This window comes from Synchiropus splendidus, chromosome 18 (assembly GCF_027744825.2).
Source record: "Synchiropus splendidus isolate RoL2022-P1 chromosome 18, RoL_Sspl_1.0, whole genome shotgun sequence".
In the NCBI taxonomy this organism is placed as follows: Eukaryota; Metazoa; Chordata; class Actinopteri; order Syngnathiformes; family Callionymidae; genus Synchiropus; species Synchiropus splendidus.
Window position 1 is genome coordinate 15,422,264 of NC_071351.1, and position 269,462 is coordinate 15,691,725.

At 43.8% G+C, this 269,462-nt stretch overlaps 184 non-coding genes across 184 annotated transcripts; 61 read left to right on the top strand and 123 right to left on the bottom strand.

Annotated features, from left to right (window-relative positions):
• Positions 1-20,698: 20,698 nt before the first annotated feature.
• Positions 20,699-20,811, bottom strand: LOC128750245 (U5 spliceosomal RNA). The gene has a single exon (XR_008413051.1). It is a non-coding gene; the product is annotated as a U5 spliceosomal RNA (small nuclear RNA).
• A 276-nt stretch (positions 20,812-21,087) lies between these two features.
• On the bottom strand, positions 21,088-21,169 carry trnas-aga (transfer RNA serine (anticodon AGA)). Its single transcript has one exon. It is a non-coding gene; the product is annotated as a tRNA-Ser (tRNA).
• Positions 21,170-21,991: 822 nt separating this feature from the next.
• On the top strand, positions 21,992-22,130 carry LOC128750328 (U4 spliceosomal RNA). Its single transcript, XR_008413129.1, has one exon. It is a non-coding gene; the product is annotated as a U4 spliceosomal RNA (small nuclear RNA).
• Positions 22,131-23,528: 1,398 nt separating this feature from the next.
• On the bottom strand, positions 23,529-23,641 carry LOC128750246 (U5 spliceosomal RNA). The gene has a single exon (XR_008413052.1). It is a non-coding gene; the product is annotated as a U5 spliceosomal RNA (small nuclear RNA).
• Positions 23,642-23,917: 276 nt separating this feature from the next.
• On the bottom strand, positions 23,918-23,999 carry trnas-aga (transfer RNA serine (anticodon AGA)). The gene has a single exon. It is a non-coding gene; the product is annotated as a tRNA-Ser (tRNA).
• Positions 24,000-24,821: 822 nt separating this feature from the next.
• Positions 24,822-24,960, top strand: LOC128750361 (U4 spliceosomal RNA). The gene has a single exon (XR_008413162.1). It is a non-coding gene; the product is annotated as a U4 spliceosomal RNA (small nuclear RNA).
• A 1,401-nt stretch (positions 24,961-26,361) lies between these two features.
• On the bottom strand, positions 26,362-26,474 carry LOC128750248 (U5 spliceosomal RNA). The gene has a single exon (XR_008413053.1). It is a non-coding gene; the product is annotated as a U5 spliceosomal RNA (small nuclear RNA).
• A 276-nt stretch (positions 26,475-26,750) lies between these two features.
• On the bottom strand, positions 26,751-26,832 carry trnas-aga (transfer RNA serine (anticodon AGA)). Its single transcript has one exon. It is a non-coding gene; the product is annotated as a tRNA-Ser (tRNA).
• Positions 26,833-27,653: 821 nt separating this feature from the next.
• LOC128750237 (U4 spliceosomal RNA) lies at positions 27,654-27,792 on the top strand. The gene has a single exon (XR_008413043.1). It is a non-coding gene; the product is annotated as a U4 spliceosomal RNA (small nuclear RNA).
• Positions 27,793-29,193: 1,401 nt separating this feature from the next.
• On the bottom strand, positions 29,194-29,306 carry LOC128750250 (U5 spliceosomal RNA). The gene has a single exon (XR_008413055.1). It is a non-coding gene; the product is annotated as a U5 spliceosomal RNA (small nuclear RNA).
• A 276-nt stretch (positions 29,307-29,582) lies between these two features.
• trnas-aga (transfer RNA serine (anticodon AGA)) lies at positions 29,583-29,664 on the bottom strand. The gene has a single exon. It is a non-coding gene; the product is annotated as a tRNA-Ser (tRNA).
• Positions 29,665-30,485: 821 nt separating this feature from the next.
• LOC128750249 (U4 spliceosomal RNA) lies at positions 30,486-30,624 on the top strand. Its single transcript, XR_008413054.1, has one exon. It is a non-coding gene; the product is annotated as a U4 spliceosomal RNA (small nuclear RNA).
• Positions 30,625-32,027: 1,403 nt separating this feature from the next.
• LOC128750251 (U5 spliceosomal RNA) lies at positions 32,028-32,140 on the bottom strand. Its single transcript, XR_008413056.1, has one exon. It is a non-coding gene; the product is annotated as a U5 spliceosomal RNA (small nuclear RNA).
• Positions 32,141-32,416: 276 nt separating this feature from the next.
• Positions 32,417-32,497, bottom strand: trnas-aga (transfer RNA serine (anticodon AGA)). The gene has a single exon. It is a non-coding gene; the product is annotated as a tRNA-Ser (tRNA).
• An 821-nt stretch (positions 32,498-33,318) lies between these two features.
• Positions 33,319-33,457, top strand: LOC128750260 (U4 spliceosomal RNA). Its single transcript, XR_008413065.1, has one exon. It is a non-coding gene; the product is annotated as a U4 spliceosomal RNA (small nuclear RNA).
• A 1,403-nt stretch (positions 33,458-34,860) lies between these two features.
• LOC128750252 (U5 spliceosomal RNA) lies at positions 34,861-34,973 on the bottom strand. Its single transcript, XR_008413057.1, has one exon. It is a non-coding gene; the product is annotated as a U5 spliceosomal RNA (small nuclear RNA).
• A 276-nt stretch (positions 34,974-35,249) lies between these two features.
• On the bottom strand, positions 35,250-35,331 carry trnas-aga (transfer RNA serine (anticodon AGA)). Its single transcript has one exon. It is a non-coding gene; the product is annotated as a tRNA-Ser (tRNA).
• An 821-nt stretch (positions 35,332-36,152) lies between these two features.
• LOC128750272 (U4 spliceosomal RNA) lies at positions 36,153-36,291 on the top strand. The gene has a single exon (XR_008413076.1). It is a non-coding gene; the product is annotated as a U4 spliceosomal RNA (small nuclear RNA).
• A 1,403-nt stretch (positions 36,292-37,694) lies between these two features.
• Positions 37,695-37,807, bottom strand: LOC128750253 (U5 spliceosomal RNA). The gene has a single exon (XR_008413058.1). It is a non-coding gene; the product is annotated as a U5 spliceosomal RNA (small nuclear RNA).
• A 276-nt stretch (positions 37,808-38,083) lies between these two features.
• trnas-aga (transfer RNA serine (anticodon AGA)) lies at positions 38,084-38,164 on the bottom strand. The gene has a single exon. It is a non-coding gene; the product is annotated as a tRNA-Ser (tRNA).
• Positions 38,165-38,985: 821 nt separating this feature from the next.
• Positions 38,986-39,124, top strand: LOC128750232 (U4 spliceosomal RNA). The gene has a single exon (XR_008413038.1). It is a non-coding gene; the product is annotated as a U4 spliceosomal RNA (small nuclear RNA).
• A 1,401-nt stretch (positions 39,125-40,525) lies between these two features.
• Positions 40,526-40,638, bottom strand: LOC128750254 (U5 spliceosomal RNA). Its single transcript, XR_008413059.1, has one exon. It is a non-coding gene; the product is annotated as a U5 spliceosomal RNA (small nuclear RNA).
• Positions 40,639-40,914: 276 nt separating this feature from the next.
• On the bottom strand, positions 40,915-40,996 carry trnas-aga (transfer RNA serine (anticodon AGA)). The gene has a single exon. It is a non-coding gene; the product is annotated as a tRNA-Ser (tRNA).
• Positions 40,997-41,817: 821 nt separating this feature from the next.
• On the top strand, positions 41,818-41,956 carry LOC128750283 (U4 spliceosomal RNA). Its single transcript, XR_008413087.1, has one exon. It is a non-coding gene; the product is annotated as a U4 spliceosomal RNA (small nuclear RNA).
• A 1,403-nt stretch (positions 41,957-43,359) lies between these two features.
• Positions 43,360-43,472, bottom strand: LOC128750255 (U5 spliceosomal RNA). The gene has a single exon (XR_008413060.1). It is a non-coding gene; the product is annotated as a U5 spliceosomal RNA (small nuclear RNA).
• A 276-nt stretch (positions 43,473-43,748) lies between these two features.
• On the bottom strand, positions 43,749-43,829 carry trnas-aga (transfer RNA serine (anticodon AGA)). Its single transcript has one exon. It is a non-coding gene; the product is annotated as a tRNA-Ser (tRNA).
• Positions 43,830-44,650: 821 nt separating this feature from the next.
• On the top strand, positions 44,651-44,789 carry LOC128750236 (U4 spliceosomal RNA). Its single transcript, XR_008413042.1, has one exon. It is a non-coding gene; the product is annotated as a U4 spliceosomal RNA (small nuclear RNA).
• Positions 44,790-46,192: 1,403 nt separating this feature from the next.
• On the bottom strand, positions 46,193-46,305 carry LOC128750256 (U5 spliceosomal RNA). The gene has a single exon (XR_008413061.1). It is a non-coding gene; the product is annotated as a U5 spliceosomal RNA (small nuclear RNA).
• A 276-nt stretch (positions 46,306-46,581) lies between these two features.
• Positions 46,582-46,663, bottom strand: trnas-aga (transfer RNA serine (anticodon AGA)). Its single transcript has one exon. It is a non-coding gene; the product is annotated as a tRNA-Ser (tRNA).
• Positions 46,664-47,484: 821 nt separating this feature from the next.
• Positions 47,485-47,623, top strand: LOC128750295 (U4 spliceosomal RNA). Its single transcript, XR_008413098.1, has one exon. It is a non-coding gene; the product is annotated as a U4 spliceosomal RNA (small nuclear RNA).
• Positions 47,624-49,024: 1,401 nt separating this feature from the next.
• LOC128750257 (U5 spliceosomal RNA) lies at positions 49,025-49,137 on the bottom strand. Its single transcript, XR_008413062.1, has one exon. It is a non-coding gene; the product is annotated as a U5 spliceosomal RNA (small nuclear RNA).
• Positions 49,138-49,413: 276 nt separating this feature from the next.
• trnas-aga (transfer RNA serine (anticodon AGA)) lies at positions 49,414-49,495 on the bottom strand. Its single transcript has one exon. It is a non-coding gene; the product is annotated as a tRNA-Ser (tRNA).
• Positions 49,496-50,316: 821 nt separating this feature from the next.
• On the top strand, positions 50,317-50,455 carry LOC128750306 (U4 spliceosomal RNA). Its single transcript, XR_008413109.1, has one exon. It is a non-coding gene; the product is annotated as a U4 spliceosomal RNA (small nuclear RNA).
• Positions 50,456-51,856: 1,401 nt separating this feature from the next.
• On the bottom strand, positions 51,857-51,969 carry LOC128750258 (U5 spliceosomal RNA). The gene has a single exon (XR_008413063.1). It is a non-coding gene; the product is annotated as a U5 spliceosomal RNA (small nuclear RNA).
• Positions 51,970-52,245: 276 nt separating this feature from the next.
• On the bottom strand, positions 52,246-52,327 carry trnas-aga (transfer RNA serine (anticodon AGA)). The gene has a single exon. It is a non-coding gene; the product is annotated as a tRNA-Ser (tRNA).
• An 820-nt stretch (positions 52,328-53,147) lies between these two features.
• Positions 53,148-53,286, top strand: LOC128750318 (U4 spliceosomal RNA). The gene has a single exon (XR_008413120.1). It is a non-coding gene; the product is annotated as a U4 spliceosomal RNA (small nuclear RNA).
• Positions 53,287-54,687: 1,401 nt separating this feature from the next.
• LOC128750259 (U5 spliceosomal RNA) lies at positions 54,688-54,800 on the bottom strand. The gene has a single exon (XR_008413064.1). It is a non-coding gene; the product is annotated as a U5 spliceosomal RNA (small nuclear RNA).
• A 276-nt stretch (positions 54,801-55,076) lies between these two features.
• Positions 55,077-55,158, bottom strand: trnas-aga (transfer RNA serine (anticodon AGA)). Its single transcript has one exon. It is a non-coding gene; the product is annotated as a tRNA-Ser (tRNA).
• An 821-nt stretch (positions 55,159-55,979) lies between these two features.
• Positions 55,980-56,118, top strand: LOC128750325 (U4 spliceosomal RNA). Its single transcript, XR_008413127.1, has one exon. It is a non-coding gene; the product is annotated as a U4 spliceosomal RNA (small nuclear RNA).
• A 1,401-nt stretch (positions 56,119-57,519) lies between these two features.
• On the bottom strand, positions 57,520-57,632 carry LOC128750261 (U5 spliceosomal RNA). The gene has a single exon (XR_008413066.1). It is a non-coding gene; the product is annotated as a U5 spliceosomal RNA (small nuclear RNA).
• Positions 57,633-57,908: 276 nt separating this feature from the next.
• Positions 57,909-57,990, bottom strand: trnas-aga (transfer RNA serine (anticodon AGA)). The gene has a single exon. It is a non-coding gene; the product is annotated as a tRNA-Ser (tRNA).
• An 821-nt stretch (positions 57,991-58,811) lies between these two features.
• Positions 58,812-58,950, top strand: LOC128750327 (U4 spliceosomal RNA). Its single transcript, XR_008413128.1, has one exon. It is a non-coding gene; the product is annotated as a U4 spliceosomal RNA (small nuclear RNA).
• A 1,401-nt stretch (positions 58,951-60,351) lies between these two features.
• On the bottom strand, positions 60,352-60,464 carry LOC128750262 (U5 spliceosomal RNA). The gene has a single exon (XR_008413067.1). It is a non-coding gene; the product is annotated as a U5 spliceosomal RNA (small nuclear RNA).
• Positions 60,465-60,740: 276 nt separating this feature from the next.
• On the bottom strand, positions 60,741-60,822 carry trnas-aga (transfer RNA serine (anticodon AGA)). Its single transcript has one exon. It is a non-coding gene; the product is annotated as a tRNA-Ser (tRNA).
• Positions 60,823-61,643: 821 nt separating this feature from the next.
• Positions 61,644-61,782, top strand: LOC128750329 (U4 spliceosomal RNA). The gene has a single exon (XR_008413130.1). It is a non-coding gene; the product is annotated as a U4 spliceosomal RNA (small nuclear RNA).
• Positions 61,783-63,183: 1,401 nt separating this feature from the next.
• LOC128750264 (U5 spliceosomal RNA) lies at positions 63,184-63,296 on the bottom strand. Its single transcript, XR_008413068.1, has one exon. It is a non-coding gene; the product is annotated as a U5 spliceosomal RNA (small nuclear RNA).
• A 276-nt stretch (positions 63,297-63,572) lies between these two features.
• On the bottom strand, positions 63,573-63,654 carry trnas-aga (transfer RNA serine (anticodon AGA)). The gene has a single exon. It is a non-coding gene; the product is annotated as a tRNA-Ser (tRNA).
• Positions 63,655-64,476: 822 nt separating this feature from the next.
• Positions 64,477-64,615, top strand: LOC128750238 (U4 spliceosomal RNA). Its single transcript, XR_008413044.1, has one exon. It is a non-coding gene; the product is annotated as a U4 spliceosomal RNA (small nuclear RNA).
• A 1,401-nt stretch (positions 64,616-66,016) lies between these two features.
• LOC128750265 (U5 spliceosomal RNA) lies at positions 66,017-66,129 on the bottom strand. Its single transcript, XR_008413069.1, has one exon. It is a non-coding gene; the product is annotated as a U5 spliceosomal RNA (small nuclear RNA).
• Positions 66,130-66,405: 276 nt separating this feature from the next.
• On the bottom strand, positions 66,406-66,487 carry trnas-aga (transfer RNA serine (anticodon AGA)). The gene has a single exon. It is a non-coding gene; the product is annotated as a tRNA-Ser (tRNA).
• An 822-nt stretch (positions 66,488-67,309) lies between these two features.
• On the top strand, positions 67,310-67,448 carry LOC128750330 (U4 spliceosomal RNA). Its single transcript, XR_008413131.1, has one exon. It is a non-coding gene; the product is annotated as a U4 spliceosomal RNA (small nuclear RNA).
• Positions 67,449-68,849: 1,401 nt separating this feature from the next.
• Positions 68,850-68,963, bottom strand: LOC128750307 (U5 spliceosomal RNA). The gene has a single exon (XR_008413110.1). It is a non-coding gene; the product is annotated as a U5 spliceosomal RNA (small nuclear RNA).
• A 275-nt stretch (positions 68,964-69,238) lies between these two features.
• trnas-aga (transfer RNA serine (anticodon AGA)) lies at positions 69,239-69,320 on the bottom strand. The gene has a single exon. It is a non-coding gene; the product is annotated as a tRNA-Ser (tRNA).
• Positions 69,321-70,141: 821 nt separating this feature from the next.
• On the top strand, positions 70,142-70,280 carry LOC128750331 (U4 spliceosomal RNA). Its single transcript, XR_008413132.1, has one exon. It is a non-coding gene; the product is annotated as a U4 spliceosomal RNA (small nuclear RNA).
• A 1,401-nt stretch (positions 70,281-71,681) lies between these two features.
• LOC128750266 (U5 spliceosomal RNA) lies at positions 71,682-71,794 on the bottom strand. The gene has a single exon (XR_008413070.1). It is a non-coding gene; the product is annotated as a U5 spliceosomal RNA (small nuclear RNA).
• A 276-nt stretch (positions 71,795-72,070) lies between these two features.
• trnas-aga (transfer RNA serine (anticodon AGA)) lies at positions 72,071-72,152 on the bottom strand. Its single transcript has one exon. It is a non-coding gene; the product is annotated as a tRNA-Ser (tRNA).
• Positions 72,153-72,973: 821 nt separating this feature from the next.
• Positions 72,974-73,112, top strand: LOC128750332 (U4 spliceosomal RNA). The gene has a single exon (XR_008413133.1). It is a non-coding gene; the product is annotated as a U4 spliceosomal RNA (small nuclear RNA).
• A 1,401-nt stretch (positions 73,113-74,513) lies between these two features.
• LOC128750267 (U5 spliceosomal RNA) lies at positions 74,514-74,626 on the bottom strand. Its single transcript, XR_008413071.1, has one exon. It is a non-coding gene; the product is annotated as a U5 spliceosomal RNA (small nuclear RNA).
• A 276-nt stretch (positions 74,627-74,902) lies between these two features.
• Positions 74,903-74,984, bottom strand: trnas-aga (transfer RNA serine (anticodon AGA)). The gene has a single exon. It is a non-coding gene; the product is annotated as a tRNA-Ser (tRNA).
• Positions 74,985-75,805: 821 nt separating this feature from the next.
• On the top strand, positions 75,806-75,944 carry LOC128750333 (U4 spliceosomal RNA). The gene has a single exon (XR_008413134.1). It is a non-coding gene; the product is annotated as a U4 spliceosomal RNA (small nuclear RNA).
• A 1,401-nt stretch (positions 75,945-77,345) lies between these two features.
• Positions 77,346-77,458, bottom strand: LOC128750268 (U5 spliceosomal RNA). The gene has a single exon (XR_008413072.1). It is a non-coding gene; the product is annotated as a U5 spliceosomal RNA (small nuclear RNA).
• A 276-nt stretch (positions 77,459-77,734) lies between these two features.
• On the bottom strand, positions 77,735-77,816 carry trnas-aga (transfer RNA serine (anticodon AGA)). The gene has a single exon. It is a non-coding gene; the product is annotated as a tRNA-Ser (tRNA).
• Positions 77,817-78,638: 822 nt separating this feature from the next.
• LOC128750231 (U4 spliceosomal RNA) lies at positions 78,639-78,777 on the top strand. Its single transcript, XR_008413037.1, has one exon. It is a non-coding gene; the product is annotated as a U4 spliceosomal RNA (small nuclear RNA).
• Positions 78,778-80,178: 1,401 nt separating this feature from the next.
• On the bottom strand, positions 80,179-80,291 carry LOC128750269 (U5 spliceosomal RNA). Its single transcript, XR_008413073.1, has one exon. It is a non-coding gene; the product is annotated as a U5 spliceosomal RNA (small nuclear RNA).
• A 276-nt stretch (positions 80,292-80,567) lies between these two features.
• Positions 80,568-80,649, bottom strand: trnas-aga (transfer RNA serine (anticodon AGA)). The gene has a single exon. It is a non-coding gene; the product is annotated as a tRNA-Ser (tRNA).
• Positions 80,650-81,471: 822 nt separating this feature from the next.
• On the top strand, positions 81,472-81,610 carry LOC128750334 (U4 spliceosomal RNA). Its single transcript, XR_008413135.1, has one exon. It is a non-coding gene; the product is annotated as a U4 spliceosomal RNA (small nuclear RNA).
• Positions 81,611-83,011: 1,401 nt separating this feature from the next.
• On the bottom strand, positions 83,012-83,124 carry LOC128750270 (U5 spliceosomal RNA). Its single transcript, XR_008413074.1, has one exon. It is a non-coding gene; the product is annotated as a U5 spliceosomal RNA (small nuclear RNA).
• Positions 83,125-83,400: 276 nt separating this feature from the next.
• trnas-aga (transfer RNA serine (anticodon AGA)) lies at positions 83,401-83,482 on the bottom strand. The gene has a single exon. It is a non-coding gene; the product is annotated as a tRNA-Ser (tRNA).
• Positions 83,483-84,303: 821 nt separating this feature from the next.
• On the top strand, positions 84,304-84,442 carry LOC128750335 (U4 spliceosomal RNA). Its single transcript, XR_008413136.1, has one exon. It is a non-coding gene; the product is annotated as a U4 spliceosomal RNA (small nuclear RNA).
• Positions 84,443-85,843: 1,401 nt separating this feature from the next.
• On the bottom strand, positions 85,844-85,956 carry LOC128750271 (U5 spliceosomal RNA). Its single transcript, XR_008413075.1, has one exon. It is a non-coding gene; the product is annotated as a U5 spliceosomal RNA (small nuclear RNA).
• A 276-nt stretch (positions 85,957-86,232) lies between these two features.
• Positions 86,233-86,314, bottom strand: trnas-aga (transfer RNA serine (anticodon AGA)). The gene has a single exon. It is a non-coding gene; the product is annotated as a tRNA-Ser (tRNA).
• An 822-nt stretch (positions 86,315-87,136) lies between these two features.
• LOC128750339 (U4 spliceosomal RNA) lies at positions 87,137-87,275 on the top strand. The gene has a single exon (XR_008413140.1). It is a non-coding gene; the product is annotated as a U4 spliceosomal RNA (small nuclear RNA).
• Positions 87,276-88,678: 1,403 nt separating this feature from the next.
• LOC128750273 (U5 spliceosomal RNA) lies at positions 88,679-88,791 on the bottom strand. Its single transcript, XR_008413077.1, has one exon. It is a non-coding gene; the product is annotated as a U5 spliceosomal RNA (small nuclear RNA).
• A 276-nt stretch (positions 88,792-89,067) lies between these two features.
• trnas-aga (transfer RNA serine (anticodon AGA)) lies at positions 89,068-89,148 on the bottom strand. The gene has a single exon. It is a non-coding gene; the product is annotated as a tRNA-Ser (tRNA).
• An 821-nt stretch (positions 89,149-89,969) lies between these two features.
• Positions 89,970-90,108, top strand: LOC128750336 (U4 spliceosomal RNA). The gene has a single exon (XR_008413137.1). It is a non-coding gene; the product is annotated as a U4 spliceosomal RNA (small nuclear RNA).
• Positions 90,109-91,511: 1,403 nt separating this feature from the next.
• Positions 91,512-91,624, bottom strand: LOC128750274 (U5 spliceosomal RNA). Its single transcript, XR_008413078.1, has one exon. It is a non-coding gene; the product is annotated as a U5 spliceosomal RNA (small nuclear RNA).
• A 276-nt stretch (positions 91,625-91,900) lies between these two features.
• trnas-aga (transfer RNA serine (anticodon AGA)) lies at positions 91,901-91,982 on the bottom strand. Its single transcript has one exon. It is a non-coding gene; the product is annotated as a tRNA-Ser (tRNA).
• An 821-nt stretch (positions 91,983-92,803) lies between these two features.
• On the top strand, positions 92,804-92,942 carry LOC128750337 (U4 spliceosomal RNA). The gene has a single exon (XR_008413138.1). It is a non-coding gene; the product is annotated as a U4 spliceosomal RNA (small nuclear RNA).
• Positions 92,943-94,343: 1,401 nt separating this feature from the next.
• Positions 94,344-94,456, bottom strand: LOC128750275 (U5 spliceosomal RNA). The gene has a single exon (XR_008413079.1). It is a non-coding gene; the product is annotated as a U5 spliceosomal RNA (small nuclear RNA).
• A 276-nt stretch (positions 94,457-94,732) lies between these two features.
• On the bottom strand, positions 94,733-94,814 carry trnas-aga (transfer RNA serine (anticodon AGA)). The gene has a single exon. It is a non-coding gene; the product is annotated as a tRNA-Ser (tRNA).
• An 821-nt stretch (positions 94,815-95,635) lies between these two features.
• Positions 95,636-95,774, top strand: LOC128750338 (U4 spliceosomal RNA). The gene has a single exon (XR_008413139.1). It is a non-coding gene; the product is annotated as a U4 spliceosomal RNA (small nuclear RNA).
• Positions 95,775-97,175: 1,401 nt separating this feature from the next.
• On the bottom strand, positions 97,176-97,288 carry LOC128750276 (U5 spliceosomal RNA). Its single transcript, XR_008413080.1, has one exon. It is a non-coding gene; the product is annotated as a U5 spliceosomal RNA (small nuclear RNA).
• Positions 97,289-97,564: 276 nt separating this feature from the next.
• trnas-aga (transfer RNA serine (anticodon AGA)) lies at positions 97,565-97,646 on the bottom strand. The gene has a single exon. It is a non-coding gene; the product is annotated as a tRNA-Ser (tRNA).
• An 821-nt stretch (positions 97,647-98,467) lies between these two features.
• Positions 98,468-98,606, top strand: LOC128750340 (U4 spliceosomal RNA). The gene has a single exon (XR_008413141.1). It is a non-coding gene; the product is annotated as a U4 spliceosomal RNA (small nuclear RNA).
• A 1,401-nt stretch (positions 98,607-100,007) lies between these two features.
• LOC128750277 (U5 spliceosomal RNA) lies at positions 100,008-100,120 on the bottom strand. The gene has a single exon (XR_008413081.1). It is a non-coding gene; the product is annotated as a U5 spliceosomal RNA (small nuclear RNA).
• Positions 100,121-100,396: 276 nt separating this feature from the next.
• On the bottom strand, positions 100,397-100,478 carry trnas-aga (transfer RNA serine (anticodon AGA)). Its single transcript has one exon. It is a non-coding gene; the product is annotated as a tRNA-Ser (tRNA).
• An 821-nt stretch (positions 100,479-101,299) lies between these two features.
• LOC128750341 (U4 spliceosomal RNA) lies at positions 101,300-101,438 on the top strand. Its single transcript, XR_008413142.1, has one exon. It is a non-coding gene; the product is annotated as a U4 spliceosomal RNA (small nuclear RNA).
• A 1,401-nt stretch (positions 101,439-102,839) lies between these two features.
• On the bottom strand, positions 102,840-102,952 carry LOC128750278 (U5 spliceosomal RNA). The gene has a single exon (XR_008413082.1). It is a non-coding gene; the product is annotated as a U5 spliceosomal RNA (small nuclear RNA).
• A 276-nt stretch (positions 102,953-103,228) lies between these two features.
• On the bottom strand, positions 103,229-103,310 carry trnas-aga (transfer RNA serine (anticodon AGA)). Its single transcript has one exon. It is a non-coding gene; the product is annotated as a tRNA-Ser (tRNA).
• Positions 103,311-104,131: 821 nt separating this feature from the next.
• LOC128750342 (U4 spliceosomal RNA) lies at positions 104,132-104,270 on the top strand. The gene has a single exon (XR_008413143.1). It is a non-coding gene; the product is annotated as a U4 spliceosomal RNA (small nuclear RNA).
• A 1,401-nt stretch (positions 104,271-105,671) lies between these two features.
• Positions 105,672-105,784, bottom strand: LOC128750279 (U5 spliceosomal RNA). The gene has a single exon (XR_008413083.1). It is a non-coding gene; the product is annotated as a U5 spliceosomal RNA (small nuclear RNA).
• A 276-nt stretch (positions 105,785-106,060) lies between these two features.
• On the bottom strand, positions 106,061-106,142 carry trnas-aga (transfer RNA serine (anticodon AGA)). The gene has a single exon. It is a non-coding gene; the product is annotated as a tRNA-Ser (tRNA).
• Positions 106,143-106,964: 822 nt separating this feature from the next.
• LOC128750239 (U4 spliceosomal RNA) lies at positions 106,965-107,103 on the top strand. The gene has a single exon (XR_008413045.1). It is a non-coding gene; the product is annotated as a U4 spliceosomal RNA (small nuclear RNA).
• Positions 107,104-108,504: 1,401 nt separating this feature from the next.
• LOC128750280 (U5 spliceosomal RNA) lies at positions 108,505-108,617 on the bottom strand. The gene has a single exon (XR_008413084.1). It is a non-coding gene; the product is annotated as a U5 spliceosomal RNA (small nuclear RNA).
• Positions 108,618-108,893: 276 nt separating this feature from the next.
• Positions 108,894-108,975, bottom strand: trnas-aga (transfer RNA serine (anticodon AGA)). The gene has a single exon. It is a non-coding gene; the product is annotated as a tRNA-Ser (tRNA).
• An 822-nt stretch (positions 108,976-109,797) lies between these two features.
• Positions 109,798-109,936, top strand: LOC128750240 (U4 spliceosomal RNA). Its single transcript, XR_008413046.1, has one exon. It is a non-coding gene; the product is annotated as a U4 spliceosomal RNA (small nuclear RNA).
• A 1,401-nt stretch (positions 109,937-111,337) lies between these two features.
• Positions 111,338-111,451, bottom strand: LOC128750308 (U5 spliceosomal RNA). Its single transcript, XR_008413111.1, has one exon. It is a non-coding gene; the product is annotated as a U5 spliceosomal RNA (small nuclear RNA).
• A 275-nt stretch (positions 111,452-111,726) lies between these two features.
• trnas-aga (transfer RNA serine (anticodon AGA)) lies at positions 111,727-111,808 on the bottom strand. The gene has a single exon. It is a non-coding gene; the product is annotated as a tRNA-Ser (tRNA).
• Positions 111,809-112,629: 821 nt separating this feature from the next.
• LOC128750343 (U4 spliceosomal RNA) lies at positions 112,630-112,768 on the top strand. Its single transcript, XR_008413144.1, has one exon. It is a non-coding gene; the product is annotated as a U4 spliceosomal RNA (small nuclear RNA).
• Positions 112,769-114,169: 1,401 nt separating this feature from the next.
• Positions 114,170-114,284, bottom strand: LOC128750304 (U5 spliceosomal RNA). Its single transcript, XR_008413107.1, has one exon. It is a non-coding gene; the product is annotated as a U5 spliceosomal RNA (small nuclear RNA).
• A 275-nt stretch (positions 114,285-114,559) lies between these two features.
• On the bottom strand, positions 114,560-114,641 carry trnas-aga (transfer RNA serine (anticodon AGA)). Its single transcript has one exon. It is a non-coding gene; the product is annotated as a tRNA-Ser (tRNA).
• Positions 114,642-115,463: 822 nt separating this feature from the next.
• LOC128750241 (U4 spliceosomal RNA) lies at positions 115,464-115,602 on the top strand. Its single transcript, XR_008413047.1, has one exon. It is a non-coding gene; the product is annotated as a U4 spliceosomal RNA (small nuclear RNA).
• Positions 115,603-117,003: 1,401 nt separating this feature from the next.
• LOC128750281 (U5 spliceosomal RNA) lies at positions 117,004-117,116 on the bottom strand. Its single transcript, XR_008413085.1, has one exon. It is a non-coding gene; the product is annotated as a U5 spliceosomal RNA (small nuclear RNA).
• A 276-nt stretch (positions 117,117-117,392) lies between these two features.
• trnas-aga (transfer RNA serine (anticodon AGA)) lies at positions 117,393-117,474 on the bottom strand. Its single transcript has one exon. It is a non-coding gene; the product is annotated as a tRNA-Ser (tRNA).
• Positions 117,475-118,295: 821 nt separating this feature from the next.
• On the top strand, positions 118,296-118,434 carry LOC128750344 (U4 spliceosomal RNA). The gene has a single exon (XR_008413145.1). It is a non-coding gene; the product is annotated as a U4 spliceosomal RNA (small nuclear RNA).
• Positions 118,435-119,835: 1,401 nt separating this feature from the next.
• On the bottom strand, positions 119,836-119,949 carry LOC128750309 (U5 spliceosomal RNA). The gene has a single exon (XR_008413112.1). It is a non-coding gene; the product is annotated as a U5 spliceosomal RNA (small nuclear RNA).
• A 275-nt stretch (positions 119,950-120,224) lies between these two features.
• Positions 120,225-120,306, bottom strand: trnas-aga (transfer RNA serine (anticodon AGA)). Its single transcript has one exon. It is a non-coding gene; the product is annotated as a tRNA-Ser (tRNA).
• Positions 120,307-121,127: 821 nt separating this feature from the next.
• LOC128750345 (U4 spliceosomal RNA) lies at positions 121,128-121,266 on the top strand. The gene has a single exon (XR_008413146.1). It is a non-coding gene; the product is annotated as a U4 spliceosomal RNA (small nuclear RNA).
• A 1,401-nt stretch (positions 121,267-122,667) lies between these two features.
• On the bottom strand, positions 122,668-122,780 carry LOC128750282 (U5 spliceosomal RNA). Its single transcript, XR_008413086.1, has one exon. It is a non-coding gene; the product is annotated as a U5 spliceosomal RNA (small nuclear RNA).
• Positions 122,781-123,056: 276 nt separating this feature from the next.
• On the bottom strand, positions 123,057-123,138 carry trnas-aga (transfer RNA serine (anticodon AGA)). The gene has a single exon. It is a non-coding gene; the product is annotated as a tRNA-Ser (tRNA).
• Positions 123,139-123,960: 822 nt separating this feature from the next.
• Positions 123,961-124,099, top strand: LOC128750242 (U4 spliceosomal RNA). Its single transcript, XR_008413048.1, has one exon. It is a non-coding gene; the product is annotated as a U4 spliceosomal RNA (small nuclear RNA).
• A 1,401-nt stretch (positions 124,100-125,500) lies between these two features.
• LOC128750284 (U5 spliceosomal RNA) lies at positions 125,501-125,613 on the bottom strand. The gene has a single exon (XR_008413088.1). It is a non-coding gene; the product is annotated as a U5 spliceosomal RNA (small nuclear RNA).
• A 276-nt stretch (positions 125,614-125,889) lies between these two features.
• Positions 125,890-125,971, bottom strand: trnas-aga (transfer RNA serine (anticodon AGA)). Its single transcript has one exon. It is a non-coding gene; the product is annotated as a tRNA-Ser (tRNA).
• An 821-nt stretch (positions 125,972-126,792) lies between these two features.
• Positions 126,793-126,931, top strand: LOC128750346 (U4 spliceosomal RNA). Its single transcript, XR_008413147.1, has one exon. It is a non-coding gene; the product is annotated as a U4 spliceosomal RNA (small nuclear RNA).
• Positions 126,932-128,332: 1,401 nt separating this feature from the next.
• Positions 128,333-128,446, bottom strand: LOC128750310 (U5 spliceosomal RNA). The gene has a single exon (XR_008413113.1). It is a non-coding gene; the product is annotated as a U5 spliceosomal RNA (small nuclear RNA).
• Positions 128,447-129,624: 1,178 nt separating this feature from the next.
• LOC128750347 (U4 spliceosomal RNA) lies at positions 129,625-129,763 on the top strand. Its single transcript, XR_008413148.1, has one exon. It is a non-coding gene; the product is annotated as a U4 spliceosomal RNA (small nuclear RNA).
• A 1,401-nt stretch (positions 129,764-131,164) lies between these two features.
• On the bottom strand, positions 131,165-131,277 carry LOC128750285 (U5 spliceosomal RNA). The gene has a single exon (XR_008413089.1). It is a non-coding gene; the product is annotated as a U5 spliceosomal RNA (small nuclear RNA).
• Positions 131,278-131,553: 276 nt separating this feature from the next.
• On the bottom strand, positions 131,554-131,635 carry trnas-aga (transfer RNA serine (anticodon AGA)). The gene has a single exon. It is a non-coding gene; the product is annotated as a tRNA-Ser (tRNA).
• An 821-nt stretch (positions 131,636-132,456) lies between these two features.
• On the top strand, positions 132,457-132,595 carry LOC128750348 (U4 spliceosomal RNA). The gene has a single exon (XR_008413149.1). It is a non-coding gene; the product is annotated as a U4 spliceosomal RNA (small nuclear RNA).
• Positions 132,596-133,996: 1,401 nt separating this feature from the next.
• Positions 133,997-134,109, bottom strand: LOC128750286 (U5 spliceosomal RNA). The gene has a single exon (XR_008413090.1). It is a non-coding gene; the product is annotated as a U5 spliceosomal RNA (small nuclear RNA).
• Positions 134,110-134,385: 276 nt separating this feature from the next.
• trnas-aga (transfer RNA serine (anticodon AGA)) lies at positions 134,386-134,467 on the bottom strand. Its single transcript has one exon. It is a non-coding gene; the product is annotated as a tRNA-Ser (tRNA).
• Positions 134,468-135,288: 821 nt separating this feature from the next.
• On the top strand, positions 135,289-135,427 carry LOC128750349 (U4 spliceosomal RNA). The gene has a single exon (XR_008413150.1). It is a non-coding gene; the product is annotated as a U4 spliceosomal RNA (small nuclear RNA).
• A 1,401-nt stretch (positions 135,428-136,828) lies between these two features.
• LOC128750287 (U5 spliceosomal RNA) lies at positions 136,829-136,941 on the bottom strand. The gene has a single exon (XR_008413091.1). It is a non-coding gene; the product is annotated as a U5 spliceosomal RNA (small nuclear RNA).
• A 276-nt stretch (positions 136,942-137,217) lies between these two features.
• Positions 137,218-137,299, bottom strand: trnas-aga (transfer RNA serine (anticodon AGA)). Its single transcript has one exon. It is a non-coding gene; the product is annotated as a tRNA-Ser (tRNA).
• Positions 137,300-138,121: 822 nt separating this feature from the next.
• Positions 138,122-138,260, top strand: LOC128750243 (U4 spliceosomal RNA). Its single transcript, XR_008413049.1, has one exon. It is a non-coding gene; the product is annotated as a U4 spliceosomal RNA (small nuclear RNA).
• A 1,401-nt stretch (positions 138,261-139,661) lies between these two features.
• On the bottom strand, positions 139,662-139,774 carry LOC128750288 (U5 spliceosomal RNA). The gene has a single exon (XR_008413092.1). It is a non-coding gene; the product is annotated as a U5 spliceosomal RNA (small nuclear RNA).
• Positions 139,775-140,050: 276 nt separating this feature from the next.
• Positions 140,051-140,132, bottom strand: trnas-aga (transfer RNA serine (anticodon AGA)). The gene has a single exon. It is a non-coding gene; the product is annotated as a tRNA-Ser (tRNA).
• Positions 140,133-140,954: 822 nt separating this feature from the next.
• On the top strand, positions 140,955-141,093 carry LOC128750351 (U4 spliceosomal RNA). The gene has a single exon (XR_008413152.1). It is a non-coding gene; the product is annotated as a U4 spliceosomal RNA (small nuclear RNA).
• Positions 141,094-142,494: 1,401 nt separating this feature from the next.
• On the bottom strand, positions 142,495-142,606 carry LOC128750316 (U5 spliceosomal RNA). Its single transcript, XR_008413118.1, has one exon. It is a non-coding gene; the product is annotated as a U5 spliceosomal RNA (small nuclear RNA).
• A 277-nt stretch (positions 142,607-142,883) lies between these two features.
• On the bottom strand, positions 142,884-142,965 carry trnas-aga (transfer RNA serine (anticodon AGA)). Its single transcript has one exon. It is a non-coding gene; the product is annotated as a tRNA-Ser (tRNA).
• An 822-nt stretch (positions 142,966-143,787) lies between these two features.
• LOC128750352 (U4 spliceosomal RNA) lies at positions 143,788-143,926 on the top strand. The gene has a single exon (XR_008413153.1). It is a non-coding gene; the product is annotated as a U4 spliceosomal RNA (small nuclear RNA).
• Positions 143,927-145,327: 1,401 nt separating this feature from the next.
• Positions 145,328-145,440, bottom strand: LOC128750290 (U5 spliceosomal RNA). Its single transcript, XR_008413093.1, has one exon. It is a non-coding gene; the product is annotated as a U5 spliceosomal RNA (small nuclear RNA).
• Positions 145,441-145,716: 276 nt separating this feature from the next.
• On the bottom strand, positions 145,717-145,798 carry trnas-aga (transfer RNA serine (anticodon AGA)). The gene has a single exon. It is a non-coding gene; the product is annotated as a tRNA-Ser (tRNA).
• An 821-nt stretch (positions 145,799-146,619) lies between these two features.
• On the top strand, positions 146,620-146,758 carry LOC128750353 (U4 spliceosomal RNA). The gene has a single exon (XR_008413154.1). It is a non-coding gene; the product is annotated as a U4 spliceosomal RNA (small nuclear RNA).
• Positions 146,759-148,159: 1,401 nt separating this feature from the next.
• On the bottom strand, positions 148,160-148,272 carry LOC128750313 (U5 spliceosomal RNA). Its single transcript, XR_008413116.1, has one exon. It is a non-coding gene; the product is annotated as a U5 spliceosomal RNA (small nuclear RNA).
• Positions 148,273-148,548: 276 nt separating this feature from the next.
• trnas-aga (transfer RNA serine (anticodon AGA)) lies at positions 148,549-148,630 on the bottom strand. The gene has a single exon. It is a non-coding gene; the product is annotated as a tRNA-Ser (tRNA).
• Positions 148,631-149,451: 821 nt separating this feature from the next.
• Positions 149,452-149,591, top strand: LOC128750365 (U4 spliceosomal RNA). Its single transcript, XR_008413166.1, has one exon. It is a non-coding gene; the product is annotated as a U4 spliceosomal RNA (small nuclear RNA).
• A 1,400-nt stretch (positions 149,592-150,991) lies between these two features.
• On the bottom strand, positions 150,992-151,104 carry LOC128750291 (U5 spliceosomal RNA). Its single transcript, XR_008413094.1, has one exon. It is a non-coding gene; the product is annotated as a U5 spliceosomal RNA (small nuclear RNA).
• A 276-nt stretch (positions 151,105-151,380) lies between these two features.
• On the bottom strand, positions 151,381-151,462 carry trnas-aga (transfer RNA serine (anticodon AGA)). The gene has a single exon. It is a non-coding gene; the product is annotated as a tRNA-Ser (tRNA).
• Positions 151,463-152,284: 822 nt separating this feature from the next.
• On the top strand, positions 152,285-152,423 carry LOC128750366 (U4 spliceosomal RNA). The gene has a single exon (XR_008413167.1). It is a non-coding gene; the product is annotated as a U4 spliceosomal RNA (small nuclear RNA).
• A 1,401-nt stretch (positions 152,424-153,824) lies between these two features.
• On the bottom strand, positions 153,825-153,937 carry LOC128750292 (U5 spliceosomal RNA). The gene has a single exon (XR_008413095.1). It is a non-coding gene; the product is annotated as a U5 spliceosomal RNA (small nuclear RNA).
• Positions 153,938-154,213: 276 nt separating this feature from the next.
• On the bottom strand, positions 154,214-154,295 carry trnas-aga (transfer RNA serine (anticodon AGA)). The gene has a single exon. It is a non-coding gene; the product is annotated as a tRNA-Ser (tRNA).
• Positions 154,296-155,116: 821 nt separating this feature from the next.
• LOC128750354 (U4 spliceosomal RNA) lies at positions 155,117-155,255 on the top strand. Its single transcript, XR_008413155.1, has one exon. It is a non-coding gene; the product is annotated as a U4 spliceosomal RNA (small nuclear RNA).
• Positions 155,256-156,653: 1,398 nt separating this feature from the next.
• LOC128750293 (U5 spliceosomal RNA) lies at positions 156,654-156,766 on the bottom strand. Its single transcript, XR_008413096.1, has one exon. It is a non-coding gene; the product is annotated as a U5 spliceosomal RNA (small nuclear RNA).
• Positions 156,767-157,042: 276 nt separating this feature from the next.
• trnas-aga (transfer RNA serine (anticodon AGA)) lies at positions 157,043-157,124 on the bottom strand. The gene has a single exon. It is a non-coding gene; the product is annotated as a tRNA-Ser (tRNA).
• Positions 157,125-157,946: 822 nt separating this feature from the next.
• Positions 157,947-158,085, top strand: LOC128750355 (U4 spliceosomal RNA). The gene has a single exon (XR_008413156.1). It is a non-coding gene; the product is annotated as a U4 spliceosomal RNA (small nuclear RNA).
• A 1,401-nt stretch (positions 158,086-159,486) lies between these two features.
• On the bottom strand, positions 159,487-159,600 carry LOC128750311 (U5 spliceosomal RNA). Its single transcript, XR_008413114.1, has one exon. It is a non-coding gene; the product is annotated as a U5 spliceosomal RNA (small nuclear RNA).
• A 275-nt stretch (positions 159,601-159,875) lies between these two features.
• On the bottom strand, positions 159,876-159,957 carry trnas-aga (transfer RNA serine (anticodon AGA)). Its single transcript has one exon. It is a non-coding gene; the product is annotated as a tRNA-Ser (tRNA).
• An 822-nt stretch (positions 159,958-160,779) lies between these two features.
• Positions 160,780-160,918, top strand: LOC128750356 (U4 spliceosomal RNA). The gene has a single exon (XR_008413157.1). It is a non-coding gene; the product is annotated as a U4 spliceosomal RNA (small nuclear RNA).
• A 1,401-nt stretch (positions 160,919-162,319) lies between these two features.
• LOC128750294 (U5 spliceosomal RNA) lies at positions 162,320-162,432 on the bottom strand. The gene has a single exon (XR_008413097.1). It is a non-coding gene; the product is annotated as a U5 spliceosomal RNA (small nuclear RNA).
• Positions 162,433-162,708: 276 nt separating this feature from the next.
• trnas-aga (transfer RNA serine (anticodon AGA)) lies at positions 162,709-162,790 on the bottom strand. Its single transcript has one exon. It is a non-coding gene; the product is annotated as a tRNA-Ser (tRNA).
• An 822-nt stretch (positions 162,791-163,612) lies between these two features.
• On the top strand, positions 163,613-163,751 carry LOC128750233 (U4 spliceosomal RNA). Its single transcript, XR_008413039.1, has one exon. It is a non-coding gene; the product is annotated as a U4 spliceosomal RNA (small nuclear RNA).
• Positions 163,752-165,149: 1,398 nt separating this feature from the next.
• LOC128750303 (U5 spliceosomal RNA) lies at positions 165,150-165,262 on the bottom strand. Its single transcript, XR_008413106.1, has one exon. It is a non-coding gene; the product is annotated as a U5 spliceosomal RNA (small nuclear RNA).
• Positions 165,263-165,538: 276 nt separating this feature from the next.
• trnas-aga (transfer RNA serine (anticodon AGA)) lies at positions 165,539-165,620 on the bottom strand. The gene has a single exon. It is a non-coding gene; the product is annotated as a tRNA-Ser (tRNA).
• Positions 165,621-166,442: 822 nt separating this feature from the next.
• On the top strand, positions 166,443-166,581 carry LOC128750350 (U4 spliceosomal RNA). Its single transcript, XR_008413151.1, has one exon. It is a non-coding gene; the product is annotated as a U4 spliceosomal RNA (small nuclear RNA).
• A 1,390-nt stretch (positions 166,582-167,971) lies between these two features.
• Positions 167,972-168,084, bottom strand: LOC128750312 (U5 spliceosomal RNA). Its single transcript, XR_008413115.1, has one exon. It is a non-coding gene; the product is annotated as a U5 spliceosomal RNA (small nuclear RNA).
• Positions 168,085-168,360: 276 nt separating this feature from the next.
• Positions 168,361-168,442, bottom strand: trnas-aga (transfer RNA serine (anticodon AGA)). The gene has a single exon. It is a non-coding gene; the product is annotated as a tRNA-Ser (tRNA).
• An 821-nt stretch (positions 168,443-169,263) lies between these two features.
• Positions 169,264-169,402, top strand: LOC128750357 (U4 spliceosomal RNA). Its single transcript, XR_008413158.1, has one exon. It is a non-coding gene; the product is annotated as a U4 spliceosomal RNA (small nuclear RNA).
• Positions 169,403-170,803: 1,401 nt separating this feature from the next.
• Positions 170,804-170,917, bottom strand: LOC128750305 (U5 spliceosomal RNA). Its single transcript, XR_008413108.1, has one exon. It is a non-coding gene; the product is annotated as a U5 spliceosomal RNA (small nuclear RNA).
• Positions 170,918-171,192: 275 nt separating this feature from the next.
• Positions 171,193-171,274, bottom strand: trnas-aga (transfer RNA serine (anticodon AGA)). Its single transcript has one exon. It is a non-coding gene; the product is annotated as a tRNA-Ser (tRNA).
• Positions 171,275-172,095: 821 nt separating this feature from the next.
• Positions 172,096-172,234, top strand: LOC128750358 (U4 spliceosomal RNA). The gene has a single exon (XR_008413159.1). It is a non-coding gene; the product is annotated as a U4 spliceosomal RNA (small nuclear RNA).
• A 1,403-nt stretch (positions 172,235-173,637) lies between these two features.
• On the bottom strand, positions 173,638-173,750 carry LOC128750244 (U5 spliceosomal RNA). The gene has a single exon (XR_008413050.1). It is a non-coding gene; the product is annotated as a U5 spliceosomal RNA (small nuclear RNA).
• A 1,179-nt stretch (positions 173,751-174,929) lies between these two features.
• Positions 174,930-175,068, top strand: LOC128750359 (U4 spliceosomal RNA). The gene has a single exon (XR_008413160.1). It is a non-coding gene; the product is annotated as a U4 spliceosomal RNA (small nuclear RNA).
• Positions 175,069-176,469: 1,401 nt separating this feature from the next.
• Positions 176,470-176,582, bottom strand: LOC128750296 (U5 spliceosomal RNA). Its single transcript, XR_008413099.1, has one exon. It is a non-coding gene; the product is annotated as a U5 spliceosomal RNA (small nuclear RNA).
• Positions 176,583-176,858: 276 nt separating this feature from the next.
• Positions 176,859-176,940, bottom strand: trnas-aga (transfer RNA serine (anticodon AGA)). The gene has a single exon. It is a non-coding gene; the product is annotated as a tRNA-Ser (tRNA).
• Positions 176,941-177,761: 821 nt separating this feature from the next.
• LOC128750234 (U4 spliceosomal RNA) lies at positions 177,762-177,900 on the top strand. The gene has a single exon (XR_008413040.1). It is a non-coding gene; the product is annotated as a U4 spliceosomal RNA (small nuclear RNA).
• Positions 177,901-179,303: 1,403 nt separating this feature from the next.
• LOC128750297 (U5 spliceosomal RNA) lies at positions 179,304-179,416 on the bottom strand. Its single transcript, XR_008413100.1, has one exon. It is a non-coding gene; the product is annotated as a U5 spliceosomal RNA (small nuclear RNA).
• Positions 179,417-179,692: 276 nt separating this feature from the next.
• Positions 179,693-179,774, bottom strand: trnas-aga (transfer RNA serine (anticodon AGA)). The gene has a single exon. It is a non-coding gene; the product is annotated as a tRNA-Ser (tRNA).
• An 821-nt stretch (positions 179,775-180,595) lies between these two features.
• On the top strand, positions 180,596-180,734 carry LOC128750235 (U4 spliceosomal RNA). Its single transcript, XR_008413041.1, has one exon. It is a non-coding gene; the product is annotated as a U4 spliceosomal RNA (small nuclear RNA).
• A 1,403-nt stretch (positions 180,735-182,137) lies between these two features.
• LOC128750298 (U5 spliceosomal RNA) lies at positions 182,138-182,250 on the bottom strand. Its single transcript, XR_008413101.1, has one exon. It is a non-coding gene; the product is annotated as a U5 spliceosomal RNA (small nuclear RNA).
• Positions 182,251-182,526: 276 nt separating this feature from the next.
• trnas-aga (transfer RNA serine (anticodon AGA)) lies at positions 182,527-182,608 on the bottom strand. Its single transcript has one exon. It is a non-coding gene; the product is annotated as a tRNA-Ser (tRNA).
• Positions 182,609-183,429: 821 nt separating this feature from the next.
• LOC128750360 (U4 spliceosomal RNA) lies at positions 183,430-183,568 on the top strand. The gene has a single exon (XR_008413161.1). It is a non-coding gene; the product is annotated as a U4 spliceosomal RNA (small nuclear RNA).
• A 1,400-nt stretch (positions 183,569-184,968) lies between these two features.
• On the bottom strand, positions 184,969-185,081 carry LOC128750299 (U5 spliceosomal RNA). The gene has a single exon (XR_008413102.1). It is a non-coding gene; the product is annotated as a U5 spliceosomal RNA (small nuclear RNA).
• A 276-nt stretch (positions 185,082-185,357) lies between these two features.
• trnas-aga (transfer RNA serine (anticodon AGA)) lies at positions 185,358-185,439 on the bottom strand. The gene has a single exon. It is a non-coding gene; the product is annotated as a tRNA-Ser (tRNA).
• Positions 185,440-186,260: 821 nt separating this feature from the next.
• LOC128750362 (U4 spliceosomal RNA) lies at positions 186,261-186,399 on the top strand. The gene has a single exon (XR_008413163.1). It is a non-coding gene; the product is annotated as a U4 spliceosomal RNA (small nuclear RNA).
• Positions 186,400-187,797: 1,398 nt separating this feature from the next.
• On the bottom strand, positions 187,798-187,910 carry LOC128750300 (U5 spliceosomal RNA). The gene has a single exon (XR_008413103.1). It is a non-coding gene; the product is annotated as a U5 spliceosomal RNA (small nuclear RNA).
• Positions 187,911-188,186: 276 nt separating this feature from the next.
• trnas-aga (transfer RNA serine (anticodon AGA)) lies at positions 188,187-188,268 on the bottom strand. Its single transcript has one exon. It is a non-coding gene; the product is annotated as a tRNA-Ser (tRNA).
• Positions 188,269-189,090: 822 nt separating this feature from the next.
• LOC128750363 (U4 spliceosomal RNA) lies at positions 189,091-189,229 on the top strand. The gene has a single exon (XR_008413164.1). It is a non-coding gene; the product is annotated as a U4 spliceosomal RNA (small nuclear RNA).
• A 1,401-nt stretch (positions 189,230-190,630) lies between these two features.
• On the bottom strand, positions 190,631-190,743 carry LOC128750301 (U5 spliceosomal RNA). The gene has a single exon (XR_008413104.1). It is a non-coding gene; the product is annotated as a U5 spliceosomal RNA (small nuclear RNA).
• A 276-nt stretch (positions 190,744-191,019) lies between these two features.
• Positions 191,020-191,101, bottom strand: trnas-aga (transfer RNA serine (anticodon AGA)). Its single transcript has one exon. It is a non-coding gene; the product is annotated as a tRNA-Ser (tRNA).
• Positions 191,102-191,922: 821 nt separating this feature from the next.
• LOC128750364 (U4 spliceosomal RNA) lies at positions 191,923-192,061 on the top strand. The gene has a single exon (XR_008413165.1). It is a non-coding gene; the product is annotated as a U4 spliceosomal RNA (small nuclear RNA).
• A 1,407-nt stretch (positions 192,062-193,468) lies between these two features.
• Positions 193,469-193,581, bottom strand: LOC128750302 (U5 spliceosomal RNA). The gene has a single exon (XR_008413105.1). It is a non-coding gene; the product is annotated as a U5 spliceosomal RNA (small nuclear RNA).
• A 276-nt stretch (positions 193,582-193,857) lies between these two features.
• Positions 193,858-193,939, bottom strand: trnas-aga (transfer RNA serine (anticodon AGA)). The gene has a single exon. It is a non-coding gene; the product is annotated as a tRNA-Ser (tRNA).
• Positions 193,940-221,497: 27,558 nt separating this feature from the next.
• On the bottom strand, positions 221,498-221,611 carry LOC128750314 (U5 spliceosomal RNA). The gene has a single exon (XR_008413117.1). It is a non-coding gene; the product is annotated as a U5 spliceosomal RNA (small nuclear RNA).
• Between the last annotated feature and the right edge of the window lie 47,851 nt (positions 221,612-269,462).

Sequence of the window (269,462 nt, forward strand, 5' to 3'; positions counted from 1 at the left end):
AATCCACATTAAACAGAAGCCGAGACAGTTTGGGAAAGGAAGACATCAGTTTGGGCTATAGGACGAGCAGCATTTTGCTGTCATCATGCCTGCATCCTCCCATCTCCTCACTGTCAGACAGAGGACAGAGACCGGCTTTTGTAAACAGTTGATTCAATCTCTTCCCTTCAGCTGCCGTGGCAAGAGTGTTCCTCTCTGCTCCCTGGACTTTGCTCAGGAACCTCCAGCAGAGAATCCAAACCTTCTGGGTTAGGTTTACAAGATCATATCTCATTTTAGTGAAGTCTTTATTTAACCTGTTTTATGGCTTCAACGGGCAACCAATCAGACATGACCTCAGAGCAGTAAACGCAGAGTTTCTTCATTTTCGACCTCATGACTCCTCTCTGTCTCTGACTCATTCATATCTGGTGAGAAGAAAGGCTCACTTTATGTCATAATATCTTGATTAATGTATTCATAATGTCTTGATTTTCTTTCATTCTACACAGAAATCTTAACGCAAAGTGTCAGTGTGAAACAAACGAAACAAAACAAAAAAAATTCCCAAAGGAATAACAGGACTTAGGGGAAGGTATGGGGAACCCATACCTTGCACTCATCCTTGAGGAAGCTGTCCACACAGTCTTCAACAGGGAACCACTCAGGGGCAGGCACAAGTTAAGGGACCCCTTACCTGGACCCTGGAAGGTGATTCTACCCAGAATGCAGGCACTTAAACTCATAATGCTGATCCTCAACATTACTTTGTAACTATTTATGTCACCAGAACACAACATCTCTGTCACCACATTTGGGATTCACCCACACGTCACGCACGTCAGATGATAAATACATATTAAACTTCTCCATTTCAGAGGGAAGTCCAACATTCTCGCTTCTGCCTAAAAATGTCCGAGCTGGTGTTGCACAACAGGGTTGCTGATTATGGTAAGCACATATTAAAAAAATAAATGATACACGAGGAGTTTCGTCTGTAACAATAGAGTTATCTTGGTCATAATTGGGGACCGATTCTTGACAAAACACTATCCTCATGGGGACCTGATGCCTTTGGGGGGACCTTTTGCCTGTCCCCACGGGTCCAAACCTCAATTTGAGCATGAAAACTTCAAAATAAGGCGGTGATTATTATTGGGTTTCAGTTTGGTTCAGAGTCCTGGTTAAGGTGAGCCATGTGTTTTGGAGGGTTAAGCTAAGGGTGAGAGGCTTGGGAAAGCATGATGGGAATGAGAAACCTCACAATGTCTCCACAGGGATAGCAATACAAATGTGTGTGTGTGTGCTGCGTGCATGCGTGTGCGTGTGTCTTTGGCCGCTGCACCTTTTCCCTGCTGGTTCCAGATCAATCCAGAAAAATGAATGTAAATAGACGTGCTGAATAGGAGCTTGTGGAGACACACCCAAACTAACCGCTGATGTGATCGTGTTTGGACCGGTTCTACGCCTGAAAGGATCCAATGACATGATTTAATGCAGATCAACATTCATTACAAGTCTGTCGTGGAGTTATTAGAGAGTGTTGAACCTATCGACGCTATTCTGAGGGGTGTGATGTGAGGCCTTATTGCATGTGTCGACTTGCTATTGGGGACACTGGAAATGACACCTGCTGGTCTGAACAGTCTTTCGTAACTAGAAAGATTGACCAGTCTGCTTGTCTGTCACACCCACACACCTGTGAGCATTTCTTTAATTACCATACAAACTGGAGATGTGACAAAACAAATTTATGAGACAAATATATATATAGTGGATATCAATTTCAAAATGAGTAGATGGCACATCTAAGTTTAAGCTAAAGGCCCACTAGATTCTTTTTTAAACATTATTCAACAATCACAAACGTCATTGTACACTCAGTGTTTATTTTTGTTAACATTTATAACCATTCAAGACAATTAAACTAAAGTACTAAGTTAAAAATAACACTACCAAATTAAAACTTTTGTTCATTTTTAAACATAAATACGGAGCCTCCCAGGAGATATGGGAAAAAAAATCCCAACATCACGAGATAAAATCGTAGCGCACATTTCTGTGTACATAAACGGTACATTTTGGGGACCGTTGGAGAGGCTATGTTCACGTTCACGATGGAGGTCGATTTATATCCATTTTTGAAAAGTTGTGATGTTCCCGCAGCAGAAATATGGAGTATGCAGAGGGACAAGGTTAGTAATAGATTACATGAGCCAGTTGAAGTTCTTATGGACTCTTAAATATGGTGCTTTATGGTTTGCTAACATTTGCATTTTCTTAGACTGATAGACACCTTATACTCATTTAAATAAGAGTTAATACAAAATACTGTCTGTTTTAGGAATAAAATATACTGTTTCTGTTCCATATACTGTCTGAATTGTCGTATAAAATACAGACTTTTAGTACACTTGAATGAATAAATAAACGTTCATCAGTGAAGATTTTAGTGTGGGAGTGGGACAAAGTCTCTGCCAAAGTGACAAACAGTAACAGTGTTCCGAGTGATTCACATTTTCTCAACAAATACTTTTTCTGACATATACGTCTACAGATTGACAAGGCAGTGCCGTCATGACATATGAACAGATGAGAAGATACCTCACAACATATGGTGACAGGGTTGATGTTTTTTCTTTTTCTTTCATTCTGTTGGCGGACAAATGGCACCGGGGATCCTGAATCTGTTCTTCAGCGACTCAGTTAGATCAAGGAGATCCAACAAAAAGATTGCCAGGAAAGGAACATTGTGAGAGAAAAGACTCAACGTAAGATTGAAATTGGATGGCTTCATTTTACTCAGGATAACTACCAGCAATTGTGAGCCAGGTGGGGAGGAGGAACAAGACACATCACACTGGATAAAGAAGTCACTGCTGCACACATTTTAGAGATGGGGAAAGACTTTTTGTTCGAGATTAGTGATTTTAAATTAAATTTAATTGCCTTAAACTGCACTATTGGGGAGCTGTATGAGAGAACTAAATTAAAGATCCTGAGGTTTTACATTTGTACCAAGGAGAGAAGGACTGATGCGGCCGAATGTAGTTGAAGGAAGGAATGAAGGATCAAGCACTTAATCGTTGACATTTTGATTTAAAACCATTTAATTTCATGCTTATTCCATCCTTCAGACCCCTGAGGTGAATGACGTTGAAATGCAGCTCTTAGAGCAGTCATCAACATCAGATGATGGAATTCCACCACCCCCTGCCGAGTCAAATCACAATGAGGCTTTGGAAACTGTGCAGGTAGGTAGGTAAATCCTGAACTTGTTCTTAAACAGATGTTCTCAAACAGTGGATTTACTTTTAGAATCTTATCTGCAGTGGCACTACTGTCACCTGCTGGCTGAAGAAGGTCATTGCGCTCTGATGTGAACATTGTGATTTCATATTACTTGGCATAGTGATGTATTTGATCTACACACAGGATAGTGGCTTGGACACACTGGAAAGCCATTTGTCTTTGACCTCATCATCATCAGGCAACACTGTAAATCCAGGGGCTACATTAAATGTCATACATAAAAGTTCTTGACGACCTGTTGTCTGTAATTGGGGATGAAGGGATTCTTGATATTGGAACTTAAATGAAAATGCTGTGGATGCGTCAGGGGTTTCTCGGGACGTTTATACACAGCATTCTGGGAACAATTTCTTGTGCAGTGTGAGGGGGAAAAGGAGCGGATTCCAAGGCTGAGGCCAGATTTTGTTGTTGCTGAATGGCAAGCAGTTGGTAGGATATGGGCCAAAGGACTACTTGAACATGGAATTCTGCCAGTGAGACTTGCTGTGTCTTTCATTTTAGCTTGTGTCTTTGGAGTCAAACCTGACATTTTAATCGCATCATTTTTCAACTTCATTCTGCCGAATGAAAGATGTGCACTTGAGTCAGCTCTTCGAGGAGCTGAGATGGAGAGTGAATAGGAGGAGGACTTGGTGGATATTTTCACAAGAATGGGATCCCGTTCCCTTCCTTCAAGAGAAAACTTGAAGAAAACTTTTGAAACAATGGCTCATAAAGCCCTCTTTCAGGAACCAAAGTTTATTGTGGATCGCTTAACACAACCCTTGTCACGGGTAAAAGTATGTAAGTAAGTCGCAAGTATTAACAGCAAGTTGTATTTAGTCGGTAAGTAAGGTAGTTGGTAGTGGTCTGTTCATACGATTAATAGTTCACTTATCAATAATACGTCATCATCAAGTTAAAAAAAAACCAACAAACAAAGGCAATACATGATATGGGAATTTGCCATCATATATCTCATAATTGTATGTTACTGTGTTACTATGGTTTCTATGTTTTTTGATGTGCTGATGGAAAACCGAAGTCAATGTTGTTTTACTAAATGATGATTGGTTGCTTAGTTATGATAGTCAAAACAAACTGGTCTTTCACATCGTAACATTGAACGCTCACGCTTATTTGTGGTGAAGGAAATTGTTTGGTGGATTGTGAAGTCACAGCAAAATACAACAAATATGAATAAATCATTTTCAAATCAATCACACGTTTACTTATTTTCAGTCCTTTGTCACTTACATAGTTTCTTAATATATATGAATACATCTTTTTGGATTGGACCGGTAAACTATGTCTACAGGAGGTTTTGGTATGCCTGCTGTTAAGTGATAGTGGTTGAAGATGAATAGAGTAAAGTATCGTCACGATGCAGCAACCTCAAAGGCGTCAGTTGGTGTGGTCATATGGTTGTCAGCCATGTAGATGTTGCACAGGTCATACACATCTGGATCACACGGTATGGCCAATCGAAACACACATTCAGCTTCACACAGTGAGATGACCTCCTCCTCAACTAGGACGACAAAATCCTCTGTCTATCATGTGCCACGTCCCATATTTCAGCATTGCTCATCCTGATAAAAAAAAGAATCAATAATTTGTGCATGGAAAATAGAGTATTTGAAACAATAGCTACATTTTCTTTGAGTCTTGTCAATGAGCAATCCAACAGTTAAATGCATTTGCGAAAACAAAAAAACTCATTCATTCATTCATTCATTTATACTCATTCGATACACACAGAATCATAGCCAAAATTGAAGTGAACTATATAGGTGTGTTTTGAAGGATCTTCCCAGCAGGAACGAGGGTCAAGAGAGGGGGAGGAAGTGTTTTGCTTGCTAAAGTAACATAAATTTACATTTATGTCGAACCTAGAAGGATCGAGGATCTTGAAAACTATCTCATCTTCTGAGCTGGGTTTGTGGAGGGGAGTTCATTAAAAGATGTTTGAGCTCGGCATCTGGGGACCACTCCCTCTGTTGGTCTCTTACTTCAGTGTCCTGCACATAATGAAAGTTGAGTTAAATTACAACCCATAATGATTAATAGCAATAAGTAACAGTAATAATAATCTGTCAATACAGTTAATCAAACGCAAGTCATGTCACTATGACAGTGCTTCAATGACGTAGCACAAAAACACAACATAATAAAAAAATAGAATAATGCTAGAAAATGCAATTTCTACATACATCAGGACCAACAGTGGATGCGGAGGGCACAGTGGCAGGTGGAGGAGATGCAGCCACACCAGGTGAGGTAGGAGGAAGGTCCATCAAGAGAAGTTCCATCCTCCTCCTCCTCATCACCAACATCATGAGTGGATCCATCCTCCTCCTCACATTAATGACAGCATAGCGTGATTACATTATTGTACTAGCTATACAGAAAAATGAAAGACAGAAAGTGACATATGTTTTTTTTTAAATATTTAGCTAGTATTCAGAATGTCACCAATGAATTAATGTACACACCTACCTGCTACTTTGCTGCTGCTGGTGCATCTCCAGTCATGTTCGCTGAGGTCTCTCTTGGAGATGAAGGGCTCCAGAAGAGAGAGGACGGCAAAGAATGCTCACTTCACGGCACTAGATGCCGCTGACCGCTCAGCTCCTCGGTAACCACCCTACGCTCATATAAATAGACGTTTTCACTTTTCCAGAACGTCTCATCTGAATTAAATAAAATCATAAACAGTAATTATTCATCCTGTCGTCATACATATGTAGTTTCTATAGTCGCAGCAGTACATTTGCCTTGGTAGACATTGCGTTTAGGTAAATATAACTAAAGTAAACCTAAGTAAATAAAGGTCTCAACTCACCACGAACGGCACCTTTGTGGCAAACTTTCCCTCCGGACAAGATTCTTACTATTTATGTTGCAGTGGAAATATAAAAATGCACAATTTGTGTCACTCAAGACAGGATGGCAGAAAGTCTGCATGTAAACAATTGCACTCCCCCTGCACACGTCACTCGGGCTCTGGTCTGATTGGTCAACACAGCGCGAATGGCCGCGGTAGTTCAAAAAAGCGAACTACTGCGACTGTCGCGGTAGCCCAGTTGAGTCGTCTTGAGTAACCGGAATTGCTGTGAACGTACCTGAAGGAGGACAACAGAAGACGCACTCGGAGGTTGCTCACGAGGCCCAAGTAACAAAATGCACTTGCCGGAGGGTCTAAATCACATACACACAAGGAATAACTATAACGCGGAGAAAACATTGAGTCTAACCAAACACACTCACACGTGCAGCAGCAGCAAGAAGCAATCAATGGAAGCGGAGTAACAAGAGTAACTAGGGAAGCGGCTGAGAAAAGACATTAAGTACGCACGGAATTTAGAACTACAGGAGCACAAGAGAAGCGAGGATCGAAGGAGTTTACCGTGACGACATGAAGCAACCATCTGCCAACAAGAGCTGGGACAGAGGTGTTGAAATCCATGTGAGCTTGGTTCGCAAATGAATCCCATGTTGTACTATGCAGCGAGCACAATGAGGAACTGAAGACATCAACCTTCCTCTCATCTGCTTTCTCAACTACGTCCTCCAAGCCGTAGAGGGGGAATATTACCGAGTCACTTGCCCAGTGTAGTTTTCCCAGTTGAACATTGTAAAAAAAAGTCAGTTTTCCGTGGCACTGACGGATTTGGTCAGGTTCAATTAAAGTAGCGAATTTAGTTCCTATCCCTCATGAGTTCTGATGAATGGATCTTGCTATGAATGAAAACAAAGAGGGAATAGTCATTCAGTTCCTGTTCTGCCATGTGACCTTGTAGGACTTGCTCACTACCTTTGTGATCATGGGTCTTCTGCTGTATATACTTATATGTATAAGTGTAAGCAGTACAATATCATGCCTGGTTTAGAAACAAAAATGTTACTTAATACTATTGGTAGTCAGTTGAGTGATGTTAAGTCTTATGAAACATGTTTCTATTTTATTTTCAAATATTTCTAAAGGATAAAACAGAAAAAAAATACTTCCAGTTTTCAGAAATAGTTAAAATAAGTGACACAGCTATTCCTCCTCATGAGTCGTGCTGAATCTTTCTGTTTTTTCAAACAATGTGTGTTATTTGGAACAAATGATTTTTACTTTATCAGTTTTCAAGCTGTTCAGTGTTATTCCAACTGTCATGATACCAGACTCAGTTACACACACCAGCAACCACAGTGTCCTAGAAAATCGGAAATATTGAGGGGATGTTTCTGGTGAATCTTAATAAATATAATATAGTACAATAAAATAAATATAATACAATAAAATCTTCAAAAAGACAATCTGAAGACATCAAGGAAGACTGCAATTATCCGGATGCATGAACATTGAGTGAATTATTTCAGTTATTTTATTTTTATTTCTTTAATTATTTAAAAAGAAAAAGAATTATGGCAAATCTCATCTTAATGAAGGTGGATGCAGACTTTGTAATAACAATCATTGAGCCTCAGTTCAGCGACAAAGACACCAGCAAGCATGTTGTGGAGATGGAGATAATTAACTTCATGCAGAATTTTCTATATTAAAATGAAGGTATTTACCAATATCATGGAATGGCGACTGTAGCTGCCTCTGAGAGTTATTAGTCATACGTATCATTTCAAGACATGTTCTTGTCTTACAAACACACATCCTCAGGTAACCACCGTTCAGTTCTGTTCAGGTTTGCGGGGAGTGCAGGCACCTATCTCAGTGGTCAATGGGCGAGAGGCAGGGACACCCTGGACAGGTCACCAGTCCATCTCAGGGCACACACCCACATTTGTATCTCTACCCCACACCACACGTACACACAACTAGGGGTCATTTTAGAGTGTCCAATTGGCCTAGTGAGCATGTCTTTGAACTGTGAGAGGAAACCCACGCAGACACAGGTGCAATTTTATCACTCCTCCCACCCGCTGCTCTCAGGTTATGTCATGGTAAACTATAATCATTTGTAAAATTCGTCACTGTTATTTATTATTACTTATTTTAGTTTTTTTTTTTAATTTATATATAGTGTGTACGTATTTGTCATGTGTTAGTTTATTAGTTATTTTAGATAGTTTGTGACTTCACTTTTGACATAATGTAGATAATAGGATGCAAATGGGCATTGACAGCATGTCAACAGATGAGACTGAAATTGATATTCATTCAATTGAATGCCATGATAATTTTAGCTAGTTTTGATATGTTTCTGCATTACAGAGAAGGAAAGCCAGCATTCCATATCACCAGCAAAATTGCTGCAGTGGCTGACGGGCCAAGGGCATATCCCTCTTCTGCCATCAGAAAAGCAGGGTTTCTGCATTAAGGTCAAATTCAATCATGACTGCCATCAACAAAATCGCACTGTCTGCTACCCTGTTGTCAGTGCATGTTCAAGAACCATTGGTTTGCCTGTCAAGCACATGACATCATATGACCAGTTCAAAGCTGTCCTTTGAGAAGCCATTCATCTTGGACAAGAATTTCACGTTGGGTGACGGAAGTGGCTGTTTGGTTGATGGGGCTCCTCAACCTCATGTTGTTCCTGTTAAGACTTAAGTAATAGATATTTTGTACTATTGCATATTACTGTTGTCTGTTTTCTGACTCTCTTTAGGGCTCCTCTCAATTCCAGGTGCAGACTGGTAATTATGCACGTATGTGTTGAAAATCTGCTTATTTCAAACTTGTTTTAAAAAATGAAGCAACCAAACTGCATGTATAGTTCTACAGTGTGAAGTAATGCATCAAAATGACTTGTAATTTAATGGAAAATAGTGTGTGTGTGCGTGTGCTGGATATCAAGGCGGTGCTTCAGGTGACTTGAAACATGAAACTTAGTTGTTACATATAGTGTATTTTATTATTAAAGAACAAAAATACTTTCACGAAGAAAGGTTCTCCTCATAGTGTACTGTACTGCGGATCGCTAAATGTCTATACCAAAAGTCTCCGATGTGGCTCTTGGGTTGATGGGGTCCCTCATCCTGACCATGTTGTCCCCTGTCAGTGGGCATTCGATGGCAGGAACAATCACACCAGTTCTCCACCAATTGTCCTCAATGGGGAGACGGATGTTTTCACAATCAATGTTGGCGATGTCAATAATCTAAGGATGAATGAAAAATGTTTCAGAAAGAAGTAGAAGAAAACAGGTGGTCTGAGATCGATACAATTAAACCATAATACAAAACAAACAAAAATGAATACATAAAATTAACTAACACTGATGTTGCTCGGTTCTGGTACTGGATGTTGCCTATAACCCAGCTCCCACAGCTGGTTTGGAGACGTCTTTCAGTCCTCATGGGGTGGTTGTCCCAACCAGATCGAAAGGTGTCCAGGTCGTCTTGCAGACGTGGAAGGAAGACGCAATGGCAACCAAAGAGGTGTATTAGTAGAGGTGCACTTGCAACATTTAAAAAGCCCTCTTCTTCCAGGTAGTGAAGTGCCCCATAATAACTGCTTGTTACAGCAGTCCAAACATCTCTCCATAGTTGTTCAATCCTAAGGGGAAAAAACCTAACCAGTTAACCAAGGCCAAGAGAGAATTTTAAAACTTCACAAACTTTTGTGCATTTTTTTTTTCACCAAAAAATTTCACAAACTTTTGGTTGTGAACACTTTTGCCAGATATGAAGCTGCTCCTTCCAGTCCCACGGACTGTGAACAATAGGCGTGCAATATCTACATTCTCCACCCCATGGTCAGCACGCACCCTAAAACAGTTTAAAAAATAATAATATTGTGCAGAATTTAAAATTACATTTTTCCACAATCAACTATTAATATTGATCTGATCTCCTTGAAATCACTGAAAATAATTTAACACGTTGGAAGAATATAACATATAAGGCACTGGGTGAAGAAGAGGAAGGCAACGAAAGTGATTGTTAGATATTGTAGAATAGAACATAAAGAGAATTCTAATTTATGTACATGGATAAATTTGATGTAAGTCAGAAACCCCTGTGCTCCTTAGGCTTTCATTTTTCATTTGTACTATTACACTGAATTATTCCTGAACTTCATAGTTCGTCAGAGTCACAAATATGTTTCAAATATATCACTGACTTTAGTTAAATTTGCAAGCAATTCCACAATTCATTATACAAAGAAATTAACTTCCAATTTTTCTCCAAGTTAATAAATTACCTGAGAGGTAAGCCAAACAAACAACAGATTCCTGGAAAAAAGCAAGTGCAGTGACTGCCTTGTTGTTGGAGGCAGCACCAAGGTACATTATCTACAATACATACATATAAAAAAAAAAAAGCAAAAAAAAGTGAGTTCTAACCTTGTGGGAGAAGCCATCGATGCCTCCAAAATTAACAATATTGAAGCTGAAAACAGAAGATAATTTTAATTTTAAAGAAGTTTGCAATACAAGTATCATGGCTTGGGTATGTGAAGAAAAATAAAAATATAATAAACCTAAAATAATAAACCTATCAAATACAAAACAATTCACCTAGTCATTGGATTACTTACCAAATTAACTTATGGTTGGTATCAATATGCGATTCAGACACTGGGGACCAGGAACAGAGTAGGCCCGTCGAGCAACACATCCCAAGCTCATCATCCGTGATATGACGCCATTGGTGGCAACACGGTGCATCGAAGCTCTCACTCGACTGTACTGGTGCTATATTGTGCCCGAATTGAAAGATTGGCTTCAGCCATGCGACGGTGAACTGCAGAAGTTGTGCGATGCATGGGACAGAGTGATTCAGATCCAGCAGTTGACTGAGGTGATCAGATGATATTTCTATTCAGATTCAAGATTCAGATTCTTTTTCTTGTTCATGCCTTACTTCTTGATGCAGCTGTGATAATGACTCGAGAATTTCAGGATTTACAGGTAATTCTGCTGACAAAGCACTAAGGACCACAAGCTCTTGAGTGCAAAGTTCAAGAAATCAAGGTCCGGGGTATGCGTTCCAGACAGCCCATGATTAACTGGTTCCCTATCCTATCCATCTTAATCACTCCCAGAGAGAACCTCAGCATCTTCATCTCTGCTACCTCCAGCTCTGCCTAGTGTCTTTTCCACAGTGCCACTGTCTCCAAACCACACAACATTGCTGGCCTGACCACTGTTTTGTACACCTTCCCTTTCATCCTTGCCGACACCCTTTTGTCGCGCATCACACCTGACACTTTTCTCCAATTATTCCATCCTGCCTGCACACGCGTCACCTCTTTGTCACACTCTCCATCACTCTGGACAGTTGAGCCTAAGTACTTAAAATCCTCTATCCTCTTGTCTAACCTGATCTGTCAACCTGTCCATCACCATCGCAAAGAGGAAGTGGCTCAGAGCTGAGCCTTGGTGCAGACCCACCTCCACCTTGAACTCCTCTGTTGCACCTGCAGCACACCTCACCACTGTCTTACACCTGGCATACATGTCCTGCACCACTCAAACATACTTCTCTACCACTCCAGACTTCCTCATATAATACCACAACTCTTGTCTTGGCACTCTGTCGTATGCTTTCTCCAGGTCCACAAAGACACAATGGAGTTCCTTCTGACCTTCTCTGTACTTCTCCATGAACATCCTCAAAGCAAACACTGCGTCTGTGGTGCTCTTCTTTCGCATGAAGCCAAACTGTTGCTCACATATACTAGCTTCCGCCCTTAGTCTACTTTCCACTGCTCTTTCCCACAACTTCATCGTGTGGCTCATCAACTTTATCCCTCGATAGTTGCCACAACACTGGACATCTCCCTTGTTCTTGAAGATGGGCACCAGCACATTTCTCCTCCATTCCACAGGGACTGTCTTTTGCTGGGCCTCCCTGTACTCCTGCCTACTCTCTTCTGTTCTCTCAACGTACCATTTTTTTCGTAGCTAACCTCTTCCTTTGTATGCACTCTTGTACTTCTTTGTTCCACCACCAAGTCTCCTTATCCACTTTTCTTCCAGATGACACACCAAGAACTCTTCTACCTGTCTCCCAGATCACCTCAGCTGTAGTTTCCCAGTCATCTGGAAGTCCTTCTTGGGCACCCAAAGCCTGCTTCAATCCCTCCCTGAAGGCAACACAAGACTCTTCCTCTTTCACCCTCCACCACTTTGTTTTCTTCTCTGCCTTTGCCCTCTTCACCTTCCTCACCACCATGGTCATCCTGCACACCACCATCCTATGTTGTCTGGCCACACTCTCACCCACTACTACTTTACAATCACTAATCTCCTTCAAGTGACATTGTCTACACAAGATGTAATCCACCTGTGTGCTCCTACCTCCACTTCTGTAGGTCACACTATGCTCCTCTCTCTTCTGGAAGAAAGTATTGACCACAGCCATTTCCATCCTTTTTACTTACTTTAAGTCTACAACCATCTGACCTTCAGTGTTCCTATCCTGGATACCAAACTTTCCCATCACTTCCTCGTCACCTCTGTTTCCTGCACCAACATGTCCATTGAAGTCTTCCCCAATGACCACTCTCTCACCTCTGGGAATACTCTTCTGCAGTTCATCTAATTCACTCCAGAAGGTCTGCTTCTCCTCAAGATCACACCCCACCTGTGGGGCATTTCTAACTTGAGGCCTGATACTCATTTCACTTCTAGAACATTCCTGGCAAACTCCTCCTTCAAGATGACTCCCACTCCATTCCTCTTGCCATCTACACCATGATAAAACAGTTTAAACCCTGCTCCGAAGCTTCTAGCCTTGCTAACTTTCTACTTGGTCTCCTGAACACATAGAATATCCACCTTCCTCCTCTGCATCACGTCAGCCAACTCTTTAGCTTTCCCTGTCATTGTTCCCACACATTGTTCCCCCGTCTGTTCCACATCATATCTCTGGTCCGAAGTAGACGGCTCACCACACATGTATATAGACTGAGTTGTAAATATTGAACATATTTAATATTTACTATTGTAGGCCACGGCCATGTAATTCTCTCATGGGACAATGTCATTAAGAGTCCCAGAGTAGTTGAGAGAAAAACAGGCCCAATTGTGTGATGGGTGTGTTGGCCTCAGTGTTTCACATGGCCGAGATCAAAATTAAAGTGGTCACATACTCTTGTCTATTTATCGGTGATCTATGGAGACACGTTCATTCAACAAAGGGCGCTATGAGTCAACCTGAGGCACTTCAGTCTAGTCCACATTATGATTGGACACTAATAAAGCTATTTTGAGTCCAGTGTGACACACAATATGTTAACTAGGGCCCAGTGGCGTCACACACGGAACACAGCTGCGCAGACCAGTATTACACACAAGATCACTCTATGGATTGGAGACGAAATCCAGCGGTGAATAGAGCCTAAACCCTGCTCTCTCTTCTCGCAACAATTATACGTTTGTTGTGTGCATCGACGCTGTAAAGGCACCAGTGTAAGCCACTCGCTCGCCGCCACAGACCGTGCAAACATGTACTATGTGGGGAGGGTGGTTTTAAGGCGAAAGTGGCTTCGCTTTTTATTTGAGTAGAGAAACAGTGCAAAATATGCAAATCCTTTGCTGTGAGAACGCTAGGAATTTACCGGGTTTACCATGTTGACAACGGGGCGATTGTTTTCTGTGGTATATCGTGTACATTAAATTTCTGGAAATCCTATGAGTCAACGGAGGTGCGGTGTTTTCGAATCTAACCATTTCGCCACTCTGGGACCCTGGGAGTTTTGAAAGATCCCTGGGCAGAGCTGCGGCCAACCTTGCGATTGACCGGTGTATGGGCTTCCATCAGAATTATTGTCAGAAAACATTATTATTCATTGACCATCTAAAAAAGCATCTTAACGTACCCGTGGTCCGACAGGATGCTGTCCTCCAGATGCCACGATTGCAGTGTTGAACCACTAGTGACGTTGCATTCAATGTCGTTGGATGAAATTGGACATTTGAAATTTGATCACAGAATCGTACAGCGTCTTATTATATACTTCTTTTATATGGTGTTGCACCTTAAATAGCATGTAGATTCGAGCTGTGTGTTGTATCAGCACCTTTTCTCCCACATGCACAAGACAAAACCACATATTGATGTGTTTTTGCAGCATCACAATATCCGTGTTGCCTGTAAACATCACACCTCAATGTATGTAAAACTGTGTTTTTTGTATTAAATATAATTAAATAATATAAAATAAACCTTAATAACAGGGCATGAAAACTGTAGGTTAGCTATTGTAACCGTTGTTCTTCAAAGTGTGCTAAGCCCTATAGTCTGGCTTCGCTATTGGATATTCTCCCGGAACCCAGTTCCGGCACTGAATAAAAAAACATGAACTCGACACCCAATGGGGGCAGACTACCCCTCTATAAAGGGGGTGGGATAATAATGTCTCACCCTCCATTCGACTTGAATGGAGAAATGTACCCCCAGCTAGCCACCACGAGCTAGCCACTTGCGGTCAAAAACCCCACCTAGTGAGGACACCGCACCCGCGGAGGCGTGGGCCATAGCCACCCAAACTCCAAACACTGCAACACACTGGACCTAGGCGAAGGTGGGAGACCAGGGAATTAGTCATAAACTCCTACTCCGAGTCTTGTAACGGCTAATAACTGAAATTATTTCAGGAACTCGCGAGGATCCTGCAGGGCTTCCGTTATGCAACCTAACTCCGAGTGAGGAAAAAAGGGGAGAGAAAACGGAATTAGCTTGCAGAACACGCACTCTGAAGCCAGATGCCTGAATCTCCAACAGCATTCAGGGGTGACTGCAAGAAGCTTGGTTAACACTATATAAACCTCATACATGGACCTAAAAGGGAGGCCAACCCTTTGTAGAGTCCCAGGGTGGCTCCGGTAATGGAGAGGGATAGTGAACCAAACTTGGAAACAAATGCTGGCTCAAGATGACACCTGAACCTGATTCTACAACAGTGTCCTTAGCCTATAAGAAACAAACCCCAAAAAGGAGAATTAATTAACCACGTCCTGTCCATCATGAGTCCCACAAATGAAGGTGGCGGACGGGAAGCGAGCCTGGTTCACCTGCGAGAAAGATGAGCGAGGTCTCGCTGAACCACTAACCAGTTACCAATACAACACTGTAAGAGAGGTTCAAGTGGCTTAATATGATGGAAGGAGATGTCCAAAAGGGGAATTCTGGTCTTATCTTCCCAGACCAGGGGTTGTAAGACATTAGCTGTGGAAAAAAAAAACATATAGTGAGGGAACGATGGATATGATGCTGGAGTAAGATTGGATCTGTGATATCAGCATCCAGCTTCCTCGGAATTCGTAATAAGGTGAAGGATTATACCCAAAGAGCATGCACCTGATCAGACCTTGAGGTGCCTGGTCGGGGCACCACTGAGGATGGAATGGGCCATGGAATTTGCTGACGCCTCCACAAGATAAGCTCAGGCAAAGGTGGAGACCGAAGACCATGAAGCTGTGGTACATATCTCTTCCATTAGCACTCCACGCGGCAGGGCTGTGGAGGAAGTCATGCTACAGGAAGAGTGTGTCCGAGTGCCCTCCGGGGCAGGCTGTCCAGCTAACTCATAAGGCAGATGGCGGACAGAAAGGAAGATGCTGAGTAGAGAGCGCTACCACTGCTGGCAGCCGCCATAGCAGATATGGAAACTCTCTGACTGTCTAAAGCATTTCACCCTTTTTAAGTAGCAATCCAGTGCCCTCACTGGACACCGAGTGTGCAGGAGAGCCTGTGATGCATCCTCATGTGGAGGTGGCATGTAGGCTCTCACAAACTGATGCATCTGTAGGAGGAAGAGTTAACTTTGGGTTGGAAGGCTGGACTGGGACGGAGGGTGACTGCGGAGCCACCAATACCAAGACAAATACAGTCAGAGTTGACAGACAGGGCACGTAGGTCGCTGACTCTCTTAGCCGTTGTTACTGCCAGTAGTAACGATGTTTTAAATGACAGAACGTGCAGGGACGTCTGATCCAGAGGCTGGCTAGGTGCCCCAGTCAGGGCATCCAAAACTACCTGCAGCTCCCACTGAGGGTACAGCGTTCCTGACGGGGGACGGAGTCTGCAAGCTCCCTTCAGGAAGCGTGCCACTGGCAGGTTTCTGCAGATTGGCAGAGTCACAATGATCGCACTCTGAACCTGAGTTTTCAGTCTCTGAACCTGAGTAAGCAACACGCGAGTTTGCAGGAAAGCATATAGGAGGCCCGGGGGCCAGATCACACGGGCCAGAGAGTCGACCCCTAGTGGCGGGTTGTCGGACCTGCGGACAGAGAACGGAGGGGGCATTTGTGATACTGTAGCTCTGCAAAGAGATTGATCACCGTAGCCCTGAATCTCTGCCAGATCTGGTCTCTTCAGGAGTCTGTCACTACCCACTCATCCTGCTGAGCTCCTCTGGACAGGTGATCTGCCGATATGTTACAGACTCCAGCAATGTGGAGGGCTCTCAATGACGCCAGATGCTGGTCCGCCCAAGTCCACACTTTCACAGCTACCTGATAAAGCCGGGTGGATCTGACGCCACCCTGGCGGTTGATGTAGGCCACGGCTGTGGTGCTGTCGGATTTTACCAGAACATGGGTTTGACGCAGTGAGGGCGCAAAGTGGTCGTTCAAAACCAACAATGTCAGCTGTGTGGCGAAGGTGCGAGGCGCTAGAGAGCCGAAGGGTGGGCGTGTGTACTGATACACCTGACCCTCTAGCCCAAACCGGAGAAACTTCCGGTGACTCAGCCAAACCGGGTTGTGGAAGTAAGCATCTGCAAGATCAATGGAGGTCATCCACTCTCACACTCGGACGCACTCCAGGAGTCTCCTGGGAGTCAACATGCGGAACCGCTGTCTGATCATGAATTGGTTGAGGAGAATGAGGTCCAGAACAGGTCTCCACTCTCCTGTCTTCTTGGGTTCCAGAAAGTACCTGGAGTAAAACCCAGTTTAGGAGGATCGCTTTGGCATTAGCTCGATTACTTCCTTGGACAGGAGAGCACGGACCCCCTCCATCAGACATGACCGCTGGTTTTCTGACTTCACCCAGGTCCACGTGGTGTCGCAGAACCTGGAGGTTGACTGTGAAACTGAAGGGCGTGTCAATGACCGAGTATCTTCTCGATCCATATGGGCAGGTGCTTTAAATTCGGAAGATACTGTGTCAAGACAGGTACCCTGAGTGCAGGAGCGGAACCGCAATCCGGGGCGGGTCCAGGACGAAAGGGCCGTCGGTGCTCAGTGACCCCTCCTCTGGGGACCTCAAGTCCCGCTGGTTCTTCAAAAACAGACTCATTTTGTTTTTGCAGTGTACCTTGATCTGACACTGCAATTCTCCTAAGATGGAGACCCGAGGGACGGGCCCAATCATTCTCAGAAAGAGATGACTCGGTAGATGTCCTGCTTGCCTCTGAGGGGTTTGGAGGGCTGCAGAGAACAGAATCACAGAGAGACATCGCATCAGACATTGCGCGAGGGAGCTGAGAACAGAGCCGGTCTGGCACGCAAAGCCTACTGCGTGATCCCCTGAAGAGTTGGCTTTCATGGTCCTGTGGTGACCCCTGCTGGAAACTGGCAAGGCTGGGGAATAAGAAGAGTTAAGGGCAGAATTTAAAATCTCCTGACTTTGGCTGCAACCGGGACCTGTTGAGAGACGGGAAATAGTTATTTGATTATTTGCTTCTGATTGTGGTGAAGCTGAGGAAAAACAAAACTTCTTGGCTCCAGAAACTTTCCCAGGGACAGCTCTGGCGTCAGGGATAAGGAGGCAGAGAGACCGTTACTATACTTCTTGGTCCCCTGAGACCATGCCAAACAAAAACTAATTTTTGAAGCCAGACAGCTGCCACTCCAGTTTGCACTGACCGGAACCGGAAGAGAACTTGGAGGGTGATAAACCCTAATTTTGGGCAGAGAAGAAACAGACCCGATACCAAAGTAATGCATCTTATTTTTATTCAAGTTAGACTTTAGTTTAGATGCATAGTTTTAGATACAAAGTTTTCTTCCGACGCAGTTGGCGGGAGCAGAGGTGAGAGCAGCCGACTGGTCTCTCCGAGAGGAGCAGTGATGATCAGCCCGGCTATGATCCGGACGTCTGGGCTCACCCCGCCCCTCCGACCAGCGACGGCGTTCCCCTGGGCGCGGGCTATGTATGGAGGACTTATTCTGATGCTGGGCATGTGCAGCGTTGCGGAACCAACTCTTCCGGGTGGCATTGGTTAAGTTGGTTGGCGCCGGCGTAGACGGCATTCCACTGTGATGGTGGCACTGTCAGCGCCGGGTAGGATGGTCACTCCTCAGGGGGGAGGTCAAGCTCCCGGGGCGAGCACATCGCGCATGACGGCTGAGGGAGCGGGAACGCCGCTCCGCCAATCCAAACCCTCCACTTGGCAGTAAGCTCTGTATCTGACCACGTGCGGTCCTAGTGCCAGTGGAGTACCAGACCTGGGTTCCAGTTGTGGGCAGAAAACATGCGGTCGTGCTCTGTGTGTAGTCTCGCCATCCAACGCCAGCCGGCTGTTAGTGAAGTGTTCATGAGCTGGTGGTGGAGAGAGAGCTCAACTTCGATACCACGGGCGGTGGATGGCATGAGGCGCGGGAGAAGATCAAGCGGGAACCCGCCTGACTCCACCACCCGGAACTCAGCCAACTCTGGGAACAGAGTCTCCGGATCCACCTCATAGCAGCGCCTGGCTCTCGTCAAACTCATTCCATGGCTCGAAAGCAGAGAATGCGGAACGGTTCGGCTGCCTGTAGGCCAGTTGCAGCGCCCGATTTGTAGGAGGGAGAGCCTGACACATCTCACTATCTGTGGCGCAATGCTGCGGGCCCAAACAGCGGAAGCAGATCAGGTGGAGGATGATCAGGTATAGTACCCCCACAGTTCACGCAATCTCACCTGTCAACTTACATAGCTTAGGATGAGAGCTTTATGTTTGCAAAGATGCAGATGGTTTTGTACAACAGTACTGACTCTCTCGCAATGACTGCTGTCCTCAGTGCGTGAAGGAGAAAGGAGGCAGAGGCATTATTATGCCACTCCCTTTATAGGGGGGTAGTCTCCCCCTTTGGGTGGCGAGTTCATGATTTTTTCTTCAGTGCGAAGTCTCACTAGAGGGCGGAGCACACTGAAGGAGAACATCATTTTTGTTTTTCTGGGGGGGATTTTTTTTTATTGAATTCAATTTTTTTTTTTTAATATTCAAGTCCCACTGGTAGAGATATCCCTCCACACAAGATTGTGTCTGATTTTTTTTCATGTCACTGTTCTCGCACTATTGGACAAAAACCCTCTTAAAATAGAAATCAAAGGTTTCAGTCCATTGGGGATCGCACAAGCGCGCAGTACGATGAAAACACTGAGCACACATTTTTACATTATTTCAGGTCACCAACTCTACTTTGACGTCAAATGTGGTAGAGAACCTTGAAGTTATTCAGTGAACCAAAGTGGATCTTTATGAATGTAAAAAAAGAAAAGTACCCGGTTTGTCCTTTTCTCGTTACATGCTGCAGAGGACGACACCATGAGTTAAAGGTTTGTGTTGATGAAAGCCATTGGAGCTTTGCTCACTTCTTGGTGCTCCTTTTCCTCAAGGTGCTGTTTACTGTGTTCAGTGGATCCTGGTTTGTGGTTACCATTGGAGTTGGCTAATATGTTCCACCGTACATGGTACTGCAGTTGAGCGCTTTCCAGCTATTGCAAGTCTCCTCTTCTGACATACCATAATTTCTGTACTACTCAGTATTTTCAAATTGACAAATGACCGAAATCGTCTCTCGTCCAGATGTTATTGTGGCCGAGTGGTTAAGGCGATGGACTTGAAATCCATTGACTTGTACCGGCGTAATTTCAAGTCCAACCAACAACGTTGGTTTGTGTTTAGGATGCTTTGGCCATTTTGAGTCTGCAGAACTGTCACATGGCAATCGTGCTGTGTCTTGGGGCGGAACATGCTGAATGACGTGATGTTGTGTCCACCGGGAATCGGTCTGTAGAACCGTCACGTAGCATAGTGTGTGTGAGACTGCATTGGTCTTCAGCTGATTAGAGTTCTACCGGACTGTATGTCGTGACAGTCCATCAATTAAAGGCAGGGTCTGATCTTTCCACGCAGTTTCCTCAAAGTATTGAGTAAAACCCTTTGAAAGTAGAAATAAAACATTCCAGTCCGTACGGGCCGACAGCACTGTGAAATCACCAACCGATCGCCTGCCCCACTAACCGTGAGGTTTGTCACGCATACAAAGTGGATCTTTTTCCCAAGGTGGTCTCTAACCACCAGCCATTCCAACAACAGCCAAACGCGCTGACCAATTACGTCACAGAGACATGAGAATGAGGATCACAACAAAAAGAGAGACACTTTGAGAAGAGGAACACATGTTGTTCTGAAAAAAATTGAGTGATGGCTCAATTAAAGTAAGACAAACTGTGCTACTTCATGGATACACATAAACGATGCACTTGTGACCCAAAGTCGTTAACCAGTCAGGTTACATTGAACACTGCGAGAAGCCCTACAAGAGTAGAGCATCAAAAAATTAGTAAAAACTCATGTTGTTCCTCTCCACGGAAATCTTTAGTAAAAGGCGAAAGATTTATACGATCTGAAGAGAAACATGAGTGAACTACTGACACTGAACCAGAGAAGGAGCTGTATTCTTCCACATCAACCTTTAAGTCATGGTGGCGCCCTCTGCACGGTGCGTGTCTCACAACATCTGGAATGAAGATAAAGGAGCGAAGTCATCCGTCAAAAAGTACTACACAAGATAATGAGATGCAACTTAAACTCCATGAGCAGCTTGTCCACAACGCTCAAGCTGTTTGGGCTTCAAACATCAGGTAATTCTGGAAGCTGACTGCGACGCATAGGTCACAAGGCGAGAAATTCTCCATTCACGTTGTTGGTAGGACTCGAACCTACGCAGGGAAACCCCAATGGATTTCTAGTCCATCGCCTTAACCACTCGGCCACAACAACACCGGAAGCCAGCCACTTCATCATTCATTTTGTTATTGGTTGATTAGAAATCGGTTCGCATCATCTCTCCGTCTTCTTTCAAGCATCAATGATGATGGCTGCTTTTCAAGCAATTGACCTGGGTTCGATTCCCAGCCACTGCACGTACCCCATTCCATTCAATCGTGATTCACAGAACTGGTTTCTTCGGCCCAGTCACATATCCACTGAAGGCACGAGCGATGAAGGCCGTGGAACTGAAATCCATTGGGGATTTCCCCCGTAGCTTCGAGTCTTACCAACAACGCGAGGCGGAGATTGATTTTTATCCCATTGACACCTATGTGTTGGTCGTCCGCGTCCAGCCGAAATGGGACATTTCTGGTGTTGACAGTTGAGGCACAAATATTCTGCCATCCATGGTTTGATGGCAAAAACAATTGGCAAAGCCTGAGAACTGAACCCAGGTCAACTGCTTGGAAGGCAGCTACAGTTTACACAAGAACGGCATTGCACAGATTCCCGTCAAGGAACATTCACTTTCACATAGAGAACTCGACAATACCGGATTTACAAACATGCGGTGCGATGGTGTTTTTGGCTGACTCAGTAAGGCTCCTTAGCTTCTCTATTTCTTTTAGTCCATGTCAAATCAAGATTTGTTTCCACTCAGTTCCACTCTGTACATAAATGGCTGCATCGGTCATGTCTAAAATACAGCAGTGTGAGTGTTATGAATGCAGGTGGGAATACTTGAGCATCATTTGTGGTTGTGACTCTTTCGAACCATCACGTAATGTAACGTGTAATTACATGGGTCCTCATCTGAGCAACTCAAGCAGCAGCTTTGCGCAGTGGCAGTATCGTAGCCTATGAGGTTTATCCGAGGCGCGATTATTGCTAGTTGAAAACTTTACCCAATACCCCGCCTTGACAACTTGAAATACAGTTGTTACGGCAATTTTTGCTGTCTCTGTGGGGACATGTTTGCTGTTGATGTAACAAAATCCAAAAATTCCCGACTCCTCGGCAAAATAAGAACCTGCCGAGATACGTGATCGTAATCTAGCAAGACCATTTCCGACCGTCCAACGCTTCAAGATTGTGTCCGATTCTTTTTCATTGCGCTGTTTTCGCAGTATTGGACAAAAACCCTCTTGAAACAGAAATAAAAGGTTTCTGTCCACTGGGGATCGCACAAGCGCGCAGTACGATGAAAACACTGAGCACACATTTTTACATTATTTCAGGTCACCAACTCTACTTTGACGTCAAATGTGGTAGAGAACCTTGAAGTTCTTCAGTGAACCAAAGTGGATCTTTATGAATGTAAAAAAAGAAAAGTACCCGGTTTGTCCTTTTCTCGTCACATGCTGCAGAGGACGACACCATGAGTTAAAGGTTTGTGTTGATGAAAGCCATTGGGGCTTTGCTCAATTGTTGATGCTCCTTTTCTTCGAGGTGCTGTTTACTGTGTTCAGCGTATCCTGGTTTGTGGTTACCATTGGAGTCGGCTCATACGTTCCGCCGTACATGGTACTGTAGTTGAGCGCTTTCCAGCTATTGCAAGTCTACTCTTCTGACATACCGTAATTTCTGTACTACTCAGTATTTCCAAATTGACAAATGACTGAAAACGTCTCTCGTCCAGATGTTATTGTGGCCGAGTGGTTAAGGCGATGGACTTGAAATCCATTGACTTGTACCGGCGTAATTTCAAGTCCTACCAACAACGTTGGTTCGTGTTTCGGATGCTTTGGCTATTTTGAGTCTGCAGAACTGTCACATGGCAATCGTGCTGTGTCTTGGGGCGGAATATGCTGAATGACGTGACGTTGTGTCCACCGGGAATCGGTCTGTAGAACCGTCACGTAGCATAGTGTGTGTGAGACTTCATTGGTCTTCAGCTGATTAGAGTTCTACCGGACTGTATGTCGTGACAGTCCATCAATTAAAGGCAGGGTCTGATCTTTCCACGCAGTTTCCTCAAAGTATTGAGTAAAACCCTTTGAAAGTAGAAATAAAACATTCCAGTCCGTACGGGCCGACAGCACTGTGAAATCACCAACCGATCGCCTGCCCCACTAACCGTGAGGTTTGTCACGGATACAAAGTGGATCTTTTTCCCAAGGTGGTCTCTAACCACCAGCCATTCCAACAACAGCCAAACGCGCTGACCAATTACGTCACAGAGACATGAGAATGAGGATCACGACAAAAAGAGAGACACTTTGAGAAGAGGAACACATGTTCTGAAAAAAATTGAGTGATGGCTCAATTAAAGTAAGACAACAAACTGTGCTACTTCATGGATACACATAAACGATGCACTTGTGACCCAAAGTCGTTAACCAGTCAGGTTACATTGAACACTGCGAGAAGCCCTACAAGAGTAGAGCATCAAAAAATTAGTAAAAACTCATGTTGTTCCTCTCCACGGAAATCTTTAGTAAAAGGCGAAAGATTTATACGATCTGAAGAGAAACATGAGTGAACTACTGACACTGAACCAGAGAAGGAGCTGTATTCTTCCACATCAACCTTTAAGTCATGGTGGCGCCCTCTGCACGGTGCGTGTCTCACAACATCTGGAATGAAGATAAAGGAGCGAAGTCATCCGTCAAAAAGTACTACACAAGATAATGAGATGCAACTTAAACTCCATGAGCAGCTTGTCCACAACGCTCAAGCTGTTTGGGCTTCAAACATCAGGTAATTCTGGAAGCTGACTGCGACGCATAGGTCACAAGGCGAGAAATTCTCCATTCACGTTGTTGGTAGGACTCGAACCTACGCAGGGAAACCCCAATGGATTTCTAGTCCATCGCCTTAACCACTGGGCCACAACAACACCGGAAGCCAGCCACTTCATCATTCATTTTGTTATTGGTTGATTAGAAATCGGTTCGCATCATCTCTCCGTCTTCTTTCAAGCATCAATGATGATGGCTGCTTTTCAAGCAATTGACCTGGGTTCGATTCCCAGCCACTGCACGTACCCCATTCCATTCAATCGTGATTCACAGAACTGGTTTCTTCGGCCCAGTCACATATCCACTGAAGGCACGAGCGATGAAGGCCGTGGAACTGAAATCCATTGGGGATTTCCCCCGTAGCTTCGAGTCTTACCAACAACGCGAGGCGGAGATTGATTTCTATCCCATTGACACCTATGTGTTGGTCGTCCGCGTCCAGCCGAAATGGGACATTTCTGGTGTTCACAGTTGAGGCACAAATATTCTGCCATCCATGGTTTGATGGCAAAAACAATTGGCAAAGCCTGAGAACTGAACCCAGGTCAACTGCCTGGAAGGCAGCTACAGTTTACACAAGAACGGCATTGCACAGATTCCCGTCAAGGAACATTCACTTTCACATAGAGAACTCGACAATACCGGATTTACAAACATGCGGTGCGATGGTGTTTTTGGCTGACTCAGTAAGGCTCCTTAGCTTCTCTATTTCTTTTAGTCCATGTCAAATCAAGATTTGTTTCCACTCAGTTCCACTCTGTACATAAATGGCTGCATCGGTCATGTCTAAAATACAGCAGTGTGAGTGTTATGAATGCAGGTGGGAATACTTGAGCATCATTTGTGGTTGTGGCTCTGTGGAACCATCACGTAATGTAACGTGTAATTACATGGGTCCTCATCTGAGCAACTCAAGCAGCAGCTTTGCGCAGTGGCAGTATCGTAGCCTATGAGGTTTATCCGAGGCGCGATTATTGCTAGTTGAAAACTTTACCCAATACCCCGCCTTGACGACTTGAAATACAGTTGTTACGGCAATTTTTGCTGTCTCTGTGGGGACATGTTTGCTGTTGATGTAACAAAATCCAAAAATTCCCGACTCCTCTGCAAAATAAGAACCTGCCGAGATACGTGATCGTAATCTAGCAAGACCATTTTCGACCGTCCAACGCTTCAAGATTGTGTCCGATTCTTTTTCATTGCGCTGTTTTCGCAGTATTGGACAAAAACCCTCTTGAAACAGAAATAAAAGGTTTCAGTCCACTGGGGATCGCACAAGCGCGCAGTACGATGAAAACACTGAGCACACATTTTTACATTATTTCAGGTCACCAACTCTACTTTGACGTCAAATGTGGCAGAGAACCTTGAAGTTCTTCAGTGAACCAAAGTGGATCTTTATGAATGTAAAAAAAGAAAAGTACCCGGTTTGTCCTTTTCTCGTCACATGCTGCAGAGGATGACACCATGAGTTAAAGGTTTGTGTTGATGAAAGCCATTGGGGCTTTGCTCAATTGTTGATGCTCCTTTTCTTCGAGGTGCTGTTTACTGTGTTCAGCGTATCCTGGTTTGTGGTTACCATTGGAGTCGGCTCATACGTTCCGCCGTACATGGTACTGTAGTTGAGCGCTTTCCAGCTATTGCAAGTCTACTCTTCTGACATACCGTAATTTCTGTACTACTCAGTATTTCCAAATTGACAAATGACTGAAAACGTCTCTCGTCCAGATGTTATTGTGGCCGAGTGGTTAAGGCGATGGACTTGAAATCCATTGACTTGTACCGGCGTAATTTCAAGTCCTACCAACAACGTTGGTTCGTGTTTCGGATGCTTTGGCTATTTTGAGTCTGCAGAACTGTCACATGGCAATCGTGCTGTGTCTTGGGGCGGAATATGCTGAATGACGTGACGTTGTGTCCACCGGGAATCGGTCTGTAGAACCGTCACGTAGCATAGTGTGTGTGAGACTTCATTGGTCTTCAGCTGATTAGAGTTCTACCGGACTGTATGTCGTGACAGTCCATCAATTAAAGGCAGGGTCTGATCTTTCCACGCAGTTTCCTCAAAGTATTGAGTAAAACCCTTTGAAAGTAGAAATAAAACATTCCAGTCCGTACGGGCCGACAGCACTGTGAAATCACCAACCGATCGCCAGCCCCACTAACCGTGAGGTTTGTCACGGATACAAAGTGGATCTTTTTCCCAAGGTGGTCTCTAACCACCAGCTATTCCAACAACAGCCAAACGCGCTGACCAATTACGTCACAGAGACATGAGAATGAGGATCCCAACAAAAAGAGAGACACTTTGAGAAGAGGAACACATGTTGTTCTGAAAAAAATTGAGTGATGGCTCAATTAAAGTAAGACAACAAACTGTGCTACTTCATGGATACACATAAACGATGCACTTGTGACCCAAAGTCGTTAACCAGTCAGGTTACATTGAACACTGCGAGAAGCCCTACAAGAGTAGAGCATCAAAAAATTAGTAAAAACTCATGTTGTTCCTCTCCACGGAAATCTTTAGTAAAAGGCGAAAGATTTATACGATCTGAAGAGAAACATGAGTGAACTACTGACACTGAACCAGAGAAGGAGCTGTATTCTTCCACATCAACCTTTAAGTCATGGTGGCGCCCTCTGCACGGTGCGTGTCTCACAACATCTGGAATGAAGATAAAGGAGCGAAGTCATCCGTCAAAAAGTACTACACAAGATAATGAGATGCAACTTAAACTCCATGAGCAGCTTGTCCACAACGCTCAAGCTGTTTGGGCTTCAAACATCAGGTAATTCTGGAAGCTGACTGCGACGCATAGGTCACAAGGCGAGAAATTCTCCATTCACGTTGTTGGTAGGACTCGAACCTACGCAGGGAAACCCCAATGGATTTCTAGTCCATCGCCTTAACCACTCGGCCACAACAACACCGGAAGCCAGCCACTTCATCATTCATTTTGTTATTGGTTGATTAGAAATCGGTTCGCATCATCTCTCCGTCTTCTTTCAAGCATCAATGATGATGGCTGCTTTTCAAGCAATTGACCTGGGTTCGATTCCCAGCCACTGCACGTACCCCATTCCATTCAATCGTGATTCACAGAACTGGTTTCTTCGGCCCAGTCACATATCCACTGAAGGCACGAGCGATGAAGGCCGTGGAACTGAAATCCATTGGGGATTTCCCCCGTAGCTTCGAGTCTTACCAACAACGCGAGGCGGAGATTGATTTTTTCCCATTGACACCTATGTGTTGGTCGTCCGCGTCCAGCCGAAATGGGACATTTCTGGTGTTGACAGTTGAGGCACAAATATTCTGCCATCCATGGTTTGATGGCAAAAACAATTGGCAAAGCCTGAGAACTGAACCCAGGTCAACTGCTTGGAAGGCAGCTACAGTTTACACAAGAACGGCATTGCACAGATTCCCGTCAAGGAACATTCACTTTCACATAGAGAACTCGACAATACCGGATTTACAAACATGCGGTGTGATGGTGTTTTTGGCTGACTCAGTAAGGCTCCTTAGCTTCTCTATTTCTTTTAGTCCATGTCAAATCAAGATTTGTTTCCACTCAGTTCCACTCTGTACATAAATGGCTGCATCGGTCATGTCTAAAATACAGCAGTGTGAGTGTTATGAATGCAGGTGGGAATACTTGAGCATCATTTGTGGTTGTGGCTCTGTGGAACCATCACGTAATGTAACGTGTAATTACATGGGTCCTCATCTGAGCAACTCAAGCAGCAGCTTTGCGCAGTGGCAGTATCGTAGCCTATGAGGTTTATCCGAGGCGCGATTATTGCTAGTTGAAAACTTTACCCAATACCCCGCCTTGACGACTTGAAATACAGTTGTTACGGCAATTTTTGCTGTCTCTGTGGGGACATGTTTGCTGTTGATGTAACAAAATCCCAAAATTCCCGACTCCTCTGCAAAATAAGAACCTGCCGAGATACGTGATCGTAATCTAGCAAGACCATTTCCGACCGTCCAACGCTTCAAGATTGTGTCCCATTCTTTTTCATTGCGCTGTTTTCGCAGTATTGGACAAAAACCCTCTTGAAACAGAAATAAAAGGTTTCAGTCCACTGGGGATCGCACAAGCGCGCAGTACGATGAAAACACTGAGCACACATTTTTACATTATTTCAGGTCACCAACTCTACTTTGACGTCAAATGTGGCAGAGAACCTTGAAGTTCTTCAGTGAACCAAAGTGGATCTTTATGAATGTAAAAAAAGAAAAGTACCCGGTTTGTCCTTTTCTCGTCACATGCTGCAGAGGATGACACCATGAGTTAAAGGTTTGTGTTGATGAAAGCCATTGGGGCTTTGCTCAATTGTTGATGCTCCTTTTCTTCGAGGTGCTGTTTACTGTGTTCAGCGTGTCCTGGTTTGTGGTTACCATTGGAGTCGGCTCATACGTTCCGCCGTACATGGTACTGTAGTTGAGCGCTTTCCAGCTATTGCAAGTCTACTCTTCTGACATACCGTAATTTCTGTACTACTCAGTATTTCCAAATTGACAAATGACTGAAAACGTCTCTCGTCCAGATGTTATTGTGGCCGAGTGGTTAAGGCGATGGACTTGAAATCCATTGACTTGTACCGGCGTAATTTCAAGTCCTACCAACAACGTTGGTTCGTGTTTCGGATGCTTTGGCTATTTTGAGTCTGCAGAACTGTCACATGGCAATCGTGCTGTGTCTTGGGGCGGAATATGCTGAATGACGTGACGTTGTGTCCACCGGGAATCGGTCTGTAGAACCGTCACGTAGCATAGTGTGTGTGAGACTTCATTGGTCTTCAGCTGATTAGAGTTCTACCGGACTGTATGTCGTGACAGTCCATCAATTAAAGGCAGGGTCTGATCTTTCCACGCAGTTTCCTCAAAGTATTGAGTAAAACCCTTTGAAAGTAGAAATAAAACATTCCAGTCCGTACGGGCCGACAGCACTGTGAAATCACCAACCGATCGCCTGCCCCACTAACCGTGAGGTTTGTCACGGATACAAAGTGGATCTTTTTCCCAGGGTGGTCTCTAACCACCAGCCATTCCAACAACAGCCAAACGCGCTGACCAATTACATCACAGAGACATGAGAATGAGGATCACGACAAAAAGAGAGACACTTTGAGAAGAGGAACACATGTTGTTCTGAAAAAAATTGAGTGATGGCTCAATTAAAGTAAGACAACAAACTGTGCTACTTCATGGATACACATAAACGATGCACTTGTGACCCAAAGTCGTTAACCAGTCAGGTTACATTGAACACTGCGAGAAGCCCTACAAGAGTAGAGCATCAAAAAATTAGTAAAAACTCATGTTGTTCCTCTCCACGGAAATCTTTAGTAAAAGGCGAAAGATTTATACGATCTGAAGAGAAACATGAGTGAACTATTGACACTGAACCAGAGAAGGAGCTGTATTCTTCCACATCAACCTTTAAGTCATGGTGGCGCCCTCTGCACGGTGCGTGTCTCACAACATCTGGAATGAAGATAAAGGAGCGAAGTCATCCGTCAAAAAGTACTACACAAGATAATGAGATGCAACTTAAACTCCATGAGCAGCTTGTCCACAACGCTCAAGCTGTTTGGGCTTCAAACATCAGGTAATTCTGGAAGCTGACTGCGACGCATAGGTCACAAGGCGAGAAATTCTCCATTCACGTTGTTGGTAGGACTCGAACCTACGCAGGGAAACCCCAATGGATTTCTAGTCCATCGCCTTAACCACTCGGCCACAACAACACCGGAAGCCAGCCACTTCATCATTCATTTTGTTATTGGTTGATTAGAAATCGGTTCGCATCATCTCTCCGTCTTCTTTCAAGCATCAATGATGATGGCTGCTTTTCAAGCAATTGACCTGGGTTCGATTCCCAGCCACTGCACGTACCCCATTCCATTCAATCGTGATTCACAGAACTGGTTTCTTCGGCCCAGTCACATATCCACTGAAGGCACGAGCGATGAAGGCCGTGGAACTGAAATCCATTGGGGATTTCCCCCGTAGCTTCGAGTCTTACCAACAACGCGAGGCGGAGATTGATTTTTTCCCATTGACACCTATGTGTTGGTCGTCCGCGTCCAGCCGAAATGGGACATTTCTGGTGTTGACAGTTGAGGCACAAATATTCTGCCATCCATGGTTTGATGGCAAAAACAATTGGCAAAGCCTGAGAACTGAACCCAGGTCAACTGCTTGGAAGGCAGCTACAGTTTACACAAGAACGGCATTGCACAGATTCCCGTCAAGGAACATTCACTTTCACATAGAGAACTCGACAATACCGGATTTACAAACATGCGGTGTGATGGTGTTTTTGGCTGACTCAGTAAGGCTCCTTAGCTTCTCTATTTCTTTTAGTCCATGTCAAATCAAGATTTGTTTCCACTCAGTTCCACTCTGTACATAAATGGCTGCATCGGTCATGTCTAAAATACAGCAGTGTGAGTGTTATGAATGCAGGTGGGAATACTTGAGCATCATTTGTGGTTGTGGCTCTGTGGAACCATCACGTAATGTAACGTGTAATTACATGGGTCCTCATCTGAGCAACTCAAGCAGCAGCTTTGCGCAGTGGCAGTATCGTAGCCTATGAGGTTTATCCGAGGCGCGATTATTGCTAGTTGAAAACTTTACCCAATACCCCGCCTTGACGACTTGAAATACAGTTGTTACGGCAATTTTTGCTGTCTCTGTGGGGACATGTTTGCTGTTGATGTAACAAAATCCCAAAATTCCCGACTCCTCTGCAAAATAAGAACCTGCCGAGATACGTGATCGTAATCTAGCAAGACCATTTCCGACCGTCCAACGCTTCAAGATTGTGTCCCATTCTTTTTCATTGCGCTGTTTTCGCAGTATTGGACAAAAACCCTCTTGAAACAGAAATAAAAGGTTTCAGTCCACTGGGGATCGCACAAGCGCGCAGTACGATGAAAACACTGAGCACACATTTTTACATTATTTCAGGTCACCAACTCTACTTTGACGTCAAATGTGGTAGAGAACCTTGAAGTTCTTCAGTGAACCAAAGTGGATCTTTATGAATGTAAAAAATGAAAAGTACCCGGTTTGTCCTTTTCTCGTCACATGCTGCAGAGGACGACACCATGAGTTAAAGGTTTGTGTTGATGAAAGCCATTGGGGCTTTGCTCAATTGTTGATGCTCCTTTTCTTTGAGGTGCTGTTTGCTGTGTTCAGCGTATCCTGGTTTGTGGTTACCATTGGAGTCGGCTCATACGTTCCGCCGTACATGGTACTGTAGTTGAGCGCTTTCCAGCTATTGCAAGTCTACTCTTCTGACATACCGTAATTTCTGTACTACTCAGTATTTCCAAATTGACAAATGACTGAAAACGTTTCTCTCGTCCAGATGTTATTGTGGCCGAGTGGTTAAGGCGATGGACTTGAAATCCATTGACTTGTACCGGCGTAATTTCAAGTCCTACCAACAACGTTGGTTCGTGTTTCGGATCCTTTGGCTATTTTGAGTCTGCAGAACTGTCACATGGCAATCGTGCTGTGTCTTGGGGCGGAATATGCTGAATGACGTGACGTTGTGTCCACCGGGAATCGGTCTGTAGAACCGTCACGTAGCATAGTGTGTGTGAGACTTCATTGGTCTTCAGCTGATTAGAGTTCTACCGGACTGTATGTCGTGACAGTCCTTCAATTAAAGGCAGGGTCTGATCTTTCCACGCAGTTTCCTCAAAGTATTGAGTAAAACCCTTTGAAAGTAGAAATAAAACATTCCAGTCCGTACGGGCCGACAGCACTGTGAAATCACCAACCGATCGCCTGCCCCACTAACCGTGAGGTTTGTCACGGATACAAAGTGGATCTTTTTCCCAAGGTGGTCTCTAACCACCAGCCATTCCAACAACAGCCAAACGCGCTGACCAATTACGTCACAGAGACATGAGAATGAGGATCACGACAAAAAGAGAGACACTTTGAGAAGAGGAACACATGTTGTTCTGAAAAAAATTGAGTGATGGCTCAATTAAAGTAAGACAACAAACTGTGCTACTTCATGGATATACATAAACGATGCACTTGTGACCCAAAGTCGTTAACCAGTCAGGTTACATTGAACACTGCGAGAAGCCCTACAAGAGTAGAGCATCAAAAAATTAGTAAAAACTCATGTTGTTCCTCTCCACGGAAATCTTTAGTAAAAGGCGAAAGATTTATACGATCTGAAGAGAAACATGAGTGAACTACTGATACTGAACCAGAGAAGGAGCTGTATTCTTCCACATCAACCTTTAAGTCATGGTGGCGCCCTCTGCACGGTGCGTGTCTCACAACATCTGGAATGAAGATAAAGGAGCGAAGTCATCCGTCAAAAAGTACTACACAAGATAATGAGATGCAACTTAAACTCCATGAGCAGCTTGTCCACAACGCTCAAGCTGTTTGGGCTTCAAACATCAGGTAATTCTGGAAGCTGACTGCGACGCATAGGTCACAAGGCGAGAAATTCTCCATTCACGTTGTTGGTAGGACTCGAACCTACGCAGGGAAACCCAATGGATTTCTAGTCCATCGCCTTAACCACTCGGCCACAACAACACCGGAAGCCAGCCACTTCATCATTCATTTTGTTATTGGTTGATTAGAAATCGGTTCGCATCATCTCTCCGTCTTCTTTCAAGCATCAATGATGATGGCTGCTTTTCAAGCAATTGACCTGGGTTCGATTCCCAGCCACTGCACGTACCCCATTCCATTCAATCGTGATTCACAGAACTGGTTTCTTCGGCCCAGTCACATATCCACTGAAGGCACGAGCGATGAAGGCCGTGGAACTGAAATCCATTGGGGATTTCCCCCGTAGCTTCGAGTCTTACCAACAACGCGAGGCGGAGATTGATTTTTTCCCATTGACACCTATGTGTTGGTCGTCCGCGTCCAGCCGAAATGGGACATTTCTGGTGTTGACAGTTGAGGCACAAATATTCTGCCATCCATGGTTTGATGGCAAAAACAATTGGCAAAGCCTGAGAACTGAACCCAGGTCAACTGCTTGGAAGGCAGCTACAGTTTACACAAGAACGGCATTGCACAGATTCCCGTCAAGGAACATTCACTTTCACATAGAGAACTCGACAATACCGGATTTACAAACATGCGGTGCGATGGTGTTTTTGGCTGACTCAGTAAGGCTCCTTAGCTTCTCTATTTCTTTTAGTCCATGTCAAATCAAGATTTGTTTCCACTCAGTTCCACTCTGTACATAAATGGCTGCATCGGTCATGTCTAAAATACAGCAGTGTGAGTGTTATGAATGCAGGTGGGAATACTTGAGCATCATTTGTGGTTGTGGCTCTGTGGAACCATCACGTAATGTAACGTGTAATTACATGGGTCCTCATCTGAGCAACTCAAGCAGCAGCTTTGCGCAGTGGCAGTATCGTAGCCTATGAGGTTTATCCGAGGCGCGATTATTGCTAGTTGAAAACTTTACCCAATACCCCGCCTTGACGACTTGAAATACAGTTGTTACGGCAATTTTTGCTGTCTCTGTGGGGACATGTTTGCTGTTGATGTAACAAAATCCCAAAATTCCCGACTCCTCGGCAAAATAAGAACCTGCCGAGATACGTGATCGTAATCTAGCAAGACCATTTCCGACCGTCCAACGCTTCAAGATTGTGTCCGATTCTTTTTCATTGCGCTGTTTTCGCAGTATTGGACAAAAACCCTCTTGAAACAGAAATAAAAGGTTTCAGTCCACTGGGGATCGCACAAGCGCGCAGTACGATGAAAACACTGAGCACACATTTTTACATTATTTCAGGTCACCAACTCTACTTTGACGTCAAATGTGGTAGAGAACCTTGAAGTTCTTCAGTGAACCAAAGTGGATCTTTATGAATGTAAAAAAAGAAAAGTACCCGGTTTGTCCTTTTCTCGTCACATGCTGCAGAGGACGACACCATGAGTTAAAGGTTTGTGTTGATGAAAGCCATTGGGGCTTTGCTCAATTGTTGATGCTCCTTTTCTTTGAGGTGCTGTTTACTGTGTTCAGCGTATCCTGGTTTGTGGTTACCATTGGAGTCGGCTCATACGTTCCGCCGTACATGGTACTGTAGTTGAGCGCTTTCCAGCTATTGCAAGTCTACTCTTCTGACATACCGTAATTTCTGTACTACTCAGTATTTCCAAATTGACAAATGACTGAAAACGTTTCTCTCGTCCAGATGTTATTGTGGCCGAGTGGTTAAGGCGATGGACTTGAAATCCATTGACTTGTACCGGCGTAATTTCAAGTCCTACCAACAACGTTGGTTCGTGTTTCGGATCCTTTGGCTATTTTGAGTCTGCAGAACTGTCACATGGCAATCGTGCTGTGTCTTGGGGCGGAATATGCTGAATGACGTGACGTTGTGTCCACCGGGAATCGGTCTGTAGAACCGTCACGTAGCATAGTGTGTGTGAGACTTCATTGGTCTTCAGCTGATTAGAGTTCTACCGGACTGTATGTCGTGACAGTCCTTCAATTAAAGGCAGGGTCTGATCTTTCCACGCAGTTTCCTCAAAGTATTGAGTAAAACCCTTTGAAAGTAGAAATAAAACATTCCAGTCCGTACGGGCCGACAGCACTGTGAAATCACCAACCGATCGCCTGCCCCACTAACCGTGAGGTTTGTCACGGATACAAAGTGGATCTTTTTCCCAAGGTGGTCTCTAACCACCAGCCATTCCAACAACAGCCAAACGCGCTGACCAATTACGTCACAGAGACATGAGAATGAGGATCACGACAAAAAGAGAGACACTTTGAGAAGAGGAACACATGTTGTTCTGAAAAAAATTGAGTGATGGCTCAATTAAAGTAAGACAACAAACTGTGCTACTTCATGGATACACATAAACGATGCACTTGTGACCCAAAGTCGTTAACCAGTCAGGTTACATTGAACACTGCGAGAAGCCCTACAAGAGTAGAGCATCAAAAAATTAGTAAAAACTCATGTTGTTCCTCTCCACGGAAATCTTTAGTAAAAGGCGAAAGATTTATACGATCTGAAGAGAAACATGAGTGAACTACTGACACTGAACCAGAGAAGGAGCTGTATTCTTCCACATCAACCTTTAAGTCATGGTGGCGCCCTCTGCACGGTGCGTGTCTCACAACATCTGGAATGAAGATAAAGGAGCGAAGTCATCCGTCAAAAAGTACTACACAAGATAATGAGATGCAACTTAAACTCCATGAGCAGCTTGTCCACAACGCTCAAGCTGTTTGGGCTTCAAACATCAGGTAATTCTGGAAGCTGACTGCGACGCATAGGTCACAAGGCGAGAAATTCTCCATTCACGTTGTTGGTAGGACTCGAACCTACGCAGGGAAACCCCAATGGATTTCTAGTCCATCGCCTTAACCACTCGGCCACAACAACACCGGAAGCCAGCCACTTCATCATTCATTTTGTTATTGGTTGATTAGAAATCGGTTCGCATCATCTCTCCGTCTTCTTTCAAGCATCAATGATGATGGCTGCTTTTCAAGCAATTGACCTGGGTTCGATTCCCAGCCACTGCACGTACCCCATTCCATTCAATCGTGATTCACAGAACTGGTTTCTTCGGCCCAGTCACATATCCACTGAAGGCACGAGCGATGAAGGCCGTGGAACTGAAATCCATTGGGGATTTCCCCCGTAGCTTCGAGTCTTACCAACAACGCGAGGCGGAGATTGATTTTTTCCCATTGACACCTATGTGTTGGTCGTCCGCGTCCAGCCGAAATGGGACATTTCTGGTGTTGACAGTTGAGGCACAAATATTCTGCCATCCATGGTTTGATGGCAAAAACAATTGGCAAAGCCTGAGAACTGAACCCAGGTCAACTGCTTGGAAGGCAGCTACAGTTTACACAAGAACGGCATTGCACAGATTCCCGTCAAGGAACATTCACTTTCACATAGAGAACTCGACAATACCGGATTTACAAACATGCGGTGTGATGGTGTTTTTGGCTGACTCAGTAAGGCTCCTTAGCTTCTCTATTTCTTTTAGTCCATGTCAAATCAAGATTTGTTTCCACTCAGTTCCACTCTGTACATAAATGGCTGCATCGGTCATGTCTAAAATACAGCAGTGTGAGTGTTATGAATGCAGGTGGGAATACTTGAGCATCATTTGTGGTTGTGGCTCTGTGGAACCATCACGTAATGTAACGTGTAATTACATGGGTCCTCATCTGAGCAACTCAAGCAGCAGCTTTGCGCAGTGGCAGTATCGTAGCCTATGAGGTTTATCCGAGGCGCGATTATTGCTAGTTGAAAACTTTACCCAATACCCCGCCTTGACGACTTGAAATACAGTTGTTACGGCAATTTTTGCTGTCTCTGTGGGGACATGTTTGCTGTTGATGTAACAAAATCCCAAAATTCCCGACTCCTCTGCAAAATAAGAACCTGCCGAGATACGTGATCGTAATCTAGCAAGACCATTTCCGACCGTCCAACGCTTCAAGATTGTGTCCCATTCTTTTTCATTGCGCTGTTTTCGCAGTATTGGACAAAAACCCTCTTGAAACAGAAATAAAAGGTTTCAGTCCACTGGGGATCGCACAAGCGCGCAGTACGATGAAAACACTGAGCACACATTTTTACATTATTTCAGGTCACCAACTCTACTTTGACGTCAAATGTGGTAGAGAACCTTGAAGTTCTTCAGTGAACCAAAGTGGATCTTTATGAATGTAAAAAATGAAAAGTACCCGGTTTGTCCTTTTCTCGTCACATGCTGCAGAGGACGACACCATGAGTTAAAGGTTTGTGTTGATGAAAGCCATTGGGGCTTTGCTCAATTGTTGATGCTCCTTTTCTTTGAGGTGCTGTTTGCTGTGTTCAGCGTATCCTGGTTTGTGGTTACCATTGGAGTCGGCTCATACGTTCCGCCGTACATGGTACTGTAGTTGAGCGCTTTCCAGCTATTGCAAGTCTACTCTTCTGACATACCGTAATTTCTGTACTACTCAGTATTTCCAAATTGACAAATGACTGAAAACGTTTCTCTCGTCCAGATGTTATTGTGGCCGAGTGGTTAAGGCGATGGACTTGAAATCCATTGACTTGTACCGGCGTAATTTCAAGTCCTACCAACAACGTTGGTTCGTGTTTCGGATCCTTTGGCTATTTTGAGTCTGCAGAACTGTCACATGGCAATCGTGCTGTGTCTTGGGGCGGAATATGCTGAATGACGTGACGTTGTGTCCACCGGGAATCGGTCTGTAGAACCGTCACGTAGCATAGTGTGTGTGAGACTTCATTGGTCTTCAGCTGATTAGAGTTCTACCGGACTGTATGTCGTGACAGTCCTTCAATTAAAGGCAGGGTCTGATCTTTCCACGCAGTTTCCTCAAAGTATTGAGTAAAACCCTTTGAAAGTAGAAATAAAACATTCCAGTCCGTACGGGCCGACAGCACTGTGAAATCACCAACCGATCGCCTGCCCCACTAACCGTGAGGTTTGTCACGGATACAAAGTGGATCTTTTTCCCAAGGTGGTCTCTAACCACCAGCCATTCCAACAACAGCCAAACGCGCTGACCAATTACGTCACAGAGACATGAGAATGAGGATCACGACAAAAAGAGAGACACTTTGAGAAGAGGAACACATGTTGTTCTGAAAAAAATTGAGTGATGGCTCAATTAAAGTAAGACAACAAACTGTGCTACTTCATGGATATACATAAACGATGCACTTGTGACCCAAAGTCGTTAACCAGTCAGGTTACATTGAACACTGCGAGAAGCCCTACAAGAGTAGAGCATCAAAAAATTAGTAAAAACTCATGTTGTTCCTCTCCACGGAAATCTTTAGTAAAAGGCGAAAGATTTATACGATCTGAAGAGAAACATGAGTGAACTACTGATACTGAACCAGAGAAGGAGCTGTATTCTTCCACATCAACCTTTAAGTCATGGTGGCGCCCTCTGCACGGTGCGTGTCTCACAACATCTGGAATGAAGATAAAGGAGCGAAGTCATCCGTCAAAAAGTACTACACAAGATAATGAGATGCAACTTAAACTCCATGAGCAGCTTGTCCACAACGCTCAAGCTGTTTGGGCTTCAAACATCAGGTAATTCTGGAAGCTGACTGCGACGCATAGGTCACAAGGCGAGAAATTCTCCATTCACGTTGTTGGTAGGACTCGAACCTACGCAGGGAAACCCAATGGATTTCTAGTCCATCGCCTTAACCACTCGGCCACAACAACACCGGAAGCCAGCCACTTCATCATTCATTTTGTTATTGGTTGATTAGAAATCGGTTCGCATCATCTCTCCGTCTTCTTTCAAGCATCAATGATGATGGCTGCTTTTCAAGCAATTGACCTGGGTTCGATTCCCAGCCACTGCACGTACCCCATTCCATTCAATCGTGATTCACAGAACTGGTTTCTTCGGCCCAGTCACATATCCACTGAAGGCACGAGCGATGAAGGCCGTGGAACTGAAATCCATTGGGGATTTCCCCCGTAGCTTCGAGTCTTACCAACAACGCGAGGCGGAGATTGATTTTTTCCCATTGACACCTATGTGTTGGTCGTCCGCGTCCAGCCGAAATGGGACATTTCTGGTGTTGACAGTTGAGGCACAAATATTCTGCCATCCATGGTTTGATGGCAAAAACAATTGGCAAAGCCTGAGAACTGAACCCAGGTCAACTGCTTGGAAGGCAGCTACAGTTTACACAAGAACGGCATTGCACAGATTCCCGTCAAGGAACATTCACTTTCACATAGAGAACTCGACAATACCGGATTTACAAACATGCGGTGTGATGGTGTTTTTGGCTGACTCAGTAAGGCTCCTTAGCTTCTCTATTTCTTTTAGTCCATGTCAAATCAAGATTTGTTTCCACTCAGTTCCACTCTGTACATAAATGGCTGCATCGGTCATGTCTAAAATACAGCAGTGTGAGTGTTATGAATGCAGGTGGGAATACTTGAGCATCATTTGTGGTTGTGGCTCTGTGGAACCATCACGTAATGTAACGTGTAATTACATGGGTCCTCATCTGAGCAACTCAAGCAGCAGCTTTGCGCAGTGGCAGTATCGTAGCCTATGAGGTTTATCCGAGGCGCGATTATTGCTAGTTGTAAACTTTACCCAATACCCCGCCTTGACGACTTGAAATACAGTTGTTACGGCAATTTTTGCTGTCTCTGTGGGGACATGTTTGCTGTTGATGTAACAAAATCCCAAAATTCCCGACTCCTCGGCAAAATAAGAACCTGCCGAGATACGTGATCGTAATCTAGCAAGACCATTTCCGACCGTCCAACGCTTCAAGATTGTGTCCGATTCTTTTTCATTGCGCTGTTTTCGCAGTATTGGACAAAAACCCTCTTGAAACAGAAATAAAAGGTTTCAGTCCACTGGGGATCGCACAAGCGCGCAGTACGATGAAAACACTGAGCACACATTTTTACATTATTTCAGGTCACCAACTCTACTTTGACGTCAAATGTGGTAGAGAACCTTGAAGTTCTTCAGTGAACCAAAGTGGATCTTTATGAATGTAAAAAAAGAAAAGTACCCGGTTTGTCCTTTTCTCGTCACATGCTGCAGAGGACGACACCATGAGTTAAAGGTTTGTGTTGATGAAAGCCATTGGGGCTTTGCTCAATTGTTGATGCTCCTTTTCTTCGAGGTGCTGTTTACTGTGTTCAGCGTATCCTGGTTTGTGGTTACCATTGGAGTCGGCTCATACGTTCCGCCGTACATGGTACTGTAGTTGAGCGCTTTCCAGCTATTGCAAGTCTACTCTTCTGACATACCGTAATTTCTGTACTACTCAGTATTTCCAAATTGACAAATGACTGAAAATGTTTCTCGTCCAGATGTTATTGTGGCCGAGTGGTTAAGGCGATGGACTTGAAATCCATTGACTTGTACCGGCGTAATTTCAAGTCCTACCAACAACGTTGGTTCGTGTTTCGGATGCTTTGGCTATTTTGAGTCTGCAGAACTGTCACATGGCAATCGTGCTGTGTCTTGGGGCGGAATATGCTGAATGACGTGACGTTGTGTCCACCGGGAATCGGTCTGTAGAACCGTCACGTAGCATAGTGTGTGTGAGACTTCATTGGTCTTCAGCTGATTAGAGTTCTACCGGACTGTATGTCGTGACAGTCCATCAATTAAAGGCAGGGTCTGATCTTTCCACGCAGTTTCCTCAAAGTATTGAGTAAAACCCTTTGAAAGTAGAAATAAAACATTCCAGTCCGTACGGGCCGACAGCACTGTGAAATCACCAACCGATCGCCTGCCCCACTAACCGTGAGGTTTGTCACGGATACAAAGTGGATCTTTTTCCCAAGGTGGTCTCTAACCACCAGCCATTCCAACAACAGCCAAACGCGCTGACCAATTACGTCACAGAGACATGAGAATGAGGATCACGACAAAAAGAGAGACACTTTGAGAAGAGGAACACATGTTGTTCTGAAAAAAATTGAGTGATGGCTCAATTAAAGTAAGACAACAAACTGTGCTACTTCATGGATACACATAAACGATGCACTTGTGACCCAAAGTCGTTAACCAGTCAGGTTACATTGAACACTGCGAGAAGCCCTACAAGAGTAGAGCATCAAAAAATTAGTAAAAACTCATGTTGTTCCTCTCCACGGAAATCTTTAGTAAAAGGCGAAAGATTTATACGATCTGAAGAGAAACATGAGTGAACTACTGACACTGAACCAGAGAAGGAGCTGTATTCTTCCACATCAACCTTTAAGTCATGGTGGCGCCCTCTGCACGGTGCGTGTCTCACAACATCTGGAATGAAGATAAAGGAGCGAAGTCATCCGTCAAAAAGTACTACACAAGATAATGAGATGCAACTTAAACTCCATGAGCAGCTTGTCCACAACGCTCAAGCTGTTTGGGCTTCAAACATCAGGTAATTCTGGAAGCTGACTGCGACGCATAGGTCACAAGGCGAGAAATTCTCCATTCACGTTGTTGGTAGGACTCGAACCTACGCAGGGAAACCCCAATGGATTTCTAGTCCATCGCCTTAACCACTCGGCCACAACAACACCGGAAGCCAGCCACTTCATCATTCATTTTGTTATTGGTTGATTAGAAATCGGTTCGCATCATCTCTCCGTCTTCTTTCAAGCATCAATGATGATGGCTGCTTTTCAAGCAATTGACCTGGGTTCGATTCCCAGCCACTGCACGTACCCCATTCCATTCAATCGTGATTCACAGAACTGGTTTCTTCGGCCCAGTCACATATCCACTGAAGGCACGAGCGATGAAGGCCGTGGAACTGAAATCCATTGGGGATTTCCCCCGTAGCTTCGAGTCTTACCAACAACGCGAGGCGGAGATTGATTTTTTCCCATTGACACCTATGTGTTGGTCGTCCGCGTCCAGCCGAAATGGGACATTTCTGGTGTTGACAGTTGAGGCACAAATATTCTGCCATCCATGGTTTGATGGCAAAAACAATTGGCAAAGCCTGAGAACTGAACCCAGGTCAACTGCTTGGAAGGCAGCTACAGTTTACACAAGAACGGCATTGCACAGATTCCCGTCAAGGAACATTCACTTTCACATAGAGAACTCGACAATACCGGATTTACAAACATGCGGTGTGATGGTGTTTTTGGCTGACTCAGTAAGGCTCCTTAGCTTCTCTATTTCTTTTAGTCCATGTCAAATCAAGATTTGTTTCCACTCAGTTCCACTCTGTACATTAATTGCTGCATCGGTCATGTCTAAAATACAGCAGTGTGAGTGTCATGAATGCAGGTGGGAAAACTTGAGCATCATTTGTGGTTGTGGCTCTGTGGAACCATCACGTAATGTAACGTGTAATTACATGGGTCCTCATCTGAGCAACTCAAGCAGCAGCTTTGCGCAGTGGCAGTATCGTAGCCTATGAGGTTTATCCGAGGCGCGATTATTGCTAGTTGAAAACTTTACCCAATACCCCGCCTTGACGACTTGAAATACAGTTGTTACGGCAATTTTTGCTGTCTCTGTGGGGACATGTTTGCTGTTGATGTAACAAAATCCAAAAATTCCCGACTCCTCTGCAAAATAAGAACCTGCCGAGATACGTGATCGTAATCTAGCAAGACCATTTCCGACCGTGCAACGCTTCAAGATTGTGTCCGATTCTTTTTCATTGCGCTGTTTTCGCAGTATTGGACAAAAACCCTCTTGAAACAGAAATAAAAGGTTTCAGTCCACTGGGGATCGCACAAGCGCGCAGTACGATGAAAACACTGAGCACACATTTTTACATTATTTCAGGTCACCAACTCTACTTTGACGTCAAATGTGGTAGAGAACCTTGAAGTTCTTCAGTGAACCAAAGTGGATCTTTATGAATGTAAAAAAAGAAAAGTACCCGGTTTGTCCTTTTCTCGTCACATGCTGCAGAGGACGACACCATGAGTTAAAGGTTTGTGTTGATGAAAGCCATTGGGGCTTTGCTCAATTGTTGATGCTCCTTTTCTTTGAGGTGCTGTTTGCTGTGTTCAGCGTATCCTGGTTTGTGGTTACCATTGGAGTCAGCTCATACGTTCCGCCGTACATGGTACTGTAGTTGAGCGCTTTCCAGCTATTGCAAGTCTACTCTTCTGACATACCGTAATTTCTGTACTACTCAGTATTTCCAAATTGACAAATGACTGAAAACGTTTCTCTCGTCCAGATGTTATTGTGGCCGAGTGGTTAAGGCGATGGACTTGAAATCCATTGACTTGTACCGGCGTAATTTCAAGTCCTACCAACAACGTTGGTTCGTGTTTCGGATCCTTTGGCTATTTTGAGTCTGCAGAACTGTCACATGGCAATCGTGCTGTGTCTTGGGGCGGAATATGCTGAATGACGTGACGTTGTGTCCACCGGGAATCGGTCTGTAGAACCGTCACGTAGCATAGTGTGTGTGAGACTTCATTGGTCTTCAGCTGATTAGAGTTCTACCGGACTGTATGTCGTGACAGTCCTTCAATTAAAGGCAGGGTCTGATCTTTCCACGCAGTTTCCTCAAAGTATTGAGTAAAACCCTTTGAAAGTAGAAATAAAACATTCCAGTCCGTACGGGCCGACAGCACTGTGAAATCACCAACCGATCGCCTGCCCCACTAACCGTGAGGTTTGTCACGGATACAAAGTGGATCTTTTTCCCAAGGTGGTCTCTAACCACCAGCCATTCCAACAACAGCCAAACGCGCTGACCAATTACGTCACAGAGACATGAGAATGAGGATCACGACAAAAAGAGAGACACTTTGAGAAGAGGAACACATGTTGTTCTGAAAAAAATTGAGTGATGGCTCAATTAAAGTAAGACAACAAACTGTGCTACTTCATGGATATACATAAACGATGCACTTGTGACCCAAAGTCGTTAACCAGTCAGGTTACATTGAACACTGCGAGAAGCCCTACAAGAGTAGAGCATCAAAAAATTAGTAAAAACTCATGTTGTTCCTCTCCACGGAAATCTTTAGTAAAAGGCGAAAGATTTATACGATCTGAAGAGAAACATGAGTGAACTACTGATACTGAACCAGAGAAGGAGCTGTATTCTTCCACATCAACCTTTAAGTCATGGTGGCGCCCTCTGCACGGTGCGTGTCTCACAACATCTGGAATGAAGATAAAGGAGCGAAGTCATCCGTCAAAAAGTACTACACAAGATAATGAGATGCAACTTAAACTCCATGAGCAGCTTGTCCACAACGCTCAAGCTGTTTGGGCTTCAAACATCAGGTAATTCTGGAAGCTGACTGCGACGCATAGGTCACAAGGCGAGAAATTCTCCATTCACGTTGTTGGTAGGACTCGAACCTACGCAGGGAAACCCAATGGATTTCTAGTCCATCGCCTTAACCACTCGGCCACAACAACACCGGAAGCCAGCCACTTCATCATTCATTTTGTTATTGGTTGATTAGAAATCGGTTCGCATCATCTCTCCGTCTTCTTTCAAGCATCAATGATGATGGCTGCTTTTCAAGCAATTGACCTGGGTTCGATTCCCAGCCACTGCACGTACCCCATTCCATTCAATCGTGATTCACAGAACTGGTTTCTTCGGCCCAGTCACATATCCACTGAAGGCACGAGCGATGAAGGCCGTGGAACTGAAATCCATTGGGGATTTCCCCCGTAGCTTCGAGTCTTACCAACAACGCGAGGCGGAGATTGATTTTTTCCCATTGACACCTATGTGTTGGTCGTCCGCGTCCAGCCGAAATGGGACATTTCTGGTGTTGACAGTTGAGGCACAAATATTCTGCCATCCATGGTTTGATGGCAAAAACAATTGGCAAAGCCTGAGAACTGAACCCAGGTCAACTGCTTGGAAGGCAGCTACAGTTTACACAAGAACGGCATTGCACAGATTCCCGTCAAGGAACATTCACTTTCACATAGAGAACTCGACAATACCGGATTTACAAACATGCGGTGCGATGGTGTTTTTGGCTGACTCAGTAAGGCTCCTTAGCTTCTCTATTTCTTTTAGTCCATGTCAAATCAAGATTTGTTTCCACTCAGTTCCACTCTGTACATAAATGGCTGCATCGGTCATGTCTAAAATACAGCAGTGTGAGTGTTATGAATGCAGGTGGGAATACTTGAGCATCATTTGTGGTTGTGGCTCTGTGGAACCATCACGTAATGTAACGTGTAATTACATGGGTCCTCATCTGAGCAACTCAAGCAGCAGCTTTGCGCAGTGGCAGTATCGTAGCCTATGAGGTTTATCCGAGGCGCGATTATTGCTAGTTGAAAACTTTACCCAATACCCCGCCTTGACGACTTGAAATACAGTTGTTACGCCAATTTTTGCTGTCTCTGTGGGGACATGTTTGCTGTTGATGTAACAAAATCCCAAAATTCCCGACTCCTCGGCAAAATAAGAACCTGCCGAGATACGTGATCGTAATCTAGCAAGACCATTTCCGACCGTCCAACGCTTCAAGATTGTGTCCGATTCTTTTTCATTGCGCTGTTTTCGCAGTATTGGACAAAAACCCTCTTGAAACAGAAATAAAAGGTTTCAGTCCACTGGGGATCGCACAAGCGCGCAGTACGATGAAAACACTGAGCACACATTTTTACATTATTTCAGGTCACCAACTCTACTTTGACGTCAAATGTGGTAGAGAACCTTGAAGTTCTTCAGTGAACCAAAGTGGATCTTTATGAATGTAAAAAAAGAAAAGTACCCGGTTTGTCCTTTTCTCGTCACATGCTGCAGAGGACGACACCATGAGTTAAAGGTTTGTGTTGATGAAAGCCATTGGGGCTTTGCTCAATTGTTGATGCTCCTTTTCTTTGAGGTGCTGTTTACTGTGTTCAGCGTATCCTGGTTTGTGGTTACCATTGGAGTCGGCTCATACGTTCCGCCGTACATGGTACTGTAGTTGAGCGCTTTCCAGCTATTGCAAGTCTACTCTTCTGACATACCGTAATTTCTGTACTACTCAGTATTTCCAAATTGACAAATGACTGAAAACGTTTCTCTCGTCCAGATGTTATTGTGGCCGAGTGGTTAAGGCGATGGACTTGAAATCCATTGACTTGTACCGGCGTAATTTCAAGTCCTACCAACAACGTTGGTTCGTGTTTCGGATCCTTTGGCTATTTTGAGTCTGCAGAACTGTCACATGGCAATCGTGCTGTGTCTTGGGGCGGAATATGCTGAATGACGTGACGTTGTGTCCACCGGGAATCGGTCTGTAGAACCGTCACGTAGCATAGTGTGTGTGAGACTTCATTGGTCTTCAGCTGATTAGAGTTCTACCGGACTGTATGTCGTGACAGTCCTTCAATTAAAGGCAGGGTCTGATCTTTCCACGCAGTTTCCTCAAAGTATTGAGTAAAACCCTTTGAAAGTAGAAATAAAACATTCCAGTCCGTACGGGCCGACAGCACTGTGAAATCACCAACCGATCGCCTGCCCCACTAACCGTGAGGTTTGTCACGGATACAAAGTGGATCTTTTTCCCAAGGTGGTCTCTAACCACCAGCCATTCCAACAACAGCCAAACGCGCTGACCAATTACGTCACAGAGACATGAGAATGAGGATCACGACAAAAAGAGAGACACTTTGAGAAGAGGAACACATGTTGTTCTGAAAAAAATTGAGTGATGGCTCAATTAAAGTAAGACAACAAACTGTGCTACTTCATGGATACACATAAACGATGCACTTGTGACCCAAAGTCGTTAACCAGTCAGGTTACATTGAACACTGCGAGAAGCCCTACAAGAGTAGAGCATCAAAAAATTAGTAAAAACTCATGTTGTTCCTCTCCACGGAAATCTTTAGTAAAAGGCGAAAGATTTATACGATCTGAAGAGAAACATGAGTGAACTACTGACACTGAACCAGAGAAGGAGCTGTATTCTTCCACATCAACCTTTAAGTCATGGTGGCGCCCTCTGCACGGTGCGTGTCTCACAACATCTGGAATGAAGATAAAGGAGCGAAGTCATCCGTCAAAAAGTACTACACAAGATAATGAGATGCAACTTAAACTCCATGAGCAGCTTGTCCACAACGCTCAAGCTGTTTGGGCTTCAAACATCAGGTAATTCTGGAAGCTGACTGCGACGCATAGGTCACAAGGCGAGAAATTCTCCATTCACGTTGTTGGTAGGACTCGAACCTACGCAGGGAAACCCCAATGGATTTCTAGTCCATCGCCTTAACCACTCGGCCACAACAACACCGGAAGCCAGCCACTTCATCATTCATTTTGTTATTGGTTGATTAGAAATCGGTTCGCATCATCTCTCCGTCTTCTTTCAAGCATCAATGATGATGGCTGCTTTTCAAGCAATTGACCTGGGTTCGATTCCCAGCCACTGCACGTACCCCATTCCATTCAATCGTGATTCACAGAACTGGTTTCTTCGGCCCAGTCACATATCCACTGAAGGCACAAGCGATGAAGGCCGTGGAACTGAAATCCATTGGGGATTTCCCCCGTAGCTTCGAGTCTTACCAACAACGCGAGGCGGAGATTGATTTTTTCCCATTGACACCTATGTGTTGGTCGTCCGCGTCCAGCCGAAATGGGACATTTCTGGTGTTGACAGTTGAGGCACAAATATTCTGCCATCCATGGTTTGATGGCAAAAACAATTGGCAAAGCCTGAGAACTGAACCCAGGTCAACTGCTTGGAAGGCAGCTACAGTTTACACAAGAACGGCATTGCACAGATTCCCGTCAAGGAACATTCACTTTCACATAGAGAACTCGACAATACCGGATTTACAAACATGCGGTGTGATGGTGTTTTTGGCTGACTCAGTAAGGCTCCTTAGCTTCTCTATTTCTTTTAGTCCATGTCAAATCAAGATTTGTTTCCACTCAGTTCCACTCTGTACATAAATGGCTGCATCGGTCATGTCTAAAATACAGCAGTGTGAGTGTTATGAATGCAGGTGGGAATACTTGAGCACCATTTGTGGTTGTGGCTCTGTGGAACCATCACGTAATGTAACGTGTAATTACATGGGTCCTCATCTGAGCAACTCAAGCAGCAGCTTTGCGCAGTGGCAGTATCGTAGCCTATGAGGTTTATCCGAGGCGCGATTATTGCTAGTTGAAAACTTTACCCAATACCCCGCCTTGACGACTTGAAATACAGTTGTTACGGCAATTTTTGCTGTCTCTGTGGGGACATGTTTGCTGTTGATGTAACAAAATCCAAAAATTCCCGACTCCTCTGCAAAATAACAACCTGCCGAGATACGTGATCGTAATCTAGCAAGACCATTTCCGACCGTGCAACGCTTCAAGATTGTGTCCGATTCTTTTTCATTGCGCTGTTTTCGCAGTATTGGACAAAAACCCTCTTGAAACAGAAATAAAAGGTTTCAGTCCACTGGGGATCGCACAAGCGCGCAGTACGATGAAAACACTGAGCACACATTTTTACATTATTTCAGGTCACCAACTCTACTTTGACGTCAAATGTGGCAGAGAACCTTGAAGTTCTTCAGTGAACCAAAGTGGATCTTTATGAATGTAAAAAAAGAAAAGTACCCGGTTTGTCCTTTTCTCGTCACATGCTGCAGAGGATGACACCATGAGTTAAAGGTTTGTGTTGATGAAAGCCATTGGGGCTTTGCTCAATTGTTGATGCTCCTTTTCTTCGAGGTGCTGTTTACTGTGTTCAGCGTATCCTGGTTTGTGGTTACCATTGGAGTCGGCTCATACGTTCCGCCGTACATGGTACTGTAGTTGAGCGCTTTCCAGCTATTGCAAATCTACTCTTCTGACATACCGTAATTTCTGTACTACTCAGTATTTCCAAATTGACAAATGACTGAAAACGTCTCTCGTTCAGATGTTATTGTGGCCGAGTGGTTAAGGCGATGGACTTGAAATCCATTGACTTGTACCGGCGTAATTTCAAGTCCTACCAACAACGTTGGTTCGTATTTCGGATGCTTTGGCTATTTTGCGTCTGCAGAACTGTCACATGGCAATCGTGCTGTGTCTTGGGGCGGAATATGCTGAATGACGTGACGTTGTGTCCACCGGGAATCGGTCTGTAGAACCGTCACGTAGCATAGTGTGTGTGAGACTTCATTGGTCTTCAGCTGATTAGAGTTCTACCGGACTGTATGTCGTGACAGTCCATCAATTAAAGGCAGGGTCTGATCTTTCCACGCAGTTTCCTCAAAGTATTGAGTAAAACCCTTTGAAAGTAGAAATAAAACATTCCAGTCCGTACGGGCCGACAGCACTGTGAAATCACCAACCGATCGCTTGCCCCACTAACCGTGAGGTTTGTCACGGATACAAAGTGGATCTTTTTCCCAAGGTGGTCTCTAACCACCAGCCATTCCAACAACAGCCAAACGCGCTGACCAATTACGTCACAGAGACATGAGAATGAGGATCACGACAAAAAGAGAGACACTTTGAGAAGAGGAACACATGTTGTTCTGAAAAAAATTGAGTGATGGCTCAATTAAAGTAAGACAACAAACTGTGCTACTTCATGGATACACATAAACGATGCACTTGTGACCCAAAGTCGTTAACCAGTCAGGTTACATTGAACACTGCGAGAAGCCCTACAAGAGTAGAGCATCAAAAAATTAGTAAAAACTCATGTTGTTCCTCTCCACGGAAATCTTTAGTAAAAGGCGAAAGATTTATACGATCTGAAGAGAAACATGAGTGAACTATTGACACTGAACCAGAGAAGGAGCTGTATTCTTCCACATCAACCTTTAAGTCATGGTGGCGCCCTCTGCACGGTGCGTGTCTCACAACATCTGGAATGAAGATAAAGGAGCGAAGTCATCCGTCAAAAAGTACTACACAAGATAATGAGATGCAACTTAAACTCCATGAGCAGCTTGTCCACAACGCTCAAGCTGTTTGGGCTTCAAACATCAGGTAATTCTGGAAGCTGACTGCGACGCATAGGTCACAAGGCGAGAAATTCTCCATTCACGTTGTTGGTAGGACTCGAACCTACGCAGGGAAACCCCAATGGATTTCTAGTCCATCGCCTTAACCACTCGGCCACAACAACACCGGAAGCCAGCCACTTCATCATTCATTTTGTTATTGGTTGATTAGAAATCGGTTCGCATCATCTCTCCGTCTTCTTTCAAGCATCAATGATGATGGCTGCTTTTCAAGCAATTGACCTGGGTTCGATTCCCAGCCACTGCACGTACCCCATTCCATTCAATCGTGATTCACAGAACTGGTTTCTTCGGCCCAGTCACATATCCACTGAAGGCACGAGCGATGAAGGCCGTGGAACTGAAATCCATTGGGGATTTCCCCCGTAGCTTCGAGTCTAACCAACAACGCGAGGCGGAGATTGATTTTTTCCCATTGACACCTATGTGTTGGTCGTCCGCGTCCAGCCGAAATGGGACATTTCTGGTGTTGACAGTTGAGGCACAAATATTCTGCCATCCATGGTTTGATGGCAAAAACAATTGGCAAAGCCTGAGAACTGAACCCAGGTCAACTGCTTGGAAGGCAGCTACAGTTTACACAAGAACGGCATTGCACAGATTCCCGTCAAGGAACATTCACTTTCACATAGAGAACTCGACAATACCGGATTTACAAACATGCGGTGTGATGGTGTTTTTGGCTGACTCAGTAAGGCTCCTTAGCTTCTCTATTTCTTTTAGTCCATGTCAAATCAAGATTTGTTTCCACTCAGTTCCACTCTGTACATAAATGGCTGCATCGGTCATGTCTAAAATACAGCAGTGTGAGTGTTATGAATGCAGGTGGGAATACTTGAGCATCATTTGTGGTTGTGGCTCTGTGGAACCATCACGTAATGTAACGTGTAATTACATGGGTCCTCATCTGAGCAACTCAAGCAGCAGCTTTGCGCAGTGGCAGTATCGTAGCCTATGAGGTTTATCCGAGGCGCGATTATTGCTAGTTGAAAACTTTACCCAATACCCCGCCTTGACGACTTGAAATACAGTTGTTACGGCAATTTTTGCTGTCTCTGTGGGGACATGTTTGCTGTTGATGTAACAAAATCCAAAAATTCCCGACTCCTCTGCAAAATAAGAACCTGCCGAGATACGTGATCGTAATCTAGCAAGACCATTTCCGACCGTCCAACGCTTCAAGATTGTGTCCGATTCTTTTTCATTGCGCTGTTTTCGCAGTATTGGACAAAAACCCTCTTGAAACAGAAATAAAAGGTTTCAGTCCACTGGGGATCGCACAAGCGCGCAGTACGATGAAAACACTGAGCACACATTTTTACATTATTTCAGGTCACCAACTCTACTTTGACGTCAAATGTGGCAGAGAACCTTGAAGTTCTTCAGTGAACCAAAGTGGATCTTTATGAATGTAAAAAAAGAAAAGTACCCGGTTTGTCCTTTTCTCGTCACATGCTGCAGAGGATGACACCATGAGTTAAAGGTTTGTGTTGATGAAAGCCATTGGGGCTTTGCTCAGTTGTTGATGCTCCTTTTCTTCGAGGTGCTGTTTACTGTGTTCAGCGTATCCTGGTTTGTGGTTACCATTGGAGTCGGCTCATACGTTCCGCCGTACATGGTACTGTAGTTGAGCGCTTTCCAGCTATTGCAAGTCTACTCTTCTGACATACCGTAATTTCTGTACTACTCAGTATTTCCAAATTGACAAATGACTGAAAACGTCTCTCGTCCAGATGTTATTGTGGCCGAGTGGTTAAGGCGATGGACTTGAAATCCATTGACTTGTACCGGCGTAATTTCAAGTCCTACCAACAACGTTGGGTCGTGTTTCGGATGCTTTGGCTATTTTGAGTCTGCAGAACTGTCACATGGCAATCGTGCTGTGTCTTGGGGCGGAATATGCTGAATGACGTGACGTTGTGTCCACCGGGAATCGGTCTGTAGAACCGTCACGTAGCATAGTGTGTGTGAGACTTCATTGGTCTTCAGCTGATTAGAGTTCTACCGGACTGTATGTCGTGACAGTCCATCAATTAAAGGCAGGGTCTGATCTTTCCACGCAATTTCCTCAAAGTATTGAGTAAAACCCTTTGAAAGTAGAAATAAAACATTCCAGTCCGTACGGGCAGACAGCACTGTGAAATCACCAACCGATCGCCTGCCCCACTAACCGTGAGGTTTGTCACGGATACAAAGTGGATCTTTTTCCCAAGGTGGTCTCTAACCACCAGCCATTCCAACAACAGCCAAACGCGCTGACCAATTACGTCACAGAGACATGAGAATGAGGATCACAACAAAAAGAGAGACACTTTGAGACGAGGAACACATGTTGTTCTGAAAAAAATTGAGTGATGGCTCAATTAAAGTAAGACAACAAACTGTGCTACTTCATGGATACACATAAACGATGCACTTGTGACCCAAAGTCGTTAACCAGTCAGGTTACATTGAACACTGCGAGAAGCCCTACAAGAGTAGAGCATCAAAAAATTAGTAAAAACTCATGTTGTTCCTCTCCACGGAAATCTTTAGTAAAAGGCGAAAGATTTATACGATCTGAAGAGAAACATGAGTGAACTACTGACACTGAACCAGAGAAGGAGCTGTATTCTTCCACATCAACCTTTAAGTCATGGTGGCGCCCTCTGCACGGTGCGTGTCTCACAACATCTGGAATGAAGATAAAGGAGCGAAGTCATCCGTCAAAAAGTACTACACAAGATAATGAGATGCAACTTAAACTCCATGAGCAGCTTGTCCACAACGCTCAAGCTGTTTGGGCTTCAAACATCAGGTAATTCTGGAAGCTGACTGCGACGCATAGGTCACAAGGCGAGAAATTCTCCATTCACGTTGTTGGTAGGACTCGAACCTACGCAGGGAAACCCCAATGGATTTCTAGTCCATCGCCTTAACCACTCGGCCACAACAACACCGGAAGCCAGCCACTTCATCATTCATTTTGTTATTGGTTGATTAGAAATCGGTTCGCATCATCTCTCCGTCTTCTTTCAAGCATCAATGATGATGGCTGCTTTTCAAGCAATTGACCTGGGTTCGATTCCCAGCCACTGCACGTACCCCATTCCATTCAATCGTGATTCACAGAACTGGTTTCTTCGGCCCAGTCACATATCCACTGAAGGCACGAGCGATGAAGGCCGTGGAACTGAAATCCATTGGGGATTTCCCCCGTAGCTTCGAGTCTTACCAACAACGCGAGGCGGAGATTGATTTTTTCCCATTGACACCTATGTGTTGGTCGTCCGCGTCCAGCCGAAATGGGACATTTCTGGTGTTGACAGTTGAGGCACAAATATTCTGCCATCCATGGTTTGATGGCAAAAACAATTGGCAAAGCCTGAGAACTGAACCCAGGTCAACTGCTTGGAAGGCAGCTACAGTTTACACAAGAACGGCATTGCACAGATTCCCGTCAAGGAACATTCACTTTCACATAGAGAACTCGACAATACCGGATTTACAAACATGCGGTGTGATGGTGTTTTTGGCTGACTCAGTAAGGCTCCTTAGCTTCTCTATTTCTTTTAGTCATGTCAAATCAAGATTTGTTTCCACTCAGTTCCACTCTGTACATAAATGGCTGCATCGGTCATGTCTAAAATACAGCAGTGTGAGTGTTATGAATGCAGGTGGGAATACTTGAGCATCATTTGTGGTTGTGGCTCTGTGGAACCATCACGTAATGTAACGTGTAATTACATGGGTCCTCATCTGAGCAACTCAAGCAGCAGCTTTGCGCAGTGGCAGTATCGTAGCCTATGAGGTTTATCCGAGGCGCGATTATTGCTAGTTGAAAACTTTACCCAATACCCCGCCTTGACGACTTGAAATACAGTTGTTACGGCAATTTTTGCTGTCTCTGTGGGGACATGTTTGCTGTTGATGTAACAAAATCCAAAAATTCCCGACTCCTCTGCAAAATAAGAACCTGCCAAGATACGTGATCGTAATCTAGCAAGACCATTTCCGACCGTCCAACGCTTCAAGATTGTGTCCGATTCTTTTTCATTGCGCTGTTTTCGCAGTATTGGACAAAAACCCTCTTGAAACAGAAATAAAAGGTTTCAGTCCACTGGGGATCGCACAAGCGCGCAGTACGATGAAAACACTGAGCACACATTTTTACATTATTTCAGGTCACCAACTCTACTTTGACGTCAAATGTGGCAGAGAACCTTGAAGTTCTTCAGTGAACCAAAGTGGATCTTTATGAATGTAAAAAAAGAAAAGTACCCGGTTTGTCCTTTTCTCGTCACATGCTGCAGAGGATGACACCATGAGTTAAAGGTTTGTGTTGATGAAAGCCATTGGGGCTTTGCTCAATTGTTGATGCTCCTTTTCTTCGAGGTGCTGTTTACTGTGTTCAGCGTATCCTGGTTTGTGGTTACCATTGGAGTCGGCTCATACGTTCCGCCGTACATGGTACTGTAGTTGAGCGCTTTCCAGCTATTGCAAGTCTACTCTTCTGACATACCGTAATTTCTGTACTACTCAGTATTTCCAAATTGACAAATGACTGAAAACGTCTCTCGTCCAGATGTTATTGTGGCCGAGTGGTTAAGGCGATGGACTTGAAATCCATTGACTTGTACCGGCGTAATTTCAAGTCCTACCAACAACGTTGGTTCGTGTTTCGGATGCTTTGGCTATTTTGAGTCTGCAGAACTGTCACATGGCAATCGTGCTGTGTCTTGGGGCGGAATATGCTGAATGACGTGACGTTGTGTCCACCGGGAATCGGTCTGTAGAACCGTCACGTAGCATAGTGTGTGTGAGACTTCATTGGTCTTCAGCTGATTAGAGTTCTACCGGACTGTATGTCGTGACAGTCCATCAATTAAAGGCAGGGTCTGATCTTTCCACGCAGTTTCCTCAAAGTATTGAGTAAAACCCTTTGAAAGTAGAAATAAAACATTCCAGTCCGTACGGGCCGACAGCACTGTGAAATCACCAACCGATCGCCTGCCCCACTAACCGTGAGGTTTGTCACGGATACAAAGTGGATCTTTTTCCCAAGGTGGTCTCTAACCACCAGCCATTCCAACAACAGCCAAACGCGCTGACCAATTACGTCACAGAGACATGAGAATGAGGATCACAACAAAAAGAGAGACACTTTGAGAAGAGGAACACATGTTGTTCTGAAAAAAATTGAGTGATGGCTCAATTAAAGTAAGACAACAAACTGTGCTACTTCATGGATACACATAAACGATGCACTTGTGACCCAAAGTCGTTAACCAGTCAGGTTACATTGAACACTGCGAGAAGCCCTACAAGAGTAGAGCATCAAAAAATTAGTAAAAACTCATGTTGTTCCTCTCCACGGAAATCTTTAGTAAAAGGCGAAAGATTTATACGATCTGAAGAGAAACATGAGTGAACTACTGACACTGAACCAGAGAAGGAGCTGTAATCTTCCACATCAACCTTTAAGTCATGGTGGCGCCCTCTGCACGGTGCGTGTCTCACAACATCTGGAATGAAGATAAAGGAGCGAAGTCATCCGTCAAAAAGTACTACACAAGATAATGAGATGCAACTTAAACTCCATGAGCAGCTTGTCCACAACGCTCAAGCTGTTTGGGCTTCAAACATCAGGTAATTCTGGAAGCTGACTGCGACGCATAGGTCACAAGGCGAGAAATTCTCCATTCACGTTGTTGGTAGGACTCGAACCTACGCAGGGAAACCCCAATGGATTTCTAGTCCATCGCCTTAACCACTCGGCCACAACAACACCGGAAGCCAGCCACTTCATCATTCATTTTGTTATTGGTTGATTAGAAATCGGTTCGCATCATCTCTCCGTCTTCTTTCAAGCATCAATGATGATGGCTGCTTTTCAAGCAATTGACCTGGGTTCGATTCCCAGCCACTGCACGTACCCCATTCCATTCAATCGTGATTCACAGAACTGGTTTCTTCGGCCCAGTCACATATCCACTGAAGGCACGAGCGATGAAGGCCGTGGAACTGAAATCCATTGGGGATTTCCCCCGTAGCTTCGAGTCTTACCAACAACGCGAGGCGGAGATTGATTTTTTCCCATTGACACCTATGTGTTGGTCGTCCGCGTCCAGCCGAAATGGGACATTTCTGGTGTTGACAGTTGAGGCACAAATATTCTGCCATCCATGGTTTGATGGCAAAAACAATTGGCAAAGCCTGAGAACTGAACCCAGGTCAACTGCTTGGAAGGCAGCTACAGTTTACACAAGAACGGCATTGCACAGATTCCCGTCAAGGAACATTCACTTTCACATAGAGAACTCGACAATACCGGATTTACAAACATGCGGTGTGATGGTGTTTTTGGCTGACTCAGTAAGGCTCCTTAGCTTCTCTATTTCTTTTAGTCCATGTCAAATCAAGATTTGTTTCCACTCAGTTCCACTCTGTACATAAATGGCTGCATCGGTCATGTCTAAAATACAGCAGTGTGAGTGTTATGAATGCAGGTGGGAATACTTGAGCATCATTTGTGGTTGTGGCTCTGTGGAACCATCACGTAATGTAACGTGTAATTACATGGGTCCTCATCTGAGCAACTCAAGCAGCAGCTTTGCGCAGTGGCAGTATCGTAGCCTATGAGGTTTATCCGAGGCGCGATTATTGCTAGTTGAAAACTTTACCCAATACCCCGCCTTGACGACTTGAAATACAGTTGTTACGGCAATTTTTGCTGTCTCTGTGGGGACATGTTTGCTGTTGATGTAACAAAATCCAAAAATTCCCGACTCCTCTGCAAAATAAGAACCTGCCGAGATACGTGATCGTAATCTAGCAAGACCATTTCCGACCGTCCAACGCTTCAAGATTGTGTCCGATTCTTTTTCATTGCGCTGTTTTCGCAGTATTGGACAAAAACCCTCTTGAAACAGAAATAAAAGGTTTCAGTCAACTGGGGATCGCACAAGCGCGCAGTACGATGAAAACACTGAGCACACATTTTTACATTATTTCAGGTCACCAACTCTACTTTGACGTCAAATGTGGCAGAGAACCTTGAAGTTCTTCAGTGAACCAAAGTGGATCTTTATGAATGTAAAAAAAGAAAAGTACCCGGTTTGTCCTTTTCTCGTCACATGCTGCAGAGGATGACACCATGAGTTAAAGGTTTGTGTTGATGAAAGCCATTGGGGCTTTGCTCAATTGTTGATGCTCCTTTTCTTCGAGGTGCTGTTTACTGTGTTCAGTGTGTCCTGGTTTGTGGTTACCATTGGAGTCGGCTCATACGTTCCGCCGTACATGGTACTGTAGTTGAGCGCTTTCCAGCTATTGCAAGTCTACTCTTCTGACATACCGTAATTTCTGTACTACTCAGTATTTCCAAATTGACAAATGACTGAAAACGTCTCTCGTCCAGATGTTATTGTGGCCGAGTGGTTAAGGCGATGGACTTGAAATCCATTGACTTGTACCGGCGTAATTTCAAGTCCTACCAACAACGTTGGTTCGTGTTTCGGATGCTTTGGCTATTTTGAGTCTGCAGAACTGTCACATGGCAATCGTGCTGTGTCTTGGGGCGGAATATGCTGAATGACGTGACGTTGTGTCCACCGGGAATCGGTCTGTAGAACCGTCACGTAGCATAGTGTGTGTGAGACTTCATTGGTCTTCAGCTGATTAGAGTTCTACCGGACTGTATGTCGTGACAGTCCATCAATTAAAGGCAGGGTCTGATCTTTCCACGCAGTTTCCTCAAAGTATTGAGTAAAACCCTTTGAAAGTAGAAATAAAACATTCCAGTCCGTACGGGCCGACAGCACTGTGAAATCACCAACCGATCGCCTGCCCCACTAACCGTGAGGTTTGTCACGGATACAAAGTGGATCTTTTTCCCAGGGTGGTCTCTAACCACCAGCCATTCCAACAACAGCCAAACGCGCTGACCAATTACGTCACAGAGACATGAGAATGAGGATCACGACAAAAAGAGAGACACTTTGAGAAGAGGAACACATGTTGTTCTGAAAAAAATTGAGTGATGGCTCAATTAAAGTAAGACAACAAACTGTGCTACTTCATGGATACACATAAACGATGCACTTGTGACCCAAAGTCGTTAACCAGTCAGGTTACATTGAACACTGCGAGAAGCCCTACAAGAGTAGAGCATCAAAAAATTAGTAAAAACTCATGTTGTTCCTCTCCACGGAAATCTTTAGTAAAAGGCGAAAGATTTATACGATCTGAAGAGAAACATGAGTGAACTATTGACACTGAACCAGAGAAGGAGCTGTATTCTTCCACATCAACCTTTAAGTCATGGTGGCGCCCTCTGCACGGTGCGTGTCTCACAACATCTGGAATGAAGATAAAGGAGCGAAGTCATCCGTCAAAAAGTACTACACAAGATAATGAGATGCAACTTAAACTCCATGAGCAGCTTGTCCACAACGCTCAAGCTGTTTGGGCTTCAAACATCAGGTAATTCTGGAAGCTGACTGCGACGCATAGGTCACAAGGCGAGAAATTCTCCATTCACGTTGTTGGTAGGACTCGAACCTACGCAGGGAAACCCCAATGGATTTCTAGTCCATCGCCTTAACCACTCGGCCACAACAACACCGGAAGCCAGCCACTTCATCATTCATTTTGTTATTGGTTGATTAGAAATCGGTTCGCATCATCTCTCCGTCTTCTTTCAAGCATCAATGATGATGGCTGCTTTTCAAGCAATTGACCTGGGTTCGATTCCCAGCCACTGCACGTACCCCATTCCATTCAATCGTGATTCACAGAACTGGTTTCTTCGGCCCAGTCACATATCCACTGAAGGCACGAGCGATGAAGGCCGTGGAACTGAAATCCATTGGGGATTTCCCCCGTAGCTTCGAGTCTTACCAACAACGCGAGGCGGAGATTGATTTTTTCCCATTGACACCTATGTGTTGGTCGTCCGCGTCCAGCCGAAATGGGACATTTCTGGTGTTGACAGTTGAGGCACAAATATTCTGCCATCCATGGTTTGATGGCAAAAACAATTGGCAAAGCCTGAGAACTGAACCCAGGTCAACTGCTTGGAAGGCAGCTACAGTTTACACAAGAACGGCATTGCACAGATTCCCGTCAAGGAACATTCACTTTCACATAGAGAACTCGACAATACCGGATTTACAAACATGCGGTGTGATGGTGTTTTTGGCTGACTCAGTAAGGCTCCTTAGCTTCTCTATTTCTTTTAGTCCATGTCAAATCAAGATTTGTTTCCACTCAGTTCCACTCTGTACATAAATGGCTGCATCGGTCATGTCTAAAATACAGCAGTGTGAGTGTTATGAATGCAGGTGGGAATACTTGAGCATCATTTGTGGTTGTGGCTCTGTGGAACCATCACGTAATGTAACGTGTAATTACATGGGTCCTCATCTGAGCAACTCAAGCAGCAGCTTTGCGCAGTGGCAGTATCGTAGCCTATGAGGTTTATCCGAGGCGCGATTATTGCTAGTTGAAAACTTTACCCAATACCCCGCCTTGACGACTTGAAATACAGTTGTTACGGCAATTTTTGCTGTCTCTGTGGGGACATGTTTGCTGTTGATGTAACAAAATCCCAAAATTCCCGACTCCTCTGCAAAATAAGAACCTGCCGAGATACGTGATCGTAATCTAGCAAGACCATTTCCGACCGTCCAACGCTTCAAGATTGTGTCCCATTCTTTTTCATTGCGCTGTTTTCGCAGTATTGGACAAAAACCCTCTTGAAACAGAAATAAAAGGTTTCAGTCCACTGGGGATCGCACAAGCGCGCAGTACGATGAAAACACTGAGCACACATTTTTACATTATTTCAGGTCACCAACTCTACTTTGACGTCAAATGTGGCAGAGAACCTTGAAGTTCTTCAGTGAACCAAAGTGGATCTTTATGAATGTAAAAAAAGAAAAGTACCCGGTTTGTCCTTTTCTCGTCACATGCTGCAGAGGATGACACCATGAGTTAAAGGTTTGTGTTGATGAAAGCCATTGGGGCTTTGCTCAATTGTTGATGCTCCTTTTCTTCGAGGTGCTGTTTACTGTGTTCAGCGTGTCCTGGTTTGTGGTTACCATTGGAGTCGGCTCATACGTTCCGCCGTCCATGGTACTGTAGTTGAGCGCTTTCCAGCTATTGCAAGTCTACTCTTCTGACATACCGTAATTTCTGTACTACTCAGTATTTCCAAATTGACAAATGACTGAAAACGTCTCTCGTCCAGATGTTATTGTGGCCGAGTGGTTAAGGCGATGGACTTGAAATCCATTGACTTGTACCGGCGTAATTTCAAGTCCTACCAACAACGTTGGGTCGTGTTTCGGATGCTTTGGCTATTTTGAGTCTGCAGAACTGTCACATGGCAATCGTGCTGTGTCTTGGGGCGGAATATGCTGAATGACGTGACGTTGTGTCCACCGGGAATCGGTCTGTAGAACCGTCACGTAGCATAGTGTGTGTGAGACTTCATTGGTCTTCAGCTGATTAGAGTTCTACCGGACTGTATGTCGTGACAGTCCATCAATTAAAGGCAGGGTCTGATCTTTCCACGCAGTTTCCTCAAAGTATTGAGTAAAACCCTTTGAAAGTAGAAATAAAACATTCCAGTCCGTACGGGCCGACAGCACTGTGAAATCACCAACCGATCGCCTGCCCCACTAACCGTGAGGTTTGTCACGGATACAAAGTGGATCTTTTTCCCAAGGTGGTCTCTAACCACCAGCCATTCCAACAACAGCCAAACGCGCTGACCAATTACGTCACAGAGACATGAGAATGAGGATCACAACAAAAAGAGAGACACTTTGAGACGAGGAACACATGTTGTTCTGAAAAAAATTGAGTGATGGCTCAATTAAAGTAAGACAACAAACTGTGCTACTTCATGGATACACATAAACGATGCACTTGTGACCCAAAGTCGTTAACCAGTCAGGTTACATTGAACACTGCGAGAAGCCCTACAAGAGTAGAGCATCAAAAAATTAGTAAAAACTCATGTTGTTCCTCTCCACGGAAATCTTTAGTAAAAGGCGAAAGATTTATACGATCTGAAGAGAAACATGAGTGAACTACTGACACTGAACCAGAGAAGGAGCTGTATTCTTCCACATCAACCTTTAAGTCATGGTGGCGCCCTCTGCACGGTGCGTGTCTCACAACATCTGGAATGAAGATAAAGGAGCGAAGTCATCCGTCAAAAAGTACTACACAAGATAATGAGATGCAACTTAAACTCCATGAGCAGCTTGTCCACAACGCTCAAGCTGTTTGGGCTTCAAACATCAGGTAATTCTGGAAGCTGACTGCGACGCATAGGTCACAAGGCGAGAAATTCTCCATTCACGTTGTTGGTAGGACTCGAACCTACGCAGGGAAACCCCAATGGATTTCTAGTCCATCGCCTTAACCACTCGGCCACAACAACACCGGAAGCCAGCCACTTCATCATTCATTTTGTTATTGGTTGATTAGAAATGGGTTCGCATCATCTCTCCGTCTTCTTTCAAGCATCAATGATGATGGCTGCTTTTCAAGCAATTGACCTGGGTTCGATTCCCAGCCACTGCACGTACCCCATTCCATTCAATCGTGATTCACAGAACTGGTTTCTTCGGCCCAGTCACATATCCACTGAAGGCACGAGCGATGAAGGCCGTGGAACTGAAATCCATTGGGGATTTCCCCCGTAGCTTCGAGTCTTACCAACAACGCGAGGCGGAGATTGATTTTTTCCCATTGACACCTATGTGTTGGTCGTCCGCGTCCAGCCGAAATGGGACATTTCTGGTGTTGACAGTTGAGGCACAAATATTCTGCCATCCATGGTTTGATGGCAAAAACAATTGGCAAAGCCTGAGAACTGAACCCAGGTCAACTGCTTGGAAGGCAGCTACAGTTTACACAAGAACGGCATTGCACAGATTCCCGTCAAGGAACATTCACTTTCACATAGAGAACTCGACAATACCGGATTTACAAACATGCGGTGTGATGGTGTTTTTGGCTGACTCAGTAAGGCTCCTTAGCTTCTCTATTTCTTTTAGTCCATGTCAAATCAAGATTTGTTTCCACTCAGTTCCACTCTGTACATAAATGGCTGCATCGGTCATGTCTAAAATACAGCAGTGTGAGTGTTATGAATGCAGGTGGGAATACTTGAGCATCATTTGTGGTTGTGGCTCTGTGGAACCATCACGTAATGTAACGTGTAATTACATGGGTCCTCATCTGAGCAACTCAAGCAGCAGCTTTGCGCAGTGGCAGTATCGTAGCCTATGAGGTTTATCCGAGGCGCGATTATTGCTAGTTGAAAACTTTACCCAATACCCCGCCTTGACGACTTGAAATACAGTTGTTACGGCAATTTTTGCTGTCTCTGTGGGGACATGTTTGCTGTTGATGTAACAAAATCCAAAAATTCCCGACTCCTCTGCAAAATAAGAACCTGCCGAGATACGTGATCGTAATCTAGCAAGACCATTTCCGACCGTCCAACGCTTCAAGATTGTGTCCGATTCTTTTTCATTGCGCTGTTTTCGCAGTATTGGACAAAAACCCTCTTGAAACAGAAATAAAAGGTTTCAGTCGACTGGGGATCGCACAAGCGCGCAGTACGATGAAAACACTGAGCACACATTTTTACATTATTTCAGGTCACCAACTCTACTTTGACGTCAAATGTGGTAGAGAACCTTGAAGTTCTTCAGTGAACCAAAGTGGATCTTTATGAATGTAAAAAAAGAAAAGTACCCGGTTTGTCCTTTTCTCGTCACATGCTGCAGAGGACGACACCATGAGTTAAAGGTTTGTGTTGATGAAAGCCATTGGGGCTTTGCTCAATTGTTGATGCTCCTTTTCTTCGAGGTGCTGTTTACTGTGTTCAGCGTATCCTGGTTTGTGGTTACCATTGGAGTCGGCTCATACGTTCCGCCGTACATGGTACTGTAGTTGAGCGCTTTCTAGCTATTGCAAGTCTACTCTTCTGACATACCGTAATTTCTGTACTACTCAGTATTTCCAAATTGACAAATGACTGAAAACGTTTCTCGTCCAGATGTTATTGTGGCCGAGTGGTTAAGGCGATGGACTTGAAATCCATTGACTTGTACCGGCGTAATTTCAAGTCCTACCAACAACGTTGGTTCGTGTTTCGGATCCTTTGGCTATTTTGAGTCTGCAGAACTGTCACATGGCAATCGTGCTGTGTCTTGGGGCGGAATATGCTGAATGACGTGACGTTGTGTCCACCGGGAATCGGTCTGTAGAACCGTCACGTAGCATAGTGTGTGTGAGACTTCATTGGTCTTCAGCTGATTAGAGTTCTACCGGACTGTATGTCGTGACAGTCCTTCAATTAAAGGCAGGGTCTGATCTTTCCACGCAGTTTCCTCAAAGTATTGAGTAAAACCCTTTGAAAGTAGAAATAAAACATTCCAGTCCGTACGGGCCGACAGCACTGTGAAATCACCAACCGATCGCTTGCCCCACTAACCGTGAGGTTTGTCACGGATACAAAGTGGATCTTTTTCCCAAGGTGGTCTCTAACCACCAGCCATTCCAACAACAGCCAAACGCGCTGACCAATTACGTCACAGAGACATGAGAATGAGGATCACGACAAAAAGAGAGACACTTTGAGAAGAGGAACACATGTTGTTCTGAAAAAAATTGAGTGATGGCTCAATTAAAGTAAGACAACAAACTGTGCTACTTCATGGATACACATAAACGATGCACTTGTGACCCAAAGTCGTTAACCAGTCAGGTTACATTGAACACTGCGAGAAGCCCTACAAGAGTAGAGCATCAAAAAATTAGTAAAAACTCATGTTGTTCCTCTCCACGGAAATCTTTAGTAAAAGGCGAAAGATTTATACGATCTGAAGAGAAACATGAGTGAACTACTGACACTGAACCAGAGAAGGAGCTGTATTCTTCCACATCAACCTTTAAGTCATGGTGGCGCCCTCTGCACGGTGCGTGTCTCACAACATCTGGAATGAAGATAAAGGAGCGAAGTCATCCGTCAAAAAGTACTACACAAGATAATGAGATGCGACTTAAACTCCATGAGCAGCTTGTCCACAACGCTCAAGCTGTTTGGGCTTCAAACATCAGGTAATTCTGGAAGCTGACTGCGACGCATAGGTCACAAGGCGAGAAATTCTCCATTCACGTTGTTGGTAGGACTCGAACCTACGCAGGGAAACCCCAATGGATTTCTAGTCCATCGCCTTAACCACTCGGCCACAACAACACCGGAAGCCAGCCACTTCATCATTCATTTTGTTATTGGTTGATTAGAAATCGGTTCGCATCATCTCTCCGTCTTCTTTCAAGCATCAATGATGATGGCTGCTTTTCAAGCAATTGACCTGGGTTCGATTCCCAGCCACTGCACGTACCCCATTCCATTCAATCGTGATTCACAGAACTGGTTTCTTCGGCCCAGTCACATATCCACTGAAGGCACGAGCGATGAAGGCCGTGGAACTGAAATCCATTGGGGATTTCCCCCGTAGCTTCGAGTCTTACCAACAACGCGAGGCGGAGATTGACTTTTATCCCATTGACACCTATGTGTTGGTCGTCCGCGTCCAGCCGAAATGGGACATTTCTGGTGTTGACAGTTGAGGCACAAATATTCTGCCATCCATGGTTTGATGGCAAAAACAATTGGCAAAGCCTGAGAACTGAACCCAGGTCAACTGCTTGGAAGGCAGCTACAGTTTACACAAGAACGGCATTGCACAGATTCCCGTCAAGGAACATTCACTTTCACATAGAGAACTCGACAATACCGGATTTACAAACATGCGGTGTGATGGTGTTTTTGGCTGACTCAGTAAGGCTCCTTAGCTTCTCTATTTCTTTTAGTCCATGTCAAATCAAGATTTGTTTCCACTCAGTTCCACTCTGTACATAAATGGCTGCATCGGTCATGTCTAAAATACAGCAGTGTGAGTGTTATGAATGCAGGTGGGAATACTTGAGCATCATTTGTGGTTGTGGCTCTGTGGAACCATCACGTAATGTAACGTGTAATTACATGGGTCCTCATCTGAGCAACTCAAGCAGCAGCTTTGCGCAGTGGCAGTATCGTAGCCTATGAGGTTTATCCGAGGCGCGATTATTGCTAGTTGAAAACTTTACCCAATACCCTGCCTTGGCCACTTGAAATACAGTTGTTACGGCAATTTTTGCTGTCTCTGTGGGGACATGTTTGCTGTTGATGTAACAAAATCCAAAAATTCCCGACTCCTCTGCAAAATAAGAACCTGCCGAGATACGTGATCGTAATCTAGCAAGACCATTTCCGACCGTCCAACGCTTCAAGATTGTGTCCGATTCTTTTTCATTGCGCTGTTTTCGCAGTATTGGACAAAAACCCTCTTGAAACAGAAATAAAAGGTTTCAGTCCACTGGGGATCGCACAAGCGCGCAGTACGATGAAAACACTGAGCACACATTTTTACATTATTTCAGGTCACCAACTCTACTTTGACGTCAAATGTGGCAGAGAACCTTGAAGTTCTTCAGTGAACCAAAGTGGATCTTTATGAATGTAAAAAAAGAAAAGTACCCGGTTTGTCCTTTTCTCGTCACATGCTGCAGAGGATGACACCATGAGTTAAAGGTTTGTGTTGATGAAAGCCATTGGGGCTTTGCTCAGTTGTTGATGCTCCTTTTCTTCGAGGTGCTGTTTACTGTGTTCAGCGTATCCTGGTTTGTGGTTACCATTGGAGTCGGCTCATACGTTCCGCTGTACATGGTACTGTAGTTGAGCGCTTTCCAGCTATTGCAAGTCTACTCTTCTGACATACCGTAATTTCTGTACTACTCAGTATTTCCAAATTGACAAATGACTGAAAACGTCTCTCGTCCAGATGTTATTGTGGCCGAGTGGTTAAGGCGATGGACTTGAAATCCATTGACTTGTACCGGCGTAATTTCAAGTCCTACCAACAACGTTGGGTCGTGTTTCGGATGCTTTGGCTATTTTGAGTCTGCAGAACTGTCACATGGCAATCGTGCTGTGTCTTGGGGCGGAATATGCTGAATGACGTGACGTTGTGTCCACCGGGAATCGGTCTGTAGAACCGTCACGTAGCATAGTGTGTGTGAGACTTCATTGGTCTTCAGCTGATTAGAGTTCTACCGGACTGTATGTCGTGACAGTCCATCAATTAAAGGCAGGGTCTGATCTTTCCACGCAGTTTCCTCAAAGTATTGAGTAAAACCCTTTGAAAGTAGAAATAAAACATTCCAGTCCGTACGGGCCGACAGCACTGTGAAATCACCAACCGATCGCCTGCCCCACTAACCGTGAGGTTTGTCACGGATACAAAGTGGATCTTTTTCCCAAGGTGGTCTCTAACCACCAGCCATTCCAACAACAGCCAAACGCGCTGACCAATTACGTCACAGAGACATGAGAATGAGGATCACAACAAAAAGAGAGACACTTTGAGACGAGGAACACATGTTGTTCTGAAAAAAATTGAGTGATGGCTCAATTAAAGTAAGACAACAAACTGTGCTACTTCATGGATACACATAAACGATGCACTTGTGACCCAAAGTCGTTAACCAGTCAGGTTACATTGAACACTGCGAGAAGCCCTACAAGAGTAGAGCATCAAAAAATTAGTAAAAACTCATGTTGTTCCTCTCCACGGAAATCTTTAGTAAAAGGCGAAAGATTTATACGATCTGAAGAGAAACATGAGTGAACTACTGACACTGAACCAGAGAAGGAGCTGTATTCTTCCACATCAACCTTTAAGTCATGGTGGCGCCCTCTGCACGGTGCGTGTCTCACAACATCTGGAATGAAGATAAAGGAGCGAAGTCATCCGTCAAAAAGTACTACACAAGATAATGAGATGCAACTTAAACTCCATGAGCAGCTTGTCCACAACGCTCAAGCTGTTTGGGCTTCAAACATCAGGTAATTCTGGAAGCTGACTGCGACGCATAGGTCACAAGGCGAGAAATTCTCCATTCACGTTGTTGGTAGGACTCGAACCTACGCAGGGAAACCCCAATGGATTTCTAGTCCATCGCCTTAACCACTCGGCCACAACAACACCGGAAGCCAGCCACTTCATCATTCATTTTGTTATTGGTTGATTAGAAATCGGTTCGCATCATCTCTCCGTCTTCTTTCAAGCATCAATGATGATGGCTGCTTTTCAAGCAATTGACCTGGGTTCGATTCCCAGCCACTGCACGTACCCCATTCCATTCAATCGTGATTCACAGAACTGGTTTCTTCGGCCCAGTCACATATCCACTGAAGGCACGAGCGATGAAGGCCGTGGAACTGAAATCCATTGGGGATTTCCCCCGTAGCTTCGAGTCTTACCAACAACGCGAGGCGGAGATTGATTTTTATCCCATTGACACCTATGTGTTGGTCGTCCGCGTCCAGCCGAAATGGGACATTTCTGGTGTTGACAGTTGAGGCACAAATATTCTGCCATCCATGGTTTGATGGCAAAAACAATTGGCAAAGCCTGAGAACTGAACCCAGGTCAACTGCTTGGAAGGCAGCTACAGTTTACACAAGAACGGCATTGCACAGATTCCCGTCAAGGAACATTCACTTTCACATAGAGAACTCGACAATACCGGATTTACAAACATGCGGTGTGATGGTGTTTTTGGCTGACTCAGTAAGGCTCCTTAGCTTCTCTATTTCTTTTAGTCCATGTCAAATCAAGATTTGTTTCCACTCAGTTCCACTCTGTACATAAATGGCTGCATCGGTCATGTCTAAAATACAGCAGTGTGAGTGTTATGAATGCAGGTGGGAATACTTGAGCATCATTTGTGGTTGTGGCTCTGTGGAACCATCACGTAATGTAACGTGTAATTACATGGGTCCTCATCTGAGCAACTCAAGCAGCAGCTTTGCGCAGTGGCAGTATCGTAGCCTATGAGGTTTATCCGAGGCGCGATTATTGCTAGTTGAAAACTTTACCCAATACCCCGCCTTGACGACTTGAAATACAGTTGTTACGGCAATTTTTGCTGTCTCTGTGGGGACATGTTTGCTGTTGATGTAACAAAATCCAAAAATTCCCGACTCCTCTGCAAAATAAGAACCTGCCGAGATACGTGATCGTAATCTAGCAAGACCATTTCCGACCGTCCAACGCTTCAAGATTGTGTCCGATTCTTTTTCATTGCGCTGTTTTCGCAGTATTGGACAAAAACCCTCTTGAAACAGAAATAAAAGGTTTCAGTCCACTGGGGATCGCACAAGCGCGCAGTACGATGAAAACACTGAGCACACATTTTTACATTATTTCAGGTCACCAACTCTACTTTGACGTCAAATGTGGCAGAGAACCTTGAAGTTCTTCAGTGAACCAAAGTGGATCTTTATGAATGTAAAAAAAGAAAAGTACCCGGTTTGTCCTTTTCTCGTCACATGCTGCAGAGGATGACACCATGAGTTAAAGGTTTGTGTTGATGAAAGCCATTGGGGCTTTGCTCAGTTGTTGATGCTCCTTTTCTTCGAGGTGCTGTTTACTGTGTTCAGCGTGTCCTGGTTTGTGGTTACCATTGGAGTCGGCTCATACGTTCCGCCGTACATGGTACTGTAGTTGAGCGCTTTCCAGCTATTGCAAGTCTACTCTTCTGACATACCGTAATTTCTGTACTACTCAGTATTTCCAAATTGACAAATGACTGAAAACGTCTCTCGTCCAGATGTTATTGTGGCCGAGTGGTTAAGGCGATGGACTTGAAATCCATTGACTTGTACCGGCGTAATTTCAAGTCCTACCAACAACGTTGGGTCGTGTTTCGGATGCTTTGGCTATTTTGAGTCTGCAGAACTGTCACATGGCAATCGTGCTGTGTCTTGGGGCGGAATATGCTGAATGACGTGACGTTGTGTCCACCGGGAATCGGTCTGTAGAACCGTCACGTAGCATAGTGTGTGTGAGACTTCATTGGTCTTCAGCTGATTAGAGTTCTACCGGACTGTATGTCGTGACAGTCCATCAATTAAAGGCAGGGTCTGATCTTTCCACGCAGTTTCCTCAAAGTATTGAGTAAAACCCTTTGAAAGTAGAAATAAAACATTCCAGTCAGTACGGGCCGACAGCACTGTGAAATCACCAACCTATCGCCTGCCCCACTAACCGTGAGGTTTGTCACGGATACAAAGTGGATCTTTTTCCCAAGGTGGTCTCTAACCACCAGCCATTCCAACAACAGCCAAACGCGCTGACCAATTACGTCACAGAGACATGAGAATGAGGATCACAACAAAAAGAGAGACACTTTGAGACGAGGAACACATGTTGTTCTGAAAAAAATTGAGTGATGGCTCAATTAAAGTAAGACAACAAACTGTGCTACTTCATGGATACACATAAACGATGCACTTGTGACCCAAAGTCGTTAACCAGTCAGGTTACATTGAACACTGCGAGAAGCCCTACAAGAGTAGAGCATCAAAAAATTAGTAAAAACTCATGGTGTTCCTCTCCACGGAAATCTTTAGTAAAAGGCGAAAGATTTATACGATCTGAAGAGAAACATGAGTGAACTACTGACACTGAACCAGAGAAGGAGCTGTATTCTTCCACATCAACCTTTAAGTCATGGTGGCGCCCTCTGCACGGTGCGTGTCTCACAACATCTGGAATGAAGATAAAGGAGCGAAGTCATCCGTCAAAAAGTACTACACAAGATAATGAGATGCAACTTAAACTCCATGAGCAGCTTGTCCACAACGCTCAAGCTGTTTGGGCTTCAAACATCAGGTAATTCTGGAAGCTGACTGCGACGCATAGGTCACAAGGCGAGAAATTCTCCATTCACGTTGTTGGTAGGACTCGAACCTACGCAGGGAAACCCCAATGGATTTCTAGTCCATCGCCTTAACCACTCGGCCACAACAACACCGGAAGCCAGCCACTTCATCATTCATTTTGTTATTGGTTGATTAGAAATCGGTTCGCATCATCTCTCCGTCTTCTTTCAAGCATCAATGATGATGGCTGCTTTTCAAGCAATTGACCTGGGTTCGATTCCCAGCCACTGCACGTACCCCATTCCATTCAATCGTGATTCACAGAACTGGTTTCTTCGGCCCAGTCACATATCCACTGAAGGCACGAGCGATGAAGGCCGTGGAACTGAAATCCATTGGGGATTTCCCCCGTAGCTTCGAGTCTTACCAACAACGCGAGGCGGAGATTGATTTTTTCCCATTGACACCTATGTGTTGGTCGTCCGCGTCCAGCCGAAATGGGACATTTCTGGTGTTGACAGTTGAGGCACAAATATTCTGCCATCCATGGTTTGATGGCAAAAACAATTGGCAAAGCCTGAGAACTGAACCCAGGTCAACTGCTTGGAAGGCAGCTACAGTTTACACAAGAACGGCATTGCACAGATTCCCGTCAAGGAACATTCACTTTCACATAGAGAACTCGACAATACCGGATTTACAAACATGCGGTGTGATGGTGTTTTTGGCTGACTCAGTAAGGCTCCTTAGCTTCTCTATTTCTTTTAGTCCATGTCAAATCAAGATTTGTTTCCACTCAGTTCCACTCTGTACATAAATGGCTGCATCGGTCATGTCTAAAATACAGCAGTGTGAGTGTTATGAATGCAGGTGGGAATACTTGAGCATCATTTGTGGTTGTGGCTCTGTGGAACCATCACGTAATGTAACGTGTAATTACATGGGTCCTCATCTGAGCAACTCAAGCAGCAGCTTTGCGCAGTGGCAGTATCGTAGCCTATGAGGTTTATCCGAGGCGCGATTATTGCTAGTTGAAAACTTTACCCAATACCCCGCCTTGACGACTTGAAATACAGTTGTTACGGCAATTTTTGCTGTCTCTGTGGGGACATGTTTGCTGTTGATGTAACAAAATCCAAAAATTCCCGACTCCTCTGCAAAATAAGAACCTGCCGAGATACGTGATCGTAATCTAGCAAGACCATTTCCGACCGTCCAACGCTTCAAGATTGTGTCCGATTCTTTTTCATTGCGCTGTTTTCGCAGTATTGGACAAAAACCCTCTTGAAACAGAAATAAAAGGTTTCAGTCCACTGGGGATCGCACAAGCGCGCAGTACGATGAAAACACTGAGCACACATTTTTACATTATTTCAGGTCACCAACTCTACTTTGACGTCAAATGTGGCAGAGAACCTTGAAGTTCTTCAGTGAACCAAAGTGGATCTTTATGAATGTAAAAAAAGAAAAGTACCCGGTTTGTCCTTTTCTCGTCACATGCTGCAGAGGATGACACCATGAGTTAAAGGTTTGTGTTGATGAAAGCCATTGGGGCTTTGCTCAATTGTTGATGCTCCTTTTCTTCGAGGTGCTGTTTACTGTGTTCAGCGTATCCTGGTTTGTGGTTACCATTGGAGTCGGCTCATACGTTCCGCCGAACATGGTACTGTAGTTGAGCGCTTTCCAGCTATTGCAAGTCTACTCTTCTGACATACCGTAATTTCTGTACTACTCAGTATTTCCAAATTGACAAATGACTGAAAACGTCTCTCGTCCAGATGTTATTGTGGCCGAGTGGTTAAGGCGATGGACTTGAAATCCATTGACTTGTACCGGCGTAATTTCAAGTCCTACCAACAACGTTGGTTCGTGTTTCGGATGCTTTGGCTATTTTGAGTCTGCAGAACTGTCACATGGCAATCGTGCTGTGTCTTGGGGCGGAATATGCTGAATGACGTGACGTTGTGTCCACCGGGAATCGGTCTGTAGAACCGTCACGTAGCATAGTGTGTGTGAGACTTCATTGGTCTTCAGCTGATTAGAGTTCTACCGGACTGTATGTCGTGACAGTCCATCAATTAAAGGCAGGGTCTGATCTTTCCACGCAGTTTCCTCAAAGTATTGAGTAAAACCCTTTGAAAGTAGAAATAAAACATTCCAGTCCGTACGGGCCGACAGCACTGTGAAATCACCAACCGATCGCCTGCCCCACTAACCGTGAGGTTTGTCACGGATACAAAGTGGATCTTTTTCCCAAGGTGGTCTCTAACCACCAGCCATTCCAACAACAGCCAAACGCGCTGACCAATTACGTCACAGAGACATGAGAATGAGGATCACGACAAAAAGAGAGACACTTTGAGAAGAGGAACACATGTTGTTCTGAAAAAAATTGAGTGATGGCTCAATTAAAGTAAGACAACAAACTGTGCTACTTCATGGATACACATAAACGATGCACTTGTGACCCAAAGTCGTTAACCAGTCAGGTTACATTGAACACTGCGAGAAGCCCTACAAGAGTAGAGCATCAAAAAATTAGTAAAAACTCATGTTGTTCCTCTCCACGGAAATCTTTAGTAAAAGGCGAAAGATTTATACGATCTGAAGAGAAACATGAGTGAACTACTGACACTGAACCAGAGAAGGAGCTGTATTCTTCCACATCAACCTTTAAGTCATGGTGGCGCCCTCTGCACGGTGCGTGTCTCACAACATCTGGAATGAAGATAAAGGAGCGAAGTCATCCGTCAAAAAGTACTACACAAGATAATGAGATGCGACTTAAACTCCATGAGCAGCTTGTCCACAACGCTCAAGCTGTTTGGGCTTCAAACATCAGGTAATTCTGGAAGCTGACTGCGACGCATAGGTCACAAGGCGAGAAATTCTCCATTCACGTTGTTGGTAGGACTCGAACCTACGCAGGGAAACCCCAATGGATTTCTAGTCCATCGCCTTAACCACTCGGCCACAACAACACCGGAAGCCAGCCACTTCATCATTCATTTTGTTATTGGTTGATTAGAAATCGGTTCGCATCATCTCTCCGTCTTCTTTCAAGCATCAATGATGATGGCTGCTTTTCAAGCAATTGACCTGGGTTCGATTCCCAGCCACTGCACGTACCCCATTCCATTCAATCGTGATTCACAGAACTGGTTTCTTCGGCCCAGTCACATATCCACTGAAGGCACGAGCGATGAAGGCCGTGGAACTGAAATCCATTGGGGATTTCCCCCGTAGCTTCGAGTCTTACCAACAACGCGAGGCGGAGATTGATTTTTATCCCATTGACACCTATGTGTTGGTCGTCCGCGTCCAGCCGAAATGGGACATTTCTGGTGTTCACAGTTGAGGCACAAATATTCTGCCATCCATGGTTTGATGGCAAAACAATTGGCAAAGCCTGAGAACTGAACCCAGGTCAACTGCCTGGAAGGCAGCTACAGTTTACACAAGAACGGCATTGCACAGATTCCCGTCAAGGAACATTCACTTTCACATAGAGAACTCGGCAATACCGGATTTACAAACATGCGGTGCGATGGTGTTTTTGGCTGACTCAGTAAGGCTCCTTAGCTTCTCTATTTCTTTTAGTCCATGTCAAATCAAGATTTGTTTCCACTCAGTTCCACTCTGTACATAAATGGCTGCATCGGTCATGTCTAAAATACAGCAGTGTGAGTGTTATGAATGCAGGTGGGAATACTTGAGCATCATTTGTGGTTGTGGCTCTGTGGAACCATCACGTAATGTAACGTGTAATTACATGGGTCCTCATCTGAGCAACTCAAGCAGCAGCTTTGCGCAGTGGCAGTATCGTAGCCTATGAGGTTTATCCGAGGCGCGATTATTGCTAGTTGAAAACTTTACCCAATACCCCGCCTTGACGACTTGAAATACAGTTGTTACGGCAATTTTTGCTGTCTCTGTGGGGACATGTTTGCTGTTGATGTAACAAAATCCAAAAATTCCCGACTCCTCTGCAAAATAAGAACCTGCCGAGATACGTGATCGTAATCTAGCAAGACCATTTCCGACCGTCCAACGCTTCAAGATTGTGTCCGATTCTTTTTCATTGCGCTGTTTTCGCAGTATTGGACAAAAACCCTCTTGAAACAGAAATAAAAGGTTTCAGTCGACTGGGGATCGCACAAGCGCGCAGTACGATGAAAACACTGAGCACACATTTTTACATTATTTCAGGTCACCAACTCTACTTTGACGTCAAATGTGGTAGAGAACCTTGAAGTTCTTCAGTGAACCAAAGTGGATCTTTATGAATGTAAAAAAAGAAAAGTACCCGGTTTGTCCTTTTCTCGTCACATGCTGCAGAGGACGACACCATGAGTTAAAGGTTTGTGTTGATGAAAGCCATTGGGGCTTTGCTCAATTGTTGATGCTCCTTTTCTTCGAGGTGCTGTTTACTGTGTTCAGCGTATCCTGGTTTGTGGTTACCATTGGAGTCGGCTCATACGTTCCGCCGTACATGGTACTGTAGTTGAGCGCTTTCTAGCTATTGCAAGTCTACTCTTCTGACATACCGTAATTTCTGTACTACTCAGTATTTCCAAATTGACAAATGACTGAAAACGTTTCTCGTCCAGATGTTATTGTGGCCGAGTGGTTAAGGCGATGGACTTGAAATCCATTGACTTGTACCGGCGTAATTTCAAGTCCTACCAACAACGTTGGTTCGTGTTTCGGATCCTTTGGCTATTTTGAGTCTGCAGAACTGTCACATGGCAATCGTGCTGTGTCTTGGGGCGGAATATGCTGAATGACGTGACGTTGTGTCCACCGGGAATCGGTCTGTAGAACCGTCACGTAGCATAGTGTGTGTGAGACTTCATTGGTCTTCAGCTGATTAGAGTTCTACCGGACTGTATGTCGTGACAGTCCTTCAATTAAAGGCAGGGTCTGATCTTTCCACGCAGTTTCCTCAAAGTATTGAGTAAAACCCTTTGAAAGTAGAAATAAAACATTCCAGTCCGTACGGGCCGACAGCACTGTGAAATCACCAACCGATCGCCTGCCCCACTAACCGTGAGGTTTGTCACGGATACAAAGTGGATCTTTTTCCCAAGGTGGTCTCTAACCACCAGCCATTCCAACAACAGCCAAACGCGCTGACCAATTACGTCACAGAGACATGAGAATGAGGATCACGACAAAAAGAGAGACACTTTGAGAAGAGGAACACATGTTGTTCTGAAAAAAATTGAGTGATGGCTCAATTAAAGTAAGACAACAAACTGTGCTACTTCATGGATACACATAAACGATGCACTTGTGACCCAAAGTCGTTAACCAGTCAGGTTACATTGAACACTGCGAGAAGCCCTACAAGAGTAGAGCATCAAAAAATTAGTAAAAACTCATGTTGTTCCTCTCCACGGAAATCTTTAGTAAAAGGCGAAAGATTTATACGATCTGAAGAGAAACATGAGTGAACTACTGACACTGAACCAGAGAAGGAGCTGTATTCTTCCACATCAACCTTTAAGTCATGGTGGCGCCCTCTGCACGGTGCGTGTCTCACAACATCTGGAATGAAGATAAAGGAGCGAAGTCATCCGTCAAAAAGTACTACACAAGATAATGAGATGCAACTTAAACTCCATGAGCAGCTTGTCCACAACGCTCAAGCTGTTTGGGCTTCAAACATCAGGTAATTCTGGAAGCTGACTGCGACGCATAGGTCACAAGGCGAGAAATTCTCCATTCACGTTGTTGGTAGGACTCGAACCTACGCAGGGAAACCCCAATGGATTTCTAGTCCATCGCCTTAACCACTCGGCCACAACAACACCGGAAGCCAGCCACTTCATCATTCATTTTGTTATTGGTTGATTAGAAATGGGTTCGCATCATCTCTCCGTCTTCTTTCAAGCATCAATGATGATGGCTGCTTTTCAAGCAATTGACCTGGGTTCGATTCCCAGCCACTGCACGTACCCCATTCCATTCAATCGTGATTCACAGAACTGGTTTCTTCGGCCCAGTCACATATCCACTGAAGGCACGAGCGATGAAGGCCGTGGAACTGAAATCCATTGGGGATTTCCCCCGTAGCTTCGAGTCTTACCAACAACGCGAGGCGGAGATTGATTTTTTCCCATTGACACCTATGTGTTGGTCGTCCGCGTCCAGCCGAAATGGGACATTTCTGGTGTTGACAGTTGAGGCACAAATATTCTGCCATCCATGGTTTGATGGCAAAAACAATTGGCAAAGCCTGAGAACTGAACCCAGGTCAACTGCTTGGAAGGCAGCTACAGTTTACACAAGAACGGCATTGCACAGATTCCCGTCAAGGAACATTCACTTTCACATAGAGAACTCGACAATACCGGATTTACAAACATGCGGTGTGATGGTGTTTTTGGCTGACTCAGTAAGGCTCCTTAGCTTCTCTATTTCTTTTAGTCCATGTCAAATCAAGATTTGTTTCCACTCAGTTCCACTCTGTACATAAATGGCTGCATCGGTCATGTCTAAAATACAGCAGTGTGAGTGTTATGAATGCAGGTGGGAATACTTGAGCATCATTTGTGGTTGTGGCTCTGTGGAACCATCACGTAATGTAACGTGTAATTACATGGGTCCTCATCTGAGCAACTCAAGCAGCAGCTTTGCGCAGTGGCAGTATCGTAGCCTATGAGGTTTATCCGAGGCGCGATTATTGCTAGTTGAAAACTTTACCCAATACCCCGCCTTGACGACTTGAAATACAGTTGTTACGGCAATTTTTGCTGTCTCTGTGGGGACATGTTTGCTGTTGATGTAACAAAATCCAAAAATTCCCGACTCCTCTGCAAAATAAGAACCTGCCGAGATACGTGATCGTAATCTAGCAAGACTATTTCCGACCGTCCAACGCTTAAAGATTGTGTCCGATTCTTTTTCATTGCGCTGTTTTCGCAGTATTGGACAAAAACCCTCTTGAAACAGAAATAAAAGGTTTCAGTCCACTGGGGATCGCACAAGCGCGCAGTACGATGAAAACACTGAGCACACATTTTTACATTATTTCAGGTCACCAACTCTACTTTGACGTCAAATGTGGCAGAGAACCTTGAAGTTCTTCAGTGAACCAAAGTGGATCTTTATGAATGTAAAAAAAGAAAAGTACCCGGTTTGTCCTTTTCTCGTCACATGCTGCAGAGGATGACACCATGAGTTAAAGGTTTGTGTTGATGAAAGCCATTGGGGCTTTGCTCAATTGTTGATGCTCCTTTTCTTCGAGGTGCTGTTTACTGTGTTCAGCGTGTCCTGGTTTGTGGTTACCATTGGAGTCGGCTCATACGTTCCGCCGAACATGGTACTGTAGTTGAGCGCTTTCCAGCTATTGCAAGTCTACTCTTCTGACATACCGTAATTTCTGTACTACTCAGTATTTCCAAATTGACAAATGACTGAAAACGTCTCTCGTCCAGATGTTATTGTGGCCGAGTGGTTAAGGCGATGGACTTGAAATCCATTGACTTGTACCGGCGTAATTTCAAGTCCTACCAACAACGTTGGTTCGTGTTTCGGATGCTTTGGCTATTTTGAGTCTGCAGAACTGTGACATGGCAATCGTGCTGTGTCTTGGGGCGGAATATGCTGAATGACGTGACGTTGTGTCCACCGGGAATCGGTCTGTAGAACCGTCACGTAGCATAGTGTGTGTGAGACTTCATTGGTCTTCAGCTGATTAGAGTTCTACCGGACTGTATGTCGTGACAGTCCATCAATTAAAGGCAGGGTCTGATCTTTCCACGCAGTTTCCTCAAAGTATTGAGTAAAACCCTTTGAAAGTAGAAATAAAACATTCCAGTCCGTACGGGCCGACAGCACTGTGAAATCACCAACCGATCGCCTGCCCCACTAACCGTGAGGTTTGTCACGGATACAAAGTGGATCTTTTTCCCAAGGTGGTCTCTAACCACCAGCCATTCCAACAACAGCCAAACGCGCTGACCAATTACGTCACAGAGACATGAGAATGAGGATCACGACAAAAAGAGAGACACTTTGAGAAGAGGAACACATGTTGTTCTGAAAAAAATTGAGTGATGGCTCAATTAAAGTAAGACAACAAACTGTGCTACTTCATGGATACACATAAACGATGCACTTGTGACCCAAAGTCGTTAACCAGTCAGGTTACATTGAACACTGCGAGAAGCCCTACAAGAGTAGAGCATCAAAAAATTAGTAAAAACTCATGTTGTTCCTCTCCACGGAAATCTTTAGTAAAAGGCGAAAGATTTATACGATCTGAAGAGAAACATGAGTGAACTACTGACACTGAACCAGAGAAGGAGCTGTATTCTTCCACATCAACCTTTAAGTCATGGTGGCGCCCTCTGCACGGTGCGTGTCTCACAACATCTGGAATGAAGATAAAGGAGCGAAGTCATCCGTCAAAAAGTACTACACAAGATAATGAGATGCGACTTAAACTCCATGAGCAGCTTGTCCACAACGCTCAAGCTGTTTGGGCTTCAAACATCAGGTAATTCTGGAAGCTGACTGCGACGCATAGGTCACAAGGCGAGAAATTCTCCATTCACGTTGTTGGTAGGACTCGAACCTACGCAGGGAAACCCCAATGGATTTCTAGTCCATCGCCTTAACCACTCGGCCACAACAACACCGGAAGCCAGCCACTTCATCATTCATTTCGTTATTGGTTGATTAGAAATCGGTTCGCATCATCTCTCCGTCTTCTTTCAAGCATCAATGATGATGGCTGCTTTTCAAGCAATTGACCTGGGTTCGATTCCCAGCCACTGCACGTACCCCATTCCATTCAATCGTGATTCACAGAACTGGTTTCTTCGGCCCAGTCACATATCCACTGAAGGCACGAGCGATGAAGGCCGTGGAACTGAAATCCATTGGGGATTTCCCCCGTAGCTTCGAGTCTTACCAACAACGCGAGGCGGAGATTGATTTTTATCCCATTGACACCTATGTGTTGGTCGTCCGCGTCCAGCCGAAATGGGACATTTCTGGTGTTGACAGTTGAGGCACAAATATTCTGCCATCCATGGTTTGATGGCAAAAACAATTGGCAAAGCCTGAGAACTGAACCCAGGTCAACTGCTTGGAAGGCAGCTACAGTTTACACAAGAACGGCATTGCACAGATTCCCGTCAAGGAACATTCACTTTCACATAGAGAACTCGACAATACCGGATTTACAAACATGCGGTGCGATGGTGTTTTTGGCTGACTCAGTAAGGCTCCTTAGCTTCTCTATTTCTTTTAGTCCATGTCAAATCAAGATTTGTTTCCACTCAGTTCCACTCTGTACATAAATGGCTGCATCGGTCATGTCTAAAATACAGCAGTGTGAGTGTTATGAATGCAGGTGGGAATACTTGAGCATCATTTGTGGTTGTGGCTCTGTGGAACCATCACGTAATGTAACGTGTAATTACATGGGTCCTCATCTGAGCAACTCAAGCAGCAGCTTTGCGCAGTGGCAGTATCGTAGCCTATGAGGTTTATCCGAGGCGCGATTATTGCTAGTTGAAAACTTTACCCAATACCCCGCCTTGACGACTTGAAATACAGTTGTTACGGCAATTTTTGCTGTCTCTGTGGAGACATGTTTGCTGTTGATGTAACAAAATCCAAAAATTCCCGACTCCTCTGCAAAATAAGAACCTGCCGAGATACGTGATCGTAATCTAGCAAGACCATTTCCGACCGTCCAACGCTTCAAGATTGTGTCCGATTCTTTTTCATTGCGCTGTTTTCGCAGTATTGGACAAAAACCCTCTTGAAACAGAAATAAAAGGTTTCAGTCCACTGGGGATCGCACAAGCGCGCAGTACGATGAAAACACTGAGCACACATTTTTACATTATTTCAGGTCACCAACTCTACTTTGACGTCAAATGTGGTAGAGAACCTTGAAGTTCTTCAGTGAACCAAAGTGGATCTTTATGAATGTAAAAAAAGAAAAGTACCCGGTTTGTCCTTTTCTCGTCACATGCTGCAGAGGACGACACCATGAGTTAAAGGTTTGTGTTGATGAAAGCCATTGGGGCTTTGCTCAATTGTTGATGCTCCTTTTCTTCGAGGTGCTGTTTACTGTGTTCAGCGTATCCTGGTTTGTAGTTACCATTGGAGTCGGCTCATACGTTCCGCCGTACATGGTACTGTAGTTGAGCGCTTTCCAGCTATTGCAAGTCTACTCTTCTGACATACCGTAATTTCTGTACTACTCAGTATTTCCAAATTGACAAATGACTGAAAACGTCTCTCGTCCAGATGTTATTGTGGCCGAGTGGTTAAGGCGATGGACTTGAAATCCATTGACTTGTACCGGCGTAATTTCAAGTCCTACCAACAACGTTGGGTCGTGTTTCGGATGCTTTGGCTATTTTGAGTCTGCAGAACTGTCACATGGCAATCGTGCTGTGTCTTGGGGCGGAATATGCTGAATGACGTGACGTTGTGTCCACCGGGAATCGGTCTGTAGAACCGTCACGTAGCATAGTGTGTGTGAGACTTCATTGGTCTTCAGCTGATTAGAGTTCTACCGGACTGTATGTCGTGACAGTCCATCAATTAAAGGCAGGGTCTGATCTTTCCACGCAGTTTCCTCAAAGTATTGAGTAAAACCCTTTGAAAGTAGAAATAAAACATTCCAGTCCGTACGGGCCGACAGCACTGTGAAATCACCAACCGATCGCCTGCCCCACTAACCGTGAGGTTTGTCACGGATACAAAGTGGATCTTTTTCCCAAGGTGGTCTCTAACCACCAGCCATTCCAACAACAGCCAAACGCGCTGACCAATTACGTCACAGAGACATGAGAATGAGGATCACGACAAAAAGAGAGACACTTTGAGAAGAGGAACACATGTTGTTCTGAAAAAAATTGAGTGATGGCTCAATTAAAGTAAGACAACAAACTGTGCTACTTCATGGATACACATAAACGATGCACTTGTGACCCAAAGTCGTTAACCAGTCAGGTTACATTGAACACTGCGAGAAGCCCTACAAGAGTAGAGCATCAAAAAATTAGTAAAAACTCATGTTGTTCCTCTCCACGGAAATCTTTAGTAAAAGGCGAAAGATTTATACGATCTGAAGAGAAACATGAGTGAACTACTGACACTGAACCAGAGAAGGAGCTGTATTCTTCCACATCAACCTTTAAGTCACGGTGGCGCCCTCTGCACGGTGCGTGTCTCACAACATCTGGAATGAAGATAAAGGAGCGAAGTCATCCGTCAAAAAGTACTACACAAGATAATGAGATGCAACTTAAACTCCATGAGCAGCTTGTCCACAACGCTCAAGCTGTTTGGGCTTCAAACATCAGGTAATTCTGGAAGCTGACTGCGACACATAGGTCACAAGGCGAAAAATTCTCCATTCACGTTGTTGGTAGGACTCGAACCTACGCAGGGAAACCCCAATGGATTTCTAGTCCATCGCCTTAACCACTCGGCCACAACAACACCGGAAGTCAGCCACTTCATCATTCATTTTGTTATTGGTTGATTAGAAATCGGTTCGCATCATCTCTCCGTCTTCTTTCAAGCATCAATGATGATGGCTGCTTTTCAAGCAATTGACCTGGGTTCGATTCCCAGCCACTGCACGTACCCCATTCCATTCAATCGTGATTCACAGAACTGGTTTCTTCGGCCCAGTCACATATCCACTGAAGGCACGAGCGATGAAGGCCGTGGAACTGAAATCCATTGGGGATTTCCCCCGTAGCTTCGAGTCTTACCAACAACGCGAGGCGGAGATTGATTTTTATCCCATTGACACCTATGTGTTGGTCGTCCGCGTCCAGCCGAAATGGGACATTTCTGGTGTTAACAGTTGAGGCACAAATATTCTGCCATCCATGGTTTGATGGCAAAAACAATTGGCAAAGCCTGAGAACTGAACCCAGGTCAACTGCTTGGAAGGCAGCTACAGTTTACACAAGAACGGCATTGCACAGATTCCCGTCAAGGAACATTCACTTTCACATAGAGAACTCGACAATACCGGATTTACAAACATGCGGTGCGATGGTGTTTTTGGCTGACTCAGTAAGGCTCCTTAGCTTCTCTATTTCTTTTAGTCCATGTCAAATCAAGATTTGTTTCCACTCAGTTCCACTCTGTACATAAATGGCTGCATCGGTCATGTCTAAAATACAGCAGTGTGAGTGTTATGAATGCAGGTGGGAATACTTGAGCATCATTTGTGGTTGTGGCTCTGTGGAACCATCACGTAATGTAACGTGTAATTACATGGGTCCTCATCTGAGCAACTCAAGCAGCAGCTTTGCGCAGTGGCAGTATCGTAGCCTATGAGGTTTATCCGAGGCGCGATTATTGCTAGTTGAAAACTTTACCCAATACCCCGCCTTGACGACTTGAAATACAGTTGTTACGGCAATTTTTGCTGTCTCTGTGGGGACATGTTTGCTGTTGATGTAACAAAATCCAAAAATTCCCGACTCCTCTGCAAAATAAGAACCTGCCGAGATACGTGATCGTAATCTAGCAAGACCATTTCCGACCGTCCAACGCTTCAAGATTGTGTCCGATTCTTTTTCATTGCGCTGTTTTCGCAGTATTGGACAAAAACCCTCTTGAAACAGAAATAAAAGGTTTCAGTCGACTGGGGATCGCACAAGCGCGCAGTACGATGAAAACACTGAGCACACATTTTTACATTATTTCAGGTCACCAACTCTACTTTGACGTCAAATGTGGTAGAGAACCTTGAAGTTCTTCAGTGAACCAAAGTGGATCTTTATGAATGTAAAAAAAGAAAAGTACCCGGTTTGTCCTTTTCTCGTCACATGCTGCAGAGGACGACACCATGAGTTAAAGGTTTGTGTTGATGAAAGCCATTGGGGCTTTGCTCAATTGTTGATGCTCCTTTTCTTCGAGGTGCTGTTTACTGTGTTCAGCGTATCCTGGTTTGTGGTTACCATTGGAGTCGGCTCATACGTTCCGCCGTACATGGTACTGTAGTTGAGCGCTTTCTAGCTATTGCAAGTCTACTCTTCTGACATACCGTAATTTCTGTACTACTCAGTATTTCCAAATTGACAAATGACTGAAAACGTTTCTCGTCCAGATGTTATTGTGGCCGAGTGGTTAAGGCGATGGACTTGAAATCCATTGACTTGTACCGGCGTAATTTCAAGTCCTACCAACAACGTTGGTTCGTGTTTCGGATCCTTTGGCTATTTTGAGTCTGCAGAACTGTCACATGGCAATCGTGCTGTGTCTTGGGGCGGAATATGCTGAATGACGTGACGTTGTGTCCACCGGGAATCGGTCTGTAGAACCGTCACGTAGCATAGTGTGTGTGAGACTTCATTGGTCTTCAGCTGATTAGAGTTCTACCGGACTGTATGTCGTGACAGTCCATCAATTAAAGGCAGGGTCTGATCTTTCCACGCAGTTTCCTCAAAGTATTGAGTAAAACCCTTTGAAAGTAGAAATAAAACATTCCAGTCCGTACGGGCCGACAGCACTGTGAAATCACCAACCGATCGCCTGCCCCACTAACCGTGAGGTTTGTCACGGATACAAAGTGGATCTTTTTCCCAAGGTGGTCTCTAACCACCAGCCATTCCAACAACAGCCAAACGCGCTGACCAATTACGTCACAGAGACATGAGAATGAGGATCACGACAAAAAGAGAGACACTTTGAGAAGAGGAACACATGTTGTTCTGAAAAAAATTGAGTGATGGCTCAATTAAAGTAAGACAACAAACTGTGCTACTTCATGGATACACATAAACGATGCACTTGTGACCCAAAGTCGTTAACCAGTCAGGTTACATTGAACACTGCGAGAAGCCCTACAAGAGTAGAGCATCAAAAAATTAGTAAAAACTCATGTTGTTCCTCTCCACGGAAATCTTTAGTAAAAGGCGAAAGATTTATACGATCTGAAGAGAAACATGAGTGAACTACTGACACTGAACCAGAGAAGGAGCTGTATTCTTCCACATCAACCTTTAAGTCATGGTGGCGCCCTCTGCACGGTGCGTGTCTCACAACATCTGGAATGAAGATAAAGGAGCGAAGTCATCCGTCAAAAAGTACTACACAAGATAATGAGATGCAACTTAAACTCCATGAGCAGCTTGTCCACAACGCTCAAGCTGTTTGGGCTTCAAACATCAGGTAATTCTGGAAGCTGACTGCGACGCATAGGTCACAAGGCGAGAAATTCTCCATTCACGTTGTTGGTAGGACTCGAACCTACGCAGGGAAACCCCAATGGATTTCTAGTCCATCGCCTTAACCACTCGGCCACAACAACACCGGAAGCCAGCCACTTCATCATTCATTTTGTTATTGGTTGATTAGAAATCGGTTCGCATCATCTCTCCGTCTTCTTTCAAGCATCAATGATGATGGCTGCTTTTCAAGCAATTGACCTGGGTTCGATTCCCAGCCACTGCACGTACCCCATTCCATTCAATCGTGATTCACAGAACTGGTTTCTTCGGCCCAGTCACATATCCACTGAAGGCACGAGCGATGAAGGCCGTGGAACTGAAATCCATTGGGGATTTCCCCCGTAGCTTCGAGTCTTACCAACAACGCGAGGCGGAGATTGATTTTTTCCCATTGACACCTATGTGTTGGTCGTCCGCGTCCAGCCGAAATGGGACATTTCTGGTGTTGACAGTTGAGGCACAAATATTCTGCCATCCATGGTTTGATGGCAAAAACAATTGGCAAAGCCTGAGAACTGAACCCAGGTCAACTGCTTGGAAGGCAGCTACAGTTTACACAAGAACGGCATTGCACAGATTCCGGTCAAGGAACATTCACTTTCACATAGAGAACTCGACAATACCGGATTTACAAACATGCGGTGTGATGGTGTTTTTGGCTGACTCAGTAAGGCTCCTTAGCTTCTCTATTTCTTTTAGTCCATGTCAAATCAAGATTTGTTTCCACTCAGTTCCACTCTGTACATTAATTGCTGCATCGGTCATGTCTAAAATACAGCAGTGTGAGTGTCATGAATGCAGGTGGGAAAACTTGAGCATCATTTGTGGTTGTGGCTCTGTGGAACCATCACGTAATGTAACGTGTAATTACATGGGTCCTCATCTGAGCAACTCAAGCAGCAGCTTTGCGCAGTGGCAGTATCGTAGCCTATGAGGTTTATCCGAGGCGCGATTATTGCTAGTTGAAAACTTTACCCAATACCCCGCCTTGACGACTTGAAATACAGTTGTTACGGCAATTTTTGCTGTCTCTGTGGGGACATGTTTGCTGTTGATGTAACAAAATCCAAAAATTCCCGACTCCTCGGCAAAATAAGAACCTGCCGAGATACGTGATCGTAATCTAGCAAGACCATTTCCGACCGTCCAACGCTTCAAGATTGTGTCCGATTCTTTTTCATTGCGCTGTTTTCGCAGTATTGGACAAAAACCCCCTTGAAACAGAAATAAAAGGTTTCAGTCCACTGGGGATCGCACAAGCGCGCAGTACGATGAAAACACTGAGCACACATTTTTACATTATTTCAGGTCACCAACTCTACTTTGACGTCAAATGTGGTAGAGAACCTTGAAGTTCTTCAGTGAACCAAAGTGGATCTTTATGAATGTAAAAAAAGAAAAGTACCCGGTTTGTCCTTTTCTCGTCACATGCTGCAGAGGACGACACCATGAGTTAAAGGTTTGTGTTGATGAAAGCCATTGGGGCTTTGCTCAATTGTTGATGCTCCTTTTCTTCGAGGTGCTGTTTACTGTGTTCAGCGTATCCTGGTTTGTGGTTACCATTGGAGTCGGCTCATACGTTCCGCCGTACATGGTACTGTAGTTGAGCGCTTTCCAGCTATTGCAAGTCTACTCTTCTGACATACCGTAATTTCTGTACTACTCAGTATTTCCAAATTGACAAATGACTGAAAACGTCTCTCGTCCAGATGTTATTGTGGCCGAGTGGTTAAGGCGATGGACTTGAAATCCATTGACTTGTACCGGCGTAATTTCAAGTCCTACCAACAACGTTGGTTTGTGTTTCGGATGCTTTGGCTATTTTGAGTCTGCAGAACTGTCACATGGCAATCGTGCTGTGTCTTGGGGCGGAATATGCTGAATGACGTGACGTTGCGTCCACCGGGAATCGGTCTGTAGAACCGTCACGTAGCATAGTGTGTGTGAGACTTCATTGGTCTTCAGCTGATTAGAGTTCTACCGGACTGTATGTTGTGACAGTCCATCAATTAAAGGCAGGGTCTGATCTTTCCACGCAGTTTCCTCAAAGTATTGAGTAAAACCCTTTGAAAGTAGAAATAAAACATTCCAGTCCGTACGGGCCGACAGCACTGTGAAATCACCAACCGATCGCCTGCCCCACTAACCGTGAGGTTTGTCACGGATACAAAGTGGATCTTTTTCCCAAGGTGGTCTCTAACCACCAGCCATTCCAACAACAGCCAAACGCGCTGACCAATTACGTCACAGAGACATGAGAATGAGGATCACAACAAAAAGAGAGACACTTTGAGAAGAGGAACACATGTTGTTCTGAAAAAAATTGAGTGATGGCTCAATTAAAGTAAGACAACAAACTGTGCTACTTCATGGATACACATAAACGATGCACTTGTGACCCAAAGTCGTTAACCAGTCAGGTTACATTGAACACTGCGAGAAGCCCTACAAGAGTAGAGCATCAAAAAATTAGTAAAAACTCATGTTGTTCCTCTCCACGGAAATCTTTAGTAAAAGGCGAAAGATTTATACGATCTGAAGAGAAACATGAGTGAACTACTGACACTGAACCAGAGAAGGAGCTGTATTCTTCCACATCAACCTTTAAGTCACGGTGGCGCCCTCTGCACGGTGCGTGTCTCACAACATCTGGAATGAAGATAAAGGAGCGAAGTCATCCGTCAAAAAGTACTACACAAGATAATGAGATGCAACTTAAACTCCATGAGCAGCTTGTCCACAACGCTCAAGCTGTTTGGGCTTCAAACATCAGGTAATTCTGGAAGCTGACTGCGACACATAGGTCACAAGGCGAAAAATTCTCCATTCACGTTGTTGGTAGGACTCGAACCTACGCAGGGAAACCCCAATGGATTTCTAGTCCATCGCCTTAACCACTCGGCCACAACAACACCGGAAGTCAGCCACTTCATCATTCATTTTGTTATTGGTTGATTAGAAATCGGTTCGCATCATCTCTCCGTCTTCTTTCAAGCATCAATGATGATGGCTGCTTTTCAAGCAATTGACCTGGGTTCGATTCCCAGCCACTGCACGTACCCCATTCCATTCAATCGTGATTCACAGAACTGGTTTCTTCGGCCCAGTCACATATCCACTGAAGGCACGAGCGATGAAGGCCGTGGAACTGAAATCCATTGGGGATTTCCCCCGTAGCTTCGAGTCTTACCAACAACGCGAGGCGGAGATTGATTTTTATCCCATTGACACCTATGTGTTGGTCGTCCGCGTCCAGCCGAAATGGGACATTTCTGGTGTTAACAGTTGAGGCACAAATATTCTGCCATCCATGGTTTGATGGCAAAAACAATTGGCAAAGCCTGAGAACTGAACCCAGGTCAACTGCTTGGAAGGCAGCTACAGTTTACACAAGAACGGCATTGCACAGATTCCCGTCAAGGAACATTCACTTTCACATAGAGAACTCGACAATACCGGATTTACAAACATGCGGTGCGATGGTGTTTTTGGCTGACTCAGTAAGGCTCCTTAGCTTCTCTATTTCTTTTAGTCCATGTCAAATCAAGATTTGTTTCCACTCAGTTCCACTCTGTACATAAATGGCTGCATCGGTCATGTCTAAAATACAGCAGTGTGAGTGTTATGAATGCAGGTGGGAATACTTGAGCATCATTTGTGGTTGTGGCTCTGTGGAACCATCACGTAATGTAACGTGTAATTACATGGGTCCTCATCTGAGCAACTCAAGCAGCAGCTTTGCGCAGTGGCAGTATCGTAGCCTATGAGGTTTATCCGAGGCGCGATTATTGCTAGTTGAAAACTTTACCCAATACCCCGCCTTGACGACTTGAAATACAGTTGTTACGGCAATTTTTGCTGTCTCTGTGGGGACATGTTTGCTGTTGATGTAACAAAATCCAAAAATTCCCGACTACTCTGCAAAATAAGAACCTGCCGAGATACGTGATCGTAATCTAGCAAGACCATTTCCGACCGTGCAACGCTTCAAGATTGTGTCCGATTCTTTTTCATTGCGCTGTTTTCGCAGTATTGGACAAAAACCCTCTTGAAACAGAAATAAAAGGTTTCAGTCCACTGGGGATCGCACAAGCGCGCAGTACGATGAAAACACTGAGCACACATTTTTACATTATTTCAGGTCACCAACTCTACTTTGACGTCAAATGTGGTAGAGAACCTTGAAGTTCTTCAGTGAACCAAAGTGGATCTTTATGAATGTAAAAAAAGAAAAGTACCCGGTTTGTCCTTTTCTCGTCACATGCTGCAGAGGACGACACCATGAGTTAAAGGTTTGTGTTGATGAAAGCCATTGGGGCTTTGCTCAATTGTTGATGCTCCTTTTCTTTGAGGTGCTGTTTGCTGTGTTCAGCGTATCCTGGTTTGTGGTTACCATTGGAGTCAGCTCATACGTTCCGCCGTACATGGTACTGTAGTTGAGCGCTTTCCAGCTATTGCAAGTCTACTCTTCTGACATACCGTAATTTCTGTACTACTCAGTATTTCCAAATTGACAAATGACTGAAAACGTTTCTCTCGTCCAGATGTTATTGTGGCCGAGTGGTTAAGGCGATGGACTTGAAATCCATTGACTTGTACCGGCGTAATTTCAAGTCCTACCAACAACGTTGGTTCGTGTTTCGGATCCTTTGGCTATTTTGAGTCTGCAGAACTGTCACATGGCAATCGTGCTGTGTCTTGGGGCGGAATATGCTGAATGACGTGACGTTGTGTCCACCGGGAATCGGTCTGTAGAACCGTCACGTAGCATAGTGTGTGTGAGACTTCATTGGTCTTCAGCTGATTAGAGTTCTACCGGACTGTATGTCGTGACAGTCCTTCAATTAAAGGCAGGGTCTGATCTTTCCACGCAGTTTCCTCAAAGTATTGAGTAAAACCCTTTGAAAGTAGAAATAAAACATTCCAGTCCGTACGGGCCGACAGCACTGTGAAATCACCAACCGATCGCCTGCCCCACTAACCGTGAGGTTTGTCACGGATACAAAGTGGATCTTTTTCCCAAGGTGGTCTCTAACCACCAGCCATTCCAACAACAGCCAAACGCGCTGACCAATTACGTCACAGAGACATGAGAATGAGGATCACGACAAAAAGAGAGACACTTTGAGAAGAGGAACACATGTTGTTCTGAAAAAAATTGAGTGATGGCTCAATTAAAGTAAGACAACAAACTGTGCTACTTCATGGATATACATAAACGATGCACTTGTGACCCAAAGTCGTTAACCAGTCAGGTTACATTGAACACTGCGAGAAGCCCTACAAGAGTAGAGCATCAAAAAATTAGTAAAAACTCATGTTGTTCCTCTCCACGGAAATCTTTAGTAAAAGGCGAAAGATTTATACGATCTGAAGAGAAACATGAGTGAACTACTGATACTGAACCAGAGAAGGAGCTGTATTCTTCCACATCAACCTTTAAGTCATGGTGGCGCCCTCTGCACGGTGCGTGTCTCACAACATCTGGAATGAAGATAAAGGAGCGAAGTCATCCGTCAAAAAGTACTACACAAGATAATGAGATGCAACTTAAACTCCATGAGCAGCTTGTCCACAACGCTCAAGCTGTTTGGGCTTCAAACATCAGGTAATTCTGGAAGCTGACTGCGACGCATAGGTCACAAGGCGAGAAATTCTCCATTCACGTTGTTGGTAGGACTCGAACCTACGCAGGGAAACCCAATGGATTTCTAGTCCATCGCCTTAACCACTCGGCCACAACAACACCGGAAGCCAGCCACTTCATCATTCATTTTGTTATTGGTTGATTAGAAATCGGTTCGCATCATCTCTCCGTCTTCTTTCAAGCATCAATGATGATGGCTGCTTTTCAAGCAATTGACCTGGGTTCGATTCCCAGCCACTGCACGTACCCCATTCCATTCAATCGTGATTCACAGAACTGGTTTCTTCGGCCCAGTCACATATCCACTGAAGGCACGAGCGATGAAGGCCGTGGAACTGAAATCCATTGGGGATTTCCCCCGTAGCTTCGAGTCTTACCAACAACGCGAGGCGGAGATTGATTTTTTCCCATTGACACCTATGTGTTGGTCGTCCGCGTCCAGCCGAAATGGGACATTTCTGGTGTTGACAGTTGAGGCACAAATATTCTGCCATCCATGGTTTGATGGCAAAAACAATTGGCAAAGCCTGAGAACTGAACCCAGGTCAACTGCTTGGAAGGCAGCTACAGTTTACACAAGAACGGCATTGCACAGATTCCCGTCAAGGAACATTCACTTTCACATAGAGAACTCGACAATACCGGATTTACAAACATGCGGTGCGATGGTGTTTTTGGCTGACTCAGTAAGGCTCCTTAGCTTCTCTATTTCTTTTAGTCCATGTCAAATCAAGATTTGTTTCCACTCAGTTCCACTCTGTACATAAATGGCTGCATCGGTCATGTCTAAAATACAGCAGTGTGAGTGTTATGAATGCAGGTGGGAATACTTGAGCATCATTTGTGGTTGTGGCTCTGTGGAACCATCACGTAATGTAACGTGTAATTACATGGGTCCTCATCTGAGCAACTCAAGCAGCAGCTTTGCGCAGTGGCAGTATCGTAGCCTATGAGGTTTATCCGAGGCGCGATTATTGCTAGTTGAAAACTTTACCCAATACCCCGCCTTGACGACTTGAAATACAGTTGTTACGGCAATTTTTGCTGTCTCTGTGGGGACATGTTTGCTGTTGATGTAACAAAATCCCAAAATTCCCGACTCCTCGGCAAAATAAGAACCTGCCGAGATACGTGATCGTAATCTAGCAAGACCATTTCCGACCGTCCAACGCTTCAAGATTGTGTCCGATTCTTTTTCATTGCGCTGTTTTCGCAGTATTGGACAAAAACCCTCTTGAAACAGAAATAAAAGGTTTCAGTCCACTGGGGATCGCACAAGCGCGCAGTACGATGAAAACACTGAGCACACATTTTTACATTATTTCAGGTCACCAACTCTACTTTGACGTCAAATGTGGTAGAGAACCTTGAAGTTCTTCAGTGAACCAAAGTGGATCTTTATGAATGTAAAAAAAGAAAAGTACCCGGTTTGTCCTTTTCTCGTCACATGCTGCAGAGGACGACACCATGAGTTAAAGGTTTGTGTTGATGAAAGCCATTGGGGCTTTGCTCAATTGTTGATGCTCCTTTTCTTTGAGGTGCTGTTTACTGTGTTCAGCGTATCCTGGTTTGTGGTTACCATTGGAGTCGGCTCATACGTTCCGCCGTACATGGTACTGTAGTTGAGCGCTTTCCAGCTATTGCAAGTCTACTCTTCTGACATACCGTAATTTCTGTACTACTCAGTATTTCCAAATTGACAAATGACTGAAAACGTTTCTCTCGTCCAGATGTTATTGTGGCCGAGTGGTTAAGGCGATGGACTTGAAATCCATTGACTTGTACCGGCGTAATTTCAAGTCCTACCAACAACGTTGGTTCGTGTTTCGGATCCTTTGGCTATTTTGAGTCTGCAGAACTGTCACATGGCAATCGTGCTGTGTCTTGGGGCGGAATATGCTGAATGACGTGACGTTGTGTCCACCGGGAATCGGTCTGTAGAACCGTCACGTAGCATAGTGTGTGTGAGACTTCATTGGTCTTCAGCTGATTAGAGTTCTACCGGACTGTATGTCGTGACAGTCCTTCAATTAAAGGCAGGGTCTGATCTTTCCACGCAGTTTCCTCAAAGTATTGAGTAAAACCCTTTGAAAGTAGAAATAAAACATTCCAGTCCGTACGGGCCGACAGCACTGTGAAATCACCAACCGATCGCCTGCCCCACTAACCGTGAGGTTTGTCACGGATACAAAGTGGATCTTTTTCCCAAGGTGGTCTCTAACCACCAGCCATTCCAACAACAGCCAAACGCGCTGACCAATTACGTCACAGAGACATGAGAATGAGGATCACGACAAAAAGAGAGACACTTTGAGAAGAGGAACACATGTTGTTCTGAAAAAAATTGAGTGATGGCTCAATTAAAGTAAGACAACAAACTGTGCTACTTCATGGATACACATAAACGATGCACTTGTGACCCAAAGTCGTTAACCAGTCAGGTTACATTGAACACTGCGAGAAGCCCTACAAGAGTAGAGCATCAAAAAATTAGTAAAAACTCATGTTGTTCCTCTCCACGGAAATCTTTAGTAAAAGGCGAAAGATTTATACGATCTGAAGAGAAACATGAGTGAACTACTGACACTGAACCAGAGAAGGAGCTGTATTCTTCCACATCAACCTTTAAGTCATGGTGGCGCCCTCTGCACGGTGCGTGTCTCACAACATCTGGAATGAAGATAAAGGAGCGAAGTCATCCGTCAAAAAGTACTACACAAGATAATGAGATGCAACTTAAACTCCATGAGCAGCTTGTCCACAACGCTCAAGCTGTTTGGGCTTCAAACATCAGGTAATTCTGGAAGCTGACTGCGACGCATAGGTCACAAGGCGAGAAATTCTCCATTCACGTTGTTGGTAGGACTCGAACCTACGCAGGGAAACCCCAATGGATTTCTAGTCCATCGCCTTAACCACTCGGCCACAACAACACCGGAAGCCAGCCACTTCATCATTCATTTTGTTATTGGTTGATTAGAAATCGGTTCGCATCATCTCTCCGTCTTCTTTCAAGCATCAATGATGATGGCTGCTTTTCAAGCAATTGACCTGGGTTCGATTCCCAGCCACTGCACGTACCCCATTCCATTCAATCGTGATTCACAGAACTGGTTTCTTCGGCCCAGTCACATATCCACTGAAGGCACAAGCGATGAAGGCCGTGGAACTGAAATCCATTGGGGATTTCCCCCGTAGCTTCGAGTCTTACCAACAACGCGAGGCGGAGATTGATTTTTTCCCATTGACACCTATGTGTTGGTCGTCCGCGTCCAGCCGAAATGGGACATTTCTGGTGTTGACAGTTGAGGCACAAATATTCTGCCATCCATGGTTTGATGGCAAAAACAATTGGCAAAGCCTGAGAACTGAACCCAGGTCAACTGCTTGGAAGGCAGCTACAGTTTACACAAGAACGGCATTGCACAGATTCCCGTCAAGGAACATTCACTTTCACATAGAGAACTCGACAATACCGGATTTACAAACATGCGGTGCGATGGTGTTTTTGGCTGACTCAGTAAGGCTCCTTAGCTTCTCTATTTCTTTTAGTCCATGTCAAATCAAGATTTGTTTCCACTCAGTTCCACTCTGTACATAAATGGCTGCATCGGTCATGTCTAAAATACAGCAGTGTGAGTGTTATGAATGCAGGTGGGAATACTTGAGCATCATTTGTGGTTGTGGCTCTGTGGAACCATCACGTAATGTAACGTGTAATTACATGGGTCCTCATCTGAGCAACTCAAGCAGCAGCTTTGCGCAGTGGCAGTATCGTAGCCTATGAGGTTTATCCGAGGCGCGATTATTGCTAGTTGAAAACTTTACCCAATACCCCGCCTTGACGACTTGAAATACAGTTGTTACGGCAATTTTTGCTGTCTCTGTGGGGACATGTTTGCTGTTGATGTAACAAAATCCCAAAATTCCCGACTCCTCGGCAAAATAAGAACCTGCCGAGATACGTGATCGTAATCTAGCAAGACCATTTCTGACCGTCCAACGCTTCAAGATTGTGTCCGATTCTTTTTCATTGCGCTGTTTTCGCAGTATTGGACAAAAACCCTCTTGAAACAGAAATAAAAGGTTTCAGTCCACTGGGGATCGCACAAGCGCGCAGTACGATGAAAACACTGAGCACACATTTTTACATTATTTCAGGTCACCAACTCTACTTTGACGTCAAATGTGGTAGAGAACCTTGAAGTTCTTCAGTGAACCAAAGTGGATCTTTATGAATGTAAAAAAAGAAAAGTACCCGGTTTGTCCTTTTCTCGTCACATGCTGCAGAGGACGACACCATGAGTTAAAGGTTTGTGTTGATGAAAGCCATTGGGGCTTTGCTCAATTGTTGATGCTCCTTTTCTTCGAGGTGCTGTTTACTGTGTTCAGCGTATCCTGGTTTGTGGTTACCATTGGAGTCGGCTCATACGTTCCGCCGTACATGGTACTGTAGTTGAGCGCTTTCCAGCTATTGCAAGTCTACTCTTCTGACATACCGTAATTTCTGTACTACTCAGTATTTCCAAATTGACAAATGACTGAAAATGTTTCTCGTCCAGATGTTATTGTGGCCGAGTGGTTAAGGCGATGGACTTGAAATCCATTGACTTGTACCGGCGTAATTTCAAGTCCTACCAACAACGTTGGTTCGTGTTTCGGATGCTTTGGCTATTTTGAGTCTGCAGAACTGTCACATGGCAATCGTGCTGTGTCTTGGGGCGGAATATGCTGAATGACGTGACGTTGTGTCCACCGGGAATCGGTCTGTAGAACCGTCACGTAGCATAGTGTGTGTGAGACTTCATTGGTCTTCAGCTGATTAGAGTTCTACCGGACTGTATGTCGTGACAGTCCATCAATTAAAGGCAGGGTCTGATCTTTCCACGCAGTTTCCTCAAAGTATTGAGTAAAACCCTTTGAAAGTAGAAATAAAACATTCCAGTCCGTACGGGCCGACAGCACTGTGAAATCACCAACCGATCGCCTGCCCCACTAACCGTGAGGTTTGTCACGGATACAAAGTGGATCTTTTTCCCAAGGTGGTCTCTAACCACCAGCCATTCCAACAACAGCCAAACGCGCTGACCAATTACGTCACAGAGACATGAGAATGAGGATCACGACAAAAAGAGAGACACTTTGAGAAGAGGAACACATGTTGTTCTGAAAAAAATTGAGTGATGGCTCAATTAAAGTAAGACAACAAACTGTGCTACTTCATGGATACACATAAACGATGCACTTGTGACCCAAAGTCGTTAACCAGTCAGGTTACATTGAACACTGCGAGAAGCCCTACAAGAGTAGAGCATCAAAAAATTAGTAAAAACTCATGTTGTTCCTCTCCACGGAAATCTTTAGTAAAAGGCGAAAGATTTATACGATCTGAAGAGAAACATGAGTGAACTACTGACACTGAACCAGAGAAGGAGCTGTATTCTTCCACATCAACCTTTAAGTCATGGTGGCGCCCTCTGCACGGTGCGTGTCTCACAACATCTGGAATGAAGATAAAGGAGCGAAGTCATCCGTCAAAAAGTACTACACAAGATAATGAGATGCAACTTAAACTCCATGAGCAGCTTGTCCACAACGCTCAAGCTGTTTGGGCTTCAAACATCAGGTAATTCTGGAAGCTGACTGCGACGCATAGGTCACAAGGCGAGAAATTCTCCATTCACGTTGTTGGTAGGACTCGAACCTACGCAGGGAAACCCCAATGGATTTCTAGTCCATCGCCTTAACCACTCGGCCACAACAACACCGGAAGCCAGCCACTTCATCATTCATTTTGTTATTGGTTGATTAGAAATCGGTTCGCATCATCTCTCCGTCTTCTTTCAAGCATCAATGATGATGGCTGCTTTTCAAGCAATTGACCTGGGTTCGATTCCCAGCCACTGCACGTACCCCATTCCATTCAATCGTGATTCACAGAACTGGTTTCTTCGGCCCAGTCACATATCCACTGAAGGCACGAGCGATGAAGGCCGTGGAACTGAAATCCATTGGGGATTTCCCCCGTAGCTTCGAGTCTTACCAACAACGCGAGGCGGAGATTGATTTTTTCCCATTGACACCTATGTGTTGGTCGTCCGCGTCCAGCCGAAATGGGACATTTCTGGTGTTGACAGTTGAGGCACAAATATTCTGCCATCCATGGTTTGATGGCAAAAACAATTGGCAAAGCCTGAGAACTGAACCCAGGTCAACTGCTTGGAAGGCAGCTACAGTTTACACAAGAACGGCATTGCACAGATTCCCGTCAAGGAACATTCACTTTCACATAGAGAACTCGACAATACCGGATTTACAAACATGCGGTGTGATGGTGTTTTTGGCTGACTCAGTAAGGCTCCTTAGCTTCTCTATTTCTTTTAGTCCATGTCAAATCAAGATTTGTTTCCACTCAGTTCCACTCTGTACATAAATGGCTGCATCGGTCATGTCTAAAATACAGCAGTGTGAGTGTTATGAATGCAGGTGGGAATACTTGAGCATCATTTGTGGTTGTGGCTCTGTGGAACCATCACGTAATGTAACGTGTAATTACATGGGTCCTCATCTGAGCAACTCAAGCAGCAGCTTTGCGCAGTGGCAGTATCGTAGCCTATGAGGTTTATCCGAGGCGCGATTATTGCTAGTTGAAAACTTTACCCAATACCCCGCCTTGACGACTTGAAATACAGTTGTTACGGCAATTTTTGCTGTCTCTGTGGGGACATGTTTGCTGTTGATGTAACAAAATCCAAAAATTCCCGACTCCTCTGCAAAATAAGAACCTGCCGAGATACGTGATCGTAATCTAGCAAGACCATTTCCGACCGTCCAACGCTTCAAGATTGTGTCCGATTCTTTTTCATTGCGCTGTTTTCGCAGTATTGGACAAAAACCCTCTTGAAACAGAAATAAAAGGTTTCAGTCCACTGGGGATCGCACAAGCGCGCAGTACGATGAAAACACTGAGCACACATTTTTACATTATTTCAGGTCACCAACTCTACTTTGACGTCAAATGTGGCAGAGAACCTTGAAGTTCTTCAGTGAACCAAAGTGGATCTTTATGAATGTAAAAAAAGAAAAGTACCCGGTTTGTCCTTTTCTCGTCACATGCTGCAGAGGATGACACCATGAGTTAAAGGTTTGTGTTGATGAAAGCCATTGGGGCTTTGCTCAATTGTTGATGCTCCTTTTCTTCGAGGTGCTGTTTACTGTGTTCAGCGTGTCCTGGTTTGTGGTTACCATTGGAGTCGGCTCATACGTTCCGCCGTACATGGTACTGTAGTTGAGCGCTTTCCAGCTATTGCAAGTCTACTCTTCTGACATACCGTAATTTCTGTACTACTCAGTATTTCCAAATTGACAAATGACTGAAAACGTCTCTCGTCCAGATGTTATTGTGGCCGAGTGGTTAAGGCGATGGACTTGAAATCCATTGACTTGTACCGGCGTAATTTCAAGTCCTACCAACAACGTTGGTTCGTGTTTCGGATGCTTTGGCTATTTTGAGTCTGCAGAACTGTCACATGGCAATCGTGCTGTGTCTTGGGGCGGAATATGCTGAATGACGTGACGTTGTGTCCACCGGGAATCGGTCTGTAGAACCGTCACGTAGCATAGTGTGTGTGAGACTTCATTGGTCTTCAGCTGATTAGAGTTCTACCGGACTGTATGTCGTGACAGTCCATCAATTAAAGGCAGGGTCTGATCTTTCCACGCAGTTTCCTCAAAGTATTGAGTAAAACCCTTTGAAAGTAGAAATAAAACATTCCAGTCCGTACGGGCCGACAGCACTGTGAAATCACCAACCGATCGCCTGCCCCACTAACCGTGAGGTTTGTCACGGATACAAAGTGGATCTTTTTCCCAGGGTGGTCTCTAACCACCAGCCATTCCAACAACAGCCAAACGCGCTGACCAATTACATCACAGAGACATGAGAATGAGGATCACGACAAAAAGAGAGACACTTTGAGAAGAGGAACACATGTTGTTCTGAAAAAAATTGAGTGATGGCTCAATTAAAGTAAGACAACAAACTGTGCTACTTCATGGATACACATAAACGATGCACTTGTGACCCAAAGTCGTTAACCAGTCAGGTTACATTGAACACTGCGAGAAGCCCTACAAGAGTAGAGCATCAAAAAATTAGTAAAAACTCATGTTGTTCCTCTCCACGGAAATCTTTAGTAAAAGGCGAAAGATTTATACGATCTGAAGAGAAACATGAGTGAATTATTGACACTGAACCAGAGAAGGAGCTGTATTCTTCCACATCAACCTTTAAGTCATGGTGGCGCCCTCTGCACGGTGCGTGTCTCACAACATCTGGAATGAAGATAAAGGAGCGAAGTCATCCGTCAAAAAGTACTACACAAGATAATGAGATGCAACTTAAACTCCATGAGCAGCTTGTCCACAACGCTCAAGCTGTTTGGGCTTCAAACATCAGGTAATTCTGGAAGCTGACTGCGACGCATAGGTCACAAGGCGAGAAATTCTCCATTCACGTTGTTGGTAGGACTCGAACCTACGCAGGGAAACCCCAATGGATTTCTAGTCCATCGCCTTAACCACTCGGCCACAACAACACCGGAAGCCAGCCTCTTCGTCATTCATTTTGTTATTGGTTGATTAGAAATCGGTTCGCATCATCTCTCCGTCTTCTTTCAAGCATCAATGATGATGGCTGCTTTTCAAGCAATTGACCTGGGTTCGATTCCCAGCCACTGCACGTACCCCATTCCATTCAATCGTGATTCACAGAACTGGTTTCTTCGGCCCAGTCACATATCCACTGAAGGCACGAGCGATGAAGGCCGTGGAACTGAAATCCATTGGGGATTTCCCCCGTAGCTTCGAGTCTTACCAACAACGCGAGGCGGAGATTGATTTTTTCCCATTGACACCTATGTGTTGGTCGTCCGCGTCCAGCCGAAATGGGACATTTCTGGTGTTGACAGTTGAGGCACAAATATTCTGCCATCCATGGTTTGATGGCAAAAACAATTGGCAAAGCCTGAGAACTGAACCCAGGTCAACTGCTTGGAAGGCAGCTACAGTTTACACAAGAACGGCATTGCACAGATTCCCGTCAAGGAACATTCACTTTCACATAGAGAACTCGACAATACCGGATTTACAAACATGCGGTGTGATGGTGTTTTTGGCTGACTCAGTAAGGCTCCTTAGCTTCTCTATTTCTTTTAGTCCATGTCAAATCAAGATTTGTTTCCACTCAGTTCCACTCTGTACATAAATGGCTGCATCGGTCATGTCTAAAATACAGCAGTGTGAGTGTTATGAATGCAGGTGGGAATACTTGAGCATCATTTGTGGTTGTGGCTCTGTGGAACCATCACGTAATGTAACGTGTAATTACATGGGTCCTCATCTGAGCAACTCAAGCAGCAGCTTTGCGCAGTGGCAGTATCGTAGCCTATGAGGTTTATCCGAGGCGCGATTATTGCTAGTTGAAAACTTTACCCAATACCCCGCCTTGACGACTTGAAATACAGTTGTTACGGCAATTTTTGCTGTCTCTGTGGGGACATGTTTGCTGTTGATGTAACAAAATCCCAAAATTCCCGACTCCTCTGCAAAATAAGAACCTGCCGAGATACGTGATCGTAATCTAGCAAGACCATTTCCGACCGTCCAACGCTTCAAGATTGTGTCCCATTCTTTTTCATTGCGCTGTTTTCGCAGTATTGGACAAAAACCCTCTTGAAACAGAAATAAAAGGTTTCAGTCCACTGGGGATCGCACAAGCGCGCAGTACGATGAAAACACTGAGCACACATTTTTACATTATTTCAGGTCACCAACTCTACTTTGACGTCAAATGTGGCAGAGAACCTTGAAGTTCTTCAGTGAACCAAAGTGGATCTTTATGAATGTAAAAAAAGAAAAGTACCCGGTTTGTCCTTTTCTCGTCACATGCTGCAGAGGATGACACCATGAGTTAAAGGTTTGTGTTGATGAAAGCCATTGGGGCTTTGCTCAATTGTTGATGCTCCTTTTCTTCGAGGTGCTGTTTACTGTGTTCAGCGTGTCCTGGTTTGTGGTTACCATTGGAGTCGGCTCATACGTTCCGCCGTACATGGTACTGTAGTTGAGCGCTTTCCAGCTATTGCAAGTCTACTCTTCTGACATACCGTAATTTCTGTACTACTCAGTATTTCCAAATTGACAAATGACTGAAAACGTCTCTCGTCCAGATGTTATTGTGGCCGAGTGGTTAAGGCGATGGACTTGAAATCCATTGACTTGTACCGGCGTAATTTCAAGTCCTACCAACAACGTTGGGTCGTGTTTCGGATGCTTTGGCTATTTTGAGTCTGCAGAACTGTCACATGGCAATCGTGCTGTGTCTTGGGGCGGAATATGCTGAATGACGTGACGTTGTGTCCACCGGGAATCGGTCTGTAGAACCGTCACGTAGCATAGTGTGTGTGAGACTTCATTGGTCTTCAGCTGATTAGAGTTCTACCGGACTGTATGTCGTGACAGTCCATCAATTAAAGGCAGGGTCTGATCTTTCCACGCAGTTTCCTCAAAGTATTGAGTAAAACCCTTTGAAAGTAGAAATAAAACATTCCAGTCCGTACGGGCCGACAGCACTGTGAAATCACCAACCGATCGCCTGCCCCACTAACCGTGAGGTTTGTCACGGATACAAAGTGGATCTTTTTCCCAAGGTGGTCTCTAACCACCAGCCATTCCAACAACAGCCAAACGCGCTGACCAATTACGTCACAGAGACATGAGAATGAGGATCACGACAAAAAGAGAGACACTTTGAGACGAGGAACACATGTTGTTCTGAAAAAAATTGAGTGATGGCTCAATTAAAGTAAGACAACAAACTGTGCTACTTCATGGATACACATAAACGATGCACTTGTGACCCAAAGTCGTTAACCAGTCAGGTTACATTGAACACTGCGAGAAGCCCTACAAGAGTAGAGCATCAAAAAATTAGTAAAAACTCATGTTGTTCCTCTCCACGGAAATCTTTAGTAAAAGGCGAAAGATTTATACGATCTGAAGAGAAACATGAGTGAACTACTGACACTGAACCAGAGAAGGAGCTGTATTCTTCCACATCAACCTTTAAGTCATGGTGGCGCCCTCTGCACGGTGCGTGTCTCACAACATCTGGAATGAAGATAAAGGAGCGAAGTCATCCGTCAAAAAGTACTACACAAGATAATGAGATGCGACTTAAACTCCATGAGCAGCTTGTCCACAACGCTCAAGCTGTTTGGGCTTCAAACATCAGGTAATTCTGGAAGCTGACTGCGACGCATAGGTCACAAGGCGAGAAATTCTCCATTCACGTTGTTGGTAGGACTCGAACCTACGCAGGGAAACCCCAATGGATTTCTAGTCCATCGCCTTAACCACTCGGCCACAACAACACCGGAAGCCAGCCACTTCATCATTCATTTTGTTATTGGTTGATTAGAAATGGGTTCGCATCATCTCTCCGTCTTCTTTCAAGCATCAATGATGATGGCTGCTTTTCAAGCAATTGACCTGGGTTCGATTCCCAGCCACTGCACGTACCCCATTCCATTCAATCGTGATTCACAGAACTGGTTTCTTCGGCCCAGTCACATATCCACTGAAGGCACGAGCGATGAAGGCCGTGGAACTGAAATCCATTGGGGATTTCCCCCGTAGCTTCGAGTCTTACCAACAACGCGAGGCGGAGATTGATTTTTTCCCATTGACACCTATGTGTTGGTCGTCCGCGTCCAGCCGAAATGGGACATTTCTGGTGTTGACAGTTGAGGCACAAATATTCTGCCATCCATGGTTTGATGGCAAAAACAATTGGCAAAGCCTGAGAACTGAACCCAGGTCAACTGCTTGGAAGGCAGCTACAGTTTACACAAGAACGGCATTGCACAGATTCCCGTCAAGGAACATTCACTTTCACATAGAGAACTCGACAATACCGGATTTACAAACATGCGGTGTGATGGTGTTTTTGGCTGACTCAGTAAGGCTCCTTAGCTTCTCTATTTCTTTTAGTCCATGTCAAATCAAGATTTGTTTCCACTCAGTTCCACTCTGTACATAAATGGCTGCATCGGTCATGTCTAAAATACAGCAGTGTGAGTGTTATGAATGCAGGTGGGAATACTTGAGCATCATTTGTGGTTGTGGCTCTGTGGAACCATCACGTAATGTAACGTGTAATTACATGGGTCCTCATCTGAGCAACTCAAGCAGCAGCTTTGCGCAGTGGCAGTATCGTAGCCTATGAGGTTTATCCGAGGCGCGATTATTGCTAGTTGAAAACTTTACCCAATACCCCGCCTTGACGACTTGAAATACAGTTGTTACGGCAATTTTTGCTGTCTCTGTGGGGACATGTTTGCTGTTGATGTAACAAAATCCAAAAATTCCCGACTCCTCTGCAAAATAAGAACCTGCCGAGATACGTGATCGTAATCTAGCAAGACCATTTCCGACCGTCCAACGCTTCAAGATTGTGTCCGATTCTTTTTCATTGCGCTGTTTTCGCAGTATTGGACAAAAACCCTCTTGAAACAGAAATAAAAGGTTTCAGTCCACTGGGGATCGCACAAGCGCGCAGTACGATGAAAACACTGAGCACACATTTTTACATTATTTCAGGTCACCAACTCTACTTTGACGTCAAATGTGGCAGAGAACCTTGAAGTTCTTCAGTGAACCAAAGTGGATCTTTATGAATGTAAAAAAAGAAAAGTACCCGGTTTGTCCTTTTCTCGTCACATGCTGCAGAGGATGACACCATGAGTTAAAGGTTTGTGTTGATGAAAGCCATTGGGGCTTTGCTCAATTGTTGATGCTCCTTTTCTTCGAGGTGCTGTTTACTGTGTTCAGCGTATCCTGGTTTGTGGTTACCATTGGAGTCGGCTCATACGTTCCGCCGAACATGGTACTGTAGTTGAGCGCTTTCCAGCTATTGCAAGTCTACTCTTCTGACATACCGTAATTTCTGTACTACTCAGTATTTCCAAATTGACAAATGACTGAAAACGTCTCTCGTCCAGATGTTATTGTGGCCGAGTGGTTAAGGCGATGGACTTGAAATCCATTGACTTGTACCGGCGTAATTTCAAGTCCTACCAACAACGTTGGTTCGTGTTTCGGATGCTTTGGCTATTTTGAGTCTGCAGAACTGTCACATGGCAATCGTGCTGTGTCTTGGGGCGGAATATGCTGAATGACGTGACGTTGTGTCCACCGGGAATCGGTCTGTAGAACCGTCACGTAGCATAGTGTGTGTGAGACTTCATTGGTCTTCAGCTGATTAGAGTTCTACCGGACTGTATGTCGTGACAGTCCATCAATTAAAGGCAGGGTCTGATCTTTCCACGCAGTTTCCTCAAAGTATTGAGTAAAACCCTTTGAAAGTAGAAATAAAACATTCCAGTCCGTACGGGCCGACAGCACTGTGAAATCACCAACCGATCGCCTGCCCCACTAACCGTGAGGTTTGTCACGGATACAAAGTGGATCTTTTTCCCAAGGTGGTCTCTAACCACCAGCCATTCCAACAACAGCCAAACGCGCTGACCAATTACGTCACAGAGACATGAGAATGAGGATCACGACAAAAAGAGAGACACTTTGAGACGAGGAACACATGTTGTTCTGAAAAAAATTGAGTGATGGCTCAATTAAAGTAAGACAACAAACTGTGCTACTTCATGGATACACATAAACGATGCACTTGTGACCCAAAGTCGTTAACCAGTCAGGTTACATTGAACACTGCGAGAAGCCCTACAAGAGTAGAGCATCAAAAAATTAGTAAAAACTCATGTTGTTCCTCTCCACGGAAATCTTTAGTAAAAGGCGAAAGATTTATACGATCTGAAGAGAAACATGAGTGAACTACTGACACTGAACCAGAGAAGGAGCTGTATTCTTCCACATCAACCTTTAAGTCATGGTGGCGCCCTCTGCACGGTGCGTGTCTCACAACATCTGGAATGAAGATAAAGGAGCGAAGTCATCCGTCAAAAAGTACTACACAAGATAATGAGATGCGACTTAAACTCCATGAGCAGCTTGTCCACAACGCTCAAGCTGTTTGGGCTTCAAACATCAGGTAATTCTGGAAGCTGACTGCGACGCATAGGTCACAAGGCGAGAAATTCTCCATTCACGTTGTTGGTAGGACTCGAACCTACGCAGGGAAACCCCAATGGATTTCTAGTCCATCGCCTTAACCACTCGGCCACAACAACACCGGAAGCCAGCCACTTCATCATTCATTTTGTTATTGGTTGATTAGAAATCGGTTCGCATCATCGCTCCGTCTTCTTTCAAGCATCAATGATGATGGCTGCTTTTCAAGCAATTGACCTGGGTTCGATTCCCAGCCACTGCACGTACCCCATTCCATTCAATCGTGATTCACAGAACTGGTTTCTTCGGCCCAGTCACATATCCACTGAAGGCACGAGCGATGAAGGCCGTGGAACTGAAATCCATTGGGGATTTCCCCCGTAGCTTCGAGTCTTACCAACAACGCGAGGCGGAGATTGATTTTTTCCCATTGACACCTATGTGTTGGTCGTCCGCGTCCAGCCGAAATGGGACATTTCTGGTGTTCACAGTTGAGGCACAAATATTCTGCCATCCATGGTTTGATGGCAAAAACAATTGGCAAAGCCTGAGAACTGAACCCAGGTCAACTGCCTGGAAGGCAGCTACAGTTTACACAAGAACGGCATTGCACAGATTCCCGTCAAGGAACATTCACTTTCACATAGAGAACTCGGCAATACCGGATTTACAAACATGCGGTGCGATGGTGTTTTTGGCTGACTCAGTAAGGCTCCTTAGCTTCTCTATTTCTTTTAGTCCATGTCAAATCAAGATTTGTTTCCACTCAGTTCCACTCTGTACATAAATGGCTGCATCGGTCATGTCTAAAATACAGCAGTGTGAGTGTTATGAATGCAGGTGGGAATACTTGAGCATCATTTGTGGTTGTGGCTCTGTGGAACCATCACGTAATGTAACGTGTAATTACATGGGTCCTCATCTGAGCAACTCAAGCAGCAGCTTTGCGCAGTGGCAGTATCGTAGCCTATGAGGTTTATCCGAGGCGCGATTATTGCTAGTTGAAAACTTTACCCAATACCCCGCCTTGACGACTTGAAATACAGTTGTTACGGCAATTTTTGCTGTCTCTGTGGGGACATGTTTGCTGTTGATGTAACAAAATCCAAAAATTCCCGACTCCTCTGCAAAATAAGAACCTGCCGAGATACGTGATCGTAATCTAGCAAGACCATTTCCGACCGTCCAACGCTTCAAGATTGTGTCCGATTCTTTTTCATTGCGCTGTTTTCGCAGTATTGGACAAAAACCCTCTTGAAACAGAAATAAAAGGTTTCAGTCGACTGGGGATCGCACAAGCGCGCAGTACGATGAAAACACTGAGCACACATTTTTACATTATTTCAGGTCACCAACTCTACTTTGACGTCAAATGTGGTAGAGAACCTTGAAGTTCTTCAGTGAACCAAAGTGGATCTTTATGAATGTAAAAAAAGAAAAGTACCCGGTTTGTCCTTTTCTCGTCACATGCTGCAGAGGACGACACCATGAGTTAAATGTTTGTGTTGATGAAAGCCATTGGGGCTTTGCTCAATTGTTGATGCTCCTTTTCTTCGAGGTGCTGTTTACTGTGTTCAGCGTATCCTGGTTTGTGGTTACCATTGGAGTCGGCTCATACGTTCCGCCGTACATGGTACTGTAGTTGAGCGCTTTCTAGCTATTGCAAGTCTACTCTTCTGACATACCGTAATTTCTGTACTACTCAGTATTTCCAAATTGACAAATGACTGAAAACGTTTCTCGTCCAGATGTTATTGTGGCCGAGTGGTTAAGGCGATGGACTTGAAATCCATTGACTTGTACCGGCGTAATTTCAAGTCCTACCAACAACGTTGGTTCGTGTTTCGGATCCTTTGGCTATTTTGAGTCTGCAGAACTGTCACATGGCAATCGTGCTGTGTCTTGGGGCGGAATATGCTGAATGACGTGACGTTGTGTCCACCGGGAATCGGTCTGTAGAACCGTCACGTAGCATAGTGTGTGTGAGACTTCATTGGTCTTCAGCTGATTAGAGTTCTACCGGACTGTATGTCGTGACAGTCCTTCAATTAAAGGCAGGGTCTGATCTTTCCACGCAGTTTCCTCAAAGTATTGAGTAAAACCCTTTGAAAGTAGAAATAAAACATTCCAGTCCGTACGGGCCGACAGCACTGTGAAATCACCAACCGATCGCCTGCCCCACTAACCGTGAGGTTTGTCACGGATACAAAGTGGATCTTTTTCCCAAGGTGGTCTCTAACCACCAGCCATTCCAACAACAGCCAAACGCGCTGACCAATTACGTCACAGAGACATGAGAATGAGGATCACGACAAAAAGAGAGACACTTTGAGAAGAGGAACACATGTTGTTCTGAAAAAAATTGAGTGATGGCTCAATTAAAGTAAGACAACAAACTGTGCTACTTCATGGATACACATAAACGATGCACTTGTGACCCAAAGTCGTTAACCAGTCAGGTTACATTGAACACTGCGAGAAGCCCTACAAGAGTAGAGCATCAAAAAATTAGTAAAAACTCATGTTGTTCCTCTCCACGGAAATCTTTAGTAAAAGGCGAAAGATTTATACGATCTGAAGAGAAACATGAGTGAACTACTGACACTGAACCAGAGAAGGAGCTGTATTCTTCCACATCAACCTTTAAGTCATGGTGGCGCCCTCTGCACGGTGCGTGTCTCACAACATCTGGAATGAAGATAAAGGAGCGAAGTCATCCGTCAAAAAGTACTACACAAGATAATGAGATGCGACTTAAACTCCATGAGCAGCTTGTCCACAACGCTCAAGCTGTTTGGGCTTCAAACATCAGGTAATTCTGGAAGCTGACTGCGACGCATAGGTCACAAGGCGAGAAATTCTCCATTCACGTTGTTGGTAGGACTCGAACCTACGCAGGGAAACCCCAATGGATTTCTAGTCCATCGCCTTAACCACTCGGCCACAACAACACCGGAAGCCAGCCACTTCATCATTCATTTTGTTATTGGTTGATTAGAAATCGGTTCGCATCATCTCTCCGTCTTCTTTCAAGCATCAATGATGATGGCTGCTTTTCAAGCAATTGACCTGGGTTCGATTCCCAGCCACTGCACGTACCCCATTCCATTCAATCGTGATTCACAGAACTGGTTTCTTCGGCCCAGTCACATATCCACTGAAGGCACGAGCGATGAAGGCCGTGGAACTGAAATCCATTGGGGATTTCCCCCGTAGCTTCGAGTCTTACCAACAACGCGAGGCGGAGATTGACTTTTATCCCATTGACACCTATGTGTTGGTCGTCCGCGTCCAGCCGAAATGGGACATTTCTGGTGTTGACAGTTGAGGCACAAATATTCTGCCATCCATGGTTTGATGGCAAAAACAATTGGCAAAGCCTGAGAACTGAACCCAGGTCAACTGCTTGGAAGGCAGCTACAGTTTACACAAGAACGGCATTGCACAGATTCCCGTCAAGGAACATTCACTTTCACATAGAGAACTCGACAATACCGGATTTACAAACATGCGGTGTGATGGTGTTTTTGGCTGACTCAGTAAGGCTCCTTAGCTTCTCTATTTCTTTTAGTCCATGTCAAATCAAGATTTGTTTCCACTCAGTTCCACTCTGTACATAAATGGCTGCATCGGTCATGTCTAAAATACAGCAGTGTGAGTGTTATGAATGCAGGTGGGAATACTTGAGCATCATTTGTGGTTGTGGCTCTGTGGAACCATCACGTAATGTAACGTGTAATTACATGGGTCCTCATCTGAGCAACTCAAGCAGCAGCTTTGCGCAGTGGCAGTATCGTAGCCTATGAGGTTTATCCGAGGCGCGATTATTGCTAGTTGAAAACTTTACCCAATACCCTGCCTTGGCCACTTGAAATACAGTTGTTACGGCAATTTTTGCTGTCTCTGTGGGGACATGTTTGCTGTTGATGTAACAAAATCCAAAAATTCCCGACTCCTCTGCAAAATAAGAACCTGCCGAGATACGTGATCGTAATCTAGCAAGACCATTTCCGACCGTCCAACGCTTCAAGATTGTGTCCGATTCTTTTTCATTGCGCTGTTTTCGCAGTATTGGACAAAAACCCTCTTGAAACAGAAATAAAAGATTTCAGTCCACTGGGGATCGCACAAGCGCGCAGTACGATGAAAACACTGAGCACACATTTTTACATTATTTCAGGTCGCCAACTCTACTTTGACGTCAAATGTGGCAGAGAACCTTGAAGTTCTTCAGTGAACCAAAGTGGATATTTATGAATGTAAAAAAAGAAAAGTACCCGGTTTGTCCTTTTCTCGTCACATGCTGCAGAGGATGACACCATGAGTTAAAGGTTTGTGTTGATGAAAGCCATTGGGGCTTTGCTCAGTTGTTGATGCTCCTTTTCTTCGAGGTGCTGTTTACTGTGTTCAGCGTATCCTGGTTTGTGGTTACCATTGGAGTCGGCTCATACGTTCCGCCGTACATGGTACTGTAGTTGAGCGCTTTCCAGCTATTGCAAGTCTACTCTTCTGACATACCGTAATTTCTGTACTACTCAGTATTTCCAAATTGACAAATGACTGAAAACGTCTCTCGTCCAGATGTTATTGTGGCCGAGTGGTTAAGGCGATGGACTTGAAATCCATTGACTTGTACCGGCGTAATTTCAAGTCCTACCAACAACGTTGGTTCGTGTTTCGGATCCTTTGGCTATTTTGAGTCTGCAGAACTGTCACATGGCAATCGTGCTGTGTCTTGGGGCGGAATATGCTGAATGACGTGACGTTGTGTCCACCGGGAATCGGTCTGTAGAACCGTCACGTAGCATAGTGTGTGTGAGACTTCATTGGTCTTCAGCTGATTAGAGTTCTACCGGACTGTATGTCGTGACAGTCCTTCAATTAAAGGCAGGGTCTGATCTTTCCACGCAGTTTCCTCAAAGTATTGAGTAAAACCCTTTGAAAGTAGAAATAAAACATTCCAGTCCGTACGGGCCGACAGCACTGTGAAATCACCAACCGATCGCCTGCCCCACTAACCGTGAGGTTTGTCACGGATACAAAGTGGATCTTTTTCCCAAGGTGGTCTCTAACCACCAGCCATTCCAACAACAGCCAAACGCGCTGACCAATTACGTCACAGAGACATGAGAATGAGGATCACGACAAAAAGAGAGACACTTTGAGAAGAGGAACACATGTTGTTCTGAAAAAAATTGAGTGATGGCTCAATTAAAGTAAGACAACAAACTGTGCTACTTCATGGATACACATAAACGATGCACTTGTGACCCAAAGTCGTTAACCAGTCAGGTTACATTGAACACTGCGAGAAGCCCTACAAGAGTAGAGCATCAAAAAATTAGTAAAAACTCATGTTGTTCCTCTCCACGGAAATCTTTAGTAAAAGGCGAAAGATTTATACGATCTGAAGAGAAACATGAGTGAACTACTGACACTGAACCAGAGAAGGAGCTGTATTCTTCCACATCAACCTTTAAGTCATGGTGGCGCCCTCTGCACGGTGCGTGTCTCACAACATCTGGAATGAAGATAAAGGAGCGAAGTCATCCGTCAAAAAGTACTACACAAGATAATGAGATGCGACTTAAACTCCATGAGCAGCTTGTCCACAACGCTCAAGCTGTTTGGGCTTCAAACATCAGGTAATTCTGGAAGCTGACTGCGACGCATAGGTCACAAGGCGAGAAATTCTCCATTCACGTTGTTGGTAGGACTCGAACCTACGCAGGGAAACCCCAATGGATTTCTAGTCCATCGCCTTAACCACTCGGCCACAACAACACCGGAAGCCAGCCACTTCATCATTCATTTTGTTATTGGTTGATTAGAAATCGGTTCGCATCATCTCTCCGTCTTCTTTCAAGCATCAATGATGATGGCTGCTTTTCAAGCAATTGACCTGGGTTCGATTCCCAGCCACTGCACGTACCCCATTCCATTCAATCGTGATTCACAGAACTGGTTTCTTCGGCCCAGTCACATATCCACTGAAGGCACGAGCGATGAAGGCCGTGGAACTGAAATCCATTGGGGATTTCCCCCGTAGCTTCGAGTCTTACCAACAACGCGAGGCGGAGATTGACTTTTATCCCATTGACACCTATGTGTTGGTCGTCCGCGTCCAGCCGAAATGGGACATTTCTGGTGTTGACAGTTGAGGCACAAATATTCTGCCATCCATGGTTTGATGGCAAAAACAATTGGCAAAGCCTGAGAACTGAACCCAGGTCAACTGCTTGGAAGGCAGCTACAGTTTACACAAGAACGGCATTGCACAGATTCCCGTCAAGGAACATTCACTTTCACATAGAGAACTCGACAATACCGGATTTACAAACATGCGGTGTGATGGTGTTTTTGGCTGACTCAGTAAGGCTCCTTAGCTTCTCTATTTCTTTTAGTCCATGTCAAATCAAGATTTGTTTCCACTCAGTTCCACTCTGTACATAAATGGCTGCATCGGTCATGTCTAAAATACAGCAGTGTGAGTGTTATGAATGCAGGTGGGAATACTTGAGCATCATTTGTGGTTGTGGCTCTGTGGAACCATCACGTAATGTAACGTGTAATTACATGGGTCCTCATCTGAGCAACTCAAGCAGCAGCTTTGCGCAGTGGCAGTATCGTAGCCTATGAGGTTTATCCGAGGCGCGATTATTGCTAGTTGAAAACTTTACCCAATACCCTGCCTTGGCCACTTGAAATACAGTTGTTACGGCAATTTTTGCTGTCTCTGTGGGGACATGTTTGCTGTTGATGTAACAAAATCCAAAAATTCCCGACTCCTCTGCAAAATAAGAACCTGCCGAGATACGTGATCGTAATCTAGCAAGACCATTTCCGACCGTCCAACGCTTCAAGATTGTGTCCGATTCTTTTTCATTGCGCTGTTTTCGCAGTATTGGACAAAAACCCTCTTGAAACAGAAATAAAAGATTTCAGTCCACTGGGGATCGCACAAGCGCGCAGTACGATGAAAACACTGAGCACACATTTTTACATTATTTCAGGTCACCAACTCTACTTTGACGTCAAATGTGGCAGAGAACCTTGAAGTTCTTCAGTGAACCAAAGTGGATATTTATGAATGTAAAAAAAGAAAAGTACCCGGTTTGTCCTTTTCTCGTCACATGCTGCAGAGGATGACACCATGAGTTAAAGGTTTGTGTTGATGAAAGCCATTGGGGCTTTGCTCAGTTGTTGATGCTCCTTTTCTTCGAGGTGCTGTTTACTGTGTTCAGTGTATCCTGGTTTGTGGTTACCATTGGAGTCGGCTCATACGTTCCGCCGTACATGGTACTGTAGTTGAGCGCTTTCCAGCTATTGCAAGTCTACTCTTCTGACATACCGTAATTTCTGTACTACTCAGTATTTCCAAATTGACAAATGACTGAAAACGTCTCTCGTCCAGATGTTATTGTGGCCGAGTGGTTAAGGCGATGGACTTGAAATCCATTGACTTGTACCGGCGTAATTTCAAGTCCTACCAACAACGTTGGGTCGTGTTTCGGATGCTTTGGCTATTTTGAGTCTGCAGAACTGTCACATGGCAATCGTGCTGTGTCTTGGGGCGGAATATGCTGAATGACGTGACGTTGTGTCCACCGGGAATCGGTCTGTAGAACCGTCACGTAGCATAGTGTGTGTGAGACTTCATTGGTCTTCAGCTGATTAGAGTTCTACCGGACTGTATGTCGTGACAGTCCATCAATTAAAGGCAGGGTCTGATCTTTCCACGCAGTTTCCTCAAAGTATTGAGTAAAACCCTTTGAAAGTAGAAATAAAACATTCCAGTCCGTACGGGCCGACAGCACTGTGAAATCACCAACCGATCGCCTGCCCCACTAACCGTGAGGTTTGTCACGGATACAAAGTGGATCTTTTTCCCAAGGTGGTCTCTAACCACCAGCCATTCCAACAACAGCCAAACGCGCTGACCAATTACGTCACAGAGACATGAGAATGAGGATCACAACAAAAAGAGAGACACTTTGAGACGAGGAACACATGTTGTTCTGAAAAAAATTGAGTGATGGCTCAATTAAAGTAAGACAACAAACTGTGCTACTTCATGGATACACATAAACGATGCACTTGTGACCCAAAGTCGTTAACCAGTCAGGTTACATTGAACACTGCGAGAAGCCCTACAAGAGTAGAGCATCAAAAAATTAGTAAAAACTCATGGTGTTCCTCTCCACGGAAATCTTTAGTAAAAGGCGAAAGATTTATACGATCTGAAGAGAAACATGAGTGAACTACTGACACTGAACCAGAGAAGGAGCTGTATTCTTCCACATCAACCTTTAAGTCATGGTGGCGCCCTCTGCACGGTGCGTGTCTCACAACATCTGGAATGAAGATAAAGGAGCGAAGTCATCCGTCAAAAAGTACTACACAAGATAATGAGATGCAACTTAAACTCCATGAGCAGCTTGTCCACAACGCTCAAGCTGTTTGGGCTTCAAACATCAGGTAATTCTGGAAGCTGACTGCGACGCATAGGTCACAAGGCGAGAAATTCTCCATTCACGTTGTTGGTAGGACTCGAACCTACGCAGGGAAACCCCAATGGATTTCTAGTCCATCGCCTTAACCACTCGGCCACAACAACACCGGAAGCCAGCCACTTCATCATTCATTTTGTTATTGGTTGATTAGAAATGGGTTCGCATCATCTCTCCGTCTTCTTTCAAGCATCAATGATGATGGCTGCTTTTCAAGCAATTGACCTGGGTTCGATTCCCAGCCACTGCACGTACCCCATTCCATTCAATCGTGATTCACAGAACTGGTTTCTTCGGCCCAGTCACATATCCACTGAAGGCACGAGCGATGAAGGCCGTGGAACTGAAATCCATTGGGGATTTCCCCCGTAGCTTCGAGTCTTACCAACAACGCGAGGCGGAGATTGATTTTTTCCCATTGACACCTATGTGTTGGTCGTCCGCGTCCAGCCGAAATGGGACATTTCTGGTGTTGACAGTTGAGGCACAAATATTCTGCCATCCATGGTTTGATGGCAAAAACAATTGGCAAAGCCTGAGAACTGAACCCAGGTCAACTGCTTGGAAGGCAGCTACAGTTTACACAAGAACGGCATTGCACAGATTCCCGTCAAGGAACATTCACTTTCACATAGAGAACTCGACAATACCGGATTTACAAACATGCGGTGTGATGGTGTTTTTGGCTGACTCAGTAAGGCTCCTTAGCTTCTCTATTTCTTTTAGTCCATGTCAAATCAAGATTTGTTTCCACTCAGTTCCACTCTGTACATAAATGGCTGCATCGGTCATGTCTAAAATACAGCAGTGTGAGTGTTATGAATGCAGGTGGGAATACTTGAGCATCATTTGTGGTTGTGGCTCTGTGGAACCATCACGTAATGTAACGTGTAATTACATGGGTCCTCATCTGAGCAACTCAAGCAGCAGCTTTGCGCAGTGGCAGTATCGTAGCCTATGAGGTTTATCCGAGGCGCGATTATTGCTAGTTGAAAACTTTACCCAATACCCCGCCTTGACGACTTGAAATACAGTTGTTACGGCAATTTTTGCTGTCTCTGTGGGGACATGTTTGCTGTTGATGTAACAAAATCCAAAAATTCCCGACTCCTCTGCAAAATAAGAACCTGCCGAGATACGTGATCGTAATCTAGCAAGACCATTTCCGACCGTCCAACGCTTCAAGATTGTGTCCGATTCTTTTTCATTGCGCTGTTTTCGCAGTATTGGACAAAAACCCTCTTGAAACAGAAATAAAAGGTTTCAGTCCACTGGGGATCGCACAAGCGCGCAGTACGATGAAAACACTGAGCACACATTTTTACATTATTTCAGGTCACCAACTCTACTTTGACGTCAAATGTGGCAGAGAACCTTGAAGTTCTTCAGTGAACCAAAGTGGATCTTTATGAATGTAAAAAAAGAAAAGTACCCGGTTTGTCCTTTTCTCGTCACATGCTGCAGAGGATGACACCATGAGTTAAAGGTTTGTGTTGATGAAAGCCATTGGGGCTTTGCTCAATTGTTGATGCTCCTTTTCTTCGAGGTGCTGTTTACTGTGTTCAGCGTATCCTGGTTTGTGGTTACCATTGGAGTCGGCTCATACGTTCCGCCGAACATGGTACTGTAGTTGAGCGCTTTCCAGCTATTGCAAGTCTACTCTTCTGACATACCGTAATTTCTGTACTACTCAGTATTTCCAAATTGACAAATGACTGAAAACGTCTCTCGTCCAGATGTTATTGTGGCCGAGTGGTTAAGGCGATGGACTTGAAATCCATTGACTTGTACCGGCGTAATTTCAAGTCCTACCAACAACGTTGGTTCGTGTTTCGGATGCTTTGGCTATTTTGAGTCTGCAGAACTGTCACATGGCAATCGTGCTGTGTCTTGGGGCGGAATATGCTGAATGACGTGACGTTGTGTCCACCGGGAATCGGTCTGTAGAACCGTCACGTAGCATAGTGTGTGTGAGACTTCATTGGTCTTCAGCTGATTAGAGTTCTACCGGACTGTATGTCGTGACAGTCCATCAATTAAAGGCAGGGTCTGATCTTTCCACGCAGTTTCCTCAAAGTATTGAGTAAAACCCTTTGAAAGTAGAAATAAAACATTCCAGTCCGTACGGGCCGACAGCACTGTGAAATCACCAACCGATCGCCTGCCCCACTAACCGTGAGGTTTGTCACGGATACAAAGTGGATCTTTTTCCCAAGGTGGTCTCTAACCACCAGCCATTCCAACAACAGCCAAACGCGCTGACCAATTACGTCACAGAGACATGAGAATGAGGATCACGACAAAAAGAGAGACACTTTGAGAAGAGGAACACATGTTGTTCTGAAAAAAATTGAGTGATGGCTCAATTAAAGTAAGACAACAAACTGTGCTACTTCATGGATACACATAAACGATGCACTTGTGACCCAAAGTCGTTAACCAGTCAGGTTACATTGAACACTGCGAGAAGCCCTACAAGAGTAGAGCATCAAAAAAATTAGTAAAAACTCATGTTGTTCCTCTCCACGGAAATCTTTAGTAAAAGGCGAAAGATTTATACGATCTGAAGAGAAACATGAGTGAACTACTGACACTGAACCAGAGAAGGAGCTGTATTCTTCCACATCAACCTTTAAGTCATGGTGGCGCCCTCTGCACGGTGCGTGTCTCACAACATCTGGAATGAAGATAAAGGAGCGAAGTCATCCGTCAAAAAGTACTACACAAGATAATGAGATGCGACTTAAACTCCATGAGCAGCTTGTCCACAACGCTCAAGCTGTTTGGGCTTCAAACATCAGGTAATTCTGGAAGCTGACTGCGACGCATAGGTCACAAGGCGAGAAATTCTCCATTCACGTTGTTGGTAGGACTCGAACCTACGCAGGGAAACCCCAATGGATTTCTAGTCCATCGCCTTAACCACTCGGCCACAACAACACCGGAAGCCAGCCACTTCATCATTCATTTTGTTATTGGTTGATTAGAAATCGGTTCGCATCATCTCTCCGTCTTCTTTCAAGCATCAATGATGATGGCTGCTTTTCAAGCAATTGACCTGGGTTCGATTCCCAGCCACTGCACGTACCCCATTCCATTCAATCGTGATTCACAGAACTGGTTTCTTCGGCCCAGTCACATATCCACTGAAGGCACGAGCGATGAAGGCCGTGGAACTGAAATCCATTGGGGATTTCCCCCGTAGCTTCGAGTCTTACCAACAACGCGAGGCGGAGATTGACTTTTATCCCATTGACACCTATGTGTTGGTCGTCCGCGTCCAGCCGAAATGGGACATTTCTGGTGTTGACAGTTGAGGCACAAATATTCTGCCATCCATGGTTTGATGGCAAAAACAATTGGCAAAGCCTGAGAACTGAACCCAGGTCAACTGCTTGGAAGGCAGCTACAGTTTACACAAGAACGGCATTGCACAGATTCCCGTCAAGGAACATTCACTTTCACATAGAGAACTCGACAATACCGGATTTACAAACATGCGGTGTGATGGTGTTTTTGGCTGACTCAGTAAGGCTCCTTAGCTTCTCTATTTCTTTTAGTCCATGTCAAATCAAGATTTGTTTCCACTCAGTTCCACTCTGTACATAAATGGCTGCATCGGTCATGTCTAAAATACAGCAGTGTGAGTGTTATGAATGCAGGTGGGAATACTTGAGCATCATTTGTGGTTGTGGCTCTGTGGAACCATCACGTAATGTAACGTGTAATTACATGGGTCCTCATCTGAGCAACTCAAGCAGCAGCTTTGCGCAGTGGCAGTATCGTAGCCTATGAGGTTTATCCGAGGCGCGATTATTGCTAGTTGAAAACTTTACCCAATACCCTGCCTTGGCCACTTGAAATACAGTTGTTACGGCAATTTTTGCTGTCTCTGTGGGGACATGTTTGCTGTTGATGTAACAAAATCCAAAAATTCCCGACTCCTCTGCAAAATAAGAACCTGCCGAGATACGTGATCGTAATCTAGCAAGACCATTTCCGACCGTCCAACGCTTCAAGATTGTGTCCGATTCTTTTTCATTGCGCTGTTTTCGCAGTATTGGACAAAAACCCTCTTGAAACAGAAATAAAAGGTTTCAGTCCACTGGGGATCGCACAAGCGCGCAGTACGATGAAAACACTGAGCACACATTTTTACATTATTTCAGGTCACCAACTCTACTTTGACGTCAAATGTGGCAGAGAACCTTGAAGTTCTTCAGTGAACCAAAGTGGATCTTTATGAATGTAAAAAAAGAAAAGTACCCGGTTTGTCCTTTTCTCGTCACATGCTGCAGAGGATGACACCATGAGTTAAAGGTTTGTGTTGATGAAAGCCATTGGGGCTTTGCTCAGTTGTTGATGCTCCTTTTCTTCGAGGTGCTGTTTACTGTGTTCAGCGTATCCTGGTTTGTGGTTACCATTGGAGTCGGCTCATACGTTCCGCTGTACATGGTACTGTAGTTGAGCGCTTTCCAGCTATTGCAAGTCTACTCTTCTGACATACCGTAATTTCTGTACTACTCAGTATTTCCAAATTGACAAATGACTGAAAACGTCTCTCGTCCAGATGTTATTGTGGCCGAGTGGTTAAGGCGATGGACTTGAAATCCATTGACTTGTACCGGCGTAATTTCAAGTCCTACCAACAACGTTGGGTCGTGTTTCGGATGCTTTGGCTATTTTGAGTCTGCAGAACTGTCACATGGCAATCGTGCTGTGTCTTGGGGCGGAATATGCTGAATGACGTGACGTTGTGTCCACCGGGAATCGGTCTGTAGAACCGTCACGTAGCATAGTGTGTGTGAGACTTCATTGGTCTTCAGCTGATTAGAGTTCTACCGGACTGTATGTCGTGACAGTCCATCAATTAAAGGCAGGGTCTGATCTTTCCACGCAGTTTCCTCAAAGTATTGAGTAAAACCCTTTGAAAGTAGAAATAAAACATTCCAGTCCGTACGGGCCGACAGCACTGTGAAATCACCAACCGATCGCCTGCCCCACTAACCGTGAGGTTTGTCACGGATACAAAGTGGATCTTTTTCCCAAGGTGGTCTCTAACCACCAGCCATTCCAACAACAGCCAAACGCGCTGACCAATTACGTCACAGAGACATGAGAATGAGGATCACAACAAAAAGAGAGACACTTTGAGACGAGGAACACATGTTGTTCTGAAAAAAATTGAGTGATGGCTCAATTAAAGTAAGACAACAAACTGTGCTACTTCATGGATACACATAAACGATGCACTTGTGACCCAAAGTCGTTAACCAGTCAGGTTACATTGAACACTGCGAGAAGCCCTACAAGAGTAGAGCATCAAAAAATTAGTAAAAACTCATGTTGTTCCTCTCCACGGAAATCTTTAGTAAAAGGCGAAAGATTTATACGATCTGAAGAGAAACATGAGTGAACTACTGACACTGAACCAGAGAAGGAGCTGTATTCTTCCACATCAACCTTTAAGTCATGGTGGCGCCCTCTGCACGGTGCGTGTCTCACAACATCTGGAATGAAGATAAAGGAGCGAAGTCATCCGTCAAAAAGTACTACACAAGATAATGAGATGCAACTTAAACTCCATGAGCAGCTTGTCCACAACGCTCAAGCTGTTTGGGCTTCAAACATCAGGTAATTCTGGAAGCTGACTGCGACGCATAGGTCACAAGGCGAGAAATTCTCCATTCACGTTGTTGGTAGGACTCGAACCTACGCAGGGAAACCCCAATGGATTTCTAGTCCATCGCCTTAACCACTCGGCCACAACAACACCGGAAGCCAGCCACTTCATCATTCATTTTGTTATTGGTTGATTAGAAATCGGTTCGCATCATCTCTCCGTCTTCTTTCAAGCATCAATGATGATGGCTGCTTTTCAAGCAATTGACCTGGGTTCGATTCCCAGCCACTGCACGTACCCCATTCCATTCAATCGTGATTCACAGAACTGGTTTCTTCGGCCCAGTCACATATCCACTGAAGGCACGAGCGATGAAGGCCGTGGAACTGAAATCCATTGGGGATTTCCCCCGTAGCTTCGAGTCTTACCAACAACGCGAGGCGGAGATTGATTTTTTCCCATTGACACCTATGTGTTGGTCGTCCGCGTCCAGCCGAAATGGGACATTTCTGGTGTTGACAGTTGAGGCACAAATATTCTGCCATCCATGGTTTGATGGCAAAAACAATTGGCAAAGCCTGAGAACTGAACCCAGGTCAACTGCTTGGAAGGCAGCTACAGTTTACACAAGAACGGCATTGCACAGATTCCCGTCAAGGAACATTCACTTTCACATAGAGAACTCGACAATACCGGATTTACAAACATGCGGTGTGATGGTGTTTTTGGCTGACTCAGTAAGGCTCCTTAGCTTCTCTATTTCTTTTAGTCCATGTCAAATCAAGATTTGTTTCCACTCAGTTCCACTCTGTACATAAATGGCTGCATCGGTCATGTCTAAAATACAGCAGTGTGAGTGTTATGAATGCAGGTGGGAATACTTGAGCATCATTTGTGGTTGTGGCTCTGTGGAACCATCACGTAATGTAACGTGTAATTACATGGGTCCTCATCTGAGCAACTCAAGCAGCAGCTTTGCGCAGTGGCAGTATCGTAGCCTATGAGGTTTATCCGAGGCGCGATTATTGCTAGTTGAAAACTTTACCCAATACCCCGCCTTGACGACTTGAAATACAGTTGTTACGGCAATTTTTGCTGTCTCTGTGGGGACATGTTTGCTGTTGATGTAACAAAATCCAAAAATTCCCGACTCCTCTGCAAAATAAGAACCTGCCGAGATACGTGATCGTAATCTAGCAAGACCATTTCCGACCGTCCAACGCTTCAAGATTGTGTCCGATTCTTTTTCATTGCGCTGTTTTCGCAGTATTGGACAAAAACCCTCTTGAAACAGAAATAAAAGGTTTCAGTCCACTGGGGATCGCACAAGCGCGCAGTACGATGAAAACACTGAGCACACATTTTTACATTATTTCAGGTCACCAACTCTACTTTGACGTCAAATGTGGCAGAGAACCTTGAAGTTCTTCAGTGAACCAAAGTGGATCTTTATGAATGTAAAAAAAGAAAAGTACCCGGTTTGTCCTTTTCTCGTCACATGCTGCAGAGGATGACACCATGAGTTAAAGGTTTGTGTTGATGAAAGCCATTGGGGCTTTGCTCAATTGTTGATGCTCCTTTTCTTCGAGGTGCTGTTTACTGTGTTCAGCGTGTCCTGGTTTGTGGTTACCATTGGAGTCGGCTCATACGTTCCGCCGTACATGGTACTGTAGTTGAGCGCTTTCCAGCTATTGCAAGTCTACTCTTCTGACATACCGTAATTTCTGTACTACTCAGTATTTCCAAATTGACAAATGACTGAAAACGTCTCTCGTCCAGATGTTATTGTGGCCGAGTGGTTAAGGCGATGGACTTGAAATCCATTGACTTGTACCGGCGTAATTTCAAGTCCTACCAACAACGTTGGGTCGTGTTTCGGATGCTTTGGCTATTTTGAGTCTGCAGAACTGTCACATGGCAATCGTGCTGTGTCTTGGGGCGGAATATGCTGAATGACGTGACGTTGTGTCCACCGGGAATCGGTCTGTAGAACCGTCACGTAGCATAGTGTGTGTGAGACTTCATTGGTCTTCAGCTGATTAGAGTTCTACCGGACTGTATGTCGTGACAGTCCATCAATTAAAGGCAGGGTCTGATCTTTCCACGCAGTTTCCTCAAAGTATTGAGTAAAACCCTTTGAAAGTAGAAATAAAACATTCCAGTCAGTACGGGCCGACAGCACTGTGAAATCACCAACCTATCGCCTGCCCCACTAACCGTGAGGTTTGTCACGGATACAAAGTGGATCTTTTTCCCAAGGTGGTCTCTAACCACCAGCCATTCCAACAACAGCCAAACGCGCTGACCAATTACGTCACAGAGACATGAGAATGAGGATCACAACAAAAAGAGAGACACTTTGAGACGAGGAACACATGTTGTTCTGAAAAAAATTGAGTGATGGCTCAATTAAAGTAAGACAACAAACTGTGCTACTTCATGGATACACATAAACGATGCACTTGTGACCCAAAGTCGTTAACCAGTCAGGTTACATTGAACACTGCGAGAAGCCCTACAAGAGTAGAGCATCAAAAAATTAGTAAAAACTCATGGTGTTCCTCTCCACGGAAATCTTTAGTAAAAGGCGAAAGATTTATACGATCTGAAGAGAAACATGAGTGAACTACTGACACTGAACCAGAGAAGGAGCTGTATTCTTCCACATCAACCTTTAAGTCATGGTGGCGCCCTCTGCACGGTGCGTGTCTCACAACATCTGGAATGAAGATAAAGGAGCGAAGTCATCCGTCAAAAAGTACTACACAAGATAATGAGATGCAACTTAAACTCCATGAGCAGCTTGTCCACAACGCTCAAGCTGTTTGGGCTTCAAACATCAGGTAATTCTGGAAGCTGACTGCGACGCATAGGTCACAAGGCGAGAAATTCTCCATTCACGTTGTTGGTAGGACTCGAACCTACGCAGGGAAACCCCAATGGATTTCTAGTCCATCGCCTTAACCACTCGGCCACAACAACACCGGAAGCCAGCCACTTCATCATTCATTTTGTTATTGGTTGATTAGAAATCGGTTCGCATCATCTCTCCGTCTTCTTTCAAGCATCAATGATGATGGCTGCTTTTCAAGCAATTGACCTGGGTTCGATTCCCAGCCACTGCACGTACCCCATTCCATTCAATCGTGATTCACAGAACTGGTTTCTTCGGCCCAGTCACATATCCACTGAAGGCACGAGCGATGAAGGCCGTGGAACTGAAATCCATTGGGGATTTCCCCCGTAGCTTCGAGTCTTACCAACAACGCGAGGCGGAGATTGATTTTTTCCCATTGACACCTATGTGTTGGTCGTCCGCGTCCAGCCGAAATGGGACATTTCTGGTGTTGACAGTTGAGGCACAAATATTCTGCCATCCATGGTTTGATGGCAAAAACAATTGGCAAAGCCTGAGAACTGAACCCAGGTCAACTGCTTGGAAGGCAGCTACAGTTTACACAAGAACGGCATTGCACAGATTCCCGTCAAGGAACATTCACTTTCACATAGAGAACTCGACAATACCGGATTTACAAACATGCGGTGTGATGGTGTTTTTGGCTGACTCAGTAAGGCTCCTTAGCTTCTCTATTTCTTTTAGTCCATGTCAAATCAAGATTTGTTTCCACTCAGTTCCACTCTGTACATAAATGGCTGCATCGGTCATGTCTAAAATACAGCAGTGTGAGTGTTATGAATGCAGGTGGGAATACTTGAGCATCATTTGTGGTTGTGGCTCTGTGGAACCATCACGTAATGTAACGTGTAATTACATGGGTCCTCATCTGAGCAACTCAAGCAGCAGCTTTGCGCAGTGGCAGTATCGTAGCCTATGAGGTTTATCCGAGGCGCGATTATTGCTAGTTGAAAACTTTACCCAATACCCCGCCTTGACGACTTGAAATACAGTTGTTACGGCAATTTTTGCTGTCTCTGTGGGGACATGTTTGCTGTTGATGTAACAAAATCCAAAAATTCCCGACTCCTCTGCAAAATAAGAACCTGCCGAGATACGTGATCGTAATCTAGCAAGACCATTTCCGACCGTCCAACGCTTCAAGATTGTGTCCGATTCTTTTTCATTGCGCTGTTTTCGCAGTATTGGACAAAAACCCTCTTGAAACAGAAATAAAAGGTTTCAGTCGACTGGGGATCGCACAAGCGCGCAGTACGATGAAAACACTGAGCACACATTTTTACATTATTTCAGGTCACCAACTCTACTTTGACGTCAAATGTGGTAGAGAACCTTGAAGTTCTTCAGTGAACCAAAGTGGATCTTTATGAATGTAAAAAAAGAAAAGTACCCGGTTTGTCCTTTTCTCGTCACATGCTGCAGAGGACGACACCATGAGTTAAAGGTTTGTGTTGATGAAAGCCATTGGGGCTTTGCTCAATTGTTGATGCTCCTTTTCTTCGAGGTGCTGTTTACTGTGTTCAGCGTATCCTGGTTTGTGGTTACCATTGGAGTCGGCTCATACGTTCCGCCGTACATGGTACTGTAGTTGAGCGCTTTCTAGCTATTGCAAGTCTACTCTTCTGACATACCGTAATTTCTGTACTACTCAGTATTTCCAAATTGACAAATGACTGAAAACGTTTCTCGTCCAGATGTTATTGTGGCCGAGTGGTTAAGGCGATGGACTTGAAATCCATTGACTTGTACCGGCGTAATTTCAAGTCCTACCAACAACGTTGGTTCGTGTTTCGGATCCTTTGGCTATTTTGAGTCTGCAGAACTGTCACATGGCAATCGTGCTGTGTCTTGGGGCGGAATATGCTGAATGACGTGACGTTGTGTCCACCGGGAATCGGTCTGTAGAACCGTCACGTAGCATAGTGTGTGTGAGACTTCATTGGTCTTCAGCTGATTAGAGTTCTACCGGACTGTATGTCGTGACAGTCCTTCAATTAAAGGCAGGGTCTGATCTTTCCACGCAGTTTCCTCAAAGTATTGAGTAAAACCCTTTGAAAGTAGAAATAAAACATTCCAGTCCGTACGGGCCGACAGCACTGTGAAATCACCAACCGATCGCCTGCCCCACTAACCGTGAGGTTTGTCACGGATACAAAGTGGATCTTTTTCCCAAGGTGGTCTCTAACCACCAGCCATTCCAACAACAGCCAAACGCGCTGACCAATTACGTCACAGAGACATGAGAATGAGGATCACGACAAAAAGAGAGACACTTTGAGAAGAGGAACACATGTTGTTCTGAAAAAAATTGAGTGATGGCTCAATTAAAGTAAGACAACAAACTGTGCTACTTCATGGATACACATAAACGATGCACTTGTGACCCAAAGTCGTTAACCAGTCAGGTTACATTGAACACTGCGAGAAGCCCTACAAGAGTAGAGCATCAAAAAATTAGTAAAAACTCATGTTGTTCCTCTCCACGGAAATCTTTAGTAAAAGGCGAAAGATTTATACGATCTGAAGAGAAACATGAGTGAACTACTGACACTGAACCAGAGAAGGAGCTGTATTCTTCCACATCAACCTTTAAGTCATGGTGGCGCCCTCTGCACGGTGCGTGTCTCACAACATCTGGAATGAAGATAAAGGAGCGAAGTCATCCGTCAAAAAGTACTACACAAGATAATGAGATGCGACTTAAACTCCATGAGCAGCTTGTCCACAACGCTCAAGCTGTTTGGGCTTCAAACATCAGGTAATTCTGGAAGCTGACTGCGACGCATAGGTCACAAGGCGAGAAATTCTCCATTCACGTTGTTGGTAGGACTCGAACCTACGCAGGGAAACCCCAATGGATTTCTAGTCCATCGCCTTAACCACTCGGCCACAACAACACCGGAAGCCAGCCACTTCATCATTCATTTTGTTATTGGTTGATTAGAAATCGGTTCGCATCATCTCTCCGTCTTCTTTCAAGCATCAATGATGATGGCTGCTTTTCAAGCAATTGACCTGGGTTCGATTCCCAGCCACTGCACGTACCCCATTCCATTCAATCGTGATTCACAGAACTGGTTTCTTCGGCCCAGTCACATATCCACTGAAGGCACGAGCGATGAAGGCCGTGGAACTGAAATCCATTGGGGATTTCCCCCGTAGCTTCGAGTCTTACCAACAACGCGAGGCGGAGATTGACTTTTATCCCATTGACACCTATGTGTTGGTCGTCCGCGTCCAGCCGAAATGGGACATTTCTGGTGTTGACAGTTGAGGCACAAATATTCTGCCATCCATGGTTTGATGGCAAAAACAATTGGCAAAGCCTGAGAACTGAACCCAGGTCAACTGCTTGGAAGGCAGCTACAGTTTACACAAGAACGGCATTGCACAGATTCCCGTCAAGGAACATTCACTTTCACATAGAGAACTCGACAATACCGGATTTACAAACATGCGGTGTGATGGTGTTTTTGGCTGACTCAGTAAGGCTCCTTAGCTTCTCTATTTCTTTTAGTCCATGTCAAATCAAGATTTGTTTCCACTCAGTTCCACTCTGTACATAAATGGCTGCATCGGTCATGTCTAAAATACAGCAGTGTGAGTGTTATGAATGCAGGTGGGAATACTTGAGCATCATTTGTGGTTGTGGCTCTGTGGAACCATCACGTAATGTAACGTGTAATTACATGGGTCCTCATCTGAGCAACTCAAGCAGCAGCTTTGCGCAGTGGCAGTATCGTAGCCTATGAGGTTTATCCGAGGCGCGATTATTGCTAGTTGAAAACTTTACCCAATACCCTGCCTTGGCCACTTGAAATACAGTTGTTACGGCAATTTTTGCTGTCTCTGTGGGGACATGTTTGCTGTTGATGTAACAAAATCCAAAAATTCCCGACTCCTCTGCAAAATAAGAACCTGCCGAGATACGTGATCGTAATCTAGCAAGACCATTTCCGACCGTCCAACGCTTCAAGATTGTGTCCGATTCTTTTTCATTGCGCTGTTTTCGCAGTATTGGACAAAAACCCTCTTGAAACAGAAATAAAAGGTTTCAGTCCACTGGGGATCGCACAAGCGCGCAGTACGATGAAAACACTGAGCACACATTTTTACATTATTTCAGGTCACCAACTCTACTTTGACGTCAAATGTGGCAGAGAACCTTGAAGTTCTTCAGTGAACCAAAGTGGATCTTTATGAATGTAAAAAAAGAAAAGTACCCGGTTTGTCCTTTTCTCGTCACATGCTGCAGAGGATGACACCATGAGTTAAAGGTTTGTGTTGATGAAAGCCATTGGGGCTTTGCTCAGTTGTTGATGCTCCTTTTCTTCGAGGTGCTGTTTACTGTGTTCAGCGTATCCTGGTTTGTGGTTACCATTGGAGTCGGCTCATACGTTCCGCCGTACATGGTACTGTAGTTGAGCGCTTTCCAGCTATTGCAAGTCTACTCTTCTGACATACCGTAATTTCTGTACTACTCAGTATTTCCAAATTGACAAATGACTGAAAACGTCTCTCGTCCAGATGTTATTGTGGCCGAGTGGTTAAGGCGATGGACTTGAAATCCATTGACTTGTACCGGCGTAATTTCAAGTCCTACCAACAACGTTGGGTCGTGTTTCGGATGCTTTGGCTATTTTGAGTCTGCAGAACTGTCACATGGCAATCGTGCTGTGTCTTGGGGCGGAATATGCTGAATGACGTGACGTTGTGTCCACCGGGAATCGGTCTGTAGAACCGTCACGTAGCATAGTGTGTGTGAGACTTCATTGGTCTTCAGCTGATTAGAGTTCTACCGGACTGTATGTCGTGACAGTCCATCAATTAAAGGCAGGGTCTGATCTTTCCACGCAGTTTCCTCAAAGTATTGAGTAAAACCCTTTGAAAGTAGAAATAAAACATTCCAGTCCGTACGGGCCGACAGCACTGTGAAATCACCAACCGATCGCCTGCCCCACTAACCGTGAGGTTTGTCACGGATACAAAGTGGATCTTTTTCCCAAGGTGGTCTCTAACCACCAGCCATTCCAACAACAGCCAAACGCGCTGACCAATTACGTCACAGAGACATGAGAATGAGGATCACAACAAAAAGAGAGACACTTTGAGACGAGGAACACATGTTGTTCTGAAAAAAATTGAGTGATGGCTCAATTAAAGTAAGACAACAAACTGTGCTACTTCATGGATACACATAAACGATGCACTTGTGACCCAAAGTCGTTAACCAGTCAGGTTACATTGAACACTGCGAGAAGCCCTACAAGAGTAGAGCATCAAAAAATTAGTAAAAACTCATGTTGTTCCTCTCCACGGAAATCTTTAGTAAAAGGCGAAAGATTTATACGATCTGAAGAGAAACATGAGTGAACTACTGACACTGAACCAGAGAAGGAGCTGTATTCTTCCACATCAACCTTTAAGTCATGGTGGCGCCCTCTGCACGGTGCGTGTCTCACAACATCTGGAATGAAGATAAAGGAGCGAAGTCATCCGTCAAAAAGTACTACACAAGATAATGAGATGCAACTTAAACTCCATGAGCAGCTTGTCCACAACGCTCAAGCTGTTTGGGCTTCAAACATCAGGTAATTCTGGAAGCTGACTGCGACGCATAGGTCACAAGGCGAGAAATTCTCCATTCACGTTGTTGGTAGGACTCGAACCTACGCAGGGAAACCCCAATGGATTTCTAGTCCATCGCCTTAACCACTCGGCCACAACAACACCGGAAGCCAGCCACTTCATCATTCATTTTGTTATTGGTTGATTAGAAATCGGTTCGCATCATCTCTCCGTCTTCTTTCAAGCATCAATGATGATGGCTGCTTTTCAAGCAATTGACCTGGGTTCGATTCCCAGCCACTGCACGTACCCCATTCCATTCAATCGTGATTCACAGAACTGGTTTCTTCGGCCCAGTCACATATCCACTGAAGGCACGAGCGATGAAGGCCGTGGAACTGAAATCCATTGGGGATTTCCCCCGTAGCTTCGAGTCTTACCAACAACGCGAGGCGGAGATTGATTTTTTCCCATTGACACCTATGTGTTGGTCGTCCGCGTCCAGCCGAAATGGGACATTTCTGGTGTTGACAGTTGAGGCACAAATATTCTGCCATCCATGGTTTGATGGCAAAAACAATTGGCAAAGCCTGAGAACTGAACCCAGGTCAACTGCTTGGAAGGCAGCTACAGTTTACACAAGAACGGCATTGCACAGATTCCCGTCAAGGAACATTCACTTTCACATAGAGAACTCGACAATACCGGATTTACAAACATGCGGTGTGATGGTGTTTTTGGCTGACTCAGTAAGGCTCCTTAGCTTCTCTATTTCTTTTAGTCCATGTCAAATCAAGATTTGTTTCCACTCAGTTCCACTCTGTACATAAATGGCTGCATCGGTCATGTCTAAAATACAGCAGTGTGAGTGTTATGAATGCAGGTGGGAATACTTGAGCATCATTTGTGGTTGTGGCTCTGTGGAACCATCACGTAATGTAACGTGTAATTACATGGGTCCTCATCTGAGCAACTCAAGCAGCAGCTTTGCGCAGTGGCAGTATCGTAGCCTATGAGGTTTATCCGAGGCGCGATTATTGCTAGTTGAAAACTTTACCCAATACCCCGCCTTGACGACTTGAAATACAGTTGTTACGGCAATTTTTGCTGTCTCTGTGGGGACATGTTTGCTGTTGATGTAACAAAATCCAAAAATTCCCGACTCCTCTGCAAAATAAGAACCTGCCGAGATACGTGATCGTAATCTAGCAAGACCATTTCCGACCGTCCAACGCTTCAAGATTGTGTCCGATTCTTTTTCATTGCGCTGTTTTCGCAGTATTGGACAAAAACCCTCTTGAAACAGAAATAAAAGGTTTCAGTCCACTGGGGATCGCACAAGCGCGCAGTACGATGAAAACACTGAGCACACATTTTTACATTATTTCAGGTCACCAACTCTACTTTGACGTCAAATGTGGCAGAGAACCTTGAAGTTCTTCAGTGAACCAAAGTGGATCTTTATGAATGTAAAAAAAGAAAAGTACCCGGTTTGTCCTTTTCTCGTCACATGCTGCAGAGGATGACACCATGAGTTAAAGGTTTGTGTTGATGAAAGCCATTGGGGCTTTGCTCAATTGTTGATGCTCCTTTTCTTCGAGGTGCTGTTTACTGTGTTCAGCGTGTCCTGGTTTGTGGTTACCATTGGAGTCGGCTCATACGTTCCGCCGTACATGGTACTGTAGTTGAGCGCTTTCCAGCTATTGCAAGTCTACTCTTCTGACATACCGTAATTTCTGTACTACTCAGTATTTCCAAATTGACAAATGACTGAAAACGTCTCTCGTCCAGATGTTATTGTGGCCGAGTGGTTAAGGCGATCGACTTGAAATCCATTGACTTGTACCGGCGTAATTTCAAGTCCTACCAACAACGTTGGTTCGTGTTTCGGATGCTTTGGCTATTTTGAGTCTGCAGAACTGTCACATGGCAATCGTGCTGTGTCTTGGGGCGGAATATGCTGAATGACGTGACGTTGTGTCCACCGGGAATCGGTCTGTAGAACCGTCACGTAGCATAGTGTGTGTGAGACTTCATTGGTCTTCAGCTGATTAGAGTTCTACCGGACTGTATGTCGTGACAGTCCATCAATTAAAGGCAGGGTCTGATCTTTCCACGCAGTTTCCTCAAAGTATTGAGTAAAACCCTTTGAAAGTAGAAATAAAACATTCCAGTCAGTACGGGCCGACAGCACTGTGAAATCACCAACCTATCGCCTGCCCCACTAACCGTGAGGTTTGTCACGGATACAAAGTGGATCTTTTTCCCAAGGTGGTCTCTAACCACCAGCCATTCCAACAACAGCCAAACGCGCTGACCAATTACGTCACAGAGACATGAGAATGAGGATCACAACAAAAAGAGAGACACTTTGAGACGAGGAACACATGTTGTTCTGAAAAAAATTGAGTGATGGCTCAATTAAAGTAAGACAACAAACTGTGCTACTTCATGGATACACATAAACGATGCACTTGTGACCCAAAGTCGTTAACCAGTCAGGTTACATTGAACACTGCGAGAAGCCCTACAAGAGTAGAGCATCAAAAAATTAGTAAAAACTCATGGTGTTCCTCTCCACGGAAATCTTTAGTAAAAGGCGAAAGATTTATACGATCTGAAGAGAAACATGAGTGAACTACTGACACTGAACCAGAGAAGGAGCTGTATTCTTCCACATCAACCTTTAAGTCATGGTGGCGCCCTCTGCACGGTGCGTGTCTCACAACATCTGGAATGAAGATAAAGGAGCGAAGTCATCCGTCAAAAAGTACTACACAAGATAATGAGATGCAACTTAAACTCCATGAGCAGCTTGTCCACAACGCTCAAGCTGTTTGGGCTTCAAACATCAGGTAATTCTGGAAGCTGACTGCGACGCATAGGTCACAAGGCGAGAAATTCTCCATTCACGATGTTGGTAGGACTCGAACCTACGCAGGGAAACCCCAATGGATTTCTAGTCCATCGCCTTAACCACTCGGCCACAACAACACCGGAAGCCAGCCACTTCATCATTCATTTTGTTATTGGTTGATTAGAAATCGGTTCGCATCATCTCTCCGTCTTCTTTCAAGCATCAATGATGATGGCTGCTTTTCAAGCAATTGACCTGGGTTCGATTCCCAGCCACTGCACGTACCCCATTCCATTCAATCGTGATTCACAGAACTGGTTTCTTCGGCCCAGTCACATATCCACTGAAGGCACGAGCGATGAAGGCCGTGGAACTGAAATCCATTGGGGATTTCCCCCGTAGCTTCGAGTCTTACCAACAACGCGAGGCGGAGATTGATTTTTTCCCATTGACACCTATGTGTTGGTCGTCCGCGTCCAGCCGAAATGGGACATTTCTGGTGTTGACAGTTGAGGCACAAATATTCTGCCATCCATGGTTTGATGGCAAAAACAATTGGCAAAGCCTGAGAACTGAACCCAGGTCAACTGCTTGGAAGGCAGCTACAGTTTACACAAGAACGGCATTGCACAGATTCCCGTCAAGGAACATTCACTTTCACATAGAGAACTCGACAATACCGGATTTACAAACATGCGGTGTGATGGTGTTTTTGGCTGACTCAGTAAGGCTCCTTAGCTTCTCTATTTCTTTTAGTCCATGTCAAATCAAGATTTGTTTCCACTCAGTTCCACTCTGTACATAAATGGCTGCATCGGTCATGTCTAAAATACAGCAGTGTGAGTGTTATGAATGCAGGTGGGAATACTTGAGCATCATTTGTGGTTGTGGCTCTGTGGAACCATCACGTAATGTAACGTGTAATTACATGGGTCCTCATCCGAGCAACTCAAGCAGCAGCTTTGCGCAGTGGCAGTATCGTAGCCTATGAGGTTTATCCGAGGCGCGATTATTGCTAGTTGAAAACTTTACCCAATACCCCGCCTTGACGACTTGAAATACAGTTGTTACGGCAATTTTTGCTGTCTCTGTGGGGACATGTTTGCTGTTGATGTAACAAAATCCAAAAATTCCCGACTCCTCTGCAAAATAAGAACCTGCCGAGATACGTGATCGTAATCTAGCAAGACCATTTCCGACCGTCCAACGCTTCAAGATTGTGTCCGATTCTTTTTCATTGCGCTGTTTTCGCAGTATTGGACAAAAACCCTCTTGAAACAGAAATAAAAGGTTTCAGTCCACTGGGGATCGCACAAGCGCGCAGTACGATGAAAACACTGAGCACACATTTTTACATTATTTCAGGTCACCAACTCTACTTTGACGTCAAATGTGGCAGAGAACCTTGAAGTTCTTCAGTGAACCAAAGTGGATCTTTATGAATGTAAAAAAAGAAAAGTACCCGGTTTGTCCTTTTCTCGTCACATGCTGCAGAGGATGACACCATGAGTTAAAGGTTTGTGTTGATGAAAGCCATTGGGGCTTTGCTCAATTGTTGATGCTCCTTTTCTTCGAGGTGCTGTTTACTGTGTTCAGCGTGTCCTGGTTTGTGGTTACCATTGGAGTCGGCTCATACGTTCCGCCGTACATGGTACTGTAGTTGAGCGCTTTCCAGCTATTGCGAGTCTACTCTTCTGACATACCGTAATTTCTGTACCACTCAGTATTTCCAAATTGACAAATGACTGAAAACGTCTCTCGTCCAGATGTTATTGTGGCCGAGTGGTTAAGGCGATGGACTTGAAATCCATTGACTTGTACCGGCGTAATTTCAAGTCCTACCAACAACGTTGGTTCGTGTTTCGGATGCTTTGGCTATTTTGAGTCTGCAGAACTGTCACATGGCAATCGTGCTGTGTCTTGGGGCGGAATATGCTGAATGACGTGACGTTGTGTCCACCGGGAATCGGTCTGTAGAACCGTCACGTAGCATAGTGTGTGTGAGACTTCATTGGTCTTCAGCTGATTAGAGTTCTACCGGACTGTATGTCGTGACAGTCCATCAATTAAAGGCAGGGTCTGATCTTTCCACGCAGTTTCCTCAAAGTATTGAGTAAAACCCTTTGAAAGTAGAAATAAAACATTCCAGTCCGTACGGGCCGACAGCACTGTGAAATCACCAACCGATCGCCTGCCCCACTAACCGTGAGGTTTGTCACGGATACAAAGTGGATCTTTTTCCCAGGGTGGTCTCTAACCACCAGCCATTCCAACAACAGCCAAACGCGCTGACCAATTACATCACAGAGACATGAGAATGAGGATCACAACAAAAAGAGAGACACTTTGAGACGAGGAACACATGTTGTTCTGAAAAAAATTGAGTGATGGCTCAATTAAAGTAAGACAACAAACTGTGCTACTTCATGGATACACATAAACGATGCACTTGTGACCCAAAGTCGTTAACCAGTCAGGTTACATTGAACACTGCGAGAAGCCCTACAAGAGTAGAGCATCAAAAAATTAGTAAAAACTCATGTTGTTCCTCTCCACGGAAATCTTTAGTAAAAGGCGAAAGATTTATACGATCTGAAGAGAAACATGAGTGAACTACTGACACTGAACCAGAGAAGGAGCTGTATTCTTCCACATCAACCTTTAAGTCATGGTGGCGCCCTCTGCACGGTGCGTGTCTCACAACATCTGGAATGAAGATAAAGGAGCGAAGTCATCCGTCAAAAAGTACTACACAAGATAATGAGATGCGACTTAAACTCCATGAGCAGCTTGTCCACAACGCTCAAGCTGTTTGGGCTTCAAACATCAGGTAATTCTGGAAGCTGACTGCGACGCATAGGTCACAAGGCGAGAAATTCTCCATTCACGTTGTTGGTAGGACTCGAACCTACGCAGGGAAACCCCAATGGATTTCTAGTCCATCGCCTTAACCACTCGGCCACAACAACACCGGAAGCCAGCCACTTCATCATTCATTTTGTTATTGGTTGATTAGAAATCGGTTCGCATCATCTCTCCGTCTTCTTTCAAGCATCAATGATGATGGCTGCTTTTCAAGCAATTGACCTGGGTTCGATTCCCAGCCACTGCACGTACCCCATTCCATTCAATCGTGATTCACAGAACTGGTTTCTTCGGCCCAGTCACATATCCACTGAAGGCACGAGCGATGAAGGCCGTGGAACTGAAATCCATTGGGGATTTCCCCCGTAGCTTCGAGTCTTACCAACAACGCGAGGCGGAGATTGATTTTTTCCCATTGACACCTATGTGTTGGTCGTCCGCGTCCAGCCGAAATGGGACATTTCTGGTGTTGACAGTTGAGGCACAAATATTCTGCCATCCATGGTTTGATGGCAAAAACAATTGGCAAAGCCTGAGAACTGAACCCAGGTCAACTGCTTGGAAGGCAGCTACAGTTTACACAAGAACGGCATTGCACAGATTCCCGTCAAGGAACATTCACTTTCACATAGAGAACTCGACAATACCGGATTTACAAACATGCGGTGTGATGGTGTTTTTGGCTGACTCAGTAAGGCTCCTTAGCTTCTCTATTTCTTTTAGTCCATGTCAAATCAAGATTTGTTTCCACTCAGTTCCACTCTGTACATAAATGGCTGTATCGGTCATGTCTAAAATACAGCAGTGTGAGTGTTATGAATGCAGGTGGGAATACTTGAGCATCATTTGTGGTTGTGGCTCTGTGGAACCATCACGTAATGTAACGTGTAATTACATGGGTCCTCATCTGAGCAACTCAAGCAGCAGCTTTGCGCAGTGGCAGTATCGTAGCCTATGAGGTTTATCCGAGGCGCGATTATTGCTAGTTGAAAACTTTACCCAATACCCCGCCTTGACGACTTGAAATACAGTTGTTACGGCAATTTTTGCTGTCTCTGTGGGGACATGTTTGCTGTTGATGTAACAAAATCCAAAAATTCCCGACTCCTCTGCAAAATAAGAACCTGCCGAGATACGTGATCGTAATCTAGCAAGACCATTTCCGACCGTCCAACGCTTCAAGATTGTGTCCGATTCTTTTTCATTGCGCTGTTTTCGCAGTATTGGACAAAAACCCTCTTGAAACAGAAATAAAAGGTTTCAGTCCACTGGGGATCGCACAAGCGCGCAGTACGATGAAAACACTGAGCACACATTTTTACATTATTTCAGGTCACCAACTCTACTTTGACGTCAAATGTGGCAGAGAACCTTGAAGTTCTTCAGTGAACCAAAGTGGATCTTTATGAATGTAAAAAAAGAAAAGTACCCGGTTTGTCCTTTTCTCGTCACATGCTGCAGAGGATGACACCATGAGTTAAAGGTTTGTGTTGATGAAAGCCATTGGGGCTTTGCTCAATTGTTGATGCTCCTTTTCTTCGAGGTGCTGTTTACTGTGTTCAGCGTGTCCTGGTTTGTGGTTACCATTGGAGTCGGCTCATACGTTCCGCCGTACATGGTACTGTAGTTGAGCGCTTTCCAGCTATTGCAAGTCTACTCTTCTGACATACCGTAATTTCTGTACTACTCAGTATTTCCAAATTGACAAATGACTGAAAACGTCTCTCGTCCAGATGTTATTGTGGCCGAGTGGTTAAGGCGATGGACTTGAAATCCATTGACTTGTACCGGCGTAATTTCAAGTCCTACCAACAACGTTGGGTCGTGTTTCGGATGCTTTGGCTATTTTGAGTCTGCAGAACTGTCACATGGCAATCGTGCTGTGTCTTGGGGCGGAATATGCTGAATGACGTGACGTTGTGTCCACCGGGAATCGGTCTGTAGAACCGTCACGTAGCATAGTGTGTGTGAGACTTCATTGGTCTTCAGCTGATTAGAGTTCTACCGGACTGTATGTCGTGACAGTCCATCAATTAAAGGCAGGGTCTGATCTTTCCACGCAGTTTCCTCAAAGTATTGAGTAAAACCCTTTGAAAGTAGAAATAAAACATTCCAGTCCGTACGGGCCGACAGCACTGTGAAATCACCAACCGATCGCCTGCCCCACTAACCGTGAGGTTTGTCACGGATACAAAGTGGATCTTTTTCCCAAGGTGGTCTCTAACCACCAGCCATTCCAACAACAGCCAAACGCGCTGACCAATTACGTCACAGAGACATGAGAATGAGGATCACAACAAAAAGAGAGACACTTTGAGACGAGGAACACATGTTGTTCTGAAAAAAATTGAGTGATGGCTCAATTAAAGTAAGACAACAAACTGTGCTACTTCATGGATACACATAAACGATGCACTTGTGACCCAAAGTCGTTAACCAGTCAGGTTACATTGAACACTGCGAGAAGCCCTACAAGAGTAGAGCATCAAAAAATTAGTAAAAACTCATGTTGTTCCTCTCCACGGAAATCTTTAGTAAAAGGCGAAAGATTTATACGATCTGAAGAGAAACATGAGTGAACTACTGACACTGAACCAGAGAAGGAGCTGTATTCTTCCACATCAACCTTTAAGTCATGGTGGCGCCCTCTGCACGGTGCGTGTCTCACAACATCTGGAATGAAGATAAAGGAGCGAAGTCATCCGTCAAAAAGTACTACACAAGATAATGAGATGCAACTTAAACTCCATGAGCAGCTTGTCCACAACGCTCAAGCTGTTTGGGCTTCAAACATCAGGTAATTCTGGAAGCTGACTGCGACGCATAGGTCACAAGGCGAGAAATTCTCCATTCACGTTGTTGGTAGGACTCGAACCTACGCAGGGAAACCCCAATGGATTTCTAGTCCATCGCCTTAACCACTCGGCCACAACAACACCGGAAGCCAGCCACTTCATCATTCATTTTGTTATTGGTTGATTAGAAATCGGTTCGCATCATCTCTCCGTCTTCTTTCAAGCATCAATGATGATGGCTGCTTTTCAAGCAATTGACCTGGGTTCGATTCCCAGCCACTGCACGTACCCCATTCCATTCAATCGTGATTCACAGAACTGGTTTCTTCGGCCCAGTCACATATCCACTGAAGGCACGAGCGATGAAGGCCGTGGAACTGAAATCCATTGGGGATTTCCCCCGTAGCTTCGAGTCTTACCAACAACGCGAGGCGGAGATTGATTTTTTCCCATTGACACCTATGTGTTGGTCGTTCGCGTCCAGCCGAAATGGGACATTTCTGGTGTTGACAGTTGAGGCACAAATATTCTGCCATCCATGGTTTGATGGCAAAAACAATTGGCAAAGCCTGAGAACTGAACCCAGGTCAACTGCTTGGAAGGCAGCTACAGTTTACACAAGAACGGCATTGCACAGATTCCCGTCAAGGAACATTCACTTTCACATAGAGAACTCGACAATACCGGATTTACAAACATGCGGTGTGATGGTGTTTTTGGCTGACTCAGTAAGGCTCCTTAGCTTCTCTATTTCTTTTAGTCCATGTCAAATCAAGATTTGTTTCCACTCAGTTCCACTCTGTACATAAATGGCTGCATCGGTCATGTCTAAAATACAGCAGTGTGAGTGTTATGAATGCAGGTGGGAATACTTGAGCATCATTTGTGGTTGTGGCTCTGTGGAACCATCACGTAATGTAACGTGTAATTACATGGGTCCTCATCTGAGCAACTCAAGCAGCAGCTTTGCGCAGTGGCAGTATCGTAGCCTATGAGGTTTATCCGAGGCGCGATTATTGCTAGTTGAAAACTTTACCCAATACCCCGCCTTGACGACTTGAAATACAGTTGTTACGGCAATTTTTGCTGTCTCTGTGGGGACATGTTTGCTGTTGATGTAACAAAATCCAAAAATTCCCGACTCCTCTGCAAAATAAGAACCTGCCGAGATACGTGATCGTAATCTAGCAAGACCATTTCCGACCGTCCAACGCTTCAAGATTGTGTCCGATTCTTTTTCATTGCGCTGTTTTCGCAGTATTGGACAAAAACCCTCTTGAAACAGAAATAAAAGGTTTCAGTCCACTGGGGATCGCACAAGCGCGCAGTACGATGAAAACACTGAGCACACATTTTTACATTATTTCAGGTCACCAACTCTACTTTGACGTCAAATGTGGCAGAGAACCTTGAAGTTCTTCAGTGAACCAAAGTGGATCTTTATGAATGTAAAAAAAGAAAAGTACCCGGTTTGTCCTTTTCTCGTCACATGCTGCAGAGGATGACACCATGAGTTAAAGGTTTGTGTTGATGAAAGCCATTGGGGCTTTGCTCAATTGTTGATGCTCCTTTTCTTCGAGGTGCTGTTTACTGTGTTCAGCGTATCCTGGTTTGTGGTTACCATTGGAGTCGGCTCATACGTTCCGCCGTACATGGTACTGTAGTTGAGCGCTTTCCAGCTATTGCAAGTCTACTCTTCTGACATACCGTAATTTCTGTACTACTCAGTATTTCCAAATTGACAAATGACTGAAAACGTCTCTCGTCCAGATGTTATTGTGGCCGAGTGGTTAAGGCGATGGACTTGAAATCCATTGACTTGTACCGGCGTAATTTCAAGTCCTACCAACAACGTTGGTTCGTGTTTCGGATGCTTTGGCTATTTTGAGTCTGCAGAACTGTCACATGGCAATCGTGCTGTGTCTTGGGGCGGAATATGCTGAATGACGTGACGTTGTGTCCACCGGGAATCGGTCTGTAGAACCGTCACGTAGCATAGTGTGTGTGAGACTTCATTGGTCTTCAGCTGATTAGAGTTCTACCGGACTGTATGTCGTGACAGTCCATCAATTAAAGGCAGGGTCTGATCTTTCCACGCAGTTTCCTCAAAGTATTGAGTAAAACCCTTTGAAAGTAGAAATAAAACATTCCAGTCCGTACGGGCCGACAGCACTGTGAAATCACCAACCGATCGCCTGCCCCACTAACCGTGAGGTTTGTCACGGATACAAAGTGGATCTTTTTCCCAAGGTGGTCTCTAACCACCAGCCATTCCAACAACAGCCAAACGCGCTGACCAATTACGTCACAGAGACATGAGAATGAGGATCACGACAAAAAAAGAGACACTTTGAGAAGAGGAACACATGTTGTTCTGAAAAAAATTGAGTGATGGCTCAATTAAAGTAAGACAACAAACTGTGCTACTTCATGGATACACATAAACGATGCACTTGTGACCCAAAGTCGTTAACCAGTCAGGCTACATTGAACACTGCGAGAAGCCCTACAAGAGTAGAGCATCAAAAAATTAGTAAAAACTCATGTTGTTCCTCTCCACGGAAATCTTTAGTAAAAGGCGAAAGATTTATACGATCTGAAGAGAAACATGAGTGAACTACTGACACTGAACCAGAGAAGGAGCTGTATTCTTCCACATCAACCTTTAAGTCATGGTGGCGCCCTCTGCACGGTGCGTGTGTCACAACATCTGGAATGAAGATAAAGGAGCGAAGTCATCCGTCAAAAAGTACTACACAAGATAATGAGATGCGACTTAAACTCCATGAGCAGCTTGTCCACAACGCTCAAGCTGTTTGGGCTTCAAACATCAGGTAATTCTGGAAGCTGACTGCGACGCATAGGTCACAAGGCGAGAAATTCTCCATTCACGTTGTTGGTAGGACTCGAACCTACGCAGGGAAACCCCAATGGATTTCTAGTCCATCGCCTTAACCACTCGGCCACAACAACACCGGAAGCCAGCCACTTCATCATTCATTTTGTTATTGGTTGATTAGAAATCGGTTCGCATCATCTCTCCGTCTTCTTTCAAGCATCAATGATGATGGCTGCTTTTCAAGCAATTGACCTGGGTTCGATTCCCAGCCACTGCACGTACCCCATTCCATTCAATCGTGATTCACAGAACTGGTTTCTTCGGCCCAGTCACATATCCACTGAAGGCACGAGCGATGAAGGCCGTGGAACTGAAATCCATTGGGGATTTCCCCCGTAGCTTCGAGTCTTACCAACAACGCGAGGCGGAGATTGATTTTTATCCCATTGACACCTATGTGTTGGTCGTCCGCGTCCAGCCGAAATGGGACATTTCTGGTGTTGACAGTTGAGGCACAAATATTCTGCCATCCATGGTTTGATGGCAAAAACAATTGGCAAAGCCTGAGAACTGAACCCAGGTCAACTGCTTGGAAGGCAGCTACAGTTTACACAAGAACGGCATTGCACAGATTCCCGTCAAGGAACATTCACTTTCACATAGAGAACTCGACAATACCGGATTTACAAACATGCGGTGTGATGGTGTTTTTGGCTGACTCAGTAAGGCTCCTTAGCTTCTCTATTTCTTTTAGTCCATGTCAAATCAAGATTTGTTTCCACTCAGTTCCACTCTGTACATAAATGGCTGCATCGGTCATGTCTAAAATACAGCAGTGTGAGTGTTATGAATGCAGGTGGGAATACTTGAGCATCATTTGTGGTTGTGGCTCTGTGGAACCATCACGTAATGTAACGTGTAATTACATGGGTCCTCATCTGAGCAACTCAAGCAGCAGCTTTGCGCAGTGGCAGTATCGTAGCCTATGAGATTTATCCGAGGCGCGATTATTGCTAGTTGAAAACTTTACCCAATACCCTGCCTTGGCCACTTGAAATACAGTTGTTACGGCAATTTTTGCTGTCTCTGTGGGGACATGTTTGCTGTTGATGTAACAAAATCCAAAAATTCCCGACTCCTCTGCAAAATAAGAACCTGCCGAGATACGTGATCGTAATCTAGCAAGACCATTTCCGACCGTCCAACGCTTCAAGATTGTGTCCGATTCTTTTTCATTGCGCTGTTTTCGCAGTATTGGACAAAAACCCTCTTGAAACAGAAATAAAAGGTTTCAGTCCACTGGGGATCGCACAAGCGCGCAGTACGATGAAAACACTGAGCACACATTTTTACATTATTTCAGGTCACCAACTCTACTTTGACGTCAAATGTGGCAGAGAACCTTGAAGTTCTTCAGTGAACCAAAGTGGATCTTTATGAATGTAAAAAAAGAAAAGTACCTGGTTTGTCCTTTTCTCGTCACATGCTGCAGAGGATGACACCATGAGTTAAAGGTTTGTGTTGATGAAAGCCATTGGGGCTTTGCTCAGTTGTTGATGCTCCTTTTCTTCGAGGTGCTGTTTACTGTGTTCAGCGTATCCTGGTTTGTGGTTACCATTGGAGTCGGCTCATACGTTCCGCCGTACATGGTACTGTAGTTGAGCGCTTTCCAGCTATTGCAAGTCTACTCTTCTGACATACCGTAATTTCTGTACTACTCAGTATTTCCAAATTGACAAATGACTGAAAACGTCTCTCGTCCAGATGTTATTGTGGCCGAGTGGTTAAGGCGATGGACTTGAAATCCATTGACTTGTACCGGCGTAATTTCAAGTCCTACCAACAACGTTGGTTCGTGTTTCGGATGCTTTGGCTATTTTGAGTCTGCAGAACTGTCACATGGCAATCGTGCTGTGTCTTGGGGCGGAATATGCTGAATGACGTGACGTTGTGTCCACCGGGAATCGGTCTGTAGAACCGTCACGTAGCATAGTGTGTGTGAGACTTCATTGGTCTTCAGCTGATTAGAGTTCTACCGGACTGTATGTCGTGACAGTCCATCAATTAAAGGCAGGGTCTGATCTTTCCACGCAGTTTCCTCAAAGTATTGAGTAAAACCCTTTGAAAGTAGAAATAAAACATTCCAGTCCGTACGGGCCGACAGCACTGTGAAATCACCAACCGATCGCCTGCCCCACTAACCGTGAGGTTTGTCACGGATACAAAGTGGATCTTTTTCCCAAGGTGGTCTCTAACCACCAGCCATTCCAACAACAGCCAAACGCGCTGACCAATTACGTCACAGAGACATGAGAATGAGGATCACGACAAAAAAAGAGACACTTTGAGACGAGGAACACATGTTGTTCTGAAAAAAATTGAGTGATGGCTCAATTAAAGTAAGACAACAAACTGTGCTACTTCATGGATACACATAAACGATGCACTTGTGACCCAAAGTCGTTAACCAGTCAGGCTACATTGAACACTGCGAGAAGCCCTACAAGAGTAGAGCATCAAAAAATTAGTAAAAACTCATGTTGTTCCTCTCCACGGAAATCTTTAGTAAAAGGCGAAAGATTTATACGATCTGAAGAGAAACATGAGTGAACTACTGACACTGAACCAGAGAAGGAGCTGTATTCTTCCACATCAACCTTTAAGTCATCGTGGCGCCCTCTGCACGGTGCGTGTCTCACAACATCTGGAATGAAGATAAAGGAGCGAAGTCATCCGTCAAAAAGTACTACACAAGATAATGAGATGCGACTTAAACTCCATGAGCAGCTTGTCCACAACGCTCAAGCTGTTTGGGCTTCAAACATCAGGTAATTCTGGAAGCTGACTGCGACGCATAGGTCACAAGGCGAGAAATTCTCCATTCACGTTGTTGGTAGGACTCGAACCTACGCAGGGAAACCCCAATGGATTTCTAGTCCATCGCCTTAACCACTCGGCCACAACAACACCGGAAGCCAGCCACTTCATCATTCATTTTGTTATTGGTTGATTAGAAATCGGTTCGCATCATCTCTCCGTCTTCTTTCAAGCATCAATGATGATGGCTGCTTTTCAAGCAATTGACCTGGGTTCGATTCCCAGCCACTGCACGTACCCCATTCCATTCAATCGTGATTCACAGAACTGGTTTCTTCGGCCCAGTCACATATCCACTGAAGGCACGAGCGATGAAGGCCGTGGAACTGAAATCCATTGGGGATTTCCCCCGTAGCTTCGAGTCTTACCAACAACGCGAGGCGGAGATTGATTTTTATCCCATTGACACCTATGTGTTGGTCGTCCGCGTCCAGCCGAAATGGGACATTTCTGGTGTTGACAGTTGAGGCACAAATATTCTGCCATCCATGGTTTGATGGCAAAAACAATTGGCAAAGCCTGAGAACTGAACCCAGGTCAACTGCTTGGAAGGCAGCTACAGTTTACACAAGAACGGCATTGCACAGATTCCCGTCAAGGAACATTCACTTTCACATAGAGAACTCGACAATACCGGATTTACAAACATGCGGTGCGATGGTGTTTTTGGCTGACTCAGTAAGGCTCCTTAGCTTCTCTATTTCTTTTAGTCCATGTCAAATCAAGATTTGTTTCCACTCAGTTCCACTCTGTACATAAATGGCTGCATCGGTCATGTCTAAAATACAGCAGTGTGAGTGTTATGAATGCAGGTGGGAATACTTGAGCATCATTTGTGGTTGTGGCTCTGTGGAACCATCACGTAATGTAACGTGTAATTACATGGGTCCTCATCTGAGCAACTCAAGCAGCAGCTTTGCGCAGTGGCAGTATCGTAGCCTATGAGGTTTATCCGAGGCGCGATTATTGCTAGTTGAAAACTTTACCCAATACCCCGCCTTGACGACTTGAAATACAGTTGTTACGGCAATTTTTGCTGTCTCTGTGGGGACATGTTTGCTGTTGATGTAACAAAATCCCAAAATTCCCGACTCCTCGGCAAAATAAGAACCTGCCGAGATACGTGATCGTAATCTAGCAAGACCATTTCCGACCGTCCAACGCTTCAAGATTGTGTCCGATTCTTTTTCATTGCGCTGTTTTCGCAGTATTGGACAAAAACCCTCTTGAAACAGAAATAAAAGGTTTCAGTCCACTGGGGATCGCACAAGCGCGCAGTACGATGAAAACACTGAGCACACATTTTTACATTATTTCAGGTCACCAACTCTACTTTGACGTCAAATGTGGTAGAGAACCTTGAAGTTCTTCAGTGAACCAAAGTGGATCTTTATGAATGTAAAAAAAGAAAAGTACCCGGTTTGTCCTTTTCTCGTCACATGCTGCAGAGGACGACACCATGAGTTAAAGGTTTGTGTTGATGAAAGCCATTGGGGCTTTGCTCAATTGTTGATGCTCCTTTTCTTCGAGGTGCTGTTTACTGTGTTCAGCGTATCCTGGTTTGTGGTTACCATTGGAGTCGGCTCATACGTTCCGCCGTACATGGTACTGTAGTTGAGCGCTTTCCAGCTATTGCAAGTCTACTCTTCTGACATACCGTAATTTCTGTACTACTCAGTATTTCCAAATTGACAAATGACTGAAAACGTCTCTCGTCCAGATGTTATTGTGGCCGAGTGGTTAAGGCGATGGACTTGAAATCCATTGACTTGTACCGGCGTAATTTCAAGTCCTACCAACAACGTTGGTTCGTGTTTCGGATGCTTTGGCTATTTTGAGTCTGCAGAACTGTCACATGGCAATCGTGCTGTGTCTTGGGGCGGAATATGCTGAATGACGTGACGTTGTGTCCACCGGGAATCGGTCTGTAGAACCGTCACGTAGCATAGTGTGTGTGAGACTTCATTGGTCTTCAGCTGATTAGAGTTCTACCGGACTGTATGTCGTGACAGTCCATCAATTAAAGGCAGGGTCTGATCTTTCCACGCAGTTTCCTCAAAGTATTGAGTAAAACCCTTTGAAAGTAGAAATAAAACATTCCAGTCCGTACGGGCCGACAGCACTGTGAAATCACCAACCGATCGCCTGCCCCACTAACCGTGAGGTTTGTCACGGATACAAAGTGGATCTTTTTCCCAGGGTGGTCTCTAACCACCAGCCATTCCAACAACAGCCAAACGCGCTGACCAATTACATCACAGAGACATGAGAATGAGGATCACGACAAAAAGAGAGACACTTTGAGAAGAGGAACACATGTTGTTCTGAAAAAAATTGAGTGATGGCTCAATTAAAGTAAGACAACAAACTGTGCTACTTCATGGATACACATAAACGATGCACTTGTGACCCAAAGTCGTTAACCAGTCAGGTTACATTGAACACTGCGAGAAGCCCTACAAGAGTAGAGCATCAAAAAATTAGTAAAAACTCATGTTGTTCCTCTCCACGGAAATCTTTAGTAAAAGGCGAAAGATTTATACGATCTGAAGACAAACATGACTGAACTATTGACACTGAACCAGAGAAGGAGCTGTATTCTTCCACATCAACCTTTAAGTCATGGTGGCGCCCTCTGCACGGTGCGTGTCTCACAACATCTGGAATGAAGATAAAGGAGCGAAGTCATCCGTCAAAAAGTACTACACAAGATAATGAGATGCAACTTAAACTCCATGAGCAGCTTGTCCACAACGCTCAAGCTGTTTGGGCTTCAAACATCAGGTAATTCTGGAAGCTGACTGCGACGCATAGGTCACAAGGCGAGAAATTCTCCATTCACGTTGTTGGTAGGACTCGAACCTACGCAGGGAAACCCCAATGGATTTCTAGTCCATCGCCTTAACCACTCGGCCACAACAACACCGGAAGCCAGCCACTTCATCATTCATTTTGTTATTGGTTGATTAGAAATCGGTTCGCATCATCTCTCCGTCTTCTTTCAAGCATCAATGATGATGGCTGCTTTTCAAGCAATTGACCTGGGTTCGATTCCCAGCCACTGCACGTACCCCATTCCATTCAATCGTGATTCACAGAACTGGTTTCTTCGGCCCAGTCACATATCCACTGAAGGCACGAGCGATGAAGGCCGTGGAACTGAAATCCATTGGGGATTTCCCCCGTAGCTTCGAGTCTTACCAACAACGCGAGGCGGAGATTGATTTTTATCCCATTGACACCTATGTGTTGGTCGTCCGCGTCCAGCCGAAATGGGACATTTCTGGTGTTGACAGTTGAGGCACAAATATTCTGCCATCCATGGTTTGATGGCAAAAACAATTGGCAAAGCCTGAGAACTGAACCCAGGTCAACTGCTTGGAAGGCAGCTACAGTTTACACAAGAACGGCATTGCACAGATTCCCGTCAAGGAACATTCACTTTCACATAGAGAACTCGACAATACCGGATTTACAAACATGCGGTGTGATGGTGTTTTTGGCTGACTCAGTAAGGCTCCTTAGCTTCTCTATTTCTTTTAGTCCATGTCAAATCAAGATTTGTTTCCACTCAGTTCCACTCTGTACATAAATGGCTGCATCGGTCATGTCTAAAATACAGCAGTGTGAGTGTTATGAATGCAGGTGGGAATACTTGAGCATCATTTGTGGTTGTGGCTCTGTGGAACCATCACGTAATGTAACGTGTAATTACATGGGTCCTCATCTGAGCAACTCAAGCAGCAGCTTTGCGCAGTGGCAGTATCGTAGCCTATGAGGTTTATCCGAGGCGCGATTATTGCTAGTTGAAAACTTTACCCAATACCCCGCCTTGACGACTTGAAATACAGTTGTTACGGCAATTTTTGCTGTCTCTGTGGGGACATGTTTGCTGTTGATGTAACAAAATCCCAAAATTCCCGACTCCTCGGCAAAATAAGAACCTGCCGAGATACGTGATCGTAATCTAGCAAGACCATTTCCGACCGTCCAACGCTTCAAGATTGTGTCCGATTCTTTTTCATTGCGCTGTTTTCGCAGTATTGGACAAAAACCCTCTTGAAACAGAAATAAAAGGTTTCAGTCCACTGGGGATCGCACAAGCGCGCAGTACGATGAAAACACTGAGCACACATTTTTACATTATTTCAGGTCACCAACTCTACTTTGACGTCAAATGTGGCAGAGAACCTTGAAGTTCTTCAGTGAACCAAAGTGGATCTTTATGAATGTAAAAAAAGAAAAGTACCCGGTTTGTCCTTTTCTCGTCACATGCTGCAGAGGATGACACCATGAGTTAAAGGTTTGTGTTGATGAAAGCCATTGGGGCTTTGCTCAATTGTTGATGCTCCTTTTCTTCGAGGTGCTGTTTACTGTGTTCAGCGTATCCTGGTTTGTGGTTACCATTGGAGTCGGCTCATACGTTCCGCCGAACATGGTACTGTAGTTGAGCGCTTTCCAGCTATTGCAAGTCTACTCTTCTGACATACCGTAATTTCTGTACTACTCAGTATTTCCAAATTGACAAATGACTGAAAACGTCTCTCGTCCAGATGTTATTGTGGCCGAGTGGTTAAGGCGATGGACTTGAAATCCATTGACTTGTACCGGCGTAATTTCAAGTCCTACCAACAACGTTGGTTCGTGTTTCGGATGCTTTGGCTATTTTGAGTCTGCAGAACTGTCACATGGCAATCGTGCTGTGTCTTGGGGCGGAATATGCTGAATGACGTGACGTTGTGTCCACCGGGAATCGGTCTGTAGAACCGTCACGTAGCATAGTGTGTGTGAGACTTCATTGGTCTTCAGCTGATTAGAGTTCTACCGGACTGTATGTCGTGACAGTCCATCAATTAAAGGCAGGGTCTGATCTTTCCACGCAGTTTCCTCAAAGTATTGAGTAAAACCCTTTGAAAGTAGAAATAAAACATTCCAGTCCGTACGGGCCGACAGCACTGTGAAATCACCAACCGATCGCCTGCCCCACTAACCGTGAGGTTTGTCACGGATACAAAGTGGATCTTTTTCCCAAGGTGGTCTCTAACCACCAGCCATTCCAACAACAGCCAAACGCGCTGACCAATTACGTCACAGAGACATGAGAATGAGGATCACGACAAAAAGAGAGACACTTTGAGACGAGGAACACATGTTGTTCTGAAAAAAATTGAGTGATGGCTCAATTAAAGTAAGACAACAAACTGTGCTACTTCATGGATACACATAAACGATGCACTTGTGACCCAAAGTCGTTAACCAGTCAGGTTACATTGAACACTGCGAGAAGCCCTACAAGAGTAGAGCATCAAAAAATTAGTAAAAACTCATGTTGTTCCTCTCCACGGAAATCTTTAGTAAAAGGCGAAAGATTTATACGATCTGAAGAGAAACATGAGTGAACTACTGACACTGAACCAGAGAAGGAGCTGTATTCTTCCACATCAACCTTTAAGTCATGGTGGCGCCCTCTGCACGGTGCGTGTCTCACAACATCTGGAATGAAGATAAAGGAGCGAAGTCATCCGTCAAAAAGTACTACACAAGATAATGAGATGCGACTTAAACTCCATGAGCAGCTTGTCCACAACGCTCAAGCTGTTTGGGCTTCAAACATCAGGTAATTCTGGAAGCTGACTGCGACGCATAGGTCACAAGGCGAGAAATTCTCCATTCACGTTGTTGGTAGGACTCGAACCTACGCAGGGAAACCCCAATGGATTTCTAGTCCATCGCCTTAACCACTCGGCCACAACAACACCGGAAGCCAGCCACTTCATCATTCATTTTGTTATTGGTTGATTAGAAATCGGTTCGCATCATCTCTCCGTCTTCTTTCAAGCATCAATGATGATGGCTGCTTTTCAAGCAATTGACCTGGGTTCGATTCCCAGCCACTGCACGTACCCCATTCCATTCAATCGTGATTCACAGAACTGGTTTCTTCGGCCCAGTCACATATCCACTGAAGGCACGAGCGATGAAGGCCGTGGAACTGAAATCCATTGGGGATTTCCCCCGTAGCTTCGAGTCTTACCAACAACGCGAGGCGGAGATTGATTTTTTCCCATTGACACCTATGTGTTGGTCGTCCGCGTCCAGCCGAAATGGGACATTTCTGGTGTTGACAGTTGAGGCACAAATATTCTGCCATCCATGGTTTGATGGCAAAAACAATTGGCAAAGCCTGAGAACTGAACCCAGGTCAACTGCTTGGAAGGCAGCTACAGTTTACACAAGAACGGCATTGCACAGATTCCCGTCAAGGAACATTCACTTTCACATAGAGAACTCGACAATACCGGATTTACAAACATGCGGTGTGATGGTGTTTTTGGCTGACTCAGTAAGGCTCCTTAGCTTCTCTATTTCTTTTAGTCCATGTCAAATCAAGATTTGTTTCCACTCAGTTCCACTCTGTACATAAATGGCTGCATCGGTCATGTCTAAAATACAGCAGTGTGAGTGTTATGAATGCAGGTGGGAATACTTGAGCATCATTTGTGGTTGTGGCTCTGTGGAACCATCACGTAATGTAACGTGTAATTACATGGGTCCTCATCTGAGCAACTCAAGCAGCAGCTTTGCGCAGTGGCAGTATCGTAGCCTATGAGGTTTATCCGAGGCGCGATTATTGCTAGTTGAAAACTTTACCCAATACCCCGCCTTGACGACTTGAAATACAGTTGTTACGGCAATTTTTGCTGTCTCTGTGGGGACATGTTTGCTGTTGATGTAACAAAATCCAAATATTCCCGACTCCTCTGCAAAATAAGAACCTGCCGAGATACGTGATCGTAATCTAGCAAGACCATTTCCGACCGTCCAACGCTTCAAGATTGTGTCCGATTCTTTTTCATTGCGCTGTTTTCGCAGTATTGGACAAAAACCCTCTTGAAACAGAAATAAAAGGTTTCAGTCCACTGGGGATCGCACAAGCGCGCACTACGATGAAAACACTGAGCACACATTTTTACATTATTTCAGGTCACCAACTCTACTTTGACGTCAAATGTGGCAGAGAACCTTGAAGTTCTTCAGTGAACCAAAGTGGATCTTTATGAATGTAAAAAAAGAAAAGTACCCGGTTTGTCCTTTTCTCGTCACATGCTGCAGAGGATGACACCATGAGTTAAAGGTTTGTGTTGATGAAAGCCATTGGGGCTTTGCTCAATTGTTGATGCTCCTTTTCTTCGAGGTGCTGTTTACTGTGTTCAGCGTATCCTGGTTTGTGGTTACCATTGGAGTCGGCTCATACGTTCCGCCGTACATGGTACTGTAGTTGAGCGCTTTCCAGCTATTGCAAGTCTACTCTTCTGACATACCGTAATTTCTGTACTACTCAGTATTTCCAAATTGACAAATGACTGAAAACGTCTCTCGTCCAGATGTTATTGTGGCCGAGTGGTTAAGGCGATGGACTTGAAATCCATTGACTTGTACCGGCGTAATTTCAAGTCCTACCAACAACGTTGGTTCGTGTTTCGGATGCTTTGGCTATTTTGAGTTAGCAGAACTGTCACATGGCAATCGTGCTGTGTCTTGGGGCGGAATATGCTGAATGACGTGACGTTGTGTCCACCGGGAATCGGTCTGTAGAACCGTCACGTAGCATAGTGTGTGTGAGACTTCATTGGTCTTCAGCTGATTAGAGTTCTACCGGACTGTATGTCGTGACAGTCCATCAATTAAAGGCAGGGTCTGATCTTTCCACGCAGTTTCCTCAAAGTATTGAGTAAAACCCTTTGAAAGTAGAAATAAAACATTCCAGTCCGTACGGGCCGACAGCACTGTGAAATCACCAACCGATCGCCTGCCCCACTAACCGTGAGGTTTGTCACGGATACAAAGTGGATCTTTTTCCCAAGGTGGTCTCTAACCACCAGCCATTCCAACAACAGCCAAACGCGCTGACCAATTACGTCACAGAGACATGAGAATGAGGATCACAACAAAACGAGAGACACTTTGAGAAGAGGAACACATGTTGTTCTGAAAAAAATTGAGTGATGGCTCAATTAAAGTAAGACAACAAACTGTGCTACTTCATGGATACACATAAACGATGCACTTGTGACCCAAAGTCATTAACCAGTCAGGTTACATTGAACACTGCGAGAAGCCGTACAAGAGTAGAGCATCAAAAAATTAGTAAAAACTCATGTTGTTCCTCTCCACGGAAATCTTTAGTAAAAGGCGAAAGATTTATACGATCTGAAGAGAAACATGAGTGAACTACTGACACTGAACCAGAGAAGGAGCTGTATTCTTCCACATCAACCTTTAAGTCATGGTGGCGCCCTCTGCACGGTGCGTGTCTCACAACATCTGGAATGAAGATAAAGGAGCGAAGTCATCCGTCAAAAAGTACTACACAAGATAATGAGATGCAACTTAAACTCCATGAGCAGCTTGTCCACAACGCTCAAGCTGTTTGGGCTTCAAACATCAGGTAATTCTGGAAGCTGACTGCGACGCATAGGTCACAAGGCGAGAAATTCTCCATTCACGTTGTTGGTAGGACTCGAACCTACGCAGGGAAACCCCAATGGATTTCTAGTCCATCGCCTTAACCACTCGGCCACAACAACACCGGAAGCCAGCCACTTCATCATTCATTTTGTTATTGGTTGATTAGAAATCGGTTCGCATCATCTCTCCGTCTTCTTTCAAGCATCAATGATGATGGCTGCTTTTCAAGCAATTGACCTGGGTTCGATTCCCAGCCACTGCACGTACCCCATTCCATTCAATCGTGATTCACAGAACTGGTTTCTTCGGCCCAGTCACATATCCACTGAAGGCACGAGCGATGAAGGCCGTGGAACTGAAATCCATTGGGGATTTCCCCCGTAGCTTCGAGTCTTACCAACAACGCGAGGCGGAGATTGATTTTTTCCCATTGACACCTATGTGTTGGTCGTCCGCGTCCAGCCGAAATGGGACATTTCTGGTGTTGACAGTTGAGGCACAAATATTCTGCCATCCATGGTTTGATGGCAAAAACAATTGGCAAAGCCTGAGAACTGAACCCAGGTCAACTGCTTGGAAGGCAGCTACAGTTTACACAAGAACGGCATTGCACAGATTCCCGTCAAGGAACATTCACTTTCACATAGAGAACTCGACAATACCGGATTTACAAACATGCGGTGTGATGGTGTTTTTGGCTGACTCAGTAAGGCTCCTTAGCTTCTCTATTTCTTTTAGTCCATGTCAAATCAAGATTTGTTTCCACTCAGTTCCACTCTGTACATAAATGGCTGCATCGGTCATGTCTAAAATACAGCAGTGTGAGTGTTATGAATGCAGGTGGGAATACTTGAGCATCATTTGTGGTTGTGGCTCTGTGGAACCATCACGTAATGTAACGTGTAATTACATGGGTCCTCATCTGAGCAACTCAAGCAGCAGCTTTGCGCAGTGGCAGTATCGTAGCCTATGAGGTTTATCCGAGGCGCGATTATTGCTAGTTGAAAACTTTACCCAATACCCCGCCTTGACGACTTGAAATACAGTTGTTACGGCAATTTTTGCTGTCTCTGTGTGGACATGTTTGCTGTTGATGTAACAAAATCCAAAAATTCCCGACTCCTCTGCAAAATAAGAACCTGCCGAGATACGTGATCGTAATCTAGCAAGACCATTTCCGACCGTCCAACGCTTCAAGATTGTGTCCGATTCTTTTTCATTGCGCTGTTTTCGCAGTATTGGACAAAAACCCTCTTGAAACAGAAATAAAAGGTTTCAGTCCACTGGGGATCGCACAAGCGCGCAGTACGATGAAAACACTGAGCACACATTTTTACATTATTTCAGGTCACCAACTCTACTTTGACGTCAAATGTGGCAGAGAACCTTGAAGTTCTTCAGTGAACCAAAGTGGATCTTTATGAATGTAAAAAAAGAAAAGTACCCGGTTTGTCCTTTTCTCGTCACATGCTGCAGAGGATGACACCATGAGTTAAAGGTTTGTGTTGATGAAAGCCATTGGGGCTTTGCTCAATTGTTGATGCTCCTTTTCTTCGAGGTGCTGTTTACTGTGTTCAGCGTGTCCTGGTTTGTGGTTACCATTGGAGTCGGCTCATACGTTCCGCCGTACATGGTACTGTAGTTGAGCGCTTTCCAGCTATTGCAAGTCTACTCTTCTGACATACCGTAATTTCTGTACTACTCAGTATTTCCAAATTGACAAATGACTGAAAACGTCTCTCGTCCAGATGTTATTGTGGCCGAGTGGTTAAGGCGATGGACTTGAAATCCATTGACTTGTACCGGCGTAATTTCAAGTCCTACCAACAACGTTGGGTCGTGTTTCGGATGCTTTGGCTATTTTGAGTCTGCAGAACTGTCACATGGCAATCGTGCTGTGTCTTGGGGCGGAATATGCTGAATGACGTGACGTTGTGTCCACCGGGAATCGGTCTGTAGAACCGTCACGTAGCATAGTGTGTGTGAGACTTCATTGGTCTTCAGCTGATTAGAGTTCTACCGGACTGTATGTCGTGACAGTCCATCAATTAAAGGCAGGGTCTGATCTTTCCACGCAGTTTCCTCAAAGTATTGAGTAAAACCCTTTGAAAGTAGAAATAAAACATTCCAGTCAGTACGGGCCGACAGCACTGTGAAATCACCAACCTATCGACTGCCCCACTAACCGTGAGGTTTGTCACGGATACAAAGTGGATCTTTTTCCCAAGGTGGTCTCTAACCACCAGCCATTCCAACAACAGCCAAACGCGCTGACCAATTACGTCACAGAGACATGAGAATGAGGATCACAACAAAAAGAGAGACACTTTGAGACGAGGAACACATGTTGTTCTGAAAAAAATTGAGTGATGGCTCAATTAAAGTAAGACAACAAACTGTGCTACTTCATGGATACACATAAACGATGCACTTGTGACCCAAAGTCGTTAACCAGTCAGGTTACATTGAACACTGCGAGAAGCCCTACAAGAGTAGAGCATCAAAAAATTAGTAAAAACTCATGTTGTTCCTCTCCACGGAAATCTTTAGTAAAAGGCGAAAGATTTATACGATCTGAAGAGAAACATGAGTGAACTACTGACACTGAACCAGAGAAGGAGCTGTATTCTTCCACATCAACCTTTAAGTCATGGTGGCGCCCTCTGCACGGTGCGTGTCTCACAACATCTGGAATGAAGATAAAGGAGCGAAGTCATCCGTCAAAAAGTACTACACAAGATAATGAGATGCAACTTAAACTCCATGAGCAGCTTGTCCACAACGCTCAAGCTGTTTGGGCTTCAAACATCAGGTAATTCTGGAAGCTGACTGCGACGCATAGGTCACAAGGCGAGAAATTCTCCATTCACGTTGTTGGTAGGACTCGAACCTACGCAGGGAAACCCCAATGGATTTCTAGTCCATCGCCTTAACCACTCGGCCACAACAACACCGGAAGCCAGCCACTTCATCATTCATTTTGTTATTGGTTGATTAGAAATCGGTTCGCATCATCTCTCCGTCTTCTTTCAAGCATCAATGATGATGGCTGCTTTTCAAGCAATTGACCTGGGTTCGATTCCCAGCCACTGCACGTACCCCATTCCATTCAATCGTGATTCACAGAACTGGTTTCTTCGGCCCAGTCACATATCCACTGAAGGCACGAGCGATGAAGGCCGTGGAACTGAAATCCATTGGGGATTTCCCCCGTAGCTTCGAGTCTTACCAACAACGCGAGGCGGAGATTGATTTTTTTCCCATTGACACCTATGTGTTGGTCGTCCGCGTCCAGCCGAAATGGGACATTTCTGGTGTTGACAGTTGAGGCACAAATATTCTGCCATCCATGGTTTGATGGCAAAAACAATTGGCAAAGCCTGAGAACTGAACCCAGGTCAACTGCTTGGAAGGCAGCTACAGTTTACACAAGAACGGCATTGCACAGATTCCCGTCAAGGAACATTCACTTTCACATAGAGAACTCGACAATACCGGATTTACAAACATGCGGTGTGATGGTGTTTTTGGCTGACTCAGTAAGGCTCCTTAGCTTCTCTATTTCTTTTAGTCCATGTCAAATCAAGATTTGTTTCCACTCAGTTCCACTCTGTACATAAATGGCTGCATCGGTCATGTCTAAAATACAGCAGTGTGAGTGTTATGAATGCAGGTGGGAATACTTGAGCATCATTTGTGGTTGTGGCTCTGTGGAACCATCACGTAATGTAACGTGTAATTACATGGGTCCTCATCTGAGCAACTCAAGCAGCAGCTTTGCGCAGTGGCAGTATCGTAGCCTATGAGGTTTATCCGAGGCGCGATTATTGCTAGTTGAAAACTTTACCCAATACCCCGCCTTGACGACTTGAAATACAGTTGTTACGGCAATTTTTGCTGTCTTTGTGGGGACATGTTTGCTGTTGATGTAACATAATCCAAAAATTCCCGACTCCTCTGCAAAATAAGAACCTGCCGAGATACGTGATCGTAATCTAGCAAGACCATTTCCGACCGTCCAACGCTTCAAGATTGTGTCCGATTCTTTTTCATTGCGCTGTTTTCGCAGTATTGGACAAAAACCCTCTTGAAACAGAAATAAAAGGTTTCAGTCCACTGGGGATCGCACAAGCGCGCAGTACGATGAAAACACTGAGCACACATTTTTACATTATTTCAGGTCACCAACTCTACTTTGACGTCAAATGTGGCAGAGAACCTTGAAGTTCTTCAGTGAACCAAAGTGGATCTTTATGAATGTAAAAAAAGAAAAGTACCCGGTTTGTCCTTTTCTCGTCACATGCTGCAGAGGACGACACCATGAGTTAAAGGTTTGTGTTGATGAAAGCCATTGGGGCTTTGCTCAATTGTTGATGCTCCTTTTCTTCGAGGTGCTGTTTACTGTGTTCAGCGTGTCCTGGTTTGTGGTTACCATTGGAGTCGGCTCATACGTTCCGCCGTACATGGTACTGTAGTTGAGCGCTTTCCAGCTATTGCAAGTCTACTCTTCTGACATACCGTAATTTCTGTACTACTCAGTATTTCCAAATTGACAAATGACTGAAAACGTCTCTCGTCCAGATGTTATTGTGGCCGAGTGGTTAAGGCGATGGACTTGAAATCCATTGACTTGTACCGGCGTAATTTCAAGTCCTACCAACAACGTTGGGTCGTGTTTCGGATGCTTTGGCTATTTTGAGTCTGCAGAACTGTCACATGGCAATCGTGCTGTGTCTTGGGGCGGAATATGCTGAATGACGTGACGTTGTGTCCACCGGGAATCGGTCTGTAGAACCGTCACGTAGCATAGTGTGTGTGAGACTTCATTGGTCTTCAGCTGATTAGAGTTCTACCGGACTGTATGTCGTGACAGTCCATCAATTAAAGGCAGGGTCTGATCTTTCCACGCAGTTTCCTCAAAGTATTGAGTAAAACCCTTTGAAAGTAGAAATAAAACATTCCAGTCCGTACGGGCCGACAGCACTGTGAAATCACCAACCGATCGCCTGCCCCACTAACCGTGAGGTTTGTCACGGATACAAAGTGGATCTTTTTCCCAAGGTGGTCTCTAACCACCAGCCATTCCAACAACAGCCAAACGCGCTGACCAATTACGTCACAGAGACATGAGAATGAGGATCACAACAAAAAGAGAGACACTTTGAGACGAGGAACACATGTTGTTCTGAAAAAAATTGAGTGATGGCTCAATTAAAGTAAGACAACAAACTGTGCTACTTCATGGATACACATAAACGATGCACTTGTGACCCAAAGTCGTTAACCAGTCAGGTTACATTGAACACTGCGAGAAGCCCTACAAGAGTAGAGCATCAAAAAATTAGTAAAAACTCATGTTGTTCCTCTCCACGGAAATCTTTAGTAAAAGGCGAAAGATTTATACGATCTGAAGAGAAACATGAGTGAACTACTGACACTGAACCAGAGAAGGAGCTGTATTCTTCCACATCAACCTTTAAGTCATGGTGGCGCCCTCTGCACGGTGCGTGTCTCACAACATCTGGAATGAAGATAAAGGAGCGAAGTCATCCGTCAAAAAGTACTACACAAGATAATGAGATGCAACTTAAACTCCATGAGCAGCTTGTCCACAACGCTCAAGCTGTTTGGGCTTCAAACATCAGGTAATTCTGGAAGCTGACTGCGACGCATAGGTCACAAGGCGAGAAATTCTCCATTCACGTTGTTGGTAGGACTCGAACCTACGCAGGGAAACCCCAATGGATTTCTAGTCCATCGCCTTAACCACTCGGCCACAACAACACCGGAAGCCAGCCACTTCATCATTCATTTTGTTATTGGTTGATTAGAAATCGGTTCGCATCATCTCTCCGTCTTCTTTCAAGCATCAATGATGATGGCTGCTTTTCAAGCAATTGACCTGGGTTCGATTCCCAGCCACTGCACGTACCCCATTCCATTCAATCGTGATTCACAGAACTGGTTTCTTCGGCCCAGTCACATATCCACTGAAGGCACGAGCGATGAAGGCCGTGGAACTGAAATCCATTGGGGATTTCCCCCGTAGCTTCGAGTCTTACCAACAACGCGAGGCGGAGATTGATTTTTTCCCATTGACACCTATGTGTTGGTCGTCCGCGTCCAGCCGAAATGGGACATTTCTGGTGTTGACAGTTGAGGCACAAATATTCTGCCATCCATGGTTTGATGGCAAAAACAATTGGCAAAGCCTGAGAACTGAACCCAGGTCAACTGCTTGGAAGGCAGCTACAGTTTACACAAGAACGGCATTGCACAGATTCCCGTCAAGGAACATTCACTTTCACATAGAGAACTCGACAATACCGGATTTACAAACATGCGGTGTGATGGTGTTTTTGGCTGACTCAGTAAGGCTCCTTAGCTTCTCTATTTCTTTTAGTCCATGTCAAATCAAGATTTGTTTCCACTCAGTTCCACTCTGTACATAAATGGCTGCATCGGTCATGTCTAAAATACAGCAGTGTGAGTGTTATGAATGCAGGTGGGAATACTTGAGCATCATTTGTGGTTGTGGCTCTGTGGAACCATCACGTAATGTAACGTGTAATTACATGGGTCCTCATCTGAGCAACTCAAGCAGCAGCTTTGCGCAGTGGCAGTATCGTAGCCTATGAGGTTTATCCGAGGCGCGATTATTGCTAGTTGAAAACTTTACCCAATACCCCGCCTTGACGACTTGAAATACAGTTGTTACGGCAATTTTTGCTGTCTCTGTGGGGACATGTTTGCTGTTGATGTAACAAAATCCAAAAATTCCCGACTCCTCTGCAAAATAAGAACCTGCCGAGATACGTGATCGTAATCTAGCAAGACCATTTCCGACCGTCCAACGCTTCAAGATTGTGTCCGATTCTTTTTCATTGCGCTGTTTTCGCAGTATTGGACAAAAACCCTCTTGAAACAGAAATAAAAGGTTTCAGTCGACTGGGGATCGCACAAGCGCGCAGTACGATGAAAACACTGAGCACACATTTTTACATTATTTCAGGTCACCAACTCTACTTTGACGTCAAATGTGGTAGAGAACCTTGAAGTTCTTCAGTGAACCAAAGTGGATCTTTATGAATGTAAAAAAAGAAAAGTACCCGGTTTGTCCTTTTCTCGTCACATGCTGCAGAGGATGACACCATGAGTTAAAGGTTTGTGTTGATGAAAGCCATTGGGGCTTTGCTCAATTGTTGATGCTCCTTTTCTTCGAGGTGCTGTTTACTGTGTTCAGCGTGTCCTGGTTTGTGGTTACCATTGGAGTCGGCTCATACGTTCCGCCGTACATGGTACTGTAGTTGAGCGCTTTCCAGCTATTGCAAGTCTACTCTTCTGACATACCGTAATTTCTGTACTACTCAGTATTTCCAAATTGACAAATGACTGAAAACGTCTCTCGTCCAGATGTTATTGTGGCCGAGTGGTTAAGGCGATGGACTTGAAATCCATTGACTTGTACCGGCGTAATTTCAAGTCCTACCAACAACGTTGGTTCGTGTTTCGGATGCTTTGGCTATTTTGAGTCTGCAGAACTGTCACATGGCAATCGTGCTGTGTCTTGGGGCGGAATATGCTGAATGACGTGACGTTGTGTCCACCGGGAATCGGTCTGTAGAACCGTCACGTAGCATAGTGTGTGTGAGACTTCATTTGTCTTCAGCTGATTAGAGTTCTACCGGACTGTATGTCGTGACAGTCCATCAATTAAAGGCAGGGTATGATCTTTCCACGCAGTTTCCTCAAAGTATTGAGTAAAACCCTTTGAAAGTAGAAATAAAACATTCCAGTCCGTACGGGCCGACAGCACTGTGAAATCACCAACCGATCGCCTGCCCCACTAACCGTGAGGTTTGTCACGGATACAAAGTGGATCTTTTTCCCAAGGTGGTCTCTAACCACCAGCCATTCCAACAACAGCCAAACGCGCTGACCAATTACGTCACAGAGACATAAGAATGAGGATCACGACAAAAAGAGAGACACTTTGAGAAGAGGAACACATGTTGTTCTGAAAAAAATTGAGTGATGGCTCAATTAAAGTAAGACAAACTGTGCTACTTCATGGATACACATAAACGATGCACTTGTGACCCAAAGTCGTTAACCAGTCAGGTTACATTGAACACTGCGAGAAGCCCTACAAGAGTAGAGCATCAAAAAATTAGTAAAAACTCATGTTGTTCCTCTCCACGGAAATCTTTAGTAAAAGGCGAAAGATTTATACGATCTGAAGAGAAACATGAGTGAACTACTGACACTGAACCAGAGAAGGAGCTGTATTCTTCCACATCAACCTTTAAGTCACGGTGGCGCCCTCTGCACGGTGCGTGTCTCACAACATCTGGAATGAAGATAAAGGAGCGAAGTCATCCGTCAAAAAGTACTACACAAGATAATGAGATGCAACTTAAACTCCATGAGCAGCTTGTCCACAACGCTCAAGCTGTTTGGGCTTCAAACATCAGGTAATTCTGGAAGCTGACTGCGACACATAGGTCACAAGGCGAAAAATTCTCCATTCACGTTGTTGGTAGGACTCGAACCTACGCAGGGAAACCCCAATGGATTTCTAGTCCATCGCCTTAACCACTCGGCCACAACAACACCGGAAGTCAGCCACTTCATCATTCATTTTGTTATTGGTTGATTAGAAATCGGTTCGCATCATCTCTCCGTCTTCTTTCAAGCATCAATGATGATGGCTGCTTTTCAAGCAATTGACCTGGGTTCGATTCCCAGCCACTGCACGTACCCCATTCCATTCAATCGTGATTCACAGAACTGGTTTCTTCGGCCCAGTCACATATCCACTGAAGGCACGAGCGATGAAGGCCGTGGAACTGAAATCCATTGGGGATTTCCCCCGTAGCTTCGAGTCTTACCAACAACGCGAGGCGGAGATTGATTTTTATCCCATTGACACCTATGTGTTGGTCGTCCGCGTCCAGCCGAAATGGGACATTTCTGGTGTTGACAGTTGAGGCACAAATATTCTGCCATCCATGGTTTGATGGCAAAAACAATTGGCAAAGCCTGAGAACTGAACCCAGGTCAACTGCTTGGAAGGCAGCTACAGTTTACACAAGAACGGCATTGCACAGATTCCCGTCAAGGAACATTCACTTTCACATAGAGAACTCGACAATACCGGATTTACAAACATGCGGTGCGATGGTGTTTTTGGCTGACTCAGTAAGGCTCCTTAGCTTCTCTATTTCTTTTAGTCCATGTCAAATCAAGATTTGTTTCCACTCAGTTCCACTCTGTACATAAATGGCTGCATCGGTCATGTCTAAAATACAGCAGTGTGAGTGTTATGAATGCAGGTGGGAATACTTGAGCATCATTTGTGGTTGTGGCTCTGTGGAACCATCACGTAATGTAACGTGTAATTACATGGGTCCTCATCTGAGCAACTCAAGCAGCAGCTTTGCGCAGTGGCAGTATCGTAGCCTATGAGGTTTATCCGAGGCGCGATTATTGCTAGTTGAAAACTTTACCCAATACCCCGCCTTGACGACTTGAAATACAGTTGTTACGGCAATTTTTGCTGTCTCTGTGGGGACATGTTTGCTGTTGATGTAACAAAATCCCAAAATTCCCGACTCCTCGGCAAAATAAGAACCTGCCGAGATACGTGATCGTAATCTAGCAAGACCGTTTCCGACCGTCCAACGCTTCAAGATTGTGTCCGATTCTTTTTCATTGCGCTGTTTTCGCAGTATTGGACAAAAACCCTCTTGAAACAGAAATAAAAGGTTTCAGTCCACTGGGGATCGCACAAGCGCGCAGTACGATGAAAACACTGCGCACACATTTTTACATTATTTCAGGTCACCAACTCTACTTTGACGTCAAATGTGGTAGAGAACCTTGAAGTTCTTCAGTGAACCAAAGTGGATCTTTATGAATGTAAAAAAAGAAAAGTACCCGGTTTGTCCTTTTCTCGTCACATGCTGCAGAGGACGACACCATGAGTTAAAGGTTTGTGTTGATGAAAGCCATTGGGGCTTTGCTCAATTGTTGATGCTCCTTTTCTTCGAGGTGCTGTTTACTGTGTTCAGCGTATCCTGGTTTGTGGTTACCATTGGAGTCGGCTCATACGTTCCGCCGTACATGGTACTGTAGTTGAGCGCTTTCCAGCTATTGCAAGTCTACTCTTCTGACATACCGTAATTTCTGTACTACTCAGTATTTCCAAATTGACAAATGACTGAAAACGTCTCTCGTCCAGATGTTATTGTGGCCGAGTGGTTAAGGCGATGGACTTGAAATCCATTGACTTGTACCGGCGTAATTTCAAGTCCTACCAACAACGTTGGTTCGTGTTTCGGATGCTTTGGCTATTTTGAGTCTGCAGAACTGTCACATGGCAATCGTGCTGTGTCTTGGGGCGGAATATGCTGAATGACGTGACGTTGTGTCCACCGGGAATCGGTCTGTAGAACCGTCACGTAGCATAGTGTGTGTGAGACTTCATTGGTCTTCAGCTGATTAGAGTTCTACCGGACTGTATGTCGTGACAGTCCATCAATTAAAGGCAGGGTCTGATCTTTCCACGCAGTTTCCTCAAAGTATTGAGTAAAACCCTTTGAAAGTAGAAATAAAACATTCCAGTCCGTACGGGCCGACAGCACTGTGAAATCACCAACCGATCGCCTGCCCCACTAACCGTGAGGTTTGTCACGGATACAAAGTGGATCTTTTTCCCAGGGTGGTCTCTAACCACCAGCCATTCCAACAACAGCCAAACGCGCTGACCAATTACATCACAGAGACATGAGAATGAGGATCACGACAAAAAGAGAGACACTTTGAGAAGAGGAACACATGTTGTTCTGAAAAAAATTGAGTGATGGCTCAATTAAAGTAAGACAACAAACTGTGCTACTTCATGGATACACATAAACGATGCACTTGTGACCCAAAGTCGTTAACCAGTCAGGTTACATTGAACACTGCGAGAAGCCCTACAAGAGTAGAGCATCAAAAAATTAGTAAAAACTCATGGTGTTCCTCTCCACGGAAATCTTTAGTAAAAGGCGAAAGATTTATACGATCTGAAGAGAAACATGAGTGAACTACTGACACTGAACCAGAGAAGGAGCTGTATTCTTCCACATCAACCTTTAAGTCATGGTGGCGCCCTCTGCACGGTGCGTGTCTCACAACATCTGGAATGAAGATAAAGGAGCGAAGTCATCCGTCAAAAAGTACTACACAAGATAATGAGATGCAACTTAAACTCCATGAGCAGCTTGTCCACAACGCTCAAGCTGTTTGGGCTTCAAACATCAGGTAATTCTGGAAGCTGACTGCGACGCATAGGTCACAAGGCGAGAAATTCTCCATTCACGTTGTTGGTAGGACTCGAACCTACGCAGGGAAACCCCAATGGATTTCTAGTCCATCGCCTTAACCACTCGGCCACAACAACACCGGAAGCCAGCCACTTCATCATTCATTTTGTTATTGGTTGATTAGAAATCGGTTCGCATCATCTCTCCGTCTTCTTTCAAGCATCAATGATGATGGCTGCTTTTCAAGCAATTGACCTGGGTTCGATTCCCAGCCACTGCACGTACCCCATTCCATTCAATCGTGATTCACAGAACTGGTTTCTTCGGACCAGTCACATATCCACTGAAGGCACGAGTGATGAAGGCCGTGGAACTGAAATCCATTGGGGATTTCCCCCGTAGCTTCGAGTCTTACCAACAACGCGAGGCGGAGATTGATTTTTATCCCATTGACACCTATGTGTTGGTCGTCCGCGTCCAGCCGAAATGGGACATTTCTGGTGTTGACAGTTGAGGCACAAATATTCTGCCATCCATGGTTTGATGGCAAAAACAATTGGCAAAGCCTGAGAACTGAACCCAGGTCAACTGCTTGGAAGGCAGCTACAGTTTACACAAGAACGGCATTGCACAGATTCCCGTCAAGGAACATTCACTTTCACATAGAGAACTCGACAATACCGGATTTACAAACATGCGGTGCGATGGTGTTTTTGGCTGACTCAGTAAGGCTCCTTAGCTTCTCTATTTCTTTTAGTCCATGTCAAATCAAGATTTGTTTCCACTCAGTTCCACTCTGTACATAAATGGCTGCATCGGTCATGTCTAAAATACAGCAGTGTGAGTGTTATGAATGCAGGTGGGAATACTTGAGCATCATTTGTGGTTGTGACTCTTTCGAACCATCACGTAATGTAACGTGTAATTACATGGGTCCTCATCTGAGCAACTCAAGCAGCAGCTTTGCGCAGTGGCAGTATCGTAGCCTATGAGGTTTATCCGAGGCGCGATTATTGCTAGTTGAAAACTTTACCCAATACCCCGCCTTGACGACTTGAAATACAGTTGTTACGGCAATTTTTGCTGTCTCTGTGGGGACATGTTTGCTGTTGATGTAACAAAATCCAAAAATTCCCGACTCCTCGGCAAAATAAGAACCTGCCGAGATACGTGATCGTAATCTAGCAAGACCATTTCCGACCGTCCAACGCTTCAAGATTGTGTCCGATTCTTTTTCATTGCGCTGTTTTCGCAGTATTGGACAAAAACCCTCTTGAAACAGAAATAAAAGGTTTCTGTCCACTGGGGATCGCACAAGCGCGCAGTACGATGAAAACACTGAGCACACATTTTTACATTATTTCAGGTCACCAACTCTACTTTGACGTCAAATGTGGTAGAGAACCTTGAAGTTCTTCAGTGAACCAAAGTGGATCTTTATGAATGTAAAAAAAGAAAAGTACCCGGTTTGTCCTTTTCTCGTCACATGCTGCAGAGGACGACACCATGAGTTAAAGGTTTGTGTTGATGAAAGCCATTGGGGCTTTGCTCAATTGTTGATGCTCCTTTTCTTCGAGGTGCTGTTTACTGTGTTCAGCGTATCCTGGTTTGTGGTTACCATTGGAGTCGGCTCATACGTTCCGCCGTACATGGTACTGTAGTTGAGCGCTTTCCAGCTATTGCAAGTCTACTCTTCTGACATACCGTAATTTCTGTACTACTCAGTATTTCCAAATTGACAAATGACTGAAAACGTCTCTCGTCCAGATGTTATTGTGGCCGAGTGGTTAAGGCGATGGACTTGAAATCCATTGACTTGTACCGGCGTAATTTCAAGTCCTACCAACAACGTTGGTTCGTGTTTCGGATGCTTTGGCTATTTTGAGTCTGCAGAACTGTCACATGGCAATCGTGCTGTGTCTTGGGGCGGAATATGCTGAATGACGTGACGTTGTGTCCACCGGGAATCGGTCTGTAGAACCGTCACGTAGCATAGTGTGTGTGAGACTTCATTGGTCTTCAGCTGATTAGAGTTCTACCGGACTGTATGTCGTGACAGTCCATCAATTAAAGGCAGGGTCTGATCTTTCCACGCAGTTTCCTCAAAGTATTGAGTAAAACCCTTTGAAAGTAGAAATAAAACATTCCAGTCCGTACGGGCCGACAGCACTGTGAAATCACCAACCGATCGCCTGCCCCACTAACCGTGAGGTTTGTCACGGATACAAAGTGGATCTTTTTCCCAAGGTGGTCTCTAACCACCAGCCATTCCAACAACAGCCAAACGCGCTGACCAATTACGTCACAGAGACATGAGAATGAGGATCACAACAAAAAGAGAGACACTTTGAGAAGAGGAACACATGTTGTTCTGAAAAAAATTGAGTGATGGCTCAATTAAAGTAAGACAACAAACTGTGCTACTTCATGGATACACATAAACGATGCACTTGTGACCCAAAGTCGTTAACCAGTCAGGTTACATTGAACACTGCGAGAAGCCCTACAAGAGTAGAGCATCAAAAAATTAGTAAAAACTCATGTTGTTCCTCTCCACGGAAATCTTTAGTAAAAGGCGAAAGATTTATACGATCTGAAGAGAAACATGAGTGAACTACTGACACTGAACCAGAGAAGGAGCTGTATTCTTCCACATCAACCTTTAAGTCATGGTGGCGCCCTCTGCACGGTGCGTGTCTCACAACATCTGGAATGAAGATAAAGGAGCGAAGTCATCCGTCAAAAAGTACTACACAAGATAATGAGATGCAACTTAAACTCCATGAGCAGCTTGTCCACAACGCTCAAGCTGTTTGGGCTTCAAACATCAGGTAATTCTGGAAGCTGACTGCGACGCATAGGTCACAAGGCGAGAAATTCTCCATTCACGTTGTTGGTAGGACTCGAACCTACGCAGGGAAACCCCAATGGATTTCTAGTCCATCGCCTTAACCACTCGGCCACAACAACACCGGAAGCCAGCCACTTCATCATTCATTTTGTTATTGGTTGATTAGAAATCGGTTCGCATCATCTCTCCGTCTTCTTTCAAGCATCAATGATGATGGCTGCTTTTCAAGCAATTGACCTGGGTTCGATTCCCAGCCACTGCACGTACCCCATTCCATTCAATCGTGATTCACAGAACTGGTTTCTTCGGCCCAGTCACATATCCACTGAAGGCACGAGCGATGAAGGCCGTGGAACTGAAATCCATTGGGGATTTCCCCCGTAGCTTCGAGTCTTACCAACAACGCGAGGCGGAGATTGATTTTTATCCCATTGACACCTATGTGTTGGTCGTCCGCGTCCAGCCGAAATGGGACATTTCTGGTGTTCACAGTTGAGGCACAAATATTCTGCCATCCATGGTTTGATGGCAAAAACAATTGGCAAAGCCTGAGAACTGAACCCAGGTCAACTGCCTGGAAGGCAGCTACAGTTTACACAAGAACGGCATTGCACAGATTCCCGTCAAGGAACATTCACTTTCACATAGAGAACTCGACAATACCGGATTTACAAACATGCGGTGCGATGGTGTTTTTGGCTGACTCAGTAAGGCTCCTTAGCTTCTCTATTTCTTTTAGTCCATGTCAAATCAAGATTTGTTTCCACTCAGTTCCACTCTGTACATAAATGGCTGCATCGGTCATGTCTAAAATACAGCAGTGTGAGTGTTATGAATGCAGGTGGGAATACTTGAGCATCATTTGTGGTTGTGGCTCTGTGGAACCATCACGTAATGTAACGTGTAATTACATGGGTCCTCATCTGAGCAACTCAAGCAGCAGCTTTGCGCAGTGGCAGTATCGTAGCCTATGAGGTTTATCCGAGGCGCGATTATTGCTAGTTGAAAACTTTACCCAATACCCCGCCTTGACGACTTGAAATACAGTTGTTACAGCAATTTTTGCTGTCTCTGTGGGGACATGTTTGCTGTTGATGTAACAAAATCCAAAAATTCCCGACTCCTCGGCAAAATAAGAACCTGCCGAGATACGTGATCGTAATCTAGCAAGACCATTTCCAACCGTCCAACGCTTCAAGATTGTGTCCGATTCTTTTTCATTGCGCTGTTTTCGCAGTATTGGACAAAAACCCTCTTGAAACAGAAATAAAAGGTTTCTGTCCACTGGGGATCGCACAAGCGCGCAGTACGATGAAAACACTGAGCACACATTTTTACATTATTTCAGGTCACCAACTCTACTTTGACGTCAAATGTGGTAGAGAACCTTGAAGTTCTTCAGTGAACCAAAGTGGATCTTTATGAATGTAAAAAAAGAAAAGTACCCGGTTTGTCCTTTTCTCGTCACATGCTGCAGAGGACGACACCATGAGTTAAAGGTTTGTGTTGATGAAAGCCATTGGGGCTTTGCTCAATTGTTGATGCTCCTTTTCTTCGAGGTGCTGTTTACTGTGTTCAGCGTATCCTGGTTTGTGGTTACCATTGGAGTCGGCTCATACGTTCCGCCGTACATGGTACTGTAGTTGAGCGCTTTCCAGCTATTGCAAGTCTACTCTTCTGACATACCGTAATTTCTGTACTACTCAGTATTTCCAAATTGACAAATGACTGAAAACGTCTCTCGTCCAGATGTTATTGTGGCCGAGTGGTTAAGGCGATGGACTTGAAATCCATTGACTTGTACCGGCGTAATTTCAAGTCCTACCAACAACGTTGGTTCGTGTTTCGGATGCTTTGGCTATTTTGAGTCTGCAGAACTGTCACATGGCAATCGTGCTGTGTCTTGGGGCGGAATATGCTGAATGACGTGACGTTGTGTCCACCGGGAATCGGTCTGTAGAACCGTCACGTAGCATAGTGTGTGTGAGACTTCATTGGTCTTCAGCTGATTAGAGTTCTACCGGACTGTATGTCGTGACAGTCCATCAATTAAAGGCAGGGTCTGATCTTTCCACGCAGTTTCCTCAAAGTATTGAGTAAAACCCTTTGAAAGTAGAAATAAAACATTCCAGTCCGTACGGGCCGACAGCACTGTGAAATCACCAACCGATCGCCTGCCCCACTAACCGTGAGGTTTGTCACGGATACAAAGTGGATCTTTTTCCCAAGGTGGTCTCTAACCACCAGCCATTCCAACAACAGCCAAACGCGCTGACCAATTACGTCACAGAGACATGAGAATGAGGATCACGACAAAAAGAGAGACACTTTGAGAAGAGGAACACATGTTCTGAAAAAAATTGAGTGATGGCTCAATTAAAGTAAGACAACAAACTGTGCTACTTCATGGATACACATAAACGATGCACTTGTGACCCAAAGTCGTTAACCAGTCAGGTTACATTGAACACTGCGAGAAGCCCTACAAGAGTAGAGCATCAAAAAATTAGTAAAAACTCATGTTGTTCCTCTCCACGGAAATCTTTAGTAAAAGGCAAAAGATTTATACGATCTGAAGAGAAACATGAGTGAACTACTGACACTGAACCAGAGAAGGAGCTGTATTCTTCCACATCAACCTTTAAGTCATGGTGGCGCCCTCTGCACGGTGCGTGTCTCACAACATCTGGAATGAAGATAAAGGAGCGAAGTCATCCGTCAAAAAGTACTACACAAGATAATGAGATGCAACTTAAACTCCATGAGCAGCTTGTCCACAACGCTCAAGCTGTTTGGGCTTCAAACATCAGGTAATTCTGGAAGCTGACTGCGACGCATAGGTCACAAGGCGAGAAATTCTCCATTCACGTTGTTGGTAGGACTCGAACCTACGCAGGGAAACCCCAATGGATTTCTAGTCCATCGCCTTAACCACTCGGCCACAACAACACCGGAAGCCAGCCACTTCATCATTCATTTTGTTATTGGTTGATTAGAAATCGGTTCGCATCATCTCTCCGTCTTCTTTCAAGCATCAATGATGATGGCTGCTTTTCAAGCAATTGACCTGGGTTCGATTCCCAGCCACTGCACGTACCCCATTCCATTCAATCGTGATTCACAGAACTGGTTTCTTCGGCCCAGTCACATATCCACTGAAGGCACGAGCGATGAAGGCCGTGGAACTGAAATCCATTGGGGATTTCCCCCGTAGCTTCGAGTCTTACCAACAACGCGAGGCGGAGATTGATTTTTATCCCATTGACACCTATGTGTTGGTCGTCCGCGTCCAGCCGAAATGGGACATTTCTGGTGTTCACAGTTGAGGCACAAATATTCTGCCATCCATGGTTTGATGGCAAAAACAATTGGCAAAGCCTGAGAACTGAACCCAGGTCAACTGCCTGGAAGGCAGCTACAGTTTACACAAGAACGGCATTGCACAGATTCCCGTCAAGGAACATTCACTTTCACATAGAGAACTCGACAATACCGGATTTACAAACATGCGGTGCGATGGTGTTTTTGGCTGACTCAGTAAGGCTCCTTAGCTTCTCTATTTCTTTTAGTCCATGTCAAATCAAGATTTGTTTCCACTCAGTTCCACTCTGTACATAAATGGCTGCATCGGTCATGTCTAAAATACAGCAGTGTGAGTGTTATGAATGCAGGTGGGAATACTTGAGCATCATTTGTGGTTGTGGCTCTGTGGAACCATCACGTAATGTAACGTGTAATTACATGGGTCCTCATCTGAGCAACTCAAGCAGCAGCTTTGCGCAGTGGCAGTATCGTAGCCTATGAGGTTTATCCGAGGCGCGATTATTGCTAGTTGAAAACTTTACCCAATACCCCGCCTTGACGACTTGAAATACAGTTGTTACGGCAATTTTTGCTGTCTCTGTGGGGACATGTTTGCTGTTGATGTAACAATATCCAAAAATTCCCGACTCCTCTGCAAAATAAGAACCTGCCGAGATACGTGATCGTAATCTAGCAAGACCATTTCCGACCGTCCAACGCTTCAAGATTGTGTCCGATTCTTTTTCATTGCGCTGTTTTCGCAGTATTGGACAAAAACCCTCTTGAAACAGAAATAAAAGGTTTCAGTCCACTGGGGATCGCACAAGCGCGCAGTACGATGAAAACACTGAGCACACATTTTTACATTATTTCAGGTCACCAACTCTACTTTGACGTCAAATGTGGTAGAGAACCTTGAAGTTCTTCAGTGAACCAAAGTGGATCTTTATGAATGTAAAAAAAGAAAAGTAACCGGTTTGTCCTTTTCTCGTCACATGCTGCAGAGGACGACACCATGAGTTTAAGGTTTGTGTTGATGAAAGCCATTGGGGCTTTGCTCAATTGTTGATGCTCCTTTTTTTCGAGGTGCTGTTTACTGTGTTCAGCGTATCCTGGTTTGTGGTTACCATTGGAGTCGGCTCATACGTTCCGCCGTACATGGTACTGTAGTTGAGCGCTTTCCAGCTATTGCAAGTCTACTCTTCTGACATACCGTAATTTCTGTACTACTCAGTATTGACAAATGACTGAAAACGTCTCTCGTCCAGATGTTATTGTGGCCGAGTGGTGAAGGCGATGGACTTGAAATCCATTGACTTGTACCGGCGTAATTTCAAGTCCTACCAACAACGTTGGTTCGTGTTTCGGATGCTTTGGCTATTTTGAGTCTGCAGAACTGTCACATGGCAATCGTGCTGTGTCTTGGGGCGGAATATGCTGAATGACGTGACGTTGTGTCCACCGGGAATCGGTCTGTAGAACCGTCACGTAGCATAGTGTGTGTGAGACTTCATTGGTCTTCAGCTGATTAGAGTTCTACCGGACTGTATGTCGTGACAGTCCATCAATTAAAGGCAGGGTCTGATCTTTCCACGCAGTTTCCTCAAAGTATTGAGTAAAACCCTTTTAAAGTAGAAATAAAACATTCCAGTCCGTACGGGCCGACAGCACTGTGAAATCACCAACCGATCGCCTGCCCCACTAACCGTGAGGTTTGTCACGGATACAAAGTGGATCTTTTTCCCAAGGTGGTCTCTAACCACCAGCCATTCCAACAACAGCCAAACGCGCTGACCAATTACGTCACAGAGACATGAGAATGAGGATCACGACAAAAAGAGAGACACTTTGAGAAGAGGAACACATGTTCTGAAAAAAATTGAGTGATGGCTCAATTAAAGTAAGACAACAAACTGTGCTACTTCATGGATACACATAAACGATGCACTTGTGACCCAAAGTCGTTAACCAGTCAGGTTACATTGAACACTGCGAGAAGCCCTACAAGAGTAGAGAATCAAAAAATTAGTAAAAACTCATGTTGTTCCTCTCCACGGAAATCTTTAGTAAAAGGCGAAAGATTTATACGATCTGAAGAGAAACATGAGTGAACTACTGACACTGAACCAGAGAAGGAGCTGTATTCTTCCACATCAACCTTTAAGTCATGGTGGCGCCCTCTGCACGGTGCGTGTCTCACAACATCTGGAATGAAGATAAAGGAGCGAAGTCATCCGTCAAAAAGTACTACACAAGATAATGAGATGCGACTTAAACTCCATGAGCAGCTTGTCCACAACGCTCAAGCTGTTTGGGCTTCAAACATCAGGTAATTCTGGAAGCTGACTGCGACGCATAGGTCACAAGGCGAGAAATTCTCCATTCACGTTGTTGGTAGGACTCGAACCTACGCAGGGAAACCCCAATGGATTTCTAGTCCATCGCCTTAACCACTCGGCCACAACAACACCGGAAGCCAGCCACTTCATCATTCATTTTGTTATTGGTTGATTAGAAATCGGTTCGCATCATCTCTCCGTCTTCTTTCAAGCATCAATGATGATGGCTGCTTTTCAAGCAATTGACCTGGGTTCGATTCCCAGCCACTGCACGTACCCCATTCCATTCAATCGTGATTCACAGAACTGGTTTCTTCGGCCCAGTCACATATCCACTGAAGGCACGAGCGATGAAGGCCGTGGAACTGAAATCCATTGGGGATTTCCCCCGTAGCTTCGAGTCTTACCAACAACGCGAGGCGGAGATTGATTTTTTCCCATTGACACCTATGTGTTGGTCGTCCGCGTCCAGCCGAAATGGGACATTTCTGGTGTTGACAGTTGAGGCACAAATATTCTGCCATCCATGGTTTGATGGCAAAAACAATTGGCAAAGCCTGAGAACTGAACCCAGGTCAACTGCTTGGAAGGCAGCTACAGTTTACACAAGAACGGCATTGCACAGATTCCCGTCAAGGAACATTCACTTTCACATAGAGAACTCGACAATACCGGATTTACAAACATGCGGTGTGATGGTGTTTTTGGCTGACTCAGTAAGGCTCCTTAGCTTCTCTATTTCTTTTAGTCCATGTCAAATCAAGATTTGTTTCCACTCAGTTCCACTCTGTACATAAATGGCTGCATCGGTCATGTCTAAAATACAGCAGTGTGAGTGTTATGAATGCAGGTGGGAATACTTGAGCATCATTTGTGGTTGTGGCTCTGTGGAACCATCACGTAATGTAACGTGTAATTACATGGGTCCTCATCTGAGCAACTCAAGCAGCAGCTTTGCGCAGTGGCAGTATCGTAGCCTATGAGGTTTATCCGAGGCGCGATTATTGCTAGTTGAAAACTTTACCCAATACCCCGCCTTGACGACTTGAAATACAGTTGTTACGGCAATTTTTGCTGTCTCTGTGGGGACATGTTTGCTGTTGATGTAACAAAATCCAAAAATTCCCGACTCCTCTGCAAAATAAGAACCTGCCGAGATACGTGATCGTAATCTAGCAAGACCATTTCCGACCGTCCAACGCTTCAAGATTGTGTCCGATTCTTTTTCATTGCGCTGTTTTCGCAGTATTGGACAAAAACCCTCTTGAAACAGAAATAAAAGGTTTCAGTCCACTGGGGATCGCACAAGCGCGCAGTACGATGAAAACACTGAGCACACATTTTTACATTATTTCAGGTCACCAACTCTACTTTGACGTCAAATGTGGCAGAGAACCTTGAAGTTCTTCAGTGAACCAAAGTGGATCTTTATGAATGTAAAAAAAGAAAAGTACCCGGTTTGTCCTTTTCTCGTCACATGCTGCAGAGGATGACACCATGAGTTAAAGGTTTGTGTTGATGAAAGCCATTGGGGCTTTGCTCAATTGTTGATGCTCCTTTTCTTCGAGGTGCTGTTTACTGTGTTCAGCGTATCCTGGTTTGTGGTTACCATTGGAGTCGGCTCATACGTTCCGCCGAACATGGTACTGTAGTTGAGCGCTTTCCAGCTATTGCAAGTCTACTCTTCTGACATACCGTAATTTCTGTACTACTCAGTATTTCCAAATTGACAAATGACTGAAAACGTCTCTCGTCCAGATGTTATTGTGGCCGAGTGGTTAAGCCGATGGACTTGAAATCCATTGACTTGTACCGGCGTAATTTCAAGTCCTACCAACAACGTTGGTTCGTGTTTCGGATGCTTTGGCTATTTTGAGTCTGCAGAACTGTCACATGGCAATCGTGCTGTGTCTTGGGGCGGAATATGCTGAATGACGTGACGTTGTGTCCACCGGGAATCGGTCTGTAGAACCGTCACGTAGCATAGTGTGTGTGAGACTTCATTGGTCTTCAGCTGATTAGAGTTCTACCGGACTGTATGTCGTGACAGTCCATCAATTAAAGGCAGGGTCTGATCTTTCCACGCAGTTTCCTCAAAGTATTGAGTAAAACCCTTTGAAAGTAGAAATAAAACATTCCAGTCCGTACGGGCCGACAGCACTGTGAAATCACCAACCGATCGCCTGCCCCACTAACCGTGAGGTTTGTCACGGATACAAAGTGGATCTTTTTCCCAAGGTGGTCTCTAACCACCAGCCATTCCAACAACAGCCAAACGCGCTGACCAATTACGTCACAGAGACATGAGAATGAGGATCACAACAAAAAGAGAGACACTTTGAGACGAGGAACACATGTTGTTCTGAAAAAAATTGAGTGATGGCTCAATTAAAGTAAGACAACAAACTGTGCTACTTCATGGATACACATAAACGATGCACTTGTGACCCAAAGTCGTTAACCAGTCAGGTTACATTGAACACTGCGAGAAGCCCTACAAGAGTAGAGCATCAAAAAATTAGAAAAAACTCATGTTGTTCCTCTCCACGGAAATCTTTAGTAAAAGGCGAAAGATTTATACGATCTGAAGAGAAACATGAGTGAACTACTGACACTGAACCAGAGAAGGAGCTGTATTCTTCCACATCAACCTTTAAGTCATGGTGGCGCCCTCTGCACGGTGCGTGTCTCACAACATCTGGAATGAAGATAAAGGAGCGAAGTCATCCGTCAAAAAGTACTACACAAGATAATGAGATGCAACTTAAACTCCATGAGCAGCTTGTCCACAACGCTCAAGCTGTTTGGGCTTCAAACATCAGGTAATTCTGGAAGCTGACTGCGACGCATAGGTCACAAGGCGAGAAATTCTCCATTCACGTTGTTGGTAGGACTCGAACCTACGCAGGGAAACCCCAATGGATTTCTAGTCCATCGCCTTAACCACTCGGCCACAACAACACCGGAAGCCAGCCACTTCATCATTCATTTTGTTATTGGTTGATTAGAAATCGGTTCGCATCATCTCTCCGTCTTCTTTCAAGCATCAATGATGATGGCTGCTTTTCAAGCAATTGACCTGGGTTCGATTCCCAGCCACTGCACGTACCCCATTCCATTCAATCGTGATTCACAGAACTGGTTTCTTCGGCCCAGTCACATATCCACTGAAGGCACGAGCGATGAAGGCCGTGGAACTGAAATCCATTGGGGATTTCCCCCGTAGCTTCGAGTCTTACCAACAACGCGAGGCGGAGATTGATTTTTTCCCATTGACACCTATGTGTTGGTCGTCCGCGTCCAGCCGAAATGGGACATTTCTGGTGTTGACAGTTGAGGCACAAATATTCTGCCATCCATGGTTTGATGGCAAAAACAATTGGCAAAGCCTGAGAACTGAACCCAGGTCAACTGCTTGGAAGGCAGCTACAGTTTACACAAGAACGGCATTGCACAGATTCCCGTCAAGGAACATTCACTTTCACATAGAGAACTCGACAATACCGGATTTACAAACATGCGGTGTGATGGTGTTTTTGGCTGACTCAGTAAGGCTCCTTAGCTTCTCTATTTCTTTTAGTCCATGTCAAATCAAGATTTGTTTCCACTCAGTTCCACTCTGTACATAAATGGCTGCATCGGTCATGTCTAAAATACAGCAGTGTGAGTGTTATGAATGCAGGTGGGAATACTTGAGCATCATTTGTGGTTGTGGCTCTGTGGAACCATCACGTAATGTAACGTGTAATTACATGGGTCCTCATCTGAGCAACTCAAGCAGCAGCTTTGCGCAGTGGCAGTATCGTAGCCTATGAGGTTTATCCGAGGCGCGATTATTGCTAGTTGAAAACTTTACCCAATACCCCGCCTTGACGACTTGAAATACAGTTGTTACGGCAATTTTTGCTGTCTCTGTGGGGACATGTTTGCTGTTGATGTAACAAAATCCAAAAATTCCCGACTCCTCTGCAAAATAAGAACCTGCCGAGATACGTGATCGTAATCTAGCAAGACCATTTCCGACCGTCCAACGCTTCAAGATTGTGTCCGATTCTTTTTCATTGCGCTGTTTTCGCAGTATTGGACAAAAACCCTCTTGAAACAGAAATAAAAGGTTTCAGTCCACTGGGGATCGCACAAGCGCGCAGTACGATGAAAACACTGAGCACACATTTTTACATTATTTCAGGTCACCAACTCTACTTTGACGTCAAATGTGGTAGAGAACCTTGAAGTTCTTCAGTGAACCAAAGTGGATCTTTATGAATGTAAAAAAAGAAAAGTACCCGGTTTGTCCTTTTCTCGTCACATGCTGCAGAGGACGACACCATGAGTTAAAGGTTTGTGTTGATGAAAGCCATTGGGGCTTTGCTCAATTGTTGATGCTCCTTTTCTTTGAGGTGCTGTTTGCTGTGTTCAGCGTATCCTGGTTTGTGGTTACCATTGGAGTCGGCTCATACGTTCCGCCGTACATGGTACTGTAGTTGAGCGCTTTCCAGCTATTGCAAGTCTACTCTTCTGACATACCGTAATTTCTGTACTACTCAGTATTTCCAAATTGACAAATGACTGAAAACGTTTCTCTCGTCCAGATGTTATTGTGGCCGAGTGGTTAAGGCGATGGACTTGAAATCCATTGACTTGTACCGGCGTAATTTCAAGTCCTACCAACAACGTTGGTTCGTGTTTCGGATCCTTTGGCTATTTTGAGTCTGCAGAACTGTCACATGGCAATCGTGCTGTGTCTTGGGGCGGAATATGCTGAATGACGTGACGTTGTGTCCACCGGGAATCGGTCTGTAGAACCGTCACGTAGCATAGTGTGTGTGAGACTTCATTGGTCTTCAGCTGATTAGAGTTCTACCGGACTGTATGTCGTGACAGTCCTTCAATTAAAGGCAGGGTCTGATCTTTCCACGCAGTTTCCTCAAAGTATTGAGTAAAACCCTTTGAAAGTAGAAATAAAACATTCCAGTCCGTACGGGCCGACAGCACTGTGAAATCACCAACCGATCGCCTGCCCCACTAACCGTGAGGTTTGTCACGGATACAAAGTGGATCTTTTTCCCAAGGTGGTCTCTAACCACCAGCCATTCCAACAACAGCCAAACGCGCTGACCAATTACGTCACAGAGACATGAGAATGAGGATCACGACAAAAAGAGAGACACTTTGAGAAGAGGAACACATGTTGTTCTGAAAAAAATTGAGTGATGGCTCAATTAAAGTAAGACAACAAACTGTGCTACTTCATGGATACACATAAACGATGCACTTGTGACCCAAAGTCGTTAACCAGTCAGGTTACATTGAACACTGCGAGAAGCCCTACAAGAGTAGAGCATCAAAAAATTAGTTAAAACTCATGTTGTTCCTCTCCACGGAAATCTTTAGTAAAAGGCGAAAGATTTATACGATCTGAAGAGAAACATGAGTGAACTACTGACACTGAACCAGAGAAGGAGCTGTATTCTTCCACATCAACCTTTAAGTCATGGTGGCGCCCTCTGCACGGTGCGTGTCTCACAACATCTGGAATGAAGATAAAGGAGCGAAGTCATCCGTCAAAAAGTACTACACAAGATAATGAGATGCAACTTAAACTCCATGAGCAGCTTGTCCACAACGCTCAAGCTGTTTGGGCTTCAAACATCAGGTAATTCTGGAAGCTGACTGCGACGCATAGGTCACAAGGCGAGAAATTCTCCATTCACGTTGTTGGTAGGACTCGAACCTACGCAGGGAAACCCCAATGGATTTCTCGTCCATCGCCTTAACCACTCGGCCACAACAACACCGGAAGCCAGCCACTTCATCATTCATTTTGTTATTGGTTGATTAAAAATCGGTTCGCATCATCTCTCCGTCTTCTTTCAAGCATCAATGATGATGGCTGCTTTTCAAGCAATTGACCTGGGTTCGATTCCCAGCCACTGCACGTACCCCATTCCATTCAATCGTGATTCACAGAACTGGTTTCTTCGGCCCAGTCACATATCCACTGAAGGCACGAGCGATGAAGGCCGTGGAACTGAAATCCATTGGGGATTTCCCCCGTAGCTTCGAGTCTTACCAACAACGCGAGGCGGAGATTGATTTTTTCCCATTGACACCTATGTGTTGGTCGTCCGCGTCCAGCCGAAATGGGACATTTCTGGTGTTGACAGTTGAGGCACAAATATTCTGCCATCCATGGTTTGATGGCAAAAACAATTGGCAAAGCCTGAGAACTGAACCCAGGTCAACTGCTTGGAAGGCAGCTACAGTTTACACAAGAACGGCATTGCACAGATTCCCGTCAAGGAACATTCACTTTCACATAGAAAACTCGACAATACCGGATTTACAAACATGCGGTGCGATGGTGTTTTTGGCTGACTCAGTAAGGCTCCTTAGCTTCTCTATTTCTTTTAGTCCATGTCAAATCAAGATTTGTTTCCACTCAGTTCCACTCTGTACATAAATGGCTGCATCGGTCATGTCTAAAATACAGCAGTGTGAGTGTTATGAATGCAGGTGGGAATACTTGAGCATCATTTGTGGTTGTGGCTCTGTGGAACCATCACGTAATGTAACGTGTAATTACATGGGTCCTCATCTGAGCAACTCAAGCAACAGCTTTGCGCAGTGGCAGTATCGTAGCCTATGAGGTTTATCCGAGGCGCGATTATTGCTAGTTGAAAACTTTACCCAATACCCCGCCTTGACGACTTGAAATACAGTTGTTACGGCAATTTTTGCTGTCTCTGTGGGGACATGTTTGCTGTTGATGTAACAAAATCCCAAAATTCCCGACTCCTCGGCAAAATAAGAACCTGCCGAGATACGTGATCGTAATCTAGCAAGACCATTTCCGACCGTCCAACGCTTCAAGATTGTGTCCGATTCTTTTTCATTGCGCTGTTTTCGCAGTATTGGACAAAAACCCTCTTGAAACAGAAATAAAAGGTTTCAGTCCACTGGGGATCGCACAAGCGCGCAGTACGATGAAAACACTGAGCACACATTTTTACATTATTTCAGGTCACCAACTCTACTTTGACGTCAAATGTGGTAGAGAACCTTGAAGTTCTTCAGTGAACCAAAGTGGATCTTTATGAATGTAAAAAAAGAAAAGTACCCGGTTTGTCCTTTTCTCGTCACATGCTGCAGAGGACGACACCATGAGTTAAAGGTTTGTGTTGATGAAAGCCATTGGGGCTTTGCTCAATTGTTGATGCTCCTTTTCTTCGAGGTGCTGTTTACTGTGTTCAGCGTATCCTGGTTTGTGGTTACCATTGGAGTCGGCTCATACGTTCCGCCGTACATGGTGCTGTAGTTGAGCGCTTTCCAGCTATTGCAAGTCTACTCTTCTGACATACCGTAATTTCTGTACTACTCAGTATTTCCAAATTGACAAATGACTGAAAATGTTTCTCGTCCAGATGTTATTGTGGCCGAGTGGTTAAGGCGATGGACTTGAAATCCATTGACTTGTACCGGCGTAATTTCAAGTCCTACCAACAACGTTGGTTCGTGTTTCGGATGCTTTGGCTATTTTGAGTCTGCAGAACTGTCACATGGCAATCGTGCTGTGTCTTGGGGCGGAATATGCTGAATGACGTGACGTTGTGTCCACCGGGAATCGGTCTGTAGAACCGTCACGTAGCATAGTGTGTGTGAGACTTCATTGGTCTTCAGCTGATTAGAGTTCTACCGGACTGTATGTCGTGACAGTCCATCAATTAAAGGCAGGGTCTGATCTTTCCACGCAGTTTCCTCAAAGTATTGAGTAAAACCCTTTGAAAGTAGAAATAAAACATTCCAGTCCGTACGGGCCGACAGCACTGTGAAATCACCAACCGATCGCCTGCCCCACTAACCGTGAGGTTTGTCACGGATACAAAGTGGATCTTTTTCCCAAGGTGGTCTCTAACCACCAGCCATTCCAACAACAGCCAAACGCGCTGACCAATTACGTCACAGAGACATGAGAATGAGGATCACGACAAAAAGAGAGACACTTTGAGAAGAGGAACACATGTTGTTCTGAAAAAAATTGAGTGATGGCTCAATTAAAGTAAGACAACAAACTGTGCTACTTCATGGATACACATAAACGATGCACTTGTGACCCAAAGTCGTTAACCAGTCAGGTTACATTGAACACTGCGAGAAGCCCTACAAGAGTAGAGCATCAAAAAATTAGTAAAAACTCATGTTGTTCCTCTCCACGGAAATCTTTAGTAAAAGGCGAAAGATTTATACGATCTGAAGAGAAACATGAGTGAACTACTGACACTGAACCAGAGAAGGAGCTGTATTCTTCCACATCAACCTTTAAGTCATGGTGGCGCCCTCTGCACGGTGCGTGTCTCACAACATCTGGAATGAAGATAAAGGAGCGAAGTCATCCGTCAAAAAGTACTACACAAGATAATGAGATGCAACTTAAACTCCATGAGCAGCTTGTCCACAACGCTCAAGCTGTTTGGGCTTCAAACATCAGGTAATTCTGGAAGCTGACTGCGACGCATAGGTCACAAGGCGAGAAATTCTCCATTCACGTTGTTGGTAGGACTCGAACCTACGCAGGGAAACCCCAATGGATTTCTAGTCCATCGCCTTAACCACTCGGCCACAACAACACCGGAAGCCAGCCACTTCATCATTCATTTTGTTATTGGTTGATTAGAAATCGGTTCGCATCATCTCTCCGTCTTCTTTCAAGCATCAATGATGATGGCTGCTTTTCAAGCAATTGACCTGGGTTCGATTCCCAGCCACTGCACGTACCCCATTCCATTCAATCGTGATTCACAGAACTGGTTTCTTCGGCCCAGTCACATATCCACTGAAGGCACGAGCGATGAAGGCCGTGGAACTGAAATCCATTGGGGATTTCCCCCGTAGCTTCGAGTCTTACCAACAACGCGAGGCGGAGATTGATTTTTTCCCATTGACACCTATGTGTTGGTCGTCCGCGTCCAGCCGAAATGGGACATTTCTGGTGTTGACAGTTGAGGCACAAATATTCTGCCATCCATGGTTTGATGGCAAAAACAATTGGCAAAGCCTGAGAACTGAACCCAGGTCAACTGCTTGGAAGGCAGCTACAGTTTACACAAGAACGGCATTGCACAGATTCCCGTCAAGGAACATTCACTTTCACATAGAGAACTCGACAATACCGGATTTACAAACATGCGGTGTGATGGTGTTTTTGGCTGACTCAGTAAGGCTCCTTAGCTTCTCTATTTCTTTTAGTCCATGTCAAATCAAGATTTGTTTCCACTCAGTTCCACTCTGTACATAAATGGCTGCATCGGTCATGTCTAAAATACAGCAGTGTGAGTGTTATGAATGCAGGTGGGAATACTTGAGCATCATTTGTGGTTGTGGCTCTGTGGAACCATCACGTAATGTAACGTGTAATTACATGGGTCCTCATCTGAGCAACTCAAGCAGCAGCTTTGCGCAGTGGCAGTATCGTAGCCTATGAGATTTATCCGAGGCGCGATTATTGCTAGTTGAAAACTTTACCCAATACCCCGCCTTGACGACTTGAAATACAGTTGTTACGGCAATTTTTGCTGTCTCTGTGGGGACATGTTTGCTGTTGATGTAACAAAATCCAAAAATTCCCGACTCCTCTGCAAAATAAGAACCTGCCGAGATACGTGATCGTAATCTAGCAAGACCATTTCCGACCGTCCAACGCTTCAAGATTGTGTCCGATTCTTTTTCATTGCGCTGTTTTCGCAGTATTGGACAAAAACCCTCTTGAAACAGAAATAAAAGGTTTCAGTCCACTGGGGATCGCACAAGCGCGCAGTACGATGAAAACACTGAGCACACATTTTTACATTATTTCAGGTCACCAACTCTACTTTGACGTCAAATGTGGTAGAGAACCTTGAAGTTCTTCAGTGAACCAAAGTGGATCTTTATGAATGTAAAAAAAGAAAAGTACCCGGTTTGTCCTTTTCTCGTCACATGCTGCAGAGGACGACACCATGAGTTAAAGGTTTGTGTTGATGAAAGCCATTGGGGCTTTGCTCAATTGTTGATGCTCCTTTTCTTTGAGGTGCTGTTTACTGTGTTCAGCGTATCCTGGTTTGTGGTTACCATTGGAGTCGGCTCATACGTTCCGCCGTACATGGTACTGTAGTTGAGCGCTTTCCAGCTATTGCAAGTCTACTCTTCTGACATACCGTAATTTCTGTACTACTCAGTATTTCCAAATTGACAAATGACTGAAAACGTTTCTCTCGTCCAGATGTTATTGTGGCCGAGTGGTTAAGGCGATGGACTTGAAATCCATTGACTTGTACCGGCGTAATTTCAAGTCCTACCAACAACGTTGGTTCGTGTTTCGGATCCTTTGGCTATTTTGAGTCTGCAGAACTGTCACATGGCAATCGTGCTGTGTCTTGGGGCGGAATATGCTGAATGACGTCACGTTGTGTCCACCGGGAATCGGTCTGTAGAACCGTCACGTAGCATAGTGTGTGTGAGACTTCATTGGTCTTCAGCTGATTAGAGTTCTACCGGACTGTATGTCGTGACAGTCCTTCAATTAAAGGCAGGGTCTGATCTTTCCACGCAGTTTCCTCAAAGTATTGAGTAAAACCCTTTGAAAGTAGAAATAAAACATTCCAGTCCGTACGGGCCGACAGCACTGTGAAATCACCAACCGATCGCCTGCCCCACTAACCGTGAGGTTTGTCACGGATACAAAGTGGATCTTTTTCCCAAGGTGGTCTCTAACCACCAGCCATTCCAACAACAGCCAAACGCGCTGACCAATTACGTCACAGAGACATGAGAATGAGGATCACGACAAAAAGAGAGACACTTTGAGACGAGGAACACATGTTGTTCTGAAAAAAATTGAGTGATGGCTCAATTAAAGTAAGACAACAAACTGTGCTACTTCATGGATACACATAAACGATGCACTTGTGACCCAAAGTCGTTAACCAGTCAGGTTACATTGAACACTGCGAGAAGCCCTACAAGAGTAGAGCATCAAAAAATTAGTAAAAACTCATGTTGTTCCTCTCCACGGAAATCTTTAGTAAAAGGCGAAAGATTTATACGATCTGAAGAGAAACATGAGTGAACTACTGACACTGAACCAGAGAAGGAGCTGTATTCTTCCACATCAACCTTTAAGTCATGGTGGCGCCCTCTGCACGGTGCGTGTCTCACAACATCTGGAATGAAGATAAAGGAGCGAAGTCATCCGTCAAAAAGTACTACACAAGATAATGAGATGCAACTTAAACTCCATGAGCAGCTTGTCCACAACGCTCAAGCTGTTTGGGCTTCAAACATCAGGTAATTCTGGAAGCTGACTGCGACGCATAGGTCACAAGGCGAGAAATTCTCCATTCACGTTGTTGGTAGGACTCGAACCTACGCAGGGAAACCCCAATGGATTTCTAGTCCATCGCCTTAACCACTCGGCCACAACAACACCGGAAGCCAGCCACTTCATCATTCATTTTGTTATTGGTTGATTAGAAATCGGTTCGCATCATCTCTCCGTCTTCTTTCAAGCATCAATGATGATGGCTGCTTTTCAAGCAATTGACCTGGGTTCGATTCCCAGCCACTGCACGTACCCCATTCCATTCAATCGTGATTCACAGAACTGGTTTCTTCGGCCCAGTCACATATCCACTGAAGGCACGAGCGATGAAGGCCGTGGAACTGAAATCCATTGGGGATTTCCCCCGTAGCTTCGAGTCTTACCAACAACGCGAGGCGGAGATTGATTTTTTCCCATTGACACCTATGTGTTGGTCGTCCGCGTCCAGCCGAAATGGGACATTTCTGGTGTTGACAGTTGAGGCACAAATATTCTGCCATCCATGGTTTGATGGCAAAAACAATTGGCAAAGCCTGAGAACTGAACCCAGGTCAACTGCTTGGAAGGCAGCTACAGTTTACACAAGAACGGCATTGCACAGATTCCCGTCAAGGAACATTCACTTTCACATAGAGAACTCGACAATACCGGATTTACAAACATGCGGTGTGATGGTGTTTTTGGCTGACTCAGTAAGGCTCCTTAGCTTCTCTATTTCTTTTAGTCCATGTCAAATCAAGATTTGTTTCCACTCAGTTCCACTCTGTACATAAATGGCTGCATCAGTCATGTCTAAAATACAGCAGTGTGAGTGTTATGAATGCAGGTGGGAATACTTGAGCATCATTTGTGGTTGTGGCTCTGTGGAACCATCACGTAATGTAACGTGTAATTACATGGGTCCTCATCTGAGCAACTCAAGCAGCAGCTTTGCGCAGTGGCAGTATCGTAGCCTATGAGATTTATCCGAGGCGCGATTATTGCTAGTTGAAAACTTTACCCAATACCCCGCCTTGACGACTTGAAATACAGTTGTTACGGCAATTTTTGCTGTCTCTGTGGGGACATGTTTGCTGTTGATGTAACAAAATCCAAAAATTCCCGACTCCTCTGCAAAATAAGAACCTGCCGAGATACGTGATCGTAATCTAGCAAGACCATTTCCGACCGTCCAACGCTTCAAGATTGTGTCCGATTCTTTTTCATTGCGCTGTTTTCGCAGTATTGGACAAAAACCCTCTTGAAACAGAAATAAAAGGTTTCAGTCCACTGGGGATCGCACAAGCGCGCAGTACGATGAAAACACTGAGCACACATTTTTACATTATTTCAGGTCACCAACTCTACTTTGACGTCAAATGTGGTAGAGAACCTTGAAGTTCTTCAGTGAACCAAAGTGGATCTTTATGAATGTAAAAAAAGAAAAGTACCCGGTTTGTCCTTTTCTCGTCACATGCTGCAGAGGACGACACCATGAGTTAAAGGTTTGTGTTGATGAAAGCCATTGGGGCTTTGCTCAATTGTTGATGCTCCTTTTCTTTGAGGTGCTGTTTACTGTGTTCAGCGTATCCTGGTTTGTGGTTACCATTGGAGTCGGCTCATACGTTCCGCCGTACATGGTACTGTAGTTGAGCGCTTTCCAGCTATTGCAAGTCTACTCTTCTGACATACCGTAATTTCTGTACTACTCAGTATTTCCAAATTGACAAATGACTGAAAACGTTTCTCTCGTCCAGATGTTATTGTGGCCGAGTGGTTAAGGCGATGGACTTGAAATCCATTGACTTGTACCGGCGTAATTTCAAGTCCTACCAACAACGTTGGTTCGTGTTTCGGATCCTTTGGCTATTTTGAGTCTGCAGAACTGTCACATGGCAATCGTGCTGTGTCTTGGGGCGGAATATGCTGAATGACGTGACGTTGTGTCCACCGGGAATCGGTCTGTAGAACCGTCACGTAGCATAGTGTGTGTGAGACTTCATTGGTCTTCAGCTGATTAGAGTTCTACCGGACTGTATGTCGTGACAGTCCTTCAATTAAAGGCAGGGTCTGATCTTTCCACGCAGTTTCCTCAAAGTATTGAGTAAAACCCTTTGAAAGTAGAAATAAAACATTCCAGTCCGTACGGGCCGACAGCACTGTGAAATCACCAACCGATCGCCTGCCCCACTAACCGTGAGGTTTGTCACGGATACAAAGTGGATCTTTTTCCCAAGGTGGTCTCTAACCACCAGCCATTCCAACAACAGCCAAACGCGCTGACCAATTACGTCACAGAGACATGAGAATGAGGATCACGACAAAAAGAGAGACACTTTGAGAAGAGGAACACATGTTGTTCTGAAAAAAATTGAGTGATGGCTCAATTAAAGTAAGACAACAAACTGTGCTACTTCATGGATACACATAAACGATGCACTTGTGACCCAAAGTCGTTAACCAGTCAGGTTACATTGAACACTGCGAGAAGCCCTACAAGAGTAGAGCATCAAAAAATTAGTAAAAACTCATGTTGTTCCTCTCCACGGAAATCTTTAGTAAAAGGCGAAAGATTTATACGATCTGAAGAGAAACATGAGTGAACTACTGACACTGAACCAGAGAAGGAGCTGTATTCTTCCACATCAACCTTTAAGTCATGGTGGCGCCCTCTGCACGGTGCGTGTCTCACAACATCTGGAATGAAGATAAAGGAGCGAAGTCATCCGTCAAAAAGTACTACACAAGATAATGAGATGCAACTTAAACTCCATGAGCAGCTTGTCCACAACGCTCAAGCTGTTTGGGCTTCAAACATCAGGTAATTCTGGAAGCTGACTGCGACGCATAGGTCACAAGGCGAGAAATTCTCCATTCACGTTGTTGGTAGGACTCGAACCTACGCAGGGAAACCCCAATGGATTTCTAGTCCATCGCCTTAACCACTCGGCCACAACAACACCGGAAGCCAGCCACTTCATCATTCATTTTGTTATTGGTTGATTAGAAATCGGTTCGCATCATCTCTCCGTCTTCTTTCAAGCATCAATGATGATGGCTGCTTTTCAAGCAATTGACCTGGGTTCGATTCCCAGCCACTGCACGTACCCCATTCCATTCAATCGTGATTCACAGAACTGGTTTCTTCGGCCCAGTCACATATCCACTGAAGGCACGAGCGATGAAGGCCGTGGAACTGAAATCCATTGGGGATTTCCCCCGTAGCTTCGAGTCTTACCAACAACGCGAGGCGGAGATTGATTTTTTCCCATTGACACCTATGTGTTGGTCGTCCGCGTCCAGCCGAAATGGGACATTTCTGGTGTTGACAGTTGAGGCACAAATATTCTGCCATCCATGGTTTGATGGCAAAAACAATTGGCAAAGCCTGAGAACTGAACCCAGGTCAACTGCTTGGAAGGCAGCTACAGTTTACACAAGAACGGCATTGCACAGATTCCCGTCAAGGAACATTCACTTTCACATAGAGAACTCGACAATACCGGATTTACAAACATGCGGTGTGATGGTGTTTTTGGCTGACTCAGTAAGGCTCCTTAGCTTCTCTATTTCTTTTAGTCCATGTCAAATCAAGATTTGTTTCCACTCAGTTCCACTCTGTACATAAATGGCTGCATCGGTCATGTCTAAAATACAGCAGTGTGAGTGTTATGAATGCAGGTGGGAATACTTGAGCATCATTTGTGGTTGTGGCTCTGTGGAACCATCACGTAATGTAACGTGTAATTACATGGGTCCTCATCTGAGCAACTCAAGCAGCAGCTTTGCGCAGTGGCAGTATCGTAGCCTATGAGGTTTATCCGAGGCGCGATTATTGCTAGTTGAAAACTTTACCCAATACCCCGCCTTGACGACTTGAAATACAGTTGTTACGGCAATTTTTGCTGTCTCTGTGGGGACATGTTTGCTGTTGATGTAACAAAATCCAAAAATTCCCGACTCCTCTGCAAAATAAGAACCTGCCGAGATACGTGATCGTAATCTAGCAAGACCATTTCCGACCGTCCAACGCTTCAAGATTGTGTCCGATTCTTTTTCATTGCCCTGTTTTCGCAGTATTGGACAAAAACCCTCTTGAAACAGAAATAAAAGGTTTCAGTCCACTGGGGATCGCACAAGCGCGCAGTACGATGAAAACACTGAGCACACATTTTTACATTATTTCAGGTCACCAACTCTACTTTGACGTCAAATGTGGCAGAGAACCTTGAAGTTCTTCAGTGAACCAAAGTGGATCTTTATGAATGTAAAAAAAGAAAAGTACCCGGTTTGTCCTTTTCTCGTCACATGCTGCAGAGGATGACACCATGAGTTAAAGGTTTGTGTTGATGAAAGCCATTGGGGCTTTGCTCAATTGTTGATGCTCCTTTTCTTCGAGGTGCTGTTTACTGTGTTCAGCGTGTCCTGGTTTGTGGTTACCATTGGAGTCGGCTCATACGTTCCGCCGTACATGGTACTGTAGTTGAGCGCTTTCCAGCTATTGCAAGTCTACTCTTCTGACATACCGTAATTTCTGTACTACTCAGTATTTCCAAATTGACAAATGACTGAAAACGTCTCTCGTCCAGATGTTATTGTGGCCGAGTGGTTAAGGCGATGGACTTGAAATCCATTGACTTGTACCGGCGTAATTTCAAGTCCTACCAACAACGTTGGTTCGTGTTTCGGATGCTTTGGCTATTTTGAGTCTGCAGAACTGTCACATGGCAATCGTGCTGTGTCTTGGGGCGGAATATGCTGAATGACGTGACGTTGTGTCCACCGGGAATCGGTCTGTAGAACCGTCACGTAGCATAGTGTGTGTGAGACTTCATTGGTCTTCAGCTGATTAGAGTTCTACCGGACTGTATGTCGTGACAGTCCATCAATTAAAGGCAGGGTCTGATCTTTCCACGCAGTTTCCTCAAAGTATTGAGTAAAACCCTTTGAAAGTAGAAATAAAACATTCCAGTCCGTACGGGCCGACACACTGTGAAATCACCAACCGATCGCCTGCCCCACAAACCGTGAGGTTTGTCACGGATACAAAGTGGATCTTTTTCCCAACGTGGTCTCTAACCACCAGCCATTCCAACAACAGCCAAACGCGCTGACCAATTACGTCACAGAGACATGAGAATGAGGATCACAACAAAAAGAGAGACACTTTGAGAAGAGGAACACATGTTGTTCTGAAAAAAATTGAGTGATGGCTCAATTAAAGTAAGACAACAAACTGTGCTACTTCATGGATACACATAAACGATGCACTTGTGACCCAAAGTCGTTAACCAGTCAGGTTACATTGAACACTGCGAGAAGCCCTACAAGAGTAGAGCATCAAAAAATTAGTAAAAACTCATGTTGTTCCTCTCCACGGAAATCTTTAGTAAAAGGCGAAAGATTTATACGATCTGAAGAGAAACATGAGTGAACTATTGACACTGAACCAGAGAAGGAGCTGTATTCTTCCACATCAACCTTTAAGTCATGGTGGCGCCCTCTGCACGGTGCGTGTCTCACAACATCTGGAATGAAGATAAAGGAGCGAAGTCATCCGTCAAAAAGTACTACACAAGATAATGAGATGCAACTTAAACTCCATGAGCAGCTTGTCCACAACGCTCAAGCTGTTTGGGCTTCAAACATCAGGTAATTCTGGAAGCTGACTGCGACGCATAGGTCACAAGGCGAGAAATTCTCCATTCACGTTGTTGGTAGGACTCGAACCTACGCAGGGAAACCCCAATGGATTTCTAGTCCATCGCCTTAACCACTCGGCCACAACAACACCGGAAGCCAGCCACTTCATCATTCATTTTGTTATTGGTTGATTAGAAATCGGTTCGCATCATCTCTCCGTCTTCTTTCAAGCATCAATGATGATGGCTGCTTTTCAAGCAATTGACCTGGGTTCGATTCCCAGCCACTGCACGTACCCCATTCCATTCAATCGTGATTCACAGAACTGGTTTCTTCGGCCCAGTCACATATCCACTGAAGGCACGAGCGATGAAGGCCGTGGAACTGAAATCCATTGGGGATTTCCCCCGTAGCTTCGAGTCTTACCAACAACGCGAGGCGGAGATTGATTTTTTCCCATTGACACCTATGTGTTGGTCGTCCGCGTCCAGCCGAAATGGGACATTTCTGGTGTTGACAGTTGAGGCACAAATATTCTGCCATCCATGGTTTGATGGCAAAAACAATTGGCAAAGCCTGAGAACTGAACCCAGGTCAACTGCTTGGAAGGCAGCTACAGTTTACACAAGAACGGCATTGCACAGATTCCCGTCAAGGAACATTCACTTTCACATAGAGAACTCGACAATACCGGATTTACAAACATGCGGTGCGATGGTGTTTTTGGCTGACTCAGTAAGGCTCCTTAGCTTCTCTATTTCTTTTAGTCCATGTCAAATCAAGATTTGTTTCCACTCAGTTCCACTCTGTACATAAATGGCTGCATCGGTCATGTCTAAAATACAGCAGTGTGAGTGTTATGAATGCAGGTGGGAATACTTGAGCATCATTTGTGGTTGTGGCTCTGTGGAACCATCACGTAATGTAACGTGTAATTACATGGGTCCTCATCTGAGCAACTCAAGCAGCAGCTTTGCGCAGTGGCAGTATCGTAGCCTATGAGGTTTATCCGAGGCGCGATTATTGCTAGTTGAAAACTTTACCCAATACCCCGCCTTGACGACTTGAAATACAGTTGTTACGGCAATTTTTGCTGTCTCTGTGGGGACATGTTTGCTGTTGATGTAACAAAATCCCAAAATTCCCGACTCCTCGGCAAAATAAGAACCTGCCGAGATACGTGATCGTAATCTAGCAAGACCATTTCCGACCGTCCAACGCTTCAAGATTGTGTCCGATTCTTTTTCATTGCGCTGTTTTCGCAGTATTGGACAAAAACCCTCTTGAAACAGAAATAAAAGGTTTCAGTCCACTGGGGATCGCACAAGCGCGCAGTACGATGAAAACACTGAGCACACATTTTTACATTATTTCAGGTCACCAACTCTACTTTGACGTCAAATGTGGTAGAGAACCTTGAAGTTCTTCAGTGAACCAAAGTGGATCTTTATGAATGTAAAAAAAGAAAAGTACCCGGTTTGTCCTTTTCTCGTCACATGCTGCAGAGGACGACACCATGAGTTAAAGGTTTGTGTTGATGAAAGCCATTGGGGCTTTGCTCAATTGTTGATGCTCCTTTTCTTCGAGGTGCTGTTTACTGTGTTCAGCGTATCCTGGTTTGTGGTTACCATTGGAGTCGGCTCATACGTTCCGCCGTACATGGTACTGTAGTTGAGCGCTTTCCAGCTGTTGCAAGTCTACTCTTCTGACATACCGTAATTTCTGTACTACTCAGTATTTCCAAATTGACAAATGACTGAAAATGTTTCTCGTCCAGATGTTATTGTGGCCGAGTGGTTAAGGCGATGGACTTGAAATCCATTGACTTGTACCGGCGTAATTTCAAGTCCTACCAACAACGTTGGTTCGTGTTTCGGATCCTTTGGCTATTTTGAGTCTGCAGAACTGTCACATGGCAATCGTGCTGTGTCTTGGGGCGGAATATGCTGAATGACGTGACGTTGTGTCCACCGGGAATCGGTCTGTAGAACCGTCACGTAGCATAGTGTGTGTGAGACTTCATTGGTCTTCAGCTGATTAGAGTTCTACCGGACTGTATGTCGTGACAGTCCATCAATTAAAGGCAGGGTCTGATCTTTCCACGCAGTTTCCTCAAAGTATTGAGTAAAACCCTTTGAAAGTAGAAATAAAACATTCCAGTCCGTACGGGCCGACAGCACTGTGAAATCACCAACCGATCGCCTGCCCCACTAACCGTGAGGTTTGTCACGGATACAAAGTGGATCTTTTTCCCAAGGTGGTCTCTAACCACCAGCCATTCCAACAACAGCCAAACGCGCTGACCAATTACGTCACAGAGACATGAGAATGAGGATCACGACAAAAAGAGAGACACTTTGAGAAGAGGAACACATGTTCTGAAAAAAATTGAGTGATGGCTCAATTAAAGTAAGACAACAAACTGTGCTACTTCATGGATACACATAAACGATGCACTTGTGACCCAAAGTCGTTAACCAGTCAGGTTACATTGAACACTGCGAGAAGCCCTACAAGAGTAGAGCATCAAAAAATTAGTAAAAACTCATGTTGTTCCTCTCCACGGAAATCTTTAGTAAAAGGCGAAAGATTTATACGATCTGAAGAGAAACATGAGTGAACTACTGACACTGAACCAGAGAAGGAGCTGTATTCTTCCACATCAACCTTTAAGTCATGGTGGCGCCCTCTGCACGGTGCGTGTCTCACAACATCTGGAATGAAGATAAAGGAGCGAAGTCATCCGTCAAAAAGTACTACACAAGATAATGAGATGCAACTTAAACTCCATGAGCAGCTTGTCCACAACGCTCAAGCTGTTTGGGCTTCAAACATCAGGTAATTCTGGAAGCTGACTGCGACGCATAGGTCACAAGGCGAGAAATTCTCCATTCACGTTGTTGGTAGGACTCGAACCTACGCAGGGAAACCCCAATGGATTTCTAGTCCATCGCCTTAACCACTCGGCCACAACAACACCGGAAGCCAGCCACTTCATCATTCATTTTGTTATTGGTTGATTAGAAATCGGTTCGCATCATCTCTCCGTCTTCTTTCAAGCATCAATGATGATGGCTGCTTTTCAAGCAATTGACCTGGGTTCGATTCCCAGCCACTGCACGTACCCCATTCCATTCAATCGTGATTCACAGAACTGGTTTCTTCGGCCCAGTCACATATCCACTGAAGGCACGAGCGATGAAGGCCGTGGAACTGAAATCCATTGGGGATTTCCCCCGTAGCTTCGAGTCTTACCAACAACGCGAGGCGGAGATTGATTTTTATCCCATTGACACCTATGTGTTGGTCGTCCGCGTCCAGCCGAAATGGGACATTTCTGGTGTTCACAGTTGAGGCACAAATATTCTGCCATCCATGGTTTGATGGCAAAAACAATTGGCAAAGCCTGAGAACTGAACCGAGGTCAACTGCCTGGAAGGCAGCTACAGTTTACACAAGAACGGCATTGCACAGATTCCCGTCAAGGAACATTCACTTTCACATAGAGAACTCGACAATACCGGATTTACAAACATGCGGTGCGATGGTGTTTTTGGCTGACTCAGTAAGGCTCCTTAGCTTCTCTATTTCTTTTAGTCCATGTCAAATCAAGATTTGTTTCCACTCAGTTCCACTCTGTACATAAATGGCTGCATCGGTCATGTCTAAAATACAGCAGTGTGAGTGTTATGAATGCAGGTGGGAATACTTGAGCATCATTTGTGGTTGTGGCTCTGTGGAACCATCACGTAATGTAACGTGTAATTACATGGGTCCTCATCTGAGCAACTCAAGCAGCAGCTTTGCGCAGTGGCAGTATCGTAGCCTATGAGGTTTATCCGAGGCGCGATTATTGCTAGTTGAAAACTTTACCCAATACCCCGCCTTGACGACTTGAAATACAGTTGTTACGGCAATTTTTGCTGTCTCTGTGGGGACATGTTTGCTGTTGATGTAACAAAATCCAAAAATTCCCGACTCCTCTGCAAAATAAGAACCTGCCGAGATACGTGATCGTAATCTAGCAAGACCATTTCCGACCGTCAAACGCTTCAAGATTGTGTCGGATTCTTTTTCATTGCGCTGTTTTCGCAGTATTGGACAAAAACCCTCTTGAAACAGAAATAAAAGGTTTCAGTCCACTGGGGATCGCACAAGCGCGCAGTACGATGAAAACACTGAGCACACATTTTTACATCATTTCAGGTCACCAACTCTACTTTGACGTCAAATGTGGTAGAGAACCTTGAAGTTCTTCAGTGAACCAAAGTGGATCTTTATGAATGTAAAAAAAGAAAAGTACCCGGTTTGTCCTTTTCTCGTCACATGCTGCAGAGGACGACACCATGAGTTAAAGGTTTGTGTTGATGAAAGCCATTGGGGCTTTGCTCAATTGTTGATGCTCCTTTTCTTCGAGGTGCTGTTTACTGTGTTCAGCGTATCCTGGTTTGTGGTTACCATTGGAGTCGGCTCATACGTTCCGCCGTACATGGTACTGTAGTTGAGCGCTTTCCAGCTATTGCAAGTCTACTCTTCTGACATACCGTAATTTCTGTACTACTCAGTATTTCCAAATTGACAAATGACTGAAAACGTCTCTCGTCCAGATGTTATTGTGGCCGAGTGGTTAAGGCGATGGACTTGAAATCCATTGACTTGTACCGGCGTAATTTCAAGTCCTACCAACAACGTTGGTTCGTGTTTCGGATGCTTTGGCTATTTTGAGTCTGCAGAACTGTCACATGGCAATCGTGCTGTGTCTTGGGGCGGAATATGCTGAATGACGTGACGTTGTGTCCACCGGGAATCGGTCTGTAGAACCGTCACGTAGCATAGTGTGTGTGAGACTTCATTGGTCTTCAGCTGATTAGAGTTCTACCGGACTGTATGTCGTGACAGTCCATCAATTAAAGGCAGGGTCTGATCTTTCCACGCAGTTTCCTCAAAGTATTGAGTAAAACCCTTTGAAAGTAGAAATAAAACATTCCAGTCCGTACGGGCCGACAGCACTGTGAAATCACCAACCGATCGCCTGCCCCACTAACCGTGAGGTTTGTCACGGATACAAAGTGGATCTTTTTCCCAAGGTGGTCTCTAACCACCAGCCATTCCAACAACAGCCAAACGCGCTGACCAATTACGTCACAGAGACATGAGAATGAGGATCACGACAAAAAGAGAGACACTTTGAGAAGAGGAACACATGTTGTTCTGAAAAAAATTGAGTGATGGCTCAATTAAAGTAAGACAACAAACTGTGCTACTTCATGGATACACATAAACGATGCACTTGTGACCCAAAGTCGTTAACCAGTCAGGTTACATTGAACACTGCGAGAAGCCCTACAAGAGTAGAGCATCAAAAAATTAGTAAAAACTCATGTTGTTCCTCTCCACGGAAATCTTTAGTAAAAGGCGAAAGATTTATACGATCTGAAGAGAAACATGAGTGAACTACTGACACTGAACCAGAGAAGGAGCTGTATTCTTCCACATCAACCTTTAAGTCATGGTGGCGCCCTCTGCACGGTGCGTGTCTCACAACATCTGGAATGAAGATAAAGGAGCGAAGTCATCCGTCAAAAAGTACTACACAAGATAATGAGATGCAACTTAAACTCCATGAGCAGCTTGTCCACAACGCTCAAGCTGTTTGGGCTTCAAACATCAGGTAATTCTGGAAGCTGACTGCGACGCATAGGTCACAAGGCGAGAAATTCTCCATTCACGTTGTTGGTAGGACTCGAACCTACGCAGGGAAACCCCAATGGATTTCTAGTCCATCGCCTTAACCACTCGGCCACAACAACACCGGAAGCCAGCCACTTCATCATTCATTTTGTTATTGGTTGATTAGAAATCGGTTCGCATCATCTCTCCGTCTTCTTTCAAGCATCAATGATGATGGCTGCTTTTCAAGCAATTGACCTGGGTTCGATTCCCAGCCACTGCACGTACCCCATTCCATTCAATCGTGATTCACAGAACTGGTTTCTTCGGCCCAGTCACATATCCACTGAAGGCACGAGCGATGAAGGCCGTGGAACTGAAATCCATTGGGGATTTCCCCCGTAGCTTCGAGTCTTACCAACAACGCGAGGCGGAGATTGATTTTTTCCCATTGACACCTATGTGTTGGTCGTCCGCGTCCAGCCGAAATGGGACATTTCTGGTGTTGACAGTTGAGGCACAAATATTCTGCCATCCATGGTTTGATGGCAAAAACAATTGGCAAAGCCTGAGAACTGAACCCAGGTCAACTGCTTGGAAGGCAGCTACAGTTTACACAAGAACGGCATTGCACAGATTCCCGTCAAGGAACATTCACTTTCACATAGAGAACTCGACAATACCGGATTTACAAACATGCGGTGTGATGGTGTTTTTGGCTGACTCAGTAAGGCTCCTTAGCTTCTCTATTTCTTTTAGTCCATGTCAAATCAAGATTTGTTTCCACTCAGTTCCACTCTGTACATAAATGGCTGCATCGGTCATGTCTAAAATACAGCAGTGTGAGTGTTATGAATGCAGGTGGGAATACTTGAGCATCATTTGTGGTTGTGGCTCTGTGGAACCATCACGTAATGTAACGTGTAATTACATGGGTCCTCATCTGAGCAACTCAAGCAGCAGCTTTGCGCAGTGGCAGTATCGTAGCCTATGAGGTTTATCCGAGGCGCGATTATTGCTAGTTGAAAACTTTACCCAATACCCCGCCTTGACGACTTGAAATACAGTTGTTACGGCAATTTTTGCTGTCTCTGTGGGGACATGTTTGCTGTTGATGTAACAAAATCCAAAAATTCCCGACTCCTCGGCAAAATAAGAACCTGCCGAGATACGTGATCGTAATCTAGCAAGACCATTTCCGACCGTCCAACGCTTCAAGATTGTGTCCGATTCTTTTTCATTGCGCTGTTTTCGCAGTATTGGACAAAAACCCCCTTGAAACAGAAATAAAAGGTTTCAGTCCACTGGGGATCGCACAAGCGCGCAGTACGATGAAAACACTGAGCACACATTTTTACATTATTTCAGGTCACCAACTCTACTTTGACGTCAAATGTGGTAGAGAACCTTGAAGTTCTTCAGTGAACCAAAGTGGATCTTTATGAATGTAAAAAAAGAAAAGTACCCGGTTTGTCCTTTTCTCGTCACATGCTGCAGAGGACGACACCATGAGTTAAAGGTTTGTGTTGATGAAAGCCATTGGGGCTTTGCTCAATTGTTGATGCTCCTTTTCTTCGAGGTGCTGTTTACTGTGTTCAGCGTATCCTGGTTTGTGGTTACCATTGGAGTCGGCTCATACGTTCCGCCGTACATGGTACTGTAGTTGAGCGCTTTCCAGCTATTGCAAGTCTACTCTTCTGACATACCGTAATTTCTGTACTACTCAGTATTTCCAAATTGACAAATGACTGAAAACGTCTCTCGTCCAGATGTTATTGTGGCCGAGTGGTTAAGGCGATGGACTTGAAATCCATTGACTTGTACCGGCGTAATTTCAAGTCCTACCAACAACGTTGGTTTGTGTTTCGGATGCTTTGGCTATTTTGAGTCTGCAGAACTGTCACATGGCAATCGTGCTGTGTCTTGGGGCGGAATATGCTGAATGACGTGACGTTGCGTCCACCGGGAATCGGTCTGTAGAACCGTCACGTAGCATAGTGTGTGTGAGACTTCATTGGTCTTCAGCTGATTAGAGTTCTACCGGACTGTATGTTGTGACAGTCCATCAATTAAAGGCAGGGTCTGATCTTTCCACGCAGTTTCCTCAAAGTATTGAGTAAAACCCTTTGAAAGTAGAAATAAAACATTCCAGTCCTCTGGGAACGTACGGGCCGACAGCACTGTGAAATCACCAACCGATCGCCTGCCCCACTAACCGTGAGGTTTGTCACGGATACAAAGTGGATCTTTTTCCCAAGGTGGTCTCTAACCACCAGCCATTCCAACAACAGCCAAACGCGCTGACCAATTACGTCACAGAGACATAAGAATGAGGATCACGACAAAAAGAGAGACACTTTGAGAAGAGGAACACATGTTGTTCTGAAAAAAATTGAGTGATGGCTCAATTAAAGTAAGACAAACTGTGCTACTTCATGGATACACATAAACGATGCACTTGTGACCCAAAGTCGTTAACCAGTCAGGTTACATTGAACACTGTGAGAAGCCCTACAAGAGTAGAGCATCAAAAAATTAGTAAAAACTCATGTTGTTCCTCTCCACGGAAATCTTTAGTAAAAGGCGAAAGATTTATACGATCTGAAGAGAAACATGAGTGAACTACTGACACTGAACCAGAGAAGGAGCTGTATTCTTCCACATCAACCTTTAAGTCACGGTGGCGCCCTCTGCACGGTGCGTGTCTCACAACATCTGGAATGAAGATAAAGGAGCGAAGTCATCCGTCAAAAAGTACTACACAAGATAATGAGATGCAACTTAAACTCCATGAGCAGCTTGTCCACAACGCTCAAGCTGTTTGGGCTTCAAACATCAGGTAATTCTGGAAGCTGACTGCGACACATAGGTCACAAGGCGAAAAATTCTCCATTCACGTTGTTGGTAGGACTCGAACCTACGCAGGGAAACCCCAATGGATTTCTAGTCCATCGCCTTAACCACTCGGCCACAACAACACCGGAAGCCAGCCACTTCATCATTCATTTTGTTATTGGTTGATTAGAAATCGGTTCGCATCATCTCTCCGTCTTCTTTCAAGCATCAATGATGATGGCTGCTTTTCAAGCAATTGACCTGGGTTCGATTCCCAGCCACTGCACGTACCCCATTCCATTCAATCGTGATTCACAGAACTGGTTTCTTCGGCCCAGTCACATATCCACTGAAGGCACGAGCGATGAAGGCCGTGGAACTGAAATCCATTGGGGATTTCCCCCGTAGCTTCGAGTCTTACCAACAACGCGAGGCGGAGATTGATTTTTATCCCATTGACACCTATGTGTTGGTCGTCCGCGTCCAGCCGAAATGGGACATTTCTGGTGTTGACAGTTGAGGCACAAATATTCTGCCATCTGTTGTATATACTGGAAAATCGAAAATATTATAATCAAAACCTGCTAAATAGTATTTGATATTGTTTCTGATTTTTATCATTGATTTTGATGTTTGAACTTTCGTGAACCTATATGCTTTTGACCGTGAACGTTTGAACTCACGAACAGCTGTGTGTTCTGAACTTAGAATGACCTTGTAAGCGTGAACGTTTGAACTCATGTGCAGGTGGGTGTCTTGAACTTAGATTGAACTTGTAAACGCACGTGCTGACGCAGATGGAGCAGATGTGTTGACCTAATATGGTGAACCGGGCATCATTGACGCAAATGCTGACGCAAGTGCTGATGTAAATGAGACTAATGTGATCAATCACCGAAACACGCGATCCTTTTAAGGGCATGACGTCAAGGTCAGCTGTGGAAAAACGAGATATGATTTATCACCTGGGCATGGGAAACGGACATAGGTATGTCATCAAGGCCATGTGTGTTGCTATATAAACGCTCGGAGATGCGACACTGAGGTTCTGCTCTTTGGCTTTTCGGCTGCATCTGTCTGCAGTAAGGTCTTGTATCTTAACTTAGGACGGTGCTCTTGCTAATTGCTCTCAGACTATTTGATTTAACTCATTTTTATTGTTCTCTTATTATTTTTTGAATTAATTCTTTTTATTGCATGTATTTTGATTATATGGTTTTTGAAGTATATGTACTAGTACCAGCGTCTGGCGGTACTTTTGATACTGTTGGGTATCAGCGTCTGGCAATACCCTTGAGTTTAGGGATTTTATTATTCTTGATTGATTTTGTTATTTTTACTATTCTTTTATTGTTTTTTTGAAGAAATACTCTTGAAACAAAAACATAATAAAATTGAGTACGAATTAAGTACTGAAAAGGCACAACGGCGTTGATCCTTGACTACTAAAGAATCAACTGGCTCCTACCTACTACCATCAATTGGGTTACAGGTGAGTTATTGTTTGATTTCCTCCTGTTGCACATGTAATGAGTGTCTCACATGGTAGCATTATTCCATCTTGAATTATAGTGTCAATGATAAGGTGGTAGTTTTAGGCAGTTATAGGGAAATATGTTATTTAGAAGGAATGGATTGAGGATCCGATCATGAGTCCCTAAACGAAGTTAACTAAAGAGACTATGGTAAGAGGTGTAGCATTGTAAGGTGAAGAACCTGTTTCTTAACAGGTCGGGCTAATTAAATAACCCGCTGAGTGAAGCGCCGACACGACTCACTAATATAATAAGGTAAAGTTGATACACTTATTATAGTCTTAGAACCGTGTCCGCAACAAGAGGCTGACTGAGTTGACCACCCGAGGGGCCCTTTACCAGAGAGGCAAAGGGAGGTAGTGTGCTCGGAACTAGGGACGGCTTATGTTATAGCCAATCGCCTTGTACACGAAACCTTGAAAACCTAAACCCGACGACATGGCGCCCGAAAAGGGACATGATTGAAAAACGTACGATCTATTTGTGAGTAACTGGACCACAGATTAAAATTCTGGCGGGAAAAGTTCGGTAGTAAATAGATGGATCCTACTATCTCTGAGTCTTGAATCAAAGATGTAGATTCAGGCTCTATCACTCGACAACGTACGATCTTGTTGATTCTACAACTTACCAACGACCTGTCCCTTGGGACTGATCACCCCAAGCAGGATAGTCAAAATACTAAGGTAATTGTAGTACAACTATAAGTATAAGGTAGCTGGAATACAGAAGTACAGCAAAAAGTCCCGTGAGGCCTTATAATGGGCACCCCAGGGTAAGGAGTCCGCTAAGGACAACTGGGGAACTGCAGCAGGAAGCAGCGGCATAGTTCGGGAAACTGTTCATAGCCGGTAAAGTGAATTCCTTAAAAATAATTTGACTGAGATTGTAAAATGGAAATGAGCAAAGAGGTTGTGCCTAAAAGTGGTGGAGCTCTTACGAGAAGAGCTTCCATAGCCGAATCTGAGGTTGTGATTGCTCCCCCTGATATGTGGGTAATGGGGTCCTTTCTGATAATCGATACACGATTAGAAAATCAGGAATTTTGGGATATCCTGCCACCCGGTTCGTATACGTTTCTGAACCCACGAAGCTGTCCGAGATCAACCGATGGTACGGGTGTAGCTCGTTGGGTAAAAGAAAATTTTGGTGAACAAGTGAAGAAGTTTGATCGAGAATACCCTGGGATCTGGGCCCCAGGTGAGGCACGTCCTTTGGACACAGGGGAGTCGAAATTACAAACGATATCAATGGCCCATTACTCGCCATACGACGACAAGAACCACGAGGGCTCCTTTAAGATGCTTTCAGCAACTTATTACAACTCCTTGACCCATGCTAAAACGGGGGCCATCATAATTCCTGTCTTTGGGCCCGGGGTGTTTAATTACCCTCTCGAGAAGGCAGTGCAAACTTGTCTTGATCATGCTCAAAATTGGGTGAACCATAACTTTGAATCCGACCGAATGGTGATCCTCTTGGCCCCCGAGGCTGGGCTACGGCAGGAAATTATCCAACAACTGGCACAGAGGATTCAGGTGAATCCAGTGAAAATTCAGGATTATGCAGTGACTCACGCTTGTTCGCTTAACGCGACCTTGGTTGATGGTTTAATGAAGAGGCCCGTGGTGAGCAAGTTATATAAGGAGTCTACCCATGACTATGCCACAGGGTATATTACTGAAAGTTTTGTGAGTCAATACCAGCACTACCCTAGCCCTGTTAAGCCGGGGATTTATCCCTGTGGTGAACTCCAAAATGCTCAAACGATGTACCAAGCAACTGGTACACTACCCCTGACAAACAAGGGACCATTGGACACTGTGTTACAAGAAATAGCCAATCCTCCGACTGCGCCACCTGCCTATGAAGCTGACCCAGTTCTTAGGGACCATGGCTATGCTACGCCAGCGAAGGTCCGCTTTTCTGAGTTGTTAGAAAATGACCCCGATGACGGAGAATCCCTGAGCCTGAGTGAAACTGACAAAGAAGTCATTACAAGGAGTTTGGAGAGGATGGCAGAGGAACTTAGTGCGATAACACGGCAAATAGGAAGTCAACAAGATCAGCTCAACAGGAGTTTGAGTCAGGGAGGATTAGAATGCATTTTAGGTTCCCAGGGAAATCGCCCGCAACCTATACAACCACTCAATCCCTCTAATGGCTCAATAGGGGCCTCGGATCTCAACGCCTCAGAAAACCCTGATGTCAGAGACCTAGGGTCTAGTGAGCCGGCCTTGGGTGAAATCCCAGTCATTAGAATGGATAATGGATCCATGTTTGTTATCTTACACACTTCAACGGCCAAATACAAGCCAACTGGGGACAATGTAGTGATCCCCATAAGGAAGTGGAATGGACTGGATGAAGTAAGGGCATTCACTCCGTGGAGAAAGAAAATTGGTAAAAGGGACTTTGATTACCGTCTCTCACTTTTGAGCGAAGAGGTTCGTGACCGAAATTACCGAGCCCTAGAACAGGTCCATCAGTTAGATTTCACTGAGTGTGAAGATTCCCCCGTAGCCATCGTCTATTTGACGCCACTGGTGCATTCGCGTTCAGTAGAAGGTCAGATACACGCTGGAGCCAGTAAAATTGCTCGGCTTGAGTTGTCTAAGGTGACCCTTGACCTTAATCCCCCTGAATCATTGGGGGTCCTCACAAATACACAGCTAGCACAGTGGGTGACGGCCACCTATGCGACGCTGACCTCATTAGGGTACTTTGAGACATTTACGTGTCTGGTTGGGAACCGACAACTCGCAAAGACACTATATGATACAGTGTTACTTTTGAAGCAGGATAAATTTACAAAGTATTTGGAAAATTCCCCTCAGCTGCAACGTGGCCTAGAGGATGAGGAGCTCAGAGAGCCAGAAGAACCTCGGGTCCCCTTTCGACCCTCCTCTGCGTCCACACCACGTCCCCCAACCCCCTTACCTAGGTCTCCGCGGGTTGAACAATCACCCTTACCCCCCATTGACCGTCAACCCACCCGGATGGTACAAGCAAAAAATTCTAGAGGGCGACAGATAACGTGGGGAGAGTATGATGCCACCAAATGGCCGTGCGACCCCGATGAGGAAGGATTAAGAGAACGCCCTACGGCTCATGCTTATGATCCAGTTGTACACCAGCAACCTCCGGAGCCAGGTTGGAACAAAGAAATAATCACCCCCCAATGGTTTCCTCATGATAGGAAAGAAAGGGCCCGGAGAATGCGATCTCCCTCGTCTGAGGAAATAGGTGGATGGCAAGGAGTGTCTAAGTCCTTTAAACAAGCATATCTCGCACGAGGATATGATGCCCACCGCAATTCCTTAACAGATATTTACTCCCACATGCCCAGGGCCACTCGCTTGCCGACAGACTCATGGGAGAGACGGTCTCCATGCCCCTCAGATTCCGACGATCAGAGTAGCGAGTGTCTCCATCTCAAATGGCTGACCCGGTTATTAGTAAATTTGTCTCCAAAGGGAACGGACTAGATTTAGTCCAAGGACAGACATTAATGGATTTGCTAACCTCCGACATGGCCACTCTACTTACTAGCCAAGTAGAGGCAACCATTCGAGATCTGGTTGATAAAGTGAATAAAGGAGAGATGTCTCTTCTGCAAGCTTATTCCATACTGGCAGATGAGGGGGCTGATGAGTCGCAGGCCAAGAATTTTCTGATACAGATTAACTGCCCTGAACAAGCAAAATTGGTTCTGGAGTTCCTCCAAGCAAAGGGACTGGATGCAAAGACTGAGGTTAACTCCCGTCACAGCTCTCTGATGGCTGTGAGAAGAGCCCTCAGAAAAGAAAAAGAGAGACCTGATGTTTCCGAGGTTCGACAGTCAAAAAACGAGCAGAGGGGGAAGTCTCTTCCCCCTTCCGGAAAAGCGACAGCAAACCCCCAACACGGCCTAGCTCGCACTCGATCTACCTTTCCACCGAGGAAGGATCGAAATCAGCAAGACATCAGGGCCGATGGACAGGGTGGGGCCAAGCGCCCTCCATTCAACAGGAACGTGAATGGCTCAGCCACGAATGCCCCCAGACAGCCTCATTGGAGGCAGGATCGTGCCGACAATCGACCCCAAGCAAAGGGGCAGGATCGTCCCCGTTCGAAACCAGTGTCCGACGAAGACTGGAAGGCGATGACCCAAGAGCAGAGGGAAGCAGTAATACTTGCAGCGGCCCGACGAAACCAGGATTTGGGAAGAGATCTGACCGCAGCCCAGAGGAAAGTGTTGGAAAAACACGAGCCCAAAACCCAACAATGAGGCCCTATAAAGTGCAGATTTGGGTTAAAGATCAAAAAAGAGGTTGTTACTATGACACTGGAACAGACATATCCATATTACCAAAGGAGTGGTTAGACGAAGAACTCGATCAGAAGGTACTCGTAAAATTGGCTAATGGAGAAGTTACTATGTTGGCCCTAGGAAGATTTAATGGTAAAATGGTGGCAATAGGGCCAAACCCTTTATTGTCTCCAAATGACTCAGAATGGATTATTGATGCCCCTTCCTCAAATTGGATGAGAGAAGTTAATAGGATTACAACCATAGAAAAATTAGTGTGTACTTCACACATAAGGGACAAGGCACGCCTAGAAAAGATCCTTTATTCGGCCGAAGTGGCCCGATTTAAAAATGATGTAGGATTAATGAAAACAGAGCCATACGTCATTAGGGGTGGCCTCCCAGGCAAACAGAAGCAGTACCCATTAGGAAAATATGAAGATCAATTGCTGGCAGTGTTTAAAGAATTGGAACAATTAGGGGTCATCGAGAAAATTAAAGAACCACCCTGCTTAATGCCAGTACAAGCAGTACCGAAAAAGGATGGTACTGTCAGGCCTGTCCATAACCTAAAGATGTTAAATGACGTAACAGTGAAAGACACTAGACAAATCATCAATCCCCGACAGACCATGTTAAAAATACGCCCTGGAGAATATAACTCCAGTATTGACCTAGCGAATGGATTTTGGTCCGTTCCACTGGCCGAGGAAAGCAGGCCGAAAACCTGTTTTATGATAAAAGGACAAGGCTACATGTGGACTAGGCTGCCCCAAGGATTTGTGAATTCCCCAAACGCATTTCAGGAACGTATGGAGAAACTGTTGCAAGACTTGCTAGTCACGTGTTACATAGACGACATATTCATCTCCACGGAGACTGAAGAAGAACATCTCGAGCTTTTGGAGGAAGTCATCCGGAGACTGAAAGACCATGGAATGAAGATTGGAATCGCTAAATGCGAGATAGGAGTACCACAAGTCAAATATCTGGGTGTCTTAGTTACAAAGCATGCGATAACTTCCACTGACGACTACCTCCAAAATCTGCACCCTACTACGCTTAAAGAGCTAGAGAAATGTTTAGGAAAATTGGGGTGGCTACGAAGTATGATCCCTTATTATTCCACTTTCGCGAGACCTGTCGAGATTATTAAAAATAAGGTCAGGACATTTGACAAACGATCCCTAAAGTTAATAGAACACAATAGAATGCTAACGCCAGAAGAAATTTAAACCTGGAACTGCCTTATACAACAAATTCTCACGGATGGGGTGAAACTCGCTCCGTACCGAGATGGACAAAATATCTCTGTGAAAGTATTAGAGGAAAAGGAAAATGGTGGATGCGCGGCAGTCTACGAGGAAAGCAATGACACACCGATTTGTTACGTATCTGTCAGGTATTCACCCATGGAAAGTCGATTTGCCCCAGCAGAAAGGGAACTCAGGTTGTTATGGAAAGTTTACACGGAACTGGCTTCCAACTTAGGCCAGGTTTATGTAAAATGTACAGTACAGAATGACCTCACTAAAGAAATGGTCAAGGATACGGTGGAATTCGCTAAAGCTTATGCCCCTAGATGGGGAAAGTGGAAGCAGATGCTCTTGGATCCAAATTGGTCATTTATAATGGCCAAGTCTAAGCAGCAGCCTAAAATCCCTGCGATGTCTCAACCAGATTATACAGGGATATACACCCTCTTTACTGATGGTAGTAAAACAGCACAAGATCCCGAGGGATATTGGGGTTTTGTGCTTTACAAACGAGATAAACCCCTGTATAAAGAGAAGGGAAGAATGGGCAAAACAGCACAGGAGGCGGAGTTACAGGCAGTTGTCAGCGGACTGCAATATGTAAAAAAGAAGGGAATAAAATCCTTACGAATTGTGACTGACAGTTGGTATGTGTCGGAAGGGCTGAAAGATAACCTTAAATACTGGCAGCAATGAGACTTCCAGAATTATAAAGGTAAAGAGCTGGAGCACCGTGACTTATGGATCGTGGTGAACCAGCTGCTACAACACATAAAACTGTGGGTGACACATGTCAGTAGTCACACGGGAATCCAAGATTTTGATCACATGGGAAATGATGTGGTCGACAAACTAGTACAGACTAGAGCAGTTGTAGTGGGCACTTTGATTTTTCCTGATAAATGGAAGAATGACGAAGGGAAGCTAATTATCCCTCAGGAAGAAAGGCTGGATTATGTCCGGCATATTCATCGCGCTTTATTACATGTCGAGAATGAGAGAACGCGGCGATGGATGGTTGATAACGGGATTGAGGCCGGCCCCCTCAAAGACACAATATCGCTGGTTAGACATAATTGTGAGATATGCATGGAGAAGGGATTGTTACCTCCCAGGCATTTCCGCGTCTATGGATGTAGGAGTCCTGGGGAGTCACTTCGGTCATTATAAAAAATTCCTGGTAATAGCTGATAATGGGGGAGGACACACCCGAGTCTACCCCATCAAAAAGGAAACCACAAAGACAGCGAAAGAGTGTGTGATGTCATTTATTCAGGGAATCCAGTCAAAACCCTCAGATCGGATAATGCCGCTATGTTGACTTCTAAACACTTTCGTTCGTGGTTGGAACAGGTGGGGATACGACATGTCTTATCTATCCTGCACCAATCCAACACTAACGGAGTTGCGGAACGCGCAGTGCGCGCGGCAAAATCGCAGATACTGTTGTATAAACATAGATGGCACTTACCTGAAAACCTCTTTGTCATTAACCAACAGCTCAGTCTCCCTAAGTTGCGGGGTCATACCCCTGCCCACTCTCACGAGCCCTCTGTATCGTTACAGGTGGGCAGTGAGGTGTGGATACTCGCCACTGGAAAATCTACTACGATAGTGAAAGTCGAAGGGAACGTACTTACGGGAAAAGATGGCCACAGGTACCACCCCAAACAACTTCGACTTAAGTGTAAAAATCAGGATGGAAGCTAACCGAGACCATGTGCCAGGATGGGTTCATGGGGTGGAGGAGGACTATGTTAAAATGCTCCCCGATCGAGTCTTCCCGAATAATGGCCTCCTTGTCATGGCCTGGGATGGTGTTAATCATTCCTGGAGAAAAGGGATTGTTATGCCTTATACTCACCCCACCACCAGTGTTAGGTGGTCAAATTATGAACCTGGTGACTGTGTCCTTTGTGCTAAGCCCGTTTTTGTCCTCATCTGGTCTGGTGATGCAAGGTACAAGCATGAGGCCGAACACCTGGTGTGTGGGATCGAATTCATGGAATCTGCCCCTTTCACGATCTGCATGTGGTGCTGGGAGTCGTGGGGGGGTCGATACCAAATATTACGTAAAGACACCCATTGCAAGCCATGCATCTGTGGCCGAAGTGCGGGGGATTGGGCCGTGTGTGACACAGGCATCCCCTGGCAGATAAATCCAGCACAATTTTTGATGCTACGGTATCGTTTTCATTCAAACGATCACCTCATGCAGCCACAGTTTGCCTTAAGGGCCAGTACCGTTGATTCTTGGAACTGTCCCATCCTGTTATATCGGACTATGATGTCTATTGGTGATGACAAATTGTCATTGAAGCTGAAAAAGAAACTTTCAGTTATCCCCAAGGATACCACCATGAAATGGGAAGACTTTCTCCCATGGAAATGGGAGGATGGCTTACATCTGTCTTTAGATGGAAGCCTATTTTTGCCAGGCTATAGTTGGAAAAGTTGGGAATCCACCTCCTTGGGGAGGTGGTGGACCGAACAAATATGGCCCCGCGATAAGGAGGTTAAATGGAAAGTGTACAATCCTGATGTGTACAACTACACCCATTTATCCAACAATAAAATGATTTTTACAACTTCTGGGACCTTGCCCAGACATCCTAATGAAGCAAAAGAAGTTAGGGTCTGTACTATCAAACATACTCTTATTCTTGTCACTGAATGCGGCCCTCGGGCAGTGCCCGGGGCGGCCCATGTCCTTATTATGCCCACTCGCATCGCATGGTACCCGCTGGGGGTCTTCATAGAGGTGGAGACTAGGGATTTGATGAGACTGACCAATGTCTCGATCCCGGTTGTGCCCGTAGCAAGGGAAAAATTGACTTGGTGGAGGTCAGCTTGGCTGAGGAGAAAATCTAAGCTAGGCCATACTGGATTTACTGATGCTGTTCTGGATCAGGAGATGCCAGGCAAGACATTCTTCCAGCAGCACCTGAAGCCTCGCCTGCCAGGATGTGAGATTGGTCCAGAGGGGGAGAGGAATAATCCCAAAAACAACCCGGCTATTATGAACCAATCAGAAGAAAAAAGGGAATCCATGTTGCAAAAATTAATGCCACCGCCCTCTTCTCACCCACAGGATCTCGATAATCCTGGGTCAGAAGAGGAAGAGGCCCCTAAAAAACGTGATAAGGGCAAGCGACCAGCTAGTGGTTAGCAATCGCGAATAGCCCGTCTTCTTGAAAGAAGGAAGGGAAAGAAGGAATAATGAATTTATGGGACAAATTCTGGTATTGGAAAGCTAGGCGCTGGTGGCAATTTAAGGCAAGACAACAATTGGCATATAAAGATCAAGCCAAAGACATATACAGCACCAGACGCCAGCTACAATTTCCAGGAAGCAAATGAAACGAGACAAAATGATCAAGGAATGGGAGAAAACCACTAGGATGTCTCCCTTGAGTCTCTTTATAATTGGAATGTTATTATTCGTATTAATATTAGTTATAGCCTCATGGTCAATTATAGTCTATGAACATATGACTCATACTAGCAGTGTCACCCGACGTTGGAAATCAAAAACAGTACACTGTAAAAATTGCACCGTTCTGACTCCGGAAACTAGAGAAATACCCCTACCAATTGCAACAGAGAAAAATGGCACTCAATTTGATCAAGCTTTATGGATGAGACAAGCAATTGTCTATCTAAATATTCACGGAGCTGTAAGTGGCACGTGTCAATATGCGGAGCAAATATCTGCTAAGCAGGAAATGACAAGTCGAGCCGTCACCGAAACACCCAGGCAAAGGCGGCGCCGGAGTGTGAAAAACTCTGTGAACAAGACCACGGTAGCAACTGCTATTTGGACAGCTACTTCTATGACAATTATCCCCAATATGAGTAGTCAGAAACAAATTGCCAATATTACTCAAGACCGAACAGACAGTAGCATAGTTACTCCTAAATCTGAAAACATTGCCATAACGATAACGGACGGGCAAAATCAGGAAGTCACAACCACGGCCCCTACAAATCCTGTAACCACACATATTCTCGCCATGACCGCCCGCCAAACGGAAGCCTATGTATCCCCGCCTGCTAATAATAAGACGACCTCATTACTAGACCCTGTTGAGATTAAGAACGGCACCTCAGAATCTGCGAATCCAGATAAGGAGAGCACTGGAGATTGTGATATCCAATTTAAGAGTGCCAATGTGTCAGATTGTGATGAAGGACTCATGAGCTGGCTTCTCCAGGCATCTCAGGCAGCATATGAAAGGCTGTGTAAATACAAGGCTCAGTGTGGTCAGGAAAACGAATCTCCATGTAATTACGATACCTGGGAGGATATAGCAATTCGTTATGGACCCACATCCAAGGAATTCGTAACAGTAAATGTAAAGTTAATGAATCACGAGTAGATGAGACTCTCTGGACGGTCCATCGGCATTAGCCCTGTTAAAACCTGTTATTATAAAGTTTTTGCCTAACAAACGAGACGAGGCTGGACGATGGGAGAAGATAGGTACTATCAGATGAAAACATGTCAGAAAATCAACGCTTCCCACATATGGAATGCCCCAATTATTAAAAGGGTTGAACAAGACAGCTATGATAATAAGACATGGGAACAAGAACTGTGGGCAACCACAGAAACTTATGGAAATGATGAATGGGATAAAAGTAATCAAATAGGACAACTCCTGCTAGATATAGCCCCCCTACCTTTTTCGACCAACCCTGATCCTGATGTGATGTACACTGATTCGGGTAATCTTGCTCATGGAAGGTTGAAATGAGGGCAGGAAAATACATACGAGGGGTTATGTACTAAAGAAGTATTCCAGAAAATAGACGCGAAAATCACAGAGTTATGGTCCAATATTACTCTGGCCACTATAGCAGCAGCAAATCAAACCAGCCAAGGTAAAAGAGGGAAGACGTCACGGAAACAGAGCTTCATCCTTTCCAAACCTGAAGATAAACAATTTAATAATTGTTTCTACTTAATGGCAAATGGTTCCAGACCATGGTGTGTGGGAATCATGATATTTTACTTATGATCATATTTATCAAGTATCTGCTATTGAATAAATGCTTTGTCTAATGAAAGACTGAATCCAACAGACGCAGTGATAATGGGTAAGGTAACCTCAGTTTGATCCAGTATGAGAGGTGTGTATGATAAGGATAGTGGGGAGAGATGCGTGGATGGAAGAGTGAGTCATGAAAGGCAGGAACCACCGGGTACCAGGACCATTGAGGAACCCAGGAGACATCTAACCCAGAACTGGCCCAAACAGCTTGAGCTGAGTCTGAGTTTGTGGGGACAAACATCTACCTTCCCCCAAGTGAAGGAATGTGGAAGATAAGGAACCTCTGGCACAGCGATGGGTCAGGGGGATGAATTATGGACCCAGGCAGAGCCAGGCAGAGATGGGACCAGCCAGTCCACCAGCAGAAGCAAGCCAATCAGAGGAGAGGACCAGATTATCTGTTTACAGCTTTCCACCCAAAAAAGGCCAGGAAATGGGCAACAACAAGAGGATTCATCAACGTCGCTCCAAACCAAGGGGTGTCGAAACCAGATCAGGAATGTGGCGCCATGGCAACGGGGACCCCAAGAGACCAGGACCAATCAGTGGAGACTACACCCCAAGATGAACCGAAATGTGTCATAAAAGGGTCAGGGCCAGAGATAGTCTTTGTCACTCTACACCACTGGAGCTAAGGCTAAGTCAGGCGTAGTTGTGGACCCAGAGCTCTGTTAGGGTAATTAGACTCCTCTGTCAGGGAATAAATTCTTTTTGATTTTAAGTTGTGGGTTTTCAGTAGTCATTCTCACGAGTAAACGAACATGCGGAAGATACATTAAAGGTGTAGATTCCTACAATTTGGTGACCCCGACGTGATCGTGAGGTGGCTGGATAACAGGACAGAGGAGTCGGACTTGATTTCTGTTGGACAATTGGTCTCCACGGTGCACCGGACTAAAGGTGAGCAGAAACCTGTTTGAGATATCACGAATTCTGCATATTGGATAAGAACTATTTTGGAGACTGGTTGGAAGACAGTGTTTGGTCCATAGTCATTTTGGTTAAAGACAAGTGTGTGGGGTTTGGTTATTTTTTATTTGTGAACGCAAATCAGCCAGAGAGCGGGGTTTGGTTCATTTTTTATTTGTGAACGCAAATCAGCCAGAGAGCGGGGTTTGGTTCATTTTTTATTTGTGAATGCAAATCAGCCAGAGAGCGGGGTTTGGTTCATTTTTTATTTGTGAATGCAAATCAGCCAGAGAGCGGGGTTTGGTTCATTTTTTATTTGTGAATGCAAATCAGCAAAAAAGCGGGGTTTGGTTCATTTTGCATATGAATGCAAAGCAGCCATAGAGCGGGCTTTGGTTCATTTTGCATGAACGCGAGTCAGTTTGGAACTGGACTCGGTTCTGTCCCGCCGTAGACTGGCTTGAGATCGGACGCGATCTCATTTTGCAATGTTGCTGTACACATAGGGGATTTTTGGGACCCCCTGAAACAGCGTAGAGTTTTATGCCTGGTCGGATACCAGGAGAATAGAGTTTATGCTTGATCGGATATCAAGACAGAGTTTTATGCCTGGTCGGATACCAGGAGAATAGAGTTTATACTTGATCGGATATCAAGACAGAGTTTTATGCCTGGTCGGATACCAGGAGAGAGTTTTATGCCTGGTCGGATACCAGGAGAATAGAGTTTATGCTTGATCGGATATCAAGACAGAGTTTTATGCCTGGTCGGATACCAGGAGAATAGAGTTTATACTTGATCGGATATCAAGACAGAGTTTTATGCCTGGTCGGATACCAGGAGAGAGTTTTATACTTGATTGGATATCAAGACAATAGAGTTTTATCTGGGTCTGATGCCCAGTAAATAGAGTTTTTTATTTGTCTTTTAATTTGAGTTTGATGGTCTGTGATAGTGAGGTCAGGAACTTATTTTGAGATTAAAAAAAAAAAAAAAAAAAAGAGAGAAACGTAAACTGGTGAAGGAGAAATGAATTTGTTGCCCAGTGAAGGAGTTGATAGAAGAGAATGAGGAGACCAGAATGCTGTTTTTGATATGATGGTAGTGGCTTCAGTGTTAGGGGAGGAAGCAGCCCCACCCCCCATGACGGAGTCCACAACAGGTCACAGACAGGAGCGCGCAGACGAGCTATCCAACTATCCAATGATGATCAACAATCAGGGAGTATTGCAGTATCATGAGTGGGAGATGCAAGATCTGACCCTGGTAACTAATAAATTGCCAAGTTTGACTGCAGGTGGTGAAGAGTGGATTGGAGCATTAAAGACACATATGGACAGCATTTTACTTGCGGTTGGCGATGTGGTGAGAATCACCCGTGCATGTTGCAGTTCAGTATAACAATCTGACCAAATTCTTCACATGACCGGACTTGATTCTGTAGAGTTAACTTCTCCTTCTGGAGGTTTTGCTTCTTATTTTTTACAGTGATCAGAGATTTGTTCCCTAGAGTGCCCCGACAGTTCCGACTCTGCCAGGCCACACGCCAGCCACGGACCCCAGCTCTCACTATGACAAGTGCCTGATTCTGTGGACCAATAAAACTGGTGCACGTCCGTCCAGAAATGATGCAGCAGAGATCGTCACGCTGAATCTGAAAAAATGGCAAGGGCAAGCAGGACCAGCTTTTGAAGCTGTGACTCGCATCAGTCCGTTGCAATGCCATGATTCATAAACAAAGAGGGGAAGGATAAAGTCAAAGGGGAGAAACAGATGTGGATGGTTCAGGGAACCGGTCAATCGAGAGGCGGAGCCATGGATTGCTGGAGGGGTGACCCTGGAGGCGGTAGGGGAAGCATCACTCAACCCGCCTACCAGCAACAACCTCAAGTGTGTCATCGCTGCGGAGATCCAACCCACTGGGTGAGAGACTGTCCACACCCTCCTGTGTTACAACAAAGTTTTGGAGGAGTGGCAATGAGAGGCGCCAGACCCGGACCTAGGGGAGGGGGAGCCCCCAGAGGTCGAGGTGGTCGAGGACCAGCGCCCTGGAATCAACAACCTTATCTACCGCAGCAGCAGAGTTCAGCCTCTGTCAAAGTGGAGAGACAGACTGTCAACATGTTAATGGACACTGGAACCACACTGTCCACCATCAAGCCTTTGAATCTCTGCAAGAAACACTCTGGAAATCATATGATGCTGATGGGACTCAGATGAACTGCAGCCTCAATGACTCAAGAGCAAGAAGGGGAAGGTGGTGTGTACTCGACCTTCCTGCTGTGGAAGCCCTGGAACGATTCAGTGGCCTCATTAAGACCTCCGATTGACCCCCTCCACCTCACTCTGTTTTATGGCCAAAATCAAGATTTGATCTACCAAGAAGCATTTGAATCAGTTAAAGGGGGAAGAATGGCAACTCTCAAGTACCTGCATTTATGTAGGGAAACAGGGAGTAGCTGTAGCTACCAAACTGACGTCTTCACAAGGTGAGTGGTATATGATGTCCGAAACATCTAATCCACACATCTTTCTTGAACTAGTTCACGGGCATGTGCTCAGAGAGCTGGGACCCATGGTGAAGCAGTGTGAGGCAGCAGAAGACTGACAGAGTGGGCAAGTACCAAATGTGCCGTTTTCACCTTCGCTAAACACTTTTTGTATCCAGGTTAAAACAGTAGATTCAGGTGTTCTGGCCACACTAACTAGGTTTCACGGACAAGAGCGCTCTGATCATCAATTATCAGCAGAGATGCTGGACACCCTGCCTGATTCGCTGTGGTCATAAAGACCGGCGGACGTGGGCCACTGTGTCGATTGTGAACCGGTAACGTTTGAAATCACACCTGGCGCGTTTGTTAATGTTCCACAATATTCACGTAAACAGGAGGCGGCTGAGGGGATCGCCAACACTCTGGATGGATGATGGGACTCAGGAGTGTTGGAGGTTTTCTCATCGGCGTGCAACACACTTATTTTACCGGTAAAGAAAGCAGACTGCGTTAATTATCGTATGGCACATGACCTCAGAGAAATTAATAAGGTAACATTAACATCCTGCGTTCCAGTGTCTGACTCGCACAGATGTTTGAATGTGTTAAGTCCAAAACTTCAGTGGTTTACAGTGAGCGATTTGGCAAATGCGTTTTTCTGTATCTTATTAACTCCAGAATGTAGAAAGTTCTTTGCGCTCATGTATCACATGAGTCCCACAAGGGTGGGAATTGAGCCGTGTGATTTTCAGCCAATATTTGTGTGACATGCTCTCCACTGTTTCATTACCTACAGGTGCTCTCTTGGTATAGTATCTCGACGATCTGTACATTGCGACAGAATCGTTCTGGTATTTGTTTGGAGGCTACCAAGATGATTTTGCTCAGATGTGTTAGTGTCTGATGATGTTGTAAATGGTGTACTCAACCAAAAGAAAGGTGATGATATATTTGGATTCAGTATATGTTGTGAGTTGTTGATTTGGCATCTTGTAGATCTTGTAGGCATAATGGTTTTGTAACAGCGACTGGGGATCCAGTTGCATATGGGGATCTCATTCATAGGTTGGACACAAGGCTGTCAACCCTGCGCGGTGGTGGCAGTTAAATGCCCAGGACACATGAAGGTGAACACATAGGTTGCCAGGGGTAACCAGGTGGCAGATGCAGCAGCAAGGAGGCTGCAGGCTGTCAGGTTTCTCCTCAATGAGGTAAGCAAGTTGAGGACTTGTTACCTGAAATTACTGTGGAAATTATTCAATAGCTACAGGCGAGTGCGCTGGACAGTGAGAAGCAAGACTGGAGTGCCACTGGGGCGTGATGGAACACTGATCAGGAGGCTGTGGTTCAGCCCAGGGAAGGGACCAAGAAGAGTGGTCCTTCCTGATGATTTGTCAGAGTTTCAGCATTGGTCCAACGAAGAGGGTGATGCATCCGATGGAGTCAGGGAGGACTCCGGGTGAAGTGGTGGTCATGGACTACACAGACATGATCACACCGGTGTAGATAAAGAGGTATATGTTGGTGATGGTGGAGACTTTTTCAGGACGGCCTGAGGTGTATCCATGTGCAAGGGAGGATTTGTTGTCTGTCATTAAAGCACTGGTTAATCATTCTATTCTAACCCATGGGTTTCCCAGACTAATTAGACCTGATATTGGCTCCCACTTTACAGCATCTAATCTAGCTATGGTGGAGCAAATGCTGGGACTTAAACATAAACCTGGTTCTGTATATCATCCTCAACAGTGTTTGGCCAAGACATGTGCACAAACAGGGCTGAATTGGCTGCAAGCCCTGCCTATAGTTCTTTTGGCAATCAGACAGTCCATTAACCGCCGGACAGGGTTCACACCTTTTGAACTTCTGACTGGTCGTCTGATGCCTGGTCCAGCCTCGGTGTTGCTCCAGCCGGAAGTGGACCCACCAGCCGGCTATAAGCCCTACTGTGAGCAACTTTCTTCATGTTTTTGTGCGCAGGATGATGCAACTTTTGCAGCTGAACCAGACGGACCCCCGCCAGCTTCATCCATTTATCTTCATGTGTTGCAGAGAAAGTGGTCCGAACTACTTTGGACTGGATCTTTTGAAGTCATGGTTCAAGCTAAATGTATTGTCACTAGTTTTTGTTTTCTTTGCTCATTTCATATTTTGCAGGAAAATATAAAAAGGGGGACCATAAGATGATGGTGATGGACAAAGAAGGACAGCTGGTGACTTTTGGGGATCTGGTGATCTCCTTGGGAGTAATGTCATGGCTGTGCAGGCTAACAGTAGGGGACAAGGAACCCAACCTGGTAGGATCTGGCAATGAGACCCTAATAATGAATAGGAACAAAAGATCAGCAGAGCCATGAGAGGTTTGAAAGCCATGTCCATCAAATGAAGATCAATGTGGATGACCTGCTACATAATCTGCTGACAGGCTGGTTTGGCAAATGAAAAGGATTGATAATAACATTGTTGATAACAACGATGATAGACGTGAACTGCTTTACTTTGTGATGGTGTGGATGTTGTATGCAAGCTGTGTTTTTGAAAATTATTAATAGGGCATTTAAGGACAACAATGGCAAAGGAGTCTATGTGATGCTATGTGTTTCAGGAGACGATGAGACACATCTGGAGGAAGACAAGCTGTATCCTTGGTCTGAAATGTTTTGAAACATTTACTCTTATATCTCATTTTGATTTGCTTACATATACATGTATATCTGCATTTATTTTATTTTTACTTTGGTAGATTCTGGGGAGAAAATTGCATAATACTTTGGATGTTTTGTTGATCTCTTTTAGGAGAGATCAAAAGGGGGATTGTGGGAATCATGATATTTTACTTATGATCATATTTATCAAGTATCTGCTATTGAATAAATGCTTTGTCTAATGAAAGACTGAATCCAACAGACGCAGTGATAATGGGTAAGGTAACCTCAGTTTGATCCAGTATGAGAGGTGTGTATGATAAGGATAGTGGGGAGAGATGCGTGGATGGAAGAGTGAGTCATGAAAGGCAGGAACCACCGGGTACCAGGACCATTGAGGAACCCAGGAGACATCTAACCCAGAACTGGCCCAAACAGCTTGAGCTGAGTCTGAGTTTGTGGGGACAAACATCTACCTTCCCCCAAGTGAAGGAATGTGGAAGATAAGGAACCTCTGGCACAGCGATGGGTCAGGGGGATGAATTATGGACCCAGGCAGAGCCAGGCAGAGATGGGACCAGCCAGTCCACCAGCAGAAGCAAGCCAATCAGAGGAGAGGACCAGATTATCTGTTTACAGCTTTCCACCCAAAAAAGGCCAGGAAATGGGCAACAACAAGAGGATTCATCAACGTCGCTCCAAACCAAGGGGTGTCGAAACCAGATCAGGAATGTGGCGCCATGGCAACGGGGACCCCAAGAGACCAGGACCAATCAGTGGAGACTACACCCCAAGATGAACCGAAATGTGTCATAAAAGGGTCAGGGCCAGAGATAGTCTTTGTCACTCTACACCACTGGAGCTAAGGCTAAGTCAGGCGTAGTTGTGGACCCAGAGCTCTGTTAGGGTAATTAGACTCCTCTGTCAGGGAATAAATTCTTTTTGATTTTAAGTTGTGGGTTTTCAGTAGTCATTCTCACGAGTAAACGAACATGCGGAAGATACATTAAAGGTGTAGATTCCTACAGGTGGGACGGCAAACCTCCCCCTGACACTCATTTCAGAAGAGAGGAGGTTTACCGTAGGTGCAAACCAGGAAAAAATTGTAGAAACAGAGGACCTGAAAATGATGGAGATGATGCCAACGCACGAGACACCGGATTACGTAATGTTTATTGGAGATGGCAATTGCTATCCACCATGAGTGAACAAAATAAGAACAAAATAAACGGGACAGGAAAGGCGTACATTGCAGATCAACACTCGGATAGTAAATTTTGGAAATTATGGCTAAAGTACCCTGTCGTGCAGCGAAGGATCATGTGGTACAAATTAGGGGCGCTGCAAGAAAATGGTTTATTATGCCATAACATGCAGTTTAATGGTAAAGGAATGGAAGAAGGAAATGATTGTCACGAAGAGCCCTGTGAGTGTCAAAGGGATCAGATAGGACTAGCAATTCCCATGATGACTCAACAACCCTGGAGGAATTGGGTCGATAATAATCAGTCGACCTGGTGGGCTGAGGCTAAGCAATGTTTATCCAAAGAACTGAGGATAAACATTACTCATGTAAAATATGCATATCAGCTCATCAATGAAAAACCCAACAATACAGAAAACAGAATATTTTACCCTATGAGAGGAAAAGATTGGGCAAGAGCAATGGAGAACTGTACAAAAACCTACTGGTCAATCTATCTTGTCCAATCCCATCTGGAAATTCCATTGGTCAACGACCTAGTGGTCAAGGACAAGGAAATCATAAGTATACTGTTCCCCCGACATGTCTAGATGATGAGGCTGAAGAAGACCCCACGGTTTTCTTTAAAGCATGGGAATGGTCTCAGTTAGCCGGCCTTTTGTTAGGAAAAGGATTAGGATGGAACTCGTTTGACACAGAAAGCTTAGAGATGCTGATGTGGCCCCATATTGTGTCATATAAAGAACCAGAAGAAAATACTCTTACTGCTCACCAGAAAGGAAAAAAGAATATTACGATAGTACATGAGGTAGAAGTACAGACTGAGCAAGGGGTGTGGGGTTACGATTCAGTGTTCCAAGAAAATATTACTGAATGGAAGAGACCATCTACGGAAGGACTCCGAGATAATGACCAAAGGACGTGGTATACTACACTTAAAGAAGGAACATTATTGTTTAACCCAAGCCAACTGTGGGGAGATATTACACAAATTACAGGAGGTGAAAGAACCTTGGGAATGGCCCTTCAGGATCAATTAGCTAATTATCAGAACTTCCTAAGAAGGAAAGAAGTCTCCTGGAACGATTCCAGTGGAGAAGTGTCTATTCGGGCCTGGCCCCATCTTGCATGGGACCCATTTAATAACATGATAATTGTCCCGGGGAAAGATAGTGTACAAAAGGAGGGAATGGGGGTAGAACCTCCCACAAAGTACACAGCGCAATTTGTGTTGCACAATCATCTGAAAACAGTCAGACAATATTTTAAACGATACTCGAATGGCACCACGTAAGAACAATTCAGTCATCATTCCGGTTTGTCCATACTACTCTAATGACTACGGAAAGATTTTTGATAGCAGGGCTAGACCTCTTTGAGGTCAATAATACAAAACAAACGAAGGGTCAGGTGTTTGATAAAACTGAATTTAGGAAAACCTGGTTCCCCGTCATAAGCAACATTCAGTACCCACAGCTCAGATGGCAACCTGATGACCCTGAGCATTTTAACTTAAGTATTACAGGATACCAAAAGTGCTTTCGTGCACCTAATTTGAAACCTGAAGCAGAATATAGTCATGACTCTAATCAATGTGACCCGCATCAGTGGGGTTATAGCCCGTGTAATAGCACCGGATGTTTTAATGAATCTCAAATAGCCAAACAACTAAAAAGAAAACATGAGTCCTATTTTACTACAAGGTGGGGGACACATGGTATACTGTTGAAAAATAGGGAAGAAATGTGTGAACAACTAGGAATCCACGTAGCCGTACCACACTGGCCAAAAGTGGCAGCTCCATTCGGGTTTCTGGAAAGCATAAACCCTGGATTCTTAATGTACAATCGCTATGAAACATACCGGGATCAGTTATGTGATAAAGACAATGTCTATGCAAAGTCACGGACACAGGTATAGTCTATAGGGGACAGGATTCTTTCGAAAATGTCCTATAACGAGACATCCCCGTGGTATATCCCACTAGGAAATAGGAGTTGTGTCTACGAAGATTATAATGCCCCTGAGATTAATACAACTCAGGATATATATGCTTGTGAAAAATTGGACGACTATTGGTATATTGTACGCGATTTCCGCACTAAAACCCCGACAGCAGGGTGGCTAGGATTCATAGGTATGGTGGCAGAAGCGACGGTGTATGGGGTAGGACAAGGAGTTGTAGACACAGCAGACGCTGTGTCGGAAATAATTAAATTAATGTGGTGGTACATAAAATGGATACTTATTGTGTTAGCGGTCCTCATAGGTCTTGCTGTAATCTCTAAAGTAGTCACCTTATGTCGGTGCCTTAATAGCATATGCTGCTATCCATGCCGTGCAGCAAGAAGACGAAAAGAAAGACAAGAAAGAGAGTTCTTGAAGAAAGCTCTTCGCGACGTTAAGGAAGACATAAAGAAAAAGAAACAAGAAAAATGGAAAAAGTCATTGGACGAAGGCTATAGAGAGGTTTAACTTAGGGACCTTGCTTGTGTCTTACAGATATGAAGATCAAGGTATCGGCTACAAAAGTACCTGAGGGGGAAGCGAATAAGGAAAATCTCAGGATTAAATTTATGACCTTAATATGGGTGTTAGGCATCATCATAATAATATTTGTATCACTTAATTTTAAAATTATCCCCTTCTCCTACAGAGAAGATTGGTGTCAGAAGACAAACATTACTCTTTGTAGATCCATAATCACTCAGAGTTTTTATAGATCTCTTCTGGAATGGAGAGAGGTTGAAACTACCACTATAATAACAGAAAAATACATCTTAATCAGTGCCAAGGCATTGGTTTACGACATTACCGTGGGACTGACTAAATGGCAAAACGATACAATTTTACAGAACGATGTACTGAGCTCCAGTGTTTGGACTGTCTTCTGGATGATGCTGACATGGGCATACATTGGAGCAGATATACTGACGTTCCATCTGTGTCAACAGGAAACTCAAGGTAACACCTCCATCCACAAGCACACAGGCAAAGCTGCGCAGGAAGTATCTTACGCTTAGACGCGCTGATCATGGCAAGCAATCAGATGAACAACACCGGGTATCACCCAGCAAATCCTCCTCAGGTAGGGACAGATTTTATTGATCTTATAGTACTGTCCACTTTACAAGTAGTATTTGTTCCTCCATTACACAAGCAAAAAACTTGCCTGGGGTGCATCTTCGGACTAATAGTAGGATGCATTCGTTTTTTCGCTAGAAAAGTAACCCCTTTACACGCATCATTCGGCCTCATTGGAGTCGCTGCATTGAATCTAAGTCCTCATAGACCGTGGCTTTGGCCGACCGCGGTCACCATAGTATACGTTCTGGACAGTTTGTACACCGAATTGACTCTACTATTTTGCACAGGTTCTCAGTGCACCTATTGCAATACAGCAGGGACGGTGATATATTTCACTCTCATAGGTTTGTTGTTGGCATTAATTTGGTCAACCCTGGGGAGGTATAAAAAGGCAGCACTTAATCTTACAGGGCAATGGATGATTCTGATGATATGGGTTCTGATTAAAAAATTAGCTGGAGGAACTTCCTTGTATGTCTCTATGTTTTATATAGGTTATCTGATGGGGACTTGTTATCCCATGAAACTATGGAAAACTCCTAACAACATAAGGTTGTTTGGAATGGCATCTACTGTTCGTAGACCTTCTCAAAATTGACATTTTGTAATGTTTCTACAGGGCCGAATTGTGATTACGGACGGGAACGACAAGGCGGATCAATGGGATCCATGGGGCAAACACGATCCGAATGTCCTGTAAGCCCTGGGTCATCCCTGTGATCATGGAACCCCTTGATCCCAGAACCAAAGTCCGCCCTACAGACATAGGACGACGTAGGATTTTTAGTTGGCGACCCTCCACCAAAATGGTTGAATACTGGAGGGATAAGCCCCTCATGAGATTTACAGTAAAAGTATCACGCGGCGTGGTCACCCAAGATCATCAAAAGAAGGTCCAAAAGATATGGATACCCCATGAAATCAAACCAACGAAAAAGATTGTGTAGTCATTTGAAAGAGAGACCCCGTTCATCCTCCAGGCATGGCCACGTTTCGTGGTGATGTGCCAGGAGAATGAGCCCTTGAAACAATGGCTTCCAGTTGTATTTGCTGAACACTGGGAATTCACGTTCCCAGGGGATGATAAGCTGCCCCCATTGACCACGTGCGCCCTTAGGGCGTACCACTGTAACATAGGACCCGGGCAGACATCCTGGATTGAACATGGAGGATTTCATCCTCCATATGTGTTGCAGGGAATGATATTGAAAACGGAGCATGTGGGAGAAATTTATGATAAAGATTTGGGGTTCATTAGTCCCGCTAGACCTTGGGGGCCGGGAAATGTACAGCCAGGCTACCAACCTCAAGGGAGCCAGATTCACCTCTATGACCCAAACTTACTAGTGGTGACTCAATGGCAGAAAGACGTTGTGAGCATGTACGGGGACTGGGAAGACTGTGTACTTCGGGAACATGGTGAATTATGGCATGGGGTGTATGATCTACACCATTATTAGGGAGGATATTGCCTCCGTGGTTACTACGAGTGGATGGTCAAATTATTGAAAGACAGAAAAACAGTGCCCACCGCATTGGGGTGGCATACTCAAGGACCAGTCTCATGGCAGGATTTTGCCCGACTGGTAATGAGCGGAAATGAGAAAGAAGCACTGGCTGTGTTAAAGGGAGAACGCGATTGGAAGCGCCCTGCCATGCTCGAGCAGTACAAGCAGAGATATAGGCGCGGTTGGAGGCCCACTCCTCGAAGATCAAACCCGGTGAGACGCTGGGCAGAGAGAGCTGCGACGTCCAGTTGCTGTCCGATGGTCCCTGGGCGGAGAAACAATTATCTGCCCAATGAAGGATCACCGGCTAACTCGGATTCGGGAGCTACTCCCGCCTCAAGGCCACCCAGACGTCCGAGGGCCTCAGTGTCCGTACCAATGTATGTACACCTACAGTCTTCTCCCAGATCACAGCAGAGTGCTGTCTTGCCGACTGAAAGTGAGACGGATGAGGAAAATCCGGAAGAACAATCAAAACACCAAAGAGACACCGGTGCAACAAATTGCACCTATTGTGAAGGTAAAGTAACGATTCTTAAAGATCCACTCCTTTGTAAACATGAAGGCCATGTCCTGAGAAATTGTCACCAATGTGGGGTAAATATGAAAAACAACAAATTTGTCTTCCCAGACTCAGTACAGCTCACAGATGTCCAAGTTAATGTTGCTTCCACAGGGTCGGCTGACCCTGTGAACACACCATCCCCTGTACCTCCGAGACCTTCGAGAGTCTCGACCCCTGTTCAACGGGACGAATACTCACCTACTACCCCCCGAGATGAGAGTCCAGACCTCACCGCATCTAATCTTCCAAGCACTTCCTCTTTGACGCGCGACCCCGCGACATCTACGGACCCAAGATTGGAGGCTACACAGATATGGCTCAATTATTACATGAAAAAGGTGAAAGAGCTGGAGTCCAGACGGAAACAAAAAGACAAAGAAGACGATGACAAATCGATGGACCTAGACAAATGGTGAAGGAGGATATTTTCGGAGGGGGATGTTGTATATACTGAAAAATCGAAAATATTATAACCAAGGCCTGCAAGTGACCTTTGAATTCTTATTGAATCTGTATGCTTTGCACTTTTGAACTTACAAGCAAGACATGCTCTGAACTTAGGGTGAACTTGTAAACAGAGCATGTTTTTGAAGCTGAGCTCGCGATTATGGTTAACACTTAGAAGGTACGTTGCATTAAACAAAACATTGTGGTCATCATTTAGAAGATATGTTACATCTATCAAAACATTGAAACTATCACCGAGAATGTTCAAAGCATCTAAAACAATTATCTAAGACATGAGAGGCGTCTCCAATGAAGATTAAAAACTTTCCACTGAAGACAACAAGAACACGTGACCCATTAATGAGGTATTAGGGGATTTTTTATTGAAACCAGCATTGATACTGTGATATAAGTGCACACTTTTTGGCTTCATCACTTTTGCTGTAAGGTCTTGTATCTTAACTTGGGACGGTGCTCTTGCTCTTGCTCTTAGGCTAGATTTGATTGATTTGATCATTTAGTTGACTTAACTATTTTCATTGTTCTCTTATGATTTTTATTATTGATTGATTTTGATTATTGATTTTTGATTTAATCCTTTTCCTACTTTTTATTATTACTTTTATATTATTACTTTTTATTGCATGTATTTTGATTATATGTTTATTTTTGAAGTTTATGTATGGGTACTAGCGTCTGGCGGTACCTTTGATTTTGTTGGGTACTAGCGTCTGGCAATACCCTTGAGTTTATTGATGTTTATTGATTCTACTGTTTTTATCATTCCTTATTGATTTTATTGTTTTTATTATCCTTTTATCATTTTTTGAAGAAATACTTTTGATATGAAAACAAAATAAAATTGAGTACGAATTAAGTACTGAAAAGGCACAACGGCGTTGATCCCTGACTACTAAAGAATCGACTGGCTCCTGTACTACCATCAGCTGGGTTATAGGTGAGATAATGTTCGATTTCCTTCCTTGTGCACATGTACTGAATGTCTCGTCTGGTAGCATTATTCCATCCTGAATTATTATGTCAATGATAAGGTGGTAGTTCAAAAGGTTGAGGTAATATTTTATTTAAGGAATGGATTGAGGATCTAATCATGTGTCCCTAAACAAACCTAAGTAAAGAGACTACGGTAGAAGGTGTAGCATTGGAAGGTCAAGAACCTGTTTCTCAACAGGTCGGGCGAATTAAATAACCCGCTCAGTGAAGCGCCGACAGTACTCACTAATATAATAAGGTGAAGTTGATACATCTATTATAGTCTTAGAACCGTGTCCGCAACAATAGGCTGACTGAGTTGACCACACGAGGGGGCCCTTTACCACAGAGGCAGAGGAAGGTAGTGTAGTCGGAACTAGGGACGGCTTATGCCATAGCCAATTGCCCTGTACACAAAACCTTGAAATCCAAACCCGACGACACACACACGCCAAAAAAAAAGTTTGTTTATAATTATAGAGACCTGTTTTTCATTATACATGTCTGTTATACCTCTGTTCGAAATGCTCCCAAACTGGTGAAGTCCTTCACTTCTTGGGTGGCTCCATCCTCACTCTCTCTCAATCGAAGTAGCGCAGCATCGATCGAAGATTCACGTCAGACGGTCATGCGGGGGAAACTTCCCGGATTTTCCGCGCCTATTTAAGGAGCACGAATCACGACGCGAGTCAGTCACGTGATCGCTGAAAACGGGGCCTCGTTTGCCTTCGATCAGGTGACATGAGGAAAAAACGAGACGGGCCACGATACAGGCTCCATTTAACCACGCCCCCTTTGTGCGAGGCGTGACTCGCGACTCCAGTGCCATTTGTAACATCACTACTAATACGTTCCGCCGTACATGGTACTGTACTTGAGCGCTTTCCAGCTATTGCAAGTCTCCTCTTGTGACATACCGTAATTTCTGTACTACTCAGTATTGACAAATTGACAAATGACTGAAAACGTCTCTCGTCCAGATGTTTTTGTGGCCGAGTGGTTAAGGCGATGGACTTGAAATCCATTGACTTGTACCGGCGTAATTTCAAGTCCTACCAACAACGTTGGTTCGTGTTTCGGATGCTTTGGCTATTTTGAGCCTGCAGAACTGTCACATGGCAATCGTGCTGTGTCTTGGGGCGGAATATGCTGAATGACGTGACGTTGTGTCCACCGGGAATCGGTCTGTAGAACCGTCACGTAGCATAGTGTGTGTGAGACTTCAATGGTCTTCAGCTGATTAGAGTTCTACCGGACTGTATGTCGTGACAGTCCATCAATTAAAGGCAGGGTCTGATCTTTCCACGCAGTTTCCTCAAAGTATTGAGTAAAACCCTTTGAAAGTAGAAATAAAACATTCCAGTCCTCTGGGAACGTATGGGCCGACAGCACTGTGAAATCACCAACCGATCGCCTGCCCCACTAACCGTGAGGTTTGTCACGGATACAAAGTGGATCTTTTTCCCAGGGTGGTCTCTAACCACCAGCCATTCCAACAACAGCCAAACGCGCTGACCAATTACATCACAGAGACATGAGAATGAGGATCACGACAAAAAGAGAGACACTTCGAGAACAGGAACACATGTTCTAAAAAAAATTGCGTGATGGCTCAATTAAAGTAAGACAAACTGTGCTACTTCATGGATACACATAATCGATGCACTTGTGACCCAAAGTCGTTAACCAGACAGGTTACATGGAACACTGTGAGAACCCCTACAAGAGCAGGGGATCAAAAAATTACTAAAAACTCATGACGTTCCTCTCCACAGAAATCTTTAGTAAAAGGCGAAAGATTTATACGATCTGAAGAGAAACATGAGTGAACAACTGACACTGAACCAGAGAAGGAGCTGTATTCTTCCACATCAACCTTTAAGTCATGGTGGCACCCTCTGCACCGTGCGTGTCTCACAACATCTGGAATGAAGATAAAGGAGCGAAGTCATCCGTCAAAAAGTACTACACAAGATAATGAGATGCAACGTAAACACCAAACATAAAAATGTTGATAACTTTCGAAAAAACAGTTCAGTCATCTTAGATTTGATGTGTAACTACTAGAAGACCCTTTCTGCTATAGTGGGAGGTGAAAATTTCATGTTCTGAGGCTTCCCTGAGAAGTTATGGCACAGTGCAGAAAACATGGTTTCATCCTGAGATAAGGTGGGTTTCGGAACGCCAGACGTAAAAATGTTGATAACTTTCGAAAAACACTTCAGTCAGCTTAGAACTGATGTGCACCTACCACAAAGACCCTTTCTGCTATAGTGGGAGGAGGAAATTTCATGTTTCTGAAGCTTCCCTGAGAAGTTATGGCACAATGCACAAAACGCGTTTTCAGCCTGAGATAAGCTGGGTTTCGAAACGCCAAACATAAAAATGTTGATAACTTTCGAAAAACTCTTCAGACAGCTTAGATTTGATGTGCAACTACTAGAAAGACCCGTTCTGCTATTGTGGGTGGTGAAATTTTGATGTTATGAAGCTTCCCTGAGAAGTTATGGCACAATCCAGAAAACGTGTTTTCAGGCTGAGATAAGGTGGGTTTCGGAACGCCAAACACAAAAATGTTCATAACTTTCGAAAAACACTTCAGACAGCTTGGATTTGATGTGCAATTACTAGGAAGACCCTTTCTGCTTTAGTGGGAGGTGAAAATGTCATGTTCTGAAGCTTCCCTGAGAAGTTATGGCACAATGCAGAAAACACGTTTTCAGCCTGAGATAAGGTGGGTTTCGGAACGCCAAACATAAAGATGTTGATATCTTTCGAAAAACACTTCAGACAGCTTAGATTTGATGTGCAACTACTAGAAAGACCCTTTCTGCTATAGTGGGAGGTGAAAATGTCATGTTCTGAAGCTTTCCTCAGAAGTTATGGCACAATGCACAAAACGCGTTTTCAGCCTGAGAGAAGGTGGGTTTTGCAACGTCAAACATAAAAATGTTGATAACTTTGGAAAAACACTTGAGACAGCTTATATGTGATGTGCAACGACTAGAAAGACCCTTTCTGCTATAGTGGGAGGTGAAAATTTCATGTTCTGAAGCTTCCCTGAGAAGTTAAGGCACAATACAGAAAACACGTTTTCAGCCTGAGATAAGGTGGGTTTCGGAACGTCAAACATAAAAATGTTGATAACTTTCAAAAAGCACTTCTGACAGCTTAGATTTGATGTGCAACTACTAGAAACACCCTTTCTGCTATAGTGGCAGGAGAAATTTTCATGTTCTGAAGCTTCCCTGCAAAGTTATGCCACAAAGCAGAAAACGCGTTTTCAGCCTGAGATAAGGTCGATTCCGGATCGCCAAACATAAAAATGTTGATAACTTTGGAAAAACATTTCAGACAGCTTAGATTTGATGTGCAACTACTAGAAACACCCTTTCTGTTGTAGTGGGAGGTGAAAATTTCATGTTCTGAAGCTTCTCTGCAAAGTTATGGCACAATGCAGAAAACGTGTTTTCAGCCAGAGATAAGGTCGATTCCGGATCGCCAAACATAAAAATGTTGATAACTTTGGAAAAACATTTCAGACAGCTTAGATTTGATGTGCAACTACTAGAAACACCCTTTCTGTTGTAGTGGGAGGTGAAAATTTCATATTCTGAAGCTTCTCTGCAAAGTTATGGCGCAATGCAGAAAACGCGTTTTCAGCCTGAGATAAGGTCGATTCCGGAACGCCAAACATAACAAAGTTGATAACTTTGGAAAAACACTTCAGACAGCTTAGATTTGATAAGCAACAACTAGAAAGACCATTTCTGCTATAGTGGCAGGAAAAAATTTCATGTTCTGAAGCTTCCCTCCAAAGTTATGGCGAAGTGCGTAAAACGCGTTTTCAGGCTGAGATAAGGTCGATTCCCGAACGCCAATTATAAAAAAGTTGATAACTTTGGAAAAACAATTCAGGCAGCTTAGATTTGATGTCCAACTGCTAGAAACACCCTTTCTGCTATAGTGGGAGGAGAACATTCCATGTTCTCAAGCTTCACTGCAAAGTTATGGCACAATAACGAAAACGCTTTTTCAGCCTGAGATAAGGTCGTTTCCGGAACGCCAAACATAAAAATGTTGATAACTTTGGAAAAACACTTCAGACAGCTTAGATTTGATGTGCAACTACTAGAAAGATCCTTTCTGCTATAGTGGGATGTGAAAATTTCATGTTCTGAAGCTTCCCTCCAAAGTTATGGCACAATGCGTAAAACGCGTTTTCAGTCTGAGACAAGGTCGATTCCGGAACGCCATATATAAAAATATTGATAACTTTGGAAAAACACTTCAGACAGCTTCGATTTGATGTGCAACTACTGGAAAGGACCTTTCTACTATAGTGGGAGGTGAAAATTTTGTGTTCTGAGGCTTCACTGCAAAGTTATGGCACAATGCAGAAAACACGTTTTCAGCCTGAGATAAGGTGGGTTCCGGAACGCCAAACATAAAAATGTTGATAATTTGGAAAATCATTTCAGACAGCTTAGATTTGATGTGCAACTACTAGAAAGACCCTTCCTGCTATAGTGGGATGTGAAAATTTCATGTTCTGAAGCTTCCCTGCAAAGTTATGGCACAATGCAGAAAACGCGTTTTCAGCCTGAGTTAAGGTCGATTCCGGAATGCCAAACATAAAAATGTTGATAACTTTGGAAAAACACTTCAGACAGCTTAGATTTGATGTGCAACTACTCGAAAGATGTGCAACTACTAGAAAGACCTGCCACTATATCAGAAAGGGTCTTTCTTGTAGTTGCACATCAAATCTAAGCTGTCTGAAGTGCTTTGCGAAAGTTATCAACACTTTTATGTTTGGCGTTCCGAAACCCACCTTATCTCAGGCTGAAAAGCGTTTTTGTGCATTGTGCCATAACTTCTCAGGGAAGCTTCAGAACATGGAATTTTCACATTCCACTATAGCAGACAGGGTAATTCTAGTTTTCAGCCTTACGCCTGAGATAAGGCTGAAAACGCCATTTCTCAGGCGTTTTCAGCCTGAGATAAGGTCGATTCCGGAACACCAAACATAAAAATGTTGATAACTGGAAAAACACTTCAGACAGCTTAGATTTGATGTGCAACTACAAGAAAGACCATTTCTGCTATAGTGGGAGGAGAACATTCCATGTTCTCAAGCTTAACTGCAAAGTTATGGCACAATGCAGAGAACGCGTTTTCAGCCTGAGATGAGGTCGATTCCGGAACGCCAAACATAAAAATGTTACTAACTTTGGAAAAACACTTCAGACAGCTAAGATTTGATGTGCAACGACTAGAATGACCCTTTCTGCTATAGTGGGAGGTGAAAATTTCATGTTCTGAAGCTTCTCTGCAAAGTTATGGCACAATGCAGAAAACGCATTTTCAGCCGGAAATAAGGTGCGTTCCGGAATGCCAAACATAAAGATGTTGATAACTTTGGAAAAACACTTCAGACAGCTTAGATTTGATGTGCAACTACTCGAAAGACCCTTTCTGATATAGTGGCAGGTGAAAATTTCATGTTCTGAAGCTTCCCTGCCAAGTTATGGCACAATGCAGAAAACACGTTTTCAGCTTGAGATAAGGTGGGTTCCGGAACGCCAAACATAAAAATGTTGATAAGTTTGGAAAAACATTTCAGACAGCTTAGATTTGATGTACAACTACTAGAACGACCCTTTCTGCTATAGTGGAAGGTGAAAATTTCATGTTCTGAAGCTTCCCTGCAAAGTTATGGCACAATGCAGAAAACGCGTTTTCAGACTGAGATAAGGTCGATTACGGAACGCCACACATAAAAATGTTGATAACTTTGGAAAAACACTTCAGACAGCTTAGATTTGAGGTGCAACTACTAGAAAGACCATTTCTGCTATAGTGGCAGGTGAAAATTTCATGTTCTGAAGCTTCCCTGCAAAGTTATGGCAGAATGCGTAAAAGGCGTTTTCAGCCTGAGATAAGGTCGATTCCGGACCGCCAAACATAAAAAAGTTGATAACTTTGGAAAAACACTTCAGACAGCTTAGATTTGATGTGCAACTACTAGAAAGAACCTTTCTGATATAGTGGGAGGTGAAAATTTCGTGTTCTGAAGCTTCAATGCAAAGTTATGGCACAATGCGTAAAACGCGTTTTCAGTCTGAGATAAGGTCGATTCCGGAATGCAAAAAATGAAAATATTGATAACTTTGGAAAAACACTTCAGACAGCTTCGATTTGATGTGCAACTACTCGAAAGACCCTTTCTGATATAGTGGCAGGTGAAAATTTCATGTTCTGAAGCTTCTCTGCAAAGTTATGGCACAATGCAGAAAACGCGTTTTCAGCGTGACATAAGGTGGGTTCCGGAACGCCAAACATAAAGATGTTGATAACTTTGGAAAAACACTTCAGACAGCTTAGATTTGATGTGCAACTACGAGAAAGACCCTTTCTGATATAGTGGCAGGTGAAAATTTCATGTTCTGAAGCTTCCCTGCAAAGTTATGGCACAATGCAGAAAACGCGTTTTCAGCCTGAGATAAGGTCGATTCCGGAACGCCAAAGTTAAAATGTTGATAACTTTGGAAAAACAATTCAGACAGCTTAGATTTGATGTGCAACTACTAGAAAGACCCTTTCTGATATAGTGGGAGGTGAAAATTTCATGTTCTGAGGCTTCACTGCAAAGTTATGGCACAATGCAGAAAACACGTTTTCAGCCTCAGATAAGGTGGGTTCCGGAACGCCAAACATAAAAATGTTGTTAAGTTTGGAAAAACATTTCAGACAGCTTAGATTTGATCGGCAACTACTCGAAAGACCCTTTATGCTATAGTGGCACGTGAAAATTTTATGTTCTAAAGCTTCCATGCAAAGTTATGGCACAATGCGTAAAACGCATTTTCAGCCTGAGATAAGGTCGTTTCCGGATCGCCAAACATAAAAATGTTGATAACTTTGGAAAAACACTTCAGTCAGCTTAGATTTGATGTGCAACTACTAGAAAGACCCTTTCTGCTATAGTGGGATGTGAACATTTCATGTTCTGAACTTCCCTGCAAAGTCATGGCAAAATGCAGAAAACTCGTTTTCAGCCTGAGATAAGGTCGATTCCGGAACGCCAAAGATAAAAATGTTGATAACTTTGGAAAAACACTTCAGACAGCTTACATTTTATAGGGAACTACGAGAAAGACCCTTTCTGCTATTGTGGGAGGTGATAATTTCATTTTCTGAAGCTTCCCTCCAAAGTTATGGCACAATGCGTAAAACGCGTTTTCAGCCTGAGATAAGGTTGATTCTGGAACGCCAGACATAAAAATGATGATAACTTTGGAAAAACACTTCAGACAGCTTAGATTTGATGTGCAACTACTAGAAAGACCCTTTCTGCTATAGTGGGAGGTGAAATTTTCATGATCTGAAGCTTCCCAGAAAAGTAATGGCACATTTCAGAAAATGCGTTTTCAGCCTGAGATAAGGTGGGTTCCGGAACGCCAAACACACAAATGATGATAACTTTGGAAAAACACTTCAGACAGCTTCGATTTGATGTACAACGACTAGAAAGACCCTTTCTGCTATAGTGGGAGGTGAAAATTTCATTTTCTAAAGCTTCCCTCCAAAGTTATGGCACAATGCGTAAAACGCGTTTTCAGCCTGAGATAAGGTTGATTCTGGAACGCCAGACATAAAAATGTTGATAACTTTGGAAAAACACTTCAGATAGCTTAGATTTGATGTGCAACAACTAGAAAGACCCTTTCTGGTATAGAGGGAGGTGAAAATTTCATGTTCGGAAGCTTCCGTGGGAAGTTATGGCACAATGCAGAAAACCCGTTTTCAGCCTGAGATAAGGTGGGTTCCGGAACGCCAAACGTAAAAATGTTGATAACTTTCAAAAAACACTTCAGACAGCTTAGATTTGATGTACAACGGCTAGAAAGACCCTTTCTGCTATAGTGGGAGGTGAAAATTTCATTTTCTGAAGCTTCCCTCCAAAGTTATGGCACAATGGGTAAAACGCGTTTTCAGCCTGAGATAAAGTTGATTCTGGAACGCCAAACACAAAAATGTTGATAACTTTGGAAAAACACTTCAGACAGCTTAGATTTGATGTGCAGCTACTAGAAAGACCCTTTCTGCTATAGTGGGAGTTGAAAATTTCATGTTCTGAAGCTTCCCTGCAAAGTTAAGGAACAATGAAGAAAACGCGTTTTCACCCTGATATAAGGTCGATTCCGGAACGCCAAACATAAAAATGTTGATAACTTTGGAACAACATTTCAGACAGCTTAGATTTGATGTGCAACTACTAGAAGGACCCTTTCTGCTATAGTGGGAGGAGAAAATTTCATGTTCTAAAGGTTCCCTGCAAAGTTATGGCATAATGCGTAAAACGCGTTTTCACCCTGAGATAAGGTTAGTTCCGGAACGCCAAACATAAAAATGTTGATAACTTTGGAAAAACACTTCAGACAGCTTAGATTTGATGTGCAACTACTAGAAAGACCCTGTCTGTTATAGTGGGAGGTGAAAATTTCATGATCTGAAGCTTCCCTGAGAAGTTATGGCACAATGCAGAAAACACGTTTTCAGCCTGAGATAAGGTGGGTTCCGGAACGCCAAACGTAAAAATGATGATAACTTTGGAACAACACTTCAGACAGCTTACATTTTATATGCAACTACGAGAAAGACCCTTTCTGCTATAGTGGGAGGTGATAATTTCATTTTCTGAAGCTTCCCTGCAAAGTTATGCCACAATGCGTAAAACGCGTTTTCAGCCTGAGATAAGGTGGGTTCCGGAACGCCACACTTAAAAATGTTGATAACTTTGGAAAAACACTTCAGACAGCTTAGAGTTGATGTGCAACTACTAGAAGGACCCTTTCTGTTATAGTGGGAGGTGAAAATTCCATGTTCTGAAGCTCCCCTGAAAAGTTAAGGCACAATGCAGAAAACGCATTTTCAGCCTGAGATAAGGTCGTTTCCGGAACGCCAAACATAAAAATGTAGATGACTTTGGAAAAACACTTCAGACAACTTAGATTTGATGTGCAACTACTAGAAAGACCCTGTCTGTTATAGCGGGAGTTGAAAATTTCATGTTCTGAAGCTTCCCTGCAAAGTTTAGGAACAATGAAGAAAACGCGTTTTCAGCCTGAGATAAGGTCGATTCCGGAACGCCAAACATAAAAATGTTGATAACTTTGGAAAAACACTTCAGACAGCTTAGATTTCATGTGCAACTACTAGAAAGACCCTTTCTACTACATTGGGAAGTTACAATTTCATGTTCTGAAGCTTCCCTGCAAAGTTATGGCACAATGCAGAAAACGCGTTTTCAGCCTGAGATAAGGTGTTTTCCGAAACGCCAAACGTAAAAATGTTGATAACTTTGGAACAACACTTCAGACAGCTTAGATTTGATGTGCAACTACTAGAAAGACCCTTTCTGCTATCGTGGGACGTGAAAATTTCATGTTCTAAATGTTCACTGCAAAGTTATGGCATAATGCGTAAAACGCGTTTTCACCCTGAGATAAGGTCGATTCCGGAACGCCAAACATAAAAATGTTGATAACTTTGAAAAAACACTTCAGACAGCTTAGATTTGATGTGCAGCTACTAGAAAGACCCTTTCTGCTATAGTGGGAGGTGAACATTTCATGTTCTGAAGCTTCCCTGAGAAGTTATGGCACAATGCAGAAAACGCGTTTTCAGCCTGAGATAAGGTGGGTTCCGAAACGCCAAACGTAAAAATGTTGATAACTTTGGAACAACATTTCAGACAGCTTAGATTTGATGTGCAACTACTAGAAAGACCCTTTCTGCTATAGTAGGAGGTTAAAATTTCATGTTCGGAAGCATCGCTGAAAAGTTATGGCATAATGCGTAAAACGCGTTTTCACCCTGAGATATGGTCGATTCCGGAACGCCAAACATAAAAATGTTGATAACTTTGGAAAAACACTTCAGACAGCTTAGATTTCATGTGCAACTACTAGAAAGACCCTTTCTACTACATTGGGAAGTTACAATTTCATGTTCTGAAGCTTCCCTGCAAAGTTATGGCACAATGCAGAAAACGCGTTTTCAGCCTGAGATAAGGTGTTTTCCGAAACGCCAAACGTAAAAATGTTGATAACTTTGGAACAACACTTCAGACAGCTTAGATTTGATGTGCAACTACTAGAAAGACCCTTTCTGCTATCGTGGGACGTGAAAATTTCATGTTCTAAATGTTCACTGCAAAGTTATGGCATAATGCGTAAAACGCGTTTTCACCCTGAGATAAGGTCGATTCCGGAACGCCAAACATAAAAATGTTGATAACTTTGAAAAAACACTTCAGACAGCTTAGATTTGATGTGCAGCTACTAGAAAGACCCTTTCTGCTATAGTGGGAGGTGAACATTTCATGTTCTGAAGCTTCCCTGAGAAGTTATGGCACAATGCAGAAAACGCGTTTTCAGCCTGAGATAAGGTGGGTTCCGAAACGCCAAACGTAAAAATGTTGATAACTTTGGAACAACATTTCAGACAGCTTAGATTTGATGTGCAACTACTAGAAAGACCCTTTCTGCTATAGTAGGAGGTTAAAATTTCATGTTCGGAAGCATCGCTGAAAAGTTATGGCATAATGCGTAAAACGCGTTTTCACCCTGAGATATGGTCGATTCCGGAACGCCAAACATAAAAATGTTGATAACTTTCGAAAAACACTTCAGACAGCTTAGATTTGATGTGCAACTACTAGAAAGACCCTTTCTGCTATAGTGGGAGGTGAAAATTTCATTTTCTGAAGCTTCCCTCCAAAGTTATGGCACAATGCGTAAAACGCGTTTTCGGCCTGAGATAAGGTCGATTCCGGAACGCCAAACATAAAAATGTTGATAACTTTGGAAAAACACTTCAGACAGCATAGTGTTGATGTGCAACTACGAGAAAAACCCTTCCTGCTTTAGTGGGAGGTGAAATTTTCATTTTCAAAAGCTTCCCTGCAAAGTTATGGCACAATGCAGAAAACGCGTTTTCAGCCTGAGATAAGGTGGGTTCCGGAATGCCAAACATAAAAATGTTGATGACTTTGGAAAAACATTTCAGACAGCTTAGATTTGATGTGCAGCTACTAGAAAGACCCTTTCTGCTATACTGGGAGGTGAAAATTTCATGTTCTAAAGGTTCACTGCAAAGTTATGGCATAATGCGTAAAACGCGTTTTCACCCTGATATAAGGTCGATTCCGGAACGCCAAACATAAAAATGTTGATAACTTTAAAAAAACACTTCAGACAGCTTAGATTTGATGTGCAACTACTAGAAAGACCCTTTCTGCTATAGTGGGAGGTGAAAATTTCATTTTCTGAAGCTTCCCTGCAAAGTTATGGCACAATGCAGAAAACGCGTTTTCAGCTGGAGATAAGGTGTGTTCCGGAACGCCAAACATAAAAATGTTGATAAATTATTAAAAACACTTCAGACAGCTTAGATTTGATGTGCAACTACTAGAAAGACCCTTTCTGCTATAGTGGGAGGTTAAAATTTCATGTTCGAAAGCTTCCATGCAAACTTATGGCACAATGCAGAAAACGCGTTTTCAGCTTCAGATAAGGTGGGTCCCGGAACGCCAAACATAAAAATGTTGATAACTTTGGAAAAACATTTCAGACAGCTTAGATTTGATGTGCAACTACTAGAGAGACCCTTTCTGCTATTGTGGGAGGTGAAAATTTCATGTTCTGAAGCTTCCCTGCAAAGTTATGGCACAATGCCGAAAACGTGTTTTCAGCCTGAGATAAGGTGGGTTCCGGAACGCCAAACATAAAAATGTTGATAACTTTGGAAAAACACTTCAGACAGCTTAGATTTGATGTTGCACTGCTAGAAAGACCATTTCTGCTATAGTGGGAGGTGAAAATTTCATTTTCTGAAGCTTCCCTGCAAAGTTATGGCACAATCCGTAAAACGCGTTTTCAGCCTGAGATAAGGTCGATTCCGGAACGCCAAACATAAAAATGTTGATAACTTTGGAAAAACACTTCAGACAGCTTAGATTTGATGTGCAACTACTAGAAAGTCCCTTTCTGCTATAGTGGGAGGTGAAATTTTCATATTCTAAAGGTTCCCTGCAAAGTTATGGCACAATGCGTAAAACGCGTTTTCAGCCTGAGATAAGGTCGATTCCGGAACGCCAAACATAAAAATGTTGATAACTTTGGAAAAACACTTCAGACAGCTTAGATTTTATGTGCAACTACTAGAAAGACCCTTTCTGCTATAGTGGGAGGTGAACATTTCATGTTCTGAAGCTTCCCTGCAAAGTTATGGCACAATGCAGAAAACGCGTTTTCTGCTTGAGATAAGGTGGGTTCCGGAACGCCAAACATAAAAATGTTGATAACTTTCGAAAAACACTTCAGACAGCTTAGATTTGATGTGCAACTACTAGAAAGACCCTTTCTGCTATAGTGGGAGGTGAACATTTCATGTTCTGAAGCTTCCCTGCAAAGTTATGGCACAATGCGTAAAACGCGTGTTCTGCCTGAGATAAGGTGGATTCCGGAACGCCAAACATAAAAATGTTGATAACTTTGGAAAAACACATCAGACAGCTTAGATTTGATGTGCAACTACTTGAAAGACCCTTTCTGCTATAGTGGGAGGTTAAAATTTCATGTTCGAAAGCTTCCATGCAAAGTTATGGCACAATGCAGACAACGCGTTTTCAGCCTGAGATAAGGTCGATTCCGGTACACCAAACATAAAAATGTTGATAACTGGAAAAACACTTCAGACAGCTTAGATTTGATGTGCAACTACAAGAAAGACCATTTCTGCTATAGTGGGAGGAGAACATTCCATGTTCTCAAGCTTAACTGCAAAGTTATGGCACAATGCAGAGAACGCGTTTTCAGCCTGAGATGAGGTCGTTTCCGGAACGCCAAACATAAAAATGTTACTAACTTTGGAAAAACACTTCAGACAGCTAAGATTTGATGTGCAACGACTAGAATGACCCTTTCTGCAATAGTGGGAGGTGAAAATTTCATGTTCTGAAGCTTCTCTGCAAAGTTATGGCACAATGCAGAAAACGCATTTTCAGCCGGAAATAAGGTGGGTTCCGGAATGCCAAACATAAAGATGTTGATAACTTTGGAAAAACACTTCAGACAGCTTAGATTTGATGTGCAACTACTCGAAAGACCCTTTCTGCTATAGTGGCAGGTGAAAATTTCATGTTCTGAAGCTTCCCTGCCAAGTTATGGCACAATGCAGAAAACACGTTTTCAGTCTGAGATAAGGTCGATTCCGGAATGCAAAAAATGAAAATATTGATAACTTTGGAAAAACACTTCAGACAGCTTCGATTTGATGTGCAACTACTCGAAAGACCCTTTCTGATATAGTGGCAGGTGAAAATTTCATGTTCTGAAGCTTCTCTGCAAAGTTATGGCACAATGCAGAAAACGCGTTTTCAGCGTGACATAAGGTGGGTTCCGGAACGCCAAACATAAAGATGTTGATAACTTTGGAAAAACACTTCAGACAGCTTAGATTTGATGTGCAACTACGAGAAAGACCCTTTCTGATATAGTGGCAGGTGAAAATTTCATGTTCTGAAGCTTCCCTGCAAAGTTTTGGCACAATGCAGAAAACACGTTTTCAGCCTGAGATAAGGTGGGTTCCGGAACGCCAAACATAAAAATGTTGATAAGTTTGGAAAAATATTTCAGACAGCTTAGATTTGATGTGCAACTACTAGAAAGACCCTTTATGCTATAGTGGCAGGTGAAAATTTCATGTTCTAAAGCTTCCATGCAAAGTTATGGCACAATGCAGAAAACGCGTTTTCAGCCTGAGATAAGGTGGGTTCCAGAACGCCAAACATAAAAGTGTTGATAACTATGGAAAAACACTTCAGACAGCTTAGATTTGATGTGCAACTACTAGAAAGACCCTTTCTGCTATAGTGGGAGGAGAAAATGTCATGTTCTGAAGTCTCCCTGCAAAGTTATGGCACAATGCAGAAAATGCGTTTTCAGCCTGAGATAAGGTCGATTCCAGAACGCCAAACATAAAATTCTTGATAACTTTGGAAAAAACATTTCAGACAGCTTATATTTGATGTGCAACTACTAGAAAGACCCTTTCTGCTATAATGGGAGGTGAAAATGTCATTTTCTGAAGCTTCCCTGCAAAGTTATGGCACAATGCAGACAACGCGTTTTCAGCCTGAGATAAGGTCGATTCCGGAACGCCAAAGTTAAAATGTTGATAACTTTGGAAAAACAATTCAGACAGCTTAGATTTGATGTGCAACTACTAGAAAGACCCTTTCTGATATAGTGGGAGGTGAAAATTTCATGTTCTGAGGCTTCACTGCAAAGTTATGGCACAATGCAGAAAACACGTTTTCAGCCTGAGATAAGGTGGGTTCCGGAACGCCAAAGTTAAAATGTTGTTAAGTTTGGAAAAACACTTCAGACAGCTTAGATTTGATGTGCAACTACTAGAAAGACCCTTTCTGCTATAGTGGGATGTGAACATTTCATGTTCTGAAGCTTCCCTGCAAAGTTATGGCACAATGCAGAAAACGCGTTTTCAGCCTGAGATAAGGTCGATTCCGGAACGCCAAAGTTAAAATGTTGATAACTTTGGAAAAACAATTCAGACAGCTTAGATTTGATGTGCAACTACTAGAAAGACCCTTTCTGATATAGTGGGAGGTGAAAATTTCATGTTCTGAGGCTTCACTGCAAAGTTATGGCACAATGCAGAAAACACGTTTTCAGCCTCAGATAAGGTGGGTTCCGGAACGCCAAACATAAAAATGTTGTTAAGTTTGGAAAAACATTTCAGACAGCTTAGATTTGATCGGCAACTACTCGAAAGACCCTTTATGCTATAGTGGCACGTGAAAATTTTATGTTCTAAAGCTTCCATGCAAAGTTATGGCACAATGCGTAAAACGCGTTTTCAGCCTGAGATAAGGTTGATTCTGGAACGCCAGACATAAAAATGTTGATAACTTTGGAAAAACACTTCAGTCAGCTTAGATTTGATGTGCAACTACTCGAAAGACCCTTTCTGCTATAGTGGGATGTGAACATTTCATGTTCTGAACTTCCCTGCAAAGTCATGGCAAAATGCAGAAAACTCGTTTTCAGCCTGAGATAAGGTCGATTCCGGAACGCCAAAGATAAAAATGTTGATAACTTTGGAAAAACACTTCAGACAGCTAAGATTTGGGTAGTGGGATTTGAAAATTTCATGTTCTGAAGCTTCCCTGCAAAGTTATGGCACAATGCAGAAAACGCGTTTTCAGTCTGACATAAGGTCGATTCCGGAAGGCCAAACATAAAAATGTTGATAACTTTGGAAAAACACTTCAGACTGCTTAGATTTGATGTGCAACTACTAGAAAAACCCTTTCTGCTATAGTGGGAGGTGAAAATTTCATGTTCTGAAGCTTCTCTGCAAAGTTATGGCACAATGCAGAAAACGCGTTTTCAGCCTGAGATAAGTTCGATTCCGGAACGCCAAACATAAAAATGTTGATAACTTTGTAAAAACACTTCAGACAGCTTAGATTTGATGTGGAACTACTACAAAGACCCTGTCTGCTATAGTGGAATGTGAAAATTCCGTGTTCTGATGCTTCCCTGAGAAGTTATGGCACAATGCACAGAAACGCTTTTCAGCCTGAGATAAGGTGGGTTTCGGAACGGCAAACATGAAAATGTTGATAACTTTGGAAAAACACTTCAGACAACTTAGATTTGATGTGCAACTACTAGAAAGGCCCTTTCTACTGTAGTGGGAGGTGAAAATTTCATGTTCTGAGGCTTCACTGCAATGTTATGGCACAATGCAGAAAACACGTTTTCAGCCTGAGATAAGGTGGGTTCTGGAACGCCAAAGTTAAAATGTTGTTAAGTTTGGAAAAACACTTCAGACAGCTTAGATTTGATGTTCAACTACTAGAAAGGCCCTTTCTACTATAGTGGCAGGTGAAAATTTCATGTTCTGTAGCTTCCCTGCAAAGTTATGGCACAGTGCGTAAAACGAGTTTTCAGGCTGAGATGAGGTCGATTCCGGAACGCCAAACATAAAAATGTTGATAACGTTGGAAAAACACTTCAGACAGCTTAGAATTAATGTGCAACTACAAGAAAGACCATTTCTGCTATAGTGGGAGGAGAACATTCCATGTTCTCAAGCTGAACTACAAAGTTATGGCACAATAACGAAAACGCTTTTTCAGCCTGAGATAAGGTCGTTTCCGGAACGCCAAACATAAAAATGTTGATAACTTTGGAAAAACACTTCAGACAGCTTAGATTTGATGTGCAACTACTAGAAAGACCCTTTCTGCTATAGTGGGATGTGAACATTTCATGTTCTGAAGCTTCCCTGCAAAGTTATGGCACAATGCAGAAAACGCGTTTTCAGCCTGAGATAAGGTCGATTCCGGAACGCCAAAGTTAAAATGTTGATAACTTTGGAAAAACAATTCAGACAGCTTAGATTTGATGTGCAACTACTAGAAAGACCCTTTCTGATATAGTGGGAGGTGAAAATTTCATGTTCTGAGGCTTCACTGCAAAGTTATGGCACAATGCAGAAAACACGTTTTCAGCCTCAGATAAGGTGGGTTCCGGAACGCCAAACATAAAAATGTTGTTAAGTTTGGAAAAACATTTCAGACAGCTTAGATTTGATCTGCAACTACTCGAAAGACCCTTCCTGTTATAGTGGGATTTGAAAATTTCATGTTCTGAAGCTTCCCTGCAAAGTTATGGCACAATGCAGAAAACGCGTTTTCAGTCTGACATAAGGTCGATTCCGGAAGGCCAAACATAAAAATGTTGATAACTTTGGAAAAACACTTCAGACTGCTTAGATTTGATGTGCAACTACTTGAAAGACCCTTTCTGCTATAGTGGGAGGTGAAATTTTCATGTTCTGAAGCTTCCCTGTAAAGTCATGGCACAATGCATAAAACGTGTTTTCAGCCTGAGATAAGGTGGGTTCCGGAACGCCAAACATAAAAATGTTGATAACTTTGGAAAAACGCTTCAGACAGCTTAGACTTGATGTGCAACAACTAGAAAGAACCTTTCTACTATAGTGGGAGGTGAAGATTTGATGTTCTGAAGCTTCTCTGCAAAGTTTTGGCACAATGCAGAAAACGCGTTTTCAGCCTGAGATTAGGTGGGTTCCGGAACGCCAAAATTAGAAATGTTGATAACTTTGGAAAAACACTTCAGACAGCTTAGATTTGATGTGCAACTACTCGAAAGACCATTTCTGCTATAGTGGGAGGTTAAAATTTCATGTTCTGAAGCTTCCCTGCAAAGTTATGGCACAATGCGTAAAACGCGTTTTCAGCCTGAGATAAGGTCGATTCCGGAACGCCAAACATTAAAAAGTTGATAACTTTGGAAAAACAATTCAGACAGCTTAGATTTGATGTGCAACTACTAGAAAAACCCTTTCTGCTATATTGGGAGGTGAAAATGTCATGTTCTGAAACTTCCATGAAAAGTTATGGCACAATGCAGAAAACGCGTTTTCAGCCTAAGATAAGGTGAGTTCCGGAACGCCAAACATAAAAATGTTGACATCTTTGGAAAAACATTTCAGACAGCTTAGATTTGATGTGCAAGTAATACAAAGACCCTTTCTGCTATAGTGGTATGTGAAAATTTCATGTTCTGAAGCTTCCCAGCAAAGTTATGGCACAATGCAGAAAACGCATTTTCAGCCTGAGATAAGCTGGGTTCCGGAACGCCAAACATAAAAGTGCTGATAACTTTGGAAAAACACTTCAGACAGCTTAGATTTGATGTGCAACTGCTAGAAAGACCCTTTCTGCTACAGTGGGAGGTTAAAAAGTCATGTTCTGAAGCTTCACTGCAAAGTTATTGCACAATGCAGAAAACGCGTTTTCAGCCTGAGATAATGTGGGTTCCGGAGCGGCAAACATAAAAATGTTGATAACTTTGGAAAAACACTTCAGACAGCTTAGATTTGATGTGCAACTACTAGAAAGACCCTTTCTGCTACAGTGGGAGGTTAAAAAGTCATGTTCTGAAGCTTCCCTGCAAAGTTATGGCAAAATGCGTAAAACGCGTTTTCAGTCTGAGATAAGGTCGATTCCGGAATGCCAAAAATAAAAATATTGATAACTTTGGAAAAACACATCAGACAGCTTAGATTTGATGTGCAACTACAAGAAAGACCCTTTCTGCTATAGTGGGAGGTTAAAATTTCATGTTCGGAAGCTTCCATGCAAAGTTATGGCACAATGCAGACAACGCGTTTTCAGCCTGAGATAAGGTCGATTCTGGAACGCCAAACATAGAAATGTTGATAACTTTCGAAAAACACTTCAGACAGCTTAGATTTGATGTGCAACTACTAGAAAGACCCTTTCTGCTATAGTGGGAGGTGAAAATTTCATGTTCTAAAGGTTCCCTGCAAAGTTATGGCACAATGCGTAAAACGCGTTTTCAGCCTGAGATAAGGTCGATTCCGGAACGCCAAACATAAAAATGTTGATAACTTTGGAAAAACACATCAGACAGCTTAGATTTGATGTGCTACTACTAGAAAGACCCTTTCTGCTATAGTGTTAGGTCAAAATTTCATGTTCTGAAGCTTACCTGGAAAGTTATGGCACAATGCAGAAAACAATTTTTCATCCTGAGATAAGGTCGATTCCGGAACGCCAAACATAAAAATGTTGGTCACTTTGGAAAAACACTTCAGACAGCTTAGATTTGATTTGCAACTACTAGAAGGACCCTTTCTGCTATAGTGGGAGGTTAAAATTTCATGTTCTGAAGCTTCCCTGCAAAGTTATGGCACAATGCAGAAAACGCGTTTTCAGCCTGAGATAAGGTCGATTCTGGAACGCCAAACGTAAAACTGTTGATAACTTTGGAAAAACACTTCAGACAGCTTAGATTTGATGTGCAACTACTAGAAAGACCCTTTCTGCTATAGTCGGAGGTGAAAATTTCATGTTCTAAAGGTTCCCAGCAAAGTTATGGCACAATGCGTAAAACGCGTTTTCAGCCTGAGATAAGGTCGATTCCGGAACGCCAAACATTAAAATGTTGATAACTTTGGAAAAACACATCAGACAGCTTAGATTTGATGTGCAACTACTAGAAAGACCCTTTCTGCTATAGTGGGAGGTTAAAATTTCATATTCGGAAGCTTCCATTAAAGTTATGGCACAATGCAGACAACGCGTTTTCAGCCTGAGAAAAGGTCGATTCTGGAACGCCAAACATAAAAATGTTGATAACTTTCGAAAAACACTTCAGACAGCTTAGATTTGATGTGCAACTACTAGAAAGACCCTTTCTGCTATAGTGTTAGGTGAAAATTTCATGTTCTGAAGCTTCCCTGGAAAGTTATGGGACAATGCAGAAAATGATTTTTCATCCTGAGATAAGGAACGCCAAACATAAAAATGTTGATAACTTTGGAAAAACACTTCAGACAGCTTAGATTTGATGTGCAACTACTAGAAAGAGCCTTTCTGCTATAGTGGGAGGTTAAAATTTCATGTTCTGAAGCTTCCCTGAGAAGTTATGGCACAATGCAGAAAACGCGTTTTCAGCCTGAGATAAGGTGGGTTCCGAAACGCCTAACGTAAAAATGTTGATCACTTTGGAACAACACTTCAGACAGCTTAGATTTGATGTGCAACTACTAGAAAGACCCTTTCTGCTATAGTGGGAGGTGAAAATTTCATGTTCTAAAGTTTCCCTGCAAAGTTATGGCACAATGCGTAAAACGCGTTTTCAGCCTGAGATAAGGTCGATTCCGGAACGCCATACATAAAAATGTTGATAACTTTGGAAAAACACATCAGACAGCTTAGATTTGATGTGCAACTACTAGAAAGACCCTTTCTGCTATAGTGGGAGGTTAAAATTTCATGTTCGGAAGCTTCCATGCAAAGTTATGGCACAATGCAGACAACGATTTTTCATCCTGAGATAAGGTCGATTCCGGAACGCCAAACATAAAAATGTTGATAACTTTGGAAAAACACTTCAGACAGCTTAGATTTGATGTGCAACTACTAGAAAGACCCTTTCTGCTATATTGGGAGGTGAAAATTTCATTTTCTGAAGCTTCCCTGCAAAGTTATGGCACAATGCGTAAAACGCGTTTTCAGCCTGAGATAAGGTAGATTCTGGAACGCCAAACATAAAAATGGTGATAACTATGGAAAAACACTTCAGACAGCTTAGATTTGATGTGCAACTACTAGAAAGACCCTTTCTGCTATAGTGTTAGGTCAAAATTTCATGTTCTGAAGCTTACCTGGAAAGTTATGGGACAATGCAGAATACGATTTTTCATCCTGAGATAAGGTCGATTCCGGAACGCCAAACATAAAAATGTTGATAACTTTCGAAAAACACTTCAGACAGCTTAGATTTGATGTGCAACTACTAGAAAGACCCTTTCTGCTATAGTGGGAGGTGAACATTTCATGTTCTGACGCTTCCCTGAGACGTTATGGCACAATGCAGAAAACGCGTTTTCAGCCAGAGATAAGGTGGGTTCCGGAACGGCAAACATGAAAATGTTGATAACTTTCGAAAAACACTTCGGACAGCTTAGATTTGATGTGCAACTACTTGAAAGACCCTTTCTGCTATAGTGGCAGGTGAAACTTTCATGTTCTGATGCTTCCTTGCAAAGTCATGGCACAATGCAGAAAATGCGTTTTCAGCCTGAGATTAGGTTGATTCCGGAACGCCAAACATAAAAATGTTGATAACCTTTGAAAAACACATCAGACAGCTTAGATTTGATGTGCAACTACTAGAAAAACCCTTTCTGCTATAGTGGGACGTGAAAATTTCATGTTCTGAAGCATCCCTGCAAAGTTATGGCACAATGCAGAAAACGCGTTTTCAGCTTCAGATAAGGTGGGTTCCGGAACGCCAAACATAAAAATGCTGATAACTTTCGAAAAACACTTCAGACAGCTTAGATATGATGTGCTACTACTAGAAAGACCCTTTCTGCTATAGTGGGACGTGAAAATTTCATGTTCTGAAGCTTCCCTGCAAAGTTATGGCACAATGCGTAAAACGAGTTTTCAGCCTGAGATAAGGTCGATTCCGGAACGCCAAACATAAAAATGTTGATAACTATGGAAAAACACTTCAGACAGCTTAGATTTGATGTGCAACTACTAGAAGGACCCTTTCTGCTATCGTAGGAGGTTAAAATTTCATGTTCTGAAGCGTCCCTGCAAAGTTATGGCACAATGCAGAATACGCGTTTTCAGCCTGAGATAAGGTCGATTCCGGAACGCCAAACATAAAAATGTTGATAACTATGGAAAAACACTTCAGACAGCTTAGATTTGATGTGCAACTACTAGAGAGACCCTTTCTGCTATAGTGGGAGGTGAAAATTTCATGTTCTGAAGCTTCCCTGCACAGTTATGGCAGAAAGCGTCAAAAGCGTTTTCAGGCTGAGATAAGGTCGATTCCGGAACGCCAAACGTAAAAATGTAGATAACTTTGGAAAAACACTTCAGACAGCTTAGATTTGATTTGCAACTTCTAGAAGGACCCTTTTTGCTATAGTGGGAGGTTAAAATTTCATGTTCTGAAGCTTCCCTGCAAAGTTATGGCACAATGCAGAAAACGCGTTTCCAGCCTGAGATAAGGTCAATTCCGGAACGCCAAACATAAAAATGTTGACAACTTTGGAAAAACACTTCAGACAGCTTAGATTTGATGTGCAACTACTAGAAAGACCCTTTCTGGTATAGAGGGAGGTGAAAATTTCAAGTTCGGAAGCTTCCCAGAAAAGTTAAGGCACAATGCAGAAAACGCGTTTTCAGCCAGAGATAAGGTGGGTTCCGGAACGCCAAACAAAAAAATGTTGATAACTTTCAAAAAACACTTCAGACAGCTTAGAGTTGATGTGCTACTACTAGAAAGACCCTTTCTGCTATAGTGGGAGTTGAAAATTTCATGTTCTGAAGCTTCCCTGCAAAGTTATGGGACAATGCAGAAAACAATTTTTCATCCTGAGATAAGGTCGATTCCGGAACGCCAAATATAAAAATGTTGATAACTTTGGAAAAACACTTCAGACAGCTTAGATTTGAAGTGCAACTACTACAAAGACCCTGTCTGTTATAGTGGGAGTTGAAAATTTCATGTTCTGAAGCTTCCCTGCAAATTCAAGGAACAATGCAGAAAACGCGTTTTCAGCCTGACATAAGGTGGGTTCCGGAACGCCAAAAATAAAAATGTTGATAACTTTGGAAAAACACATCAGACAGCTTATATTTGATGTGCAACTACTAGAAAGATCCTTTCAGCTATAGTGGGAGTTGAAACTTTCATGTTTTGAAGCTTTCCTGAGAAGTTATGGCACAATGCAGAAAATGCGTTTTCAGCCTGAGATAAGGTGGGTTCCGGAACGCCAAACATAAAAATGTTGATAACTTTGGAAAAACACTTCAGACAGCTTAGATTTGATGTGCTACTACTAGAAAGACCCTTTCTGCTATAGTGGGAGCTGAAAATTCCATGTACTCAAGCTACCCTGAAAAGTTAAGGCACAATGCAGAAAACGCGTTTTCAGCCTGAGATAAGGTGGGTTCCGGAACGCCAAACATAAAAATGTTGATAACTTTGGAAAAACACTTCAGACAGCATAGATTTGATGTGCAACTACTAGAAAGACCCTTTCTGCTACAGTGGGAGGTGAAAATTTCATGTTCCGAAGCTTCCCTGCAAAGTTATGTCACAATGCAGAAAATGCGTTTTCAGCCTGAGATAAGGTGGGTTCCGGAACGCCAAACATAAAAATGTTGATAACTTTGGAAAAACACTTCAGACAGCTCAGATTTGATGTGAAAAACCCTTTCTGGTATAGAAGGAGGTGAAAATTTCATGTTCGGAAGCTTCCCTGGGAAGTTATGGCACCATGCAGAAAACACGTTTTCAGCATGAGATAAGGTGGGTTCCGGAACGCCAAACGTAAAAATGTTGATAATTTTGGAAAAACACTTCAGACAGCTAAGATTTGATGTGAAAAACCCTTTCTGGTATAGAGGGAGGTGAAAATTTCATGTTCGGAAGCTTCCCTGAGAAGTTATGGCACAATGCAGAAAACACGTTTTCAGCCTGAGATAAGGTGGGTTCCGGAACGCCAAACATAAACATGTTGATAACTTTGGAAAAACACTTCAGACAGCTCAGATTTGATGTGAAAAACCCTTTCTGGTATAGAAGGAGGTGAAAATTTCATGTTCGGAAGCTTCCCAGAAAAGTAAAGGCACAATGCAGAAAACGCGTTTTCAGCCAGAGATAAGGTGGGTTCCGGAACGCCAAACACAAAAATGTTGATAACTTTGGAAAAACACTTCAGACAGCTTAGATTTGATGTGCAGCTACTAGAAAGACCCTTTCTGCTATAGTGGGAGGTGAACATTTCATGATCTGAAGCTTCCCAGAAAAGTTATGGCACATTTCAGAAAATGCGTTTTCAGCCTGAGATAAGGTGGGTTCCGGATTGCCAAACATATAAAATGTTAATAAACACTTCAGACAGCTTAGATTTGATGTACAACGACTAGAAAGACCCTTTCTGCTGTAGTGGGATGTGAAAATTTGATGTTCTGAAGCTTCCCTGCAAAGTTATGGCACAATGCAGAAATCACGTTTTCAGCCCGAGATAAGGTCGTTTCCGGAACGCCAAACATAAAAATGTTGATAACTTTGGAAAAACACTTCAGACAACTTAGATTTGATGTGCAACTACTAGAAAGACCCTGTCTGTTATAGTGGGAGTTGAAAATTTCATGTTCTGAAGCTTCCCTGCAAAGTTAAGGAACAATGAAGAAAACGCGTTTTCAGCCTGAGATAAGGTGGGTTCCGGAACGCCAAAGATAAAAATGTTGATAACTTTGGAAAACACTTCAGACAGCTTACATTTTATAGGGAACTACGAGAAAGACCCTTTCTGGTATTGTGGGAGGTGATAATTTCATTTTCTGAAGCTTCCCTCCAAAGTTATGGCACAATGCGTAAAACGCGTTTTCAGCCTGAGATAAGGTTGATTCTGGAACGCCAGACATAAAAATGATGATAACTTTGGAAAAACACTTCAGACAGCTTAGATTTGATGTGCAACTACTAGAAAGACCCTTTCTGCTATAGTGGGAGGTGAAATTTTCATGATCTGAAGCTTCCCAGAAAAGTAATGGCACATTTCAGAAAATGCGTTTTCAGCCTGAGATAAGGTGGGTTCCGGAACGCCAAACACACAAATGATGATAACTTTGGAAAAACACTTCAGACAGCTTCGATTTGATGTACAACGACTAGAAAGACCCTTTCTGCTATAGTGGGAGGTGAAAATTTCATTTTCTAAAGCTTCCCTCCAAAGTTATGGCACAATGCGTAAAACGCGTTTTCAGCCTGAGATAAGGTTGATTCTGGAACGCCAGACATAAAAATGTTGATAACTTTGGAAAAACACTTCAGATAGCTTAGATTTGATGTGCAACAACTAGAAAGACCCTTTCTGGTATAGAGGGAGGTGAAAATTTCATGTTCGGAAGCTTCCGTGGGAAGTTATGGCACAATGCAGAAAACACGTTTTCAGCCTGAGATAAGGTGGGTTCCAGAACGCCAATCGTAAAAATGCTGATAACTTTCAAAAAACACTTCAGACAGCTTAGATTTGATGTGCAACTACTAGAAAGACCCTTTCTGGTATAGTGGGAGGTGAAAATTTCATTTTCTAAAGCTTCCCTCCAAAGTTATGGCACAATGCGTAAAACGCGTTTTCAGCCTGAGATAAGGTGGGTTCCGGAACGCCAAACATAAAAATGTTGATAACTTTGGAACAACATTTCAGACAGCTTAGATTTGATGTGCAACTACTAGAAGGACCCTTTCTGCTATAGTGGGAGGAGAAAATTTCATGTTCTAAAGGTTCCCTGCAAAGTTTTGGCATAATGCGTAAAACGCGTTTTCACCCTGAGATAAGGTTAGTTCCGGAACGCCAAACATAAAAATGTTGATAACTTTGGAAAAACACTTCAGACAGCTTAGATTTGATGTGCAACTACTAGAAAGACCCTATCTGCTTTAGTGGGAGGTGAAAATTTCATGATCTGAAGCTTCCCAGAAAAGTTATGGCACGTTTCAGAAAATGCATTTTCAGCCTGAGATAAGGTGGGTTCCGGAATGCCAAACATATAAATGTTGATAACTTTGGAAAAACACTTCAGACAGCTTAGATTTGATGTGCAACAACTACTAGAAGGACCCTTTCTGCTTTAGTGGGAGGTGAAAATTTCATGATCTGAAGCTTCCCTGAGAAGTTATGGCACAATGCAGAAAACACGTTTTCAGCCTGAGATAAGGTGGGTTCCGGAACGCCAAACGTAAAAATGTTGATAACTTTGGAAAAACACTTCAGACAGCTTAGATTTGATGTGCAGCTACTAGAAAGACCCTGTCTGTTATAGTGGGAGGTGAAAATTTCATGATCTGAAGCTTCCCTGAGAAGTTATGGCACAATGCAGAAAACACGTTTTCAGCCTGAGATAAGGTGGGTTCCGGAACGCCAAACGTAAAAATGTTGATAACTTTGGAACAACACTTCAGACAGCTTACATTTTATATGCAACTACGAGAAAGACCCTTTCTGCTATAGTGGGAGGTGATAATTTCATTTTCTGAAGCTTCCCTACAAAGTTATGCCACAATGCGTAAAACGCGTTTTCAGCCTGAGATAAGGTGGGTTCCGGAACGCCAAACTTAAAAATGTTGATAACTTTGGAAAAACACTTCAGACAGCTTAGAGTTGATGTGCAACTACTAGAAGGACCCTTTCTGTTATAGTGGGAGGTGAAAATTCCATGTTCTGAAGCTCCCCTGAAAAGTTAAGGCACAATGCAGAAAACGCATTTTCAGCCTGAGATAAGGTGAGTTCCGGAACGCCAAACATAAAAATGTTGATAACTTTGGAAAAACACTTCAGACAGCTTAGATTTGATGTGCAACTACTAGAAATACCCTTTCTGGTGTAGAGGGAGGTGAAAATTTCATGTTCGGAAGCTTCCCTGAGAAGTTATGGCACAGTGCAGAAAACACGTTTTCAGCCTGAGATAAGGTGGGTTCCGGAACGCCAAACTTAAAAATGTTGATAACTTTGGAAAAACACTTCAGACAGCTTAGAGATGATGTGCAACTACTAGAAGGACCCTTTCTGTTATAGTGGGAGGTGAAAATTCCATGTTCTGAAGCTCCCCTGAAAAGTTAAGGCACAATGCAGAAAACGCATTTTCAGCCTGAGATAAGGTGAGTTCCGGAACGCCAAACATAAAAATGTTGATAACTTTGGAAAAACACTTCAGACAGCTTCGATTTGATGTGCAGCTACTAGAAAGACCCTGTCTGTTATAGTGGGAGGTGAAAATTTCATGATCTGAAGCTTCTCTGAGAAGTTATGGCACAATGCAGAAAACACGTTTTCAGCCTGAGATAAGGTGGGTTCCGGAACGCCAAACGTAAAAATGTTGATAACTTTGGAACAACACTTCAGACAGCTTACATTTTATATGCAACTACGAGAAAGACCCTTTCTGCTATAGTGGGAGGTGATAATTTCATTTTCTGAAGCTTCCCTGCAAAGTTATGCCACAATGCGTAAAACGCGTTTTCAGCCTGAGATAAGGTGGGTTCCGGAACGCCAAACTTAAAAATGTTGATAACTTTGGAAAAACACTTCAGACAGCTTAGAGTTGATGTGCAACTACTAGAAGGACCCTGTCTGTTATAGCGGGAGTTGAAAATTTCATGTTCTGAAGCTTCCCTGCAAAGTTAAGGAACAATGAAGAAAACGCGTTTTCAGCCTGAGATAAGGTCGATTCCGGAACGCCAAACATAAAAATGTTGATAACTTTGGAAAAACACTTCAGACAGCTTAGATTTCATGTGCAACTACTAGAAAGACCCTTTCTACTACATTGGGAAGTTACAATTTCATGTTCTGAAGCTTCCCTGCAAAGTTATGGCACAATGCAGAAAACGCGTTTTCAGCCTGAGATAAGGTGTTTTCCGAAACGCCAAACGTAAAAATGTTGATAACTTTGGAACAACACTTCAGACAGCTTAGATTTGATGTGCAACTACTAGAAAGACCCTTTCTGCTATCGTGGGACGTGAAAATTTCATGTTCTAAATGTTCACTGCAAAGTTATGGCATAATGCGTAAAACGCGTTTTCACCCTGAGATAAGGTCGATTCCGGAACGCCAAACATAAAAATGTTGATAACTTTGAAAAAACACTTCAGACAGCTTAGATTTGATGTGCAGCTACTAGAAAGACCCTTTCTGCTATAGTGGGAGGTGAACATTTCATGTTCTGAAGCTTCCCTGAGAAGTTATGGCACAATGCAGAAAACGCGTTTTCAGCCTGAGATAAGGTGGGTTCCGAAACGCCAAACGTAAAAATGTTGATAACTTTGGAACAACATTTCAGACAGCTTAGATTTGATGTGCAACTACTAGAAAGACCCTTTCTGCTATAGTAGGAGGTTAAAATTTCATGTTCGGAAGCATCGCTGAAAAGTTATGGCATAATGCGTAAAACGCGTTTTCACCCTGAGATAAGGTCGATTCCGGAACGCCAAATATAAAAATGTTGATAACTTTCGAAAAACACTTCAGACAGCTTAGATTTGATGTGCAACTACTAGAAAGACCCTTTCTTCTATAGTGGGAGGTGAAAATTTCATTTTCTGAAGCTTCCCTCCAAAGTTATGGCACAATGCGTAAAACGCGTTTTCGGCCTGAGATAAGGTCGATTCCGGAACGCCAAACATAAAAATGTTGATAACTTTGGAAAAACACTTCAGACAGCATAGTGTTGATGTGCAACTACGAGAAAAACCCTTCCTGCTTTAGTGGGAGGTGAAATTTTCATTTTCAAAAGCTTCCCTGCAAAGTTATGGCACAATGCAGAAAACGCGTTTTCAGCCTGAGATAAGGTGGGTTCCGGAATGCCAAACATAAAAATGTTGATGACTTTGGAAAAACATTTCAGACAGCTTAGATTTGATGTGCAGCTACTAGAAAGACCCTTTCTGCTATAGTGGGAGGTGAAAATTTCATTTTCTGAAGCTTCCCTGCAAAGTTATGGCACAATGCAGAAAACGCGTTTTCAGCTGGAGATAAGGTGTGTTCCGGAACGCCAAACATAAAAATGTTGATAAATTATTAAAAACACTTCAGACAGCTTAGATTTGATGTGCAACTACTAGAAAGACCCTTTCTGCTATAGTGGGAGGTTAAAATTTCATGTTCGAAAGCTTCCATGCAAACTTATGGCACAATGCAGAAAACGCGTTTTCAGCTTCAGATAAGGTGGGTCCCGGAACGCCAAACATAAAAATGTTGATAACTTTGGAAAAACATTTCAGACAGCTTAGATTTGATGTGCAACTACTAGAGAGACCCTTTCTGCTATTGTGGGAGGTGAAAATTTCATGTTCTGAAGCTTCCCTGCAAAGTTATGGCACAATGCCGAAAACGTGTTTTCAGCCTGAGATAAGGTGGGTTCCGGAACGCCAAACATAAAAATGTTGATAACTTTGGAAAAACACTTCAGACAGCTTAGATTTGATGTTGCACTGCTAGAAAGACCATTTCTGCTATAGTGGGAGGTGAAAATTTCATTTTCTGAAGCTTCCCTGCAAAGTTATGGCACAATCCGTAAAACGCGTTTTCAGCCTGAGATAAGGTCGATTCCGGAACGCCAAACATAAAAATGTTGATAACTTTGGAAAAACACTTCAGACAGCTTAGATTTGATGTGCAACTACTAGAAAGTCCCTTTCTGCCATAGTGGGAGGTGAAATTTTCATATTCTAAAGGTTCCCTGCAAAGTTATGGCACAATGCTTAAAACGCATTTTCAGCCTGAGATAAGGTCGATTCCGGAACGCCAAACATAAAAATGTTGATAACTTTGGAAAAACACTTCAGACAGCTTAGATTTGATGTTCAACTACTAGAAAGACCCTTTCTGCTACAGTGGGAGGTGAAAATATCATTTTCTGAACCTTCCTTGCAAAGTTGTGGCACAATGCGTAAAACGCATTTTCAGCCTGAGATAAGGTCGATTCCGGAACGCCAAACATAAAAATGTTGATAACTTTGGAAAAACACTTCAGACAGCATAGTGTTGATGTGCAACTACGAGAAAGACCCTTTCTGCTATAGTGGGAGGTGAACATTTCATGTTCTGAAGCTTCCCTGCAAAGTTATGGCACAATGCGTAAAACGCGTGTTCTGCCTGAGATAAGGTGGATTCCGGAACGCCAAACATAAAAATGTTGATAACTTTGGAAAAACACATCAGACAGCTTAGATTTGATGTGCAACTACTTGAAAGACCCTTTCTGCTATAGTGGGAGGTTAAAATTTCATGTTCGAAAGCTTCCATGCAAAGTTATGGCACAATGCAGACAACGCGTTTTCAGCCTGAGATAAGGTCGATTCTGGTACGCCAAACAAAAAAATGTTGATAACTTTCGAAAAACACTTCAGACAGCTTAGATTTGATGTGCAACTACTAGAAAGACCCATTCTGCTATAGTGGGACGTGAAAATTTCATGTTCTGAAGCTTCCCTGCAAAGTTATGGGACAACGCAGAAAACGATTTTTCATCCTGAGATAAGGTCGATTCCGGAACGCCAAAAATAAAAATGTTGATAACTTTGGAAAAACACTTCAGACAGCTTAGATTTGATGTGCAACTACTAGAAAGACCCTTTCTGCCATAGTGGGAGGTTAAAATTTCATGTTCCGAAGCTTCCATGCAAAGTTATGGCACAATGCAGACAACGCGTTTTCAGCCTGAGATTAGGTCGATTCTGGAACGCCAAACAAAAAAATGTTGATAACTTTCGAAAAACACTTCAGACAGCTTAGATTTGATGTGCAACTACTAAACAGACCCTTTCTGCTATAGTGGGAGGTGAAAATTTCATTTTCTGAAGCTTCCCTGCAAAGTTATGGCACAATGCGTAAAACGCGTTTTCAGCCTGAGATAAGGTCGATTCCGGAACGCCAAACATAAAATGTTGATAACTATGGAAAAACACTTCAGACAGCTTATGATTGGCGTTCCGAAACCCACCTTATCTCAGGCTGAAAAGCGTTTTTGTGCATTGTGCCATAACTTTTCAGGGAAGCTTCAGAACATGAAATTTTAACCTGCCACTATAGCAGAAAGGGTCTTTCTAGTAGTTGCACATCAAATCTAAGCTGTCTGAAGTATTTTTCGAAAGTTATCAACATTTTTATGTTTGGCGTTCCGAAACCCATCTTATCTCAGGCTGAAAAGCGTTTTTGTGCATTGTGCCATAACTTTTCAGGGAAGCTTCACAACATGAAATTTTAACCTCCCACTATAGCAGAAGGGGTATTTCTAGTAGTGGCACATCAAATCTAAGCTGTCTGAAGTGTTTATCGAAAGTTATCAACACTATTATTTTTGGCGTTCCGAAACCCACCATTATCTCTGGCTGAAAAGCGTTTGTGTGCATTGTGCCATAACTTTGCACGGAAGCTTCAGAACATGAAATTTTAACCTCCCACTATAGCAGAAAGGTTCTTTCTAGTAGTTGCACATCACATCGAAGCTGTCTGAAGCGTTTTTCGAAAGTTATCAACACTTTTATGTTTGGCGTTCCGAAACCCACCTTATCTCAGGCTGAAAAGCGTTTTTGTGCATTGTGCCATAACTTTTCAGCGAAGCTTCAGAACATGAAATTTTAACCTCCCACTATAGCAGAAAGGGTCTTTCTAGTAGTTGCACATCAACTCTAAGATGTCTGAAATGTTTTACGAAAGTTATCAACACTTTTATGTTAGCGTTCCGAAACCCACCTTATCTCAGGCTGAAAAGCGTTTTTGTGCATTGTGCCATAACTTTTCAGGGAAGCTTCAGAACATGAAATTTTAACCTCCCACTATAGCAGAAAGTGTCTTTCTAGTAGTTGCACATAAAATCTAAGCTGTCTGAAGTGTTTTTCGATATTTTTCAACACTTTTATGTTTGGCTTTCCGAAACCCACCTTATCTCAGGCTGAAAAGCGTTTTTGTGCATTGTGCCATAACTTTTCAGGGAAGCTTCAGAACATGAAATTTTAACCTCCCACTATAGCAGAAAGGGTCTTTCTAGTAGTTGCAAATCAAATCTAAGCTGTCTGAAGTGTTTTTCGAAAGTTATCAACACTTTGATGTTTGGCGTTCCGAAACCCACCTTATCTCAGGCTGAAAAGCGTTTTTGTGCATTGTGCCATAACTCTTCAGGGAAGCTTCAGAACATGAAATTTTAACCTCCCACTATAGCAGAAAGGGTCTTTTTAGTAGTTGCACATCAAATCTAAGCTGTTTGAAGTGTTTTTCGAAAGTTATTAACACTTTTATGTTTGGCGTTCCAAAACCCACTTTATCTCAGGCTGAAAAGCGTTTTTCCGCATTGTGACATAACTTTTCTGGGAAGCTTCAGAACATGAAATTTTAACCTCCCACTATAGCAGAATGGGTCTTTCTAGGAGTTGCACATCAAATCTAAGCTGTCTGAAGTGTTTTTCGAAAGTTATCAACACTTTTATGTTTGGCGTTCAAAAACCCACCTTATCTCAGGCTGAAAAGACTTTTTGTGCATTGTGCCATAACTTTTCAGGGAAGCTTCAGAACATGAAATTTTAACCTCCCACTATAGCAGAAAGGGTCTTTCTAGTAGTTGCACATCAAATCTAAGCTGTCTGAAGTGTTTTTCGAAAGTTATTCACACTTTTGTTTGGCGTTCCGAAACTCACCTTATCTCAGGCTGAAAAGCGTTTTTGTGCATTGTGCCTTAACTTTTCAGCGTAGCATCAGAACACGAAATTTTAACCTCCCACTATAGCAGAAAGGGTCTTTCTAGTAGTTGCACATCAAATCTAAGCTGTCTGAAGTGTTTTTCGAAAGTTATCAACACTTTTATGTTTGGCGTTCCGAAACCCACCTTATCTCAGGCTGAAAAGCTTTTTTTGTGCATTGTGCCATAACTTCTCAGGGAAGCTTCAGAAGATGAAATTTTAACCTCCCACTATAGCAGAAAGGGTCTTTCTAGTAGTTGCACATCAAATCTAAGCTGTCTGAAGTGTTTTTCGAAAGTTATCAACACTTTTATGTTTGGCGTTCCGAAAACCACCTTATCTCAGGTTGAAAAGCGTTTTTTTGGATTGTGCCATAAATTTTCAGGGAAGCTTCAGAACATGAAATTTTAACCTCCCACTATAGCAGAAAGGGTCTTTCTAGTAGTTGCACATCAAATCTAAGCTGTCTGAAGTGTTTTTCAAAAGTTATCAACACTTTTATGTTTGGCGTTCCGAAACCCACCTTATCTCAGGCTGAAAAGCGTTTCTACGCATTGTGCCATAACTTTTCAGGGAAGCTTCAGAACATGAAATTTTAACCTGCCACTATAGCAGAAGGGGTATTTCTAGTAGTGGCACATCAAATCAAAGCTGTCTGAAGTGTTTATCGAAAGTTATTAACACTTTTATGTTTGGCGTTTCGAAACCCACCTGATCTCAGGCTGAAAAGCGTTTTTGTGCATTGTGCCATAACTTCTCAGGGAAGCTTCAGAACATGAAATGTTAACCTCCCACTGTAGCAGAAAGGGCTTTTCTAGTAGTTGCACATCAAATCTAAACTGTCTGAAGTGTTTTTCGAAAGTTATTAACACTTTTATGTTTGGCGTTCCAAAACCCACTTTATCTCAGGCTGAAAAGCGTTTTTACGCATTGTGACATAACTTTTCTGGGTAGCTTCAGAACATGAAATTTTAACCTCCCACTATAGCAGAATGGGTCTTTCTAGTAGTTGCACATCAAATCTAAGCTGTCTGAAGTGTTTTTCGAAAGTTATCAACACTTTTATGTTTGGCGTTCAAAAACCCACCTTATCTCAGGCTGAAAAGACTTTTTGTGCATTGTGCCATAACTTTTCAGGGAAGCTTCAGAACATGTAATTTTAACCTCCCACTATAGCAGAAAGGGTCTTCCTAGTAGTTGCACATCAAATCTAAGCTGTCTGAAGTGTTTTTCCAAAGTTATCAACACTTTCATGTTTGGCGTTCCGAAACCCACCTTATCTCAGGCTGAAAAGACTTTTTGTGCATTGTGCCGTAACCTTTCAGGGAAGCTTCAGAACATGAAATTTTAACCTCCCACTATAGCAGAAAGGGTCTTTCTAGTAGTTGCACATCAAATCTAAGCTGTCTGAAGTGTTTTTCGAAAGTTATCAACACTTTTATGTTTGGCGTTCCGAAACCCACCTTATCTCAGGCTGAAAAGCGTTTTTACGCATTGTGCCATAACCTTTCAGGGAAGCTTCAGAACATGAAATTTTAACCTCCCACTATACCAGAAAGGGTCTTTCTAGTAGTTCCACATCAAATCTAAGCTGTCTGAAGTGTTTTTCGAAAGTTATCAACACTTTTATGTTTGGCGTTCCGAAACCCACCTTATCTCAGGCTGAAAAGCGTTTTTGTGCATTGTGCCATAACTTTTCAGGGAAGCTTCAGAACATGAAATTTTAACCTCCCACTATAGCAGAAAGGGTCTTTTTAGTAGTTGCACATCAAATCTAAGCTGTCTGAAGTGTTTTTCGAAAGATATCAACACTTTTATGTTTGGCGTTCCGAAACCCACCTTATCTCAGGCTGAAAAGCATTTTTGTGCATTGTGCCACAACTTTTCAGGGAAGCTTCAGAACATGAAATTTTAACCTCCCACTATAGCAGAAAGGGTCTTTCTAGTAGTTGCACATCAAATCTAAGCTGCCTGACTTGTTTTTCGAAAGTTATCAACACTTTTATGTTTGGCGTTCCGAAACCCACCTTATCTCAGGCTGAAAAGCGTTTTTGTGCATTGTGCCATAACTTTTCAGGGAAGCTTCAGAACATGAAATTTTAACCTCCCATTATAGCAGAAAGGGTCTTTCTAGTAGTTGCACGTCAAATCTAAGCTGTCTGAAGTGTTTTTCGGAAGTTATCAACACTTTTATGTTTGGCGTTCCGAAACCCACCTTATCTCAGGCTGAAAAGCGTTTTTGTGCATTGTGCCATAACTTTTCAGGGAAGCTTCAGAACATGAAATTTTAACCTCCCACTATAGCAGAAAGGGCCTTTCTAGTAGTTGCAGATCAAATCTAAGCTGTCTGAAGTGTTTTTCGAAAGTTATCAACACTTTTATGTTTGGCGTTCCGAAACCCACCTTATCTCAGGCTGAAAAGCGTTTTTGTGCATTGTGCCATAACTTTTCAGGGAAGCTTCAGAACATGAAATTTTAACCTCCCACAAAAGCAGAAAGGGTCTTTCTAGTAGTTGCACATCAAATCTAAGCTGTCTGAAGTGTTTTTCGGAAGTTATCAACACTTTTATGTTTGGCGTTCCGAAACCCACCTTATCTCAGGCTGAAAAGCGTTTTTGTGCATTGTGCCATAACTTTTCAGGGAAGCTTCAGAAGATGAAATTTTAACCTCCCACTATAGCAGAAAGGGCCTTTCTAGTAGTTGCACATCAAATTTAAGCTGTCTGAAGTGTTTTTCGAAAGTTATTAACACTTTTATGTTTGGCGTTCCGAAACCCACCTTATCTCAGGCTGAAAAGCGTTTTTGTGCATTGTGCCATAACTTTTCAGGGAAGCTTCAGAACATGAAATTTTAACCTCCCACTATAGCAGAAAGGGTCTTTTTAGTAGTTGCACATCAAATCTAAGCTGTCTGAAGTGTTTTTCGAAAGATATCAACACTTTTATGTTTGGCGTTCCGAAACCCACCTTATCTCAGGCTGAAAAGCATTTTTGTGCATTGTGCCACAACTTTTCAGGGAAGCTTCAGAACATGAAATTTTAACCTCCCACTATAGCAGAAAGGGTCTTTCTAGTAGTTGCACATCAAATCTAAGCTGCCTGACTTGTTTTTCGGAAGTTATCAACACTTTTATGTTTGGCGTTCCGAAACCCACCTTATCTCAGGCTGAAAAGCGTTTTTGTGCATTGTGCCATAACTTTTCAGGGAAGCTTCAGAACATGAAATTTTAACCTCCCATTATAGCAGAAAGGGTCTTTCTAGTAGTTGCACATCAAATTTAAGCTGTCTGAAGTGTTTTTCGAAAGTTATTAACACTTTTATGTTTGGCGTTCCGAAACCCACCTTATCTCAGGCTGAAAAGCGTTTTTACGCATTGTGCCATAACTTTTCAGGGAAGCTTCAGAACATGAAATTTTAACCTCCCACTATAGCAGAAAGGGTCTTTCTAGTAGTTGCACATCAAATCTCAGCTGTCTGAAGTGTTTTTCGAAAGTTATCAACACTTTTATGTTTGGCGTTCCGAAACCCACCTTATCTCAGGCTGAAAAGCGTTTTTGTTCATTGTGCCATAACTTTTCAGGGAAGCTTCAGAACATGAAATTTTAACCTCCCACTATAGCAGAAAGGGTCTTTCTAGTAGTTGCACGTCAAATCTAAGCTGTCTGAAGTGTTTTTCGGAAGTTATCAACACTTTTATGTTTGGCGTTCCGAAACCCACCTTATCTCAGGCTGAAAAGCGTTTTTGTGCATTGTGCCATAACTTTTCAGGGAAGCTTCAGAACATGAAATTTTAACCTCCCACTATAGCCGAAAGGGCCTTTCTAGTAGTTGCACATCAAATCTAAGCTGTCTGAAGTGTTTTTCGAAAGTTATTAACACTTTTATGTTTGGCGTTCCGAAACCCACCTTATCTCAGGCTGAAAAGCGTTTCTACGCATTGTGCCATAACTTTTCAGGGAAGTTTCAGAACATGAAATTTTAACCTCCCACTATAGCAGAAATGGTCTTTCTAGAAGTTGCACATCAAATCTTAGCTGTCTGAAGTGTTTTTCGAAAGTTATCAACACTTTTATGTTTGGCGTTCCGAAACCCACCTTATCTCAGGCTGAAAAGCGTTTTTGTGCATTGTGCCATAACTTTTCAGGGAAGCTTCAGAACATGAAATTTTAACCTCCCACTATAGCAGAAAGGGTCTTTCTAGTAGTTGCACATCAAATCTAAGCTGTCTGAAGTTTTTTTCGAAAGTTATCAACACTTTTATGTTTGGCGTTCTAAAAACCCACCTTATCTCAGGCTGAAAAGCGTTTTTACGCATTGTGCCATAACTTTTCAGGGAAGCTTCAGAACATGAAATTTTAACCTCCCACTATAGCAGAAAAGGTCTTTGTAGTAGTTACACATCAAATCTAAGGAGTCTGAAGTGTTTTTCGAAAGTTATCAACACTTTCATGTTTGGCGTTCCGAAACCCACCTTATCTCAGGCTGAAAAGCGTTTCTACGCATTGTGCCATAACTTTTCAGGGAAGCTTCAGAACATGAATTTTTAACCTCCCACTATAGCAGAAATGGTCTTTCTAGTAGTTGCACATCAAATCTAAGCTGTCTGAAGTGTTTTTCGAAAGTTATCAACACTTTTATGTTTGGCGTTCCAAAACCCACCTTATTTCAGGCTGAAAAGCGTTTTTGTGCATTGTGCCATAACTTTTCAGGGAAGCTTCAGAACATGAAATTTTAACCTCCCACTATCGCAGAAAGGGTCTTTCTAGAAGTTGCATATCAAATCTAAGCTGTCTGATGTGTTTTTCGAAAGTTATCAACACTTTTATGTTTGGCGTTCCGAAACCAACCTTATCTCAGTCTGAAAAGCGTTTTTGTGCATTGTGCCATAACTTTTCAGGGAAGCTTCAGAACATGAAATTTTAACCTCCCACTATAGCAGAAGGGGTCTTTCTAGTAGTTGCACATCAAATCTAAGCTGTCTGAAGTGTTTTTCGAAAGTTATCAACACTTTTATGTTTGGCGTTCCGAAACCCACCTTATCTCAGGCTGAAAAGCGTTTCTACGCATTGTGCCATAACTTTTCAGGGAAGCTTCAGAACATGAACTTTTAACCTCCCACTATAGCAGAAATGGTCTTTCTAGTAGTTGCACATCAAATCTAAGCTGTCTGAAGTGTTTTTCGAAAGTTATCAACACTTTTATGTTTGGCGTTCCAAAACCCACCTTATTTCAGGCTGAAAAGCGTTTTTGTGCATTGTGCCATAACTTTTCAGGGAAGCTTCAGAACATGAAATTTTAACCTCCCACTATAGCAGAAATGGTCTTTCTAGAAGTTGCACATCAAATCTTAGCTGTCTGAAGTGTTTTTCGAAAGTTATCAACACTTTTATGTTTGGCGTTCCGAAACCCACCTTATCTCAGGCTGAATAGCGTTTTTGTGCATTGTGCCATAACTTTTCAGGGAAGCTTCAGAACATGAAATTTTAACCTCCCACTATAGCAGAAAGGGTGTTTGTAGTAGTTGCACATCAAATCTAAGGAGTCTGAAGTGTTTTTCGAAAGTTATCAACACTTTTATTTTTGGCGTTCCGAAACCCACCTTATCTCAGGCTGAAAAGCGTTTTTGTGCATTGTGCCATAACTTTTCAGGGAAGCTTCAGAACATGAAATTTTAACCTCCCACTATAGCAGAAAGGGTCTTTCTAGTAGTTGCACATCAAATCTAAGCTGTCTGAAGTTTTTTTCGAAAGTTATCAACACTTTTATGTTTGGCGTTCTAAAAACCCACCTTATCTCAGGCTGAAAAGCGTTTTTACGCATTGTGCCATAACTTTTCAGGGAAGCTTCAGAACATGAAATTTTAACCTCCCACTATAGCAGAAAAGGTCTTTGTAGTAGTTACACATCAAATCTAAGGAGTCTGAAGTGTTTTTCGAAAGTTATCAACACTTTCATGTTTGGCGTTCCGAAACCCACCTTATCTCAGGCTGAAAAGCGTTTCTACGCATTGTGCCATAACTTTTCAGGGAAGCTTCAGAACATGAAATTTTAACCTCCCACTATAGCAGAAAGGGTGTTTGTAGTAGTTGCACATCAAATCTAAGGAGTCTGAAGTGTTTTTCGAAAGTTATCAACACTTTTATTTTTGGCGTTCCGAAACCCACCTTATCTCAGGCTGAAAAGCGTTTTTGTGCATTGTGCCATAACTTTTCAGGGAAGCTTCAGAACATGAAATTTTAACCTCCCACTATAGCAGAAAGGGTCTTTCTAGTAGTTGCACATCAAATCTAAGCTGTCTGAAGTTTTTTTCGAAAGTTATCAACACTTTTATGTTTGGCGTTCTAAAAACCCACCTTATCTCAGGCTGAAAAGCGTTTTTACGCATTGTGCCATAACTTTTCAGGGAAGCTTCAGAACATGAAATTTTAACCTCCCACTATAGCAGAAAAGGTCTTTGTAGTAGTTACACATCAAATCTAAGGAGTCTGAAGTGTTTTTCGAAAGTTATCAACACTTTCATGTTTGGCGTTCCGAAACCCACCTTATCTCAGGCTGAAAAGCGTTTCTACGCATTGTGCCATAACTTTTCAGGGAAGCTTCAGAACATGAATTTTTAACCTCCCACTATAGCAGAAATGGTCTTTCTAGTAGTTGCACATCAAATCTAAGCTGTCTGAAGTGTTTTTCGAAAGTTATCAACACTTTTATGTTTGGCGTTCCAAAACCCACCTTATTTCAGGCTGAAAAGCGTTTTTGTGCATTGTGCCATAACTTTTCAGGGAAGCTTCAGAACATGAAATTTTAACCTCCCACTATCGCAGAAAGGGTCTTTCTAGAAGTTGCATATCAAATCTAAGCTGTCTGATGTGTTTTTCGAAAGTTATCAACACTTTTATGTTTGGCGTTCCGAAACCAACCTTATCTCAGTCTGAAAAGCGTTTTTGTGCATTGTGCCATAACTTTTCAGGGAAGCTTCAGAACATGAAATTTTAACCTCCCACTATAGCAGAAGGGGTCTTTCTAGTAGTTGCACATCAAATCTAAGCTGTCTGAAGTGTTTTTCGAAAGTTATCAACACTTTTATGTTTGGCGTTCCGAAACCCACCTTATCTCAGGCTGAAAAGCGTTTCTACGCATTGTGCCATAACTTTTCAGGGAAGCTTCAGAACATGAACTTTTAACCTCCCACTATAGCAGAAATGGTCTTTCTAGTAGTTGCACATCAAATCTAAGCTGTCTGAAGTGTTTTTCGAAAGTTATCAACACTTTTATGTTTGGCGTTCCAAAACCCACCTTATTTCAGGCTGAAAAGCGTTTTTGTGCATTGTGCCATAACTTTTCAGGGAAGCTTCAGAACATGAAATTTTAACCTCCCACTATAGCAGAAAGGGTCTTCCTAGTAGTTGCACATCAAATCTAAGCTGTCTGAAGTGTTTTTCGAAAGTTATCAACACTTTTATGTTTGGCGTTCCGAAACCCACCTTATCTCAGGCTGAAAAGCGTTTTTGTGCATTGTGCCATAACTTCTAAGGGAAGCTTCAGAACATGAAATTTTAACCTCCCACTATAGCAGAAAGGGTCTTTCTAGTAGTGGCACATCAAATGTAAGCTGTCTGAAGTGTTTTTTTAAAGTTATCAACACTTTTATGTTTGGCGTTCCGAAACCCACCTTATCTCAGGCTGAAAAGCGTTTTTGTGCATTGTGCCATAACTTCTAAGGGAAGCTTCAGAACATGAAATTTTAACCTCCCACTATAGCAGAAAGGGTCTTTCTAGTAGTTGCACATCAAATCTAAGCAGTCTGAAGTGTTTTTCGAAAGTTATCAAGACTTTTACGTTTGGCGTTCCGAAACCGACCTTATCTCAGGCTGAAAATCGTTTTTGTGCATTGTGCCATAACTTTTCAGGGAAGCTTCAGAACATGAAATTTTAGCCTCCCACTATAGCAGAAAGGGTCTTTCTAGTTGTTGCACATCAAATCTAAGCTGTCTGAAGTGTTTTTCGAAAGTTATCAACACTTTTATGTTTGGCGTTCCAAAACCCACCCTATTTCAGGCTGAAAAGCGTTTTTGTGCATTGTGCCATAACTTTTCAGTGAAGCTTCAGAACATGAAATTTTAACCTCCCACTATCGCAGAAAGGGTCTTTCTAGAAGTTGCATATCAAATCTAAGCTGTCTGATGTGTTTTTCGAAAGTTATCAACACTTTTATGTTTGGCGTTCCGAAACCAACCTTATCTCAGTCTGAAAAGCGTTTTTGTGCATTGTGCCATAACTTTTCAGGGAAGCTTCAGAACATGAAATTTTAACCTCCCACTATAGCAGAAGGGGTCTTTCTAGTAGTTGCACATCAAATCTAAGCTGTCTGAAGTGTTTTTCGAAAGTTATCAACACTTTTATGTTTGGCGTTCCGAAACCCACCTTATCTCAGGCTGAAAAGCGTTTCTACGCATTGTGCCATAACTTTTCAGGGAAGCTTCAGAACATGAACTTTTAACCTCCCACTATAGCAGAAATGGTCTTTCTAGTAGTTGCACATCAAATCTAAGCTGTCTGAAGTGTTTTTCGAAAGTTATCAACACTTTTATGTTTGGCGTTCCAAAACCCACCTTATTTCAGGCTGAAAAGCGTTTTTGTGCATTGTGCCATAACTTTTCAGGGAAGCTTCAGAACATGAAATTTTAACCTCCCACTATAGCAGAAAGGGTCTTCCTAGTAGTTGCACATCAAATCTAAGCTGTCTGAAGTGTTTTTCGAAAGTTATCAACACTTTTATGTTTGGCGTTCCGAAACCCACCTTATCTCAGGCTGAAAAGCGTTTTTGTGCATTGTGCCATAACTTCTAAGGGAAGCTTCAGAACATGAAATTTTAACCTCCCACTATAGCAGAAAGGGTCTTTCTAGTAGTGGCACATCAAATCTAAGCTGTCTGAAGTGTTTTTTTAAAGTTATCAACACTTTTATGTTTGGCGTTCCGAAACCCACCTTATCTCAGGCTGAAAAGCGTTTTTGTGCATTGTGCCATAACTTCTAAGGGAAGCTTCAGAACATGAAATTTTAACCTCCCACTATAGCAGAAAGGGTCTTTCTAGTAGTTGCACATCAAATCTAAGCAGTCTGAAGTGTTTTTCGAAAGTTATCAAGACTTTTACGTTTGGCGTTCCGAAACCGACCTTATCTCAGGCTGAAAATCGTTTTTGTGCATTGTGCCATAACTTTTCAGGGAAGCTTCAGAACATGAAATTTTAGCCTCCCACTATAGCAGAAAGGGCCTTTCTAGTTGTTGCACATCAAATCTAAGCTTTCTGAAGTGTTTTTCGAAAGTTATCAACACTTTTGTTTGGCGTTCCGAAACCCACCTTATCTCAGGCTGAAAAGCGTTTTTGTGCATTGTGCCATAACTTTTCAGGGAAGCTTCAGAACATGAAATTTTAACCTCCCACTATAGCAGAAAGGGCCTTTCTCGTTGTTGCACATCAAATCTAAGCTGTCTGAAGTGTTTTTCGAAAGTTATTAACACTTTTATGTTTGGCGTTCCGAAACCCACGTTATCTCAGGCTGAAAAGCGTTTTTGTGCATTGTGCCATAACTTTTCAGGGAAGCTTCAGAACATGAAAATTTAACCTCCCACTATAGCAGAAAGGGTCTTTTTAGTAGTTGCACATCAAATCTAAGCTGTCTGAAGAGTTTTTCGAAAGTTATCAACATTTTTATGTTTGGCATTCCGAAACCCACCTTATCTCACGCTGAAAAGCGTTTTTACGCATTGTGCCATAACTTTTCAGGGAAGATTCAGAACGTGAAATTTTAACCTCCCACTATAGCAGAAAGGGTCTTTCTAGTAGTTGCACATCATATCTAAGCTGTCTGAAGTGTTTTTCGAAAGTGATCAACACTTTAATGTTTGGCCTTCCGAAACCCACCTTATCTCAGGCTGAAAAGCGTTTTTGTGCATTGTGCCATAACTTTTCAGGGAAGGTACAGAACATGAAATTTTAACCTCCCACTGTAGCAGAAAGGGTCTTTCTAGTAGTGGCACATCAAATCTAAGCTGTCTGAAGTGTTTATCGAAAGTTATTAACACTTATGTTTGGCGTTCCGAAACCCACCTGATCTCAGGCTGAAAAGCGTTTTTGTGCATTGTACCATAACTTCTCAGGGAAGCTTCAGAACATGAAATTTTAACATCCCACTTTAGCAGAAAGGGTTTTTCTAGTAGTTGCACATCAAATCTAAGCTGTCTGAAGTGTTTTTCGAAAGTTATTAACACTTTTATGTTTGGTGTTCCGAAACCCACTTTATCTCAGGCTGAAAAGCGTTTTTACGCATTGTGCCATAACTTTTCAGGGAAGCTTCAGAACATGAAATTTTAACCTCCCACTATAGCAGAATGGGTCTTTCTAGTAGTTGCACATCAAATCTAAGCTGTCTGAAGTGTTTTTCGAAAGTTATCAACACTTTTATGTTTGGCATTCAAGAACCCACCTTATCTCAGGCTGAAAAGCGTTTTTGTGCATTCTGCCATAACTTTTCAGGGAAGCTTCAGAACATGAAATTTTAACCTCCCACTGTAGCAGAAAGGGTCTTTCTCGTAGTTGCACATCAAATCTAAGCTGTCTGAAGTGTTTTTCGAAAGTTATTAACACTTTTATGTTTGGCATTCAAGAACCCACCTTATCTCAGGCTGAAAAGCGTTTTTATGCATTGTGCCATAACTTTTCAGGGAAGCTGCTGAACATGAAATTTTAACCTCCCACTATAGCAGAAAGGGTCTTTCTAGTAGTTGCACATCAAATCTAAGGTGTCTGAAGTGTTTTTCGAAAGTTATCAACACTTATGTTTGGCGTTCCGAAACCCACCTTATCTCTGGCTGTAAAGCGTTTTTGTGCATTGTGCCATAACTTTTCAGGGAAGCTTCAGAACATGAAATTTTAACCTCCCACTATAGCAGAAAGGGTCTTTCTAGTAGTTGCACATAAAATCTAAGCTGTCTGAAGTGTTTTTCGATATTTTTCAACACTTTTATGTTTGGCTTTCCGAAACCCACCTTATTTCAGGCTGAAAAGCGTTTTTGTGCATTGTGCCATAACTTTTCAAGGAAGCTTCAGAACATGAAATTTTAACCTCCCACTATAGCAGAAAGGGTCTTTCTAGTAGTTGCACATCAAATCTAAGCTGTCTGAAGTGTTTTTCGAAAGTTATTAACACTTTTATGTTTGGCGTTCCGAAACCCACCTTATCTCAGGCTGAAAAGCGTTTCTACGCATTGTGCCATAACTTTTGAGGGAAGCTTCAGAACATGAAATTTTAACCTCCCACTATAGCAGAAATGGTCTTTCTAGTAGTTACTCATCAAATCTAAGCTGTCTGAAGTGTTTTTCGAAAGTTATCAACACTTTTATGTTTGGCGTTCCGAAACCCACCTTATCTCAGGCTGAAAAGCGTTTTTGTGCATTGTGCCTTAACTTTTCAGCGTAGCTTCAGAACATGAAATTTTAACCGCCCACTATAGCAGAAAGGGTCTTTCTAGTAGTTGCACATCAAATCTAAGCTGTCTGAAGTGTTTTTCGAAAGTTATCAACACTTTTATGTTTGGCGTTCCGAAACCCACCTTATCTCAGACTGAAAAGCTTTTTTTGTGCATTGTGCCATAACTTCTCAGGGAAGCTTTAGAAGATGAAATTTTAACCTCCCACTATAGCAGAAAGGGTCTTTCTAGTAGTTGCACATCGAATCTAAGCTGTCTCAAGTGTTTTTCGAAAGTTATCAACACTTTTATGTTTGGCGTTCCGAAACCCACCTTATCTCAGGTTGAAAAGCGTTTTAGTGGATTGTGCCATAACTTTTCAGGGAAGCTTCAGAACATGAAATTTTAACCTCCCACTATAGCAGAAAGGGTCTTTTTAGTAGTTGCACATCAAATCTAAGCTGTCTGAAGTGTTTTTCGAAAGTTATCAACACTTATGTTTGGCGTTCCGAAACCCACCTTATCTCAGGCTGAAAAGCGTTTTTGTGCATTGTGCCATAACTTCTCATGGAAGCTTCAGAACATGAAATTTTAACCTCCCACTATAGCAGAAAGGGTTTTTCTAGTAGTTGCACATCAAATCTAAGCTGTCTGATGTGTTTTTCGAAAGTTATCAACACTTTTATGTTTGGCGTTCCGAAACCAACCTTATCTCAGTCTGAAAAGCGTTTTTGTGCATTGTGCCATAACTTTTCAGGGAAGCTTCAGAACATGAAATTTTAACCTCCCACTATAGCAGAAGGGTTCTTTCTAGTAGTTGCACATCAAATCTAAGCTGTCTGAAGTGTTTTTCGAAAGTTATCAACACTTTTATGTTTGGCGTTCCGAAACCCACCTTATCTCAGGCTGAAAAGCGTTTCTACGCATTGTGCCATAACTTTTCAGGGAAGCTTCAGAACATGAACTTTTAACCTCCCACTATAGCAGAAATGGTCTTTCTAGTAGTTGCACATCAAATCTAAGGTGTCTGAAGTGTTTTTCGAAAGTTATCAACACTTATGTTTGGCGTTCCGAAACCCACCTTATCTCTGGCTGTAAAGCGTTTTTGTGCATTGTGCCATAACTTTTCAGGGAAGCTTCAGAACATGAAATTTTAACCTCCCACTATAGCAGAAAGGGTCTTTCTAGTAGTTGCACATAAAATCTAAGCTGTCTGAAGTGTTTTTCGATATTTTTCAACACTTTTATGTTTGGCTTTCCGAAACCCACCTTATTTCAGGCTGAAAAGCGTTTTTGTGCATTGTGCCATAACTTTTCAAGGAAGCTTCAGAACATGAAATTTTAACCTCCCACTATAGCAGAAAGGGTCTTTCTAGTAGTTGCACATCAAATCTAAGCTGTCTGAAGTGTTTTTCGAAAGTTATTAACACTTTTATGTTTGGCGTTCCGAAACCCACCTTATCTCAGGCTGAAAAGCGTTTCTACGCATTGTGCCATAACTTTTGAGGGAAGCTTCAGAACATGAAATTTTAACCTCCCACTATAGCAGAAATGGTCTTTCTAGTAGTTACTCATCAAATCTAAGCTGTCTGAAGTGTTTTTCGAAAGTTATCAACACTTTTATGTTTGGCGTTCCGAAACCCACCTTATCTCAGGCTGAAAAGCGTTTTTGTGCATTGTGCCTTAACTTTTCAGCGTAGCTTCAGAACATGAAATTTTAACCGCCCACTATAGCAGAAAGGGTCTTTCTAGTAGTTGCACATCAAATCTAAGCTGTCTGAAGTGTTTTTCGAAAGTTATCAACACTTTTATGTTTGGCGTTCCGAAACCCACCTTATCTCAGACTGAAAAGCTTTTTTTGTGCATTGTGCCATAACTTCTCAGGGAAGCTTTAGAAGATGAAATTTTAACCTCCCACTATAGCAGAAAGGGTCTTTCTAGTAGTTGCACATCGAATCTAAGCTGTCTCAAGTGTTTTTCGAAAGTTATCAACACTTTTATGTTTGGCGTTCCGAAACCCACCTTATCTCAGGTTGAAAAGCGTTTTAGTGGATTGTGCCATAACTTTTCAGGGAAGCTTCAGAACATGAAATTTTAACCTCCCACTATAGCAGAAAGGGTCTTTTTAGTAGTTGCACATCAAATCTAAGCTGTCTGAAGTGTTTTTCGAAAGTTATCAACACTTATGTTTGGCGTTCCGAAACCCACCTTATCTCAGGCTGAAAAGCGTTTTTGTGCATTGTGCCATAACTTCTCATGGAAGCTTCAGAACATGAAATTTTAACCTCCCACTATAGCAGAAAGGGTTTTTCTAGTAGTTGCACATCAAATCTAAGCTGTCTGATGTGTTTTTCGAAAGTTATCAACACTTTTATGTTTGGCGTTCCGAAACCAACCTTATCTCAGTCTGAAAAGCGTTTTTGTGCATTGTGCCATAACTTTTCAGGGAAGCTTCAGAACATGAAATTTTAACCTCCCACTATAGCAGAAGGGTTCTTTCTAGTAGTTGCACATCAAATCTAAGCTGTCTGAAGTGTTTTTCGAAAGTTATCAACACTTTTATGTTTGGCGTTCCGAAACCCACCTTATCTCAGGCTGAAAAGCGTTTCTACGCATTGTGCCATAACTTTTCAGGGAAGCTTCAGAACATGAACTTTTAACCTCCCACTATAGCAGAAATGGTCTTTCTAGTAGTTGCACATCAAATCTAAGCTGTCTGAAGTGTTTTTCGAAAGTTATCAACACTTTTATGTTTGGCGTTCCAAAACCCACCTTATTTCAGGCTGAAAAGCGTTTTTGTGCATTGTGCCATAACTTTTCAGGGAAGCTTCAGAACATGAAATTTTAACCTCCCACTATAGCAGAAAGGGTCTTCCTAGTAGTTGCACATCAAATCTAAGCTGTCTGAAGTGTTTTTCGAAAGTTATCAACACTTTTATGTTTGGCGTTCCGAAACCCACCTTATCTCAGGCTGAAAAGCGTTTTTGTGCATTGTGCCATAACTTCTAAGGGAAGCTTCAGAACATGAAATTTTAACCTCCCACTATAGCAGAAAGGGTCTTTCTAGTAGTGGCACATCAAATCTAAGCTGTCTGAAGTGTTTTTTTAAAGTTATCAACACTTTTATGTTTGGCGTTCCGAAACCCACCTTATCTCAGGCTGAAAAGCGTTTTTGTGCATTGTGCCATAACTTCTAAGGGAAGCTTCAGAACATGAAATTTTAACCTCCCACTATAGCAGAAAGGGTCTTTCTAGTAGTTGCACATCAAATCTAAGCAGTCTGAAGTGTTTTTCGAAAGTTATCAAGACTTTTACGTTTGGCGTTCCGAAACCGACCTTATCTCAGGCTGAAAATCGTTTTTGTGCATTGTGCCATAACTTTTCAGTGAAGCTTCAGAACATGAAATTTTAGCCTCCCACTATAGCAGAAAGGGCCTTTCTAGTTGTTGCACATCAAATCTAAGCTGTCTGAAGTGTTTTTCGAAAGTTATCAACACTTTTATGTTTGGCGTTCCAAAACCCACCCTATTTCAGGCTGAAAAGCGTTTTTGTGCATTGTGCCATAACTTTTCAGGGAAGCTTCAGAACATGAAATTTTAACCTCCCACTATCGCAGAAAGGGTCTTTCTAGAAGTTGCATATCAAATCTAAGCTGTCTGATGTGTTTTTCGAAAGTTATCAACACTTTTATGTTTGGCGTTCCGAAACCAACCTTATCTCAGTCTGAAAAGCGTTTTTGTGCATTGTGCCATAACTTTTCAGGGAAGCTTCAGAACATGAAATTTTAACCTCCCACTATAGCAGAAGGGGTCTTTCTAGTAGTTGCACATCAAATCTAAGCTGTCTGAAGTGTTTTTCGAAAGTTATCAACACTTTTATGTTTGGCGTTCCGAAACCCACCTTATCTCAGGCTGAAAAGCGTTTCTACGCATTGTGCCATAACTTTTCAGGGAAGCTTCAGAACATGAACTTTTAACCTCCCACTATAGCAGAAATGGTCTTTCTAGTAGTTGCACATCAAATCTAAGCTGTCTGAAGTGTTTTTCGAAAGTTATCAACACTTTTATGTTTGGCGTTCCAAAACCCACCTTATTTCAGGCTGAAAAGCGTTTTTGTGCATTGTGCCATAACTTTTCAGGGAAGCTTCAGAACATGAAATTTTAACCTCCCACTATAGCAGAAAGGGTCTTCCTAGTAGTTGCACATCAAATCTAAGCTGTCTGAAGTGTTTTTCGAAAGTTATCAACACTTTTATGTTTGGCGTTCCGAAACCCACCTTATCTCAGGCTGAAAAGCGTTTTTGTGCATTGTGCCATAACTTCTAAGGGAAGCTTCAGAACATGAAATTTTAACCTCCCACTATAGCAGAAAGGGTCTTTCTAGTAGTGGCACATCAAATCTAAGCTGTCTGAAGTGTTTTTTTAAAGTTATCAACACTTTTATGTTTGGCGTTCCGAAACCCACCTTATCTCAGGCTGAAAAGCGTTTTTGTGCATTGTGCCATAACTTCTAAGGGAAGCTTCAGAACATGAAATTTTAACCTCCCACTATAGCAGAAAGGGTCTTTCTAGTAGTTGCACATCAAATCTAAGCAGTCTGAAGTGTTTTTCGAAAGTTATCAAGACTTTTACGTTTGGCGTTCCGAAACCGACTTTATCTCAGGCTGAAAATCGTTTTTGTGCATTGTGCCATAACTTTTCAGGGAAGCTTCAGAACATGAAATTTTAGCCTCCCACTATAGCAGAAAGGGCCTTTCTAGTTGTTGCACATCAAATCTAAGCTTTCTGAAGTGTTTTTCGAAAGTTATCAACACTTTTGTTTGGCGTTCCGAAACCCACCTTATCTCAGGCTGAAAAGCGTTTTTGTGCATTGTGCCATAACTTTTCAGGGAAGCTTCAGAACATGAAATTTTAACCTCCCACTATAGCAGAAAGGGTCTTTCTCGTAGTTGCACATCAAATCTAAGCTGTCTGAAGTGTTTTTCGAAAGTTATCAACACTTTTATGTTTGACTTTCCGAAACCCACCTTATCTCAGGCTGAAAATAGTTTTTGTGCATTGTGCCATAACTTTTCAGGGAAGCTTCAGAACATGAAATTTTAAACTCCCACTATAGCAGAAAGGGCCTTTCTCGTTGTTGCACATCAAATCTAAGCTGTCTGAAGTGTTTTTCGAAAGTTATTAACACTTTTATGTTTGGCGTTCCGAAACCCACGTTATCTCAGGCTGAAAAGCGTTTTTGTGCATTGTGCCATAACTTTTCAGGGAAGCTTCAGAACATGAAAATTTAACCTCCCACTATAGCAGAAAGGGTCTTTCTAGTAGTGGCACATCAAATCTAAGCTGTCTGAAGTGTTTATCGAAAGTTATTAACACTTATGTTTGGCGTTCCGAAACCCACCTGATCTCAGACTGAAAAGCGTTTTTGTGCATTGTACCATAACTTCTCAGGGAAGCTTCAGAACATGAAATTTTAACATCCCACTTTAGCAGAAAGGGTTTTTCTAGTAGTTGCACATCAAATCTAAGCTGTCTGAAGTGTTTTTCGAAAGTTATTAACACTTTTATGTTTGGTGTTCCGAAACCCACTTTATCTCAGGCTGAAAAGCGTTTTTACGCATTGTGCCATAACTTTTCAGGGAAGCTTCAGAACATGAAATTTTAACCTCCCACTATAGCAGAATGGGTCTTTCTAGTAGTTGCACATCAAATCTAAGCTGTCTGAAGTGTTTTTCGAAAGTTAACAACACTTTTATGTTTGGCATTCAAGAACCCACCTTATCTCAGGCTGAAAAGCGTTTTTGTGCATTGTGCCATAACTTTTCAGGGAAGCTTCAGAACATGAAATTTTAACCTCCCACTGTAGCAGAAAGGGTCTTTCTCGTAGTTGCACATCAAATCTAAGCTGTCTGAAGTGTTTTTCGAAAGTTATTAACACTTTTATGTTTGGCGTTCCGAAACCCACCTTATCTCAGGCTGAAAAGCGTTTTTATGCATTGTGCCATAACTTTTCAGGGAAGCTGCTGAACATGAAATTTTAACCTCCCACTATAGCAGAAAGGGTCTTTCTAGTAGTTGCACATCAAATCTAAGGTGTCTGAAGTGTTTTTCGAAAGTTATCAACACTTATGTTTGGCGTTCCGAAACCCACCTTATCTCAGGCTGTAAAGCGTTTTTGTGCATTGTGCCATAACTTTTCAGGGAAGCTTCAGAACATGAAATTTTAACCTCCCACTATAGCAGAAAGGGTCTTTCTAGTAGTTGCACATAAAATCTAAGCTGTCT